This window comes from Leucoraja erinacea, chromosome 5, assembly GCF_028641065.1.
Source record: "Leucoraja erinacea ecotype New England chromosome 5, Leri_hhj_1, whole genome shotgun sequence".
Classification (NCBI taxonomy): domain Eukaryota; kingdom Metazoa; phylum Chordata; class Chondrichthyes; order Rajiformes; family Rajidae; genus Leucoraja; species Leucoraja erinaceus.
Window position 1 is genome coordinate 9,331,510 of NC_073381.1, and position 244,684 is coordinate 9,576,193.

The window sequence follows — 244,684 nt, forward strand, 5'->3', positions numbered from 1 at the left end:
AAAAATCCGATTATTCACAGCACTCTACGAATCTGGAGACAAGGGAAATCAACTTTTAAACTATGAAATTTTTCTCTTCTTTCACCAATAGCCAATAACCCTTTGTTCAAGCCATCTATATTACTAAAAGTCTGATCTTGACCGCTTTTGGCCCATGGTGGTGCGATTTCCGAGAGAACGCCGCCACCTACGACTGTCATTTTTGGCCACCTCACTCAGAGCCCACGTCCGCCTTCCTGGACCGGAGGTTTATCCCATCAATGAAAAATCAGAGAGAAATTAATGTTTTTAAAAATTCACCATTATCTCTGCTGCCCCTGCTGGAGGGAGGGGGAGGGACTATAAAACCAGGAAGTGGTGTGCCTCACTCAGTCTCTGCAAGATGGAGGAAGCCAGAGGATCATGTCTCTCTGAGCTCTGAATAATACTGAACACATGTCTACTCAACTGTGAGTCCCCTTAAGGTTACACAGAAAAGCTGGAGAAACTCAGCGGGTGCAGCAGCATCTATGGAGCGAAGGAAATAGGCAACGTTTCGGGCCGAAACCCTTCTTCAGACTGTGAGTCCCCTTAATGTGGTTTGAAAATGAAAAAATGGTTGGTGTGAAGTAAAAAGGCACTGCTGCAAATGGTTGTTTGGGTGCTTTGGCTTGTAGTTAAAAGGCACTCCTACAAATGGTGGTTTGGGTGCTTTGGCTTGAAGTTAAAAGGCACTACTGTAAATGGCACTCCTGGTGTTTGGTTGCTTTGGGTAACTTCCTGTTTGCACTGTATATTGATTTTAGATAAAACGCTACCACTTATGGCTGTGATTTTTGGCCATCTTACTCAGTCCCCCTCCGCTCAGCAGGTGCAGAGGATTCTTCCCATCAATGAAAAATAAAAGTATTATTAGTGTTTAAAAAATGTTGAGAATCTCTCTCCTGTCAATCACGCCATGAAGGCCACATCTTTTCCGGTGGGAGGGGGAGGGGTTATAAAACCAGGAAGTGTGGGTGTGGCTCAGTCTCTGCATGATGGGGGAGGGAGAGGTCACGATTCTGTCTGAGCCATGAATCAACTGAACACACTGAATGTCTACTGAACTGTGAGTTTGGTGTTTTGTGTGGTTTTATGGTGGTTTCACCCTGCTTGAAATGGTATGAAACTGCATTTGAATTTGGTGGCCTTGCACCCTACTTGAAATGGTATGAAACTGCACTTGAATTTGGTGGCCTTGCACCCTGCTTGAAATGGAATTTCAAGGAATAGCCATGACTGAGTGAGCTGCCAGCACATCAGGCTTGAGGGACTGAGCTGCCACCCCAAGAACCCATACCAGTGTTCCAGAAAGACCCCCCCCTCCCCCCAATGGCCACCAATATTGGAATTGGTGGAGAGGTGGAATATAGCGTCGGGGGACCATCCCTCCCATGCGAATATGGGACCCAACGGGTCCCGATTAGTCTAGTAATAACTATACTAATGCCCCATAAATAAAACATGATTTTGGTCCCTCACTTGAAGTCAGATTAGACAAATGAGACAAAGGTGTAAATTCCAGATAACTACAGAAGGGTGCCATTTATTTTCAATACTTGAAACCTAATGTAAGAATTTAATTGTTCTGCTTGGGGACAAATTACAATAAAATCCTCTCTTATCAATGGCAATCTATTAGCCTCCTTACACAATGTGGCAGACCCTCAAATCACTCTCAATGCAGTATGCAGTAGTTGACACATCAGTGCCTTTTGTAAGCACAGAAACCTCTTCTAGGCTGTGGGCCGAGGTGCTTTGTCGTTTAAGTTCGTGACCCAAATCACGTAACTACCTGAATTTTTAACATATTGTGCAAAAATAGTATAGAAATCATACCCGAAACTCGTCAAGAACAAAACCTGCACATATTTTTAAAATATGAGAAAAACCTCAAATTTTCCAAGTGGTAATTGTCCAATCAATACACATTTGACATTGCGCTGGACGCCAATTGACCAATCACGGGCTTTGTTTCATGGTAGCTAGGCAGTGAGCACTCTGGGATCATGGCTGCCTTCTAATTACATCAAAGCAATAGTAAGATTTCGAACATAGAAACATAGAAAATAGGTGCAGGAGTGAGCCATTTGGCCCTTCGAGCCGGCACCGCCATTCAATATGATCATGTCTGATCATCCAACTCAGTATCCTGTACCTGCCTTCTCTCCATACCCCCTGATCCCTTTAGCCACAAGGACCACATCTAACTCCCTCTTAAATATAGCCAATGAACTGGCCTCAGCTACCTTCTGTGGCAGTGAGTTCCAGAGATTCACCACTCTCTGTGTGAAAAATGTTTTTCTCATCTCAGTCCTAAAGGATTTCCCCTTTATCCTTAAACTGTGACCCATATATAATATAACATATAACAATTACAGCACGGAAACAGGCCATCTCGGCCCTACAAGTCCGTGACGAACAAAAATTTTTTTCCCCTTAGTCCCACCTGCCTGCACTCATACCATAACCCTCCATTCCCTTCTCATCCATATGCCTATCCAATTTATTTTTAAATTATACCAATGAACCTGCCTCCACCACTTCCACTGGAAGCTCATTCCACACCGCTACCACTCTCTGAGTAAAGAAGTTCCCCCTCATATTACCCCTAAACTTCTGTCCCTTAATTCTGAAGTCATGTCCTCTTGTTTGAATCTTCCCTATTCTCAAAGGGAAAAGCTTGTCCACGTCAACTCCGTCTATCCCTCTCATCATTTTAAAGACCTCTATCAGGTCCCCCCTTAACCTTCTGCGCTCCAGAGAATAAAGACCTAACTTATTCAACCTATCTCTGTATCTTAGTTGTTGAAACCCAGGCAACATTCTAGTAAATCTCCTCTGTACTCTCTCTATTTTGTTGACATCCTTCCTATAATTGGGCGACCAAAATTGTACACCATATTCCAGATTTGGTCTCACCAATGCCTTGTACAATTTTAACATTACATCCCAGCTTCTATACTCAATGCTCTGATTTATAAAGGCTAGCATACCAAAAGCTTTCTTTACCACCCTATCTATATGAGATTCCACCTTCAAGGAACTATGCACGGTTATACCCAGATCCCTCTGTTCAACTGTATTCTTCAATTCCCTACCATTTACCATGTACGTCCTATTTTGATTTGTCCTGCCAAGGTGTAGCACCTCACATTTATCAGCATTAAACTCCATCTGCCATCTTTCAGCCCATTTTTCCAAATGGCCTAAATCACTCTGTAGACTTTGGAAATCCTCTTCATTATCCACACCACCCCCTATCTTGGTATCATCTGCATACTTACTAATCCAATTTACCACACCTTCATCCAGATCATTGATGTACATGACAAACAACAAAGGACCCAACATAGATCCCTGAGGCACCCCACTAGTCACCTGCCTCCAACCCGATAAACAGCCATCCACCATTACCCTCTGGCTTCTCCCACTCAGCCACTGTTGAATCCATCTTGCTATTCCTGCATTTATGCCCAACAGTTGAACCTTCTTAACCAACCTTCCATGAGGAACCTTATCAAAGGCCTTACTAAAGTCCATATAGACAACATCCACTGCTTTACCCTCGTCAATTTCCCTAGTAACCTCTTCAAAAAATTCAAGAAGATTAGTCAAACATGACCTTCCAGGCACAAATCCATGTTGACTGTTCCTAATCAGCCCCTGTTTATCTAGATGCTTATATATATTATCTCTAAGTATCTTTTCCATTAATTTGCCCACCACTGAAGTCAAACTAACAGGTCTATAATTGCTAGGTTTACTCTTAGAACCCTTTTTAAACAATGGAACATGCGCAGTACGCCAATCCTCGGTGACTATTCCCGTTTCTAATGACATTTGGAATATTTCTGTCATAGCCCCGGCTATTTCTACACTAACTTCCCTCAATGTCCTAGGGAATATCCTGTCAGGACCTGGAGACTTATCCACTTTTATATTTTTCAAAAGTGTCAGTACTTCTTTTACTTTGAACCTCATAGTATCCATAGCTACTCTACTAGTTTCCCTTACCTCACATAATTCAATATCTTTCTCCTTGGTGAATACCGAAGAAAAAAAATTGTTCAATATCTCCCCCATCTCTTTTGGCTCTGCAGATAGCTGTCCACTCTGTCTCTCCAATGTACCAATTTTATCCCTCGTTATCCTTTTGCTATTAATATAGCTGTAGAAACTCTTTGGATTTACTTTCACCTTACTTGCCAAAGCAACCTCATATCTTCTTTTAGCTTTTCTAATTTCTTTCTTAAGATTCTTTTTACATTCCTTATACTCAAGCACCTCATTTACTTCATGCTGCCTATAATTATTGTAGATCTCCCTCTTTTTCCGAACAAGATGTCCAATTTCCCTTGAAAACCAGGGCTCTTTCCAATTTTTACTGTTTCCTTTCAACCGAACAGGAACATAAAGATTCTGTACTCTTAAAATTTGCCCTTTAAATGTCCTCCATTTCTCTTCTACATCTTTCTCATAAAACAAAATGTCCCAGCTCACTCCTTTTAAATCATCTCGCATCGCATCAAAGTTAGCCTTTCTCCAATCAAAAATCTCAACCCTAGGTCCAGTTCTGACCCTCTCCATAATTATATTGAAACTAATGGTATTGTGATCACTGGACCCGAAGTGCTCCCCAACGCATACCTCCGCCACCTGTCCCGTCTCATTTCCTAACAGGAGATCCAGCACTGCCCCTCCTCTAGTAGGTTCCTCTATGTATTGCTGCAAAAAACTATCCTGCACACATTTTACAAACTCCAACCCATCCAGCCCATTTACAGAATGTGTTTCCCAGTCTATGTGTGGAAAGTTGAAATCTCCCACAATCACTACCTTGTGCTTACTACTAATATCTGCTATCTCCTTACATATTTGCTCTTCCAATTCTCGTTCCCCGTTTGGCGGTCTATAATACACCCCTATAAGAGTTGCTACACCTTTCCCACTTCTCAATTCCACCTAAATAGCCTCCCTAGATGAGCCCTCCAATCTATCCTGCCAAAGCACTGCTGTAATATCTTCCCTGACTAGCAATGCAACACCTCCACCTCTTGCCCCTCCAATTCTATCACACCTGAAGCAGCGAAATCCTGGAATATTTAGTTTCCAATCACAGCCCTCCTGCAACCACATTTCACTGATCGCCACAACATCATACTTCCAGGTGTCTATCCACCCCTTGTCCTGGACTTCCCCAACATCGGGAACAATCTTCCTGCATCTAACCTGTCCAACCCCTTAAGAATGTTGTAAGTTTCTATAAGATCCCCCCCTCAATCTTCTAAATTCTAGCGAGTACAAGCCGAGTCTATCCAGTCTTTCTTCATATGAAAGTCCTGACATACCAGGAATCAGTCTGGTGAACCTTCTCTGTACTCACTCTATGGCAAGAATGTTTTTCCTCAGATTTGGAGACCAAAACGGCACGCAATACTCCAGGTGTGGTCTCACCAAGACCCTGTACAACTGCAGTAGAACCTTCCTGCTCCTATACTCCAATCCTCTTGCTATGAATGCTAACATATGCTTTCTTCACTGCCTGCTGCACCTGCATGCCTACTTTCAATGACTGGTGTACCATGACACCCAGGTCTCGTTGCATTACTCCTTTTCCTAATCGGCCACCATTTAGATAATTTAGAACGAATAAAGGTAATGCTAACCTTGCTGATAATTTTGTTTTACAATTGATTTATCTTTGTAAAGTTATGATGTGAACTGTTAAATAAAAATGAAATTAAAATGTAGAAACCTTTGTTAGGATTAGGATGTGGGTCGGTCGGTCGGGCTGTCGGTAGGCCGGTGAATGTTGCGAAGGATCAGTCGGGCTCCGGTGGATACTGTGAAGATTGATCAAGCTGTCGGTGGGCTGGTTGATCAAGGGGTCGGTCGGGCTGTCGGTAGGCCGGTGTTGCAGCGAGCGAGCGGGCTGACTGATGGAGCTGGCACTATGGGGGTGCTGAAGGCGGCCCGGGCGGCATGCAGGGCAGTGCTGCTCCCAACCATCATCACCATAATGACCTGGCCGAGGTGGACGCACTGAGTTGCCGCACTTGCGGTCCCAAAGCAGCTCCAGCTCCAGCCATGGGCAGCTCTGTAAGGGTAGTGAGTTAGGGTTAGGCATTTTCCTCTCAGTGGAAGATGCCTAAAGGGCATGTCCCACTTTCCTGGGTTATTCACAAATTCTCCCGAGTTTTCAAACTCGCAGAATGTGCGTAACGAGTCCGTGGATATATCGTAGCGGCTCGTTTTGCCAGCCGTAGGTACTCGGGGCATCAGGTAAGTCCGGACGTTTTTTCAGCATGATGAAAAATGTCCACGAGTAAAAAAAATAGCCCCAAGTACCTACAGCCGGCATAACAAGCCACTACAATATAGCCACAGGCTCCTACAGCCTCCTACGGACATGTTACGAATATTCTGCGAGTTTGAAAACGCGGGAGAATTTGTGAATAACTCAGGAGAATTTGTGAATAACTCGGGAAAGTGGGACAGGCCCTTTAGCCTTCCCCCAGCCTGGCACTGCCCCAGTCCCACTCTGCCCAATGGCAGTAAGTGGGGTTCAGTAAACTGGGGAACCCACAGGAACTGCCTTCACCCATTAATTAGGCATGTTCAGGAGCCAGACCTCTGTGGCAGTCTCATTCAAAATACGGACTCACAATTATATTCATTATATTACTTATATATGTATATAACTTCAGTCATATTCACTAGCATAATAATATATGGTTTAAATAGACCACTTTTTTCTGTGGGGCTTGCGGCACGACCGACATCGCAGCGGCCTCTGCAGTCCATCTGTCTTTTTTTTTTAATTTTATTGTCCTGTTGGGTGTATAGTTTGTGGTGGGTTTTTGACTGTGTATGTGTGGGGGGGCGGGGGGTGGGGGAAACTTTTAGATCTTTTCCCTGTACGGGGACCCGACCTTTCCCTGTCGGGTCTCCGTTGCCGTTGGGGCCTAGCGCCGTGGAGCGGCCTCCAACCGGAACGACCTGGGGGCTCAAGTCATGGAGCTGCAGACCTAACATCGTGCAGCTGGCCGGCTTCGGAGCGTGGAGAGCTGTGGTGGCGCGCTGCTGCGACCCGAATCCGGTGGTTGGTGACACCGGGAGCTCGCGGGTCCCCGGTGGGAGACCGCTTTGCGGGGCACCGGCAACTTCTCCCGCTCGAATTGCGTGGTTGAGGGTGACCTGGAGTGGGGCCTTACATCGTCCAGCGCGGCTTTAAATGGCCGCAGACTTGCTTGCGCCCGTCGGGGGCTCCAACATTAAGACCCGGGGCAGGGCCTTACATCGCTCGGCACGGCTTTAAGTGGCTGTGGGACTTGCTAGCGCCCACCGGGGGCTTTGACTTTGACTTCGGGAGAGGAATGGAGAGCAGAGGAGAGACAAGACTTTGCCTTCCATCACAGTGAGGAGATTTACTGTGATGGATGTTTGTGTAAATTGTGTTGGTGCGTGTCTTGGTTCTTTTCTTGTATGACTACAGAAACCAAATTTTGTTTGAACTTCATGTGAGGTTCAAATGACTAATAAACAGTATTGTATTGTAAACAGCAGCATGGATTTAAGCTCCCCGTGGAGTAATATGAGCATTGAGCACTAGATGGCGCTTCCTTTTTCAATCTCATTTTCTAATTAGCTTAATTAATTAATGTGCAACTTTTGGCACTGACGAGTTATGACTTCCTTCTCAATTATACTATATTTTATCTAAATCTGTGCCAAATTTCAAGTAGTTCAAACATGTGTCAAAAAAGTTAAATTTGAGACACATTTTCTATGCTCGGCCCATAGCCTATTCATTGGGATGATTTACAGTGACATCTCTACATGACTTTAGGGATGCAACAGATACATCAACAGTGGCGCTGGGCTCAATTTCCCAGCCAAATACAATTGTTCTCGAGTCACTGTTTTTGCCAATGATTGGTTAAGATCATACTGATACAATTGCAAAATACAGTGGTAAAGCACCCACGAGCACAGAATGTTAAATGTGTGTGAAATTACACCTGCCATGTTCAACGAAGTTTCCTCTAAAATTTGTTTATATAATCAAACAAAATCTTTGAACCATTGCCAGCTGTTTTTTTTTTTGGTTAAATTTGCCATATCATGTCATGAAATATTTAAGAGTGGGTAACAAAGAACTGTTTTATTTTGAGAGTTAAGATTGGATTTATCACCACAAATAAACATTTTTTAATTAATACAAGTATCCAGGCTTTACATGAAGCTCCAAAGCCAACAGCAGCATGGAATTAGGCTATTGTACCTTGGTCCATGTGATAAAACTAAACTGAAAAATAAACTTAGAAAACAATGGTCAAAAACTAATGGAACCATTACATGGTTCAGAATAGTGCACACATAATTGTCACAGGATTAGACATTTAAAACCTGCAGTCTAATAGTAATTGTATGCTTAATAAAGTGGGCATAATTTGAAGAATCCTCTCAATCCATTGCAGGTAGCAGAAAGTTTCTGGGGGTGCAGATAGATTGGATCATGTTCTGCTACTGATCTCAGAAACAATCGGAGATAAATTAAGGGCCTAACTTATGCTAATATTTCCCAATTTTAAGAAATGACACATTACAGGGTTACTTTGTCTTTTCCATTGCACATGCAAAAGGTTACTCAAAACCATTTTTGCTGCTGGTCAGTAGGGCAAATGGCAGAGTACTGTAAGCATAAAAAACAATGCTATTGCAGAAACTCTTCCAGGGGAAATGATTTCTGGACAATGTGATTACATCCAAGCAACCTACTTTGTTTTCAAAAGCAAAAGTAACTCATTTTGTTTTTAAATTGGATTTGCTGTGAATCTGAAAGTTATTTTATCAAACCCAAAAGCAGTTTTCAGTGGGGTGGATCACAACCTGGCCTGCAAGAATCAGACTTTCTGAAACAAATTACAACCGTCCAAGAACTTGAGCCAAAAGCTGCTAACTGCACCAAGGTAACGACTACTTGTCTGTTTTTTTAAAAAAGAGGGGCAACACAACATGTTAAAAATCGAAACAAAATCGAAATAAGGATAAGGGGGAAATCTTTTGGGACCGAGATGAGGAAAACATTTTTCACACAGAGAGTGGTGAATCTCTGGAATTCTCTGCCACAGAAGGTAGTGGAGGCCAGTTCATTGGCTATATTTAAGAGGGAGTTAGATGTGGCCCTTGTGGCATAAGGGATCAGGGGGTATGGAGAGAAGGCAGGTACAGGATACTGAGTTGGATGAACAGCCATGATCATATTGAATGGCGGTGCAGGCTCGAAGGGTCGAATGGCCTACTCCTGCACCTATTTTCTATGTTTCTATGAAACCAAATGCCAGTGTGATTTGGAAAGAATTACACCATCCAGTATAAATTAAAACACCCCATTGTTAATTTGTTAAGCATCAAATTTATAGATACCTAATGGAGGATCTTTCTGAGCCAATTCCAAAGACATTTGCCACACATTTTTAGCTAATATTTGCCATTCCGGAGATAATCCATATCTGGAATAAGCTACCAGAGGAAGCTATCAAAGTGGGTACCGTTACAAAATTACGACTTTAAAAGGCATTAGATTTGGATAGATATGGATACGAAGGGTTTAGAGGGTTATTGGCCAAATGGGACTAGCCCAGTATGCCAACTTGGCTGGCATGGACGAGGTGGGACAAGGGCCTGTTCCATGCTGTATAGCTCTGTGACCATGATGGGAAAAGGATTCTCTCTATTCACCTTCAGTGCCCCACATAGTTTTTTGTACACCTGTCATATTTGTACATCTGAAACATTTCACCCTATTCATCATCTGCCAAATCTGTCCCCTCTCCTATGCAATTATGCCCCCATCGTTACCATGATAAACTCAAGTAGCGATTTAACCAAGGTTTTCTAAGGTACCTTGTTCTTGTAATCTATGCCCTGACAACATGAAGGCCACATCTGTATGCCTGTTACCTTCTCCTCCTGTTTACCTAATCTACCTAACAGAGAGTGGCAAGTCTGTGGAATTCTCTGCCTCGGAGGGCGGTGGAGGCAGATTCTCTGGATGCTTTCAAGAGAGAGCTGGATAGGGCTCTTAAAAATAGCGGAGTCAGGGGATATGGGGAGAAGGCAGGAACGGGGTACTGATTGGGGATGATCACATTGAATGGTGGTACTGGCTCAAAGGGTCAAATGGCCTACTCCTGCACCTAGTGTCTATTACCTCCAATTCTATCTTGGGAGAGAGCTTTGGGAATGGACAACAAGGTCCTGTTCCATTCATGGCATATGACCAGCCCTCGCTGAACCCAATTTAACAACTGATCAATAACTTAAAACTATCCACCTCACTATCAACACCATCACATGACAAGCAAATGTCCCAGCATAGATCCCTGTGATACACCACTAGTTACTGGCTTCTAATCACAAACACAACCTTCCTCCACCATCCTTCTACTCAAGTTAAGATTCTTTGGGCTTTAACTTTTTGGACCAATCTGCCATGTCAAAACTTGTCAAAGGCCTTGCAGAAGTCTGCGTAGACTACATCAAATACACCGCCCACATCAATATATATGTTCTCGATCCCCACCCCTTCCTCATCTTTAATTATCTAGTTTTGTTGTGTCATTGAAGGTGGTCAAAATAAAATCTGGCCTCATCAGTGAAGTTTAAGAATTTAGCAACGTATTTATCATGTTTATTTACAATATCTTCATTGAGACGGGAAGATAAATATTAGCCATACAAGTGTGTCAAATTTTTTTGGATTTGTCCCATAAAGATATTCCAGTCATGCATCTATTCCTGTGATCCCTCTTTAATTTCTCCCCTCTCATCTTGAGGCCACGCCTCTAGTTTTAGAATCCTCCACCTGGGATAAAGACTGAACATTCACCTTACCCATGCCCCTCATGATCTTATATGCCTCAATGTCACCCCTCAGCCTCAGGCACTTTATAAAGGAAAAAGTCCCAGCCTATCCAATACAAATATCTAAAATTCGAGGGTGTAGATTATTTTCTAAATGTGGTGAAAATCCAGAAATTGGATGTGCAAAGTGTCATGGGAGTGCTGGTGCAGGATTCCTGAAAAGTTAATCTGCAAGTTGAATTGAGAGTAAAGAAAGAAAACTCAATGCTAGCATTTATTTCAAGAGGGCTTGTATACAAAAACAGAAATGTGATGCTGAGGCTCTATAAGGTACGGTAAGGTTGCATTTCGAATATTGTGCACAATTTGTGCTGCAAGATGTGCTGGCTCTGGAGGGTCCCAGAAATGAGTAGGTTGGCCTATGTTGAGCGTTTGTCAGCACCAGGCCTGTACTCGCTGGAGTTTAGACGAATGAGGGGGGGACCTCATTGAAACATACAGACTAGTGAAAGGCTTGGATAGAGTAGATGTGGAGAGGGTTTCCATTAGTGGGAGAGTCAAGAACTAGAGGTCATAGCCTGCACCGCCATTCAATATGATCATGGCTGATCATCCAACTCAGTATCCTGTACCTGCCTTCTCTCCATACCCCCTGATCCCTTTAGCCACAAGGGCCACATCTAACTCCCTCTTAAATATAGCCAATGAACTGGCCTCAACTACCTTCTGTGGCAGAGAATTCCAGAGATTCACCACTCTGTGTGAAAAATAATTTTCTCATCTCAGTCCTAAAAGACTTCCTCCTTATCCTTAAACTGTGATCCCTTGTTCTGGACTTCCCCAACATTGGGAATAATCTTCCTGCATCTATCTTGTCCAACCCCTTAAGAATTTTGTAAGTTTCTATAACATCCCCCCCCAATCTTCTAAATTCTAGCGAGTACAAGCCGAGTCTATCCAGTCTTTCTTCATATGAAAGTCCTGCCATCCCAGGAATCAGTCTGGTGAATCTTCTCTGTACTCCCTCTATGGCAAGAATGTTTTTCCTCAGATTAGGAGACCAAAACTGTACGCAATACTCCAGGTGTGGTCTCACCAAGAGCCTGTACAACTGCAGTAGAACCACTTGGGACACTTTTCCAAGCAAGAGTTAAACATCAAATTTTTAAAAAGTTGTCGTCATCTGCATGTTTTGTAGCACATTTGGTCATTTCAATAACAGTATGTCACATACAAATAAAATATCTTCCTCCTTCTACGTATGTAGTTGACTCACTTACCTGTATGTTCAATTTATACAAATGATAGTGGCACTGCTAGCAGAACTGCTGTCTCCTTGCTCCATCAAACAGTTTAATTCAGATCTCTAGTGTCGTCTGTGTGAAGTTTGTACATTTTCTTTGTGCCCAATTACTCTGGTTGACAGGAATATGGGGAGAACATGTTGCAGGAAAAATTAGGAGAATAGGGTTGATGCGGTTTTGTGCCTCGAGACATCACTTTCAATATTGTTAAGAAATATGACTCGCTTCTCTTCAATCAAAACAAAGTCTCAACTCGAGCAACAATCTGAACTCTGTGATCATCTTCAGGCATTCTCACACATGGTTAACTGTTCATATCGTTCAGAAGTAAATGAGGCCAGTGCTCTCATGTCAGGATTAAATTAAATTATTCCACCAGACAAATGTGCACAATAGATAGTGGTTTAATTGATTTGATACATGTAAATAACATATTTGTTATACTAGGCACCATAAAATGTAAACACCGCTGCAGCAATAAACCTGGAAGTAGCTCTATAGAGAAATTAAATGTCTTGAGAAGTGCTACACAGTTAGTTATCACTCACATCTGGTGCATTAAACTTGTAACTTTTCACTTTAAGTATCTGTTACAATACAACAGTTATTATTTAACAAAGCTATAATACTCAGCTTCAAAAGAAATCAGTCCTATTACAATAGATGTTTAAACATTATATACCACAATAGTTTTAAAAACTATAAATAACTGTTACATACATTGATAATTTGTGAATTGGGACTGTTTAAAAATAAAAAGTCCACTATTTGAAATCTGTGTCCATCAGCCTGGTTGGTATCTTCTGTCTTTCAAGGAAGATGAACATCACACCACAGGTTGGTGAGCTCAGAAATACAATTCTGCTCCCAAGTGTTTGTTGCTGTATCATTATCTACTAAGTTAGGGTCACCTCTTTGAGAAGTTCCTCATTTACGTTACTGTGGTGAAAAAGGGCATCATAAAACAGGAATAAAATACTGTAAACATATTCCTTTCATCAGCCATTTAAAACATCAATAGACATTGTCACAATTGGGTCAAATAGTTTGAAATTTAAAATGTTAGATTCTCAATATCATTTGAGCAAGCGCGATATCATATATATATTTGCATTGTATGTGGTGAATAGTTCATGACGACAGTCTAAATTAAATTACTGTTAATCACATCGCTAAACCTGTATAGGCTGCTCAGTTCTTGAAAGAGCCAACAGTTGGAAATTTATCATAGTATTGCAACCTCCTAGTAATAACATTGAACTTTTCTTTGAAACAGGTGAGAATTTCAGCTTTGTTAAAGTTGATTTGTAACGGATACTTTAGGTTATCCGTTACCTATTTGTCTGTATCATGCAAGTAGTTAAAATAACAAATCAGGTTTGAAGTGTAATTTTGTGCTTTAATACTAGCACTGCTTTGACTGTTAGCATTTAAGGCAATCTAATGATAACCTTTTTAAAAAGGAGATGCATATAACTCAGTTGTAGGGGCGAGGAGTTTTCTGTACAGAAATAACATTTGCACACAAATCAATCCACATGGTTTAGTGATCTCTGGAATAGCAAGGAGTAAAAATATTCAAACCTGAGTTGTTTCCAATCCCTAGGATCTAAACCCAACCATTGGGATCTAAAACCACCCTAGGATCTAAACCCAATCATTGCCTCTACCATCCAGATTTATTGTTCGATAACTTTGCTTTCTTTTATTTGCTCCACTTTAAAATATCAAAAAAAATCAATGGTTGGGACAAAGACAGAATGTGGATGGTACTCCTGGAACAGCTTTGTAACACAGACGCTTTGTTATTGAACATACATTGGCTCATACAACTTCATCTACAGGGACTTTCGACGTTTATCCGGAGGGCACTGGACTCTTGCAGGGTGGTTGGTAAAATGACAGTTCGCTTCCCCCCCTTGCCTAGCTGTAATAGTACTAGCTACAAGTCACGCAACAACATCATCACAAGTTATTATAAACCGCTCAGACAGCCTGCAGAGTTCAGAAAAGATGCATGGGGGAAGTAGTTCTGAAACTGCTCTTCCACAGCTTAACCAGGAAATCACGTCATTAGACTGAATAGACAAGACTGCCAGGAATGATCTAGATCAACTAGGTCAACTAGTCAAACCAGAGCTTTCTTTCACATAGATCAAATAATAAGTCTGTTATGCAATTCGGAAATGTTTTATCATATCAGGTGGGGCACATCAGCTCTCATCTCCCTTCATTTCCACAGCTGAGTGCTGAGAGTCTGGCCCGCAGGACTGCTTGTCCATCCACCCATTGTGCTCGCAGGCTGGCTGAAGCCCATCATACCACTCGGGCAACTTATATTCATTCCCGCCATTTGCTGATTCATCTGTGAATGCAATGAGACAACATCATCATCATATACTAAACTATTAATAATCAACCTGTACAGGAAACATGACATGGAAACAAACTATTCAGACTAACCACTCCACTCTATTATTCATACTCTACCAGTGCTGCCTCCTGAATTTTCTCAGCTGAATCTTTCACGTTCTGCCTCCATTCCCTCCCCGTGTCCTCGTCCAGCCTTTCATTCAATGAATCTACACTATCCACATAAATAGCAAATTCTACATCCTCATGACTCCTAAAGGGCCTGTCCCACTTTTATGACCTAATTCACCACCTTTTTTACTCGTGGACATTTTTCATCAGGCTAGAAAAACTCCTCGACCTACTTGATGCCACGAGTACCAACGACTAGCATCACGACCTACCTACGACCTCGTGACAACCATGCTGCGAGTACGAGTCAGGGCAAACTCGGCAGAGGTCGTGAGTTAGGTCATGAAAGTGGGACAGGCCCTTTATATAAACAAGTTTCTCTGGAATTTCCTATTGGATTTCTCAGTGACTATTTTATATTCAGGGTCATGGTTTTGTCCTTCCCTGCCAGCAGAAACACTATCCACTTTATCTAGACTTTCATAACATTAACAAAATGAGGTCTCACTTAGCTTTCTAAAGAGAAAAGATTCCATCTGTTCACATGCTCATCAACAACCCTATTTATTAAACTGAAGTGCTGGTAATGGTGTGCATGAGGGAGAGAAAACAAAATTAGGTACACACTGAAGAGAAAAAGTAAAGCTTTTAACAGAGAATGAATGCGCAAAGAGCAAAAATAAATAAATTGATGCATATGTACAAAACTGATGCCCTAGAAATGAAAGCTATGATAATTGAAGATTTGTCCCTAAACACTTCTGCCTTACCCCTGCTTGCGTTTTTAGCCACCCTATAAAATACAAGGGAGGAAGAAACAGAACACGACAGAAAGGATGCAATGTTAACTAGGACTGAGATAACAGGAGCACCTTCCAAGATTAAAAAGATGCTCACAACTAAGGAAAGGAGAGAGATAGAAATAAAAATCAACTCGCAGAAAATAAAATTTAAATTAAGAAGCAAAGGTTGGTTTGCAGAAGATGCAAACTAATTTTCAGGTGCGGAATACACAAGGGTTTATTTAATTTGTGATGCTTGTTGCTTGGTGAAACGTTACCATCGGATCTCAGAATAGAAGATAGGAACTGTACAGCACAGGAACAGGCCCATTGGCCCACAATATCTGTAACATGATGCTAATTTTCTCAACTTCTTTCCTAACCAAGTCACAGGAGTAACATAAGCAATGCTATATATCCATTTATTACACAATCTATGGGAAGGAAGCACCACAGATTTATGCCAACACATAAAACTAGTAAAATTGCCCAAAATATTTCTCTAAACTAAATGTAGCCTCAACTAACAATTGTTGTTAATACTTTGACTACTGGGACAACAATAAATGGGTCAGCCACCCAGATTTATCTTATACTATTAATGGCCACTTCAGCCCCACTCGAAACTATGCATTGAATGATTGGGCAAATGTTTCAAATCCCACTTGAAGAACAGTGCTTTGAATCACTGATTCTCATAGAACCTTTAGGAAACAGTTAAATGCAAGGGATCACAATTTGGACTGAAAGCAAAAAACAAAGGCAAATCAAAATATTGCAAATGCTGAAAGTACTTGGATCACAAGCTTGTGTGGAGAGATATTGCTTCTAAATTAAATGCTAAATGCTCATAATCTCACATATATGATTTATCACTGAATTTAAAACGATGCAGCACGGAAACAGGCCTCATCCTGTGATGTCTGTTCACACCAAGACACTAATTTAAACTAATCACATCTGTCTGAACATTTTGTATTCCACCATCCCCTGCTATTCATGTGCCTGGCTAAATACCACTTAAACATTGCTGTTGGAACTGCTTCTATCTCACCTGGCATAGCCAATATTTTGTAGTTGTAACACGACTTGCTAACTTTAATACTTTATATGATAAAGGCAAACATGCCATGCATCTTTACATCTTGTTGTGTTGCCATTTTAAGTGAGCTATGGGCATGCACCCCAAGATCTCTCTGTACATCAATGCTCTGAAGGTTCCCTCTATTTACTGTATATTATCCTCTTACATTTGACCATCCCAATGTGTAACACATCACACATCCAGACTAAAATCTATCGGCCATCTGTGCCCATATTTCCAACTGCTGCAGCTTTTAACAGCCCGTTTCACTATTCACAATCTGCCAATTTTCATGTTATCTGCAAACTTACTCAGCCCAGCTACATTTTCACCCAAATCATGAAACAGGGGTCCAAGCACTGATCCCTGTGGAACACTACTGGTCACAGACCTCTACCGTGAATAACACTGCTATACCACTACCATACCTAAAGCCAAGATAATTTTGGTTAAATCTACCAGGTTTCCACCTTAATCTTTTGGATCATCCCAGCACAAGGGACCCTGTCAAATGCTTTACTAAAGTCCATGTTTTACGCTCAATCATCTTTGTCACCTCTTCAATAAACTCGATCAAGTTTCTAAGACAGTATGATTAAAGAGTTCAACTATTTTTCCCCCCCAAAAGCATTGCACCTCAATTTATAAGGACCTAATACTGAGCTCTCTGTTGAGATAGCAGAGTGAATCGCACACAAGAATCGGTTACAATGATTTTGAACCCATGTAATTCAAACAATTTTGGCCTGTGTTTGGTACTAGAAACATGAAATGCATTTAGTACCAAACACTGAAAGAAAAACAATTTAAATTATTCCAATTAAAACATATCTTTTCTGTTCTGGCCTCATTTGAGTAACAAAGATGATTTGATTTTTGACTTGGTTAGCTCTCCCTGAATTTAGCTGGTGGACTAAAATTAATCTTGAGACTTCAGGATTTAGACGATATAAAAATTAAAGTTGTCTTCTAAAGACTCCAAGCATAATGTACATGCGATCAGGATTGGCGTCAAGTGGCCTGATGTTGCACTATTTAAACAAAATACCCGGCCTGAAGATTTTCTACTTCCCTCTGAAGGTGTGTAGATCAACTGTCCATCATCTGATTTTGTTTTAAAGTAGCTCAATGGAAAAGAAAACCAGGCTATTTTCAGAATGAAATGACAATTAACAAAATTTGGACATAGTTTAAAATTTGTTCTACGGTGTCCCTTGTGATAAAACTAGGCTGAAAGTGTTTTCAAACTTAAGCCGTTGCCTCATGACAGAAGTGGGAAGGATGCCATGCAATATAAGACAGACACAAAAAATTAAATTAACTCTGGGAGTGGATCTATCTTTGGAACCGGCTCGTTTCATATTAGGAGATACTCCAGCAGCGACAGATATTCAAAATCAGAAATATCTGCTTGGGGTGATGCTGTTGATTGCTAAAAAGATGATAACAGTGCTATGGAGAAAGGAAATGCCACCAAATGTCCAACAGTGGAGGGAAAGATTAAAAAATGTAAACTTGATGGAAAATATAACTGTTAAACTCCAGTTGAGGACTGATGCCTTTAATATTATATGGAAACCGGTATTATTACAAATGCCAAGAATGATTAAAGATATGAAATGATGAGCTTGCTCTGGTGCCTGTGAATAAGATGCTTCTATGATAGAATGTTAAGAGGATCTGATGCGATGCTAATAGAGGTTAGGTGATTTGTATTTTGTCATTTTGCGATTGTCCTTTGTGTGTCTCTTTGTTTGGTCTGTATGTGTATTTTGTCATGTCAATAAATGTTGAGTTAAAAAAAAAAAGACAAGACACAAAAAGCTGGAGTAACTCAACGGGTCAGCAGCATCTCTGGAATAATGGAAAAGGTGATGTTTTGGGTCGAGACCCTACTTCAAACTGAGAGTTAGGGACAAGGGGACGAGAGATATAGACAGTACTTAGGACAAATGACTGGAAGAAATGCAGAAAGCAATGCTAATCAACAAACTCCGGAGCCCACAATGATTTATTGTTGGCTGTGGGATAGGTGATAATATAAGGTTGAGTCGTTGTAAAACACAGCAATAAGCAATTTGAAAGACATTGATATAAAGGTATTTGAAAATACATGAACTGCTAAATTTAATGAATGAGTCTAAAGTTTCATTACAAATTATGTACACTCAAGAATCAATGTTGGCGTATCGTTGAGTGTGCAGTACTCAATGGTCCATGACTGCAGAAGGCTGGATTTGTTAATAATTACATGCCCTGTTTTAGGTAGAACAAGTAAAATGGGATTCTTAAAATGGAAGGAAAAAAAACTTTTCTTTCAGGTCTGCAGCTCCAGTAATCCTTGATTTCTTCCAGGCACTTGAGACAATATCTATGCCATTAGGTTTGTACAGGTTAACATTACATAGACTAGATCTACAAATTGATGGCATATGTTCAAATAATAATGTGTCAAATGAGAATCTGTTCTTTGCCCAATAACAGATAAGATATACTCCAAGTAAAAAGAATATTTAAAATTTTAACATGTACACTATCCTTGCATTGTCCTCTCAAATCACACTTTTATCTCGTTGAGATTGAGCATTCTATGTTCACAGTATATTGATCTATTTTCAAAGTGTATCCAGCCGATCACAAATCCATGAATAAAAACACGAGCTAGGGAGGCCAGTTCCAATGAATGTCAAAAATTGAAATCCTAATTCTCAAAATCATTTTTTTTTGTTCTCCATTGTACTGTGCTGCAGCTCTTTGCAATGTCTTTTTTTTTTTAATTCCCATTGGTGTCACATAAAAAGCTAGTCTACGACAATGAAAATTCTGCAGCATGAATGGATTACTAACATGGAGAGGAAACACTTCTGGTTACTCTTTGCAACTATGATTAATGTCACTCCTCAGGCAGGCATCTTCATGGCACCTACTGGAGTAACAGTGTATTTTAATTAAAAGTGTAAAAACACATAATCCACAAGGTTTATCGGTGAAGAAACAACACTGTAGACTTCCACATTCAAGTCCAAAAGGTAATGTTACAATTCATATATATATTATTGATAATACTTCTGTGATCATATTGATCAGCCATGATCATATTGAATGGCGGTGCAGGCTCGATGGGCCGAATGGCCTACTCCTGCACCTATTTTCTATGTTTCTATGTGAAGTGTTGCTCACTTTATTCTTAGATTAAATAAAAACTGGACTTCACTGACCTGACCAAAGTTCCACTGTGGTTGCTGGCTTGGTTGGACACCGTACGAATTTCCTACCACACCTCCTTGGGGACCCACCATGTTCTCCGGGACTCTGATGACACCGGATTGTGCATTGCCCATGAATCCATTTGGCATTCCAATGCCAACCACCATTCCTGCTGGCTGCCCCATCATTCCAACCGACTGTCCCATCATATTGCCCATCATGCCAGTGGCAGCTGGCAGAGTTGGGAAATTAGGATAGCTGGCAGTAGAGTGCGAGACAAAGGGCATGGGAGAAGGTGCCATGAACACCGTAGCTGTAAGGAACAAAATAATGCCATGAATGCCTGGTTACACAACAAACTGCGGAAGTAAAGGCTTTGTAATTAAATAGCAAGATATTTTAGACTGGTCAGGATTGATTTATGTGCCATTCAACACTGACACATGATATAAATTCTACAGGATACACTTCATCTTTGATTATTTTGCTATCATTTCTCTCTATCACAAAGGCAGACAAACAGCAATATGATGCCAATGCCATAAGCTTGAAGTTCCCCTGCTGGTCATACAAAGCGACTTGGATATCAACTGCCCATTCATCTTTGGACATGACAAAAGATGTGGCCATCAGAATTGTGCACAAACCAAAAACATGTGAACTAAATGAAAGTTCCAGTAATGGATTGCTCTCCCATAGCATGGGAAAATTGAATGATCTAATTGAGTCCTCGCTAAAACGTTAAAAAAAAACGGAGTCTGTTGTGGTCCATTTTAAGCATCCTTCGTCAGTCGGTTAATATAAACAATAAAAAGCTTGAAAATATCACAAATATTGTATGTTTGGAAATATTACATTAAACAATATGGATGATTACAGAGTGAGGGGTTCAAGTTATAACAAGCGCTGAGAAAAGCATGGCTTTGATGGAATCAAAGAAAAATATTTCAGCACAGGATGTCATTTGGCAATGTGCTTGCTTATGAAGTAAATGTTTCCTTAGATCTGCACCCAACAAACAGAGATTATCAACCAAAGGCAATTGGCAAAAGCAGAATGGTTTATATGTGGAATGCACAGGCCGACACGGTAGAGGGATTCATAGATAGAAACAAATAATAAACAGGTCCTTCAGCCCAAGTTTGCTCAAGCACCCAAATCCACTATGCACCCGAGATAGGATACTAAAATAAATTGCAGAAATATCTGGATGACACTTGAGCATGTATTCATGCCTGATAAGCTCTTTCCTGATAGGGAAACTTGCTGGCTCTGGTTTATGCATCATTTATATCTGCATCAGCAATCAAACTCCTTTCCATCATGCAAATATTCTTCTCCCTCCACCCTCCAAAAAAACATCAAACTATCAATTTGTAATTTAGTGTTTATCTTGCAATAATTCTGCTTGACAGATGTATTGGTCTCACAGTTTCCATTTACTTTTGATGTTTACCCTCACACATGCAATCACTTAAGTACAAAAATATATAGCTGCAACGCTGCGGATTATTTCATTAATCTAAAACTGCAATTTGACATCACCATGTAGACAGGGTATCAATTTTTATGCTCCACGTGAGAAACACTTCAATTCCAGAACAAAGTGTCATTTTCTCTTGTACTCAAGATTAATTTCCTGCCACTTCCAAATATCTGGAATAAACTTAATTACTATAATTAATGATGGTAAAATTATGTGACCTTTCTGACTGCAAAAGGTAGCTTTGAAGCTAAATTTGGAACAGTAAATGAAATGACTGAACTTAAGACATCATCACCATACTAACGGCATGACTTATCCAGTGTTTTTTCTTACCAATACTAATTAACTTATGCACAGGTCCTCTTAAAGACTGGTTGCCTGATCATTATGGTGTGCTGAGATCATACTTCAGGAGAAGCCACACATTTCAATATGCACGACAAATACTATTGGATCCACACAAGATCACTGCCCGAGAGGTAAAATTTGCACCAGATTCAAAGACCTTGCAGATAGCAAATATCTGGAAACAAAGTACATGGATCTGACATATATTCAATGTAGAGATCCAACTCTGAGATATAAGAATATCAGATACACATTCTTGCCAATTTAAAAAACATTACTCTGAACTGAAAATTCCTGAGCTTGACTTCCTTACGAAACATTTCAACTGATTATGTCCTAGTTGAGGTAATTATTATTAAAATGAATCTAAAACGGACAGTCAGCCTTTCATTGAATAGCCAATTCCATCCATACTTCAAGTGTAAGACTAGTTCATCATCGCATACCCAGGACAGAAATACAAAATGCTCAACTTTTGTTTCCTTCATATTGGCTGCAGACAAAGATGAGTGCTCATTTTCTACTGGGAAAAGGTAGTTTCAAGATGAAACAGGCAGAAGGACTATCACATGGAGAAGCACATAACTTGGTAGTATATCTTAATAGTAAACAAGATGTTTGACCTATTGTCCAATTATGACATTAAATACAAATCGGTACTTGGTAATGTGAGGGGGTGGGGGTAGTGGAAGTGGTTGACAATTCAGTTGATACTCATAAGCAATACAGTTATATTTCACAACTGCTTTGCAAACCTACAGTCATAAAGAACCAGTCATTCAGTAGAAAGTGCAAAGATAATACAGTATGTATATTTGAAATTATCAAGCTGCTAAATCTATTACTATGTAAAAACAAAATATCCAACAACATACTGAACGATAAGCAGGCCCACTTTCAAATGCTTTAGATTTAGATGAAGGGATTACAAGTAACATTAGCAAATTTGCAGATGACACAAAGCTGGGTGGCAGTGTGAACTGTGAGGAGGATGCTATGAGAATCCAGGGTGACTTGGGCAGGCTGGGTTAGTGGGCAGCTGCAGTTTAATATGAATAAATGTGAGGTTACCCACTTTGGTAGCAAAAACAGGAAGAAAATTATCTGAATAGTCAAGTTGGGAAAAGGGGAAGTACAACGGGATCAGGGGGTCCTTGTTCAGCAGTCAATGAAAGTAAGCATGCAGGTACAGCAGGCAGTGAAGAAAGTGAATGGCATGTTGGCCTTCATAACAAAAGGAGTTGAGTATAGGAGCAAAAAGGTCATTCTGCAGTTGTACAGGGCCCTAGTGAGACCACACCTGGAATATTATGTGCAGTTTTGGTATCCAAATTTGAGGAAGGTCATTCTTGCTATTGAGGGAGTGCGGCATAGGTTCACAAGGTTAATTCCTGGTATGGCGAGACTGTCATATGCTGAGAGAATGGAGCGGCAGGGATTGCATACTCTGGAATTTAGAAGGATGAGAGGGAATATTATTGAAACATATGGTTATTAAGAGTTTGGACACTCTAGAGGCAGGAAACATGTTCCCGATGTTGGGGGAGTCCAGAACCAGGGGCCACAGTTTAAGAATAAGAGGTAAGCAATTTAGAACGAAGATGAGGAAACACTTGTTCACACAGAGAGTTGTGAGTCTGTGGAATTCTCTGCCTCAGAGGGCGGTGGAGGCCGGTTCTCTGGAGACTTTCAAGAGAGAGCTAGATAGGGTGCTTGAAGATAGCGGAGTCAGGGGATATGGTGAGAAGGCAGGAACAGGGTACTGATTGTGGATGATCAGCCATGATCACATTGAATGGCAGTGCTGGCTTGAAGGACCAAATGGCCTACTCCTGCACCTATTGTCTGACCCAAAATGAAGATTACTGTTCAAATCCTTGACTTTAGATTATGACATTCATTTTTAAAGGCAATTGCTGCTTCCAATGGACTTTTCTGTGGATTTCTGGGCAATTATTTCCTACACAAAAAAAATCCCAATAATGAATCGGTGCTGGGAAATATCAAATAAACGTTTAATTAGCAGTATTCTAGAATTTTGGGCGTTAAGAATGGCATTTTTGCGAATCTGGATCCCAATTTCCAGTCTCCACAAAAGGGAAGCTTGCTAAACAATTCAGACAAAACCAACTAGTAATCAGCACCATTATATTACAGGATTAGTGGAGGCAGAAATTTGTAACTATTGTAGTGGCCATTTGGCCTGTTTTGCATGTCATTGTGGATGGCATGTTCCTTTAAATTTTAGACTGCCCGTTATAATGTGGGTGGAATTTATGACGTGACTTTGGGCGTGTTTATGCAGCTTAACTGCTTGCGTGGTAGTTTAGTTGGTTAGATTCGTTTTGGAGTGAAGAGGGAGAAGGTTAATCCTTCGACCATGTCGAGCCACATGTCAAGATCATGTGAAGCATGGAGACACGAGGAGTTTTCTAGTATCTGAAGTAATGAGTTGGAGTTCGATGAAGATTGCCGGAACAAGTCGGAAAAACCTTGGATGTATCTTACTGTCTTATATCTACAATAAAGAAAATATTCGTTAAAAGACTGTGTGCTGAAGCTTTATGAAAGGAGAAGTTCTGAAGGTCTCCAAGGCAGCTTGCATGCGTACCGAAGATATTCCCCTTATCCCGTCTCACCCAATTAGTGGCTAGGGAGTTAATTTCCTGAAAGATTTGAAAAATCTGCCGCTACATTAAGTCGAAGGATACCTCCTGCAGGGGGGTAATTGCAAGTCCCAGAGAGTGGGACAGAAGAAGATAAGTAGACGCGAACCTCCGGCGGGGGTAAATACCAGTCCCTGAGATAGGGACAGAAGATCGAAGTGCGAAGGCTAAGACCTCGGAGAGGCATAGCCAAAGAAAGAAGATTGGTTCCAATCGTGGAAATGAAGAAGTTCTCGGCCAGGAAGAGCCTTGAGGTCTATCATCAGCATCAGAACGTATCTGAAGACGTATCACTGGATATGTGAGTACGAATCGATTATTACCTTTTGAAGCATGTTTACTAAAGAAATATGACATCTGCGACATCCGAGAGTGGAAAGTCTCCTCTTTGGAGCAGATGTGACAGAGATGGACAAATTGAGAGGGGATGGCATCTTTAAAAATGGCTGGGGTGGGAGGAGGTGTAGTTCAGAAAACTGTAGCAGTCAGTGGGTTTGTAGTAGTCGGCAGGTCTGTCCCCTGCAATGGAGATAGATCAAGAAAGAGAGCGGCATCATAGACAGTCCAAGTGAATTTGTGGGCAGGGTGGAAGTTACTAATGAAGTTAATTAAATCAATGAATTTTGCACAGGTGCAGGAGGCAGCTCTGATGCAGTTATAGTCTGGTGTAGTAGAGAAAGAGTTGGGGGATGGTTTGGAACTGTTTGACGTAACCAATAAAAATACAGTCAGAGCCAGTGCGTCTAAAAAGTAAAAGACGCCAAGGTATTCATTTGCCAATACTTTGTACTCTAAAACTCTAGTCCTTTACCTGGAGTGCCTTGTTGTGCTGCTGCTGCTGCAGCATTGTTCCTGTACCATATAATGATAAAATTGAATCCTTGGACAGTGGTTTCTTAGAGTCTTCTGATTTTGTGGTTGGTTCAATGAACAGATCAAGATCTCCTGCTGCTACAGATAAGGTTGATCCTGTTGGTTTCGTAGAAGTAGGCTGTGAAGAAAAGGTCAAAAATAGTAAATGCAAACATCTGTAGATATTAATAATAATAATAATAATATCTTTTATTGTCATTGCACACGAGCGCAACGAGATTTGGTATGCAGCTTCCATCCGATGTCATAACATAAATAACTAATAACATTTAGATACCCCAAGAACATGGATTGTAAAAAGAACAGTGAAGTAGTCAAAACAGTTCAAACAGACTAAAGTGCAGATGTGTCTGTGCGACGTGACCATCCGAGGGAGACAGTCCAGGGGGGGGTGGGGGGCACTCAGCAGGGCCGGTTCAGAGCCGCTATAGCTCTGGGAATGAAGCTGTTCCTGAGTCTGGAGGTTCGGGCGTAGAAGGCCTTGTAACATCTGCCGGAGGGAAGTACTTCGAACCAGAGTGTGAGGAGTCTTTATGGATGCTGACGGCCTTCCTGAGGCACCGTGTGTGGCCGCTTCGACAGGGACAATCTAGGCCACTTCGACAGGGACAATCTAGAGACAGCCATCAAGGCTGTGCTACCTGCCGATCACCAACCCCTCACACTCACCCCCTACGACGTGTACGTGGCACTGAGTAGGACTAATGCACGTAAGGCTGCTGGCCCTGACGGCATCCCCGGGCGTGTGCTCAGTGCCTGTGCTGCGCAGCTGACAGACGTCTGGACTGACATCTTCAACCTGTCACTTGCCCAAGCAGTTGTCCCCACTTGCCTTAAAGCCACCTCCATCGTGCCAGTGCCAAAACACTCCACTGCGGCAAGCCTCAACGACTTCCGCCCAGTTGCACTTACCCCCATCATCACCAAGTGCTTCGAGAGGCTGGTCCTGGCACACCTCAAAAGCTGCCTACCCCCCACACTGGATCCCTATCAGTTTGCCTACCGCAAGAACAGGAGTACAGAGGATGCCATCTCAACGGCACTTCACTCCGCCCTCTCCCACCTTGACAACAGAGACACTTATGTAAGAATGCTGTTCATCGATTACAGCTCAGCATTCAACACCATTATTCCATCAAAACTGATCACCAAACTCGGTAACCTGGGCATCGACCCCTCCCTCTGCAACTGGATACTGGACTTTCTAACCAACAGACCCCAGTCTGTGAGGTTAGACAAGCACACCTCTTCAACCCTCACCCTGAACACCGGCGTTCCTCAGGGCTGTGTGCTGAGCCCCCTCCTCTACTCCCTCTTCACCTATGACTGCACACCTGTACATGGTACTAACACCATCATCAAGTATGCAGATGATACAACGGTGATTGGCCTCATCAGCAACAACGATGAGCTGGCCTACAGGGAGGAGGTCCAGATGGTGCGCTGACAACAACCTGGCCCTTAACTCCAAGAAGACCAAGGAGCTCATTGTAGACTTCAGGAAGTCCAGAGGTGGCACGCACACCCCCATCCACATTAACGGGACGGAGGTGGAACGTGTTTCTAGCTTCAGGTTCCTGGGAGTCAACATCTCCGATGACCTCTCTTCGACCCACAATACCTCTACTCTGATCAAGAAGGCTCATCAGCGTCTCTTCTTCCTGAGGAGACTGAAGAAGGTCCATCTGTCTCCTCAGATCCTGGTGAACTTCTACCGCTGCACCATCGAGAGCATCCTTCCCAACAGCATCACAGTATGGTATGGCAACTGCTCTGTCTCCGACCCGAAGGCACTGCAGAGGGTGGTGAAAATTGCCCAACGCATCACCGGTTCCACGCTCCCCTCCATTGAGTCTGTCCAAAGCAAGCGCTGTCTGCGGAGGGCGCTCAGCATCGCCAAGGACTGCTCTCACCCCAACCATGGACTGTTTACCCTCCTACCATCCGGGAGGCGCTACAGGTCTCTCCGTTGCCGAACCAGCAGGTCGAGGAACAGCTTCTTTCCGGCGGCTGTCACTCTACTAAACAACGTACCTCGGTGACTGCGTATCCCCACCCCCCACCACCCCCCCCCCCCCCCCCCCCCCCCCCCCCCCCGGACACTTATTATTTATTTTTTATTCAAATCGTTTGCTATGTCGCTCTTCAAGGGAGATGCTAAATGCATTTCGTTGTCTCTGTACTGTACACTGACAATGACAATTAAAATTGAATCTGAATCTGAATCTGAATCTGAGATGCCCTCCAAGGCTGGTAGCTGTGTCCCAATAATCTTCTGCACTCTGTGGACGACGCGCTGAAGAGCTCTCCTCTCCGCCTCCGTGCAGCTGAGATGCCATACGTTAATATGCTCTCTGTGGTGCAGCGGTAGAAGGTTGTCAGCAGCTGTTGGGGCAGACCAGTCTTTTTTAATGTCCTCAGGAAGAAAAGTCGTTGCTGTGCCTTCTTGACCAGTGCAGCGGTGATGGTGGACCATGTGGGGTCCTCTGGAATGTGAGTGCCCAGAAACTTAAAGCTGGACACTCTCTCCACACTGACCCCGTAGATGGAGATTGGGGCGTATTCTCCCTTAAGCTTATCGTAATGCTCTCAATTAGCACATGTTTTCCAGGATTCAACTCAGGATTTTGAGGAACATTCCAAACTGTGTAAATAAGGCCATTGTAAAAAAAATTAAACTTCCACCTGGAGAGGAGATACAAATTCAATAATGTGTGCCATGCCATAGGAACACATCTCCGCTTAGATGGCGGGATAAAGGGAAAATGGGGTTGTGTTACAGGGATTTGTAAAACAGAGTTTTCTAAAAATACAAGCAATTCATAACATGAATACTGTATGCAGATTTTTGTCACCATATGTGACTGGGGACGTGACTGCATTGGAGAACGTGCAGAGAAGATTAAACAGGATATTGCCTGAGATGGGGGCATCAGCTAATAGCGGAGGCTGGATTTGTTTTCCTTGGTGTGGATTAAGATGTACAGAATTATGAGGGTCATGAATAGTAAACCAATGAGAGACTTTTCCCATTGGCATAGTTATTGCATGTGTAATGTAGAACATATCTATCAGAAATAAACTTGAAAACATTGTTTCCATAACAAAACACCATAGATTGACTGTCGTTTAAGAAAGTACTGCACATGTTGGAAAAATCGAAGGAAGACAAAAATACTGGATAAACTCAGCGGGTGAGGTAGCATCTATGGAGCGAAGGAATAGGTGACGTTTCGGGGCGAGACCCTTCTTCAGACTGATATGGGGGTGGGGGTGGGGGCGGGAAGAAGAAAGGAAGAGGCAGAGACAGTGGGCCGTGGGAGAGCTGGGAAGGGGAGGGGAAAGAGGGAGAAAGCAAGGACTACCTGAAATTGGAGACGTCAATGTTCATACCGCTGGGGTGTAAACTACCTGAGCAAAATATGAGGTGCTGGTCCTCCAATTTGCGGTGGGACTCACTCTGGCCATGGAGGCCCAGGACAGAAAGATCAGATTCGGAATGGGAGGGGGAGTTAAATTGCTGAGCCACCGGGAGATCAGATTGGTTATTGCGAACTGAGAAGAGGTGTTGGGCGATGCGATCGCCAAGCCTACGCTTGGTCTCACCGATGTAGAGCAGCTGACACCTAGAGTAGCAGATGCAATAGATGAGGTTGGAGGAGGTGCAGGTGAACCTCTGCCGCACCGCTCCCTCCGTAAGCCCTTCGTCAATTCATCCCTTCCCACCCAAACCACCCCATCCCGTGGTACTTTCCCTTGCCACTGCAGGAAATGCTACACTTGTCTCTTTACCTCCCCCCTTGACTCCATCCAAGGACCTAAGCAGTCTTTCCAGGTGCGGCAGAGGTTCACCTGCACCTCCTCCAACCTCATCTAAGAAAACTAAGAAAAAATTCTCATGTAAGAAAACAGTAACGTAATGGCAGTCAAAACTCTGGATTATTGATTCAGAGACAAGTTCAAATCCAACCGTGGTAGCTGGGGAATTTAAATTCAAGTAATAAAGTAAATCTGGAGATTTAAAAAAAAAAAATGGTCTCACTAACAATAATATTGGACTGTCATAAAAATCAAACTAGTAATTGCTAGTAACTGATGTCCCTCAGGGAAGGAAATCTGCTATCAAAATTGTGTGCTGTGCGTGCAACTGCAGACCTACAAATGTGGCTGATCCTGAACTCACTCATAAGTTCAGGTGCAATTATGAATAGCCAATAAAATCTGATGTAGCTAATATTATTCTCATCCAATGGTCAAATAAATTAAAGACATTTGCAGTTCAATTTCTGAAATGGACTTGAAATTTAAGTGCAACCACAATGATGCAAGATAATCTTATTTCTTCAGCTACAAATGAATACGATAATTTTTGACAGATTTCTGATCATTTTTGATGCATTTATTCTCCTGAGGCCACTGATGATCAGCTGCCGATTTAGGTATGGCAGGGGAGACAAGGAGTTACAAGGAACAGCTTAAAGGGATTTGCAGTTGACAGCATGAAAGCAATCAAATTCACAAAAACATACTGAAACACAATACTAAAATAATGGCAATGGTTTCTCATTGGTAAGCAGATGTTAGAAAGGACTTAATCGCAAGTGCAGAGGCAAAACATTTTGTACTTTTGGAGGCATAATGATTTATATAAAACCACTGTAACAACTCCTATAGAAAAAAAAGGATACTCTTCAATGGATTCAGAGTAATTACTTTCAGAAATGAAAGCTGATCCTGCTGTGTGCAGCTGCTCATTAAAATGGCTTCCAAGTTTCAGCTTGACTGGCATTATTCTTTACAATGCACACAGATATTCGGTTCTATTTAGGGATCAGAATTTTCCATCAACATATTGTTGCTATTATCTGATGAGCAAAAGCAGCAATAGACAATAGGTGCAGGAGTAGGCCATTCGGCCCTTCGAACCAGCACCACCATTCACTGTGATCATGGTTGATCATCCACAACCAGTTCCTGCCTTCTCCCTATATCCCCTATCTTTAAGAGCTCTATCTAGCTCTCTCTTGTAAGCATCCAGAGAATTTGTCTCCACTGCCTTCTGAGGCAGAGAATTTCACAGGTTCACAACCCCATCAGTGTGAAAAGGTTTTCCTCATCTGCGTTCTAAATGGCTTACCCCTTATTCTTAAACTATGGCCCCTGGTTCTGGACTTCCCCAACATCGGGAACATGTTTCCTGCCTCTAGCGTGTCCAAACCCTTAATAATCTTATATGTTTCAATAAGATTCCCCCTCATCCTTCTAAATTCCAGAGTATACAAGTCCAGCCGCTCCATTCTATCGACATATGACAGACCTGCCATCCCAGGAATTAACCTTGTAAACCTACGCTGCACTCCCTCAATAGCAAGTATGTCCTTCCGTAAATTTGTAGACCAAAACTGCACACAATACTTCAGGTGTGGTCTCACTCGGACCCTGTACAACTGCAGAAAGATCTCTTTGCTCCCATACTCAACTCCTCTTGTTTTGAAGGCCAACATGCCATTCGCTTTCTTCACTGCCTGCTGTACCTGCATGCTTGCTTTCAGTGACTGATGAACAAGGACCCCCTGATCTCGTTGTCATGTTGTTCTGTGCGGACCAACTGGCTGGAGTTTTTACAGACATTTTCAATCTCTCACTGCTGAGGTCTGAGGTTCCCACCTGTTTTAAAAGGGCATCAATAATACAGGTGCCCAAGAAGAGCAAGGTGACGTGCATCAATGACTATCGACCAGGGGCACTAATGTCTGTGGTGATTAAGTGCTTTGAGAGATTGATTATGGCGCATATCAATTCCAACCTCGACAAGAACCTTGACCCACTGCAGTTCGCTTACCACCACAATAGATCAACGGTGGAAGCGATCTCACTGGCTCTCCACTCCGCTCTGGACCACTTGGGACAACAAAAACTCATATTTCGGGCTGTTATTCATTGACTCCAGCTTGGCGTTTAATACCATCATCCCCTCCAAGCTGGTTACCAAGCTCACAGATCTGGGTCTCTGCGCATCCCACTGCAATTGGATCCTTGACTTCCTAATCCACAGACCAGTCTGTCTGTATTGGTGAAAATGTGTCCTCCTCGATAACAATCAGCAGGGGAGCACCTCAAGGCTGTGTGCTCAGCCCCCTGCTGTCCTCACTCTATACTCATGACTGCATAGCCGGACGAGTCAGAGTATAGAAGTGAGATCGACCGATTGACGAAATGGTGCCAGCACAACAACCTGGCTCTCAACATCAGCAAAAACAAGGAACTGATTGTAGACTTTGGAAGGGGTAGGATAGGGACCCCACAATCCCGTTTATATGGTGGAAAGGATCAAGCACTTCAAATTCCTGGCCGTGCATATTTCCAAAGATCTTTCCTGGTCCCAGCACACTGATGCAATCATAAAGAAAGTACATCAGCGTCTCTACTTCCTGAAACGATTACAAAGAGTCGGTATGTAAAGGAGGACTCTCTCGAACCTCTACAGGTGCACCGTGGAGAGCATACTGACTGGTTGCATCGTGGCTTGGTTCAGCAACTTGAATGTCCAGGAACGGAAAAGAACGCAGAAATTTGTGACCACTGCCCAGTCCATCATCGGCTCTGACCTCCCCACCATCGAAAGGATTTATCACAGTCGCTGTCTCAAAAACGCTGCCAGCATCATCAAGGACCCACACCATCCTGGCCACACACTCATCTCTCCATTGCCATCAGGTAGAAGGTACAGTGGCCTGAATTCTGGTAAATTCAGGTTCAATAACAGCTTCTTCCCCTGGGACACATGACAATAAACTCTCTTGACTTAAACACCATTCAGATAATCTGCCTTCCTGTTTTTGCCACCAAAGTGGATAGCCTCACATTTATCCACATTAAACTGCATGTGCCATGCATTTGCCCACTCACCCAACCTGTCCAAGTCACCCTGCATCCTCATAGCATCCTTCTCACGCTGCCACCCAGCTTTGTGTCATCTGCAAATTTGCTAATGTTATTTTTAACCTCTTAATCTAAATCATTAATGTATATTGTAAGTAGCTGTGGTCCCAGCACCGAGCCTTGCGGTACCCCACCAGTCACTGCCTGCCATTCTGAAAAGGACCCATTAATCCCTACTCTTTGTTTCCTGTCTGCCAACCAAATTTCTATCGATGTCAGTACCCTACCCCCATTCTAATTTTGCCCACTAATCTCTTATGTGGGACCCTATCAAATGCATTCCGAAAGTCCAGGCACCTAACATTCACTGGCTCTCCCTTGTCCATTTTCCTAGTAACATCCCCAAAAAATTCTAGAAGATTAATCAAGTATGATTTCCCCTTCGTAATTGCATGCTGACTCGGACCAATCCTGTTACTGCCATCCAAATATGCTACTATTTCATCTTTTATAATGGACCCGCATCTTCCCCACCACCGATGTCAGGCTAACTGGTCTATAATTGCTGTTTTCTCTCTCTCTCTTCTTAAAAAGTGGGATAACATTAGCTACCCTCCAATCCACAGGAATTGATCCTGAATCTATAGAACATTGGAAAATGGTCACCAATGCGTCCACGATTTCAGAGCCACTTCCTTAAGTACCCTGGGGTGCAGACCATCAGGCCCTGGGGATTTATCAGCCTTCAGTCCCATTAGTCTACCCAACACCATTTCCTGCCTAATGTGGATTTCCTTCAGTTCCTCCGTCACCCTAGATCCTCTGGCCACTAGTACACCTAAAGAAAATTTTACTATCCTCCTTTATATTCTTGACTAGCTTACCTTCGTACCTCATCTTTTCTCCCCGTATTGCCTTTTTAGTTATCTTCTGTTGCTCTTTAAAAGTTTCCCCAATCATCTTTGCTGTTATACCTTTTCTTTGTTATTTTTATACTCTCCCTGACTTCCCTTGTCAGCCACGGTCACCCCTTACTCCCCTGGGAACCTTCCTCTTTGGAATGAACTGATCCTGCACCTTCTGTATTATTCCCAGAAATACCTGCCATTGTTGTTCCACTGTCATACCTGCTAGGGTATCTTTCCAGTCAACTTTGGCAACAACTCATTTTTTGTGGAGCAGAATTAGGCCATTCGTCCCATCAAGTCTACTCCGCCATTCATTCATGGCTGATCTATCTCTCCCTCCTAACCCCATTCTCCTGCCTTCTCCCGATAACCCCTGCCACCCGTACTAATCAAGAATCTATCTATCTCTCCCTTAAACATATCCATTGACTTGGCCTTCTGTGGCAAAGAATTCCAGATTCATCACCCACTGACTAAAGAAATTCCTCATCATCTCCTTCCTAAAGGAACGTCCTTTAATTCTGAAATTATAACCGCTAGTCTTCGACTCTCCCACTAGTGGAAACAACTTCCACCCTATCCAAGCACTAACCCCTGCAGAACTCCGCTAGTCACTGGGAACCAACCTGAAAAAGCCCCTTTTATTGCCACTCTTTGCCTTCTGCCTTCTAGCCAACCTGCTGTCCATGCAAGTATCTGCCCTTTGTTTAGCTTAGAGATACAGTGCGGATGTCAGCCCTCTGGGTCCGTGCTGACCAGTGATCCTCGCACATTAACACAATCCTACACACACTAGGGACAATTTACATGCCAGTGAGAGGCCAAACATGAAACTGGAGGAACAGCTGCTCGTATTCCACTATGGTAGCTTACAATCCTATGCTATGAACACAGAATTCTCTAATTTAGATAACTACAACCAGCCCCCTCTCCCTTCTCTTCCCCCCCCACCCACCCCATTCTCTTTGTCCCACCTGGACTCCCACTTATGTTTACCTTCCCACCCACATTCCTTTCTCTAATTTTACAATTAGCAGCTCTACATTCCTTTTGTCTCGTACCTTCTGTTTTTTAATCTTTGGCCTTTATTCACCCATCTGCCTATCAAAAGCCCTCTTACCTGTATCAACCTACTACCTGGCAGACTTTGCCCTGCCACCTTCTTTCATCTGGCTATCTTTTTTCTTCTCTCCGACCCCCCCCCCCCCCCCCCCCCCCCCCAGACAATTAGCCTAAAGAAGGCCCGACCCAAATCATCATCTATCCATGTTCCCCAGAGACGAGTTACACCAGCACCCTTTTTCCAAATTAAAATTACACTAACAGAACAATACAAAACCATCACACATAAGCCAGGGAAACAAATAACACTCAAAGGTTACTTACCTGATGCAACTGTGCATCCGACGTTGGAAGAGGATTAGAAACCATAGGGCCAAAAATATCAAGGTCATCATTCAAGGTTATATTTGAAGTGGTACTGCCATTGGAAATAGGAGCTTCTATGGGTGTATCTTGATTGGAGAAATGCAGAAAGTTTATGTTCACAAAGATAGACTGTGCAAATTACATTTTAGAAAGCAAATTGAAGAATACTTTAATAATTGGTTGTGCTAATCTTTCTATTAGTATTTATCATATGAATATAAACATAGCTTGCCCAGGAGGTATATTTTTAATAATGGCTGTTACATAACAAACTATAAACTATCAATTTATCAGTAGTCAAATTATAAAAAGTGAATTAATTGTGGAAAATCCAACTCCATTACAACCAGCTAACTGGACCCAAAATACTACAAGTTTGTTTTAGTTTAGTTTTGGGATACAGCATGGAAACAGGCCCGTTGGCCCACCAAGTCTGTGCCGACCAGCAATCACTTGTACTCTAGTTCTATCCTACACACCAGGGACAATTTATAGAAGCCAATTAACTTTTAAACCTGCACATCTTTGGAATGTTGGAGGAAACCAGAGCATCCAGAGAAAACCCACCTGGTCGGTCACAGGCAGAACGTACAAACTCTGTACGGACAGCACCTGTAGTCAGGATTGAACCTAGGTCTCTGGTGAGGTAAGGCAGCAACTCTACTGCTATGCACTGTGCAGCCCTCAAATGTTCATCACAAGTGAACAAGAACATTTGCTAGCGACTAATATCCCACTATAGGAGTTTACCTCAAATTACACTATTTTCAGATGAAGTTAACATCGTATCAAAAGATGCATCATTATCTGATTTTTTTGGGTACCAAAGAATGTGAATATAAAATATCTAAAAATATGAATACAAATGTTTGGATGCATAACAGCAATCATCACTTGGACACAAGAACATTTAGTTGCCAGACTTCTCAATCATGAACCACTCTTATGCTAGAACAAGACTATAAATGCCATGAGAGTATGAGATTCAGCAAAAGATTTTAATCAAAACAGTCAGAAATATTTGTAACCCAGGGATTTAATAACTTCTTGAATTTCTATTATTTTTTTAGATCCTTAAAGGAGCAAGGTGTCTGGGGCGGTGGGAGAAACGAGAGAAGGTGGGTATTACTTAAAATCAGGGAATTCAATGTTCGTACCCTTGTGATGAGGACCTGGAAGGGCTGCTATGGTCCCCGGATGGATGTGAGAGCGAAGGTGTACTAATAATATTTATTTTATTCTTTGTGATGGGTGTCAACTCTAAATTAATTTAAAATATTTTGGTCATCAAACTGTATAATGATTACCAATATCAATTTTGTCTATTGATGCCAAATGCAAAAGTAAAAAAGTGTATTGGATACGGGGCAAGTTGTTGATTATAATGAAATATCATATACAGGTGCACAACCTTTTATCCGAAAGCCTTGGGACCAGACACTTTTCGTAATTCAGAATTTGTCGGTCTTCGGAATGGAAATTTTTTAGCGTAGATTTTAATGGCTGGCTCAGTGGTAGAGTGCTCGGCTCATATCCGCAAGGTCACGAGTTTGCGCCTTGATCCCGGCAGTTACTCGGTCGCGAGTTTGAGTCTTCAATGTCGTTTTTTCTTGCAGAATAAATGTCTGTATGAAATGCAATGTGTTGAATGAATTCCTCAATTTGTAAATGTGACCGCAGCATTGAATCACCTCTCGCACTCATGTCACCCTAGCGGGGCTACATGCCCTTAGGCGGCCTAGCTCGGGGATTCTTGAATCCCCGAGCTAGGTCGCGAGTTTGCGCCTCGATCCTATCAGTTACTCGGTCGCGAGTTTGAGTCTTCAATGTAGTTTTTTTCTTGCAGAATAAATGTTTGTATGAAATGCAGTGTAGGAGAGGTGTACTGACTGTGTGGGCAGAACTTTGGAAGTGATTGCCCAGCAGCCTAAAAAGCCGCCGTGTCTCCCTGTCCCTGGGATAGCAGGGGGCGATCTAACAGCACAATACCCCCCTCCCCCTCCAACATCAGAGGAATCCGCTCCCCGATGGGCCGCTACGGCGACAAGTGGCAGTTTGCCCACAGCCCGAGCTGCGCCTCCTCATCCGCCACCCCAAGACTTACCTTGCACACCATCGGGTTCTGCCCCTACGTGTTCCTCTGGAGTTGGAGCGGGGCTGGGCTGGAGTTGCTGCTGGCTGTGGGTCTCTGGGATCTCCGTGCTTGCAGTGGGCCTGGGGGGTTGCTGTCCCGTTGGTCCTGACGTCTCCGGCCACCCCCATGGACAGGAGCTGAGACTGGGAACTGTACCGCCCTTGCCCCCTCCCTCTGCAACTGCAAACAACCCCACTCTCCTGCAAGGGCGGTACAGTTCCCGGAGGATGGCAGGTGGCCGGAGACGTCAGGACCAACAGGAACCCGCTCCCCGATGGGCCCCTACGACGCCCCGAGCTGCGCCCCGTCATCCGCAACCCAGGTTCCTAAGTAGTTGGAGCGGGGCTGGGTTGGGCTGCTGTTGGCTGTGGGTCTCTGGGTTCTCCATGCTTGCGGTGGGCCTGGTGCTCGACGTCCAATTGGTCCTGACGTCTCCGGTGACTCGCACCGATCTGCTGCCATCGCCGACGAGAAGACAGTACAAAGCCCCCGCGCCGGTGCAATGAGCGGGGAGCTGGAGAGGGGAGGGAATGGGTCACACACATGGCCGGGAAGCAGAGGGGCGTAGATGGGGGTGGTGACAGATGGGGCCAACAATGAGTGGAGAAAGACAGAAACACCGACGTGCAAAGGAGACCTACAACAGTGCATGATCTCTCTCCCGTGGCAGGTGACTGTCGCTGGGAAACTGAAGGGAGCGACAATCTGCTGCTGCCTCCCTGCTGAGTTAAAGAGTTCCCACGGTAGACGATACATAGGCAGCCTAGCTCGGGGATTCTTGAATCCACCGAATAAATAATAAAAATCCGCTCCCCGATGGGCCGCTACGCCGACAAGTGGCAGTTCGCCCACAGCCCGAGCTGCGCCACCCCAAGAACACGACGGCCCTTGCACACCATCAGCTTCTGCCCATACGGGGAGCGTGTTCCTCTGGAGTTGGAGCGGGGCTGGGCTGGAGTTGCTGATCTGGGATGTCCGTGCTTGCAGTGGGCCTGGGGGTCGGTGTCCCGATGAGGGGGCACAGCTCGGGGAACGTCTTCTGGTGGTCCTGACGTCTCCGGCCAGTTTGCAGTTTTCCTCTGGAGTTGGAACGGGGCTGGGCTGCTGCTGGCTGTGGGTCTCTGGGATCTCGGACAGGCAGCAGCATATTGTCAATTATTAACCCTCCCGCGCAATATACCCTCACCTTTTATTTTATGAATGGGGATTTAGTTCCCCTTTCTTCGAGGACCGACCGAACGGAGGTTCCGCTGTCACCTCTGCGGGCCGCCCTCGGTGAACGTTTTCAAGGACCTTTCTTCAAGGACCGAAAATGATTTTGCTATTCGGAGGTTTTCGTTATTTGGATCGTCGGATAAAAGGTTGTGCACCTGTACCACTATCTAAATGTACTATTTAAATGATGTATTTCTCCTCCTCTGGCATATTGTCATGTTTCTTTAGATAGTTCAGTTTTCACCGTTCCCTTTAAAAATCGCCATCAAATCTTGTGCAATGTTATTCAAACATCAGGATTGAGGATTTATGATTAGATATTGAGCAACAACATGAGCTGAAGGGCCTTCTCCTGTACTATACTGTTCTATGTTCTAATGTGTGGGTTCGCAGCTTTGTTGCTATGATAGGCTGATGACAATTTTGTCACACTCTTTCATCCATTTTGAATTTCTCTTTCTTTGGGACATCAGGAAGTTTTTTTCCCACATCTTATGATTCATCGAATGATATTTGGAGGCTAGAGCTCATGATTCAATGTGCAGTTAAAAACAGATTTCTATAGCAATACCAGGGTCCTAGAAAATGAGTGTGTGCGCATGTGCTGTGTGTGTGTATGCGTGCGCCTGCTTGTGGGGGGGGGGGGGCTTGGGCGGATGGGGAAAGATGTGAAGAGGCCTGTGGGAACAAACACCAAACATCAGCTGAACCAAATGACCTCCTACAGTGATTTTCTCTGCAATTCTTTCCAAAGTCCACAAAACGTGGTGGAAAACTGTGGATATCTACAGGACACAGACATACACATAAAGAATAAAAATAAATTATGTTAACATATTTTGGCACCGAGGGTAATATGTATATTTGTAGAAACAAAGAACTGCTGGTTTACAAAAAAGGATACAAAGTACTGGAGTAACTCAGAGGGTCAGGGAGCATTTCTGGAGTACATGGATAGCAGTCTGATCAGTCTGGAGAAGAGTCCCAACCCAAAATGTCACCTATCCACGTTCTGCTGCATGACCTGCTGGTTTACTCCAGTACTTAGTGTCCTTAATTGTATATTAATTTGGTAGGAAGAATTAGAAGACAATTCAAGCTGAATTTTTTTACAATGGGTGTAAGGGGAAAGATACCGAGAAGGAAGAAATGGGCCTCAATAGTAACCTAGCCTTTCAAATGTAGTGACAATTTTACAAACTCTCACTGTTCTCACTTGCATTTTATTACATTCCACAATAAGTGGCATAAAATCACATTCAACAGAAGCTTTTTAATTCATATCGAACACAAAGTATGTTTAACAGGATGCAACTTGCAGTTTCATGCTCTGTTTTTAGATAGGACTTCAATATTGTTCCTAATTGCAAGAACAGAATGGTTAATAATTTGGAGCAAGTCACTGCCCTGGTGCCCTCTAGCTGTTGACACACAAACTTCAAGGCAGCATTAGATGAGGTGGTGAGAATTAGATACAAGAAATTATCAACAAAAATGAAAGCATAAAAATGAAAAAAAAACGTGTTGTACAAACCTTTACTTACTCTCTCGGAAACATTATCCTCCTACCCATCCCTCACCTTGATTCAACTCTGCCTCCTTCTCCCTAATATCCTCAGTTTTAAACTTGCAATTCCTAAATTAAACTGTCAGCTATCCCTTAGTAGCAGAATCTTAGTAAGTCAGTGGTACACTATTATCTTACCCAATAAAATGTATGACAAGGCTTTCTCAAGAACAAAGTAACTCAAAACATGCCAACTTTCCAAAACAAATAATAATAATAATAATAACTTTATTTGTTAAGCACCTTAAAAACAACCAAAGCTGACCAAAGTGCTGTACAGAAAAAAGAAAACAAGCAAGACATCATAAAACAGGCAGAACAACAGAACATACAACTAACACGAGGCGCATAAATTACATACAAAAATCCAAACAATAAATTAAAAAAAAACATAAAACACAAGTACAAACAACGCAGCAAAACCAAGCAAATAAAGTTAATAAACAATTCGACACCTCACTGGTCTACAAAGGCCATGGAGAATAGATATGTCTTCAGGAGTGATTTAAAAACAGCTAGAGAAGGGGCCTGTTTAACGTGCAGAGGCAATTCATTCCACAATCTCGGAGCCGACACAGTAAATGATATACATTTAAACAAAGTAATGATATACCACCTAAAACATGTCTAAACCATAGCTCATAACCCAAAACCAACATTAGGTTGTTTTTCTACTCTAGTCATCACCTACAACACTCGGATCAGTTCGAACAGAATTTATTTCCCAAGACAGGTCATGGACCTGAAGATGTTATTTCTTTCATTCCACAGATGCTGCTTGGCCTGCTGAATGCTTCAGCATTTTCCATTTGTCTTTCTTTCCCAAGCTTCTCATTTCTTTATATATTCAAAATATACAAAGTATTTTTGTCATCATGACCATAGGCTGCACTTGGCAAACTTACCAGATAAATATTACTGCTGGAAAGGCTAAGCAAATCCATACTACACAAGTGTCTCTTTTCATGGACCTGAATCACAAGCATAGTAAAAAAAACCCAATCCTTTCACTCTTCATCCAGTTCTGAGGAAAATCCTCTGACTGAAGTGTTAAATATTTCTCTTTTCACACACGATGCTTCACTAGCTGACTTCTTCCAGAAATCTGTTTTTGTTACATAAATATATGATGAGGAGAGACAACTAAAATGATAAAATACTTCACTATTGCAAATCTGAAGCATGGCAATTGATAATCCTCTATCCAATTTTGCTTTCCACACAGATGATTCAGATACTCAGCAGTAGAGGAGAATGGAACTTATTCTAAAACAAACTCTAAAGAATTTGCTCATCCGGACCTCAGTTTGATCTGAATTGCTTTGTCAAGTCGTCACTTTTATTTCTATAGCACATTTAAAAAACAACTCTTGTTGGCTAAAGTGCTTTACATTGGTGGAGGTACTAACGTTATACAGCATTGGTTCATAGATTAAGTACATACATATAGCCCTCCCTCAGAGAACGTCAAGAAAGGCTTGAGAGTAAAGATGAGTTTTAAGTGTCGACTCTTTAGAGTCGATGGAGGGGGCAGTTCTGATGGGAAGAGGGATGCTGTTCCACAGTTTAGGAGCTGCAACCACAAAGGCGTGATCGCCCTGAGCTTATGCCTAGACCGCGGGATGTTCAGTAACCCCAAGTCGGCCAATCTGAGGGACCTGGAGGTGGTGTGGTGGGTAAGCAGAAGTTAGATGTAGGTGGGGGCAAGCCCATTAAGGGCTTTGTAGGCATAAAGAAGGATCTTTAAATTTATTCAGAACCGCACAGTGGAGAGAGGCCAGAATCGGGGTGATGTGGTCCCTTTTTCGGGTGCCCGTCAGGAGTCACGCTGCGGCGTTTTGGACCAGTTGCAGGAGGGACAGGGGAGATTGGCTGATGCCAGTGTAAAGGGGGTTGCAGTAATCGAGGCGGGAGGAGATAAATATGTGGATGATGTTTTCGAGGTCATCAAACTGGAGGAAATGTTTTATTTTAGCTATCGTCTGAAGCTGGAAGAAGCTAGCTTTTACCACGGCATTGACTTGTTTGTCAAATTTCAATGCTGGGCCAAATATCACGCCAAGGTTTTTGACGTGAGGTTTGAGTAATGGGGTAAGACTGCCAAAGCTGCCTGCTATCATTTTGATTGAGTCCGGGGGGCCGAGAAGAATGACCACAGACTTACTCTCGTTTAGTTGGAGGAAGTTCTGGACCATCCAACACTTTATATCCTTGAGGCAATGGATAAGGTTAAGTAGAATTGATCGTTTTTTGGGCTTCAGAGGGAGATAGAGTTATGTATCATCTGCATAGCAATGGAAGGGAATGCCATGCCTTTGAATGACTTGGCCTAAGGGGAGCATATACAGGGAGAAGAGAATGGGGCCAAGGGTGGAACCCCACAGCAGAGGCTAGCTGGGGAGGAGAAAGAGAAACTCCTACCTTTGAGGTAGGAGATGAACCAGCTCAGGGCAGTGCCATCAATACCAACCCCATACCGGAGACGGTCAATTAGGATGGTGTGGTCAACAGTATCAAATGCTGCGCTGAGATCGAGAAGGAGCAGGATTGCAGTCGTCGGAGTCAACGGTGAGCAGTAGGTCATTATGTACCTTCAACAAGGTAGACCCTGTGCTGTGGTGGGCCTGAAACCTGATTGGAAAGTTTCCAAGATAGTATTTTGGTGAAGATAAGGCATAAGTTGACTTAAAATTACCGTTTCAAGGGCTTTTGAAAGGAAAGGCAGTTTTGAAATAGGTCTGTAGTTGCTTGGCGAGGTGGGGTCGAGGTTAGGTTTTTTCAGGAGGGGCTGGACCGCCGCATGCTTGAAGCAGGTAGGAACAGTGCCAGTGGCCAGAGGACTGTTGAAGATGGCGAAAATGCAGGGACCGGCTATTGTAATGACATCCTTCAGAAGGGCAGAGGAGACAATGTTGAGGGGGCAGGTAGTAGGCTGTAACTAATGATGTAATGCAAGTGTTGTTATTGACGCAATGCAGGAAAACACACAGCAGGTACTGAAAACTCTAGTGAGATGGTGATTTATGGTCCATTGTTTTTGTGGTTTATGGTTAAATATTGGTCATTTTGAAAAGAGGCACGGAATATTCTACACCAACTTGAGAAAAGTGTCAATTTAATCTTGCACCCAAAAGATGACACAATACTGAAGGCAGTCCAACTTTGACTCTTAGCCAAATGTACTGACAAAATCACAGACGTCATGGGGGAAATGGTACGGAGTGTGTTAACAGCCCTGCTTCTTGAAAAACAGGTATCTTGAAAAATTCACATGCCTGAAAAAGTGCAAACTCATTGTCTGGAAAAGACTTCTGCAATTCATGCTCAGCCTGCAGCTTGTATGACTGAGCATTTAAAAAAAAATGTAAATACACAATTCAAGGTCACATTGAATTGGAAATATGCCATCATGATGACAAACCTGATGGACAAACCTGTTTTCATTTTGCACAAACTGAACCGGATGATTTCATGGAAATATGAGGGGGAAAAAGCATCAATAAAATAAAATTATAAGGAGTAGCCTTGACAGTAATGAGCACAATAGACAATAGGTGCAGGAGCAGGCCATTCGGCCCTTTGACCCAGCACCGCCATCCAATGTGATCATGGCTAATCATCCACAATCAGTACCCCGTTCCTGCCTTCTCCCCATATCCCCTGACTTTGCTATCTTGAAAAGCCCTATCAAGCTCTCTCTTGAAAGTATCCAGAGAACCGGCCTCCACCACCCTCTAAGGCAGAGAATTCCACAGACTCACAACTCTCTGTGTGAAAAAGTGTTGGCCCCTGGTTCTGGACTCCCCCAACAGCAGGAACACGTTTCCTGCCTCTAGCGTGTCCAAACCCTTAATGATGTTATATGTTTCAATAAGATTCCACTCTCATCCTTCTAAATTCCAGAGTATACAAGCTCAGCCGCTCCATTCTCCCACCATATGACAGTCCCACCATCTCAGGAATTAACCTTGTGAACCTAAGCTGCACTCCCTCAATAGCAAGAATGTCCTTCCACAAGTTAGGGGACCACAACTGCACACAATACACCAGGTGTGGTCTCACTAGGGCCCTGTACAACTGCAGGACCTCTTTGCTCCTATACTCAACTCCTCTTGTTATGAAGGCCAACATGTCTTTCGCTTTCTTCACTGCCTGCTGTACCTGCATGCTTACTTTCATTGACTGATGAACAAACACCCCCAGATTCCGTTGTACTTCCCCCTTTCCCAACTTGACACCATTTAGATAATAATCTGCCTTCCTCGTTTTGCTACCAAAGTGGATAACCTCACATTTATCCACATTAAACTGCATCTACCATGCATATGCCCACTCACCCAACCTGTCCAAGTCACCCTGCAGTCTCATAGCATCCTCCTAACAGTTCACATTGCCACCCACCTTTTGTCATCTGCAAATTTGCTAATGTCATTTTGAATCCCTTCATCTAAATCATTGATGTATATTGTAAATAGCTGTGGTTCCAGCACCGAGCCTTGCAGTACCCCACTAGTCACTGCCTGCCATTCTGAAAGGGACCCGTTAATGCCTACTCTTTGTTTCCTGTCTGCCAACCAATTTTCTATCCATGTCAGCACTTTACCCCAATACCATGTGCCCTAATTTTGCCAACTAGTCTCCTATGTGGGACCTGATCAAATGCTTTCTGAAAGTCCAGGTACACTACATCCACTGGCTGTCCCATGTCCATTTTCCTAGTTACATCCTCAAGAAATTCCAGAAGATTAGTCAAGCATGATTTCCCCTTCGTAAACCATGCCGACTCGGACCGATCCAGTTACTGCTATCCAAATGTGCTGTTATTTCATCTTTTATGATTGACTCCAGCATCTTCCCCACTACCGATGTCAGGCTAACTGGTCTATAATTCCCTGTTTTCTCTCTCCCGCTTTTCTTAAAAAGTGTGATGACATTAGCTACCCTCCAATCCACATGAACTGATCCTGAACCTATAGAACATTGTAAAATGAACACCAGTGCGCCCACGATTTCTAGAGCCACTTCCTTAAGTACCCTGGGATGCAGACCATCAGGCCCTGGAGTTTTATCAGTCTTCAGTCCCAACAGTTTACCCAACACCAATTCCTGCCTAATGTGGATTTCCTTCAGTTCCTCCGTCACCCCAAATCATCTGACCACTAGTTCATCAGGAAGATTGTTTGTGTCTTCCTTAGTGAAGACGGATCCAAAGTACTTCAACTCATTCCAGTTCCAGAGATTCACTCAGATGGCGAATCTCTGGAACTCTCTGCCACAGAGGGTAGTTGAGGCCAGTTCATTGGCTATATTTAAGAGGGAGTTAGATGTGGCCCTTGTGGCTAAGGGGATCAGGGGGTATGGAGAGAAGGCAGGTACGGGATACTGAGTTGGATGATCAGCCATGATCATATTGAATGGCGGTGCAGGCTCGAAGGGCCGAATGGCCTACTCCTGCACCTAATTTCTATGTTTCTATCTGCAATTTCCTTGTTCCCCATAATAAATTCACCTTTTTTGAGTCTTCAAAGGTCCAAATTTGCTCTTAACTAATTTTTTGCTCTTCACATACTTAAAGATGCTTTTACTATCCTCCTTTATATTCTTGGCAAGCTTACTGCCTCAGAGGATCATCTTTCCTATGTTGTATTACCCAATCCTCTTGCTTCCCGATCATCTTTCCTATGTTGTATTTCATCTCTTTTATTTTTATACTGTACCTGACTTCCCTTGTCAGCCACAGTCACCCCTTACTGCCCTTGGAATCTTTCTTCCTCTTTGGAATTAACTGATCCTGAACCTTCTGTATTATTCCCAGAAATACCTGCCATTGTTGTTCCACTGTCATCCCAGCTAGGGTATCTTTCCAGTCAACTTTGGGGTTGGGGTAGGGAAAATGAATGGGCCTGCAGAACCATTTCTACTATTTTGCTCAAAAGACTCGAGCCAGATCATTTTTTTTTTTTTTTAAAGCAATCTAGAAGTTTCCTGTTGACAATTTCTGATTTAATCTATATAAATTTAATCTATATAAAGTTAGATTCACACTATTTGCCAAATAACATACAATGCTATTATTTACCTATCATTCAAAGCATGGTCACTGTCTTATCTGTGCAAGCATCCTTGCACCTGCAGAAGTGAGTAACTTTCAAGACACCCTAACCATATCAGTTATTAGAATATATTTGTGATTAGATTGTAGAAGTTTAGGCAAGTTTTTTTTTGAAGCAGGAAGCAGTGGACTGCATCACGACAGCTAATAGTATATCCATTTGGTTCCATTTCCTTCAGATCTATAGATAACTCCAGACAGCAACATGGTTGATTCGACACTGGCACTGTGCTTTATTCTTTAGAGCAATTACTTATTATACTGCTCTTGCTCCTCCAGTAGAAATGCTCATGGCTAGAAAACCCCGTTCTTTAAAATGAGCATCAATCTGAGCTGCCATTGCTGCGACAGGGATCTGATGCTAAACCCTGCCCTTCAAGTGGTCACTGGCGCTCGTGTTACCATGAGGAAATCTGCCGGCTAGGTAGAACTGTGCGGCCAAACAAGAGACAGATGATGAGAGATATTATAGAATTCAGGCTTGTTGTCAACGCATGATGCAGCAACGCATATGGATCTGCCTAGCAGCAGGCCTCAAGGGAAATGTCTCCGCAGTGAACCTTGGAATGATTCAATTCTGAAATCATGGGAAGTTCCCACAGCACCAAAGACAGGATGTGTTAAGATTCCCCACACAATAACTTTGTCTGCAATGCATCTCTCTCTCTACATATATATAGTCCTCAAACAACTTCACTAGCTTCCCATCTCCCACCGGATCACCTACAAAATCCTGATCCTCACCTACAAAGCCCTCCACCATCTGGCCCCCCCATATCTCACTGACCTCCTCTCCCCCTATCAACCCTCACGGTCCCTCAGATCCACATCAGCCGGTCTCCTCTCCATCCACAAATCCAACCTCCGCAGTTTTGGGGACAGAGCCTTCTCCAGGGCAGCTCCCAGGCTCTGGAACTCCCTCCCCCAACTGATCCACAATTCCGTGTCCCTCACCATCTTCCAGTCCCGCCTCAAGACCCATCTCTTCACCTCTGCCTATCCTTAGCCCCACGTCCCCCTCCCTTTTCATCTGTGCTTGAATTGCCTCATATTGTGTTTTGAATTGAATTGTCTTTAATTTGTGTACTAGTCATGTCTCTACTATTTATTTCATTCCCCTTACATGTTTTTCCTCTACCTGCTAAATTTTTGTAAGGTGTCCTTGAGACTCTTGAAAGGCGCCCATAAATAAAATGTATTATTATTATTATTATTATGATGATGAGGACCTGGCCTAAAAACAGCAGCGAGACTGCACACTCACTGGACAGACCTGTACAGCACAGGAACTGGCCCTTCGACCCAGAGTTTGAACTGAACATGATGCCTAGCTGAACTAATCTCATCAGCCTGTAAGTGATCCATTTCCTTGCATTCCCTTTGATCCTGGTCAAGTTCGATCCTGGCCTCGGGTGGTGTCTATGTGGAGTGTGCACGTTCCCCCTTTTTAATGTGTGGATTTTCTTGGGGTGGTCACGTTTTCTCCCACATCCCAAAGATACGTTTATAGTTAAACGGCCTCTAAAACTCCTGAATGTGTAGTGAGTGGTCAGGAAAATGGGGCAACAGAACTAGTGTGAACGGGTGATCGATGGCTGGGGTGGACTCGCTCGGCCAAAGAGTCTATTTTTATGATGGATCTCCAAACTAATCTAATTCCTACCTATGGAGATCCCAAATGTGCACTTCATAGCCTATTGTTTCATTAATCTTAAAATGTCATATACAATTATCTTCAGAAGTCTCTCCCTTCAGTGCTCATCTTCTTTTAATGTTTTTTTTCCTCTCTCTCTCTCATTTATCATATTGTTTACAGTGTACCATGTTTACATATTCTGTTGTGCTGCAGCAAGTAAGAATGTCATTGTTTTATATCTGGGACACATGACAATAAAACACTCTTGACATTCAGTGTGAGACCCGCATGGGTTACTGTATAAACTGCTGCATCAGGTGCTCTCTACTCTTTAACCATATAACAATTACAGCACGGAAACAGGCCATCTCAACCCTTCTAGTCCTTCCCGAACACGTATTCTCCCCTAGTCCCATATACCTGCGCTCAGACCATAACCCTCCATTCCTTTCTCGTCCATATAACTATCCAATTTATTTTTAAATGATAAAAACGAACCTGCCTCCACCACCTTCACTGGAAGCTCATTCCACACAGCCACCACTCTCTGAGTAAAGAAGTTCCCCCTCATGTTACTCCTAAACTTCTGTCCCTTAATTCTCAAGTCATGTCCCCTTGTTTGCATCTTCCCTCCTCTCAGTGGGAAAAGCTTATCCACATCAACTCTGTCTATCCCTCTCATCATTTTAAACACCTCTGTCAAGTCCCCCCTTAACCTTCTGCGCTCCAACGAATAAAGCCCTAACTTGTTCAATCTTTCTCTGTAACTTAGTTGCTGAAACCCAGGCAACATTCTAGTAAATCTCCTCTGTACTCTCTCTATTTTGTTGACATCCTTCCTATAATTAGGCGACCAAAATTGTACCCCATACTCCAGAATTGGCCTCACCAATGCTTTCAAGATCATTCCACAGTGACAACACAAACAAGCACCATTGCTATTAAAACTTCACCAAAATGTTGCCACACGCCGGTTCTCGATCTGAAATGTCAACTGTATCTTGCCCCCACTGTGGACCTTCTGAGTTCCCCCAACTTTCGTTAGTAACAAGTATCACGTAGTGAATAAGTTAACACCAAGAATCACTTAAATAATCTTTACTTACCCAAACCTAACAGATCAACGGTGGATTGTGTCACCTTCTGAGGGCTTGCTCTGGTGTCGAATTGATCTTTCTTCTATATTGTTAAAAATAAAATGATAATTAATAAAGCTTGTTAAAGTCATTTGAATCCCAAAACTGAATTAATCTTAAACCACTGGGTGTTCATTCTCACATTGGAACTTTACATGTAATATTATCCTTTTTTATCCCCAATGATTTCTTACTGAGTACATATTCCCATTTTTTCCATAACCATTCAGTGGAATGAATTCACAACTTGCCAATGTATTATGCATCTTTAATGGCCAAGTAAATTTGCATTTGCACCGCGTTTTTAATGTAGGAGAAAACAAAAAGAGGGTAACAATATGTGTCAACCCAAGGAAAGCGTGGGAGGTGAATAAAAGAATGGGAAATGAAGCACAACAGTATTTCTTCTACTACTTCTGCAAGGAGCTTGTAAAGGTACAAAGGCCCAATGATGGAGTTCCAAACTTGTAACTACAATGGACGATAATGATACAACAAACTGCAGATCAAATAAACATAATAAAGAAATGTCTCATGGTTGAAGAGACTGTGGAGATGAGCTTGGGCTAGATTATGGAGAGGTCTGTCGATGAACATGATTTTGAAAATTTACATCAGCAAACCACGTGTGGACTGGATGGCTGTTTTGCCAGACACTGAGGACTATCAGGTCCATTCCCTCTCTCCTGTGTATAGGTATGCTTCTCACCCCCCCCTGTGTTTGTCATGTTGCTGGGACAGAACATACCATGGCATCTTTATGTAGTCTGGGATATAAGCTGTAAGATGCGATTCCATAAAATTGACTGGGCTGTTGCTGGATAAGCAGGAGGCGAGTCACCAGTAATCGCTAGATTACTAGAGACAGTAATTTCTTAATGTTGACAAGAAAGATTTTGCAAAGTTAACTTTGCCAAATCTGGTACCAACATTAGGTGGTCCATCATGTTTCTTGTTTGTATTCTAATGTAGTAGTTTTAGTACAACAAGTTGATTGATCTATATTGCTGTCGATCTGGAGCTTCAACTAAGACAGAGCACGAGCAACAGCAAACTGTTCCATTATTAAAAGGGAGTCATTCATGTGTCATGAATGTCGGGATCTGGTCATCCCACAGCTAAAGTGAATGCGGTAGAAACTGGATGTCAGCTAGATAAGACAAAGAAGAGGCAGGTATCGCAGAATAACACCTCCACCTCTCTCCACAGGCAATCTTGCGTTCTAACCACTATTCAGTCAAAGATAATGACGATGGAAGAGGAATGTACAGCCAGAGGAGAAAAAAAAAATGCATCTGGGATTACACAACCATACCAGGTTGTAAGATATTATTAGGAATTCTACAGTAAGGGGAGCAAAAACAAAGATATTCACTCAAGTTTATTTCCAGCATTTTTGTTGTTTCCCTGCAGCTCTGCAGAACATTCTGGTAGAGGCAGGTGAACACTAAAGGGTCATGATCTACCTCAGTATCAAAGAGACAGGTACAAAAAACCAGATCCTCGAGCCTGAAAAGAGATTAAAAAGCAGAATCCTGGAAAACCTGTCATGTGCACCAGTGAGCACAGACACTGTGGCCGAAGAGCCTGTTTCTGTACCTTACTGTTCTATTTTCTATCTTCCTCCTGGTATCTATTGGAATTGCAGTGGGCAGCAGCCAAACCTTGAATTTATGTCCTGAGCATCCAAGTCAAATTGTTAACCTGCAAATTGTTAACACTGTTCTCCGAGGTCAGGTACGACCTCCTCCATAGTAAAATTCTATCTACGCACTGCTTGTGAAAACCCGCGAATGCATTTTATGACTTATTTCCCATCAACATCCCTTGCACTTGATGCAGCTGCTTCTCTTTTTAGTTCTCAGTTCACTTCTTTGTAATCTGTTTCCACGTCTAGACTCGACTGCCAATTACTATCAGCACATTACTTCAACAACTATCAGTTACATTTGCATGTCATGTCCGACAAGAATCTATTACATTCTTCCAGTTACTTAGCTATAATCATCATTTCACTAATTTTAATGTTGCTTCCTATCCCCTCCATGTTTGACAAGGCCCTACCTCGGACATGTCAAATATTTCCTACACTTTAGCCCTTGGTGGTCAATTTCCATTCTCATCACATCGAGAAAAATATACTCACACAAGTTGCAGTAACAATGCTTTCTTTCTCAGCAGGAAATTCTTCTCCAGTTAGGCTAAGAATGCTTGGAGGTAGCCCTATGGAATGGGGAGGTGACTGAAAAAAAAAAAAAAGCACAAGGTCAACATAAAATGTTTAAATGAAAGACCAGCATTTGGAATGAGTAATGGAAACAAAACCATTCGCAAGTTGGCTTCATCAATTGAGATGGCTTTCTTCCAATGAAAACGGCATCATTACTTACCTGTAGTCTGAGAGGATGGTTTATAACTAAGCATAGAATTTTAGAAATTACTAGACCAAGTGGGACCCGTTGGGCCCCGTCCCCCAAAGCGTGGAGCGGAGCGCAGCATCACACGGGACGGCTGGTCCCCGAACTCGGTGTCGGCGCTCACACCGGAGACAGGCGCCTCCGGAGCCAATCACCCCCATCACCCGTTCTCCCAACGTAACCCGTTTACCCAATGCAATATTCCAACACTCACCCATAGTCTCCAACTGCGCAGGCACGGTTCATTTCCCCTCATCCCCCAACACTCCCTCCCCCTCCTCTTCACTGTCCTTCTTATCTACCCTCACCGCCCCTCCCTCCTTTACCTCTTACTGCCTCTCCTTTCCCCTACCCTCAGTCACTGCCTACCCAGTCACCCCCTCCCACCCTCCATAACCCCTCTCCCTTCCCTACCCCCCTGAAAGTAAGCATGCAGATACAGCAGGCAGTGAAGAAAGCGAATGGTATGTTGGCCTTTATAACACGAGGAGTTGACTATAGGGGCAAAGAGGTCCTTCTGCAGTTGTAAAGGGCCCTAGCATACCTGCCAACTAATACCAGGAATGCTGGGGGGGTGGGGAGAGAGAGAGAGAGAGAGAGAGAGAGAGAGAGGGGGAGGGGGAGAGAGAGAGAAATTGTATTGTGAGAAACATAACCCCACTTGGTCATTTTATCTCCTCCCGCCTAGATTACTGCAACTCTCTTTACACTGGCATCAGCCAATCTTCCCTGTCCCGCCTGCAACTGGTCCAAACCGCCGCAGCAAGACTCCTGACGGGCACCTGATAAAGGGACCGCATCACCCCGATCCTGGCCTCTCTCCACTGGCTCCCTGTGCGGTTCCGTATACATTTCAAGACCCTCCTCTATGTCTACAAAGCCCTCAATGGGCTTGCCCCCTCCTACATTAAAAGTCTTCTCACTCACCACTCCACCTCCAGGTCCCACAGATCGGCCGACTTGGGGCTGCTGAATATCCCGCGGTCTAGGCATAAGCTTAGGGGCGACCGCGCCTTTGCAGTTGCAGCTCCTAGACTGTGGAGCAGCATCCCCCTTTCCCATCAGAACTGCCCCCTCCATCGACCCCTTTAAGTCAAGACTAAAATCTTATCTATACTCCCAAGCCTTTCCTGACGTCCATTGAGCGAGGGTTATATGTGTGTATGTATGTAGTTTGTTTGTTTGTTTATACTATTCTTATAACAAATGTAAAGCACTTTGGCCAACGAGTTGTTTTTTTTAATATGCTATATAAATAAATGTGACTTGACTTGATATCCCAAGCCCCTTTGATAATGAATAAATGCAACCCACCATGCTTTTTCTGCCACTTTGCTAAAGTGATTCGTCATCCACTGGGTATTTCACATTTTACTTGAGTAGTTATTGATCTGCAATTGGTTCGACTAATCCATGTGCCAAATTGCACAATGTACTTTTATTTACCCTTCTCCTCCAAAAGCGTACTTTGGCAATATATCAAATAGTTGATCAGTGGTGGGAACTAACCAGGGATGTGGTAACCTGCTAGCCTGAAGCAGTGTATCTACCGGTGAGCAATAATAACCTGGTGACCCAAAATGAAATGTGGAGGATATAAATGATTCTATTTTTCTCAGCGCATCCCTTTTTAGTTATAGTAAACTTAAAACAGAAAAACACTTGAGGGAAGTCACATTTCCTCGATTTTTCCATTCATTATAGAGACAAATCTGAACCACTGGCTACACATGCATGCTAGAACTACAATGTATTCCCACTTGCGTTTCCGAAATAAATAGGTCAGTTGGCTCCATAAAGCCAACTGTTATTCCCATAAAGCCTATCTTAGGGCAGCAACTCAGCAGAGTGAAGTCGTCCTTTGGCCTATCCTGTTTGGTACTGTTTAGTTATTCAGACCAAAATTAGTATTGTTTATTACTTAATTCCTAATCCTGTTCATACATGGATGAGCAATTGTAAAAACCACTATTGCCACTCTTCATAATTTGCAGTCAAATATCATGCTTCTACCCAATCTTCTCGAAACTAAAAATGCTTACGGGATAATAGGCATGACATTCAACAACTCAACTACATCTTTGTCACCTTTACGTTGTTACTTAATATCAACACCAGCACTTAAAGTGTGTAAATGGGGCGCTGTCCTGTGCATGGCTGCCCAGCCAGCAGCTGTCTGTCTTTTCATCTTTTTATTTTAATTTTAAGTTAGTTAAAAGTGTTTTGTTTGGAGGTCTAGACTTTTTTTATGTGGGGGGGTGGGGAAAACTACCTTTCAGGGTCCCTACCTGGTCAGAGAGGCAGCTTTTCTCCGCGCTGCAGCTTCGACCCGTCCCCGCGGCCTACCAGCGGGCCTGGAGCGGCGTTTCCTGTCGGGGCTCGCCCAGAAACTCGGCTTCGGTGGCGGCACAGCGCTGGAGCACTATCTCGGAGCGGGCGATGCCTTGCCCGGGTCACCGCGCTGGAGCTCCGGTGAGCTGAAGATCGCTGAGGAAAACATCGCGGAGCTGCGGGACTGTGGAGCGACCAGCTGCGGGCGGCGGCGCTGAACTTTACACCGGGAGCCTGGGATCTCTAGATGAGATCGCCAGTTGTGGAGCTCCAACCGGCGCGGCCTTGTTGGCTTCGGTAACAGGCCGCGGCCTCCAGTATGGAAGCGGCCGTTCCAGGGTTCCCAAGCCGCTGAGAGGACTCTCCCGACGCCGGAGCAACATCACCCGGCGAGAACGGCCTGGAACATCGGGCCTCCGTAGAGGCAACTGTGGAGGCCTCAATAGGCCCGACTATGGGTGAACTGGGGTTGGGGATTGGACTTTGTGCCTTCCCTCATAATGGGAACCATTGTGGGGGGATGTTCTTTATGTTTAAAACTCTTATTAATGTTATGTCTGTATTCCTTCTTTATGTGCTGCAAAATGGCAAGAAGCATTTCACTTCACTACACCTAGGTGTATGTGAATGTGACCAATAAAATACCTTTGATACCTTTGAAGAACACAAAACGGATAAATGATTGAACTTACCATTTTTACTTTGTCATAAGCAACAGGTTTCTCTTGATCTTTGCCTCCCCTCTTTTCATCTTTCCTTTTGTACTTTTCTCTCTAAATAAAATTAAATAAGTTACAGCAAAAAACACTTCGTTCAAGATGCTTATTGCCTTCTGTTTAAAAAAGTAGTCTTTCACAAAAATCTATATTACTAAAAGTCTGATCTTGACCACTTCTTGTTGTTGTGTATATTGATTTTAGAAAAAACACTGCCACTTACGGCTGTGAGTTTTGGCCATCTTACTCAGTCCCCCTCCGCTGCGCAGGACATGAGGATTTCTCCCATCGATTAAAAATAAAAGAGTTTAGCGTAGGGGGGGGGGGCGAGAGGGTCACATCTCTCAGTCAGAGCTGTGAATAACACTGAGCACATATCTATTAAACTGTGAGTGGTTTTACTGACCTGTCAGTGCCCTTATTGTGGTTTGAAAATATAGTTTGGAAATGCTAAAGCTGTGTTGCCTTTGGTTTGGAAATGCTAAAGCTGTGTTTCATTTGGTTTGGAAATGCTGAAGCTGCCTTGCCTAATTAAAAATGCCTTGCCTAATTAAAGTTGCTGTGCCTAATTATAGTTGCCTTCTATATAATTAAAAGTGTAATCTTGACCACTTCCTGCTTGTGCTTTATATTGATTTTAGAAAAAACGCTACCACGTACGGCTGTGATTTTTGGCCATCTTACTCAGAGCCCCCCTCCGCTCATCAGGTGCTGAGGATTTCTCCCATCGATGACAAATAAAAGAGTTATTAGTGTTTAAAAAATGTTGAGATTCTCTCTCCTGTCAAACACACCATGAAGGCCACGCCCCTTCTGGTGGGAGGGGGAGAGGGACCATAAAACCCAGAAGTGTTGGCGTGGCTCAATCTAAGCAAGATGGAGGAGGGAGAGGTCAAGACTCGCTGTCTTTAGTGGTCTTGCACCCTGCTTGAAATGGTATGAAACTGCACTTGAATTTGATGGCCTTGCACCTTGCTTGAAATGGAATTTCAAGGAATAGCCGTGTGTCAACTGCCAGCCCACCAGCCGTGAGTGAGCTGCCAGCACAACAGGCTTGAGTGACTGAGCCGCCAGCCCAAGAATCTATTCGGCCCACAATGTCCATACTAGCCCTCTGGAAACCAGTCCCTTCACCCCACAACACCCATACTAGCGCTCCAGGAAGCCCCCCCTCACTGGCCTCCAATATTGGAATTGGAGAGGTGGAGTATTGCGTTGAGGGGGGGGGGGCAGCCCTCCCGTGTGATGCTGGGGGTCCCACTTAGTCTAGTATTGTATAAAATGGGTTCCCATTGTCCATTTGTGATTAGATAATACTTCAAATTCCTATTTGCAATTTATTTTAATGAAGAGTGAAAGTAGTCCATATGACAATTAGTAACCTAGTAACCTTTGGCAAACTGATGAAAATGACTGGCAATACTATACCAGGCCCTACAAAGTCTAAAAGTTCAATAAGTGAAAGGTAGATCTAATGCAGGAAAATTATATGTAATCACTTTGGTACAAAAATCAGAAAGAGAATATAGTAACGCTGATAATCTGCAGTCTCCTTCAAATCATCAGGGCCCTTGTTCCCACATTGCTCTTGAGCCCACCTGGTTCTGTTTCCTGCACTCCCTTGAAACTAGTAGGTTCACTGTAAAATTTATAATAGCCACGCAAAACATTTAAAAGGATTGATAATATTTACTGAGGAGTCAGTGCCGTTCTCTTAGAATTAACTTTAGACTCCTAGGATGGATTTGCTGCAAGAAAACCAGCAGGATAGACTGGCCTTCATTCATCAACCAGAATGAACAGATTAATGCACAAGATTTTGGAAGGAATTGAGAAGATAAATGCTGAGAGGTTGAAGGTACCGATCTACTTATTGTACAATTTCAATTGCTCAAAAAGTCATATTTACTGGTGGTGCACATTTTAAATACTTGTATTTTGTGCAAACCATTTTTTTCCACATTACCAATATTAGATAAAGGAAAGGGTCCGACTTATTTTTTAATAAACAATTTTGCAAATCAATACCACTATATACATGCACAAATCTAATGTTAAGAAGTCAATGCAATAAAACAGACCAAGCATACTACTGTACTTGGAAACATTGGCACCATACTTATTTTGTGACCTGCATTGCTACAAAACACTTGTAAAAATGTAGGGATAACTAAACGGAGCAGAGTAAAATGCGTCTCATTCAATGTTCATTGCTATTTTAGAAGTCCTAAGGTAATACCTCCAGTTTGCTCTTCTCAGCAGCATTTGATAAAGAGGGAGATGATGGCAAGGGCACAGCAGAGGTTATCTGCACAGAATAGATAAAAGGACAAGCAGAAGCAAATGAAATAAAGCAAAGTATCATTATTAGCATACAGTTAAAGAAACAAAAGCAGAAACCAATAGCAGTGGCCAATGTTTGGCATAAATTGAGATACATGCTACAACCATACTGCATAAATAAAATGATCCGAGGGGAAAAAAAATATTGTAACATCCAAGAAGTTGGGAGGTCATGTTGCAGTTGTATAAGACATTGGAGAGACCACATTTAGAATATTGTGTTCAGTTCTGGGCACCATGTTATAGGAAAGATATTGTCAAGGTTCAGAAAGATTTACAAGGATGTTGCCAGGACTAGAGGTGTGAGCTGTAGACGTTGAGTAGGCTAGGTCTCTAGGTCTATTCCATGGCGCGCAGGAGGGGGGGGTGTCTTATAGAGGTGTACAAAATCATGAGAGGAATAGATCGGGTAAATGCACAGTTTCTTGCCCAGAGTCGAGGAATTGAGGACCAGAGGACATAGGTTCAAGGTGAGGGGAGGGAAAGATTTAGTAAGAATCCGAGGTAACTTTTTCACACAAAGGGCGATGGGTGTATGGAACAAGCTGCCATGAGGCTGGGACTATCCCATCATTTAAGGAACAGTTAGACAGGTACATGAATAGGATACGTTTGGAGGGATATGGACCAAGCAGGACTAATGTAGCTGGGACATTGTTGGCCGGTGTGGGCAAGTTAGGCCGAAGGGCCTGTTTTTACACTGTATCACTCTACGGCTCTAGTTAGAAATTTAAAATGCCAAAATCACAAAAAAAAAAGTAGAATTTCAGATTTAAACAATGATTAAACACCGATATATCAATGAGATATTTTCCTTGAATAACTGGTTTTAATTACCAATTCATTTTTTTCATATTCAAGGAGAATATGCAGCTGATACTACTAACTGAAACACAGCAGGGGAAACTTGGGGCCACAAACTAACACCAACCGATAGGGAAAACAAAATCATTGTTGCCCAAGCCACTTCAGTGCATAAAATCAGTATCTGGTATAAGATTCCAGATTCACAAGCATTAACATTTAAGAGGCATCTTGATAGGTATGTAAATGAGCAGGGGAATAAGGAGTTAATGTAGGCAAATGGGATTAGTATAGATAGGCATGATGATTAGCATAAAGGCAGAGGCCACTATATACATTGCATTCAGAAAGTATTCAGACACCTTCAGTTTTTCCACATTGTTACGCTACTGCCTTATTTCAAAATGGATTAAATTCATTTTTCTAATCATCAATCTACACACAATACCCCAGAATGAAGAAACAAAAATAGGCATTTAGAAATTTTTGTAAAGTAATTAAAAATAAATAACTGAAATATCACATTTACACAAGTATGCACACACCTGTCTATATAAGGCCCCACAGGTGACAGTGCAGGTCAGAGCAAAAACCAAGCCATGAAGATGAAGGAATTGTCCGCAGGCCTCCAAGACAGGATTGTGTCGAGACACAGATCTGGGGAAGGGTATAAAACAATTTCTGCAGCATTGCAGGTCCCGAAGAGGACAGTGGCCTCCGTCATTCTTAAATTGAAGAACTTTGGAACCACCAGGACTCTTGATAGAGCTGGCCGCCCGACCAAACTGAGCAATCGGGGGAGAAGGGCCTTTGTCAGGGAGGTGACCAAGAACCTGATGGTCACTCTCACAAGAGCTCTAGAGTTTCTCTGTGGAGATGTGTAGATTAGTGGCTCATGTTAAGAGTCATGCTTTTCGCCCGTGAAACAGTGGCTTCAGCACCTTGGTGTCCTGCAAGGACAGTGCCAAAATACCGGTGATGCAGCGAAGCAGGAACCACGGACTTGTGTCCTTTTAAAACAATCCAGTCTTGTAGCACTAATTCTTCCCGAACAGGGAAGAAAGATCGGACTGGTAAAGGAACGTTGTAGTGCTTGTCTGGCCAGTCACGCCTAATGACAGAGGTCAGGGACCATAGCGTCTTGTCGGCGGCAGTGTGGGCAACTAAGTCCTCCATCCATGATGAAGTCACGATGAAGTCATCATCCTGCGAGGGCAGATCCTCTCAGGTTTTCCGAGGTGCATGTGAAAGAGTGTCTGCCAGGTGCATATCCTTTCCACGTCTGTAGGTGAGAACGATGTCATATTTTTGAAGGTGTAGTAACATGCATTGTAGGCGCGCTGAAGAGTTATGAATAGGTTTATTGAATTTGCTGATAAGAGGTTGGTGGTCAGTTTCAACTGTAACGGTGCGACCAAAGATGAAATCGTTGAACTTTATGCAGGCAAAAACAACTGCTAGTAATTCCTTTTCAAATTGGGCGTATCGTTGTTCTATGTCAGACAGGGTGCGCGAGGCATAGGCGACAGACCTATTGCCAAGGCCATCATTCTGAAGGCATGCATCGCCCAGGCCATGTTGTGAGGCTTCACATGTAAATGTAACCGGCAGTCTATGATCAAAGTATGCTAGAGTAGGGGTGGCCGTCATCTGCCGTTTAAGAGTGTCAAATGCTGTCTGTTGTTGTTCATGCCAGGATCAAGCAGTGTCTTTGTGTGTGAGAAGGCGTAATGGGGTTGACGTTTCGCTGAAATCAGGAATTCATTTGCTCAAATAGTTCGCTATGCTGAGGAACCTTTGCAAGCTGGGCACGTCAGTGGGTGCTGGTAGTTCATTGGTTTTTGCTGGATCAGTTTTCGGGCCGTCCTTGGTAATTATATGGCCTAGGTATTTTACGTAATTCCCTCTGAATCTGCATTTTTTGGGGTTGAGTTTGAGATGGATGGCCTTCGGCATGCTTCAATACCTTTGTCAGATTGACGTGTTCCTCGATCGTTTCCCCAGCAATAAGGATATCGTCCACTACGATGGAGCAAGGGTATCCGGAAAACAATTGCTCCATGGATTGTTGAAACACTTCACTGGCAGGACTTATACCAAATGGCATTCTCAAATGTACTGAAAGTTGTCAGCTTGGAGGATTTATCTTCCAGTGGAATCTGCCAGAATGAATTCTTGGCATCTAGCATTGTGAATACAGTTGCATCGGCTATTGTGCCACAATCTCGTCCACTGAAGGCATTGGATAACGTGGCCTCTTAATTGCTGTATTTAAATCCTTGGGGTTAATACAAATCCGTATCTTGTCTTTATTCTTCTTAGTAGCGGCAGTCATCCAGAAGGACAACTATATCTGCAGCACTCCACCAATCAGGCCTTTATGGTAGAGTAGCCAGACGCAAGGCATTCCTCAGTAAAAGGCACATGACAGCCTGCTTGGAGTTTGCAAAAAGGTACCAAAAGGACAGACCATGAGAAACAAGATTCTCTGGTCTGATGAAACCAAGATTGAACGCTTTGGCCTGAATGCCAAGCGTCAAGTCTGGAGGAAAACGGGCACCGCTCATCACCTATACCTATGGTGAAGCATGGTGGTGGCAGCATCATGCTGTGGGGATGTTTTTCAGCGGCAGGAACTGGGAGACTAGTCAGGATCGAGGGAAAGATGAACGGAGCAAAGTACAGAGAGATCTTTGATGAAAACCTGCTCCAGAGCGTTCTGGACGTCAGACTGGGTTGAGGTTCACCTTCCAACAGGACAACTACTCTAAGCACACAGCCAAGACAACGCAGGAGTGGCTTCGTGACAAGTCTGTGAATGTCCTTGAGTGGCCCAGCCAGAGCCCGGACTTGAACCCGATCGAATATCTCTGGAGGGACCTAAAAATAGCTGTGAATAGACGCTCCCCATCCAACTGGACAGAGCTTGGATCTGCAGAGAAGAATGGGAGAAATTACCCAAATACAGGTGTGCCAAGCTTGTAACGTCGTACCCAAGAAGATTTGATGCTGTAATCGCTGCCAAAGGTGTCTCAAAGTACTGAATAAAGGGTCTGAATACTTATGTAAATGTGATATTACAGTGATTTATTTTTAATTATTTTGCAAACATTTCTAAACACCTGTTCTCGCTTCTTATTATGGGGTATTGTGCGTAGAATGATAAAAAAAAAATTTAATCCATTTTAGAATAAGGCTGTAACGTAACAAAATATGGAAAGGTGACGGGGTCTGAATACTTTCGGAATGCACTGTACACGGTATACTATCATTAATAAACATTGCACCAAGGATAAACCAATAATCAGTCCAAAACCTGCAACCTCATAGCAGTAGTGCATGGAAGCACCTCAACCTGGATGTTCCTCTCCAGGTCTTACAAAATCTTGACAAGGAAATGTATTGTTCCACCAGAAGGACTGCAACTATTTCATGTGGTGGTAATTTTCTTAACTGGAATTTGGGAAAGGTGAAATAGTGGCCATGAAGTCTACATCTAAAAAAAAACATCCAGATATTTGAATGCACTTCATATAGATTGCAGAAAAATGTGTATGTTTTGTTAATTCACTAAATAACTGCAGGAGATATAGCTTTTGCTAACAAAAATCAACCTTACAAGAAAATGAAATACGTTACATAATTATGGGATTTTACATTAAGGGGTTTCGCATTAACATGGAACTTGTAAGAAAATATTTCAAATGCACATTTTCACCAGCCTAATTTTATATTGAAGACAAACGCAGCTTACATTAAACTGAATGACATATTTTAGAAAATAAAACTTATTAATAAAATGTAGCGGATTGGTAGCAATACCAATCCCTTCACAATTACTAAAATGTTAAAACTGCAATCAATTCAAAAATAACTGTGAATTCAGTATTTTCACAACAAATATTTACCGAGAAGTAAGAGTCATTTTAGAAACTTGGTTTAAATTTAGAGTACAATATGCAGAATTGCAGAAGAGAATAGAGGCAAGAGACAATAAAATGTACCTATGCTATTTGCATTGACAGAAACTAGTTAGCTATGGATCAACATAGTGATTCAGAACTGGTTTAAACAACCTGTTATAAACCAGAATGTCATGAAGGGCTGTTCATGTGCCCTACAGTTCTATGTTCTAATGTTGCTAGGTTTAAGGACTAACATTGTAAATATTTAATTGATTTTGCAATATATGTATACATTAAGCCTTGGATGAGAATGTAGGAGGTCCGATTATTATATTTTCAAGTCATAGATACTGAAGAAAGGTATTTAAACAATGGCAGTAGCAGATAGAATTTAATCCAGAAAATAAAAAGAGAGAGAGAGAGAGACCATACTCTGGGAAATCAAATAGTGGTAGGGCATACAGAGGAAAAAGCAGAGACTTTAGAAGCATGAATGGGTGATTAGTATTTATGGGTATTTAGTCTACCAGTTGCATTCTGGCCACAAATGAGCATTCCATTATAACATTCCCAGAAATCTGAGATCATTACACATTACATCAAAATCAAAATAGTTTGCGATCGTTTTTTTGCAAGAATCATGTTAGTCAACACTTGCTGGTGATCATGAAATATTGTTAACTCTTCACGGATTTCAGAACTTTGCAACAACTTACTGCAAACATTCTCGCCCTTCTTGTGAATACACTTCTTTTGAGGTGGAGGAAACTGCATAGATAATTGGCAAAAGCATTAGGTTTAGCCAAAGCCAGTTTAGGGTTACATACTGCCACTTAGTGTGGCATTTCTATACTTCTGCCATAATTTGCAATAATTATTTCTTCACAGAGCTGTGATCAACAAATAGCACTGCTATTTGCTTGAGCCTTGCAGATTTTCTTGCTTGGGAATCACCAAGTGCTTTTAAGTCAGATGTTTATCTTTTTACTGTGTGATCTTTTTGCATACTCTGGACACTCAACTAATGTTCATTATAACTGGGGAAACAAGGATTGACGTTTTTGAACATATTACACATTTATTTACTGCACCCATGGTAAAATGCCTTATGGGTGTTGGACTGTCAGAAGTGCAGATTCCTAGATTAAATATTAGCAATGCTCTCAGACTATAAAATATCTCGTGGCAATATTGTGAAGATGAAGAGATAAAAAGATTCACCGAGTATCTTCCCCATTCAATATGCCTCAAACAAAAACACTACGATAATTTATTACAAGAATGACAATACTTGAAAATATTTCATTAATATAAAAATGTTTTATGTTCCAAACTCTTTAAAATGCACTATTTGAAATGAAAATTAACTGGAAAATGGGAAGGAACTGCAGATACTGGTTTAAACCGAAAATTGAATGCTGGTTTAAAACTCAGTGGGACAGGCAGCATCTCTGGACAGAAGGAATGGGTGACGTTTCGGGTCGAGAAGCTTCTTCAGACTGACCAAAAGAAAAGCTTGGTTATTTGAAAAATTAACTTGGGAAAGATAATAAGGAGTCAAATCAGATTAACACAGATTGCAACCAAGTAAGAACAGTTATGCAAGGTTTTTACGTTTTTGGATGGAAAGCAATATAATACACCCCCCCCCCCCCCCAAAAAAAAAAAATCACTAGTTGAAGATTATTTCCTGGAGAGGGAAAAATAATAAACACTTTTTATTTTAGATTGGCTCTTGAATAAAAGGATCATTAACTCACAAACAACACACCTAGAGGCAGAGCATTATTTTCTCTTAAGAACAATTGTGGTAGAGGAGACTAAATATGTCTCAATACAATTAATTAACAATTATCCTAATTTGTAGTAGATTTTAGGAGCAGAAGACAGAAAGCAGATAGTTCCAAAGCAATATACATATTTTGTCACAAATGGACCAGTGAAAGTATGTGCATTGTGCCAATTTCAGAATTATTATGAATTATAATTATATTGCAATATTTGCAGGTTGTGAGAGAGTTGAGGAGAATAGCTTTATCCAACAAGAGTTTGAGATAATAAGAAAAGTTCACTAACAAGTTCACCTGCCTCAATACTCACCGTTACGCCGTTGTTTACATTTTTATCAATGTATTTCTTCTTTTCATACTTGTCTCTGATGAAAAACTCTACAGCTCTGATGAATATTTAATCAAGGAATGTATTAATAAATTAGGAATAATTTCATGTCTATGTTGCAATGTAATCAGAAAAAAAAAATCATATGCATTGATATAATCTTCAAAGTTTTGAATTCAAATTCTTATCGCTAAAACAGTAATTTTCTTTGAAGGTGAAAGAACATCTTGAGCAAAGGAGTGATTCCTGCTAAAATCACCTTTAACTCCATGAGGAGAAAAATCACAACACTTTTAAGAGCTTACATTTTTGATCCAAATGACAGAATTTTAGGTATTGAACTTTATTAATTAATAAATGGATTCTAAACATCCCGAGTAACTTATCAATATTAATGTTGAAACATCTATAGGCGAGTCAGTACGCTGAACGTGATCCACTTAACACCAGTTAGCACTCCTTCACTTGGTGCATGCTTTGCAATTTAGCTGTTCAATTATGTATGATTGCAAACTGTTAGATTTTTGAAATGCATCAACTTTGATCTTTAAGATGTTTGGCAAATACACACCGTCTGACTGACATAAATACCAAATAAATGAGATAACTAGATAGCCACAGTTTGACTAATTCCAATCAGCTCAAGAGACTGTAAAACCATCATCGTCAATAGTCGCACAGGCAAAAAATGTTCTGACCCAGTGCCCACATCCAAAACATGAATGTTTGCTCCACTGACCCCGGCTGACCTATTGAATACACACAGTACCTATTTGTCGTTACAACTGCAGTATGTGTATGCATGCACACAAGAAGCATATTCCAGCATTTTAGGGAAATATGTTAGAGAAATTATTCCTATGGGATTGGTTTATGTTTGGATCCATTTTATTATTTATTGACATTCAAAAACCCCCATGCAAAATCATCGATTGCATACTGGGAGTTACATGCTGCCATCGAACATTTTAGTAAATTTGTGACACAACTGCCCGTCTCAATCTGGAGCTAAAGTACAAAACGTTGTACCAATTTCTATAGCAAATTCCAGAAACCCTTCAAAAAATTATTGAAATTAGAGTCGATGCTCATCTCAGCACTGTCATTGCACTGTTGCCACATTCTATTTCTTACCTTCAACTTTGCTCAATGACAATAGAAAATAAAGCCAAATTTCAAGCCAATTCTTTTATTTATGCTGCCCAAAAAACATTTAATCCAAGAGGTTTATTTTCAACTCCTTTTTAAAATTCCTTTAAATTCTCTGAAAACCCACAAACATCTTAATACCTTGTCGCCTATTCTATTACTTGTTTAAAAAAAATAATTGCCTTGACAAAATCCACTTGAGATATCTAGTAAAGCAGTCATCCACAGTTCTTACTATCACAAGTTCAATACTGCCCTCTAGTGTTGCCTGTATGGAGCTAGCATGTTATCCCTGTAATCAGGCAAGTTTTATCAAGCAACTAGACCTGTTGGGTCCCGTCCACTCAACGCGCGGTGGGGAGAGGGAATGAGGGGGGGGGGGGGGAGGGGGAGAGGAAGAGAGAGGAGGAGGAGGGGGAGAGGAGGGGGGAGAGGAGGGGGAGGGGGAGAGGAGGAGAGAGAGGGCGGACAAAATCGGCGAGTGGAAATGGTAAGAATGTACCCAGAATGGTAAGAATTTACCATTTCGTAGCTTTGAAAAACTCCTTTGTTGCTTAAGCAGTATGTTTGGGATCATTGTCTTGCTGCAGTATGAACCGCCAGCCAATGATTTTTGAGGCATTTGTTTGCACTTGAGCAGATAGGATGTGTCCATACTTCAGAATTCATTATGCCACTATCATCAGCAGTTATATTATCAATGAAGATAAGGGAGCCAGTACCTTCTGCAGCCATACATGCCCAGGCCATAACACCCCAACCGCCATGTTTCACAGATCAGGTGGTATGCTTTGGATCTTGGGCAGTTCCTTCTCTCCTCCATACTTTGTTTTTGCCACCACTCTGACATAAGTAAATCTTCCTCGTCTATCCACAAGACCTTTTTCCAGAACTGTGGTTGTTCTTTGCAGTATTTCTTGGCAAACTAACCTGGCTATCCTTTTATTGCGGATAACCAGTGGTTTGCATCTTGCAGTGTAGCCTCTGTATTTCTGTTCATGAAGTCTTCTGCAGACAGTGGTCATTGACTCATCCGACTCACAAAGAATGTTTCTGATCTGTCGGACAGGTGTTTGGGGATTTTTCTTTATTGTAGAGGAGAATTCTTCTGTCATCAGCTGTGGAGGTCTTCCTTGGCCTGCCAGTTTCTTTGCGATTAATAAGCTCACCGGTGCTCTCTTTCTTCTTAATGATGTTCCAAACAGTTCATTTTGGTAAGCCTAAGGTTTGGCTGATGTCTCTAACAGTTTTATTCTTGTTTCTCAGTCTCATAATGGCTTCTTTGACTTTCATTGGCACAACTTTGGTCCTCATGTTGATAAACAGCAATAAATGTTTCCAATGGTGATGGAAAGACTGGAAGAAAGATTAGGTGCTGAGAGCACCCTTATACCTGCATTAAGGAGGCATTTAAACACACCCGAGCAATCACTAACACCATAATGCCCCAAACATGGGGGGGAACTATGTATAAACACAACTGTAATTTCTACATGGTGAAACCAAAATGTATAAAAATATCCTTTAATAAAATCTCACAATGTGCACTTTAACCACATGTGATTTTTTTCTATTACAAATCTCAACTTGAGTACAGAGGCAAATAAATAATTGATGGGTCTTTGTTCCAAACATTATGGAGGGCACCGTATAGATGGTCCAATTGGAAATGGGTCCCTAGAGGGGCAACACTCAAGTTCTTGGAAGGGAGTGGCATTAACCTAGTTGACAACTGGCAAATCGAGAGACTTGGTGCCAGACAAGTGTTCAGCGAAACAGTCAGCTATTCTAAGCTTAGCCTTATCCTAACTGAGGGGGCTACATCGGGAGCACCGAATGCAGTAGACGAGATTTTGGATAGGTTGGAACCTAGCCATTCGTCCAATCATTCTCTTTCACCAGTACCCACCTATCACTGGACTTTGTCCTGCCCTTACCTTATTTTTCCAGCTCATCACTACTACCATCTGTCTGAAGCAACAAAACATCACCTGTCCATTCCCTCCACAGATGCTGCCTGGCCTGCTGAGTTCCTCCGGCACAGTGTTGTGCTCAAGATCCCCGCATCAGCAGTTTTGTGCTTCTCCATGGAAAAGGACAGGACAGGCCCACGTTAAAATCCTAAACCGGGGCAGGGACATTCTGATAGCACGAGGCAGGAACTTTCTACGTTGATTGGTGGAGGTTGTTTGCACGTAGAGGGACAGGTGGCAAATGGGAGGCTTTTAGAAATGAGATAGCAAGAGTTCAGGGCTAGCGTATTCCCATTAGAGTGAAGGGCTAGGCTGGCAGGAGTCAGCACAAATTAAGACCACGGAGGACATCTTCACCCAGAAAGTAGTAAAGCTTTGGAATTCTTTGGACAATAGGGCTTTGGAAACTCAATCACAGAGCATTTTTTAGACAAAGAAATCAAAGGATATGTGAATTCATACAAGTAGTGACAGAATAAATGATCAATCTTATCTTGCTCAATGGCAGAGCAAGTTTGAAGGGCCAAAAAGCATACTCGTTTTGGCCACCTAGCAAAAACTTTTAAAAATGTAGTCCACAAGACTTGCTTAAACAAGCCCTCCTTATTGCTCTTACTCAAATGTAAAATACCAGTCTTAGTTTAGTTTAGAGATACAGCGCGCAAACAGTCCCTTTGGCCCGCCGACGCCTACCCGCGATCTCCATACAATAGCAGTATCCTACACACAAGGGACAATTTTACATTCATACCAAGTCAATTAACCTACAAACCTGTATGTCTTTGGGGTGTGGGAGGAAACTAAAGATCTCAGAGAAAACCCATGCAGGTCACGGGGAGAACATATAAACTCCGTACAGACAAGCACCTGTAGTCAGGATTGAACCCGGGTCTGACACTGTAAGGCAGAATAGCTCTACTGCTACGCCACCATGCTGCCCTGGGTTCAGTCCTGAACCCATTCTTCACTTCACTTTGTATAACTTGTATTGATAATTAAAATGCTACATTTTAATGTTTGCTGCAATTAAAAAAATGCAGTAAATGATGCCTCCAAATGTGGCATTAATTTAAAATGCTGTCACTACTTTCCAGATGTTGCCTGATTTAACATATTCAGAAAGGCAATAAAACCCTAATAGAGTTAATTTAGGAATGCAGACAGAAACTTTGCAAATACACTATTTTGTTTTATTTTATCACAACTAACTCTTCCTTCGTTGAAGCAAATTAAGGAAATTGACTCTAGGCAATAGAAAACCAATAAAAGCTTAACTTTGCCAATGACGAAAAACCCTTCAGTCAAACTGGTGCAGGCTGTGAAAAGGTGGGATGAATAAAATTATTCAACGTGCAACACGCAAAGCCAATTGCACGCACTTAAACCAGCAACAATGCAACTTTCTAATCATTCCTCCAGAATAGCTCCCGTACTTAGAATTTTCAACCCCCTTTATGGCCAATGTATAGAAAGTCAGAATAATGTACTAAAGAAATTAGGGCTTTTATTCTAAATGCAGTGAATAATTCAAAGTTTAAATTGAAGTGGTACACTTTTCAGTGGTCTACAAAAAAACTATAGTTCTTCCTGCTCCATCTGAATTTAATGTTGTTGCAATAATACTGCTTAAAGCCAATTGTGTGGAGTAAAAGCTATATGTTATTTACTTCATCGAGGTATCATAGTTTAGGATATTAAAAAAGTATATTTAAAATATAACAAAATCTTTCCAACACTAACATATGCTGCACAGCAGTAAAAGTAGTTTTCATCAAAATTGGTACTATAAAGTTATGGCCACACATTTTGCATTTCATTCAAATGAATTAAAAATACTGAATATACTTTAAATTATTTTAACTAAGTTATGTTGCAAAAATACCAGTATGAAAGCAGTCACCTTGCAGCCTCCTAGCATCCTCCTCACAGCTAACACTGCCCCCCAGCTTCGTATCATCCGCAAACTTGAAGATGTTGCATTCAATTCCCTCGTCCAAATCATATAATCAATAATATATATTGTAAATAGCTGGGGTCCCAGCACTGAGCCTTGCGGTACCCCACTAGTCACTGCCTACCATTCTGAAAAGGACCCGTTTACTCCTACTCTTTGCTTCCTGTCTGCCAGCCAGTTCTCTATCCACATCAATACTGAACCCCCAATACCATGTGCTTTAAGTTTGTATACTAATCTCTTATGTGGGACCTTGTCGAAAGCCTTCTGAAAGTCCAGATACAACACATCCACTAGTTCTCCCTTATCCACTCTACTAGTTACATCCTTAAAACATTCTATAAGATTCGTCAGACATGATTTACCGTTTTCATAAATCCATGCTGACTTTGTCCAATGATTTCACCATTTTCCAAATGTGCTGCTATCCCATCTTTAATAACTGATCGAGCAGTTTCCCCACTGCCGATGTTAGATTAACTGGTCTGTAATTCCCTGTTTTCTCTCTCCCTCCCTTTTTAAAAAGTGGGGTTATATTAGCTACCCTCCAATCCTCAGGAACTACTCCAGAATCTAAAGAGTTTTTAAAAATTATCACTAATGCATCCACTATTTCTGAGGCTACTTCCTTAAGTACTTTGGGATGCAGCCTATGAGGCCCTGGGGATTTATCGGCCTTTAATCCATTCAATTTACCTAACACCACATCCTGGCTAACCTGGATTTCACTCAGTTCCTCCATCTCATTTGACCCCCGGTCCCGTGCTATTTCCGGCAGATTATTTACTCCAGTGAAATGTTTGTAAACCAATGGTTCTCAAGTTAGAATTGCAGCTGTGGACCATGTTCTCATAAGGGAAAAGATGCCTGCAGCCACAGAGCAACTGGCAAAACCAGCCTGTCACTTTATCAATTATTTGTATGTATTTGTATGTTGGGAATCACCTGTAACTGTTATTTAAAAAAACCCAAATGACATACAAGACCATAAAAAAACAAAATTGCAGAAATAGAAAAATACCAGTGAAATTAATGTGATGTGCATGGAACCCGGGAAAGGAAAATTTGCACCCGAGAACACTTGATCAGTGGTTTTGCAATTTTGAGAGAGCATTGTTCAGCAGAAACCTTTGACCTTGTTATTCAAGGACACATGAGTATTCAACTCACTGTGGTGGATGTTAATTTGTGTTTTTTGTGTGTTTTTTGTCATTTTTTACTAAATGTCGGACTGCAAGGCAACGAACTTTCATTCAGACCGCTTTCATTCAGACCGCAAGGTCTGAATGACAATAAAGGCTACTTTGACTTTGACTATTGCCCTGCTCAATAATTCAATTCACCAAGCAGGTAAATCTAGGCATGAGACCAAAAACAGCAGCAAAAAGGTCAAAAATATGTAATTACTTTCCTAATACATTTGAACAGTTCTCTAGCCATAATAAGGTGATAGATGCAGAACATCAATGTAACCACTTCTGAATTATTAAATACTGTGCCATGGACTGCGACATAAAATCAGCACCGACAGAAATAACGTCTATCACATCCTGAGCTTCCTCCATTCACCCTTTTATATTGGATATCACCTTTTGCTACACAAAGATAAGGATACTGGTCAGTTTGAGGGCGCCGGAAATGTTCAGGAAGGTTTGCTTCATACAGAAGTTGAGCCTTGGTATTTCCCATATCTTGCATACACTGTGAAGCAGAAGCGAACATAGTTAGTAACTCTTAAAACCTGCTTCAGACAAAATTAGGCAAATGTGCGACCACATTAAATACACCCATTTCAAATGTTTTTATTGGTAAAGACAGATCAATGAATTGCAAATGCCCAACTGGATGAGAGAATACAGGCCATAGTTAAGCAATTGTCCCCATTCAATATGTCCGAATCAAAAAACAGAACCATGGTAATAAGAGAATTCAGGTCTTTTGTTTGGGGGTATGGGAGGAAGCAGTCAAGAATAGCCACAGGCACAATTCCAGGATAGGAATTATGCCTGCTGTGTGCCAGGGTCATGGCCTTCACTCAGTAACTACAGAAGATGGAGTGAGAAAAACAAGCAGCCATAGGTTGTGGTTCACATCGACACCCATGACAAAGGAGGATGTGGTCTGGGAACTATTTACAGGGAGGTAGAGGAAGTGAAACACTGGAACTCAAGATGGAAATAATATCCAGATTATTGAGAGCAGCACGTGTCAACAATCACATAAATATCAACATAAAATGTGTTGACGTTGACACAATCACACATCAATTGTCTGATTGATCACACAACAATCACATAAAGTAGTGCTGGAGGATAGAAACATAGAACATAGGTGCAGGAGGAGGCCATTCGGCCCTTCGAGCCAGCACCGCCATTCATTGTGATCATGGCTGATCGTCCCGTATCAATAACCCGTGCCTGCCTTCTCCCCATATCCCTTGACTCCACTAGCCCCTAGAGCTCTATCTAACTCTCTCTTAAATCCATCCAGTGATTTGGCCTTCACTGCCCTCTGTGGCAGGGAATTCCATAAATTCACAATGTGTGGTTTCTATAGCTCAGGTAGGTTGCATCCCAATAAGAATGGGATCAACATCTTTAGTTCTCTAGTACTGCTATAAAACAGCAGTTATATGAAGGATTAGGCAAAATTCCGTTTGGAAGATAGCATTTTAATAACTTAATCTGGAAGGAGAATGTTTTGAAAGCAGAACAAAAACAGGAGTAAAGGAAACAAATTTTGATAGTGCAAAGAGTTCTGGAAATAAAGACCAGAAAACTGAAGTCAGTGACTCATGTGATTATGACATTATGCCCTTGACATAGCATAAAGATGGCCAAAAGTAACAGCTGAATATTCCTGGCTACAGGGTTTAAGAAGAGGCAGATTGAGTTAAAATTGTTGCAATATCAGTTAAGGAAACAAGTACAATAGTGAGGAAGGATGACACATCAAATGAACATATGAAATTATGAGGGCTGATCGAAGAATAAAAAGGGCAATCAGTGGAAGTGTACTCAAATTTCTGTACCCAACCTTCCCAGTCTGTTTAAAAAAAAATCAGCTACAGAAAAAAGCACTAACAAGACAGCAATAATAGATTTAGTAATGGAACGAAGAGCAGTAGGGAGCAAGTTCTAAAATGTCGATCTCGCCAAGATATAATTTTGCAACAATAAACTGGAAACAACTGGTTGAAGAAAAAATGTCAGTAGCAACAGATAATCAAGAAGAATTAGGAAAAATGCAGTCTCTTTCACAGGGTTAGGGAAATCAAGCATAGATTTAAGTTAAGAGGGGGAAGAAATTAATAGGAACTAGAGAGGCAACATTTCCCCCCCAAAGAGGGATATGGACCAAATACACGTGAATTTGCATTTCGTTGTCTCTGTACTGTACACTGACAATGACAATTAAAATTGAATCTGAATCTGATTGGGACTAATTTAGAAGAGGCATTTAGGTCAGCACAGATGGGTCGAGCTGAAGGGCCTGTTTCGGTATTCTATGACTAACACGGATTTGCCAAGGGCCAATCCAGTCAGACCAATTTGATTATTAAGCTATTACCTATTTAAATAGTTCAATGTGGGCAGGGTAGTAATTACGATTTACATGGAGTTTAGCAAGGTCTTTGACATGATCCTACATGGTGCAAAAGGTTAAATCTAATGGGATACAGAGCTAATTGGCAAACCAACCTTGCCTTCTGGAGACAGTGACATTAAAGGGTTGTTTTTGCAATTGCAAGTTCGAGTTTATTGTCATATGTCCCTGATAGGACAATGAAATTCTTGCTTTGTTTCAGCACACAGAACATAGTAGGCATTTACTACAAAACAGATCAATGTGTCCATATACCATTATATAAATATATACACACATGAATAAATAAACTGATTGTGCAAATAACAGATAATGGGTTATTAATGATCAGAGTTTTGTCCGAGCCAGGTTTAATAGCCTGATGGCTGTGGGGGAAGTAGCTATTCCTGAACCTGGTCGTTGCAGTCTTCAGGCTCCTGTACCTTCTACCTGAAGGTAGCAGGGAGATGAATGTGTGGCTAGGATGGTGTGGGTCTTTGATGATACTGCCAGCCTTTTTGAGGCAGCGACTGCGATAAATCCCCTCAATGGAAGGAAGGTTAGAGCCGATGATGGACTGGGCGGTGTTTACTACTTTTTGTAGTCTTTTCCTCTCCAGGGTGCCCAAGTTGCCGAACCAAACCACAATGCAACCGGTCAGCATGCTCTCTACTGTGCACCTGTAGAAGTTAGAGAGAGTCCTCCTTGAAAAATCGACTCCGTAATCTTTTCAGGAAGTAGAGGGGTTGATGTGCTTTCTTGATAATTGCATTAGTGTTCTCGGACCAGGAAAGATCTTCAGAGATGTGCACGCCCAGGAATTTGAAGCTCTTGACCCTTTCAACCATCGGCCCGTTGATATAAACGGGACTGTGGGTCCCCATCCTACTCCTTTCAAAGTCCAATCAGTTCCTTGGTTTTGCCGGTGTTGAGGGCCAGGTTATTGTGCTGGCACCATATGGACAGTTGCTCGATCTCTCTTCTATACTCTGACTCATCCCCATCAGTGATACGTCCCACAACAGGGGTGTCGTCAGCGAACTTGATGATGGAGTTCGCACTGTTACCGGCTACGCAGTCATGAATATAGAGCGAGTACAGCAGGGGGCTGAGCACGCAGCCTTGAGGTGCTCCCGTGCTGATTGTTATCGAGGCTGACCCATTTCCACCATTATGAACAGACTGTGGTCTGTGAATGAGGAAGTCGAGGATCCAATTGCAGAGGTATGTGCAGAGAACCAGTTCTGCGAGTTTGGTAACCAGCTTGGAGGGGATGATTGTGTTAAATGACGAGCTGTAATCAATGAATAACAGCCTGACATATGAGTTTTTGTTCTCCAAATGGTCCAGAGCGGAGCATTATGCATATCTTCCATAGTGATGTCCTACACGGATTGGTGGTAGGACCATTGTTTGTAATATACTTGAATGTGGAAGGCATAATCACCCAGATAGATAACAAGGTTAGGAAAGCTTGTGGGATACCGACATCCATTAGCTGGAAATAGAGATTATGCTCTTAAATTATTGGTCAGACCTTAGTGGAAGCACTGCACTGAGGTCTGGTCTGGTTGCAGCAAATATATGAGAGCATTGTGACAGTGCATAGGCGATTCACAAGATGTTATCTCCAGGATGGAACAGTTCAGGCATGAGGAAAGTGTTAAGTGTGTTTTCCCCAGAGAGGAAGAGGTCGAGAGAGTACATGACAGGTATACACAATTGAGGGCGAAAGATGGGGTAAACTGCAGGAAATATTTTCCTATATCAGAAATGAAAGTAGGGCAGACAGAATTAGAGTAAGGTGGAAGAGATTTAGAGGGGGTATAAGGGTGCCTTTCTTCGCTTAGATGCACAATGCACAACTTGAGAGTGTGGTTGAAGCTGGGTCACTGACAGCATTAAGGTATCCACACAAGCACGAATCACCTGGACATTTAAATTATGGACCAAGTGCTGGGAGCGGAGATCAATATCAAAAGTGCCTACATGTCAGCATAGACTAGTTGGATCAAATGGCCTGTTTCTGTGTCTGATTTGATGATTAATTGAAATTATCAGCTTTAACCAAAACTTGGTTACACCATCCTTGGGAATCTATGAACAGTTTTAAAAATACCCAATGACTTCGCCTCCACAGCTATCAGTGGCAATGAATTCCAGATTCACGACCCTATGGCGAAATAAATTTCTCCTCATCTTCATTATCAAGGAACATCCTTTTATTCTGAGACTGTGCCCTCTGGTCCTAGACCACTACTGGAAACATCCTCTCTACATCCATACCATCTAGGCCTTACATTAGGCCTTGATTTCAGTGAAATCCCCCAATCCCCCAACCCCCTCATTCGTCCAAACTCCAGCAAGTACAGGCCCAGAGCCATCAAACGCTCCTCTTATGTTAACCCAATCATCCCCGAGATCATTCTCATAAACCTCCGCTGGACCCTTTCCAATGCCACATCCTCAGATCTGTGGCCTGAAACTGCTTACAATATAAAGCCTCAACATTAGATGCTTTTATATTCCAGTCCTGTCAAAATGAATGCAAACATTGCATTTGGTTTTCCTTACCATCAACTCAACCTTTTGGGAATCCTGCATTAGCACCTCAAGTCCCCTTTCTGAATCCTCTCTCCATTTATAAAATGCCTTTAATCTTTCTACCAAAGTGCTTGATCATATACTTTGCCACGCTGTACTCCATTAGCCACTTTGCCCACTCAAGCGGGAGAATTTAGTGCAGCTGATAGAAAAGTGAGAATAAAGTGGGATTAGTTAGGATGGGCAGATAGCATGTTCATGGCGAGCCAAAGGGGCTTGCTTCCATGCTCCAAGACTATTCTCCTTGCCACAGAACTAGAGGTAATTTTCCTCTGACACTGGAAGATAAATACCTATATCAAGAACAATACAAATTCACCATAGGCATGCAATGAATTCAAATGAGAGCAATTTCAGTTAAGGTTTTAACAATTAACAGAAATATTATAACCAGGAAGTAGAAAATAAATGTTGTTTTTACCTGGATTTGTTCTGGTGTCCATTGATCCAAGTTTACAGACTTAACTCGTGATATATGAACACCAAGATTACGGTGGATCCCTGCACAGCGGATACAAACAAATACGCCAAGATTCCAAGAAGCCCATCTTGGACCTGTAGGATAAAAGATAAAAAAGGTCAAATAAAATCCTTGTATAATGTTTTGCACACAATTGGAATTGTCATTGCTGTTTTCCGCAATTAAATGTAAACTTTTCCATTAAAAATAATTTGCAGGGCGGCAGTGGCAGCTGGTAGAGCTACAGCCTCACATTCCCAGAGCCCTCGGATGCTGCCTGTGTGGTGTTTGCTAGTTCTCCCTCTGACCATGCGTGATTCCACCGGATGCTTCAGTTTCCTCCCACATACCAAAGGTTTGTAGGTTAATTGGCCGCTACAATTGGCCCTAATGTCAAGTCAAGAGAGTCAAGACGTTTTATTGTCATATGTCCCAGATGGAACAATGAAATTCTTAAGATAGACACAAAAAGCTGGAGTAACTCAGCGGGCCAGGCAGCATCACTGGAGAGAAGGAATGGGTGACGTTTCGGGTCAAGACCCTTCTTCAGTATGAAATTCTTACTTGCAGCAGCACAACAGAATATGCAAACATGGTACACTGTAAACAATATAATTAAAGAGCAAAAAAAATTCTGTGTGTATGCACATATTCACAAATACACACATACACATACAATGATAATGCAATAATAACAATAATAGTCTATGTAGTTCAGAGCTTATTTGAAGTTGGAATGTTTAATAGCCAAATGGCGGTAGGGAACAAGCTGTTCCAGAACCTGGACGTTAGTTGTTGAGGCACGTCATCTTGCTCTTCTTGGGCATCGGTATTACTGGTGCCCTCTTAAAGCAGCTGGGAATCACGCATGTTTTTGCTTTTCAATGGAAAATGTCAAATTAATTCTCTTAAGGCGGGTCGGTAACCTACGCCCCCCCGGGCCGAATGCGGCCCGTAACCCGAAATCATCCGACACGCAGGCGTATTTTTCCCCTCGTAATTATCCGACCCACAGACTTCCATCATATCTGGTACCTCCCGAGGCCGCAGCGCCCAGGCAATGGCGGAGCCGCAGAGTGCCGAACTCTGGCTGTACCGCATCCTGCGCAAAGCCGCCGGCACAGCCGCGCACCTTCTGTGTCTGGGCTTCACTGTCTGGATCGGGGTTGTCAATAGGCCGGGTACAAGTGAGTTGAGTATTCCTTCGAAGGGTTTCGACCCGAAACGTTGGCTATTTCCTTCGCTCCTTAGATGCTGCCTCACCCGCTGAATTTCTCCAGCATTTTTGTCTACCTTCGATTTTCCAGCATCTGCAGTTCCTTCTTAAACAGGATCAATATTGAATTTGGATGATCAACTATCGATTAGGTTGATTCAAGCCTTCCCTGACTAGTACGGACAAAGCACACTTAAAGGGCCAAATTACCTTTTTTTTTTTAAAATAAAATCCAATTTATTTAATACCTGGAAAATCAGCTTATGGAGAGAGGATTCAGCTTTAAATACAAATTAAAGAGTGCACCTTCACAGCCCTCCAGGGTAGAGAATTCTAAATATTCACAGAAAAGACATTTCTTAATTTCAGTGCTAAATGGCCTTCTCCTTATTTTGAGACATGAACCTCTAGTTCCTCGTCAGCCAAGATAAATATCTAGCCTGTCAAGTCCTCCAAGAACTGTCTGTGTATCAATAAGATCATCTCATTTGAAAGACTTGCCATACCAAGAAAACATCTGTTAAAATCTGCTGCACTCCACTATAGAAGGTATAAACCTTTTTACGGCAAGGAGACCAAAAAATTACCAAGACTCTAGGTAACTGCAATGAGAGATTAATCCAGTAGTCAAATCCTTTCACAAATATAAAGATAGCAACATATTCTTTGAATTCCCCATTACTTTTGCTAGGCAGGTAAGAAAAGCAGAGTCCAACATTTACAGCTTTCAAATATTTTTCAAGGAACCATTTAATGCACTTTTATTTGAAAAGTACCATCAGTACAAAACAGCCTATTACCACAATAATGCGATCTTAACATTTGCAGGTTTAAGGCAGCAGTTATGTGGATTCAACCTTTGCAAGACACCAGAAGGCAGAATTGCATTGTCAACAAACCTTTGAAGTAGCAATATAAAATATGAACCCCGAAATTAGAAAAAACATTCCATTCAGATAAAAATGTTCATGCTCATGATACCCTAAACCCAGGGAATGTTTAAAGCCAGACAATTTGGATTATACATGATTAAAAATGCTTCTTGAGAATCCTTTCAAAATTCAGAACTTTAGAAAGCCAATGTTTCAGACAAATGCTTTGGTTTAACAAATCTAAGAGCAGGTCAGCAACCTGGTTCTGCATAGGGGCAAGGATGCATGTCTGCAAGTGGATGGCGGGCCACATCTATCACGTGCACACATGGATCCCGCCCCGGATGGCAGGCATCAAATCACGTGTTCACAAAGATCCCGCCCCTTCGAGGACGCCACCCGGAGCACTGGCCCCTATTACCTGCGCTCACGAACATGGCGTACCTACGGAGCATTGCCTTGGCTCTGTCCTGAAGGTGGCGGCAACTCACACTCACTTGTCCCCGGCCTATTGACAACCCCGATCCCGACAGTGAAGCCCAGACACAGAAGGTGCGCTGCTGTGCCGGCGGCTTTACGCAGGATGCTGTACAGCCAGAGTTCGGGACTCTGCGGCTCCCCCATTGCCTGGGCGCTGCGGCCTCGGGAGGTACCAGATGTGATGGAAGTCTACGGGTCGGATAATTACGGGGGGGGGGGGGGGGGGGGCTACGGGGGGGGGGGGGGGGATTTTGGGCCCGCGGGTCGGATGATTTCGGGTTACGGGGGGGGGGGGGGGGGGGGGGGGGGGGGGCGTAGGTTGCCGACCCGCCTTAAGAGAATTAATTTGACATTTTCCATCGAAAAGCAAAAACAAACTTCAGGATAAATTGCTTGATGTTTTTATTCCATTCATATTTGCCAAAATTGAATTATTCAAAACAAAAATTGAGTCATCCTTTAACCTTGGAGATGTCCAATAGAATGAAAGTCCTGATTAAAACATTTCCAAAAACTCAAGCAGTCACAAAACCTGCCAACATGATCAACAACTGACTGATTTGAACTATTAATAATCAAGCACTTGTTTAAAGTTCACTTACACTTATCAAGCATGTTTTATTCCTTATCATGTTCACATAGTTCCAGTCTTCCTTTAGTTAACAAACAATTCTTAGTTTAATTTTATCATGAAGTTTACCAACTTCAGTGAAATCGTTCAATCACAATCAAATTAGACATATGATGGCATATTCACCTCTTTTGGTTGACCAATAAATCAGTCCCAGTTCAAAATCATTGACACCATACAACACTAGTTTGTCAACACACAGACCATTATCATTTCAACTACAAAGCACAATCCCACTTGTCCATATGCATCTGATTATTGCCATGACATTAATACTTCCCAGCTTACATCCGGCTTCCACTCAATGGGTTCCAGTTTCGATTTCTCCCATTTGATTGTGCACCAATATTCTAGCTGAAGCATTAAATGGATAAATAACATACACCCTCTCTACTTTGAGAGAGACTATCAAAATAATATTGTTCAAGAAGGAAATGCAGATGCTGGAAAATCAAAGGTAGACAAAAATGCTGGAGAAACTCAGCGAGTGAGGCAGCATCTATGGAGCAAAGGAAATGGGCAACGTTTCGGGTCGAAACCCTTCTTCAGACTGATGTGAGGGATCTCAAAATAATATTTCTCTTTTTTGATGGAGGCGAGATAAAGCAGCACATAAGTGGCTGTTTTATAAATAAAGACAAGTAAGTCATGCAAACATTTCAAAATCTCTGGTGAGGCCTCAGCTGGGATTGTATGCACAATCCTGCCACACCACATTGTAAAACACATAAAAAACAATGGACAGGAACAAGGAAGTCATGCAAACATTTGTAAATCTCTCATGAGACCGCAGCTAGGATTTTATGTACGACCATGTCACCCACACATTGTAATGTACGTCAAGCCCTGGGCAGGTTCCATACAATATCAACCATAATTAACTTCCATGGCCCTGGTATCTGAAGAAATTGTAGTTGGAATGGCCACCCTGGAGATAAGAGTTCGAAGAATAGACATTTTGAAGCATTCATGTCTGATAGATTTTGAAAGATAAAGCAGGAAGTATTCAGCAACCAGACAGTCATAGATTTAAATTGTTGAAAATATCCTATTAATACCCTTGCAGCTTCACCAAAAACTGTCCAACATTAACTATTTCTCTCTCCTTGGATGATTAATTATCTGAGGTTGAGCTTTTCAAGCTGCATAAGAGAGAAAACTAAAAAATGCATTCGAAGGAACTGCAGATGCTGGTTTAAACCAAAGATAGACACAAAAAACTGGAGTAACTCAGCAGGACAGGTAGCATCTCTGGAGAGAGGGAATGGGTGACGATTCGGGTCGAGACCCATCTCCAGTCTGAAGAAATAACACAGGAATAAAAAGTGTTATGGTTAAGGAAATAACACAGGAATAGAAAGTGTTATGGCCACCAGCTAGGTCCGATGGATTAAAATTATTAAACAGACAAATGCATAGCCATACAACTACACCATCAGTTGAGAAGTTCCACTGGTGGATGCTGTGACCAACCATAACAAAGGGATGCACAGCAGAGGTACGAAGGGAGGGGGTGGGAGAAATAGACCATCTCGGATGCCATCACACCGATCACATTTGTGACATTGCAACCCAATTCAGTTTTGAAGAAGGAAAGCAAATAGGAAAGATGGACATAGAAACTGAGAGTTGAAAGAGAGGAAGAGAATGTTCATCATCGGAAGTGATGAATAATCATAATTGATGCCTGCTTGTGCTGAGTGACGAGTCCTGAGATATTGAAAATCAAAGGGTTTGAACTCCAGATGCATACATACACATGTGATCCATGGTGCAGTCAATGACAGATTAGAGTGACCTTGGTTCTGTAGTGGAGGTAATGCAGGCTGAACAGTTTTCACATTTGCTCCCATATGCACTCTCGAACAATCTTGGAGAGGTTCAATATTGCATAGAGAAATGGTCGAGACTGATGGAAAGAAACTACAAGTTTTATTCAACCACAGTTTGCACTACAATTGGGTCTGTGGCACACAAACAGTGGGCCCACTAAGCAAATGAAGTTGAGGACAGCAACATTTTGAAATGCTTTGAATTTAAAAAAATGAAACCTAGAGTTACACATTTTCATCATAACTATAGATTAGAGGACAAATTGCATACGGAAAAGACAGACACCACATGACAAGAGCACTTTTTGAGATTTTGAGCAAATGACAGTTGACTCATCCCAAAAGATCCTTTGCAGCAGATAGCACTGCCAAATTTCAGTTACAAGTTATTAAGCCTCAAAATTCTGTTCATGATATTAACTAGTTTAAGCAAAATGTGTAGGTCAAGTAGTGACAGCAAAAGTGAGGGGTTTTAATTATGTGGATAGACAAGAAAAGTTGTAATTGTTCTCTAGAACTTATGATGTTAAAAGGCATTCTCAATCATGATAGATCTTGAAGGAATTTTTTTTTTTTTAATGTTTCTGGACATTAAGCAGTATTTAACCCAATATATTCACCCTCTCTCACATGGACATTGACCCATATGCTGAGTACTTCCAGTATTTTCTGTATTTCCTATTGCCAGCATCTGCTGTTTGATTTTCCTCTACTGGCAAACAGCATCTATTGACTAGACAACATACAAACACAGGATTTAAAACAATTGTTTAAGAAAGAACTGCTGGAAAAATTGAAGGTAGGCAAAAATACTGGAGAAACTCAGCAGGTGAGGCAGCATCTATGGAGCAAAGGAATAGGTGACGTTTCGGGTTGAGACCCTTCTTCAGACTGATGTGGGGGCCGGAAGAAGAAAGGAAGAGGCGGGGACAGTAGGCTGTGGGAGAGCTGAGAAGGGGAGGGGAAGGAGGGAGAAAGCAAGGACTACCTGAAATTGGAGAAGTCAATGTTCATACCGCTGGGATGTAAACTGCCCAAGCGAAATATGAGGTGTTGCTCCTACAATTTGCGGTGGGACTCACTCTGGCCATGGAGGAGGCCCAGGGCAGAGAGGTCGGATTCGGAATGGGAAGGGGAGTTGAAGTGCTGAGCCACTGGGAGATCAGGTTGGTTAATGCGAACTGAGCGGTTTAAAACAATTGGCCATCCGTATTGAATTCAATAGCTATTTATGGAGTATACATAATTAGATATCAAAAAGATGCTCCTCAAGTTAAGCACAGATAGAAAACTGTGGCTGATACAAATGGAGACATTTATAGTGGCCACGATAACTATGACCTACACATCGTCATGATGCGAGTGGAAACCAGAGTCCCCTGGGGGCACTCGCAGTAACGGAGCGTCTGTACAAATTCCACATAGATAACACTCGAGGTCAATGATCCAGTCCTCTGGAACGAACCTAATCTACATGGCAACATTAACTACTTAAGGGAACATTATTTCGACAAAAGATGAATTCAAAGGTTTCAAAGGTCTTTTGTTGTCACGTGTACCATTCGGTTGATCCAGAGTACAACACTTGACCCTTTACGTTTGACTGTAATATATATATGCAAGTAACTGATACAACCAAGCTGTCATGTTGATCAGTTTTTCCCCCCTTCGTAATTTCAACGCTAAATAGGAATGGAAGTTTTACGCTCACGGCAAAACCGTTAATATCGAATTTCCTTCTCTGCAGGGGCACTGATTTATTTACCCACGAATCAAAACTGGCTGTATTGATGTTATGTTCGTGATTCTATCCGGAAAGTTACTGCCGACGGCAGGCAATAGAGATGAATGTGTGGAGCCGGACTACAAGCAGCGCTGGCGGAGGGGGAGGATGAACGGCGCCGCCGGAACACTGACCATTCGGGTGGGTTTCGGAAGGGCGACGGAGAGAGGCTCCCCTCATCCCGGCCCATCCAGCTCCCTCATCCCGGCCCATCCAACTCCCTCATCCCGGCCCACAACCTATCCCAACTCATCCAACTCCCCCATCCCGGCCCATCCAGCTCCCTCATCCCGGCCCATCCAGCTCCCTCATCCCGGCCCAACCGGCTCCCCCATCCCGGCCCATCCAGCTCCCCCATCCGGGCCCATCCAGCTCCCCATCCCGGCCCATCCAGCTCCCCCATCCCGGCCGATCCCGGCTCCCCCATCCCGGCCGAACCGGCTCCCCCATCCCGGCCGAACCGGCTCCCCCATCCCGGCCCATCCAGCTCCCCCATCCCGGCACAAACTATGTAACTCCCCCCATCCCGGCCCATCCGGCTCCCCCATCCCGGCCCATCCCCTCCCCCATCCCCGGCCCATCCGGCTCCCCCATCCCGGCCCATCCGGCTCCCCCATCCCGGCCCATCCGGCTCCCCCATCCCGGCCCATCCGGCTCCCCCATCCCGGCCCATCCAGCTCCCCCATCCCGGCCCATCCAGCTCCCCCATCACGGCCAACCTATGCAACTCCCCCATCCCGCTCCCTCATCCCGGCCCATCCCAGCTCCCCCCATCACGGCACAAACCCCAACATCCCCCCATCCCGCTCCCCCATCCCGGCCCATCCAGCTCCCCCATCCCGGCCCATCCAGCTCCCGCATCCCCAGGGCCCCGGTATAAAGGTCACTGCGGCAACCGGCGGTCCAGACCAGACCAGACCAGGCCGGCCCCATCCTGACTGTCCGCCCGCCGGCCCGGCAGCGACGTTACCTTTGGCCTCGCAGTCGGCGCAGTACTTGTTGTCCTCCTCCCGCAGCAGCTTGGACAGGATGGTCTGGTGCTGCTCGTTCTGCTTCTGCGATTTCTCTCGCTCCGAGCGGGTGGCCATGGCTGCAGCTGCCTGCCTGTGTGTCTGTGTGTGTTTGTCGGGCCGGGTCAGGCCGTGTCGGGGCGGGTGGGGCCCGGGGTAACAGGACACGGACACACACGGCCGCTCCCTCCCTCCGCTCTCTCCGTGTCCGCTCCCCCTTCAATATGGCGGCGCCGCCGAGCGGAAGCGGCGCCCGTTCACCCCCCGCAGCACCGGCGCCCCAACGTCTCTGCCGCCCGCGCGAAATAGCGCCAACAAAATTCCGCCTTTTGAGTTCAGGTTGGCAAAGGAAACCCGAAATCAACCTCTGTTTTCATTCGAACCAAATTCGTTCCACAAAACGAAGTTGCATGCGTGGCATCGATGCAATATAAACTACCACCGCCGCTTGCGGGACGCCAGTTCGACCTCATCACCTCCGGAATACATTCGGGTTCCGGAACGATTCGCCGATCGGCGGTTTGTTCCATATCGCTGCGCTGGCAGGTGAGATCATGTCGTCATCCGCGGGGTGACGCAAGTCCACTTCGTCAGAAGGCAGTGGCGCGGGGGCGGAGGGAACGTGCGGGTACAGGGCATGGGGGGAGGGGCACAGGGTAGGACAGGGCAACATTCGCTATACCTCCTCCTATGACTCCGTCAAAGGACCCTGACAGTCTTTTCAGGTGAGGCAGAGGTTCACTTGCACGTCCTCCAACCTCATCTACTGTTCCAGGTGTGGACACCTATATATCGGCGCTACCAAGCGCAGGCTCGGCGCTAGTGTCGCTGAACACCTCCGCTCAGTCCGCCTAAACCTACCTGATCTCCCGGTTGCTAGACACTTTAATTGCCCCTCCCATTCCCACACTTTCACACCTTACACTTCCTTATCTATGTATCTCCCTCTCCCCGGACATCAGTCTGAAGAAGGGTCTCGACCCGAAACGACACCCATTCCTTCTCTCCAGAGATGCTGCCTATCCCGCTGAATTGCTCCAGCATTTTGTGTCTGTCCCGACTTCATTCAGGACAGATCATCCCTACATCTCTTCAGGAATGCAGGGATGGGCCACACCTGTGCCAAATATAACAACCCCTAGAGTGCCTCAAACCTGATAACGAGATTGTTCCTGGTCGTTTAGAGCCGCAGTGGTATTGCTCTCTCACAGCACCAAGACCAGGGTTCAATCCATGTGGTTTGGCTCCATGCAGAGCCTGATGCACGCACGCGCGCGCACACACACACACAAAAGTGTCCATCAGGATGGGGGCAATGTTGGACATTCTTTTACACCACCCCCCCCCCCCCACCCATCATTATCTGTGCACAGTGGCCCATCAGACCCACCAACCGGGTGAAGTCTTCTCTGGAACAGATTATCCACCTCTCTTAAGCTGTGCTGTAGCTGGCAGGGAAATCTCAGGCAACTTTGTGCTGTTCAGGGATACCATCATCTACATGCGGGGCAAAGGGTTGGACGCCTGCTGGTCAGCTTGGATCAGAAGGCCTTTGATAGTATATAATACATGCACATGATGGATATGCTCTCCAAAATGGGCTTTTAGGAGGGAATCAGAAATTGCATCTAACTATTCCAATCACATCTTCCCCCCTTTCCACCATTCACAGAGACCGCTTCCGCCGCAACTCCTTGGTTCACTCATCACATCCAACCAAACCATCTTTCCCCAGATACTTTATCCTGCAACCACAGGAGAAGTTAAGATCTGTCCTTATACCTCCTCCCTCAACTCAATCCAGAGACCCCGACAATCTTCCCAGGTAAGGCAGAGGTTCACTGTACCTTTTCTAACCTCAGCTACTGCATCTGGTGTTCCCAATTTGAGGACTGACAAATCTCTCTGGTCTCATTAGTTCATAAGCTCTAATAGCAGAATTAGGCCATTCGGCCCATCAGGTTTACTCTACCATTCAGTCATGGACTGCTCTCACCCCAACCATGGACTGTTTACCCTCCTACCATCCGGGAGGCGCTACAGGTCTCTCCGTTGCCGAACCAGCAGGTCGAGGAACAGCTTCTTTCCGGCCGCTGTCACTCTACTAAACAACGTACCTCGGTGACTGCCAATCACCCCCCCCCGGACACTTATTATTTTTTTTTTTATTCAAATCGTTTGCTATGTCGCTCTTCAAGGGAGATGCTAAATGCATTTCGTTGTCTCTGTACTGTACACTGACAATGACAATTAAAATTGAATCGGGATGATCTATCTTTCCCTCTCAGCCCCATTCTCCTACCTTCACCGCATAATCCACGACACCCTTACATTGTCTACATTTTCAGATTGTAGAAGAGTGGGAAAATAACACTAGAGGTTATTGGAAGAATATATTTAATGATTCAGGAAATATTCTTGATACACTTTTGAAAGCTACTTTAGGCCCAGAACCAGGGTCCAGTTTTCAAAGGGCAAATGCAAAACAAATTTCAATAATGTTTACATATTTACCATTGACAACCTCTTTCAGCAAATTTTTGTATTATATTTGCACAGGCAAAACTAAAATTAGCTTTCATTTGTGTTAAAATACATTCAAACTGAGACATACCAAGACCATAACAGCTTTACCAGAGATATTGTGTCAGGTGCAGAGAGTCATTCCTGCAAGCAAACCGAGGGAATTGTTGCTGAGAAGTATAACCATATAGCCCATTATCTACAGATACACATGCTTAACGCAAGGATACAATTATATCATCTTCGGACTTGGATGTTTTCACCTTTGCTTTTTGGAATTTTTAGTTGACCAAAGTAGCATATGAAGAGATAAAAGCTGAATTTTTTTTAAACTGCTTTATTTTATAACAAAGGAACATTTAGCAATTTAACTGATTCATTCATTCAAATCAGCTTCTGACAGCTTTATTGTGGTAGCCGGGGATTTTAACCACACCAGTCTTAAGACTGTGCTCCCAAAATTCAAACAATATGTGGATTTTGAGACCAGGGAAGAGAACACCTTGGACTTGGTTTACACCAACACCCCAGAGGCTTACAAGGCAGCCCCCCCCGCCCTCACCTGGGTCACTGACCACATTTCAGCGTTTTTAACACCAGCCTGCAGACCACTGCAAAAACAAGCCAGAGCGGAGAGAAAACACGCCAGGGTCTGGCCAGAGGGAGCAGCCTCAGCACTACAGGATTGCTTCCTGCACACTGACTGGGATGTGTTCAGGACAGCAGCATCCTATGATGACCTCATCAACATCGAGAAGTACGCAGAGACTGTAACCAGCTACATTGCTAAGTACACCGAGGTTGTCACTGTCATTAAAACTTTACTGCATGTGGAAATGAAAAGCCATGGATGATAGCAGAGGTGGGCTCGCTGCTGAGGGCCCGTGATGGAGCCTACAGAGCCGGTAACACAGCTGCTCTTCTATCTACCAGGACTGCACTCAAAAAAGGGATCAAGGCAGCGAAACATGCCATGCAGAGAAAATCCAGGGACACCTCTGTGACACAGGAGACACCAGGAGGATGTGGAAGGGAATCCAAACACTGACGGGGTACAAGGCAAGGCAGCAGGTAACTGACACCGACACTTCTCTTCCAGACAAACTGAACAATTTCTTTGCACATTTTGATGCAGCTAACACCACACCCAAGGGGAGAGCCAGCCCCTGCTCACCATCTGACCAGCCAGTCCTGATCATAGACTCAATGGACACGCGGAGGACCCTGTCCAAGGTCAACACCGTGGAAAGCAGTCGGACCCGACAACATACCGGGACGTGTGCTCAAGGAATGTGCTGATGAGTTAGCAGATGTGCTAACAGACATCTTCAACCTCCCTTCGTCAAGATATTGTCCCCACATGCCTCAAAACTTCCACAATAATCCCAATAGCAAAGAAAAAAGTTGTGGCCTGCCTAAATGATTACCGCCCTGACCCCCATAATAATGAAGTGCTTTGAAGGCCTGGTTAAACCTCACATTACTGCCAGCCTCCCCTCATCGTTAGACCCCCTCCAGTTCGCCTATCGCCCCAACCGTTCTACAGAAGATGCCATCTCTACTACGCTGCACACAGTACTCACTCATCTGGAAAACAAAAACACCTACACCAGAATCCTAAACATTGACTTCAGCTCAGCTTTTAATACTATCATCCCACAGAGACTTGTGGAGAAAGTAACCCTGCTGGGCCTCAACACCACCCTGTGTCACTGGATCCTGGACTTTCTGACAGAGACCGCAGTAAGTCCGTGTTAGCAAGAAAACCTCAGGCTCGATCACGCTGAGCACCGGCTCCCCTCAAGGCTGTGTGCGCAGCCCGCTGTTGTTCACACTGCTCACACATGACTGTGCTGCCAGATTCAGGGACAACAGGATTATTAAATTTGCAGATTACACCACAGTGGTGGAACTCAGTGGAGAGGAGGAAACAATGTATAGGAAGGAAGTGAAACAACTAGTGGACTGGTGTGGCAACAACAACTTGGAACTAAACGTTCGACAAAACCAAGGAGATGATTGTCGACCAGGAGGTCGCAGCCCAAAACACACACCCCTCAACGTCAGTGGCACCACGGTGGAGAGAGTGGAGAACATAACGTTCCTCGGCGTGCAAATCACAGACAGTCTCACCTGGTCCAGGAACAACACTGGGATTGTCAAACGGGCCCATCAGCGACTGCACTACCTGAGGAAACTCAAACAGGCCTCACTCCCCACCAACATCCTCAGGATTTGAGGTAGCATTTGAAGAGATAAAAACTGAATTTAAAAAAAAAACTGCTTTATTTTATACCAAAGGAACATTTAGCAATTTAACTGATTCATTCATTCAAATCAGCTCCAGTGGATCAACAGCTTTGTAGCTCTTTCATGCCAACAAAGAGTCAGTCATTCAGCACAAAAAAGGCTCTTTGATCCAATTCGCCCAGGCAAACTATTCACGCTAATCCCATTTACCTGTGTTTAACCCATATCCTTCTGAACAGTGGAAACCAAAATGAGTAACAGGAAACAATAACGGTGACATAACACAAAGAACACTCTACAGGGACTGTTTTTTCAAGCCACATACAATCAGTGTGAAGAACACCACCCAATGACTGCACATACTTGGCAATTGAATATCTGTATCACATCAGAGCCCATCATGACTGAATCACAGTAGGTGTGGCTAGAAGCAGCTGTCTGAAATGCAACACACACTCAGCTGCCTTTGTACTAAAATGTCATTAGCACACATATAGGAAGTGCATGCAAGATCACCAACTCATCTAGAAATTAGGTTCAAATCTCTGAATTATGAATACAATGATGTTTTTAATTATATAGGTCATTTGCTTCATAGAAACTCTGAAGCACTGTTCTACCTTTCAGCGAACTGAGTAATCCCATGAAACAGTGTATCATCTATTCCAAATTACAGAGCTCTACCGATCAACATGAACAAAGCAGCATTATCAAGTCAGAGCTGGATTTGTACATGCTAACCACAAAATAGTCAAGCAACAAACATCTCACTTATGCACAATAGAAACGCTAGAAATCAATACAGCGTCCCCTTCGCTCCCAGTCTCCATAACGAGTAGGTTCTGGGCCTCTTGGCCCATCCTTTTCCTTTGTGACTGGATTGATGTTCTCAGGAAACCCTAGAAAACAGAATATCAGATGCTTAATTTCCTATTGTGCAACAAACTGTCCTCTGGAGAATGGCTGTGCAAACAAGATATATGACAGGTCAGAACACATGGTTTAGAACAGTCTAATTCTGCTCTGTCATCAAGTATTGAAGCCTAATCTTTAGATATTTGCAGCCAGAGAGTTGGGAATTTAAGGTATATTGTAACAAGATGTGAAATTGAATGAAATTAAATGTAGCATCGATCACAAAAATTCAAATACTGGCGTAAAAATCCAACTTATTTGTTCATTTATTCCCTGAAGTGCTCTTCAGGAAATAAATTGTCTGAAGTACAGTGAGGCACAGCTACAAAGAAAAATCTTGCTTGCAGCAGCACCACAGGCATATAAACTCAAAAAAAATACACAATAAATAAATTGTACATAAATCACTTTAAATTCTAAAAGAAAAACTTTGCAAAATCATAATTTGAAAAAAAACAAACAAGTCCTAAGTAGTGCAAGCGGCAGGCTGAAATGTTCTATTGTCAAGATAGGGTTAGAGTTGCGTAGGATGGTTCAAGAAAGTAGCTGTTCTTGAATCTAGTGCTGTGTGACTTAAGACTTATGCACGGTAGCAGTAAGAAGAGCTCATAGTCCAGATGGTGGGGATCCCTGATGGTAGATGCCACCTTCTTGAAGCAACGCCTTGTAGATGCGTTCAATGGAGGGGAAGCCCATGGTAGACCAGAATGAGTCCACCACTCTCTGGACCCTCTAGTGTAATTGCAATATCAGGTCACAGTGCAGCCAGTTAGGATACTTTCTAGACAACATCTGTAAAGTTTGAGTCTTCAGAGACATACTGAATCTGTTTAAACTTCTAAAAAAGCAGAGATGCTGACAAGCCGTCTTTGGGATTGCATCTAGCTGACGTTTTGGGTCAGGATCTTTCTTCAGATTCCTTGGATATATTACACTTTCTACCCTCATCCAAATCATTAATATAGACCATGAACAAGTGGGACCCCATTACTGATCAATGCTGCACCCTACCTGTCACAGCTTTTCACCCCAAAAGTGATTGTTGTTTGCCCCTTAACCAATCTTCAATCTATGCCAGCGGAGACCTAACTCGGCCCCGGAGCTGTGGCGGAGGCAGCGGCAGCGGCAGCGGCAGCGGAGACCCGACTCGGCCTCAGAGCTGTAGCGGCGGCAGTAACGGAGACCCGACTCGGCCTCGGAGCTGTGGCAGCGGCAGCTGAGTTTGAACCGGCCCATTCGTGGAGCATGGTTGAGCCACGGGATTTACCATCACTCGGTGGGGTCACAACATCTGGAGCCTGGATCGCCTCGGCGCAGAGGGAGAACAAAGAGGGAAGAGACAGAGACTTTAAGATTTTGCCTTCCACCACTGTGAGGAGATGTTTGGTGAACTCACTGTGGTGGATGTTAAATTTGTGTTGATTGTGTGTTTTTGTCATTTTTTATTATATGTATGACTGCAGGGAAACTAAATTTCGTTCAGACCGAATGATCTGAATGACAATAAAGGAATCTAATCTAATCTATTCTAAATCAGTGCTGGGAAAGGAAGACTCACTTTCCAGGAGATCTCCTCCCAGAGGGTCATGTTGTGGACGATCAAAGCGGCCAACGGGTGTTTCAGGCTTTTTTAATGGCTCCTTTTTCAGTCCCTCATGGCCCACAGTTTTGGAGCTGAATGCGCTCCAGGTGTTCCAGAGCGCAGAACCTGCATATGGAAAAACACCTACAACAAAGAAAAACAAAGTATTATTGTGAAGATAGACACAAAAGGGTGGAGTAACAGCGGATCAGGCAGTATCTCTGGAGAAAAAGAATAGGTGACATTTCGAGTCCTTTTTCAGACTGTGAGTCAGGGGGAAGGGACTTTAGATGTAGATCTAGTTGTAGATGTAGAAACTAGATGTTAAAGATATAGCATGGAAACAGGCCCTTTAACATTGAGATCCTGTTGACCATAAACTACCCATTTACATTAATCCCATTTTCACCTCTCCACACTCCCATCAGATTCCACTATTAATCTATACACTAGGGTCCAATTAATCTACGAACCTGCCTGTCTTGGGTTGTTGGAGGATGCCAGAGCACCGAGGGGAAATGCATAGATTCATTGGATGAATATCCAAACTCCACACAGCCAACATTTTGAGGCATTAGGAAATTTGACAACCAAAGAGTGACAGTTTCACAGCTAACAGAGCTGCTCTCACAGCTCCAGTAGCCCAAGTTTAATCCTGACCTGGAGCTCTCTATGTGTAGATTGCAGGTTCTCCCTCCCCCTGGACGTTAATTATTGATCATTTGCAAACCCAATGGATAGTTCATGAGATTTTAACACAAATGTCAAGTAATTTGTCTACAATGGAAGGAAAGCCTGAAATTATGGTGCCCACTGAAATTGGAAAGAACCCACTGAGCCAGTACACACCAGGTATGGAAGAGGGGCAAGTAATTGACTCAACAGCCCACTGTCTGGACCTGCAGTGAACAGCCACTCTGACTAGACTCGGGAACCTGCCACCGGAGAGGCTCACCCCCCCGATTAATTCACTACCGACAACCCCCTACAGGGCAACACCCCCCCACATCCACACACACAGGGCAACTGCACCCCCCCCAACCCCCTTCCTCCACACACCTTTAGGAGTATGTTGCCAGGACTAGAGGGTCTGAGCTATAGGCAGAGGTTGAGTAGGCTGGGTCTTTATACCTTAGATGAGGTGTGATCTTATGGAGATGTATAAAATCATGAGAGGAATGGATCGGCACAGAATCTCTTGCCCAGACTAGGGGAATTGAGGACCTGAGGACATAGATTAAAGGTGAAGGGGAAAAGATTTAAGAGGAATCTGACGGGTAACTTTTTTTACACAAAGGTGGTGGATGTATGGAACAAGCTGCCAGAGGAGGTAGTTGAGGCTGGGACTATCCCATCATTTAAGAAACAGTTAGACAAGTACATGGATAGGACAAGTTTGGGGCGATATGGACCAAGAGCAAGCAGGTGGGAGCAAAGATACTAGAGGAGAGCTCCTCTAGTATCTTTGGGTGGGACTAGTGTAGCTGGGACATGTTGGCCGGTGTGGGCAAGTTGGGCTGAAGGGCCTGTTCTCTGTTTCATCACTGTATCACTCTATAACACACACAGGGCAACAACCTGCCTCACCCCCCACACACATGGGGCAACATCCCTCCATCCCCACACAAGGCATAGAAACATAGACAATAGGTGCAGGAGTAGGCCATTCGGCCCTTCGAGCCTGCACTGCCATTCAATATGATCATGGCTGATCATCCAACTCAGTATCCTGTACCTGCCTTCTCTCCATACCCCCTGATCCCTTTAACCACAAGGGCCACATCTAACTCCCTCTTAAATATAGCCAATGAACTGGCCTCAACTACCTTCTGTGGAAGAGAATTCCAGAGATTCACCACTCTCTGTGTGAAAAATGTTTTCCTCATCTCGGTCCTAAACGATTTCCCCCTTATCCTTAAACTGTGTCCCCTTGTTCTGGTCTTCCCCAACATCGGGAACAATCTTTCTGCATCTAGCCTGTCCAACCTCTTAAGAATTTTGTAAGTTTCTATAAGATCCCCCCTCAATCTTCTAAATTCTAGAGAGTATAAACCGAGTCTATCCAGTCTTTCTTCATATGACAGTCCTGACATCCAAGGAATCAGTCTGGTGAACCTTCTCTGTACTCCCTCTATGGCAAGAACTCTAAGGCAACACTACCCCCTCCCCATACAGGGCAACAACAGCGGCCCCTGCCTTACCATCTCCTCCAACTACAGGATCCCTAATATCCCCCCCACCCACCTACATGCCCTGCCTCTTGCCCTCTGCCCGCCCAGCGCCGCCCGCTGTCTCACCCAGTCTAGGCCCGACGGCGTCCCGAGCCGCCAGCGCGGCCCACAACCCGCGGCGCAGCCCGGACATGGCGGCGCAGTGGACACGTGACGCGGGGCGGAGTTACAGCGGACACGTGACGCGGGGCGGAGATACGGCGTGCACGTCACGCGGGGCGGAGTTACGGCGGACACGTCACGCGGGGCGGAGTTACGGCAGACAAGTCACGCGGGGCGGGGATACGGCGTACACGTCACGAGGGGCGGAGTTACGGCGGACACGTCACGCGGGGACGGCGCTGACGCGGCGGGCGGGGCACGTGACCCAAAACAGCAGCACGTCTTCGGTTTGTTCTCGGCGCGAACCATGTGTTTGTGTAGAAAGAGCCTCCCATTGTCAGGAGCAGAGTGGCGCAGCGGAAGCGTGCTGGGCCCATAACCCAGAGGTCGATGGATCGAAACCATCCTCTGCTAACGCATCCTTTTTTGGCAAACAACAAATGAGAGGCCATCCATCCATCCATCGCCAGCCAACTTCCTCATCGCGTATTTTAAAGCAGCCGCGCTTCCCAGAGTTTGAGTGAAGTATATTTAAAGACAGTAGGCAGAGGGTGAGGGTGCAAGATTTAATAGGAAGCAGATGGGGTATTTTTTTCACACACAGAGGTGGTGAGGAGGTAGTTGAGGCAGGTGGTATCGTAATGTTTAAGAAACATTGGACAGGTACATGGATAGGACAGGTTTAGTGGGACATGGGCCAAATGCATGCAGGTGGAACCAGGTGGGCATGTTGGTCGATGTTATGCCAAAGGGCCCGTTTCCACACTGTATGATTGTATGACTTTATAATAGATCTCTCTCTTTCCCTCTCCCCCTATGCGTTCTCCTGCTAATTGCATTTCCTTGTCAATTCTTGTCCTCTTCTCCCCGTTTTACCTCTGCCCACTGGGTCTCTTTAACTTGCCCGACACTAATTTTGCAACAGAGAAAATGACATCACAAGTAGATAGAATGGTAAAGAAGTTGTAGTCGAGGCATTTAGATCAAAGATACTAGAGGTGCTCCTTTGGTATATTTGATTTAGATTAAGGGCCAGGAAAGGACACAATCTGCTGGAGTAACTCAGCATCTCTGGGGAACATTGAGAGCTGACGTTTTGGGTGGAGGCGCTTCTTCAGACTGATGGGGGGTGGGGACGGAAGAAGATAGTTGGAAAGTCAAGTCAAGTCAAGTCAAGTTTATTTGTCACATACACATACGAGATGTGCAGTGAAATGAAAGTGGCAATGCTCGCGGAACAACAAAACAACCAAACAAATTATAAACACAATCATAACACACATATTATTTTACATAATAAATAATAGAAGGAAAAACGTTCTGTACAGTTAGTCCCTGGTGAGAAAGGCGTTTACAGTCCGAATTGCCTCTGGGAAGAAACTCCTTCTCAACCTCTCCGTTCTCACTGCATGGCAACGGAGGCGTTTGCCTGACCGTAGCGGCTGGAACAGTCTGTTGCAGGGGTGGAAGAGGTCTCTCATGATTTTGTTTGCTCTGGAGTTGCACCTCCTGTTGTATAGTTCCTGCAGGGGGGTAAGTGAAGTTCCCATAGTGCGTTCGGCCGAACGCACTACTCTCTGCAGAGCCTTCTTGTCCTTGGAAGAGCAATTCCCGAACCAGATGGTAATGTTCCCGGACAAGATGCTTTCCACCGCCGCTGCGTAGAAGCACTGGAGGATCCTCGGAGACACTCTGAATTTCCTCAATTGCCTGAGGTGGTAAAGGCGCTGCCTTGCCTTACTCACCAGTGCTGAGGCGTGTGATGACCATGTCATATCCTCAGAGATGTGGACTCCCAGATATTTAAAACAATTCACCCTATCCACAGGATCCACATTTATACTCAATGGAGTGTACGTCCTCGGATGATGTGCCCTCCTAAAGTCCATGATCAGCTCCTTCGTTTTTTTGATGTTCAAGAGGAGGCTGTTCTCCTGGCACCAGAGTGCTAGATCAGCCACCTCCTCCCGGTAGGCCCTCTCATCATTGTCTGAGATCAGGCCCACCACCACAGTGTCATCAGCAAACTTAATTATTGAATTGGAGCTGAACCTAGCCACACAGTCATGTGTGTACAGGGAGTACAATAGGGGGCTGAGGACGCAACCCTGGGGCGATCCTGTGCTCAGGGTGAGGGACTTCGATGTATTCCCTCCCATCTTGACTACCTGGGGCCTGGCGGTGAGAAAGTCCAGGACCCAGGCACACAGGAAGGTGTTGAGCCCCAATTCCAGCAGCTTCCCGGCCAGTCTGGTGGGGACTATCGTGTTGAAGGCTGAACTGTAGTCTATGAACAGCATCCTCACGTAGCCCCCCTTCTGGCTGTCCAGATGGGAGAGAGCGGTGTGCAAGACCTGGGAGACCGCATCGTCCGTGGACCTGTTCGAACGGTATGCAAACTGCAACGGGTCCATGTTCCGAGGGAGGAAGGCGCAGATGTGATTCTTCACCAGCCTCTCAAAGCATTTCATGACTACCGAGGTAAGGGCCACCGGACGGTAGTCATTCAGGCAGGCTGGGGAGGCATTTTTTGGTACCGGTACAATGATGGATTTTTTGAAGCAGGCAGGGACCACGGACTTGTCCAGGGAGAGGTTGAATAATGTAGTGAGCACTGGAGCTAGCTGCGTAGCACAGGACTTGAGTACTCGCCCCGAAGGGGGGAGGCAGGTGTTGTCCCCTGTGTTTCAATCTTTCCCCTGTGTTTCAATCTTATTTGTCGTCTGCCCTGTCGACCACATTACCATATAGCCATATAACAATTACAGCACGGAAACAGGCCATCTCGACCCTTCTAGTCCGTGCCGAACACGTATTCTCCCCAGTCCAAGACACCTGCGCTCAGACCATAACCTTCCATTCCTTTCCCGTCCATATAACTATCCAATTTATTTTTAAATGATACAAACGAACCTACCTCCACCACCTTCACTGGAAGCTCATTCCACACAGCCACCATTCTCTGAGTAAAGAAGTTCCCCCTCATGTTACCCCTAAACTTCTGTCCCTTAATTCTCAAGTCATGTCCCCTTGCTTGAATCTTCCCTATTCTCAATGGGAAAAGCTTGTCCACATCAACTCTGTCTATCCCTCTCATCATTTTAAAGACCTCTATCAAGTCCCCCCTTAACCTTCTGCGCTCCAGAGAATAAAGACCTAACTTATTCAACATTTCTCTGTAACTTAGTTGTTGAAACCCAGGCAACATTCTAGTAAATCTCCTCTGTACTCTCTCTATTTTGTTGACATCCTTCCGATAATTAGGCGACCAAAATTGTACACCATACTCCAGAATTGGCCTCACCAATGCCTTGTACAATTTTAACATTACATCCCAACTTCTACCAAATTACCGGGCACAATGAAAGCCTCTATGGTGTTTGATGGTACTGTAATAAGTGCAATCCTCTGCGAAGTCGTGTTTTCCCCTGCTGTCAGGGATCCCCCCCAGCCCCCAGCCTCCGGGAATTCTGTTGCTGTTGGGAAATGCTTAATTTAAATTAATTAGCATAAGTGCACTGCTACTTAATTTAAATAGATTAGCACCATGTCAGTGACAGTCCTAATTTGTGCTGTTTCTTTTAACTGGAGAAATTCAATGCAGTTATATTTGAACTTGACTGGTTAGCGTTTAGACTTTAGAGATACGGCGTGGAAACAGGTCCCACTGAGTTTGCTCTGACCAGCAATCACCCCGCACACTAGCACTATCCAACACACTAGGGATGATTTACATTTTTTTTACAGAAGCCAATTAACCTATTGACCTGTAGGTCTTTGGAGAGTGGGAGGAAACTGGAGGACCCAGAGAAAACCCACGCGGTCACAGGGAGAACGTACAAACTCCATATAGATAGCACCCGTAGTCAGGACCGAACCCGGGTCTGCGGCAATTTAAGGCAGAAACACTACGGTTACACCTCTGTGCCGCCCGGTTCTGCTGCTTTCAAAATGTTACTTCAGCAGCAGGACGCCACCTTCTGCATAACATGAATGAAGTCATGTTTTAGTATGACTTCAGTTTTTTCTTAGACGATAGAAAATGTCAAATATCAAGAACATGGTGAAATTATAGTTAAGACCTTAGAGTCAATAATTCATACAGCACTGGAACACGCACTCATTGTCCATGCCAACCAAATCGGTATACCCGTTTGCCTACATTTGGCAGAAAGCCTTCTAAACCTGTTCGTTTCAATCCATAGGTGGACAAAAGTGCTGGAGAAACTCAGCGGGTGCAGCAGAGTCTACGGAGCGAAGGATATAGGCAACGTTTCGGACCCGAAAATGTGTCTATTTCCTTCCCAGTCTGAAGAAGTGTTTCGGCCCGAAACGTTGCATATTTCCTTCGCTCCACAGATGCTGCTGCACCTGCACCCGCTGAGTTTCTCCAGCGCTTTTGCCTACCTTCGATTTTCCAGAATCTGCAGTTCCTTCTTAAACACGTTCCAATCCATATCATATATCTGTCCAAATGTATTTTAAAGATAATTTTATCTGTTTATATATCTTCCTTTGGCAACTCATTCCAGATACAGAATGAAAAGGTTGCCCCTCAGTTCCAACTTAAGTGATCTCCCATCCCACTTTAAGCCCATTCTCACTAGTTTTAGAATCCTCTACCCTGGGAAAAAGAATGTGAGCCATGGCCCTCATGATCTGCTACACCTCACTCTTGTGTACCTCATCAGCCTTACAACTGTTCCTTTCTATCTACCTTTGTGAATGTGGATTTTCAGCAATGATTGTAACTAAAACCAAGTCATTGCCACAGATCGCTGTGTAGGCATTGGGTATATTTAAGGCAGAGATTGTTAGATACTTCATTGGTAAGAGTATCAAGGGTTATGGGGAGAAGGCAGGAGAATGAGGTTGAGAGGAAAAGATAGATCAGCCACAATTGAATGGCGGAGTAGACTCGATAGGCTGAATGGCCTCCCATGACCTGAACTTATGAAGTACCCAAACAGACTGGCTTTGGAATATTACATAAACTGTCCTTATGTAATATTGAAATAAATCCTGAAATGGGAGGGAGAGGAGCCTGAGGTTGTGGTACATATAGGTACCAACGGCATAGGTAAAAAAAGAGAAGAGGTCCTGAAAGAAGAATTTAGGGAGTTAAAGAGAAGGACTGCAAAGGTAGCAATCTCTGCCTGTGCCACGCGACAGTGAGCGTAGGAATGGAGCGAGGTGGAGGATAAACGAGTGGATGTGGGACTGGTGCAGTGGGTATGGATTCAAGTTTCTGGATCATTGGGACCTCTTTTGGGGATGTTGCGACCTGTACAGAAAGAACGGGTTGCACTTGAACTCGAGGGGGACCAATATCCTGGCTGGGAGATTTGCAAAGGCTACTGGGGAGACTTTAAACTAGTATGGTTGGGGGGAGGGACTCAAATTGGGAAAGCTAGCAGTCAGTGTGTGAGGCAGGAGGCAGAGAATGGTAGCACTCTGACCCAAAATGTAGGGGAGAGAGAAGAAATAGACAATACACAGAGAATAAGAGAGGGTGGGTTTCTTAAATGTGTATATTTTAATGCTAGGAGCATTGTAAGAAAGGTGGATGAACTTAGAGCCTGGATTGACACCTGGAAGTATGATGTTGTGGCGATCAGTGAAACATGGTTGCAGGAGGGCTGTGATTGGAAACTAAATATTCCAGGATTTCGTTGCTTCAGGTGTGATAGAATTGGAAAGGCAAGAGGTGGAGGTGTTGCATTGTTTCTCAGGGAAGATATTACAGCAGTGCTTTGGCAGGATAGATTAGAGGACTCGTCTAGGGAGGCTATTTGGGCGGAACTGAGAAATGGGAAAGGGGTAGCAACACTTATAGGTGTGTATTATAGACCGCCAAATGGGGAGCGAGAATTGGAAGAGCATATATGTAAGGAGATTGCAGATATTAGTAGTAAGCACAAGGTAGTGATTGTGGGAGATTTCAATTTTCCATACATAGACTGGGAAACACATTCTGTAAATGGGCTGGATGGGTTGGAGTTTGTAAAATGTGTGCAGGATAGTTTTTTGCAGCAATACATAGAAGTACCTACTAGAGAAGGGGCGGTGCTGTTAGGAAATGAGACGGGTCAGGTGGCAGAGGTATGCGTTGGTGAACAGTTCGGGACCAGTGATTTAAAGGTGAAATTTAAAGAGTACAGAATCTTCATGTCCCTGTTCGGTTCAAAGGAAATAGTAAAAATTGGAAAGAGCCATGGTTTTCAAGGGAAATTGGACACTTGGTTCAGATAAAGAGAGAGATCTACAATAATTATAGGCAGCATGGAGTAAATGAGGTACTTGAGGAGTATAAAGAATGTAAAAAGAATGTTAAGAAAGAAATTAGAAAAGCTAAAAGAAGATATGAGGTTGCAAGTAAGGTGAAAGTAAATCCAAAGGGTTTCTACAGCTATATTAATAGCAAAAGGATAACGAGGGATAAAATTGGTCCATTAGAGAGTCAGAGTGGACAGCAATCTGCAGAGCCAAAAGAGATGGGGGAGATATTGAACTATTTTTTTTCTTCGGTATTCACCAAGGTGAAGGATATTGAATTATGTGAGGTAAAGGAAATAAGTAGAGTAGCTATGGAAACTATGAGATTCAAAGAAGAAGAAGTACTGACACTTTTGAGAAATATAAAAGTGGATAAGTCTCCAGGTCCAGACAGAATATTCCCTAGGACATTGAGGGAAGTTAGTGTAGAAATAGCAAGGGCTATGACAGAAATATTTCAAATGTCATTAGAAACGGGAATAGTGCCGGAGGATTGGCGTACTGCGCATGTTGTTCCATTGTTTAAAAAGGCGTCTAAGAGTAAACCTAGCAATTATAGACCTGTTAGTTTGACGTCAGTGGTGAGCAAATTAATGGAAAGGATACTTAGAGATAATATATATAAGCATCTGGATAAACAGGGTCTGATTAGGAACAGTCAACATGGATTTGTGCCTGGAAGGTCATGTTTGACTAATCTTTGAAGAGATTTTTTGAAGAGATTACCCGAGAAATTGATGAAGGTAAAGCAGTGGATGTTGTATATATGGACTTCAGTAAGGCCTTTGACAAGGTTCCTCATGAAAGGTTGGTTAAGAAGGTTCAATTGTTGGGTATTAATGGTGGAGTAGCAAGATGGATTCAACAGTGGCTGAATGGGAGATGCCAGAGAGTAATGGTGGATGGCTGTTTGTCAGGTTGGAGGCCGGTGACTAGTGGGGTGCCATAGGGATCTGTGTTGGGTCCACTGTTGTTTGTCATGTACATCAATGATCTGGATGATGGTGTGGTAAATTGGATTAGTAAGTATGCAGATGATACTAAGATAGGTGGGGTTGTGGATAATTAAGTAGATTTTCAAAGTCTACAGAGAGATTTATGCCAGTTGGAAGAGTGGGCTGAAAGATGGCAGATGGAGTTTAATGCTGATAAGTGTGAGGTGCTACATCTTGGCAGGACAAATCATAATAGGACGTACATGGTAAATGGTAGGGAATTGAAGAATGCAGGTGTACAGATCTGGGAATAACTGTGCACAGTTCCCTGAAAGTGGAATCTCATGTAGATAGGGTGGTAAAGAAAGCTTTTGGTGTGCTGGCCTTTATAAATCAGAGCATTGAGTATAGAAGTTGGGATGTAATGTTAAATTTGTACAAGGCATTGGTGAGGCCAATTCTGGAGTATAGTGTACAATTTTGGTCGCCTAATTATAGGAAGGATGTCAACAAAATAGAGAGTACAGAGGAGATTTACTAGAATGTTGCCTGGGTTTCATCAACTAAGTTACAGAGAGAGGTTGAACAAGTTAGGGCTTTATTCTTTGGAGCGCAGAAAGTTAAGGGGGGATTTGATAGTCTTTAAAATGATGAGAGGGATAGACAGAGTTGACGTGGATAAGCTTTTCCCACTGAGAGTAGGGAAGATTCAAACAAGAGGACATGACTTGAGAATTAAGGGACAGAAGTTTAGGGGTGACATGAGGGGGAACTTCTTTACTCAGAGAGTGGTGGCTGTGTGGAATGAGCTTCCAGTGAAGGTGGTTGAGGCAGGTTCGTTTTTATCATTTATAAATAAATTGGATAGTTATATGGATGGGAAAGGAATGGAGGGTTATGGTCTGAGCGCAGGTATATGGGACTAGGGGAGAATACGTGTTCGGCACGGACTAGAAGGGTCGAGATGGCCTGTTTCCGTGCTGTAATTGTTATACATGCAATATTCACTGCATCATCATCTCTTTTCAGAATCTGATCAATCAAATTGCTTCTACTTTTTTCTAAACTCCAGTGAGTGTGGGCTAAACGTTGCAAAGAGGATATAGTAATATTGAGAGGTTATACTAGTAGAGAAAGATTGGGAAAATGGACTACGATGTCGGAAAATGTGGAATTTTCGATTTGATGGGAAATGTTGAGAGATTGAAAGGCTGGGTAACTGGTATATGATTTTCTTGCTCAGAAATAATGTGGCATTCATTTAAGACAGAGGAGGTAGGTTTTTCTTTGAGAGTCAAGAGTCTTTGGAACTCTGATCCTCAAAGGAGGATGGAAGCAAAATGGAAAAAAAAAAGAATTCCGCTCCAAAGTGGCTCTGTTATGAGTTTCAATTTCTAGTTCTGTGGGTTCTGAGATGGCTGGAGTTTGGAGTCCAAAATGGGATCTACATGCTCTCTGACACAGGAGGCAGGAAATGTTCACTTAGGGTGCACAGTAGGTGCAGTTTACATACTACATGAACGTGTAGATTTTCCAAGGGTGCTCTGGTTTCCACCCACATGCCAAAGATGTGCTCGATGGTGGGCTGATTGATTAAAGTTTACTATTCCTTGTGTAGATGTGAGGCTGGAGAATCGGTGGGGCGGGTGGGGTGCGAGTTGGATGATGACAGTGTGAGGGGATGGGCTATAAATGGTTTATATATGTGGCCAAGTAATGAAGGTGGAAGCATAGATAGTTAAGGTGGCGATGAAGGCATTTGGGATACTTGCCTTCATTAGTGAGAAAACATGGGAGCATTTATAATAAAGATTTGATTACTTCACTGCAGGAGTACTGCATGTTGTTCTGGTTACACTATAGGAAGGATGAGAGGGTGTAGAGGAGGTTCACCAGGATTTGGGCGGCAAGTTGCTGCCTTAGTGCCAGAAACCCTTGTTCGATCCTAACTATGGGTGCTGTCTGTGCGGAGTTTGTACGTTTTCCCTGTGACCTGCTTGGGTTTCTTTCCGGGATCTCCAATTTCCACCTACACTTAAAAGACGTACAGGTTTGTAGGTTAATTGGCTTAGTATAATTGTAAAATGTGTGTAGGATCATCTGCGGGGATCGCTAGTGGACCAAAGGGCGTGTTTCCACACTGTATCTAAACTAAAGGATGTTGCCTGGGATGGAGTTATTGGATAGGCTGGGTCTGTGTTTCTTGGAGTGGGGAAGGTTGAGGAAGAATCTGATTGAGGTATACTGAATTCTGTGGGACAAAAATAGTGTGAGAAATCGTTCCCTCAGCAGATCCAACCAGGATGGAGATTTAGAAGGAAGCTGAGGACGATTTTTTTCACCCATAAATTGGATGTAAGGTGGTGGTGGTGGTGGAGGCAGGTACGCTCATATTTAATTAATATTTGTAATGCCAAGGCTTTCAACCAAATGATGTTAAATCAGATTAGTGTAGATGGGAGACATGATTCTCCAGGTGCTGGAATGTGGAGTAACAGACATGTGATGTAGTCTCCACACTGAATCAATGTTGCAGCAAAAGGAGAGGCAGTGAAAATTGTGAAAATCCAAGGCATGAATGAGACTTTGGTTGGAACCAAAGATCATCGCGCGGAGCAAGACTCGGTAGGTCATGGGTAATTTTTTGGAACAGGCGTCGTGATTAGTGTCTTTGCCTGCAAGTGCAGAGTACATAGCGCCACGTTAGAAATGCCAGCGCTGCACATTAATGTTATTATATTAAGGCACAATAATGGGGGGCCCCATTAGTCTCTAGCCCTGAATACGCGATTCGAGTCAGCTTGCACCATAGCAACAGCGTTCCTAGCTCCGTACACTTACCGCGTTATCTCCGAGGAAGTCATTTCTCCCAAGTTAGGACCATGCAATTAATTTAATTCCCAATACAAGGTGTAGCTATGGGCACGCACATGGGCCCTAGCTATGCCTGCCTCTTTGTCGGGTACTTCAAACAATCCTTGTTCGAGGCGTACCTGGGCTCCATCCGCGACCTCTACCTCCGCTACATTGACGATTGCTTTGATGCTACCTCCTGCACCCACACATAACTGACTGACTTCATCCACTTCACCACTAACTTCCATCTGGCACTCAAATACACCTGGACCATTTCCGACACTTCCCTACCATTTCTTGACCTCACTATCTCCATCGCATGTGATATGACTTCTGACCGACATCCACTATAAACCTACCGACTCCCATGGCTATCTAGACTACTCTTCTTCCCATCCTGCTTCCTGTAGGGACCCCATCCCCTACTCCCAATTCCTCCGTCTACGCCGCATCTGCTCCCAGGATCGTGTTCCACACCAGGGCATCAGAAATGTCATAATTCTTCAGGGAACGGGGGTTCCCCTGCCCTACTATAGATGAGGCTCGCACCAGGATCTCTTCCATACCCCGTAACACTGCTCTCTCTCCCCACTCATAACAAGGGCAGAGTCCCCCTCGTCCTCACCTTTCACTCCACTAGCCATCACATACAACAATAGTCCTCCGTCATTTTTGCCACCTCCAACGTGACCCCACCACTCGCCACATCTTCCCATTTCCCCCGTCTGCTTTCCGCAAAGACCGCTCCCTCCGTAACTCCCTGGTCAATTCTTCCCTTCCCTCCCCGGGCACTTTCCCATGCAACCGCAAGAGGTGCTACACTTGTTGCTTTACCTCCCCCCCTCGACTCCATTCAAGGACTCAAGCAGTCATTTCAGGTGCGATAGAGGTTCACCTGCAACTCCTCCAACCTCATCTATTGCATCCGCTGCTCTAGATGTCAGCTGATCTACATCGATGAGACCAAGCGTAGGCTTGGCGATCGTTTCGCCAAACACCTCCGCTTGGTCCGAATTAATCAACCTCTCCCGGTGGCTCAGCACTTCAACTCCCCCTCCCATTCCAAATCTGACCTCTCTGTCCTGGGCCTCCTCCATAGCCAGAGTGAGCACCACTGGAAATTGGAGGAGCAGCACCTCGTATGCCGCTTGGGCAGTCTGCACCCCAGCGGCATAAACATTGAATTCACCAACTTCCGGTAGCCCTTGCTGTCTCCTCCCCTTCTCAACTCTCCCTCAGCCCTCGGGCTCCTCCTCTTCCTTTCTTCTCACCGTCCCCCCACCCCAATCAGTCTGAAGAAGGGTTTCGGCCAGAAACATTGCCTATTTCCTTCGCTCCATAGATGCTGCTGCACCCGCTGAGTTTCTCCAGCACTTTTGTCTACCTATTAATTTAATTCATTGTGCAAACTTTTTTGAATGGGATTGCAGTGAAAAATGCACGCTAGATTATAATCTAGAAATGATTGTCACTGTTATGATCTAGAAACTAGTGGCTCAATTTTTGTGAATAATTTCAGGATCAATTTGATTACTGTTGCTCTCTGATCTTTGGTTGGAACTTCGTCTGCCTGCATGATAAAACAAAAACATTGTTGCTACCAACTGATCAAAACCAGTTCAAAGGGCATTTATTGGGATTTGTCAGAATTATAAAAGCTCCATATATTTAAATCTGGTTGGCTATTTATGTAAAAATATTCATAGATAATTCAAAAAACAGACTTGCTTTGTTTTGCTGTGTTTCATCATTTGTGTGCAACTTACCTGAGGCGTTAATCAAGGTAAGCCAGAGAACATGCTTTATAAGAATGACGTATTACCATGTAATCTTTATTGTGGTAAAACAAGAATAGGAAATGGTACTGGTATGTAGCTTTTATTAATTTTCAGCCTAAGTTTATGTGGATAAAAATACCAAGGAGTGTGGCTAAGATTGTCTATCAAAGCCTCTCACTTTCTATACTTCTATCAGGTCACCCCTCAGCCATAGATGGTCCGGGGAAGACGATGGATGGATCAGTTTGCACAATTACTCGTAGCTAATCCAGGCAGCTTTCTGACAAACCTCTTCTACATCCTTCCTATAATGGGGTGACCAGAACTGCACATAATACTCCAATGAGGCCTAACCAAAATTTTATAAATTTGCCACGTGACCTCCTGCCTCTTATAATCAATTTCCTGACTCCGATAATCAATGAAGGCAAACATACCATAGGCCTTCTTTTCCACTCTATATACTTGTATTGCCAATTTCAGCGAGCTATGGACTTCAATCCCAAGATCCCTCTGTACATCAATGCTGTTAAGGGTCTTGCAATTAATTGTATAGTTTCCTCTTACATTTGATTGCCCAAAGTGAGACACCTCACAACTGCTGGGATTAAACTCAATCTGCCATTTTTGCAGTTGATCTATATCCCACTGTATATATTTTTTCCCACTCCCACCCTGGTTCTCTCTACCATTCTCCATCTTTATCTCCTCTTCCGCCTCACCCATTATCTGGATTTGTTGTCACCATGGTTCCATCTGCCCATCACGTGCATACCTACCCAGCTGGATTTCTTTGTCTTACCCTTCCTAACCCCTACATCACCTGGTTCCAGCTGCACATCTTTAAGTGTATTGGGTCCTAGGTTTATAAACAGTCGCATGGCATATAAAATACAGCCAATTACGCTAAGCTACAAGTTTAGTTGCTGCAGGAAATGTACATCCAAGTCTGAGTATCATGCTGACATCATAAAAAGGATGCAGAAGAATGGATCAGCTGGGAATCTACATTTCATTGATCCTATCCATCCCTCTCCCACCCCCTCTGCAACTTAAAACCAACTTGTTTTCTGCCTTTACCAGATTAAGGGTTTTCTTCCTGAGACATTAACCCTGTTTCTCTTTTCTTAGGATGCAGAATGACTGAGTGTTTCCAACAAATTCTATTTTTATTTAATCTGTAGATGGTGTTAGATTGACAATGTGCTTAATGAACAGCAAGTGTTTTAATGGCTCAAGCAGCGATAATCATAATTTGAATCTTCCCATAAAGTGTGATCAAATGGGCAAATTGGAAACTACTTCCAATGTGTATATTCTTACAAGAGCCAACACAATGTTTTTTGCACTTTTCTTTTATATGCAGAATAGCCTCAGTAGGAAGTATAGTTCTACCATCACTAAATTTGTTATTATTGAGTCCAATGTGTTGTGTTTTATTTAAAGTTACTTTCCAGTTCAATAACTATAGTTTGTAAAGTGCAAATGGAAGAAACAGGAATGACCAAACAATACTTTAGGATTTCAGACAGGTCACGAGGTAACTTTTTTTTGGCTTGATAACCCATGAATATCCAACTTAATCGTAGCAAGAATAAGACAATGAATTTCCTTTTATTTTAAAATAGTATACCTACAAAGTAACATTCAGTTGGAATTTTATTTATCTTCAAGGCAAAGAAGCACATACAGGCTTGGACTGGCATTGCTCAAGATTCAAATGTATCTTGCATGGAAATTGCTACACATAGGACTGATTTTCAAAATTTATTATTAAAAATGTGAAAAAAAAAAAAAATTCTCCAACATGCATTTATCCAAGATGCCACCCCAATTCCTGGATCCAGTTTGCAATGTGAACTTGAGCTACGTATTGTGCTGAGCACCGTGCCTGCTCTGTAATGGAAATCCAAATGAATAGCTGGACTTCAGCGAGGAGTACCGCCAAATACTGAGAAAATGTCAGAGAAGGAGGAAGGTAGTTTGGAACTTTCAAAAGCAAATCATCACTCCAGATGCTGGTTTATACAGAAGACAGACACAAAATGCTGGAGTCACTTAGCGGGTCAGGCAGCATCTCTGGAGAAAAGGAATAGATCTTGTTTCGGGTTGGAACCCTTCTTTTGTAAGAAGAATTCTGACCTGAAATGTCACCTACTCCTTTTCTCCAGAGTTGTTGCCTGACCCACTGACTTACTCCAGCATTTTGGCCTAGCACTGTTCTGTGGAATTTATTATTGCTATGCGAAAATTGATTGAATTGATTTTCAACATTAAAACTATGATTACACTTCAAAAGCCCTTCAATGATTTTAAAGCACTTTGGGGTATCCCAAGATAGAGAAAATATCAATATTCAAGCAATCCATGTTCTAATTCAAAAGAGAACCTTCCTATATTGCCTGAAGCTGGTAACATTTACCAAGCATTTACAATAAAATTAAAACAAGAATTAGTCCAACTGATCTGTGCTTGAATTTAAACTCCAAGCATTCTTCCAACATTTTTTCCTCATCATATCATATTCTTCCATCATCTATCTATTATTTATTTTCTAACTTGCCTTTAAGTGCAACAGTGCCATTTTCTTCAATTATTCCAGTTGGGAATAATTTCCACACTTCAATATATTTTGGCTAAAGAAATTCCTCCGCAATTCCTCACTGAATATATTTGTGACAATCTCTTGGCATCCTTCACAAGCCAAAGAACGTCTATGTCTCTTGTGATTAAAAAGTTTGAAAGGTTGACATCTTTACAGAGATAGAAGTCCCGGTCTTACCAGTAAATATCACCTGCCCTGGGCCCGATTTCCTTTGCGGGAACTTGGGCCCATATCACAATTATAGTTTACACTGAAGTGATCATAGGCTGTATTACTTCAGAAAGTCTTGATATGCATCGTAGGTGGCATCATTTGTGGTGTAGTCACTTAACTTCCTCCTTCAGGAAAATCAGGGAAAAAATTATGGCTTTCAAAGTAATGCAATGTTAGATTTGGAAATGTAAAATATAAAAGAAAGATATTTTAATTTGCACAGTACAATTATATACAATATTTTTAATATTTAACTACTGCTGGTACAATGATGGTTGCTTATGCATTGTAGGTGTTTTTGAATAAGGCTACAGACAGATGACATACCCTATTTACGAGGATGTAGTGTTTCAATATAAATTCGATAAATTTGTTAAAAGCACATGACAGCACCACACGTCCTTTTCCCTTGGCATTGTCAAATATACGGCAGTAACACATAAACCATGTTATGTATCCTACTGTTAATCAGGATAATTAAAATAAATCAGAAAGGTTTCCCTCTGAAATTAGAGTAAAACATGTCCAATAATCACAATTAAAAAAATCTTGTTAAATCAATTAACTGTATCCATTTCAATATTGTAACTCCTGCTTCTGTTTAGCTCATGCTTCACTGATATATCACAATCACTGATATCAGAAGCAGTGATTCGAGCTCCCGTCAGATCAACCACCACAAAATGATCCCTCACTGTAGCACATTTTTCATTTTTTTCAAATACAATTATAACAAGGGATAACTTTAAGTGAATGTCATCTATGAATAGATTGACAAACACGTATCTCAGAAATCAAGCCAAAAGGTGGTTCAATAAAATAAAGCTAAAATATAGGTTATTCATCACTACTCTCTCAGATGTATTGGCTTAAAACCTTTGTATATGCTGGGCAATTGTGTTGAGTTTATATCACCATGCAGTAAAAATAATTTCTAATCAACATTATCAGACTGGCATGACGGTGAAAAGTTCTAATCAACATACAGAATATTAGAAGATTTGAAAATAGTTACTTCAGTTCTAAAAGTTCCATAGCAAAAAGGTCTTTCCACTTCATCAGTAGAAAAAGTAGTAATGCTCCACAGGTATGGTTAAACATTGTAGGATAATGTTTTCTTATAAAAATGTATTGCAGACATTTGTGAACTGGTTTAAACTTTGAGTGACAAAATATACAAGCTTATGAATGTATGAATAGGGCAATTTTTGGTCCATGCAGAAAGACTGCATGAAATGAATAACATCTCTGTAAATTTCCTAAGTTGAGCGATGTTAAAAATGTATAAATATATAGCAGCTTTTTACAGGGTTTCCAGTTGCCAAAGTTCGCGTTATCAAATGTAACGTACACCAGGCTCCCAATAGATTCTATGAAAATGCTTTCTTTGGAAGTCATGAATTAAATTAATGTTTTACCTCTAACTTAATAATTGAATATTACTTTAAAAAAATTAGAAAATAAAAATATAAACAGTGCACCCTGGTTATTTCAACTATTAACTGATACTTAAAAAGGCAAAATAAAATTTCTGAAAAATACAAAAAAACTGAACTGAAATAAGTACACAAGACCAATAAAAATATACAATTGGTATTGCACAGCACAAACCAACAGGCAAAAACATGTTCGGACCTTTTAACTAACTCCAAAAACAATGTAAATTGTTTTTAATACCAAAATGTACAAACAGTCTTTTCAGACGGAGACCATGCTCTAGGATCAAATGTGTTTCTCTGAATAAAAAGGTAAAGGTTTATGGCACACATTCTTACTGAAAGTATTTAAGGCCCACAACCAGGAAGAATTTTTCTAAAAAGATTTCTGAATCAAGAACAGCAATGTGAGCTGCTCGTCCTATTAATGAATTAGCTGTGTTGGGTAATGCATGGATAACATCATATCGGACCAAATTACATTCCTTATTTTCCAAAACAGGTGAAAGAAGATTTTGGATCATTTCAGCGTATATTGGTCCTATAAAAGAGAGAGATCAGGTATAAATATTTAACTTAACACAAACATTTAAAAATCCTTTGTGGCCTTATTTACTATGTCTAATTATATCTTCATATAGTCCACACATATAAATTATTATCGACTACGTTGTACATAGTGAATTATTTCTGTTTTCACTTGTCTTAAAATAATAAAAATGTGAAGTGCATGAAGAGGATAGAAATCTTCTTCACATGTTTAACTATCATCTGTATATTCCCAAAAGAAGTAACATCTGTCCTTTAGACAATCTTACCCAATTGTTTATCCTTTAAAGCAGTTTTGCACATCTCAATTCGAGCAGAATGATAAGGAACATATCGATCTTGTAGCGAGCCAACTAACACCACATTTTTGAAGTATTGGAGACCTTGAATATTGAAGTTAAGATGGTCATTAGAACAAGAACTTGCACTGTCTTCATACGGTTTATCTCAAAATAACATTGGGAAAATCAATTTTTGGCTAGTCAAAATGAAGCCTGGAGAAGCCTGCATTTTCATTTTGGTAGCCAAATGGACGTTTAGAGTAGTTCCATGTAATACCAGACCAAATGTAATTAAAACACTAAGAAGATAATAAACCATTATTTCGCAGAAAGGAGAAGAGCACATAGCTGTGGGGAAATAGCCAAATGCATGAAAGAAAGAAAAACACAATGCATAATTGGCCCAGATAAGGATTAATTGCTTGCAATTTCTTCAATTTTTTTTAGACCAAATCATTTTCAAATATTTACAATGAGTACATATAGCAAAGAGACAAGTTTATTTTGTAAATTGAATGTTTTTAATCCATCAGTGAGCAATTGTGCTATTCTGCTTTTTTACAGTGTGCATTCAATTTATTTTTATAACAAGAAACATCAATATTTCCATATTCTTCCATTAAAAATAAGTGCAATAGATATTTTAGATATGTTCCAGTACTAGGACCAAGTGCAAATACAATATTTTTGTTGTTCCGAACTCGTTCCACTGAGCTATGTAGGTGATAAACAAATAGAAATAACCAATTTACAACACTTACCAGTTTTTTTACTGAGTTTGTATAGGAAAGTTTGCCGAGGATCAGAATGATCTCTACAAGTCAGTTGCAGTAGGGACCCAGACTTCTTCCACTTCTGCATAAACCAGAGTCCTGGTTATGAAAATAATGCAACAAGACATTAAAAGATAATTAATGTAAAATTAAGTAAATACATTACAGAAACCTATAATCAGATTCCAAAGCTACAATCTATACAATCAGTTCAAACTCTTATATCAGATTAAACAAAGAGGAAGGCACAGAGTGCAGAATATAGTTATTAGGATTGTAGTGCATTAGTTCCTTTGACAAAGTCCAATGTCCTCAATAGGCTAGAGGTAAATTGAACAGTACCCCAGCTTAGGGAAGGATCGTTCAGAAGCCTGATAATGGAGGGGAAGAAGCTGATAGAGTCTGGCAGGGCGCACTTTTAAGCTTCTGCAATACAGGAGCAGGGAGAAGGAGGAATGACCAGGATGAGACACGTCTTTGATTATGTGGGTTGTGTTGCCAAGGCACTATGAATTGCAGAAGGAGTCACGTACAAAAATACATCTACAACACTCTGCAATTTCTTGCAGTCTTGGGTAGAGCCGTTACCAAACCAAGCTGCGATACAACTCTACAGTATGCTTTCTATGGTGCGTCACGGGAATACAGTGATAGTAAAAGGCAAGTGTACATTCTGATACATGTTTATCAATGGACACCTAAATAAAGGGCTGAAATCCATCAAACTCAGCAATTTGTATACAATCACCAGAAATAATTTCTTATTGTTCAAAAATGATCATCCTGAATTTGATGATTTCCCCCCCCCCCCCCCCCCATCCCCATCTATTTATCTTGTTTAAAGGTACAATATTTTTTACAGGGCTTGACAGAATAGATGCAGGCAGGTTGTTTCCCTTGGCCAGGAGCCTAGAACCAGCGGGTTAGAGTTTCAAAATAAAGGGTAGGCTTTTCAGGACTATGACATCACAAAATGTATTCACCCAGATGGTGGTGAATCTGGAAAATTCTACCCAAGTGGCCGATATTAGTTCAATCCGAAGTGTATTTTCGACAGAGATGAAGAGTTAATTAGATGTTAAGAGAATAAATGGAATCTGGTTAGTAGCAAAGAGAAATGCCAGAAAATGCATGCTGTTGCTGGATGTTGGAAAATATGTCTTAATAGGCCATCTTATGTTTACCCTGCAGTTCTGATGAAGAATTCACATCAATGACATTGACCAAATACATTTGTTTGTTGTTACTATCTTATCTCAAAGATGGTACACATATTAATTCAGGACTGTGAATTATCATAAATAAAATTGACTTTTAGGAATCTAGGTTGTTCTAAAGGTACCATACATCCCCAGAATGTTGGCTTACCTGTATTGACAAGTGCACTGCTGTTGTACAAGGTCCCCAAGTGAGGCCCAGACAAAGAAAGGAACGTGTGCAATTTGTTCAAGTAAAATTTAAATCTCTGTCTTGTCAGTACTGATCGAATGATCAAATTACCTAAAGAGTGTCCTATAAAACTGTGGAAATGGGAAGAAAGGAAGAGACATCTGAATAGATTGGGAGTTAAACAAAATATTTCTACACATATTTTATGATTAAAAAGCATGCATTTTCTCAATCTACATCAATACCATCAATTCGGGGTGTCACAGTGGCGCAGCAGTAGAGTTGCTGCCTTACAGCATTTACAGCGCCAGAGTCCCGGATTCAATCCTGACTACAGGTGCTGTCTGTACAGAGTTTGTGCATTCTCCCCATGACCGCATGGGTTTTCTCAGAGACCTTCGGTTTTCCATATTCCAAAGACGTATGGGTTTACAGGTTGATTGGCTTGGTATAAATGTAATTTGTCCCTAGTGTATGTAGGATAGTATTAACATGCATGAATCGCTGGTTGGTGCAGACGTGGTGGGCCGAAGAGCCTGTTTCCGCACTGTATCTCTAAACTATCTCTAAAATTAAATCAATGAGCCGCCATCATGTTCGACCAGATGGTTCTAAATATCATTCCTTTTTAAGTGAGAATCACATAAATTTACACCACAAGAGGCAATTATGCCCATGGCTGCCAAATGTAATAACACAATCCAATTTACTGTTAAGGCTCTATATATTGCAGCTTTTGGACTGGTCATCTGGGTACATGGAAATACAATGTCAGTTCTTGTTTCTGCTGTTGTTTCAGGCAGCAGATTCTTTTGTTTTAGGTGGAAAAAAAACCCTTTTGTGCCAGATTATAGAAATACAACAAAACCTGTACATGGGTGGCTGAAAGGCTCTTTTTGGAAGATTTCTTAGTGTTGAAATGACGACTCAATCAATGTAATTTGTATATTTGCAATCTCTATAGTGCATTTTTGCGACAGCATAATTTAGCTATGTATTAAATAGCAATGACTTCCTTCAGTTTGGGAATACAGAATTATTCTAACACATAAGGGAGGAGGATGGCAGGTTTTTGCATTTGGAAAATGATGTCTCACAAATTTTATTGAGTTTTGTTTGAAGAGGGAACAAGAGGATTGATGAAGATAGTGTGGTAGACATTGTCTACATGCATTTTAGCAAGTCCCTTGGCAAGGTACTGCATGGCAGGCTGGTCTAGAAGGTTAGATCATATAGGATCCAGGGCAAGCTAGACAAATGTGGCATGAAGGTAGAAGACAGAGGGTGGTGTTAGAGGGCTACTAACAAGTGGTGTCGTGATTCTTCAAATCACCGGCATGCCCAACAGCTCGCAGGAACTGAAGTAAATACCTCAAGGTGACCCTGTTCAATGGTGATGGGAGATCAGTGAGTGCGACCAGAAGTGTTCCACTCAGGTGAAGTAACTGGCCCTGTGACACCAGTCCACTGTTATTTGCCATTTATATTAACATTTTGGATGTGAACACAGTGCCCTCCATAATGTTTGGGCCAAAGACCCATCATTTCTTTACTTGCCTCTGTACTCCACAATTTGAGATTTGTAATAGAAAAAAAAAATCACATGTGGTTAAAGTGCACATTGTCAGGTTTTATTAAAGGGTATTTTTTTATACATTTTGGTTTCACTATGTAGAAATTGCAGCTGTGTTTATACATAGTCCCCCCCCCCCCCCCCCCCCCCCCCCACCCACCCAAAAGAAGCCATTATGAGACTGAGAAACAAGAATAAAACAGTTGGAGACATCAGCCAAACCTTAGGCTTACCAAAATCAACTGTTTGGAACATTATTAAGAAGAAAGAGAGCACTGGTGAGCTTACTAATCGCAAAGGGATTGGCAGGCCAAGGAAGACCTTCACAGCTGACGACAGAAGAATTCTCTCTATAATGAAGAAAAAAACCCTAACACCTGTCCGACAGATCAGAAACACTCTTCGGGAGTCAGGTGTGGATTTGTAAATTCAAGGAGTATTCCTGATGGTAATAAAACATAAAATAGCGTAACACGGGAAATGGCTCTTCGGCTTATGATGGTTGTGATGACCTTGATGTCAATAATATAACAGGAAGAATTAAGTCTCAACTCGTAGGAAGGAACTGCAGATGCTGGTTTAAACTGAAGATAGAAACAAAATGCTGGAGTAAATCAGCAGGACGTTCCCGCTGAGTTACTCCAACATTTTGTGTCTACCTTAAGTCTTATCTCCACAGGTATTGATTTAATTGTACCCACAATCTATAATCCTCGTACAAACGTGGAAACAATGCAATAATTTTAATATAGCTATGGAAAAATAAAATCAAAGAAAAATTGGAAATTAAAAGATTCATCTTTAATCATCTTTTGCCAGCTCACCTGATTTTGGAGACAGTAAGATTGTAAATCTGAACATATTGTATTATCTCATCCAAAAGCCGATCAGTCATGGAATCAAAGTCTGCAAATGTGTCATTCTATGGAAGTAAAGAAAAAATATATATTTACAGATGTTAGAGACAAATTAAGTTTTATTTTAATAGTATTCACAATAAAACTCAGTGGTATAACCATAATTAAGTTTTTGACAAATTCAGCTGACTGAAAATCAGGTCAAAATGTAAAGTGTGTAGTGTGAAGAGAGCGTTTTGATCTTGAAAAGTGGTGAAAGGAATTTGTTGTCTTCCAAAATCCGCCCAAACAATCTCTCAAATGACAACTCAAATGGTGGGACTTAACTTTTTTCTCTGAATACGGAACATTTCTGACCTGTAGTATTGCATTAATTCATAGTTCATATTACAATTAAATGAATCTTAACACAGAGATACAAATGAAAAAAGGAAACTAATAAGAAAACAATGACATAAAACAATTATTTCTGTTGACGTAATTTTATAATTTATTATTAAATTTAATTTATACAATTGTTGTTACAATTTGGAAATAAGTAAATTACATTTAATGCTTATGCCATTGCATAGCAGAAACGTAATGCAAAAAATCCCTACAAATCTGAGAACTATGTATTCCAACAAATTGCTTGTGTAATTTGCAAAGAGTAGGAGTAAACGGGTCCTTTTCACAATGGCAGGCAGTGACTAGTGGGGTACCCCAAGGCTCAGTACTGGGACCCCAGCTATTTACAATATATATTAATGATCTGGATGAGGGAATTGAAGGCAATATCTCCAAGTTTGCGGATGACACTAAGCTGGGGGGCAGTGTTAGCTGTGAGGAGGATGCTAGGAGACTGCAGGGTGACTTGGATAGGCTGGGTGAGTGGGCAAATGTTTTGGCAGATGCAGTATAATGTGGATAAATGTGAGGTTATCCATTTTGGTGGCAAAAACAGGAAAGCAGACTATTATCTAAATGGTGGCCGATTGGGAAAGGGGGAGATGCAGCGAGACCTGGGTGTCATGGTACACCAGTCATTGAAGGTACGCATGCAGGTGCAGCAGGCAGTAAAGAAAGCGAATGGTATGTTGGCTTTCATTGCAAAAGGATTTGAGTATAGGAGCAGAGAGGTTCTACTGCAGTTGTACAGGGTCTTGGTGAGACCACACCTGGAGTATTGCGTACAGTTTTGGTCTCCAAATCTGAGGAAGGACATTATTGCCATAGAGGGAGTGCAGAGACGGTTCACCAGACTGATTCCTGGGATGTCAGGACTGTCTTATGAAGAAAGACTGGATAGACTTGGTTTATACTCTCTAGAATTTAGAAGATTGAGAGGGGATCTTATAGAAACTTAAAAAATTCTTAAGGGGTTGGACAGGCTAGATGCAGGAAGATTGTTCCCGATGTTAGGGAAGTCCAGGACAAGGGGTCACAGCTTAAGGATAAAGGGGAAATCCTTTAAAACCGAGATGAGAAGAACTTTTTTCACGCAGAGAGTGGTGAATCTCTGGAACTCTCTGCCACAGAGGGTAGTTGAGGCCAGTTCATTGGCTATATTTAAGAGGGAGTTAGATGTGGCCCTTGTGGCTAAGGGGATCAGGGGGTATGGAGAGAAGGCAGGTACGGGGCACTCAGCCATGATCATATTGAATGGCGGTGCAGGCTCGAAGGGCCGAATGGCCTACTCCTGCACCTAATTTCTATGTTTCTATAAATATCTTGTAAAGATTTTCTAGGATAAATTGAAAATAAAAACAGCAATCAGACAAACAGTATTTAGATAATAAAAATCTGAAAAACACACAATGCAGAAGACTATGGAAATGCAGGTGGGTTGCATTGCTGGACAGAGAAACAGTGTCACTCTTTCATTTGAAAGACCATTAACTTAGTTTCCTTTGCTGCAATTGCTACCTCTCCTGTGGAGTATCACCTGCATTTTCTTGGACATTCATGGATACAATACAGTCTGGGCTGGCCATTAAACACTCCTCTTTACATTAGTCCTAAACAAACTCATTTGTTTCTCCATAACACATAATTCATAAGGAGGCAAATGTTAATTGCTGCTCAAAAATTATCTTGGTGAAATATGTATGAAATATGATCAGCTCAAAGCTTGTTGGCCTTCCACAACAACAACTGGCACATTTCAGGTTGCTAAGGGATAGATTGAAGCTTGGTGCTGGTGATGCAATGGTTTTGGGGAAATACTGCAGTCTCAGCTCCCATCGCTTGACACTAAGGGTCTAAGAGCTATGTAGCGGTTACTCAAATACTTGAAGTTTGTATCGTCTCTAGAGACGACGAGTGACAATGCTCTGTGCACAGAAGGTGCTAATACTACAGAAGTATGGAATTCTGTATACTTCAGAATACAGAAGTGTATGAATGTTTCTGTTGAACAACACAATGAACAAAAATAAATCCATGTATTGTTTTTTTGTATTTTTTTCTGCATATATTTATAAATAAAGTTTATTTTTGATGTAATAAAATGGTGAGCTTTGCTATTAGAAGCTACCAGCGCAGTGCTGAGTCTTGTTATAAAGGCAGTGGATAATAATGTAGAATTGGTATTGGTTGTAATCAAAAATAGGAGGGGAAGGAAGACACGGGTGTGAATTCTGCATAGATCTTCAAAATGTGACCTTTCGATCAATCAGAGCATAAAAGGGGAAATACCAAGGCCATTTTTAAGGGAATTCAATTATAATGGGAATTTTTAATCTATATATTGTGGGAACAACCAAACTAGCAAAATTATTGTAGAAGATGGATTCTGGAATGTGCCAGTGAATGCTTTTTAAAACAGTACATTGAGCAGACTGGCTATTTTAGATTTAGTTTAGTTTAGAAATACAGCATGGAAACAGGTCCTTCGACTCACAGAATCCGCGCTAACCAGCAATCATCCACACACTAGTTCTATCCTAACACACTAGGGACAATTTACAGAAGTCAATTAATCTACAAGCCTGCACATCTTTGGAATGTGGGAGGAAATTGGATCACCCAGAGAAAACTCATGCAGTCACCGGGAGAACATACAAAGTCCAAACAGACAGCACCCAAAGTCAGGATCGAACCTGGGTCTCTGGCGATGTAAGGGAGCAACTGTAGCGCTGCTCCACTGTGCCACCCTAATGAATTTAGTCTAATGAATGAAGAATAATTAATAAAGGATTAGTTCTTTTGGTTAAAGATCCCCTGGGTGGTAGTGACTGCAATATGATAGAATGTCAAATGCATTTTGAAGATACGTGCCAGAGATTCATAACCAGCATCTTCAATGTAAATAAGAGCAATTATAGTATGAGGGAAGAGTTGTCCAAGGTGGATTGGGTAAAAGTGTCCTCAAATTGGTAACAAATTTGTTATTTAGGATGGTCAATCAGAAAACTCACACTTCAAACAAAATCAACAAATTTAACTAAATTAAATTAGAGGTAAGTGAAAGTTATTTACATTCATGTTATTAATGTTTCAAAAATCATATTAAAGTGCATATTCTAGTAGAATCAATATGGTTGAGCTGATTCAGATGTGCAGGCTTATTGAATTATTACATTTTAATAAAATGTATCTCTGATCAGCAACATAGGGGATCAACCAGAGTATCTTCTTGTTTCTTATTTCCCAAGTAAAATGTAAGATTACCTGATTTCTCTCTGACATAAGGAACTCCATTTGGGTCCCTGGAAATCCAAGTTCAATATACGTTTTTACCAACCGTAGGTCTGCGCTGTTCCCTAAGACAGAAAAGGCAACATGAATATCTCAGTTTCAACAACAAAATCTATTATTTTGAAAAAAAATTCAAGACACAAGACAAATCTAGAACACAGTGTATCGAGCAACACAGTGTATAAGCTATTTTGAAATTGGCAATTGATTTCTTATCTCATCCCCATCGCCTGAAATGTTCGGGTAACCAAAAATAAAAAGAACAGTCTTGTTTAATAAATACTTATATGTGCAGTTTTATGCTATAATGTCAAATGTGAAATTGTCAAAGGATTTGAAGTCAGCTAATTATTTCCCAATTTGGAAATGTGCATGGTGTCATGAAAATATTTCAATCAAAAAATATTAATTTTCAGGAAGAGAATGATTTCTCAATGGAATGAATGATCTAGGTAAAATCATTTTTAATACAAAGGTTTTATTTCAAAAATTCTGTTTTAGTTACAGATTTTAAGGAGCTAATGTATTTTAATTTTGATTTGAAAGATAACACCTTCCTAAAACAATTAGCTCTCACTGGTCGGAGTAAACTCGGTGGGCTGAAGGGTAATTTTCCGTGTTGTATCTCTAAACTAAACAAAACATTTAAATGACGCTTGGCCAGGTACATGGATAGGAAATGTTTACAGAGAGAGGTGAGGCAGGGCAAAACAAAAAGTGGCAGTTAATAAGTAGACACAGCCGAGGGGGGGGGGGGGGGTTGATAGACGGATAGTTGAAACAAAGGCCAGAGACAAAAGCAGATCGTGTGAGACAAACTGAAGTTGCAAATTGGGAAGCCGAAGGAATGAGCAAAGAGGGGGAAGGGGTGGATACCCAAAATTTGAGAATTCAATGTTCATATCATTGGGTTGTAAGTTATCCAAGTGAAATATGTGGTGCTGTTCCTGTACTTTATGTGTGGCATCACTCTGGCGATGCAGAGGAGGCCCAGGACATAAAGGTCAGTATGGGAATGGAAAGTGGAATTAAAATGGTTCGCAACTGAGGCGGCCCATAGGCCTTGGCAGACCGAGTGCAAGTGTTCAGTAACTCGGTGGACGGTGGTTATATGAAACAAGCTGCCAGAAGCGAAAGTTGAGGCAGGTGTTGTAACATCATTTAAGTGGCACTTGGGCAGGTACATAGATTGTAAACGTGATAGTGGTCAAATGCAGGCAAATAAGACTAGCTTAGATGGGGCATCTTGGTCGGCATGGTTTAGTTGGGCCATACAGCATGATTAGTTGAGTTATACCGCATGTTTCCATGACTTTATGACTCTATGAACCAAGAATTTTGGCATGGAATTTTGTCGCAACAAAGTTTCTCTCTGTTCATCCCTGCACAGGTCATGAGTCATCCTTCTGTGGACTAGTATCTTAATTGGGTGAACACTATCACATTTGTTAGTTTCACCGCCAGAATCTATACATCCATCTATACAAAACAAAAACTCTGATCTTGTGCTCTTCCGTTTGCGCATTTTTTTCTATTTGTGCAAAAACGGTATTCGATAGCGTTACGATTTTTCGTCAGCTCACTCACCGTTCTCCTGTGCTGCGAGTGCAAGAAGTTTAGTTCCGACGAGTAGTATATTGTAAAAGTTAGCGAGGTTTAAAAATCGTAATAACCGAATATGCGCAGTCAGGCCGCGCGGATTGGTCTCTTCTGTCACTCCTCGGGACGGTCCGCCCTTTCCTGCACCATCGCAGCTGGAGCTGAGGGATGCTGCGGGTGGTCGGTGGAAGTCTCCAACCGGACACAATTTTCGGAGGGACGGAAGCGGCCCGGCCCGGCTTCGGAGATGTCGCCAAACGGAAATTGTAGTGTCTGATCCCGGCGGAGAAGAGCGTCCAGCACCCGCTGTGAGTCCCAAACGCATCACCATCGTAATGCCCCGTAGCTCCAACCCCTTTCCCTCTGGTCCCTCTCACTGGCTCCTGCCCCCTCTCCCCCTTGGCTCGTCCCCCGTCTTTTCCCCGAGCTCTCCCTCCACCTCCACCCCCCATCCCGGTGCAGCCGTAGCTGCTGGTGCTTCTGGGCCGAGGCGAGGATCAGAGGCCTGGCTCTAAGGGCGCCAACGGCTGATGCTCCTCCAGGGCACGCAAGAAGGGTGAGGGGCGGCAACCTTGAGATCCAAGGAAGGTGTGGGGAACGAGAGGGGATAGAGGGAGAGAAGTTGTGGAGGGAGTGACTGAGGGTAGAGAAAAAGGAAAGGCGAGGGAGGGATTGGGGGAGGGGAGGAGGAGAGTGAAAAGAAGAGGGAAGAGGGGAGAGTGTGGGAGGAGGGGGAATAGAGGGAGGAGTAGAGGAGGGGGAGATATGGAATGGAGAATAGAGGAAGGCAGTGGGGGAGGTGAGGAGGAATAGTGGTAGGGATAGGGGTATGTGAGGAGTGGGGGAGGTGGGATAGGAGAGGGGTATGGAGGGTAGATGAGTTATGGAGGGAGGGAGTGACCGAGGGCAGGGGAAAAGGAGAGGGCGAGAGAGGTAAGGAGGTGAGGGGAAAGAAGAGGGAGGGTAAAGAGGAGGCGGGGTGGGGTGGAAGAGTGCTAGGAATGAGGGGAAATGAGCTACGCCGCCTGTGCAGTTGGGAGCTATGCATGAGTGGTGGAATATTGCGTTGGGAGACCAAGCCTGTGTAACAGGGACCCAACGGGTCCCACTTAGTCTAGTCTTAATTTACAGATATCACATCAGAGTATTCCTCAACATTTCTACTTATAAAACAATCCCAACTGAAGAGGCAGTACAGTGAAATACAGTACCCTCCATAATGTTTGGAACAAGGACACATCATTTATTTATTTGCCTCTGTACTCCACAATTTGAGATTTGTAATGGAAATAAAATCACACGTGGTTAAAGATTTTAATAAAGGCCATTTTTATACATTTTGGTTTCACCATGTAGAAATTACAGCAGTGTTTATACATCCCCCCCCCCCCCCCAATTTCAGGGCACCATGATGTTTGGAACGCATGGCTTCACAGGCATTTGTAATTGCTCAGGTGTGTGCTGAATTGCCTCCTTAATGCAGGTATAAGAGAGCGCTCAGCACCTAGTCTTTCCTCCAGTCTTTCCATCACCTTTGGAAACTTTTATTGCTGTTTATCAACATGAGGACCAAGGTTGTGCCAATAAAAGTCAAAGAAGCCATTATGAGAAGGGAAATAAAAATAAACGTTTTAGAGACATCAGCAAAACCTTAGGCTTACCAAAATCAACTGTTTTTAACATTATTAAGAAGAAAGCACTGGTGCACTTACTAATCGCAAAGGGACTGGCAGGCCAAGGAAGACCTGCACAGCTGATGACAGAAAAATTCTCTCTATAATAAAGAAAAATCCTCAAACACCTGTCCAACAGATCAGGAACACTCTTCAGGAGTCAGGTGTGGATTTTTCAATGACCACTGTCCGCAGAAGACTTCATGAACGGAAATACAGAGGCTACACTGCAAGATGCAAAAATAGGATGGCCGGGTTACAGTTTGCCAAGAAGTACTTAAAAGAGCAACCACAGTTCTGGAAAAAGGTCTTGTGGACAGATGAGACGAAGATTAATTTATATTAGAGTGATGGCAAGAGCAAAGTATGGAGGAGAGAAGGAACTGCCCAAGATGCAAAGCATACCACATCATCTGTGAAACATGATGGTGGGGGTGGGTACTGGCTCACTTATCTTCATTGATGATACAACTGCTGATGGTAGTAGCATGATGAATTCTGAAGTGTATGGACACATCCTATCTGCTGAAGTTCAAACAAATGCCTCAAAATTCATTGGCCAGCGGTTCATTCTACAGCAAGATAATGATCCCAAACATACTGCTAAAGCAACAAAGGAGTTTTTCAAAGCTAAAAAATAGTCAATTCCTGAGTGGCCGTCAATCATTCGATCTGAACCCAATTGAGCATGCCTTTTATATGCTGAAGAGAAAACTGAAGGGAACTAGCTCACAAAACAAGCATAAGCTAAAGATGGCTGCAATACAGGCCAGGCGGAGCATCACCAGAGAAAACACCCAACTGGTGATGTCCATGAATCGCAGACTTCAAGCAGTCATTGCATGCAAAGGAAATGCAACAAAATATTAAACATGACAACTTTCATTCACAAGACATTGCTGTGTCCCAAACATTATGGCACCTGAAATGGAGGACGGGGGGTGGGCGATTATGTATAAACACTGCTGTAATTTCTACATGGTGAAACCAAAATGTATAAAATCCTTTATTAAAATCTGACAATGTGCTCTTTAACCGCATGTGATTTTTTTTCTATTACAAATCTCAAATTGTGGAATACAAGGGCAAATAAATAAATGATGCGTCTTTGTCCCAAACATTATGGAGGGCACTGTTTACAGGTAGATGGCCGTAGTCCTGGAAGTCCTCAACAATGATTCCAAACTTCATTTTCAAGGTATTGTGAAACACAGACCAGGAAGCCTCTTTATGATTTCCATGTGTTACCCTCCCACATACTTTCTTTGAGGGAACTTCAATGTCTACTGCCAAGAATGACTCAGTAACTTTATCATAAACAAGCAGGCATTGACATAGGGGTCAAAGCTATCAAGTTGGATCTGCAGCATGTGGTCAACAAACAAACACGTGGATTAACCAATTGATCCCATCCTCAGCAACTCTGGCACTCAAAAAAAACAAGGGTTCCACTCATTAATGAAACTGTACATAATTATATGCTATGGCTGTCAAGATAAGGTCTAGAGAAATTATTGAGAAATAAAATTAAGTGGTTCTCCTATTATGCCAAGCTAAATTCAATTTTGTGCGAAAGTAACATGTCAGGATTTCTAATTGGCATTTCATCAGTTATTTTTAAAGCAGAATTGCAAGTAATAATTTGGTCATTACATCACACATTGGAGGATGTGTCAAGCCTAGCTTTATACTATCAGTTTCCCAGTTCGAATATACAGTCTCAAGATAACTGTCTGGACAAATGGGCCAGATATCCCATACTGAACCATGTTCTGATGCTCCACTAAATGCTTCTTTCATTAAACATACCATCCAATCCATGAACGCAAACTATTAGATGAATGCCGTCGTCCAAGTTTTCATCGCTCTCCAAGCTGAAGTAGGGGGTTTTGGAAGCCAGGTCAGAAACATCACTGTACATAAAACCAGGAAACTTCAGTAGTTTCAACTCCTCTTTGGCCTGGAGGAATCTACGGTCAGAACAGATTTTCATTTTATAAATTCAGACTTTTAAGCCAATTGTCCAACTTGATTGTAATGGCACATTACTTGCTGCACATTCAGTCTTCCTTACATCGACTGTTATTTAATTTCCATAAACAATTAATCACTTTGCGTACATAAGATAAGCCATTAAATTAACACTTAAAAGTACAAACTAGAAGATAACTAGGGACTTTTCCAAGCACTCTCAGATTTGCTAAGAAAGGTCGTAGGAAGACAATAGGATGAAGAAAGCAATAAAACCCATCAATCCGTGTCCCTCAACATCTTCCAGTCCCGCCTCAAGACCCATCTCTTCACCTCTGCCTATCCTTAGCCCCACGTCCCCCTCCCTTTTCATCTGTGCATTAATTGCCTCATATTGTGTTTTGAATTGAATTCTATCTTTACTTTGTGTACTAGTCATGTCTCTTACTATTTATTTCATTCCCCTTACATGTTTTTCCTCTACCTGCTAAATTTTTGTAAGGTGTCCTTGAGACTCTTGAAAGGCGCCCATAAATAAAATGTATTATTATTATTATTATTATTGTTATCAAAGTTGTGAGACTTTCAACTCGTGCCAAATCAAAAAATGAAAGCAAAACAAAAGATATTTTTGTATTGGAAGATGGCATATCAAAAATGGGGATGACATTATCAGGCATGGTCGGTATCGAATTGTCTTCATTTGTTTAATCTTTGCATATTTCAAAGAATTAATACGTGTATTGAGGAGCACTGATATAATTAAAATTAAAGTTAGACACAAAATGCTGGAGTAACTCAGCAGGACTGACAGCATCTCTGGAGAGAAGGAATGGATCACCCAGCATTTTGTGTCTGTCTTAAGTGTAAACCAGCATCTGCAGTTTCTTCCTAAAATTAAAGTTAATTTAGTCAACTCTAGAATGGTAAAAATCTTATGCTCCACAATATCAGAGCAAATAATAGTTGCAAGTTAGTCTCCTTTCAAACATTCTGCAAAGGCATTACATCAAATCAGCTTCAATTTAATCATGAGGAACATTTACTATGTAAGATTGCCACCAGAATATCACAATCACCTTTGATTTGCAAATGATTGTGATATTCTGATGATTAAAGTAGTTGCAGAGATTGTGCAGGAGGGAATTATTTCGATTCCTGAGGCATTGGGACAAATCTGGGCGAGGTGGGACCTCTAGAAGCTGGGAGAACTGGAATAAATGTACGTGAAAAGATTCACAAATGTTCTGCGTAAGATTTAAACCAATTTGGTAGGATGATTAGCAAGATTGTAGCTTCAAAAGGAGGAAAATGGATTTGGAGAGATAAATAGCAGTAGAACAGGTACTGGGAGTTTAAGAAGTCAGAAATAGACTCAAAGTGAGTACAAGACAAGTCTTAGATGTATTTACATGTATGAAGTGGTTGGTGACGTATAAGTGAAATTACAAGTGGAATTACAACGGTGTGGCAATAACAAAGACCTGGCTAAATATGTGGCTGGAATACACAATAAATATTCCTGGATACAAAATGTTCAGATTAGATAGGAAAAGGCATTAAAGAGAGGAGCAGCAATGTTAAATAAAGAGAATAATGCAGTATTGGAGAGTGAAGATGCCCTTCAAGGGCAAATCTCACTGGGTCGAGAATAGATACGACTCAGGTGAAAAGGAATTAAAACATGGCAGCCAAACCAGCAACTGAACAATAAGAGGCCTTTAAAGTGGAAATGTCTCATTAAAGTCTAGGTACATTCCCCCAAGGGAGGAGAGTAAGGGGATTAAAGTTTGGGCTCCTTGGATGACCAAGGATAGAGAGTAAAATGGAAGTGCATCATGACATCCTTACTATTGTACTCTACTTGTACTTGTTTACACAATTGAGAAACAGGACGATAACAGAAAGTTCCAAGCTGAATTAATGGTAAGGAAATGAGTGAAGCAAACTGAGAGGATGGCTAAAGACAGGTAAGAAATCCAAAAATATTTTATTGACATGTGCAAAGGAAAAAAGTTGCACGGGTTGAAGCTGTCAATCAGAGACTAAAAACCTTCAGTTTAAATCTACTAAATGGACACTTTACATTAATCTTCATCAAGGAAGGAGATGCCAAAAATCTCAGCAGCCTCACATTTGAGTAAAAGAGCAGGAGGTTCTACTGCAGTTGTACAGGGTCTTGGGAGCACACCTGGAGTATTGCGTACAGTTTTGGTCTCCTAATCTGAGGAAAAACATTCTTGCCATAGAGGGAGTACAGAGAAGGTTCACCAGACTGATTCCTGGGATGTCAGGACTTTCATATGACGAAAGACTGGATAGACTTGGCTTGTACTCGCTAGAATTTAGAAGATTGAGAGGGGATCTTATAGAAACTTACAAAATTCTTAAGGGGTTGGACAGGCTAGATGCAGGAAGATTCTTCCCGATGTTGGGGAAGTCCAGAACAAGCGGTCACAGTTTAAAGATAAGAGGGAAATCTTTTAGGACCGAGATGAGGAAATCATTTTTTACACAGAGTGGTGAATCTGTGGAATTCTCTGCCACAGAAGGTAGTTGAGGCCAGTTCATTGGCTATATTTAAGAGGGAGTTAGATGTGGCCCTTGTGGCTAAAGGGATCAGGGGGTATGGAGAGAAGGCAGGGATGGGACACCGAGTTGGATGATCAGCCATGATCATATCAAATGGCGGTGCAGGCTTGAAGGGCCGAATGGCCTACTCCTGCACCTATTTTCTATGTTTCAAAGGGAAATGTAATTGAGACAGAAACTTAGCCATGCATCAGGAAACCAAAAATAATATTAAAGATAATTATTGGTCTGGAGGGAAGTCTTCGTAGAGTTCTCGAGGAGTTGGCACTAGGACCTTCTAGAGATCTATTGGTTTGCCTTGGATACATAGTTCTAAAAAGGCTGGAAAGTATACTTGCATAAGTTGTTGAGAGTGGAAGTACAGATTGAAAAAGTGGCTGAATGCATACTATTTCCTGGGTTTTACATATAGATGCATATAATACAATAGTAAACATGTCATGATGAACTGTATAAAAAGCATTGATTCAGCTACAACAGTAAAAATGTATCCAACTCTCAGCACCGCCCTTTATAAAAGATATGAAAGCTTTTTATATGAGTGCAGAATAGATTTACCGAAATGATTACAGAGACATGAATTTTGGTAATGTGAATAAACTGGAGAAACTCGGTTTGTTTGTTGGATCAGAAGAGACTGCACGGAAATTTGATATTTTTGACGAAACTGCAGATGCTGGAAAATCGAAGGTAGACAAAAATGTTGGAGAAACTCAGCTGATGAGGCAACAATTATGGAGCAAAGGAAATAGGCAACGTTTCAAGCCGAAACCCTGGAGATTTGATATAGGTATAAAGGATACACAAAGTGGATAGAGAAAAAATATTCCCATTGACAAAGTAGTCAAGAACTTGAGGACATAAAAGTGATTGGCAAAAGAACCAATAGCGTCATTAGAATAGTTAATTTTATCACATAAATTATTAGGGTCTAGCACGCATTGGAGGTGATGGAGGCAGATTCAGTTGTAGTTCAAAAGGGAGCTGGATAAGTATCTGGAAGGAAAGTATTTTCAAGCCCATTGAAAAGGATGAGAAGCGGGTCTAGCTGTTAGGATTAGAATGGGATTGCTTTTATGTTGGACACGTCTTAATTCAACGAGTAGAGGTTCCAGGTTGTAACTATTCCGTGACAATTTCAAAGTTTTAAAACAATTTGATTCAGCCTGTGAGACTGTTCAATGGAGGGTATGGAGTTCTGACACTGAAAGCAAATTTGTCCAGTGGCTGAAGATTTCTCATTCCAGTAAATTACGATTATTAGTGGGGTGCAAGATTGCAACCTTCACGTGGTCTATCCTGTTTCGACGAATGCAATCAACCCGGGATGCACAATCATATAAGATCAAATAGAACAAGTTGTCCTACAACTTTAGGCTGTGCACGCCATACGCAAAAAGATTGCTAGTGACTGGACAAAAGTCTGAGGGTTCTGAAGCAATTGGGGAATCAACTGGTGGTGGATAGAGATAGTAACGATATACAAATAGAGGCTGATTAGTATATGCTGCCAAATCAGCTGCATGTTGATAACAATGGAGGAGTTTATAGCAAGATCATGAGTAATCTCTAAAGTGACTGAATGTAAGTGGAGAACATTTTCTTGTCGTGTTTGTCATGTGCAAATGGTTAGTAGCACAATCATATAACAAATTGTTTACAAAATTGGACAATAATGGAGTGTCATAGGAGGATCGTATAATTAACATTGTGAAATATTATGTTGAGGTTGAAACAAAATATAAAAACAGGCTAGAGGAATTCCAATCTGAGTTATAAAGTCATATATTCATACAGCACGAACACAGGCCCTTCAGCCCAATGCATCCATGTCGAACTAGGTGCCTATTTCCAAGCTAGTCCAATGTGCCCACTCCAGGCCCATAATCAATCTAATCCTTTCCTATTCAATAAACATGTCCAAATGTCTTCTACATCTTGTTATTTTACCTGCCTCAACTGCTTCTTCTGGCAGCTTGTTCCATATACCACCACTCTGAAAAAGTTACCCCTGAGGGTAACTAATCCTCTCTAGTTCTTAATTTCCCTATACTGGGATCAAGATTCTGTGCAGTCACCATATGTGCTCCTCTCATAATTTTATATACACCTCTATAAAATCACCCCTCAGCCCCAAGTCTTGCTGACTGATGAAAGACAGTATGCTAAAAGTCTTCTTCACTGCTCTATCTACCTGCAATGCCACTTTCAGGGAACAATGTGCTTGTACTCCTAGATCTTTCTGCTCTACAATACTACCCAAGGTCTTATTGTTATCTGAGAAGATCCTTCCTGGTTTGACTTCCCAAAATGCAACACCTCATACTTATCTGAAATAAACTCCATTAACCATTCCTAGGCCCAATTGCCCAGTTGATCAAGAACTATTTTAGTGTCATATGCAATCATTCCCTGTACATTTTCATCTACTTCACTGAACACTAGTGACCGCCAGGCCCAGTTTGAGCTCCCAGTTAAGAGCCACTTCAATCGCCCTTCCCTACGGACCTGTCTGAGCCCTCCACTGCCAGTCAGGCCACACACAAACTGGATGAATAGCACCTCATACTCCACCTGGAACCCAACAGCATGAACACTGAATTCTTCAATTTCAGATAAGCTACACTCACCATCTACCCAGCTTCCCCTATCCACACCACCATTGCTCCCTCGGGTTCTACAATTCACTCTCCATATTCCTTTCCTATCATTTTCTACAATTTTTACCAACATGGTGGAAACCACATTTACTGAAGAAAGAGGACATCTCAGGGTCTAGAATGGAAAGCCTCATCCTGGGAACGGAGGAGACTAAGGAATTGAGAGTAGGTGATAGTGTTTTTGCAAGAGGCAGGGTCAGAGGAAGTGTAGTCCAGATAACTGTGGGAGGTGGTAGGTTTGTTGTGGACTTCGGTCGACAATATGATGAAGACAGGGAGATCAAGAAAGGGGAGAGAGGTGTCAGAGATAGTCCAGATGAATTTGAGGGAAGAGTGGAAGTTAGTGATGAAGTTAATGAAAGCAACGATTTCTGCACAGGTGCAGGAGGCAGCCCCTAAGCAGTTGTCGATGTAGCAGAGAATGTGTTGGGGGATGTTGCCAGTGTACACCTGGAGCAAGGACCATTCAATGTAATCGACAAAAGGGCAGGCAGAACTGAGGGGTGCCCATAGCTACACCTTTAACTTGGAGATATTTTATATCGCAGAAAATACAAAATCTCCTTGATTCAATTTGTTACCCAAAAATTCTAAAGATTTGTATTATATGTTTGAAAACAGATTTGTGAGTAGGAATAGAGTTCTGTGTAAAGAGATGGATATATGAAAAAAAAGCATAGCTACTTACATGTGCATTTGTTCTTTTGAAGCAGCATCCTCATACCAGCAAACTGATACAACAGAGCCTGAGGCAGCACTGATTGGTTGTTTTGTAATTGCATCAAGTTTACTTTTAGAAGACAAACCACTGATAGATGGGGAATCTCTGGCAACTGAGGAAAATGATAAACAAGTCGGAATGCATGGTCCTGGCAAGCTTGCTCCTGTGGCATGATCAACATTAATTAGCTCAGATCTGACTACATCACCTCCATCACACACAGCATCATTGTCAGCTTCGTAATAACCATTTTCGATCATTTCTTGATCCTCATCATCTTCTACTTGTGCAAGAGTAACAGGGCCAAAAGTCTCCTTTTGAGGACTTGTGGGGCAGCTGTCACAACCACTAGGACTAATATCAGAAAGATCTGTGCTGCTTCTAGATCCAAAATAATTCTCCACCAATCCTTGTTTCACAATGTCAATGCTACTAGCAGCTGAAAGGTTTGTCTGCACTTTATCATTTGCCTCCTGGAGAACTGGCATTTCCTGAATTATATCTGCAAACCCTTTTAAGTTCAATTCTGGATCCAAACTTTGGCCAATTTCTGTCACATCTGAGGTAGGACTGCTTGGCTCATCAAGATGAATAATTTCAGAGTTCAGTTTAATTATATGTTTTGTGGATGCTTTTGCTAAATTTAACTCTTCCATAAGGTCTTGAGTCTCTCCAAAAGTATTAGCAGAACTAATATCTTGCTGTTGACTCTTGATGTTATTTTCTTGAACAGCTACACAGTTACAAAACTCATCAGAAAATTCAGAAATATGAGGAACTGGTTTTATAGGCTCTGAATATTCAAAGAATGCAACACTTTGTTCTTGAACTATGACATTGGAGTGTTTTATTTTTGATTTAAGCTGGTCTAATTCAGCTGCTAAGAGTATGGGTTGTTCATCGATTCTTGGCTGTGCAAGAATGGCAGCAACCTTTGAGCTTTCATGAAATGGATGTGCATTATCATCATCATCATCATCTGATGGCAAGGAATTTATTGAAGTCAAAGATGATTGTATTTCACTTACAGCACTTATACTCTCTGTACAGCGGCCTTCGATCACATTCCTTAAACTTAAATCTGGTTTAAGCAGCAGCTGCATGCAAGACTTTTCACTGAACACAACTTGGTCCAATATTGGCTCAGAGGCTAAACCTGAAACTGGTTGAAATGCAAAAGAACTGGGTTCACTTTCAATGTCTGAATCTGAAATTTTGGAAGAGCAAGTGACATAAACGTCTGGCAATTTAACAGGTTCTCCACTTAGAACCAAATTAAAAGACTTTGTAACTGCATTCGGTAGTGCACTTTCAGCAGCAGCAGGGCATTGCAGATTTTTTTCGGACAGTAAATAATCAGGTTTAGAATCCAGGAGCTGTGATTCAGGAGATGGACAAAGGTCTTGGTCATCATGTTTAACAGGGACTTTGGGAGCCGTTAAGACTATTACTTTATCCCCTTCATATGTGCATTTAGTCCGTGGTTTGACTTGAATACATTTGACTCCTGATGCTGGTGCTATTTGCTGCTTATTTAAACAATCAACTGAAGTTTTAGTAGATCTTGCACACATGAAGGTTGAAGACTCGGGACCTGCCTGAAATACAGCTGATGATGCAAATGTACAAGATTCCATTTTGTGATCATTAATGTTGCAACCAAATTCATTGCAATTTTTAGTTTTCATAGTCTCTGCATTTTTTTCCATACTCGACAGAAGAGGTATCAGTTCTTTATGTTGACATAAAAGCTCACTATTTAGTTTTGTCCTATCATCAGCTCCTTTGCTGGTGGGTACCTGCCCACCTTTTGGACATATTGAAAGCCCACCTTCAGATTTACTGCTCTCTCCCAAGTTTGAATTTTTAAAGGATTTATAGCCAACCAATATCACTGAATCCTTGGAGTTTTGTTTCACCAATTTTTTGCTGTTCTCAGACTTAATTGTCTTCTTAAGCTTTGCCACTTTTACTTTTGATTTGCTGTGCTCATCAGCTTTAATCTTTTGCAGTTTTGTCAGCGGCTTCTCACTTTCAGTATGTTTAATATGGTAGATGCTTGCTGGTCGTGCTTTAAAATCAGGACTAGAAAAACCTGAAGGGTTATGATCTTTTGAGTCAGATTTTTCCAATTTGACAGAAAAAGATGATCTTCTTAGATTCTGAACTCCACTCCAGGGAACATCCAAGTCTGTTAAAGAAAAAATATCAGAAATTCATGAACGGATCAAAACATCCTTATTTAATTATGATGTAACACACATAAAAAAGAAAAATTATACCAAAAAAAAAGTTGAATTTCAAAAAGTGAGAGTTGCAAATAGATATTTCAGATCTATTCACGTCTCGAATGCATGAAATGCAGATTGCAGGTGGGAATTCAGAGTTGCAATCAGATTAGTCATGATTGTATTGATTGGAAGAGCAAGGTCAAAGGGCCAAATAGGCGACTCCTGTTATCGATCTGTATGTTTGTGAATAAAATATATGGGATTAATACAGGAAATTGGCACATAATGAATGGCAGAACAATGCAAGAAACTGAGTTTCCTACACTCATGTATTTCTTATATTCATATACTTATAATCTTCTGGAATTTTTTGAAGATGTAACTAGGAAAATTTACAAGGGAGAGCCAGTGGATGTAGTGTACCTTGACTTTCAGCAAGCATTTGATAAGGTCCCACCTAGGAGATTAGTGGGCAAAATTAGGGCACATGGTATTGGGGGTAGAGTGCTGACGTTGATAGAGAAGTGGTTGGCAGACAGGAAACAAAGAGTAGGGATTAAGGGGTCCCTTTCAGAATGGCAGGCAGTGACTAGTGGGGTACTGCAAGACTCAGTGCTGGGACTGCAGCTATTTACAATATACATCAATGATTTGGATGAAGGGATTCAAAGTAACATTAGGAAATTTGCAGATGACACAAAGCTGGGTGGCAGTGTGAACTGTGAGGAGGATGCTATGAGAATGCAGGGGGACTGGGCAGATGCATGGCAGATGAAGTTTAATGCAGATAAATGTGAGGTTATCCACTTTGGTAGCAAAAACAGGAAGGCAGATTACTATCTAAATGGCGTCAAGTTGGGAAAATGGGAAGTACAACGGGATCTGGGGGTCTTTGTACATCAGTCTATGAAAGTAAGCATGCAGGTACAGCAGGCAGTGAAGAAAGCGAATGGCATGTTGGCCTTTATAACAAGAGGAATCGAATATAGGAGCAAAGAGGTCGTTCTGCAGTTGTACAGAGCCCGAGTGAGACCACACCTGGAGTATTGTGTGCAGTATTGATCCCCTAATTTGAGGAAGGACATTCTTGCTTTTGAGGGAGTGCAGCGTAGGTTTACAAGGTTAATTCCCGGGATGGCGGGACTGTCATATGCTGAGAGAATGGAGCAGCTGGGCTTCTACACTCTGGAGTTTAGAAGGATGAGAGGATATCTCATTGAAACATATAAGATTGTTAAAGGCTTGGACACGCTAGAGGCAGGAAACGTGTTCCCGATGTTGGGGGAGTCCAGAACCAGGGGCCACAGTTTAAGAATAAGGAGTAAGCCATTTAGAACGGAGACGAGGAAGCACTTTTTCTCACAGAGAGTGGTAAATCTGCCCAATTCTCTGCCTTAGAGGGCAGTGGAGGCAGGTTCTCTGGATGCTTTCTAGAGAGCGCTAGATAGGGCTCTTAAAAATAGCGGAATCAGGGGATATGGTGAGAAGGCAGGAACGGGGTACTGATTGGGGATGATCAGCCATGATCACATTGAATGGTGGTGCAGGCTCGAAGGGCCTACTCCTGCATCTATTGTCTATTGAAGCACTATCACAATGGTTAAGATTTCATATGGATTCTTTGCACAACCCTTTGAGTTCATCTGGTAAAGAAACCCTTCAAACTCTTAAGAAACCTTACTAACACTTAAGAAACTAAGTCAACTCAAAAAAGGAATTTCCAAAAATAACAAAATTATGGCATTGTAATCATAACAAATTCAGAGGTTCCATTTATTGATCTACTAGTTTATTAAATGAAATCCTCAAAAAAAATTACAAGCTGCTCTGCCATTCAATGAGCTTGTGGCCGACCTGATTGTAACTAGACTGATTGTTCTGCATGACCGCATGGGCTTCTTTTGGGTGCTCAAGCCCAAAGATGTGCAGGTTTTTAGGTTAATTGGCCTCTGTAAATTTGATTCATGTAAGGAGTGGATAAGAAAATAGGATAACATCGAACTAGTATGAACCAGAGATCGATGGTTGAAGTAAGCTCGTTGGGCCGAAGGGCCTGTTTCCATGTTGTATCTCTGAACTAATCTCAGTTTTATTTGTCTGGCATAGGATGAGATTACCACACGAGAAAAGGAAAAGATTGAGCCCAAAGTCTCCTTGCAAAACTGCAACATCCATTTTTCCTCTGAGGAATTTCAAAGATCCTTTAAAATGGAAGAGTTCTTGGGATGGTATTGAGTCAGAAGTTCACTGAAATGCTATGTAAGTGGCAGAAGAAGTGCACTACTTCACAAATTACCTATCTACCTGTCCCATTCAGGCACCCACTGTTCTCATCACTGGCAGTGGTTCCAGACCCATCAGTCACCTGAGAACACAAGCTAGTCATCTGGAAGGACTGCTTAAGATGATTATCTAAATGTTTTATATTTCAGAAGTCTTGTCCTCATCATCTACTTTTAATTTACAGACAACTGAAAACTTTAATCTATCTATATCTATATACTATTAAAAGTATCGCCTTGTTTGTCTGTCTGTCTGTGAGATCGAGGAACTATGCCAAAACGATACACAATAGCGTGAATATATTTGCAGAATCTTGCTCAGCTTTTTCCCGTGGTCGTTAGTATCAGGTTTCTTCACATTTGATGTTATATTTCACGTTATTAATATTTAAAGTTAAAAAAAGCCAACTTTGAAAATAATAACTGTCTGTGAGTGGGAGACTTTTCTTGCAGCTTCCAGTGATGTCACAATGGCATCTCACAGTCGTCCAATCACAATGGGATCTCATTTACACACGCTGCAGTGAACCGAAAATGACATCACAATGTGATCTCTGCTGCCAATAGAGTTATGAGAGTTGACGGAGTGGAGGATGGAAGGAGAAGAAATGTTATTTAAACATTGCTTAGTGGGGGAGTGCGAAAGGGGAGAGGTGAGGGAGTGACTGAGGGTAGGGAAAAGGAGAACGAGGGAGAGGTGACAGAGAGACACGGGATCAGCAGCTTCAAGGGGAGTGAGATTTTTGCCGCCCTCCACACACGTGGGAAGGATTGATTGGCTCAAGGGAGCACCGACTCAAAAGTCAAGTCCATTCAATGACTCCGGGAAGCTCCGACAGCCCCCCCCCCCCACGTGGGAAGGATTCATTAACTCCAAGGAGCACAGACGCCAACCCAAAAGTAGTCAATTAATTGGCTCCGGGAAGCGCTCATTGCCCCCCCCTGCCCCCCATCGGGAAGGATTGATTGGCTCAAGGGAGCGCCGACCCAAAAGTCGAGTCAATTCATTGGCTCCAGGAAGTGCCCACTACCCCCCCCCCCCCCCCCCCCCCCCCCCCCCCTCCTCCCTTGGGAAGGATTGATTGACGTAATGCAGTGCTGACACAATATATCGAGTATATTCATTGGCTCTGGGAAGCGCCGACTGCCCCCCCCCCACGTAGGTAGGATTCATTGCCTTCAGGGAGCGCCGGCGCAGACTCAAAAGTTTAGACAATTCATTGGCTCCGGGAAGCGCTCAATGAGTGGTGGAATATTGCGTTGGGGAAACGGGGCCCAACGGGTGAAGGGGATAGGGCGGGGAGAGGGGTTATGGAGGGTGGGAAGGGAGTGACTGAGGGGAGGTGAAAGGTGAAGGAGGGAGTGGAGGAGGGGAGGAGAAGAGGGATCGTGAAGAGGAAGGGGAGGGAGTGTTGGGGGATGAGGGGAAATGAGCTGCGCCTGCGCAGTTGGGGTCTATGGGTGAGTGGTGGAATATTGTGTTGGGCGAATGGGTTACGTCGGGGGAACAGGTGATGGGGGTGATTGGCTTTGGAGGGCGCCTGTCTGCAGGGTGAGCACTGACGCCGCGTTCGGGGACCAGACCTCCCGTGTGACGCCCCCCCTCCCACGATGTCTGTGTTGAACATTAAATAAAAATATTTAATATTTATCAAAATATTAAACACCTAAATGCTCCATCAAACTGGCTCTGAAATATTTTTCACCTTCAGGGAATGAATCCAAATATCGGTCCTCAAAGATAATGGGCAGTGAGTTGAAGTCACCATCTAGTTCTGCGCATTCCACGGGAAGAGATGGAAGGGAATTAAAATAGGTCGAATTCTTCACAGCTGCAGCCATCTGTCCATGGCTTTGTGCACTGAAATTACCCAAAATATGTACACATTAAAGGTGAAATATCACATATTTTCGCATGCATTAATGTTCTTGGTTTATTTCAAACTGAGCTTTCAGTAAGCATAACATGTTGTTTTTGAAATAGGGTATTGAGTTAAAACAAGACCTTGCAATAGTCATATTGATCTTCATAGATTAAAAATACATTAACTGAAGTTTTTAAATTAACTTTTGTGGCGCCATCTTGTGGCCGAGCCACATGTCTATCAAACCTTCGAATGTCGAACTCGAACTCTATCGTGAACGGGCGTGCTCTGGGCCGACCAATCATGCTGTAAGGGGGGCTGGCTGTCATGCGAGTAGAGAACAAAGGTGTGGGAGGTTAACTGATGTGCTCACGAACCACGGTAAGGTTTTTAGTTAAATATTAACTGAATGTGCGTGGGTGCCGGGCTGTATCGATTAATAAAGAAACAGAGTGTGTATACAACGCGTGGACCTCTACAGTGGTGATCCCGACGATCAAAAACGGCTTATTTTGGATTTTATCATGTTTGCAGCCAACAACCTAGACCAGCAAAACGCAGTTTCCATCAAACTGCCCATTTTCTGGACATCACAGCCCCACGTGGGGGCTGGAGACCCTGTGGGGACTTCCGCCGCCTCAACGACGTCACAACCCTCGGTACCCTGTCCCTTGCATCCAGGACATCACAGCCCATCTTTTTTTCCAAAATCAACCTGGTACGTTGCTACCATCAAATTCCAGTCCACCCGGAAGACATCCCCAAGATGGCTATCATCACTCTCTTCGGGCTGTTCGAGTTCCTGCGGATGCCTTTCGGCCTCAAGAACACCACTCAGGCTTTCCAACGGCTCATGGACATGGTGGGCCACGGCTGGATTTCCTGTTCATTTACCTTGACGACATCCTCGTCGCCAGCCGCTCTCGCCAGGAGTGCCGCGCACACCTCTGGCTGCTCTGCCAGCAGCTCAACAAGCACGGCCTGGAAATCAACCTTTCTAGGTGTCAGTTTCCTCGGCGTTGTGACGTCGTTGAGACGGCGGAAGTCCCCACAGGGTCTCCAGCCCCCAAATGCTTTGAGGATCATGTGAAGGGGAGATGCCCACATGCTGTCTGAGCAGCGCACAATGCCCATTTCCACATCAATCAGCACGGTGCAGTCCCGCTCCCGACCAAGTTCGAGGCTATTCGCCAGTTTCTCAAACACTCTACGGTGAAGGGATTCCAAGAATTTGTCAGCATGGTGAATTTCTATCATCGTTTCGTGCCTGCAGCCGCCAGGATCATGCAACCGCTGTTCAAGGTCCTGGTCAGCAAGCAGAGAGCGCTTGTTTGGGAGGACGCAGCAACGACCGCTTTCAACAACGCCAAAGAGGCACTGGCCAAGGTGACGATGCTGGTCCATCCACGGGCCAATGCGCCAACTGCTCTCACGGTTGACGCATCTGGCATAGCATCTGGCATAGCCATGGGCGGAGTGCTGGAACAACTGATCGATGGAAGCTGGTAGCCCACTGCCTTTGTCAGTCGTCACTCGAGACCCCCCCCACCCCTCACTTCCGACAGAGGTGCGCAGTTCACCTTCGAGTTGTGGTCAGTAATGGCCCGGCTGCTTGCCGCTCAGCTGCACCACACTACGGCCTACCACCCGCAAGCCAACGCCCTAGTGGAGCGTTTTCACCATCACCTGAAGGCATCCTTAAAGGCACGGTTCACGGGCCCGGACTGGATGGACGAGTTGCCGTGGGTTCTGCTGGGCATATGCACTGCCCCGAACTGGGTTCTGCTGGGCATATGCACTGCCCCGAAGGAAGAGCTGGCAATTTCCTCAGCCGAACTGGTGTACAGCACCCCGCCTACGGTCCTAGGGGATTTAATCCCGGTGGCACATGGACATCAGGAACCGCCCACGACCATGCTGACGCGCCTCCAGGAGAAGGTGGGCATGCTCTCCCCCGTCCCGCCACGGACTCATCCCCACGTACGTCCCAACCGCCCTCAAAGACTGCCAGTATGTTTTCCTTTACAGCGATTCTCATCGTACGCCACTGCAAAGGCCTTTCGAGGGACCTTTCCAGATGCTGCAACACGGTACATCGACTTCATCAACATGGGCGGTAGGCACGAGACTGTTTCCGTGGACCGTCTTAAGCTGGCACATTTGGACATTAATCAGCTACAGTCTCCGTGGTAAAGATATTTCCCACAGTTCTGCAGGATATGCAATTATAGGATTTAGACAGTGAAGAAATTAGGTGATATGAATTAGCAAATTGTGAGATTTGGAAGGGAACTTGCTGCCATGTCTTTTTAGGTTATAGATGTTGTGGGTTTGGAATCGACTATTGGTGACGATGAGTCAGATATTTTTAGTGCATTTTACAGATGATACAGAGGTTTAAACAGATGTCTTATGAAAAATAAAATGTAAGCAGTTAATTTCTTTCCTTATGAAGAAGCTCACACAACTTACTGCAATTCCTGATATGCTAGGGCTGCTTGCCTTGGATGTTCGATGCAGAAAAAAGCTTCAGAAAATCTTCTTACCTATCCAATTGGACAGAAGTGGAAGAAAATATTGTAACTACATAATTTGGTAAATTTCACATGGTAGATTTAAAAACTCTAAAATTAAGCTTCGTACTATAAGTACTTAATAAAATACTCCTGTTAAAGAATTTTCACACTTTTGCTGAATAACTTTGAAACTTTTCAGATGGAAAACATATTACCAGCAGAAGCCAATCTGAATACACAATAACATAGACAAAATTGTCTTCAAAATATTCAAATACAAAAATGACAGATTATGGAAAGAGATTCAGAACGATATAGATTGGTTCAAGGTGGGTCAATGTAAACTAGTTGGTCACATAAAAAGGAATTTAAAAGAAATATAGGAACTAAATGGAACAGTGGTTCATTCAACTGTTGGGATGGATGTGTAGAGTATTGCGAATCTGTGACCTTCATCTTGACCAAGGCAAAACAGGAAAACAGAACTACAAGTTGAAAGTGTATAGGAACACAGTATAAATTAACATGGTGAAAATTATTTTAAGACAATAAAAAAAGATAAGTACAGTACAGATAAGATAATAGGATGTTCCCGGGTGCAAAGTATTTCAACAATATGGATAGAGCGGAGAAGATTAAATTGTTAACTTGAGAACATAGGTTGGGTTTAGAGGTGATTTGATAGAACTGTTCAAACTCATCAAGGGACTAGAAGAAGTGAAGGCTGGAAATGTCTGGAAAATCAGAGGGCAGAGATGAAAGATGATTTTTTAGAAATAATTTTCAGGATCTAGCTGTCACTTGCAAGGCCAGTATTTATTGCCCATCCCCAATTGCCTTAGAGTAGGTAGTGGCAGGTGACTCCTTGTGCTTTCACTATGCTGCTGGAGGAGGTGGTCCAGGATTTAGACTAAACAACAAAGAAGGAACACCAATCAAACTTGTGCTGTGTTTCTATGTGCTGCTGCCTTCAATTTATTATTTCATGCATAAAGAAGCGATGTTTGAATTTTGTTGCTAGAAAGAGTAATGAAAGCAGATACAATTGTATTTGAGAAGAGATTTGGACGAATGCTTAAGGGAATATTAGTCACAGGAAAACAGGCTGAGGTATTTGACTGACTTGATTACTCATGCTGAGATGGCATGGGCTTGAGAGATCAAGTAGTCCCTTGAAAAGCAAAAGGAGGTGAAAACAATGTATTTAAAATTAATATTAAATAAGTGCTAGTACAACCGTAACCCTAACTTCTCTCCTGACTGATTAGCTTTTCTAATGAACAGTACTGGATAAATGTTTGAATGAGAATTAGAAATTAAGCTTCCGTATTTTTCATCCAGGTTGGCGAAATATGAAATAACATACACAAAGTCTTAAGGCACAGAGTCTGAAGCAGAAAGCTTTTCAATATATAAGAATTTCAACCAGTGATTATTGAAAACTGAATATGGAATATAGGAACGGAACAGCTGAGTTTAGAATTTCATACTGCTATGGGTTACGCTGACTGGTTAAACCAAAGAGCCCATTTCTATGTTGCAATTTGATGTAAATTGTAAGTAATTACCATTTTCTAATTTGAAATTAAAAGTTTTCACATGCAAAGGATACCATACTCACTCGAAGTGCATGATGTTCCTTTGCTAATAAAATTGAAATTTCTCCTTGCAGTGACACAATCTCTAAGAACTGTGCCCAAAGAGCCATCAATAAAGAACAAAGTTGTGCCAGATCCATGTTCACCCACTCTGGTAGCTCATCAGGATTTTCAAATTTCTGCTATAATTTCAAAACACAAATTGTGAGGCTTAATAGTTAATAAAACGTGAATTTAGCAAGACAACTGACCTTGCCACACTTACTGGTTCACATTGCTACAGCTCTACCTAAAGGGGAAAATAAACAACCTTTGTTTCCTTATGTGCTTATGCAAGCACAAAAGTGCTGTTAAATATTCAGGGATGTCTATTTTTAACACTCACGTTCTTGCCCACCAAATCAAATCACTTTAATTTTCAGCTGAAATGATTCACATAAAGAGGGGCAGATGCAGAAACACCTGCCCCTCTCTAGCAGGGTGACAATGCAATTCAACTATGAATGTAATTATGTGAATGCACTGGATGTTTACACAAAATTGCTTTTATTTGACAAAACATTCTAGCTGAAATTAATAATTTCACTGATAAACATGAAGCTAAACTAATACAAAAGGCTTACTTAGATTTATTCCAATTCTTGTATAATGAGATTTTATTGAGTTTTGTTGCACTTGCATAAACTATGCAGAATTTGTGACTGTAATTATGGAACACACTTTGTTATTCTGAAGCTGGCATAATACGTTAACAAATCAGGAAGCATATAAATATATTAAAATACATTTGAGTACCATGTATGACATGCATGATGTTCGTATTCATTTTATCTAAACATTTTATTTCCAAGCTTATTTAAGACTCCATATTCTGGCTTGGGCTATCAATTCATTAATTGAATTTGCAACCTTTGCTGGGGACAATCAGCCATGATCACAATGAATGGCGGTGCTGGCACGAGGGGCCAAATGGCCTTCTCCTGCACCTATTTTCTTTGTTTCTATGTTTCTAAGTACTGTGCAAGTCTGATTTAATGTCGGAATGTTGGTTTGGATCTGTCCTGGACATTTACAAATGCTGCAATTGATTAGGATTGAACTTTTGTAACTTAGAAATCTGTATGTAATAATGCTCTTACACCAGCTACTAGTTATTAGATTTGAAAACATAAAACATTGGAAAAACTCAATGCATCAAGCAACAGTTACATAAAGAGAAATCGTCAGTTTTGATTCTGCGACTTTTCATCAGAACTGGGATCAAAAGGATAGAAGGTTTTCAGTAGGAGAAAATGTAGGAGTGAGATATGGAGAACAAGGGAGAGTCTGTCGTTGGACAAGTTGAAATGTCTGTTGGTAGACAAAAGTGCTGGAGAAACTCATCCGGTGCAGCAGCATCTATGGAGCGAAGGAAATAGGCAACGTTTCGGGCCAAAACCCTTCTTCAGGCTGAAATGTCTGTTGTTGGACAAGTTGGCTTAATGGCAGTTACTTGGTCTGTGTTCGGTCTTGTTAACAGTAAGGTTGTGGGAGCTGCCCGAGCAGATTTTGCCAACATTTTCCATTTTCTCTTTTTATATTATGTTAGATCAGTTTTTCTTACCCTTCTGCTGCAGGCCTGGTTTGCTGGGCAGGTCTCATAATTTCCCATTAACAATGCATAATATGGACCAAGAATCTTAATGTGGTGTTAATCTCCACCATTAAACTATTTTAAATCACCCAATGACATATTTTTCCTTTTTTCCCCTAACATCTCACTTCCATTTTATCTCCTATTAAAAACCAAGTTGTATATTTATTCACTCTCCTAAATCTGAGAGTCCAGACCTGAAACGTCGACTGTTTCGCTTTCCACAGCTGGTGCCTGACCTGTTGAATTTTCCAGTATTTTTTGTTTTTATTTCAGATTTTCCTCCGCTGCCGATTGTTTTTGTTTTTCAGTCACTAAACCTATACTATTCATTAATATAGAGGCGCACTTCCAGATCAAATCCATTCTACAGCTCATAGAAATGATAATACACAAAGGGTAACCTCTTCAACAGATTCAAGTTTATAAAACTGTAACTATGATTTCTGTAAGGGCAAAGGTATTTGTATCAGACGCATACCTTTATCTGGTTACAAAGATCTGCAAGTCTAGCATCAACATCAATCTCCTCTGAAAAATAAAGCCTACATTAAAATGCATTAACTATTAGAAAAGCAAACACCACAAGAATAAAATGTTAAGATTTATGTTAAACTTGTTAACGAAATGCAAAACAAATCTGCAAAATACATTTTAAGAGAGTCACACAATTTTCTCTTAATTTGTTCAATCTTAGCAGTGAATCTACTTTTAAAAATTATATTGATTATTCTGGAACAAAGTAATCCACAGAAGACGATGAAGGTTTACTGTGAGAGGTTACATAGTTACCTATTAAGGCGTCCATCTGTGCTCTTGGATATTTTCTTCTGAGAAGTCGTTCATAAAGGACCTGCATGTTGGTCATGGCTAGTCATGGGATTGTACACATGTGCTTGTTACTTTATCTTTTAAAACTAGACCCTATCAATTTGTCTAAAGATTAGTTATTGGAATTGCAATACTCAAATCGGACTGCCACAGGCAAAGCTTTCAGTGCTTAAATTTATTATGTGAGCTTCAGCTATCATACTTGTAATATCATAGCAAAGCAAAAGATTAGCAGAAAAAGAGAAGCAAAAGTTTATTAGTCCAATGTTTTTTGCTAGCGATTCTGGTAATAGCAAAGTCAGCAAACCTTCACCGTAATACATTTCTCTAAGTATTTATTTTAGTACTTATCTAAGACATACTAAACATATTATACAAATGCAATATCTTATCGGGGTATGAGAAAGCAAGCAGCCACAAACCGTGCAAAGATTATTGGACATTATTTTATAAGATCTCCTCTTTGAATAGTTGGCAGGACTGAGAGGTCACTTTCACAACTAATTAAGAGGACAACCAAAAATTGGCAGTATTAGTCATACTAAAATCATAATTACATTTTCATATAATTCATGGGATTAAAGTCACTAATAAACTGATTTTACACAACAACAAGTTGTGTGTTCCTTTAAGTTTTATTGCCTACTATCCATCGGTTTAAATAGATATTTTTTAATTGAAATAAATGCTGAAGAAGTTTTTACTTGGGTGGATTGGGTGACTAAAAAAAAACCAAAACTCTATCTACTTGTGTTGCCACTTTCAGGAGCAATGGACTTGGAACCAAAGATCTCTCTATAGATCAATGCTGTTATAGATCTTGCCATTAACTGTATGTTTTCCCCTACATTTGACCAACTACCACTAATTCTCACACTTACTCAGATTAAACTTAATCTGCAATTATGTCTGCCCATTTCGGTATCTATATCCCACTGCATACTTTGACAGCCTTTCACACTATCCGCAACTCAACCAATTTGGGTGTCATCTGCACACTTACTAATCTACATTTACATCCAAATTGTCTGTCTACATCACAAGCAATAGAGATCCCAGCACAGATCCACGTGGAACTCCACTGGTCATATCAAGCCAGAATACACCTTCCATCACAACTTTCTGAGTAAGTTGTAAGGAGAGGTTTGACAGACTTAGATTGCTTTATCTGGAACATCAGAGGTTGAGAAGAGACCTGATAGAAGTATATATCATGAGGGGCATAAATACAGTAGACCGTCAGAACATTTTATCAAGGCTGAAAATGTCAAAGAATAAAAGGCATTGCTTTAAGATGAGATGGACAAAGTTTAAAGGAGATGTGCGGGGCATTTTTTTTTTGTTCTTTTACACAAACTGAGGTGAGTGCCTGGAACACACTGCCAGCGATGGTGGTGGAGAGAGATATGATAGTGGCATTTAAGAGGCTTTTAGATAGGCACCTGCAGGGAGTGGAGCGAATGGACCATATTTAGGCAGATGCAATTAGTTTATCTTGGCAACATGTACAACGCAATCACTGCGGGCACAAGGGCCTTTTCCTGTGCTGTACTGTTCTATGTCCTGCATTTGAGGCAGCTTTGAGTTCGCTCCCCACTTGGGCTGAGCAAAGGGTAATTTTGAACAGAACTGATTGGTTGTACATGCAGCTGCTGAAGAATACCTTGTTCCAGAATAGAACCCAGAAAGCTATTGTGCATTTTCTGGCAGCATGCAGATATTTGGCTAGATATCTCCAAGTGCCACAAGTCCTGTTCATGTCACAGTCCTCCAACACCACAGGACTTTTGGATCTGACTAAAGTCTATGTGAAGCCAAGTTCAACTCTGGAACTCTAGTGCACACTCCAGTCTGCACGATCTTAGCGGTCAGTGGCCTGGTTCAATGTCACAGCGGGTAAGTATAATTGAGGCTCCAACACAGTTGCATTCTTTGTCTACCTTTGTACCTGTTGGGGTACTAGCTTTTTGCCTGCCCCTTTTTTTAAAAGACATTTTGGATTATTGATTGATTGTATCTTCTCCCTTGAACTTACTATCATGTATGGCCCTGCACAAACTGTAAGCTGCAGACAGTATTTCTCTGGATCTTTGGAACATAAAATGACAATCTTCTTCATAATGCATCAGATGAAAAGGAAACAACTGACTATTTCATCCAGCACGTTTTCCATGAAGAATTGAAGTTTACAAATATTAAAGTTTGTTTAAAATTTACAAATAGACACTGGAAATATTGTTGCCACTTGTTGAAAAATTGAAAAAACGCAAATACTTTATACTTTTTACTGGTGTTCGTAGAAATAGTACAATTTTGAAGTCTTAAATTTGACCCCAATTTATTTTGTCAAAGTGCTGCTGTGCAAAGCATTGCAATAGTTATAGTTTTCACATTAAGGCGATCAAGCTATCTGTAATTCCATGGGTATAATCAGTTTTCTTATTTGATAACCATTTTGTAATACGTTGTTTTGAACCAAAGAAACTAACAAGGCCAAGACAGGTTTCATTGCGTTGTAACAGGATGCATATATTGTCAAGTTAAGTCTCTCACATTTGTGTCCTGAAAATTGAGATCAACTATACCAGATAATCTTTCCTTTATAGGGGGATGGCATATAAATTATTCATGTCGGAAATTATGTAATATCCAAGTTAACTGAGTACTGAGCAAAACACAAAGAGCAGGGGGAACTCAGCAGGTCAGGCAGCATTTGTGGAGGGAATGGACAGATGGCATTTCGGGTCAGGATTCAGATAGTTGAAATGGCATATTTCCATTCTCTACACAGATGCTGCCTGACCCAGAGCTCCTCTGTCATTTTGTGCTTTGCTCAGGATTCAAGTATCTGCAGTTTCTTGTGTCGCCATTAAACTGAATACTGCTGTGTTGTGGCATGAACAAGCATTTAAGTTTCTACCTGCATCATGTTTCAGATTTGATGCATTTGTCAAAAATAATGGCATTCATGCAACGAAGAAAAAAACAAGCATTTCTTCCACACTTAAAGTAGAACAGTAAAGTAGCATGTAATTCCATGCTATGTTTACTTCTTGGAAGCAAAATTCTACACTAAAGATTTTGAAAGGAATATCATATCCACAATTGAATTTATCCACAGATAAATAGAAAAACCTAGAGTAACTCAGCAGGTCAGACAGCATCTCTGGAGAAAAGGAATAGGTGACGTTTCAGGTTTTAGACCTTACTTCAGACAGAGTCAAGGGAAAGGGAAACAAGAGATATAGATGGCGACGGTTATCAAACACTAAATTCCCTTCCCATTTCCACATTGACCTTTCTGTCCAAGTCCTCCTCCATTGTCAGAGTGAAGCAAAATGCAAATTGGCGGAACAACATCTCATATTTCGCTTGGGCAGCTTGCAACCCAGTGGTATGAATATTGATTTCTCTAACTTCAAGTAACTGTTGCATCCCCTCTCTCTCCATCCCTCCCCCAGCCAAGTCACACCAGCTTCAAAGTCGTCTTGTTGAGTTTCATTGTCTGTTATCGTTTTCACCTAGCACACAGTTAACAATGGCCTGTTTCCTTTATCATTGTTAGTTTTTTGCATATCTTTCATTCATTTGTTCTATATCTCTCTACATCACCGTCTATATATCTTGTTTCCCTTTCCTCTGACTCGGTCTGAAGAAGGGTCTCGACCCAAAATGTTACTTATTCCGTTTCTCCAGAGATGCTGACTGACCCCTTGAGTTACTTCAGCTATTTGTGTCATCTGCGGTTTAAACCAGCATCTGCAGTTCCTTCCTACACATCAAATCTATTAAATGGATTACTTCTGAAACATTGAAATTAGTGATTCAAGGGAATAAACCAAATATTTTCAGCTAACAAGGCACACTTTTAAGGCCTTTGCATTTCCATCTTGTCCCGACAGTGATGCTCTTCACAAGACTGAAACTTGGGTTAGAAGGTTCATTTATTAATGAAGTGGGCCAATATTCCCAAGTTAATAAGAATGAAAGATGACCTTGTTGCAATGTTCATAAATAGGCTTGAACGAGTGGATGGCAGAGATGAGAAGAAACATTTTCACCCAGAGGGAATTCCTGACTGAAGAAGATTTAAGGTTCTGTTCCTTTGCACATTCAGGAAAGTAACAGAAATGGGATAGGTGCAAGAGGTTTACATTGATGTAGAAAATTAGGCAAGTGGAACACGAAGGGACAAATAGCCTTCTCCTGGTTCTACTTTGGTTTTTTATTTTACTGGGTTTTAAAGGAGTTTGAGGCAATGTATCAACTAGAATACAGAAACCTGTTTTGTATTGAATACTGAAATATTTGACAGGTTAAAGAGGTCAAAAAACAAGCATTGTTTAGAGAATTAAACAAATCTAAAGAAAATAAATTTTAAAGATTTATTTTAAAGTAAGCATTATTCTGATTCTCCAACATATGAAAGAGATCAAAGAGATTTAAAATTCAGGTCAAAGCACTTCCTTGATGGAGAACAGAATTCAGAGAAAATATAACTTTTTTTATTGGATACAAAATCAAAGTAATTACATAAATGCAGTTAATGACTCTCACCAAACAGCCAGAAATGTTTACGCCTTTCTCAACCTGCATTGTTCTATTCTAGAAATCCCGACCTCTCACCCAATGAGGAATTTGCAAGGAAAAGGATAAATAAACTAATTACAATTGAACACCCTTTATCTCACAAGAAAATACCCTATTTTAATACAGTTGAAGTTAGGCAAACATCTTCCAATCCTTGGTTCATAAAAATGTTTAACGTCTATTGCTCAGTTACATGTCTTGGGAAAGGAATGTGTGAGATGGATTTAATATATTCCAGTTAAAATTGTTATTGTTTCTTCGATTTAATAAAATACACAATTTAACAAGATAATTGGATTTCCAGCATATTCAAATCCAACAGAGCTGAGAACGGATCGAAGAGTGAGGACAGAGTGCGATATGGAATGTTTGTGTGAATGGAGCATAGTGGGAAAAGAAGGCTTCAGGAAAAATACAAAGATGGGGTGAGTTATATCTAGCCCAGAGCACACAAACTTAATGTAGTGTTCAGCATACCCAGTGGGTTGTGGAGGGAGGTTGGAAGTAGGTCACACTTAAATTGGCCTCCACACAATATAAAAACGTATTAATCCATATTCTTCAATGAAAATGTTCATCTCTTTTTCCTACTGAGAGACATGAAACCTGAAGATGTACGAAGGCAGATAAATCTCTTGGTCCCGATAAGATATATCCAAGGATGCCATGGGAAGCTAGAGAATAAATTGCACGTTCAGGGTGAGATATACGAATCATTGTGAGATAGGGGTGACGTGCGGGAGGTCTGGAGGGATCACTCATTCATCTGTGCTATCTCCTATTCCTACCCGCAGTAGCACATGGTACCGGGAGTAATCCTGAAATTACAACTCTCGGAATCATGCTTTTTACTTAGAAACATAGAAAATAGGTGCAAAAGTAGGCCATTCGGCCCTTCGAGCCTGCACCGCCATTCAATTTGATCATGGCTGATCATCCAACTCAGTATCCTGTACCTGCCTTCTCTCCATACCCCCTGATCCCTTTAGTCACTAGGCCCACATCTAACTCCCTCTTAAATATATCCAATGTACTGGCCTCAGCTACCTTCTGTTTTTAATCTATTGCCCAATTCATAGTCAATATGAACCTTAGCAAATCTCTGGATAACGTTCCAAATGGTAGGCTTCTATGGAAGGTTAAATCACATGGGTTCCAGGGAGAGCTAGCTAACATATTACTGAATTGGCTTTATGGTTGGAAACAGAGGGTGGTGGAAGGTTTTTTCCCCCCAGATTGGCAGCCTGTGACAAGTGGTGTGCCTCAGGAAATCAAAGTTGGGCCAATAGCTGCTTGACATTAATATCAATGGTTTGGGTGCATAATTAGTAATTTTGCAGAATAATAATGAAAATCGGTGGTGAAGATGGTTATCAAGAATTACAGCAGGATTTTTATCACCTGGACAAGTGGGCCGAGACATGGCCAATGCATTTTAATTTGGATAAATGTGAGGTGTTTCATTTTGGAAAGTCAAACCAGGACATGACCTTTGTCATAGAAACATAGAAAAGAGGTGCAGGAGGAGGCCATTCGGCCCTTCAAGCCAGCACCGCCATTCATTGTGATCATGGCTGATCGTCCCCAATCAATAACCCGTGCCTGCCTTCTCCCCATATTCCTTGATTCCACTAGCCCCTAGAGCTCTATCTAACTCTCTCTTATATCCATCCAGTGATTTAACCATATAACAATTACAGCACGGAAACAGGCCATCTCGGCCCTTCTAGTCCTTGCCGAACACTTATTCTCCCCTAGTCCCATCTACCTGCACTCAGACCATAACCCTCCATTCCTTTCCCGTCCATACAACTATCCAATTTATTTTTAAATGATAAAATCGAACCTGCCTCCACCACCTTCACTGGAAGCTCATTCCACACAGCTACCACTCTCTGAGTAAAGAAGTTCCCCCTCATGTTACCCCTAAACTTCTGTCCCTTAATTCTCAAGTCATGTCCTCTTGTTTGAATCTTCCCTACTCTCAGTGGGAAAAGCTTATCCACGTCAACTCTGTCTATCCCTCACCAATGCCTTGTACAATTTTAACATTACATCCCAACTTCTATACTCAATGCTCTGATTTATAAAGGCCAGCACACCAAAAGCTTTCTTTACCACCCTGTCTACATGATTCCCACCTTCAGGGAACTGTGCACAGTTATGCCTAGATCCCTCTGTTCAACTGCATTCCTCAATTCACTGCCATTTACCATGTACATCCTATTTTGATTTTTCCTGCCAAGATGTAGCACCTCACACTTATCCGCATTAAACTCCATCTGCCATCTTTCAGCCCACTCTTCCAAATGGCCTAAATCTCTCTGTAGACTTTGAAAATCTACTTCATTATCCACAACACCGCCTATCTTAGTATCATCTGCATACTTACTAATCCAATTTACCACACCATCATCCAGATCATTGATGTACATGACAAACAACAGTGGACCCAACACAGATCCCTGTGGCACCCCACTAGTCACTGGCCTCCAACCTGACAAACAGCCATCCACCATTACTCTCTGGCATCTCCCATTCAGCCACTGTTGAATCCATCTTGCTACTCCACCATTAATACCCAACAATTGAACCTTCTTAACTAACCTTCCATGAGGAACCTTGTCAAAGGCCTCACTGAAGTCCATATATACAACATCCACTGCTTTACCTTCATCAATTTCTCGATTCAAGACGATTAGTCAAAGATGACCTTATATATATAATATAAATAATCTCCAAGTATCCTTTCCATTAATTTGCCCACCACTGACGTCAAACTAACAGATCTATAATTGCTAGGTTTACTCTTAGAACCCTTTTTAAACAATGGAACAACATGCGCAGTACGCCAATCCTACGGCACTATTCCCGTTTCTAATGACATTTGAAATATTTTTGTCATAGCCCCTGCTATTTCTACACTAACTTCCCTCAATGTCCATGGGAATATCCTGTCCGGACCTGGAGACTTATTCACTTTTATATTTTTCAAAAGTGTCAGTACTTCCTCTTCTTGGCCTCCACTGCCCACTGTGGCAGGTAATTCCACAATTCCACAAATTAACAACTCTCTGGGTGAAAATTTTTTTCTCACCTCAGTCTTAATTGGCCTCCCCTTTATTCTAAGACTGTGGCCCCTGGTTCTGGACTCGCCCAACATTTTTCCAGTATCTAGATTGTCCAGTCCTTTTATAATTTTATATGTTTTTATAAGATCCCCCTCATCCTTCTAAACTCCAGTGAATACAAGCCTAGTCTTTTCAATCTTACCTCATTTGACAGTCCCGCCATCCCAGGGATCAATCTCGTGAACCTACGCTGCACTGCCTCAATCACAAGGATGTCTTTCCTCAAATTAGGAGACCAAAACTGTACGCAATACTCCAGATGTGGTCTTACCAGAGCCCTATACAACTGCAGAAGAACCTCTCTACTCCTATACTGAAATCCTCTTGTTATGAAGGCCAACATTCCATTAGCTTTCTTTACTGCCTGCTGTACCTGCACACCAACTTTCAGTGACTGGTGTACAAGGACACCCAGGTCTCGCTGTACCTCCCCCCCCTTACCTAACCTAACCCCATTGAGATAATAATCTGCCCCCTTGTTTTTGCCACCAAAGTGGAAAACCTCACATTTATCTATATTATACTGCATCTGCCACGCATCTGTCCACTCACCCAACCTGTCCAGGTCACCTTGCAATCTCCTAACATCCTCTTCACAGTTCACACTGCCACCCAGCTTCGTGTCATCCGCAAACTTGCTAGTGTTGCTTCTAATTCCCTTTTCCAAATCATTAATATATATGGTAAACCGTTGCGGCCCCAACATCGAGCCTTGCGGCACTCCACTCGCACTGCCTGCCACTCTGAAAAGGACCCGTTCACTCCTACTCTTGTCGTGAACAATAAGGTCCTGAGAAGATTTGTAGATCAAAGGGATCTAATTCCCTGAATGTGGCATCGGAGTACAAGTTCCCTAAATGTGGCATCAAAGCTCATTGGGGTGGTGAAGGCAGCTTTTGGCACACTGGCCTTGTGTTAGTTTTAGTCACGCAGCTATGGGGAAGATACCTTTAGGCTGAAAAGAGTGCAGCAAAGATTTTTGAAGATGTTCCAGGACACGGGGTCCTGAGGTAAAGGACGAGACTGGGCTTGATCGGACTTTATTCCTTGGAGTGCAGCAGGCTAAGACGTGATCTTACAGAGGTGTATATAATCATGAGGGGATAGATATGCTGAATGCACAGAGTCTTTTCCCAGGGTAGGTGAATCAAGAACTCCAGGCCAAAAGTGTAAGGTGAGAGTGGTAAGATTTAGTAGGAATCCGAGGGCCAACATTTTCAAGCTGAGGTGGTGGGTATGTGTAATGAGCTTTCAGAGGAAGTCGTTGAGGCAGGTACATTAACAACATTTAAAAGACACATGGATAGGAAAGGTTTAAGAGCTATATGGGGCAAATGCACACAAATAGGACTAGTTTAGATGGGGCACCCCAGACAGTATGGATGACTTGGATCAAAGTGCCTCCTTCTGTGCTGTAATACCATGACTATAATGGAGTTAACATTCCCTCGACATGTAACTGTTTCTCTCTCCATAGATGCTGCCTAACCTGCTGAGTAATTCCAGCATTTTGTTTTTATTTCAATTTTCCAGCATCTGCAGTTCTCTCATTTTCAATTAACTGGTATCTTGTAGAAATATTTATCTGGCTCAGCATTTGTGAAATTCATAATTCAAAAATAATAATTTCCATTTAAGTAAACCTGCTTACCTAGTTCCATCCTGCGAGATGAAGGCAATTCTTTTGTGACCATAACAAAGTAGTTGAAAAGGCCCTTATAAGCCAGTAGTAAGCTTGAACAGAGATTATAATGGAAATTGTAGGCGTGTTGCATGCAGGGTTCAGGTACCATAAAGTTGCTTCCCTGAAAATGAATGGAGATGTGAGGGGTAAGTTTTTTTTTTTTTTTACACAGAGAGTAGTGGGGGCATTGACAGGGGTGGTGGTGAAGGCAGATATATAAAAGCCTTTTAAATGGCACTATTGTAAGCACACGGAAGTGCAGGGAATAGAGGGATATGGATCATCTACAGGCAGACGAGATCTGTTATAGAAAAGTAGCCAGGGAACATAAATTAGGACCAGATGTTGTTGGACAAGTCCACTTCAGACATTGGGAGTTGTTTAAAGACCAGAGTATTGATCAGAGTAGAGGACCAACAAGTTCCACTATGGAGGAGGAGTAAGGATGTCATGGGTAAGGGACCTTGGATGACCAGAGTGTTTCTAAATTTGGACAAAGAGAAAAAGTATATTTAAGATGAAACCAGACAAGGCCTTTGAAGAAAATAAAGCAAGATGGAAAGAACTCAAACAGGGAATTAGAAGTGCCATCAGGGGACATGGAATGTCAATGGCAGCTCGGATTAAAGAAAATCTTAAGGTTTTTATATTTACATTAAAAACAAAAGGGGGACCAGCGAGAAGGTAGGATCGCTCAAAGGGTAAGGGAATTTAATCTTGGAATCAGAATGTTTGCAAGCATATTTTTCATAGACATTGTGGGCCGATGAGCTGTACTGTACTGTTCTATATATATTGTGTTCTATTACAAAATATAATTTTGAATATTCCTGGTTAAAGTGAACCACATGTACCTCGGAACTCCATGAAAGATAACTCAAGATGAATAAATTAGTTAGACTCTTTGTTGGTCATTTGAGCAGTTACATTAATGTTCAGAACTAGGATCAAGGGGGAGCTCTTAACACACATGAACAGGTTTAAAGGTTTTCAGTATAGTTGCTTAACCATGCAGAAAACGCCTCTTAGTGAGATACACAACGCCTCTTAGTGAGATACACAAATGAAGAACCTGCAATTTTTTGTATTACTGACTTCGAGACCTTTATCTATGTTGTACAAGGCAGCAAAAAGCCTGATTTTGCCCAGTAAAATTCTATGAAGGGTGTGGTAAAAGAATAAATCTGAGGTTCCCAAAAACAGAATGTTTTATTTCAGAAACCCATTAGATTTGGGGAAGATGCGTTTAGTGAAATATGTTGAAGATGGCAGCATATATCATTGGATGACACCTAATGGCTAGGAAAGTGGGGACGAGAGGGTATATCTCACACTGGGCAGAAGCTGAACAGATGGCAAGGATACATTTTTGTCTGCCATGCCAGAGGGGAATCATTTGCTGAAGGAAAATTACATTTCAATTGCTCTTGCTTGGTGGGTTTCATCATCAGTGCAGGAATAATGGAGGTTAACAGGACCGTCTGAAGAAGGGTCTCGACCTAAAACATCACCCATTCCTTCTCCCCAGAAATGCTGCCTGTCCTGCTGAATTACTCCAGCTTTTTGTGTCTATCTTAGGATTGAAGGTCCCTTTGGTTTTAAATGGCACCTACAAATATCATGTATCACATCTTCCACTCTGATTAACCATAGAGCTCTGTTTTGATTGACATTTCCATTCCTTTTTTCCTAGAGTTACATTAATTACTCAAATCATTATGTCAGAAAAGCCAAGAATTTATGGAGAAGCAAAATGATTCAGGTGCTTAAGTACAAAAATTATTAAACGGCCAATACACAAATACAAGTAATCAAGAAGGTTCATCGAATGTTATCTGTTATTACATCGTGATTGGAATTCAAAACTGAGAAAGTTACCTTTCAATTGAACACAACTTTGGGCAGGACATTATGCATACCATATTAAATTTTTGTGCACCAAACTCCAGAAAATAAATTTACATTTGGACAAGGTTAGCACAGAATGAAAAGGATATCAAAGCTAAAAAGAATAAATTATGAGAATCAGTAGCATAAACCTGACCTGTATTCTACAAGGTTGAATAATTATTTTGTAGGAAAAAGAGATTGTAGATGCTGGAATCTGGAACAAAAATCAGGACATTGCAAAAACTTAGCGAAGGAAGCAGTACCTATGGAGGCAAAAGGGTTAAGTTAATGTTCTAGGTCGAGATCCTGCATCAGGACCGAGATTCAAGAGGAAAGATTGCCAGTGCCAGCATAGACGTACAAGGGAGGAACAGGTAATTGGAACCAGATGAATGGCCAAATGGAGCCAGGTGGGGGAGACGTGAGGTTGGTAGCTCATAGGTTGAATCAAATGGGAAGGGGATGATGGGCAGATAAAACAAGATGTGGGCGAGGAAGTGGTGAGAGAACAGAAAAAACAATGTAGCTGTATAGGACTTTGGTTAGGCCACATTTGGAGTACTGCATGCAATTATGGTTGCGATATTACATGAAGAATGCGGAGGATTTGGAAAGGGTGCAGAGGTGGTTTACCAGAATGATGCCTGGATAAGGGGGTATTAGTTACAGCGAGAGGTTTGACACATTTGGCCTGTTTTCTTTGGAACACCAGGGGTTGCATGCAAACTTGATGGAAGTTATGAGAGGCACGCATAGGGAAGACAGATAATCGTTTTCCCAGGAATGAAGAATCAAATACGACAGGGCATAGTTTAAAGGTGCTAGGGTCAAAGTTTAAAGGAGATGTGCAGGCAAGTTTTCTTTTTTACACAGTGCGTGCCTGCAGTGCCTGGAACTTGCTGGTGGGGATAGTGGTTGTGGCAGATACAACAGTGGCTTTTAAGGGATTTTTGGCATGTAGGGAATGGAGGAATACGGATTATGTGCAGGCAGATAAAAAATGGTCTTGGCATCATGTTCAGCTCAGACATTGTGGGCCGAACGGCCTGTTCTTGTGTTGTATTTTTCTATGTTCTATAATCTGATGGGTTCAGACCCGAAAACATCGACTGGGGCATTCAGTAGCTGCACTGAGTGCCCCAGTCTGTCAAACACCAGTAACCACTGGAAGCCTCTGTACTTTGTCTCAGTGATTCCCTTTAAACAGCCATGTGACAATGAGATCACTTTTACTGCTTCATTATTGCAAGGGCACCAGTGGACAACAGCCCTTAACCAGCAATTAGCCTGCAGTAATGTGAGGAACAGATGTTTGTACCTGGTTCCCCGTACACCAGCTTTGTCAGCACATGTCTATGTACAAAATGGTATAATAATCCCTTTCAAGACCGATTCCACTAAAAATCTTACTCCTGGGAATTCAACCTGTTTGCTCAGCAAGATTGTCAACATTTTAGATTTTCAATAACTTTTCAATTTTCAACCATTATCATAGCGTAATCATAAACTGACATGATTATATTTGCTTACATCGGGCAACAGTTGTTTTGTATAGTTACTGCCAAAAACCACAGTCTCAAGGGATGGAATAGCATAATCTTTGCTTTGCGCTGGGGCATTCCTGTTTAACCAAGTATTCTTCAATGGACGAGGAAAGCTAAATATGAAACAAAATAGAGCGTCAGTTCAAATTATTGAGAAAACATGCGAAAGCCAAAGGCTCTAATTCACACAACCAAAAGATGAAAGAAAAGTCAATACTGAAAAATAGCGTCAGTATTTTTAGCACTGAGCATTCCCAGAACACAGCTATAATGCAAACAAAATAGATTGCAAGACCCGTTTCTGTCCACTAAATTCTGACACAATCTCTAGTTTATGCATATGACAATATTTTATATTTTCGCACCAGATATCATTGCAGCCAGATTCATGATGTTAATTATGTTAAATCATGCCTGATTTGATTACATTTCCCAAATAAACTGAATAAACTAAAGTGAACAATGATCTTTGAAACTTTCAAAGTAAAAGAAACACAAATTACGATTGTGTAGCAGAAATTTAAATCTAGGCCCCAAAGAAAAATGGCGCGCCATATTCTAAAATAAAAAAACCTGATGGAAAATCATACAACTATTTTATCGAAAGGAATCATGCAATATTAAATATGCAGACTACACATGAACAAGACCACCAGGTGGCACTGTACATGGCAACCTCGCCGACAGCCCGTCAGTCCCTTTCTTCTTTTGTTGTTTTTAGTCTGTTTTTACTTCTATGCTTCAGTGTATCTTCAGTTTTTGTTTTGTGTGGTAATGGGGGAGGGTTTGGGGAAACTTTTTAATCTCTTCTATCAACGGAGATGCAACTTTTTCCGTATCGTATCTCCGTCCGTACTGCGGCTTTAACATCATGGAGCTGGCGTTCCCTTTGTTAGGGATCAACTTCGGGAGTTCCAAACACAGGAGCTTCGACCACCCCGATCGTGGGAGCCTTGATCGGCCCAATGCGGGGGGCTTTGATCGCTGACTGCGGGAGCTTCAATCATCCTGACTGCGGATGTTTCAATTGCCCCGACTGCGGGAGAAGAGAAGGAAAGGTACAAGTTATTTGCCTTCTATCACAGTGGGGAATGTGAGGTAGCCGAAAAACAAGATGGACGTGCTGCCTTCACTGGCGAAGACTCGGAGGGAGTGCCGTGAGTGCAGTGATCTCACTGAGAGTAGGGAAGATTCAAACAAGGGGACATGACTTGAGAATTAAGGGACAGAAGTTTAGGGGTAACATGAGGGGGAAAATCTTTACTCAGAGAGTGGTGGATGTGTGGAATGAGCTTCCAGTGAATGTGGTGGAGGCAGGTTCGTTTTTATCATTTAAAAATAAATTGGATAGTTATATGGACGGGAAAGGAATGGAGGGTTATGGTCTGAGCGCAGGTATATGGGACTAGGTAAGAATACGTATTCGGCACGGACTAGAAGAGTCGAGATGGCCTGTTTCCGTGCTGTAATTGTTATATGGTTTCTGGGGACATCGTTCCATGAGGACATCCCGGAGTCTAGTGTGGGTGTGGACGGCATTCTGACTGTTCGGGTGGATAGGGACTGCAGAGAGAGTGACAGCAGTCGGTACAACTCTTGTCACATCATGGTGAAGGAGCGTGTGTGTGTGGCCTGGACATTGAACTGATGGTTGTGAGTCACCGCTTATACTATGTGCCCTGGGGATACTCACATGACGCTGTGGTGGCTGTTTCAGTCCATGTTTAATCTTTATGTAGTTACATATCTTGTTTCTTCATTAGGATGGAGAGTGACATTGTTAATTCAGAAACAAGGGTTCTGAACTTAAAGAAAGGTAACTTTGAGGGTATGAGACGTGAATTGGCCAAGATTGACTGGCAATTGGTTCTTAAAGGGTTGACGGTGGATATGTAATGGAAGGCATTTAAAGACTGCATGGATGAACTACAACAATTGTTCATCCCAGTTTGGCAAAAGAATAAATCAGGGAAGGTAGTGCATCCGTGGATAACAAAGGAAATCAGGGATAGTATCAAAACAAAAGATGAAGTGTACAAATTAGCCAGAAAAAGCAGCCTACCAGAGGACTAGGAGAAATTCATTCCAGCAGAGGTGGACAAAGGGCTTAATTAGGAAAGGGAAAATAGATTGTGAAAGAAAACTGGCAGGGAACATAAAAACTGACTGCAAACGTTTTTATAGATATGTGAAGAGAAAGAGATTAGTTAAAACAAACGTAGGTCCCTTGCATTCAGAAACAGGTGAATTGATCATGGGGAACAAGGACATGGCAGACCAATTGAATAACTACTTTGGTTCCGTCTTCACTAAGGAAGACATAAATAATCTGCCGGAAATAGCAGGGGACCGCGGGTCAAATGAGATGGAGGAACTGAGTGAAATCCAGGTTAGCCGGGAAGTGGTGTTAGGTAAATTGAATGGATTAAAGGCCGATAAATCCCCAGGGCCAGATAGGCTGCATCCCAGAGTACTTAAGGAAGTAGCTCCAAAAATAGTGGATGCATTAGTGATAATTTTTCAGAACTCTTTAGATTCTGGAGTAGTTCCTGAGGATTGGAGGGTAGCTAATGTAACCCCACTTTTTAAAAGGGGAGGGAGAGAGAAAACGGGGAATTACAGACCAGTTAGTCTAACATCGGTAGTGGGGAAACTGCTAGAGTCAGTTATTAAAGATGGGATAGCAGCACATTTGGAAAGTGGTGAAATCATTGGACAAAGTCTGCATGGATTTACGAAAGGTAAATCATGTCTGACGAATCTTATATAATTTTTCGAGGATGTAACTAGGAGAGTGGATAAGGGAGAACCAGTGGGTGTTTTATCTCTGGACTTTCAGAAGGCTTTCGACAAGGTCCCACATAAGAAATTAGTGTACAAACTTAAAGCACACGGTATTGGGGGTTCAGTATTGATGTGGATAGAGAACTGGCTGGCAAACAGGAAGCAAAGAGTAGGAGTAAACGGGTCCTTTTCACAATGGTAGGCAGTGACTAGTGGGATACCGCAGGGCTCAGTGCTGGGACCCAGCTATTTACAATATATATTAATGATTTGGACGAGGGAATTGAATGCAACATCTCCAAGTTTGCGGATGACAAGAAGCTGGGGGGCAGTGTTAGCAGTGAGGAGGATGCTAGGAGGCTGCAAAGTGACTTGGATAGGCTGGGTGAGTGGGCAAATGCATGGCAGATGCAGTATAATGTGGATAAATGTGAGGTTATCCACTTTGGTGGCAAAAACCGAATAGTCTAGTAGGTAGTAGACTATTATCTAAATAGTGGCTGATTAGGAAAAGGGGAGATGCAACAAGACCTGGGTGTCATGGTACACCAGCCATTGAAAGTAGGCATGCAGGTGTAGCAGGCAGTGAAGAAACAAATGGTATGTTAGCATCGATAGAAAAAGGATTTGAGTATAGGAGCAGGGAGGTTCACTGTAGTTGTACAGGGTCTTGGCGAGACCACACCTGGAGTATTGCGTACAGTTCTTGCCATTGAGGGAGCACAGAGAAGGTTCACCAGACTGATTCCTGGGATGTCAGGACTTTCATATGAAGAAAGACTGGATAGACTCGGCTTGTACTCGCTAGAATTTAGAAGATTGAGGGGGGATCTTATAGAAACGTACAAAATTCTTAAGGGGTTGGACAGGCTAGATGCAGGAAGATTGTTCCCGATGTTGGGGAAGTCCAGGACAAGGGGTCACAGCTTAAGGATAAAGGGGAAATCCTTTAAGACTAAAATGAGAAAAAAAAATTTCACACAGAGTGGTGAATCTCTGGAACTCTCTACCACAGAAGGTAGTTGAGGCCAGTCCATGGGCTATATTTAAGAGGGAGTTAGATGTGGCCCTTGTGGCTAAGGGGATCAGGGGGTATGGAGAGAAGGCAGGTACAGGATACCGAGTTGGATGATCAGCCATGATCATATTAAATGGCGGTGCAGGCTCGAAGGGCCGAATGGCCTACTCCTGCACCTATTTTCTATGTTTCTATGTTGCTTATTTTATGTATGACTGTATGGCAAATCAAATTTCATTGTACCTCAGTACACGTGACAATAAAGGACCATTTAACCATTGAACATCTATATTAACAGCTGAAAGAAATATTTATTTTCCATTTCGAACAGCTCCGAGAATAAAGCAAATCGCATGGACCAGAGCCATTCATGACAGATCAAGTAAAGAATAACAACACTCCCCCGGTTTCCCTTCTTTCCCTATCCCCAGATAAGATAAGATGAATGCACAATCTTGCATTCATCTTAGGCCAAGTGTAGGCCAGTTAGGGGGCATAGAATTAAGGTGAGAGGAGAAAGAATAATAGAAACTTGAGGCAACTTTTTTCACAAGGGGGTGATTAGTAAATGGACCGAGCTGCTGTTAAAAGATGCAGCGAGATATAGATCAGTTGCAGACACAGTTGGGGAAATGGCAGATGGAGTTTAATGCGAGGAAATGAGGTGTTGCACTTTGGGTGGTTAAATGTAAGGGGAACGTATAGTTAATGGCAAGACCCTTAGCAGCATGGTTGTGCAGAGGGATATTGGAATCAAACTTCACAGCTTACTGAAGGTGATAGCACAAGGGTGGTCTTCTTCTTCTTGCGAATTAATCATAAACCAAAGGAATAGTTAGATCTCAAGCCGGGTGTTGAGCAGCCAGGTTGTTGTCTCTGCGTCGATGTCTGCCAGCCCTGAGCTCCATTTGCTGGGTGGTAGAGCGGGCACCCAGAGATGACATAGTTGGCTGTCTGTTGTTCTGCTCCGCATTCACAGGCCGGGCTCTGGCGGAGCCCCCATCTCCACATGCTGGCATTGAAACGCCCAATCTAGTACGAAGTCTGTTGAGCTTCACCTATGCTCCTCCGGGGAGGTCAGACCCTGGACAGCTTTTATCTGGTGAAGAGATGTAGCTGTGTAATGGAGATGAGGTTGCCTTCCACTCCTGTGACCACTTGGTGGCTATCCAGTGTGCTTTTGTCTCAGTTGGCTGGATGGATGCTATGAATTGTTTTCCATGTGCAGCAAAGGGGTGATGGGATTTCAGTTGGGGTGGCTTCTGCTCTCTGCTGATAGCCTGATGGAGGAGGCGATCTGGGTCCATGCACGACGAGATAGTGCCAGAGTTGCTGCTTGCCTTCGGATCCTGCAGGCAGAATGCCTGCAAGTATAGGGAGCTGCTCGACTGGAGTAGGTTGATGGTTCGCAAGGTGCTGTTCAGGCTAGTGTCTACCAGGCTAGTATGTCTACTGCTACTCCATATGGGTGCGCAGTACTCAGCTGGGGTATACACAAGAGGTGCGAAGAGTTGGACTGGCTCCCCCAACTTGTTCCTGCGAGGCGCCGGATGAGGCCACTACGTGCCATGACCTTGTCGCGGAGACCAGCCAGCTGCTGGAGGAGAGAGGAGGAGGAGGAGGAGGGGGGAGGAGAGGGGGGGAGGGGGGGGGGGGAGGAGGGGGAGGGGGGGGGGGGGGGGGGAGGAGGAGGGAAGGGGAGGGGGAGGGGAGGAGGAGGAGGGGGGGGGGGGGGGGGAGGAGGGGGGGGGGGGGGGGGGGGGGGGGGGGGGGGGGTGAGAGGGAGAGGGGGGGGAGGGAGCGAGGGGGCGGCCGGCCGGGGAGCAGGGGGGGGGGGGGGGAAGCACCGGGGAGCAGCACTCTGAGCATGAGCAAGATGACGCAGACCCATTGTGACATCATCAGCAAAGGTTTTGTCCGATTTTTGACCATTTTCATTAATAACTCGAGAAATAAAGCATGACATTTTCAGATAAGGCGATTTCGGATTCCATGGGAAAATCTCTACCGGAATATGTAAACATTTTACCGTCATGTATTTTTTACATAGAGTAATGGGGACCTGAAATGCATTGTCAGGGGTGGTGGTGGAGGTAGATACGATAGGGCCTTTTCGATAGGCATAGGGAAATACAGGGAATAAAGGGGTATAGATTATGTACAGGCAGACGAGAACAGTTTAACTAGGCATCATGTTAAGCAAAAATATTGTGCATTGAAGGGCCCGTTCCTGTGCTGCAATGTTCTATGTCAATGTAGGCAAATGCTTAGACGGGGCAACTTGAACACCATAGACGAGTTGGGTTGAAGTGCCTGTTCTAATGCATTTGCCCTATTATGCATCAAGCATGCAATAACTAACAAGCATCCATTTATACTAATCCTACATTAATCTTTTAAAATTCTTTTTGACATATCCATCGTCTTCTCCTGGATTCTCCCACTCATGTACACACTAGGGGCAATTAATTAATAAAAAAAAAGCTCATTAATTTACCAATCTGCATGTCATTTGGATGTGGGAAGTAAAGGAGTACGTTGGAGAAACACACAAGATGCCACAGAGAATGTGCAAATTTCTGAGACAGCACCAGAAGTCAGGATTAACTCAGGTGACATGCAGATTGGTAAATCTGCTAAGCTGTGTCACCGCAATGTTTAAATGGTTTGGAAATACATTGCCTCTTATTGTTGTTTAGGCCAAATTATGTAACTCTAACACATCATGGACCTTCACAAGGATTGCAGCAGTTCAAGGTTGCACACTTTCACTTTCTTAAGGGCAATAATGGATGGGTATTAAATGCCAGTCTTGTCAGAGCCACCCACATCCCTAAAAATAACTTCAAAAAAAATTACAAATTCATCCCTTTGTTTATCTTTAAAAAAGAAAAAAACACACACATTTAATGAAGTCTTACATAGCATTCTACTTTGTTAGGCATTTTGACTTGTATAACAAATACTTGAATGTCCAGTGTTTCTGAGTCTAGCAAAAAGCAGACAGAGCCGTCAAGAACGTCTTAGGCACTATGAGAAAGAGTTCATATAATTTCATTTTGGTGTATATTTCTCCATCATTAACAATTTATGAATGAAGTCTCACCTTATTAGAGGCTGGTGAAGTGCAACCAAGGAGGCATGTATAGTAATCGATACAACAGAGAGGTGGAAATAATCAAACATAACATTGACATGGTGATGAAGTCCTCGATGTAAATTGAAGTGGAGCTTCAATGTTCGACTACTAATTAGTTGTAGGGAATTTAGGTCATCAAATCTGCAAAACAAAAATTTTAAATTAGGTTTTTCCAAAACATCTGGATGACAATTGAGATACATATTCTCTACAAACACAATACAAAAGTTGAAGGAATGCTTCCTACATAAAAATACATCTGCCATGAGTTTATGAGGAATTAAATGTATTTAGAAACTAATTTTTTTTCTTGCTAACATTTAGTTTATTTTCTTATCTATACGAAATTCAACTGTATAGGATCACAGAAAATACCTTCTTGGTCACACACCTAACATAATTTAATTTTAGAGAGGTAAGGCAGCTGCTAGAATTTGACAGATTGTTAATTAAAGAAACTTAATTTGAAAAACTGACTGGTAAGGAAAACATGCGATGACAAATGTTCTATTTATTCACTAATCTGATTCAGATAAGTGTATAGAATATTGAACATTACTGCACAGGACCAAGGCACCAACCACTTTCCGTGTAAAAAAACCTGCTCTGTGCATCTCCTTTAAACTTTCCCCCTCTCACAAAGTTATGCCCTTTAGTCTGACATTTTCACATTGGAGAAAAAAATCTAATTGTCTGGCCTGTACATGTCTCTCATAATTTTATAAATTTCTATCAGGTCACCCCTCAGCTTCCAATACTCCAGAGAAAACTATATATATTCGTTCAACTTCTTTTTATAGCCACAGGTCCACAACTGATTTTTCAGCAACCGATGGTCCAACAGCTACTTTAATCTGGACAAAATCACGAGAACTTTGCGTGTGGCGCATGGTTACTTCTAATAGTTTACTTCTTTGTTCATTGTTAATTCTTTATTTAAGTTTCTAGCAATCCATGGTCCTTTAGAGACACCTGTAATACCCTCTAATCGAGGCAGTATTTTTGATGGTTCACCTTTGCACCCTCTCCAAAGCCTCCACATGCTTACTGGAATAGGGCAATGAGAACTGCACCCAATGCTCCTAAGGTTGGATAACCAAAGTTTTATGAAGCCGTAACATGACTTCCTGACTCTTATATTCAATGCCTTGATAAATAGGATATATAAAAAGCCACCTGAAATTCAGATATATCTGTAGTATCTACGGAGGATCAGGTAGGGCAAAAAATGTAGGGAAACAAACTGCAAGTTCACATACTACACTGATAAAGAATAACAAGGTAGTTAACAGTTATATATTAAAGCCAAGAAAACACTGATGAGAAGGTAAGGTGTCATGTCTATTAAACAGCTATACAACATAGCTGAGTTTCTGAAAATGATGTAAAGAACTTCTCAGTGAAGGGAAATCTTAAACTATATACACTTGTGTATATTACCAGGAAAAGAATGATGTCTGATGTAAACTCATGCACATCTAATGGTTTAGATGAATACAGTATCATTTTCAAATTGACAAAGCATGATTGGTAACATATTCAATATTAGGGTGACTATCTTATCCTTTTGTTGATGCACTTACAGTGTAAATAATAAAGATAATTGGCAGAAATGAAAATAAAATCCCAGCAGTAAACAAAAACCCATTGGGTAAAAAATACAAAAATAATAATCATGTAAATGTGATGCTCCATTCCACTGGTTATTTCCAGAGAATTATGCTAATTTATGAATGAATCAAAAGCAAATAAATAAAATAAACATTTGGCTAGGCTGATTCTTTCTCGGTTCTTGTTTTTTTTTATGCCCTTACACTAGATCTTCTATCAGGTTATTTTCAAACCTGGCAGAATATAAGAAACAAGAGCAAGAGTAGGCCAGTTGACCCTTTAAATCTACAAAATGCCACTCTTCAGGAAGTTTTACCTCAGCTCAACTTACCAGAATTATCCTCAAGTTGCTCTATTTGTGAAATATCCAGTATTCTATTGATTTCTGCTATGAACAAGTTTAATGATTCTACCTCCAAAAACATCAGGAGCAGAGAAGAACATTGTCTTCTTGAGATAGACATGCCACCATGGCATCTCACCACCTACTGAGTGATGAAATTTGACCACATCTTAGCTCTATTGAGCCCTGTAAGAATTTCGCAAGTTTCAATGATATCACCTCTAATCTCCTCAAAAAAGTACAAAAGTGCAAGAATGAAATAACCAAATGAGGTACAGCTAAGAGTATGTGGCAGCATCTCTGGGAAGGGTGTGTGAAAGAGGCGGTTCAGGAGTCTGCTAACAGTGGGGAAGAAGTGTTTTTATGTCTGGACGTCAGGCTTTCAGGTTTCTGCATCTTCTCCCAGGTATAAGAGAGGAAAGGGATGGGTCAGGGTGGCAGGCATCCTTGACAACGCGTCCGGCCTTGTAATGCACAGTGAAGATGATCTGAAAAGGAAGGAAGTGATGAGCCTGTGATGGGTTGGCTGTGTTCACCACTCTCTAGGTTCAGGCGGGCAAGGGAAGAGCACTTGCCATACCAGGCTGAGATGTATCCTGTCAGAATACCTTCTATGCATCTGTAGAAGATGGAGGGAATCAACATAGATGTGGCGAATCTTCTCAGAATGCTAGGAAAATAATACACTTATGTGCTTTCTTGGTCACCATGTCAGTGGGAAGGGACCAGTTTATGTTGTTGGTGATATGGATGCTGAGGAACCTGAAAGTCAACCATCTCTACGGCAGCTCCGTGAGGAGGACAGGGTTGTGTTCAGCCTCTGGTTCCTTCAGTCAACAACCAAATCTTTTGTCCTGCTGACTTTAAGAGCTAGGTTGCTGTTCTGACACCATATCGCAAGGTTCCCAGTATCTTTCCGAACTCCATCTCATCATTATCCAGGCAACAATGGTGGTATCATCAGCAAACTTAAAGATCGAGTTGGCTAAACTGTCATGGATGTACAAAGTGTAGAGGAGGGGACTGAACACACAACTCTGAGGATCACAAGTGTTGAGAGTCAGAGTGAAGGAAATGGTGTGACCATTTTAACTGACTGAAGGACAGTAAATGTGGTCTCATTTATTCAAAAAGAGCATTGACATATCAGTGGGGAAAAGAATTATTGGAAAAAGTAAAGGATATGATTATTCTACGCTTAGAAAGGAGGAGATCGATTCAGAATAATCAGTGTCTTTGAAGATGTAACAAAATACATTCATGGGGGCAGCATTGATGTGGGTCGATATAATCAACATGGGCTTCAAAATGGACTTTGACAAGGTCCTCCATGGAAGATTTGTTTAAAGGGTTAAAGCCCATGGGATTTAAGCCAAGTTTGGCAAATTGAATGCAGTTAGCTTGGTTATAGGAAATAGAGGGTGATAGTGGAGTGTTGCTTTTGTGCTTGGAAGCCTGTGGCATATGGTGTACCAAAGGATCAATGCTGAGAACCTTTATCGTTTGTCGTATATTCATGTTTTGGTATGAATGTAGGTGATATAATTAGTGAGATTATAAATGACCTGAAAATTGATGGTTATTGATGGTGAAAAGGACATTTTGATACTGATCTGCTGATAAGTTAGTTGTAACAGCAGATAGAATTTAGAATGTCTTACTGATGAATGTGACATGATGTATTTTGGGAGGTTAAATAGGGGTATAGGGGCTGTCCCACTTGGGCAACCTAATTGGCGAGTTTAGAAGTTTGAAAATATGACATGTTGAAGACCTCCTTTGACTATGTAGAAGACCTCCTTCGACTATGTTGAAGATCAGCTTTGACTAGCTTCGGGAAAATTGGACACCGAATAGTGGAGAGTGAAGACGACCTCCTTCGATCTCCTTCAACCTCCCTTCAACTATGATGAAGACTATCTACGACTAGCTTCGACTACCCTCGATTACCAACGACTAACACGCCGACCTACTACGACTGAAAAAAGTATGGATTTTTTCCATGGCAACCTTTTTTTACTCACGGGCATTTTTAGCATATTGAAAAAAACACTGCGACCTAGCTGAGGCTTCGAGTACGTGGAGACCACTCTCGAGCATGAAGGAGAGTTACGAAGACCTCCTACGTCCTTGTGTCGACCATGCTGCGAGTATGAGTCGAGGGCAAACTCGCCAGAACTCACAGATTAGGTCGCCTAAGTGGGTCAGGCCCTTTTGTCTTACAGAATGAAAAGTAGGGCACGGAGGGGAGGGTGGGTGTGTTGAGTGCTAATACATAGTTCCTTGAAGGTGCCAGGACGTTGTTAAGATAGTGAAGGTGGTATACTGGATTGCTGTCCTTCACTGGGGCCAGGTCACAGAATATAAAAGCTAATGGTACTACATTATAAAATGAGGTAAAGGTACAACATTAGAAAGTTTTGGCTCGGCTATAGTTGAAGTAGTGTATGCAGATCTGATCACCACACTATGGGAAGGAAAGAAGTGATTCCACTAAAGAGCATAAAGAGGGAGTTGTTGAGACCTCATCTGATGTCCTGTGTACATTAATGGTCTCCCTATTTAAGGATATTATTACATTTGGTGCAGTTCAAAGAAGGTTTACTAGTTTAATTAAAATTAAAAAGTCAATGTTTTCATGAGTACTCACGTAAAATCTTTGTCGGTAAAATTGAGATCTAAAGACAATTGGAAATCCATTTCATTCAGCGATTCTTCAATCTAGATATAAGATTGAATAAATTACTATTATTTTGACTTCATCATTTAAGCATTTTAAGTTATGATCAATCATGTTTTGCACTTCAGCATTTAATATTCATGTACATTGTGTCTTTCCATTATTAAATCTATTCCAAAACATGTAATCACCTCAATACATTAAACTAATTACTGGCAGAAGTAAAACATGAAACGTGGCATAATATGATGAATGTTTAGCACCCAACTGTTCCAATCATGCCTGCTCAGAGCGTTGAAATACAATTCAAAATATCAGATTTGATGCCTTTGGCTATTTTAATACACCGAATTGTTGAGATCCCAGCTTTGGGAACTTTCTACTTGTGTGTCACACGTCATCATCTCCCCAAATCAATACCTTTTCAGTGGCTTTTCCTCTTTATTCTACTTCTTTCACACCTCCCTCAAAATCCTCATTCCTTGCTATCACCTCAATGCCACCGAAATTTCTCAATATGGTTTCAGCCATCCGCCCCTCCTTTGCTAATCTCTGTCCTAACCCCATCATCTTTAACTCAACAGCAATCATCCCTCTGGCTTCTAATTCATTGGACAGTTAAACAATGCTTAACCACTGAACATTCTATTTAAAAAAAATCTCAATCACTGATCCATTAGATACACTCTTGATCTTGAGCCCCAAATGCAATAGACCAGGTTGGAAGAGATGCAAGTGAACCCATGTCTCACTTGGAAAGGTTGTTAGGATCATGGATGTGAGAGAGGTGCTGGGGACAGTTGTCTGCAGTATTTAACATAGTCTCTTAGACCAATACCTTGCTGTCCCAGTTAAATGGGAGTACAGTAAACCCTCATTATAACAGACCGTTAGGGCGGAATGGTGTCTATTATTGCCGATCGTCTGCTATAACGGAGTAAGGTATCGTTATTGTATGTAGTTGACACTAAGAACTGTAGATGATGGTTTAAAACACAAAAGGACACCAAGTGCTGGAGTAACTCAGAGGATCAGGCAGCATCTCTGGAGAAAATGGATAGGTGATGTCGGGACCCTTCTCTCAGCAGACTAATTCCATCTGCTGAGTTACTCCAACACGTTTGTGTTGTTTCACATTAAATATAGGTGCCAAAGCCATTTGGTTTGCACCAGCAAGCCCTACTTCACTAGCTACCGCACGGCCTGGTTGATGCGGTTGTTATTGAGACTCAGTTGTAGATCCTGGTCGTAAGCTTTCTTCAGGCCGCTGCGAACGACAACCGTGAGACACCCTCCCTTCTCACCCAGCTGCCGCTTCTTCCTGTTACTGTTGCTTTGTTAACCCCCCTGCACTCTCCCCCGCTGCAGTTGCCAACATCTTCCAAGGTGGTCTGGTGGATAAAGAGTCGGCAGTGAAGAGGCCTCGTGGACAGAGCGACGGGAGGAGGTGGTGGTGGAGCAGGGAGTGGATAAAGCGACAAGAGAGGGGAGGGATCTCCAGGGTGACCGAGCACGTCCTGTTGATGGCGCTGGCGACCTGAGGAATGCGTTGTCCCTAGGGGTAACAGTGTGAGCTGCAACAACAGCCATGTCAACTAGAGGGTTTAGAAGGGCTCGCTGGTGCACTTTGCGTTGGAAGCCAGGGCTATCACCGACAGAGGAGGTGGTGCAAGCCAGGGATTGGCATCGGAAGATCTGTCCGTGGAAACAGAAATCTATTATAAATTAGTATTAACTGTATTCAAAGTTTTAACAAATTAGAAAAAGCGAAATACAGCGCCCTCCATAATGTTTGGGACAACAACCCATCATTGATTTATTTGCCTCTATTTGTAATAGAGAAAAAAAAAATCACATGTGGTTAAAGTGCACATTGTCAGGTTTTATTAAAGGGTATTTTGTGTACATTTTGGTTTCACCATGTAGAACTTACAGCTGTGCTTATACAGTCCCCCAATTTCAGGGCACCATGATGTTTGGGACAGATGGTTTCACAGGTGTTTGTAATTGTTCAGGTGTGTTTAATTGCCTCCTTAATGCAGGTATAAGAGAGCTCTCAGCACCTAGTCTTTCCTCCAGTCTTTCCATCAACTTTGGAACCTTTTATTGCTGTTTATCAACATGAGGACCAAAGTTGTGCCAATGAAATTCAAAGAAGCCATTATGAGATGGAGAAACAAGAATAAAACTGTTAGAGACATCAGCCAAACATTAGGCTTACCCAAATCAACTGTTTGGAACACCATTAAGGAGAAAGAGAGCGCTGGTGAGCTTACTAATCGCAAAGGGACTGGCAGGCCAAGGAAGACCTCCACAGCTGATGACAGAAGAATTCTCTCCACAATAAAGAAAAATCCCCAAACGCCTGTCAGACAGATCAGAATCACTCTTCAGGAGTCAGGTGTGGATTTGTCAGTGACCACTGTCCGCAGAAGACTTCATGAACAGAAATACAGAGCCTACACTGCAAGATGCAAACCACTGGTTAGGTGCAAAAATAGGATGGCTAGGTTACAGTTTGCCAAGAAGTACTTAAAAGAGCAACCACAGTTCTATAAAATAGTCTTGTAGACAGATGAGATGAAGATTGACATATCAGGGATGGCAAGAGCAAAGTATGGAGGAGAGAAGGAACTGCCCAAAATCGAATGCATACCACCTCATCTGTGAAACGCGGTGGTGGGGGTGTTATGGCCTGGGCATGTATGGCTGCTGAAAGTATTGGCTCACTTATCTTCATTGATGATACAACTGCTGATGGTAGTAGCATAATAAATGAATAAGTTTATAGTAACATCCTATCTGCTCGTTAAAACAAACGCCTCAAAAAATCATTTAGGCTGTGGGCCGAGGTGCTTTTTCATTTCAGTTCGTGACCCCAATCACGTAATTACCTTGATTTTTAACATTGTGTAAAAATATTATAGAAATCATACCTGAAACACGTCAAGAACAAAACCTGCACATATTTTTAAAATGAGAAAAACCTCCAATTCTCCGAGTTGTAATTGTCCAATCAATGCACGTTTGACATTGCATCGGACGTTAATTGATCAATTATGCGCTTTGTTTCGTGGTAGCTAGGCAGCGAACACTTTGGGATCATGGCTGCCTCTTAATTACATCAAAACAATAGCAAGGTTTCAAAGGAATAAATATATATGTGTGTGTGTGTGTATATATGTGTGCGTATATATACACACACACACACACACATACACTAATATGTGGTTTAAATAGACAGTAGCACAGAATGAGGATCCCATGGAGTAATATGAGCATTGAACACTAGATGGCACTTTTTTAATCTCATTTTCTAATTAGCTTAATTAATGAATATGCAACTTTTGGCACTGACGAGTTGAGACTTCCTTCTCAATTATATTATATTTTATCTAAATCTGTGCCAAATTTCTAGTAGTTCCCAGACATGGGTCAAAAAAGTTAAATTCTGGACACATTTTCGATGCTCGGCCCACAGCCTAATTGGCCGGCGGTTCATTCTACAGCAAGACAATGATCCCAAACATACTGCTAAAGCAACAAAGGGGTTTTTCAAAGTTAAAAATGGTAAATTCCTCAATGGCCGTCACTCACCCGGTCTGAACACAATTGAGCATGCCTTTTATATGCTGATGAGAAAATTGAAGGGGACTAGCTAAAGATGGCTGCAATATAGGCCTGGCAGTGCATCACCAGAGAAGACACACAGCAACTAGTGATGTCCATGAATCGCAGACCAAGTAGTTATTGCATGCAAAGGATATGCAACAAAATACTAAACATGACTACTTTCATTTACATGACAGTGATATGTGCCAAACATTATGGTGCCCTGAAAATGGGGGGGGGGAGGGGTGAAACCAAAATGTATAAAAATGGTCTTTATTAAAATCTGACAATGTGCACTTTAACCATGTGATTTTGTTTTCTATTACAAATCTCAAATTGTGGAGTACAGAGGCATATAAATAAATTATGGGTCTTTGTCCCAAACATTATGGAGGGAACGGTAGTTTGCACGAAGAAGATGAGCAGACGTGGAATTTCCATCATTAAAAGAACCAGAAGTATTTCCACTTAACAGCTGTTGCTTATTTTCCCCATGTAAGAAGTTATAGTATTAATCCTTGTGTCACCACTCACTGTACTTCATATCCAGTGTCTTTCTTACCAACATGATTTCCATCGATAACATCAACCAAAGATAATAGATCAAGTTTTATAGTTTGATAAACTCCCGTTCTACATTGCACCAATGCTCTCAATCGCTCCTTCCTAAAAGTGTGTTTCTCAATTACATTGTCTGTCATGCATGTGCTAACATAGAAAAATGTCCAATTGAGGCCCATACCCATGACAACTTTCTCCCTCGTCTCCAAAATACTCAAATCTGCCGTCTTTGTCTCCATCCTGAACTAAATATCTATTTAACTTCCGAAAGTTTGATTATTCTTTTAGATATTGCATTTCATTTATTAAAAATCTTAAGTGCAAGAAGTTTTGCCTCATCTCTCCATCTACACATATCTCCAGCACTATCCTCGTTGCCTTACAATCAGAGCATGGAAACAGGCTGTCTGGTCCACTAAGTCTATGCCAAAACACAAGCAGTCATTTACACTAATCCGATACGGATCTGATTTTATTTTCCCCATATTCCCACCAACTACCCCGCCCTCTTCCCAGAGTCTATCACTCACCTACACTCAAGAGGCAATTTTCACTGGCTAATTAATCTGCAACCCACAACTCTTTGGGATATGGAAGAAACTTGAACTCGCAGGAGGAAACCTATGCAGTTACAGAGAGAATGCACAAACTCCATACATTTAAATCTGGGTTGATGGAGCGGTGAGGCAGTAACTCTACTGGCTGCACCACTATGTTGCTTTTTCTTCATTAAATTACCTACAAATTTAATCAGGATAGAATTGAATGAATCCTGGCTATTCTGTTCTAACTCGTGCTGCATGTGAGTTGCAACAACAGCCATGTCAACTGGACCATGCGGTGGGTATAGAAGGGCTCGCTGGTTCACCTTGCAAGCGGGGGGTGGTTTGGAAGCCGGGTCTATAAGCGGCCGGGGAGGTGGTTCTAACACGTCTAAAAGTGACAGTTACTGAAAGTAAGCATGCAGGTAAAGCAGGCAGTGCAAAAAAGCTAATGGCATGTTGGCCTTCATTGCAAGAGGATTTGAATCAGGAGCCAGGAAGTCCGACTGTAGTTGTACAGGGCCCTAGTGAGAACACCTGGAGTATTGTGTGCAGTTTTGGTCTCCTAATTTGAGGAAGGACATTATTGCTATACAGAAAGTGCAGCTTAGGTTCACCAGGTTAATTCCTGGGATGGCGGGACTGACATATGATGAAAGAATGGCTCTACAGGGATTGTATTCACTGGATTTCAGAAGAATGAGGAGGGATCTAATAAAAACATATAAAATTCTTAAGGGATTGGACAGGCATTCTTAAGGGATTGGCATTAAATGCAGGAAACATATTCCCAATGTTGGGGGAATCCAGAATCAGGGGTCACTTTAAGAATAAGTGGTAGGCCATTTACGACTAAGATGAGGAAAACCTTTTTCACCTAGAGAGCTCTGAATCTGCGGAATTATCTGCCACAGAAGGCAGTGGAGGCCAATTCACTGGATGTTTTCTAGAGAGAGATTTAGCTCTTAGGGTTAATGGAATCAAAGGATATGGGGGAAGCATCGAAAAGCAGGAACGGGGCACTGATTTTGGATGATCAGCCATGATCATATTGAATGGTGGTGCTGGCTCAAAGGGCCAAATGGCCTCCTCTTGCACCTATTTTCTACGATTAAGTAACTAATTATCCAAGTTCGGAATTAATTTATCATTGACAGTGTTCCCATTATTGTTGGATGCATGAATGACATTCCATACTCACCCAAGATTAATACTGTTTCCTTTTCTCAAATAGTTTCATGGCCATTTTGGCCAAATCTTCTATAATATATCCCATATGTTGTTTTTCCTTAACATACTGCATAGAGTTCATGACTAAACATTATATGAATCTCATATAATAAAATGTCATTGTTGGACAACAACATTAAAAACTTATAATTCGTATTATTGCTAGTATTTATTAAAACAATCTAGCTTTTCAATATTGTGATTTTAAATGTTAAGTAGCATCTGAAATTAAATTGATTGTTTACCTTTTTGCTATCAAGCAACATTTTAATTTTGAGGAGTAACACATCATTAACAACAATCTCTTCATTTTTATAAAGAATCTGAAAGGTTTTACTGCAGGCTGTACAATCTTGGACCGTGGCAGGAAAGGCAAGTTCAGAAGCTGGAAAATAAAATAAAAAGTATATCAAACAGCAAGTTTTACAAAGCAGCAAGACATTATTCAAGTATAGCGAGACACGTGTTATTGAGTTAAACAAAGAACAGCTCACACGGGACTGGGGAGGGTCCCAAAGTTCTATATATCTGCCCCCTCACATCCATCAATAGGGATTGAGCCGGAGGAAATCGGCGCCCTGCAACGACTGGGAGACGTCAGCAACCGTGAACAGCCAGGTAAAATGGCAGGAGTCAAAGATGAGCGGGATCGTGTGAACCCCATAAGTCCGTATGGAGCTGCCATTTTCTGCGATGAACGAGGGCCTCTGCTTTCTGGAACGAGTGTCGACCCCCGATGGGGGCAAAGCACTAACTCCCGACCCCATATCAACGAGGAACAGTCGTCCCGAATACGGTCCCAAGAATAGAGGTGGTGTATCTGGCCGACCGTCAGCGATTACTGGCGACTGGCCCCGGCATTTCCTGGAAACGAGCAGGGCGGGCGGCATTGACGGGCCGCGGAACCCCGGCTTTGATGATAGTAACACCACTTCCCTTTACCGGCCTCACCTGAGACCGGCGGCGCAGCCAAACTCCCGGTGGATATACGGCCTGGTCGCTGGGCCTTCCAACACACTGCCAACACCCGATCAAGCGAACCGCCGCCCTGCTGCCTGGACTGCCACAGCTCATTCGCACGTTTCGCTAGCTACAGGGGGACTTTAAAATTCTCACCCGCGAGGAGCAGGCGGATGTGGTCCGGCATCTGCTCCAGAAAGGCATGTTCATACAGGGGACAGGGCTGATCACCGTCCATCAGTGTGAGCATTTCGCTCATGAGCACCGACGGCTTGCGATCATCAAGCCCGCCCATGTGCATGAGCCTTGCTGCTCAATCCCAGCGGATAGAAGTGGCCTAACCACCGGGTGGCGCCACACAAGGAGACTTTTGTTCTCAAAAGGAATTTTAAGTTGACTATATTTTAATATAACATACAAGAAATGTGTAATGCTGTAGTTGTTTCTTTAATGAAAGATATATATTTCTTTCTACTCATGAGAGTATCCGATTGCTTCAAATTTGAAAGCTATTTTCTTTACCAACGACATTGGAAGAAATGGGCATGATGATGTGTAGAAGGAATATATAGTTAAGCAAAAGATTAACTAGCAAGCCTCAAGGGTTGTAATCTCTCCTATGACGTGATAACAATGGTAGTAGGCTAGTACGTGTTGGACTAGGAGAATAAGGCAAATTAATGCATGGCTGAGGAGAAGGTGCAGGAAGGAGGGTTCAGATTCTTGGACCATTGACAACTCTTCTGGGGCAGAGGTGACCTGTACAAGAGGGGCTGGCTACACCTGAAGAGGAGAGGGGGAGGGGAGGGCAATATCATGGAGATGTGCTACTGCTACGTGGAAGGGTTTAAACCAGTATGTCAGGAAGATGGGATCCAAAGTGGTAGTCATTGAATGATACAGTGTGGAGAGAGGCCCTTCAGCCCAACTTGCCCACACCAGCTAACATGTCCCAGCTACACTAGTCCCATCTGCCTGCATTTGATCCATATACTTCCAAACCTGCCCTATCCATGTACTTGTCTAACCGTTTCTTAAACGTTGGAATAGTCCCTGCCTCGACTACCTCGGATAGCTTGTTTCATACACCCACCACCCTTTGTGTGAAAAAGTTACACATCAGATTTCAATGAAATCATTTCCCCTTCACCTTAAACCTATGTCCAAGGCAGGACACCTACCGTTCAACTCTGGGCGGCCCCCCCCTCACTATCTCTCTCTCCCTCTCCATCTCCCCCCGCTATCCTTGTCCGGGCCGCTGGGCCCCGCTCGCTCCTCATCCGCCGGCACGGCAGGCCGCCTTGCACATGCGCATTGCTGCGGCCTGCACGTCCTCCCCCTGCACATGTGCACAACCACGGCCAGCACATCATCGGCTGCCCTGCGCAGGCGCACTGCAACGGCAACTGGTCGGCGCTGGGCACTTTCTCCCTCGCTTTGAATTGTGGAAGACTTGGCAGCCATGGCTGTCCGGTCGCTGCCTCGCTGCCATCGCTGAAAACCAACATGGAGGGGGCCTCACAAGTGGAATAGCTTAGGGCCTCTCTTCATCTAAATCGGGCCCTGCCAAGGAGAGTCCCAGCCGACTCAACCTCTCCACTCTAGTCCTGGCAACATCCTCGTAAATCTTCTTTGTACCCATTCCAGCTTGACAACATCTTTCCAATAACGTGCCTGGAACAGAACACAATACTCCAAATGCAGCCTCACCAACGTCTTTCCAACTGCAACATGACCTCCCAACTTCTATACAGGTGCACAACCTTTTATCCGAAAGCCTTGGGACCAGACACTTGTCGGATTTCGGACATTTTCGGATTTCAGAATGGAAGATTTTTAGCGTAGATTAGGTAGGTAGCGCGGGCGGCTTGAAAAGTCTGGAGCTGCTGCCTCCTCCCGGGTGACCGGGAGACTCATTGCATAAATGTTCTATATGTGGTGGTGGTTAATATGTGGTTGCGACTCCCAACCTGGTGTGGACGCCGGGTGAGCTCCGGGAAAGCCAATGTGCCAAAAGCCTGCCTTACCGGGTTGCGGCAAGCTCCGACTCCCAACCTCGCGGAGCTGGGGGCTCCTCCGACCCCGGCAACCCCTGGCTGCGAGGCGCCAAATCCAGCGCTGCCCACCGTCACGTCCCAGCTCGGGGGGAAAGTCGGCGGCGTGCAGCGCTGGGATGCACTCCTAGATGCCCTCCTGCTCTACACACACTCGGAGCGTCCAAAGCCCGGAGTTGGGGGCTCCATTCACGGGCGCGCCGGTTGGAGGTCCGGCAACCTATGCTGCGACTTCCTCAGCACGCTTCTGCTGTGTGCGAAAGCTTGGAGGCGGTAAGGCATTGCCCGCTCCCCGCTGGTTTCCCAGCGCTGCGACGCTGCCGACTCCCGACATTTGCGGAGCCGGCGCGTCCGGCCGCGGGCCGCGCTGGATTTGGAGCGCCTCGCAGCCAGGGGTAGAGTTGCTGGGGTCGGAGCTACAACTGGCGCTGCCCGCAGCCCCAACGGCCACAGCGCTGCGGAGCTTACTGCACAGCGACCCGGTAAGGCATTGACCGCTCCCCGCCTCTCCGACCAGGTAGGGGGACTAAGAATTAAAGTTTACCCCTTCACCCCCCTTGAACTAAATGCCATCCAAACTAATGACTAACATTTAAGGGATTACAGATGTTTAAGCGTCTCCCGGTCTCCAGGGAGGAGGCAGCCGCTACAGTAGTACAGACCTGGGTTGACCGTGGGGTTTTGGGTCAAGTTTGGCGCCAAACGCGAGCTTTGGTGCGCAGACGACATGTGGATGGCGGTTTTAGCTTTTCGGTTTCTGGAAACCGGAATAAAAGGTTTGCACCTGTACTTCTGCCTGGACTGATGAAAGCCAATGGCCAAAAGCCTTTTTGACCTCCCCATCTACCTGCAATCCCACCGTCAGCAAAAGTCCCAGGAAATGGATTATAGTTCCATCTCTGACCAAACCTGCAAAATAGTTCTATCTTGCACACTAGGCACAATAGATTACTTAACATTGATTTGAAGCCAATTGGACCTGGGATTCTGTTGCAGCTGGTGGAAAAGGTGATGGGTGATATGCTGAATGTGGAGGCTATTCGGGTGAAAGGAATCTTTTTCAGTTCTGCCTGGGAGGAGGAGGGTGAGAGCAAAAGTCCAGGAAATGGATTATAGTTCCATCTTGCAAAATAGTTCTATCTTGCACACTAGGGACAATTTACTTACAGAAGCCAATTAACCTACAAACCTGCACGTCTTTGGAATCTGGGAGGAAACAGGAGCACCCAGAGAAAACCCACACAGTCACAGGGAGGATGTACAAACTCCATATAGACAATACCTATAGTCAGGATCAAACCTGAGTCTCTGGTGCTATAGTCATAGACTCATAGAGTGATACAGTGTGGAAACAAGCCCTTTGGCCCAACCCACCAACAATGTCCCACCTACACTAGTCCCACTTGCCCGTGCTTGGTCTATATCCCTCCAAACCCGTCCTATCCATGTACCCGTCTAACTGTTTCTGAAAAGATGGGATAGTCCCAGCCTCAACTACCTCCTCTGGCAACTTGTTCCATACACCCACCACCCTTTGTGTGAAAAAGTTACCCATTGGATTATTAAATCTTTTCCCCATCACCTTGAACCTATGTCCTCTAGTCCTCGATTCCCCTACTCTGGGCAAAAGACTGTGCATCTACCCGATCTATTTCTCTCATGATTTTGTATACCTCCATAAGATCTCCCCTCATCCTCCTGCGCTCCATGGAATAGAGATCCAGCCTACTCAACCTCTCCGTATATCTCACACCCTCTAGTCCTAGCAACATCCTTGCAAATCATTCTGAACCCTTTCAAGCATGACAATATCTTTTCTATTGCCGCCCAAAACTGAACACAATATTCTAAATGCGGTCTCACCAAAGTCATATACAACTGCAGCATGACCTCCCAACTTCTAAACTCAATACTCTGATTGATGAAGGCCAAAGTGTCAAAAGTCTTTTTGACCACCTTATGTAACTGCGACTCGACCTTCAAGGAATCATGCACCTGTATTCCTGGATCCCTCGGCTCCACAACACTACCCAGAGGCATATAATTTACTGTGTTGCTCTTGCCCTTGTTCGACATCCCAAAATGCAACACCTCACACTTTTCTATATTAAATTCCAACAACTCCTCCCCACCTGGCCAATCGATCCAGATCCTGCTGCAATCTTTCACAACCATCTTCACTATCTGCAAGACTACTAACTTTTCTATCATCAGCAAACCTGCTAATCTTGCCCTGTATGTTCTCATCCAATTCATTGATGGAGAAAACACACGGTAATGGGCCCAACACCGAACCCCGAGGCACACCACTAGTGACAGGCGTCCCGTCTGAGAAGGAATCTTCCACCATCACCCTCTGCTTCCTTCCATGGAGCCAATTTGCTATCCATTTCGCTATCTCTCCTTGGATCCCACGCGATCTAACCTTCCAGAGCAGCCTACCTTGCGGAACCTTGTTGAACGCCTTACCGAAGTCCATGTACACAACATCTACAGCTCTGCCCTCAACGACCTTTTTGGTCGCGTTTAAAAAAAAAAATCTGATTTGTGAGACATGACCTACCACGTACAAAACCATGTTGACTATCCCGAATCAGCCCTTGCCCAACCAAATCCCCCAGAATACTCTCCAGTAACTTACCAACTACAGATGTTATGCTCACCTAAAAAAAGGTTCAAAGGTTATTTTATTGGTCACATACACCTAGGTGTAGTGAAATGCTTCTTGCCATGCAGCACATAAAGAAAGAATACAGACATAACAGTAATAAAGAAATTTAAACATAAAACCATCCCCCCACAATGGTCCCCATTATGGGGGAAGGCACAATGTCCAGTCCCCATCCCCAGTTCACCCATAGTTGGGCCTATTGAGGCCTCCACAGTTGCCTCCACGGAGGCCCGATGTTCCAGGCCGTTCTCGCCGGGTGATGGTGCTCCGGCGTCGGGAGAATCCTCTCAGCGGCTTGGGACACCTGGAACGGCCGCTTCCATACTGGAGGCCGCGGCTTCCGAAGCCAACAAGGCCGCGCCGGATGGAGCTCCACAACTGGTGATCTCGCTGAGAGATCCCAGGCTCCCGATGAAAAGTCAGCGCCGCGGCCCACAGCTGGCCGCTCCACAAACCCGCAGCTCCGCGATGTTTTTATCGGCGGTCTCAGCTCACTGGAGTTCCAGCGCGGCGACCCGGGTAGGGCATCGCCCGCTCCGCGATAGCGCTCCAGCGCTGTCGAAGCCGAGGTTCTGGGCGATCCCCGACAGGAAATGCCGCTCCAGGCCCACTGGTAGGCCGCGAGGACGGGTCGACGGTGCAGCCCAGAGAAAAGCTGCCTCTCCGACCAGGTAGGGACCCTAGAAAAACAGTTTCCCCCTTCCCCCCCCCCCACATAAAAAAGGCTAGAACTCCAGAACAAAAAACTTAACTAACTAAAAATAAAAAAAGAGAGAAAAAAACGGACAGCTGCAGGCTGGGCAGCCATACCATACAGGACGGCGCCCCCTATAGTTCCCAGCATTTTCCTGGCAGGCTTTCTTGAAAAGAGGCACAACATTTGCCACCCTCCAGTCTTCCGGCACCTTTCCTGTATTTGAGGACGACTCGTAAATTTCAATCAGGGCTCCACAATTTCCACTCTAGTTTCCCACAATGTTCTCGGATATATCTGATCAGGCTCTGGAGATTTGCCTACCTTCAAACACGACAGTGCCTTAGACAATAACCCTGAGTGCTCTCAAAACACTTCCAGTGACTGCTCCAATTTCCTCCATCCTACTGTTTTTCTCCTCGATAAATACAGAGGAGAAATACTCATTTCGTACCTTGCACATCTCCTTTGATTCCTGAGAGGTCCCATTCTCTCTACAGTTACCTTTTTCCCTCTTATCATATATCACAATGTTGGAAAAAAATCGTCTTGTCTTCTTGTTGACGTCCCCCCCACTTTGGCCCTGCGAGGAGCGAGGGAGTATTGTGTTCGGGATCCAGCCCTCCCCTGTGATGACGCCCCCCCACCCCTCAAACTCTACCCCCCTCCCTCTCTGCCCCCCATGCCTCCCGTGGGGGCTACGGGTGCGCTGGGGGAGCAGACCCAACTAGTCTGCACTTGTGTATTTATAAAATCTTTTGGGATTGTCCTTAATGCTACCCATCAGAGCTATCTCCTGACCCATTTTCCCCCTTCTGATATCCTTTTTTAGTTTCCTCCTTAGTTCCAGAAACTCCTCCAAGGAAGCACTTGATTCCAGCTGCCTATACCTGTCCTATGCATCCTTCCTGTTTTTGACTGTCTCAATTTTCCTCGTCAGCCAAACTTCCTTAGGTTTGCCTGCTTTGCCCTTCACTCTAACGGGAACGTACATTTTTAAAAACATCCCACTGGCCGATGTTCCTTTCCCCTCAAATAACCTGCCCCAGTCCGAGACCTTCCCTCATACCCTCAAAGTTGGCCTTACCAGAGTTGAGCATTTTAACATGTGGACCCAGTCCGTCCCTATCCATAACTATCTTAAACCTAATCGAACTGTGGTCACTGGTTTCAAAAAACTCTTCCACACACACTTAATTAACATACCCTTCCCAATTTCCCAATACTAGATCCAGTGTTGGACTCTCACGAGTGGGGGCATCTACATACTGCTTAAGAAAACGCTCCAGAACACTTTTGAGGAATTGCACCCCATCTAAACCTGTCACGCTATGATTTTCCCTGTCTATATTGGGAAAGTTAATGCAGCAACTTTCCCAACGTAGACTGGGATCACATTGGTGAACATGTTTGGTTTTAGCCAATAACGAAACGTTAGTTTCTGGGACACCAAACCCTTTAGTATCCACCACAACATAACGTTTGTGTTTATGGTGTGTAACACGCGTTGCAGTGTCCACTCAGATGGATGAAGTATTCTACTACATGACCAGGCGAATGAAGTGGAAACGGTGTTTGGAACTTTATTATTCCATGTGGTATTCATAAACATAGAAAGGAATAAGAAATGCAGGCACTTACTGTGCCAACCAGGTTACTGGTGGACACCACACGACAACCGTTACACAAAATGAATGTGTGTCTTCGGATGCCATTTTCGGAAACTTGTCATTAATATGCTATCTTTTCTTATTTTTTGTTGATACTATGCTAGTCATGAACTCAATAAAGTACTTGTCAGCATTTTTGAAGGAATTAGAAATTTAACCCCCTTGGTCACATTTTTCTGTGCAGTATTGTAAAAAGACACATATGGAAAATATGATATGCTTTCAAAATAAATCCATGTACTTATTATTTAAGTGTCAAAGTAGCAAGGCATCATTAAAAATGTTAGTCTCTGACCACGTAGCACGAAGATAGAATCCTTGCGTCAAATAGGTATTATGATATAAAAAGTCTTGGGCAACGCTCTTTGAGTAGCTATCTATTAAGACTTCAGAGTTTCTTTGGCCTTCGAAGGTCGTTCTATGTCATGCTCATATCATGCTTTGTTGTAATTTGGGATAAACCATTTTGAACACTTCAATCATAATTTACAATTTGGAAAGCATTTATAGCTGTTTCCTACCTGCTGGATTTAGTAGACTTGCCTCCAATTTGTGAGGAACTCTGGGAGGCAGCTTCATTATTGCACGGATCTGGTAAAACCTGCAGGAGTAAATGATATGTTCTGTAAAAATGTGAGTACATACAGGAATCAGTATTAATTAATTAACTACAGAATGAGTGAATAAACTTTAATTGGATTATATCATTAGGTACTCAATCATAATTTCCAATTTGAAAATCTGTATCATGCAGTTTAATAATCAGAAAAGGGAAAAATATAATTTCTTCTTGAAATGTAGCACTCCAACTAGACCCCTTACTTTGTAGCATACACATCTATACTCGCAGTGGCCCCCATAATGTTTGGGACAAAGACCCATCATTTATTTATTTGCCTCTGTACTCCACAATTTGAGATTTGTAATAGAGAAAAAAAAATAAAAAAATCACATGGTTAAAGTGCACATTGTCAGATTTTAATAAAGGCCATTTTTACACATTTTGTTTTCACCATGTAGAAATTACAGCAGTGTTTATACATCTCTCCGCTACCATTGGGCAGAAGGTACAGGAGCCTGAAATCTGTTACATCCAGGTTCAGGAACAGCCACTTCCCCACAGCCATCAGGCTATTAAACTCGCCAATAAACAGACTCTGAACTGTAACAGCCTATTGCACTTTATCTGCTTATTTATGTGTATATTGAACTGAACTGTTCTGTATTTTTTTTACAATACTCTGTTGTGCTGCAGCAAGCAAGTATTTCATTGTTCTATCTATTTACCTGACAAATGACAATAAACTCTCTCGACTTGTACGTTTTGGATCATTATCTTGCTGCAGAATGAACCGCCGGCGAAAGATTTGAGACATTTGTTTGAACTCGAGCAGATAAGATGCGTCTTTACACTTCAGAATTCATTATGCTACTACCATCAGCAATTGTACCATCAATGAAGATAAGTGAGCCAGTCCTTTCAGCAGCCATACATGCCAGGCCATAACACCCCCACCACTGTGTTTCACAGATGAGGTGGTATGCTTTGCATCTTGGGCAGTTCCTTCTCTCCTCCATACTTTGCTCTTGCCATCACTCTGATATAAGTTAATCTTCATCTCACCTGTTTACAAGAACTTTTTCCAGTGGTTGCTCTTAAGTACTTCTTGGCAAACTATAACCTGGCCAACCTTTTTGTGGCTAATCAGTGGTTTGCATCTTGCAGTGTAGCCTCTGTATTTCTGTTCATGAAGTCTTCTGCGGACAATGGTCATTGACAAATCCACACTTGTTCAGAAGACGGTTTCTGATCCGTCGGACAGATGTTTGGGAATTTTTCTTTATAATAGAGAATTCTTCTGTCACCAGCTGTGAAGGTCTTCCTTGGCCTGCCAATCCCTTTGCGATTAGTAAGCTCACCAGTGCTCTCTTTCTTCTTAATGATGTTCCAAACAGTTGATTTTGGTAAGCCTAAGGTTTGGCTAATAGTAAGATTAAACGAGAACTTACCAGTTTGAAGTTTGATCTTTATTTTAAGAGGAGTTATGATGAGGGATTACGTGAAAAGCCCGTCAGCCCGCATGCACATCAACCTTCAAAGCAGCAGTGTGGAGTCACAGACAGGAACCGATTGACCTAAGAATAGTAAGATTCAAGAAACTAGAAATACCAGTTAGCTTTATGAGGAAAGGTTGGGAGTGGAGGGCACGTAATCCCTCATCGTAACTGCTCATAAAATAAAGATCAAACTTCAAACTGGTATGTTCTCGTTTAATCTTACTATTTTACTTCGGAATCACGTGAGTGACTACATGAAGATTTTAAAGCTCTGTGACTCCGTGCCGTGGAACGAGTCCATGCGTCACAGTATAGTTGACAAATGAAGAATGGAAACTGTTCAGTCATGGCATTCGAACAATAACAATTTAATATAGAAAACAAACAATACAACGGTAGTCACCTCTCTACCCTAGAGGGACTATACAACTGAACTTAAAACTGAATTAGCAAACACGCTCCTTTTCACTAAGGGTTTATTATAAAACTTCTGAAGTAAATTTCTCAGTCAAACCACTTCTGTTATGTCTTGATGACATTAAATCTGGATGGCCCTAAACTTTGTAAATTTTAATGAAAAGAAAATAGAAGTGATAGTGTTTGGTCCCAATGGCTCCTGTGATCTTCCCCCTGTTGACTTGGGTCCCTTGGCACTGTATGTGAAGCCAATAGTTTTAAACTTGGGTTTTAAGATGGACAGTGATTTTAAATTAGATCGTCAAATGGGCGCGGTAGTTAAGTCCAGCTTCTTTCATTTAAGGCAGCTGGCAAAGGTGAAGCCCATTCTTGAACGACAGCATTTTGAAACAGTAATCCATGCCTTCATTACGTCTCGGCTGGATTACTGTAACGCACTTTATTTTGGAGTTAGCCAATCTTCCCTTGCACGTCTCCAGTTGGTTCAGAATGCTGCTGCTCGCCTTTTAACTGGAACACGTAAGAGGGAGCACATAACGCCTATTCTGGCCTCCCTCCACTGGCTGCCTGTGTACTTTAGAGTTCATTTTAAGATTATTTTATTTGTTTTTAAATCTTTAAATGGTCTCGCCCCGCCTTACCTCTCTGAGCTGCTTCATCCCTACGCTCCTGCTCGGTGCCTCAGGTCAGCTGATCAGCTGCTCCTGGAGGTACCGAGGTCTAAGCGGAAGCTCAGAGGGGATAGAGCCTTCTCTGTTGCTGCTCCGACATTATGGAACACTCTACCTTTGTACATTAGACAGGCCCCTTCACTGTCCATTTTCAAAACTAGTCTTAAAGCCCTTTTCTATTCCTTGGCTTTCGCCCCTGCATGAGACTTTGCTCTTGTTTTAGTGTTTCTATTATTGTTTTTTATTGTTTTTACTGTCTTTTAATGTTTTTATTGTCTTGTTTTATGTTTATGATTAGTCATGTACAGCACTTTGTTGCAACAGTGGTTGTTTTTAAAGTGCTCTATAAATAAAGTTCAGTTCAGTTCAGTAATCAGGACCATCCTGACAAATGACGATAAACTCTCTCGACTTGTATGTTTTGGATCATTATCTTGCTGCAGAATGAACCGCTGGCGCTGGCGAAAGATTTGAGACATTTATTTGAACTCGAGCAGATAAGATGTTATTTTATGAGGAGGTACGTGCTGAGGACCATCCTGCAGCCGACAGAATCTGGTCTAATGGAATGTCCATGCTTCTTGCTGCGGACGTTGCAGTAGCCCTGGTGGAATGAGATTTGAACATTTTAGTATCCACGCCAGCATGAAATAAAACTAGTTTAAGCCACCTGGAAATGAACTGAGTAGAAATCCCCTTTGTGTGGCTTCTTATGGCTGATCAATAATGCCAACTCCGAACCTCTAAGCCCTTTAGTGACTTTAATATATTGTCGGAGGTAACCCTTTAGTGACTTTAATATATTGTCGGAGGTAATGAACTACACACAACTCGGATCCACAGGGTATGCCATGAAATGTAATTTAAGTCCCGAGGACCCTGGTCTACTCTGTTTGATGTTGTCATAAACAAAAAAGGTGACCCCACTATCAGAGGTAAGCATCCTATCCATACGTAACTTTTGCAAGGACTGGACCCTCTGAGCTGACACTAAAGCCATCAGCATGACCACCTTGTGCGTAAGCCGGAGTAGAGACAGGGAAGAAGTCAAGTCAAATCAAGTCAAATTTATTTGTCACATACACATACGAGATGTGCAGTGAAATGAAAATGGCAATGCTCGCGGACTTTTGTGCAAAAGACAAACAACCAAACAAACTATAAACACAATCATAACACACATATTCTTTTACATAATAAATAATGGAAGGAAAAACGTTCAGTACAGTTAGTCCCTGGTGAGATAGGCGTTTACAGTCCGAATGGCCTCTGGGAAGAAACTCCTTCTCAACCTCTCCGTTCTCACCGTATGGCAACGGAGGCGTTTGCCTGACTGTAGCAGCTGGAACAGTCCGTTGCAGGGGTGGAAGGGGTCTCTCATGATATTGTTGGCTCTGGAGTTGCACCTCCTGATGTATAGTTCCTGCAGGGGGGCAAGTGAAGTTCCCATAGTGCGTTCAGCCGAACGCACTACTCTCTGCAGAGCCTTCTTGTCCTTGGCAGAGCAATTCCCAAACCAGATGGTAATGTTCCCGGACAAGATGCTTTCCACCGCCGCTGCGTAGAAGCACTGGAGGATCCTCGGAGACACTCTGAATTTCCTCAATTGCCTGAGGTGTTAAAGGCGCTGCCTTACTCACGAGTGCTGAGGCGTGTGACGTCCATGTCATATCCTCGGAGATGTGGACTCCCAGATATTTAAAACAGTTCACCCAATCCGCAGGATCCCAAGAAGGTGGAGACCATGAGCAAAGTGAATTAAGAACCACCCCTACATCCTAAATTTCTGTGTATCTGGGCCTAGGAGGGTTTGAATTGAAAACTCCCTTCATGAATTTACACACTAAAGGGTGAGAGCCCACAGACTGGTGTTCTGAGCTTGGTTGCAATTATGACGACAGCACACTCCTGGCACTATTCTGAGCACTGTAGCTTAATTTCTCATCATATTATTATTTTGAGAGAAACTCCAGAACATCTGTGATGTGCACTCCGTCATATAATATGTAAGACTGGTCACAGAACAATTCCCACTTCCTGATATGCAATGCATATTGTTTCTGCATACTGCTTCTCCACGCCACAGTCAACACATCCACCGTACGATCAGCTAGTCCCAGTCCGAGGAAAGGTCTTCTCAAAACCTGCAAATTAACAAATTCAGCCGATCATGCAGAGGATGTACTTCAACAGAACTGGGGTTAGTCAACAATGACCTGTGTTTAGGCACCTTCCACAGGTTATACCACCATGCCGAGAACGAGAGGGAATGCCAGAGGCAGAGTCCTGCTGAATCTTTTGCAGACAGTGAGTGACGAGGCAGAATGGGGGGAATGCGTAGAAAAACATTCCTCCCCAGTGTAGCGAGAATGCGTCTACAGCTACAGCCCCTGGGTCTGGTTCCCACGAAACATACTTTGGTAACTGATGGTTTAATCTAGAAGCGAACAAATCCATATCCAGTGTACCATACCTAGTAATAATGTTGTTAAATACTTCACCACCCATTCTGTGTTGTCATTGAATCTACGTGACCTGGTGCCCGCCACTGTGTCGAATCTACCTGGTAGGTAGATTGCTGAAACTCAAATGTTTCGAATAATGCACCAGTGCCAAATGAGGTTAGCCAATTTATCACAGGATACTGACTTGATACCACCCATGTGATTTATGTATGCTACTGCAGTAGTGCTATCTATCTGTAAGTGGACATGCAGATGATGTCTGTGTGCACAATAAGCTTTCAGACCATATAAGGGTGCGAGCAACTCCAAATAGTTTACCCCATGCACCTGTAGAAAAGATAGTTCATGCACATTCCATCTGCCACTGTAAACGGTATCAGTAGCTCCCCACCCCAAAGCACTTGCATCAGTCTGTAATACCACCGAAGAGCTTTCGATTGAAATATTGCCAGAATAATGGTCAAGATTGGCTTTCAACCACTGGAGCTCATCAATTGCTCCAACTGATAATTGCATAGCCCTGTCAAAGTGGCCCAAATTATTTTTTAAGTGCTTGCACCTTGTCTGTTTGCAATTGTTGATAATGAAGAGGTCCATATTTAGATGCTGGAAATGTAGCATCCAATTTCCCAATTAAACTTGCCACTTGTCGAATAGAAGGCAGCTTCTGTGCAATCATATTGCTGCAGGACTCTATTTACTTCAATCTCTTGCCCTCGGGCAAAGTCACAACCAGGTGATTGGAGTTAATAGTAAATCCCAAGTAATCCATGATAGTGGATGGAATCCACCTGGATTTTACTGGATGGATCAGGAACCTCAGCTTTTCAAACACAAGTTTTGTGGCTGAAACTGCTGAAATAGCTAATTCCATAGTTTTGCTGATGATCAGAATGTCATCTGGATAAGCCATCTATCTATATATATATAAAACTCAAATCAGTCCGCCTGCAGTACGGATCCCTTCCTGCCTTTTGATTCGTTGACGGCTGCTTTTGCTTGAACACTTCGCCTATGTTGCAAGACAGAGGAACTTTTCAATGCTGCATTAGGCAGGGATTTTTTCTAAATTGAATCTTACTTTTACGGCTTCCCATTGGATCCAGTGGAAAATTGGGTTCAGGACACATTGGGGGAGCAGACCCAACGGGTCTGCACTTGGTCTAGTGTGCTCTTAAAAGAGCCAGCGCAGGTTTTAATATTTTTGTGAACAGCCTAGGAGCAGAGGTCAATCCATTAGGCAATATAAATTGCCATCCCTTGGAAATTTCAGGAACTGACTGAATAATTGGCCATAACATCCCAAAGCATTTCCATTTTGAAATGTTTGTACTGCACAAAAGTGTTTAATTGGGTTAAATCCAATATAATGTGGCCACCCCCATCCTTCTTTTCTCTGGTGAAAATATTGGACAAATTGGTGCGTCTTGTGCCTAGTTTTCTCAATTACCCTTTTTTCACACAGAGTTTCAATTTCAGACTGAACTTCCAAATCATCCCTTTTTGAACGCACAAAGGTACGGCTTGGAGCATGCTGTGTGGGTAGCAGCGCACCGGCAAACTCTATTTTAAACCCGTCACCACTGTGCAGTATGAACAAATCAGAAGTTATCCAACGCCACTCATGCAAAAAGAAACGTAACCTACCACCAACATGCGATAATTCTACACCTGGTATGTTACACTGCGAACCAGACCCACCTACCTCCGTGCTAGATGGATTTTTGCCAGTTATTTCCTTCCCAGATGTTTGGTGTTTTGGGGTGCTTGTGGTCGATAGCTGCGCATCTTCATTGTGGATTGGGTCGGTCCTTGTCCTAAAAAAGACTTCGGTCCAATTCTTCCCGACCTCATTGGTTGCACAGCCGGTCTTGTGCTGGGTGAAGAATATGGTTGGTGCCGACGAAACGATGACGACGGCTTGTTCACTGGTGGAGCCCGAAGTAGCCCCACAGCCTTTGCCTCCTCGTTGAGGTCTTTTACCTGCCTGGATAGGTCTCAAACAGTAACTTTGGCGGCTGCACATTGCTGGCTTTACACAACCCCGCAAACTTGTGGTTGAGAACGGGACGAATGGCATTCTTGTGAAAGCAATTGATTTCAAAGTGTGCATTGCACAACAATGCCATTGCGTCCCGCTGACCATCCGACAATGTGCTGCCATCCACCGACCTGGCGAAAGCTGTCATTCCCGACCCCAGCAGGTGGAGAATCCTCTGCAGCTTCAATTCCTGGGTTTTAATACCAGGTATGGTTCCATATGGAACTATTTACAACCGGTACCTTCAGGGACGCACAGTTGCTGGGTGTGTGGTACCGCATGGTTGTTTCCATCATAACCTGCTCCTGCAGCTGGTGGGAGACCGGGTAATTAATGCTTACCGCCAGCTCTTCGTTCAGCGGCTCTCCAACAAGCGACGGCACCGCAAATTTGGATATCATGTTTGGCACCTCTGCTTCCCGTGGGTCCCGCACCGAGCGGTCCTCTGCACCGGACTCGTCCGCACTCCCATCTTCGGATGGGGAGACGTAATGCAGCCCTGCAACAGGCGCTGCTGCGGGTCCCCGAGCCCCGCTGTGGTACGACTCCGGACCACGGAGCGTGCTCTGTTGGAGCATCTTCTCCATAAGATGCTCCACTCGGGAAAGGCGCCCAGCCAACCTTCCCGCTCTGGGAGGCGAATCCTCCCGGCCAGACACGTCCGAGTCTACAATCCTGTTGGACTTGCACTTTGCTTTCCCCCGCGGGGTATGCAAAGTGCTATCCTTGGGCACCGAGCCCGAAGTCGTTGCCTGAGCTGTCAGCGACCGTGATGGTGAAACTAACTGCCGACCGCTGACTATACGGTTTACACGGTCCTCTGAAGCGGTTGTCCCTGCAGTCTTCCAGACTTCACCCTCACTTTTTCCATGCTGTAACGATAGAACAAAGTTTTTCACCTGCAGACTAAGCTCCCGCACTTACCTGGGGTCTTTTTAAAAGGACCACTGCTGGAGCTGCGCGCCAGCCAGTCAGTCAGCGCGCCATGTGTTTGACGTAATGATGCGCATGTGGGCTGACAGGCTCTTCACGTAGTCACTCACGTGACTCAGAAGTAAAATCTCTCTACATTTGTATTCTTGTTTCTCAGTCTCATAATGGCTTCTTTGACTCATTGGCACAACTTTGGTCTTCATGTTGACAAACACCAATAAAAGTTTCCAATAGTTATGGAAAGACAGGAGGAAAGACTAGGTGCTCTCTCATACCTACATTAATGAGGCAATTAAACACGCACCTGAGCAACTACAAACACTTGTGAAGCCATGTCCCAAACATTATGGTGCCTTGAAATGGGGGGGGAGGGGCTGTAATTTCTGCATGGTGAAATGTATAAATATACCCTTTAATAAAATTTGACAACGTGCATTTTAACCACATGTGATTTTTCTATTACAAATATCAGATTGTGGAGTACAGGCAAATAAATAAATGATGGGTCTTACATCAGGGTGATGGCAAAAGCAAAGTATGGAGGAGAAAATGTAGGATCCACTAAATCTCACGTCCGAAAGTAAAGTACAAGCGACACCAAGCTTTGCCAAACACCTTGTGGTTAGTTTAATCAAATCTCCTCATTGCTCCTCGTGTCCAGATAAGCCTGTTAGTCCGTCTGCTCTTGGAGTTCTCTCTCAGCTCTCGACCCTCACATGACGCTGCTCGTTACCAGGCAACGGGAACAAGCTGTACTTAAAAACCACGAGGGCATGAAGTCGCCACAGCTCCCCACTTAGCCACCAAGTCACACAAGGTGGTGACTGCCTGGCTTTGTCTTGCCCCATAACGGTCTGGCGGATTGATTTTACGGCCTGATCTCGTTTGGCACTGCAGTGTGGGAGGTCTTTACAAGAAGTGTTCGTATCCTGTGACTTCGCCTGCTACCGAGCAGTGAGGTTGTCGGTTGGTTCTCGACATATGCTGGCTTTAACCGGTCGACGAATACAGTGTCCGTTTTTCCATTCCGATTGATTGCGAAACTCTTAGGTAGGCGTTGGATGACTTGGTACAGGCCATTGTATGCTTGCTGAAGAGATCGGCGGACGGCGTCGTGTCAGACCAAAACGTGTGCAGCTTTGGAGATCAGCAGGCATGTAGATCATTGCAGGTGTTTGCCGCGTCGGTGTCGGCCTGAGTAGCTGTGTATGTCGCCGTAATCGATCAACATATCTGTTTGGGTCATACAATCCATCTGTGGGAATTGGTTCGACAAATTCGCCGGGCAGCTTCAGAGTTGTGCTGTAAACCATTTCCTCCGACGAACATCCTAGGTCTGCTATATGAATGCTAGCAGAACCAGAGGCAACCGTTCACTCCAGTTCGACGCGTCACCTCCGGCTGCCAGAGCGGCTTTCAACTGGCGATGGAATCGTTCAATCAGGCCGTTCGCTTGTGGATGACACGCCGTCGTTCGAATCCGGTTCGTACCTAAAAGGTTGGTTAGTATGTGGCGGTCCCTGGGGGCTAGGCCACTCCTTGGATCATCTCCCTCGGCTATTGAGGGACAGGGGCGTTGATCTGCCACGGGGTTTCCCCAAGATCCCTCTCGGGGTGTGAATGCTCTCGCTGTGTGATTAAAGACTACTGTTTGAAATTGCCTGGCGTTTGGCCTTTTCCTGACCTCGTCCAGGCCGCTACAACTGGTGACCCCGCCGTTCATCACACGTTGTGATGGATAACAACGGCGTTGCACTGGTTCCAGCAGGGAGAGGCACAATTTGCTGTGCGAGTGATAACTGTGGATGAAACAAAATACTTTTACCTGGTCAGCGCGCTTGACCAAGCGACTGTGAGGCGAGTTAAGCCTTACCGTAGAGCCCCCCATTAACTAACAAATATAGGGGCCTTATAAGGAATTCCTTATCAAGAGGTTTGGCCTTAGTGAATCTGAGTGGGCAGCTCGGTTTCTCGAATGGAAGGTCTGGGCGACTGCCAGCCGTCTGCCCTCCTGGATGACATGCTCGCCCTAATGGGGGACCACGAACCTCGTTTCCTATTTAAATTCGCTTACCTGCAGCAGCTCCCTCCAGACATCCGCCGGCAGCTTGCCAAGGATCCCTTTACCGACATGTAGACGCTGGCCGAGAACGCCGACCAGCTGTGGATGTCCCTCCAGCGGGACCTGGAATCGCTGGCCGTCCTTCTCGCGGCGTCGGGAGGCTCAGAGCAGGTCGGGGCCGCTATCCACCGCGTCTCCGCTGTCCCCAGCCGGCTCCCACAGCAAAATCCGCCCGCCATCGGGCATTCCACTGCAGGCACGTCTTTTCAGCACGGCCCGCCTGCAGTTCCACCCAACGCCAGCAGAGAGTGTTGGTGCTATTATCATCTTTGCTGGGGAGCTGCAGCAAGGCAATGTCGGTCACGCTGTTCGTTCCCGGGAAACGAAGGGGCTGGTCGTCAGTGAATCCTTCGGCGGCCGGTTATATTCATCGCGTCTTCACCTGGGATTGCCGAACTGGGGGTTGATTCCTCATGGACATTGGTGCGGAAGTGAGTGTTCTGCCTCCCTCCATCGCTGACATCCGTGCGGGCAAAAGTGGCCCCCTCCTCACCGCGGAGAATGGGAGTGCTATTCGCAACTATGGGGTTCGCACCATCTCCCTCAACTTTGGCCGCAGCTGCTTTTCGTGGGAGTTCGTCATTGATGACGTTTCCCAGCCGTTGCTGGACGCCGACTTCCTTCGAGCCACTTCACTGTTCGTCGATGTTAAGCAGCAGCGCCTGGTGCACTCCGTCACGTTGGAGCCGGTCTTCCACATTGGTGATCACGTATCATGCCCTGATGGCCCCATCGTCCATGGATGCGACTTTCGCGCGCATACTGGCAGATTTTCCGGACATCCTCGAACCCCACAAGCACAGGGTGGAGCACCATATTCCAACTACCAGCCCGCCTGTGAACGCCCGGGCGCGTCGTCTCCCGCCAAACAAGCTTCGTCTGGCTCGGGAGGAGTTCTGCCTGATGGAGGCGATGGGCATCATGCTCCACTCCGATAGCCCATGGGCATCACCGCTCCACATGTTCCCTAAAGTGGAGGGGGCTGGCGCCCGTGTGGGGATTACCATCGCCTGATTGACGCGACCGTTGCCAACAGGTACCTGGTCCCACACATTCAGGACTTCAATGACCATCTGGCCGGAGCACCGGTGTACTCCAAGGTGGACCACGTGCGAGGGTACAACCAAATTCTGGTCCACCCCGATGATATTCCGGAGACAGCCATTATAACGCCATTTGGACTGAGTTTGTACAGATGCTGTTTGGTTTGAAGAATACTGCGCAGACCTTTCAGCGGCTTATGGACTGTGTGTGCGCCACGGCCTGGACTTCGTATTCGTGTACTTGGATGACATACTCGTAGCCAGTCGCTCGCGGCAGGAGCACTGCATTCACCTCCGCCGGCTGTGTCAGCACCTCAGTGATTTTGGTTTGTCCATCAACTCGTCCAAGTGCCGTCTTGGGGTGATGGCTATCGACTTCCTCGGCCACCACGTAACTCCACAGGGTTTGGTGCCTCTGCCGGCCAGGGTGGACGCTATCCGCCGGTTCCCCCGTCTGACCACAGTTAAGAAGTTCGTGGGGATGGTCACCTTTTATCACCGTTTTTTGCCGGCACCGGCCACAATCATGCGTCTGCTTTTCCACCTGATTGCTGGTCATTGCAGAGAGGTTGAGTGGTCCGACAAAGCAACAGCGGCATTCGAGAGGCCCTGGCTGGGGCCACGATGCTCGCCCACCCACGAGAGGACGCCACGACCGCCCTGACGGTGGACGCTTCTGAGATTGCGGTTGGGGCAGTGTTGGAGCAGCTCGTTAACGGATGTTGGCGGCCACTTGCCTTCTTCAGCAGGCATCTCAGTGGTGTTCAGCGCCGTTACAGCGCTTTCGACCGCAAGCTCCTTGCCCTGGATCGCGCCGTACGCCACTTTTGCTACTTCCTGGATGAGAGGCCTTTTACTGCATTTACGGATTATAAGCCGCTAACCTTCGCGTTCACCAAGGTTTCAGACCCGTGGTCGGCCCGGCAGCAGAAGCAGTTGGCGTATTTGTCCGAGTACACCGCCACCATCCGTTTCGTTGAGGGCAAGTACAACAGGGTGGCCGACGTCTTATCGCGACCAGCAGTCCACGCAGTTCTCCGTCGCGGAGGATATTAATTATTCCCCCCGGGCAGCCGCACAGCTGGTCGACGAGGAGATGGCCACCTATCGTATGGCAGTTTCGGGCCTGCAGTTGGAGGACGTTGTCTGTGGTCCTGGGGGCGCAACGCTGCTGTGCGATGTGTCCACTGGACTTCTGCGACCCATCGTCCCTGTCGCCTAGCGGCGCAGGGCGTTTGAGGTGCTTCATGGGCTTGCGCATCCCTCCATCCTGGCGACAACGGCCCTGGTAACCTCCCGCTTCATGTGGCACCGGCTGCGGAAGGAGGTTGAATATTGGGTGCGCACCTGCATCTGCTAAGGTGCAACGACAGGTGCTCGCGCTGTTGCAGGAGTTCACCATCCCTCGGTAGCGGTTCGACCATATTAATGTGGACATCGCGGGGCCGCTGCCGCCGTCCCAGGGCATGACCTAACTCTTCAACATCGTGGACCGCTTCACTCGGTGGCCTGAAGCCATTCCGCTACCTGATTCCTCAACGGCCACGTGCTCGAGCCTTGGTGGCACACTGGATCGCCCGGTTCGGTGTGCCACTGGACATAACATCCGACCAGGGGCCTCAGTTCACGTCGGAACTGTGGTCGGCCATGGCACGCCTCCTGGGGGCTCGCCTATAACACACGACGGCGTATCATCCGCAGGCGAACGGACTGGTGGAACGGTTTCACTGCCAACTCAAGGATGCCCTGAAGGCACGGCTGAATGATCCGGACTGGGTGGACGCTCTCCCGTGGGTTTTGCTGGGGATCTGCACTGCACCGAAAGAGGACTTGGCCTCCTCCTCCGCCGAGTTGGTGTATGGCTCTCCGTTGACTGTGCCCGGGGAGTTCATTCCGCCGGCACAAGGCCAGGTGGAGCAGCCTTCGGACACTCTGCAACGTTTTCGGCAGAGGGTGGGCAAGCTGGCGCCGGTGCCCACGTCTCGTCATGGGTCCTTCCGTCCGCACGTTCCCTCTGCTCTGGAGGACTGCCAGTTCGTCTTCCTGCGCAGGGATGCTCATCAAATACCTCTCCAGCGGCCATACGAGGGTCCCTTCCGAGACTAGCGCATGGCTCATCTACATTCGTCCTGGACCACGTGGGCATGAAGTTGCCACTAGAAGGAACTGCCCAAGACCGAAAGCATACCACCTCATCTGTTAAACACGGTGGTGGGGGTGTTATGGCCTGGGCATGTATAACTGCTGAAGGTACAGGCGTTACATACAGAGGATATGCAACAAAATACTAAACATGCCTACTTTAATTTACATGACATTGCTATGCCCCAAACATTATGGCGCCTTAAAATGAGGGGGACTAGCTATAAACACAGCTGTAATTTCTACATGGTGAAACCTTACAGAGAAAGGTTGAACAAGTTAGGGCTTTATTCTTTGGAGCGCATAAGGTTAAGGGGGCACTTGATAGAGGTCTTTAAAATGATGAGAGGGATAGACAAAGTTGACGTGGATAAGCTTTTCCCACTGAGAGTAGGGAAGGTTCAAACAAGGGGACATGACTTGAGAATTAAGGGGCAGAAGTTTAGGGGTAACATGAGGGGGAACTTCTTTACTCAGAGAGTGGTGGCTGTGTGGAATGAGCTTCCAGTGAAGGTGGGAGGCAGGTTCGTTTTTATCATTTAAAAATAAATTGGATAGTTATATGGACGGGAAAGGTATGGAGGGTTATGGTCTGAACGCAGGTGTATGGGACTAGGGGAGAATACATGTTCGGCATGGACTAGAAGGGTCGAGATGGCCTGTTTCCGTGCTGTAATTGTTATATGGTTATATGGTTAAAATGTATAAAAATGGCCTTTATTAAAATCTGACAATGTGCACTATAACCATATGTGATTTTTTCTATTACAAATCTCAAATTGTGGAATACGGAGGCAAATAAATAAATGATGGGTCTTTGTCCAAAACATTATGGAGGGCACTGTAGGAGTGTATAAGATCGTGAGGGGAATAATTAGGGTGAATGCACAAAGTACTTTACTTAGACTAGTGGAATCAAGAATCAGAAGACACAGGTTTAAGGTGAGAGGGGAAAGATTTAATAGGAACCCGAGAGGCAACTTTTTCGACACATAGGGTGGTGGGTATGTGGAACGAGTTGCCAGAGGAAATAGTTGAGGCAAGTACTATAACACCATTTAAAAGATATTGGGACAGGGACATGGATTGGTTATGTTTACAAGGATATTGGAAATCAGTTGTGGCCTGCCTAAATGATTACCGCCCTGTCGCCCTAACCCCCGTAGTGAAGTGCTTTGAACGCCTGGTTAAACCTCACATTACTGCCAGCCTCCCCTCATCGTTAGACCCCCTCCAGTTTGCCCATCGCCCCAAACGTTCTACAAAAGGTGTCATCTCTACTACGCTGCACACAGTACTCACTCATCTGGAAAACAAAAACACCTACGCCAGAATCCTGTACATTGACTTCAGCTCAGCCTTCAACACCATCATCCCACAGAGACTTGTGGAGAAACTAACCCTGCTGGGCCTCAACACCACCCTGTGTCACTGGATCCTGGACTTTCTGACAGAGAGACCACAGTCAGTCCGTGTTGGCAAGAACACCTCAGGCTCGATCACACCGAGCACTGGCTCCCCTCAAGGCTGTGTGCTCAGCCGGCTGTTGTTCACACTGCTCACACATGACTGTGCTGCCAGATTCAGGGACGACAGTATTATTAAATTCGCAGATGACACCACAGTGGTGGGACTCATCAGTGGAGAGGAGGAAACAATGTACAGGGAGGAAGTGAAACAACTAGTGGACTGGTGCGGCAACAACAATTTAGAATTAAACGTAGATAAAACAAAGGAGATGATTGTCGACTTCAGGAGGTCGCAGCCCAAACACACACCCCTCAACATCAGTGGCACCACGGTGGAGAGAGTGGAGAGCATAAAGTTCCTCGGAGTGCAAATCACAGACAGTCTCACCTGGTCCAGGGACATCACTGGGATTGTCAAATGGGCCCCATCAGCGACTGCACTACCTGAGGAAACTCAAACAGGTCTCACTTCCCACCAACATCCTCAGGACTTTTTACAGGGGCACGATGGAGTCTGTACTCACGTACTGCATGAACACGTGGTAGTCCAACTGTAACTGCTCAGACAGGAAGTCTCTGCAGAGGGTAGTGAGGGGAGCAGAGAGTATCATTGGCATCTTGCTACCCTCGGTACAAGAACTGTTCCAGAGCCGCTGCCTGAAAAAAGCACTGAGCATAGCAAAGGACAGACTGCACCCACTCCACACACATCTCGATCTCCTGCCATCAGGAAAGAGATACCGCAGCATCAAAACCCGGACAACCAGACTGCTAAACAGCTTCCTTCCACAGGCTGTGAGGCTGCTAAACAGTCACTCCACCTGATTCTGCTGCTTTTGCACTGATAATTTAATAACTGGCACTGAGTAATAACTCTGGCACTGGCTCAGGACACTTAAATCAGCTGCCCTGGACATTTTATGACTGTTTTTTTTCACTTGTATTTTAATGTTGTCTTTTTTACCTGCACTTTTTTTAAAAACTATTCGTACTGTTTTTTTTTATCAGGAACTGGATTGTTTTTATTTATGCGTGAAATGTTTAAGTTTTTATGTGCGATGCTCCGGTATTCCCTGAGAAACGTCTTCTCATTTTGCACTGTACAATTGTTGCTTTGCATGATGACAATAAAAGGATGATGATGATGAAATATCCGCAGATGGGATTAGCGTAGATGGGGCACTGTGGTTAGCATAGGCAAGTTGGCCTGAAGGGCCTGCTTTTGTGCTGTATAACTCTGACTCTATAAACGTCAGGAGATCGCAGTAGTGCTAATCTATTTATATGGACTAGCAGCCTTCAGCATTGGTTTGTGTAAATTCTAATTTAAGTATCTTAATATATTTCAAATGTTTTTGATGATCCACAATGCTGCCTGGATGCCAAACGTTGGGTTGCCAGATCTGTTGCGAGCCGATTAACATGATTGTTTTCTGTATGCAGACTGTACATATGTCCACTTGGCCATTTCAGACGAATTTTAAGAGTGAAACATTTAGGACTGTTCTTCACCCCTGAATCAGATTGGTTTCTTGACAATTCACTAGTTCTCTGGACACCATCACTAATCCCGACAGGCCGCATGGCAGAAGGTCACATCCCGACAACAGGCCTGGTTTTCTGCCTTGGGGACAAGAACCAGTCCAGGGAGGATGCTGTCGAGCCTGGTGTGCTCGCCCCATAGACCGGAGAGGAAGTCGGATTGATAAGCGGCGCAGCAGCAGTACAGAACCACGATGGTGGAGAGGGCTGCTGGATGCCCTGCAGTAGTCTAAGGCTATGGCCAGTGGCCCGACATGCCACATTTGCATCCCAACCGCAGGCCCACTCTCTAGAAGGCAGTCAAGCCCAGCCCCTCCTCACCCTGTGGATCGGGAATTGTAGAAGAGGTGGAAGGAAATGGCAATGACGGCGGACAAAGGGCCTGGTGAAAGGAACCAGGGGGAATCTTACCTTCTGCTTCCTTGAGGTTGGCTGCCGGGAAGCACCCCTCGGGGGAACAAAGGCTGAATAGGGCCAAGCGTGGAGAGGGATATCGAATCACGGGTTGACCGAAATGGAGGCGGCGTCTGCAACGGGTTTTGTGGCCAGCTGCAACTGGGACTGTAAAATGGCGTCTCTTGCATTTGGACTCAGTGAGCTGTTCTGTGCATACTGTACTGACCGCGGTGATTGTGTTTATGTATTGGGATAGTCTTGCTGAGCTGTATGCAAAAAATGTATTTCACTGTACCTGGTACATAGGACAATAAAGAAACCATTGAACCATATTGTTACATTATTCACCGTTCCAGAATAAAAATAATTCCAGATTAAAAATAAAACATTTAATCAAAAATAAAACAAGCGACAATGGTATTTGAGCTGGGATGGTCAAAACAGGCTCTGCGTGTTGACAAAGAACTATTGTGACTGAACAACCCAAAATCTTTGCTGCAGAAATGTGGGTCAGCAAATTAGAGGTAGTGATGGTTGTTTCATGTCATTATTGGAGATTAGAATACAAAGCCATTGATTTTCTATGCGATGGAATAAAAAACAGTAACCAGCATCATATTTCATGCATTCATTAAAAGCTGGTTATAGGATTATATATTTAAAGGCCAGTCTCAATTTCTTCAATTGGACGATGCGTTGAATTGGGAGCTTTAAAAGCATGGTGATAGTGCCAAAAGATGAAAAAGGTTTAGTAAGTTATTTCTACCATTAATTAGAATATGCATTGAAAGTATCTGATGAAACATAATAAAGCACAATCCTAGTATTTGCTGACCTGTTTAGTAACAGCTTCAATTTTGACAGATTATTAGGTAAAGAACTGTTAATCCAAATGATTTGAGCACCACTGCAACAGGCCATTAGAAACATAGAAACATAGAAAGTAGGTGCGAGAGTAGACCACCAGGTCCGTCGAGCCCGCACCGCCATTCGCTCATGGCTGAACACTAAACAGACACACTTACCCACAAACAGTAGACACAAGACACAGAACACAAGACACTACCCTCCCCTTTATACCGCTATCACCCCTCTCCACCCCAAGAACCTCGTGATCTCCTGGGGGAGGCAAAAAACTATATTTATATTGACTATATTTATATCAAGATTCCTCTTATTTTCTCACTATAGCAATTAATTAATTTAGTAAAATTTTAACGATCAAACATCATATCCAGAACCAAAGTAAAAAGTTGTCCAACGAGTATTTACCCCCTCTGGAAAAGGTCCACGTTATAAAACTTGTGTAATTCCACCGAGAATTCCACTGTGGCTTGCACTTCGGTCATCTTTTTATTTTAGAAAGTTCCAAAACATTAGGACAGCACCATGATTATCTTTAAGAGAGTAACATATTTGGTTAACAAAGAAAGAAAATAAAACATCCAACAATTTTAGAATTAGGAAAATACTTCTAATATACTGCTTACCTTGGTTTAGTTATTTTTGACGACATCATGGATATTACCAACAATTTTTCTCTATCTGATGCTTCATGGTTGCTGTTATAAGCACATTTCAAACAGCTGGAACAAGATAAACATGACAATGGCTAAATTTATATCATGCTTTTCAATTAATGCATTCATGAAACCAGAAACAATAGCTTGTCCATAAATTCTATGTATATAATAAATATAAGGACTTAAATAAATTATTAAATGTAGTTTTTTGTTCCACTTGGTTGTTTTAAGACCAACTGTACCATCACCTGTCATTGTGCTCAGCTCTGGAAATGTTGGTGTCCAATATATCAGTTCAATTGAATAGTCATACAGCAGTGAAACAGGTCCTCAACATGTCCTAGCTACACTAGTCTCCACCTGCCCATGTTTGACCCATTTTCCTCTAAACCTGTCCTATCCATGTACCTGTCTAAATGTTTCTTAAACGTTGCGATAGTACCTGCCTAAACTACCTTCTCTGGCAACTCGTTCCATACAGAAACCACCCTTTGTGTGAAAAAGTTACCCCTCAGGGTCCGATTAAATCTTTCCCCCCTCATCTTAAACCCATGTCATCTGGTTCTCGATTCCCCTACTCTGAGCAAGAGGCTCTGTGCTTCTACTCAATCTATTCCTCGCATGATTCTGTACACCTCTACTAGATCACCCCTCATCCTCCTGTGCTCCAAGGAATAGTTCTAGCCTGCTCAACCTCTTCCAAATAAGCATCAGACCTGCATTTTAAGCGCACAGAAAAGTACAAACGGCTGCAATTCTTTCTGCACAAGGTAATTCAGACAGGTTAACAATGAGGCAACTTGAAGGCAAATAAACTTGAAATTAACCTGTTCCCTTCTGTCCATCTCTCCTTTTGGTTCTACATTTCATTTCTTTCCTTGTCATATGCCACCATTTGCACCCTTTTGTCTTTTTCACTTATCATGTCCAACCTTGCTTACTATTTCCACCCTTCTCTCCCTCACCTGACTCATCTAGCAATCAACCCCTTCTTACCTGGATCCACCTATCTCTTGCAACTCTTGCCCCACCCCTTCGCCATACCGTTCTATCAGCTATCTCCCCTCTACTGTCAAACCAAAATGTTGTCTGTCCATTTAATTTACACGTGTCGCCTAAAATGACAAATTTCTTTACACATAATAAAATGCAGTTGATTAAAACAATGTACAAGGAAGGAATCAAGAGAACAGAGTAAATGAAGCGGCACAAACATACATCTGTTAATTAATGAGTGCAACAGAGTACAAGTAGTTCTGCTACAACGCGCCTTTCCATAACGCAAATTGGATACAGCGTGATCAATGATCAATTGAATGAATATGGAACACTTTTCTTATTACGTGGAGCGAATTAGTTATTACACAATATCAAATCGGGATCCAGAGAATCATTTAAAACTTATTATGGAAATAGACGTTAATAAATGGCTTAGTAAAGTGATTCCTTGTAATCCCCCTACAATATTCAGAGACCATAGTCTCTTAAGCACAGAGCTGGTATATATCACCACGGGTGGCCAATGGAAATTGATAAGAAAATCACTTCTATTGACACTTACACAACGATACTATATTTAACAATGCAACAAACAATCATTAATATCTCTAGCTTGCAGTAACAAAATAAACAGCTATTAAAAATATATATTTATTAAATCCTACAGGAAATAACTTTCTTATTGTGAAACTGAAACTCCTACTCCATTGTTTAGTGTTATAATATATATTTTTTTATCTTAATGTTTTTAGGAATACAACTATTTTGTTATTGCAGAATTACCTGTATGCGATCACGATTGGATATATAAATATAAAGCAAGACAATCCACAAGTTAAAGTATGGCAAACTAACAGAAGCAGCAACATTTGATACTAGAAAGAAACAAACTAAAGCAAGAAAAAATCTTGCAAGTGTTTCATAAGAACCAGGACCAATCTGCTAAGAGTCTTCTATGTCATCCAATAGAATCATGCTGATGTAATCATGGCCTCAACAGCATTTTCCCCACAGACCCTTGATTTCCCTACAATTTAATCTATGTCGTCATAGCATTCGACCAATCTCATGCCCCATCAAAGTTTATTGTATTTGCTGGTGCCTTGCCCAATTTCCTCTAAACCTTTTCCTATCTATATATAGTTGTCCAAATGTATTTTAAATATTGTTATTGTACCTGCCTTAACTACTTCCTCCCGCAGCTCGTTCCATATATCTACCACCGTGTCAAATTGTAGTCCCTATGGTTCCTATTAAATGTGTAACATATGCCCAAACATCTATACTCAATTACCTAACTGAAGGAACCCAGCACGCCCAATGCTTTCTTCACCATCCTATCTAACTGTGATGCTACTTTCTGGGTGCTGTGTATTTGTATTCCTAGATCTCTGCTCTACGGCAATCCTGGGGCCATAACGTTCACTGTCAAGGTCCTGATTTGGTTTGACTTCCCAAAATGAAACACCTCACACTTAAACTCCATTAGCCATTTGTTGGCAGACCTACCCAGCTTATCAATATCCAGCTGTAATTCTTGATAACTATATTAATTGTTTCCATCGATTTTAGTGTCAACTGCAAATTTACTAATCACGCTTGTAGATTCTCATCAAAGGCGTTTATACAGATGACAAGCAGCAATGTGTCCAGTCTAATCCCCGAGGCACACTACTAGTCACAGGCTTCCAGTACGAAAAACAGTCTTCCATCACCAACCTCTGCTTCCTACCACAAAGCCAAGTATGTATCCATTTAGCTAACCCTGCCTGGATCCCATATGATCTAAACTTCCAGAGCAGCCCACGTTAAGCCTTGCTGAAGTCCATATCATCAACCCTGTCCTCATCAATCTTCTTGGTTACTTCCTCAAAAAAGCAAAAATTCATTATACATGATCTCCCAAGACAAAACCCAAAGGGCCTGTTTCAAGGGGATTATCTAACCCCTCAGAATCCTCTCCAGTAACTTTCCTTGCCCAGATGTTAGGATTACTCACCAGTGCCTAACTCAATTTTTAGCACCTTACCCTTGTCTAACCAAGATTCATATATCTCAACCAGGTCTCCTGCAATCGCTCCCCGCAGTGTCCTTGGATATATCTGATCAGGCATGAGAGATTTATCTACCTTCATAAGTCTTAGGATATTCAGCACCTTCTCGACTGTAATACGGACTTCCTCAAGATATCGCCATTAACTTTCACAAGATCCCTAGTCTTCATTTCTTTCTCTGCAAGAACAGACCAGAAATATTCATTGAGAATCTTGCAAATCTCCTGCAGCTCCACACATAGATGACCACTTTAGTTTCTTGAGGGGTAATTCTCTTTCCAGTTACCCTTTTCCGTTCAATATACTTATAAAATTGCATTCTGCTTAATCTTATCTGCCAGAGATCTCGTGCCCCCTTTTTGCCCACCTGATTTCCTTCTTAAGTATCCCTCAATCCTCTCTACTCCTCTGGGGATACACTTGATCCCAGCTGCTTATATCCAATGTCTACCTCTATTTATTTCTTGACCAGTGCCTTAATTTCTCTCTTCTTCCAGAGTTCTTTACTCCTACCAGCATTGCCTTCACTCTAACTGGAACATGCTTCCTTGAATATTCACTATCACGCTTTTAAAAGCATCCCACTTTCTTGACATGCCTTTGCCCACCCACAACCTACTCCAATTAAATTTTTAACAGGGATTTACTAATGAATGGAAGTTTGAAGATTTTATGCAAGTTGTAAAAAAAAGATAGAAGAGTCACACCAAGCTGAGTCCAGCTAACCATGTAAAACAGGAACCAAGGGAGAAAGTAAAAGACTATGCAGAAATTAAATTTGTGGCTTATACTGAACATTCAGGGTAGGCAAACCCTTCTATTCCACCTTGCCCATCACCCAGGATAGTGAATATTCAAGGAAGCATGTTCCCTTCCCTAATCCCCTGCCCTCCACCACCCCTCTACCCCCCCCCCCTCCCTCTACCCCATTCCCTCTCTCCTCTCATCCCTCCTCCCTTCACTCTCTCAGTCCTCCCCCCCCCCCCCCCCCCGCACTCCCCTGTGCTGTGGGGCGGGCTGCGGCGCTCCCTCTCTCCGTGTAACGGTGCGTTAAGGCTGCTCCCGTGGGCACGAGCTGCTGGAGCGCTCCCGGGACCCGCGGTGTTCCTCGCCAGCGGGACGCCACCCCCCACCCCCCCCTCTCCCTCTACCGCCCATCTCCCTCCTCCCCATTTCCCTCAGCCACCTCCCCTCACTCCCATTCCCTGCCTCAGCATCTATCCATGTTGTTGAGCAGCGCTAGGACCTGGAACTTGGCCTGGTTCTCGTACTCGGCCCTAGCTGTAGGTGGCCGAAGCACTCGCGGACCAGGGCTTCAATGGAACCGGACTCACTGTGCCGGGGCGGGGTGAGGGTGGCCGAGTCAGAGCTGCCCGCAGAGCAGGAAGCAGAGGCTGTGCTGCAGGATGGTGACGGCCAGGTGGCCCCCGAGGCGCTGGTACACCTTGACCCAGGCCCCGGGCTTGGGCACGACTCCAGCCCTCAGCTCGGCCACTGCCTGGGCTCCAGTCCAAGCCCCGACCATTTCCGGGCTCGTCCCTGACCCTGGAACCTGGACCCCGGCCTCGTCCTTGGTTCCAGCCCAGTCTGGGCTCAGCCCACGGCACCGCCCACCCCACCAGGTAATGTGTGACCGAAGCTCATCAGGCGGTGGCACCACTCCTTCACCATGGCCACCTCCAGCCGAATGACAGCGGACGGATCCAATCAGTGCGGCTATGCCAGGAAGGGGCGTCAAGGAGATCAATCTGCGTGGCGACGACCGGCAGAAATCTGCGCATGCGCAGTTTTATGATTTTTAAACCTTAATAACATTTATAATATACCATTGATCGGAATGAAACTTGCTGCACTCGCAGCAAAGGTGAACTGTAAGCTGGCGAAAAATCATAGCGCAATCGCATACCGTTTTTGCGCAAATAGAAAAACCACACAAACCGGAAGAGCGCAAGATCAGAGTTTTAGTTATGTATAGATAACATTGTTCTTGAAATTATATCAGGATGGAATGGGGCCTCATTTAAAGACTATATTGGATACACAGCTCCCAGTGAGAACAATTTTATTCAGGCACTGTCCTAGTCTGAGATCTGAGGCTAATTGGGGTACAAAGATCAGAATCGGCCCGACAGGAGACTTCGGCAAACTGAAATGTTATGTGAAATAAAGGTTATTTTGCCAGAGATTGTAAAGACAAGGGGGATAATCCTTGAACGGTGCAGCAATTGACAGAAGGGGGGGGACCATGTGAAAGGGATTGCTGAGTGAAGGGTGTGGAGGCCGAGAAGGACAGCGGAATAAAGCAGGCAAACAAAAGCAGCGGCAAGGAATACCATACGACAGAAGTAGATGATATACTTGTACCTCAGAAGAATACTAGATGCAAGACTAAAGGTAAACCCTAGTGAAGCACAATTAGGACAGCCCCAAGTTCAGTATCTGGGGTAGAGATATCACATTTGGGGGAGGGGGAGGGGGGAAAAACAGGCTATTTTAAACTTGCCTTAACCAATAACAGTGAAAACACAAGGCAAGTACTGGCATTATTTAATTACTGTGGGAATTTTGTGGAAAATTATTCTGAATTAGCCAAAGCTTTGTAGGGCTGCTAGATGGAAACATTGGACTCATTAAAGCAGTATAAACCATAAAGGAGAAACTTAATTAACACTACCGGCAAGTGGCTGGATTTGTTTTTGTTTCTTTGCAGGTTTCTAATATGCAAGCATCAGATTGGAATCATGAGTGCTCGAAGGAGACCATATTTAATCACCAATCACACTAATTGGAATAAGGAAAAAATCAGTGCGCTGGATACAGTTGTAAACAATGACAGAAATACAACTACCTGCACAATGGAACAATACGAAGGTCTGAAGGCTCCATTATTAAATACTGTAATATGTGGCCTCCTTTACATTGGCAAAACCAAGTTTTCAAGCCATATTTACAAACAACTAATTAAGAATTTATATTTTTCTCATATGCTTGGTTTTAATTTCCACCTTACATGTTTTTCCCCCATAACACCCGTCTGCATATTTTGCAGAATAAGATGAATTCCAATATACTACACTGAAATAATCTATTTGGTTCACTGGCTGGAGGTTATGCACAAGGTGGGTTGCTGGGTGTGCCGTTCTTCAACGAGAGGAACAGCTCCTTTGTTGTAATATAATGAGATAAAACAAACTGCATATTGAAGTAGAGACTTCCCATTCTCTTGCCTGAACTTGCCTCTAACCTAGAGAAATAAAAATTACTACAAGTTTCCACTTTAACAATTCCCTTGCTATATTATAGACCGTACAATTGCAAGGTTATTAATGTGGAAAAAAACATTCCATTGGAACTCGTATTCACTTATTGGATTCAATGGAAAATAGTGGTTCACATTGCTGAAAGTCACGACATGGGCAGTTTTCTGGGAATGCCCCCCTATAATGCAGGAGTCACCTGCAATATATATCACAAACATCAAAGGTGCCAACACAAACCTTTGTGGTACCCCCTAGTCACAGAGTTACAATCAGATAAACATGCATCCACAAACTCTCTGCCTCCTAATACCAAGCTAATTTTGGATCCATTTTGCCAGCATGCCCTAAATCAAGGCTTTGAACCAGGCTATGATGTGCGGAATTGTCAAAGATCTTATTAAATTCCACATAGACAACATCCAACACACTGCTCTCAGCAATATGCTCAGTTAATTCCTCGAAAAATTCATTCAAATTTGTGAGGGGAGTTTTCTTACAAATAAAGCCATGCTGACTATCCCAAATCCAAGTAGGGATACTTTCTAAATAAATGCTGTTCAAGCACATGCTAATCCAAGCAGGGATACTTTCCACATACTGACCCTTAGATTCCATTCCAACAGCTACACTGCTACTGATCGAAGATTCACCGGCTTGTTGTTATCCGCCTTATTCCTATTGCCTTTCTTGAATAAAAAGGATGTTTCTTACGCTCTTCGTCTACTCCAGGACTTCTGTTTTCTAGGCCCCCCATTCCCTCATTTTCACCATGGATGTCCAGTCACTCTACACCACCATCCCCCACAAGGAGGGTCTCAAAGCCCTCCGTTTATTACTCGACCGCAGAACCAACCAATCCCCATCTACTGATACTCTCCTCCGCCTAGCGGAGCTGGTCCTTACCCTAAGTAACTTTTCGTTTGTGTCCTCCCATTTCCTCCAAATACAAGGTGTAGCTATGGGCACGCACATGGGCCCTAGCTAAGCCTGCCTCTTTGTAGGGTATGTCGAACAATCCTTGTTCGAGGCGTACCGTGGCCTTATTCCCGAACTCTACCTCCACTACATAGACGACTGCATTGGTGCTAACTCCTGCAGCTATACACAAATCACTGACTTCATCCATTTCACCACTAACTTCCATCCGGCACTCAAATACACCTGGACCATTTCCAAAATTTCCCTCCCATTTCTTGACCTTACTATCTCCATCGCAGGTGATAGACGACTGACCGACATCCACTATAAACCCACTGACTACCATGGCTATCTGGACTACACTTCTTCCCACCCTGCTTCCTGTAAGCACTCCATCCCCCTACTCCCATTTCCTCCGTCTATGCCGCATCTGCACCCAGGATGAGGTGTTCCATACCAGGGCATCAGAGATTACCTCATTCTTCAGGGAATTGAGGTTCCCCGCTTCTACTATAGATGAGGCTCTCATCAGGGTCTCTTCTATATCCCGTGACTCTGCTCTCACTACCCATCTCCCCCACTCGTAACAAGGGCAGAGTCCCCCTTGTCCTCACCTTCCACCCTACCAGCCGTCACATACAACAAATAATCCTCCAACATTTTCACCACCTCCAACGTAATCCCACCACTTGCCACATCTTCCCATCTCCTCCCTTGTCTGCTTTCTGCAGGGGACGCTCCCTCCTTAACTCCTTGTTCAATTCGTCCCTTCCCACCCGAACCACCCCATCTCTGGGCACTTTCCTTTGAAACAACAGGAAATGCTACACTTGTCGCTTTACCTCCCCCCTTGACTCCATTCAAGGACCCAAGCAATCTTTCCAGGTGTAGCAGAGGTTCACCTGCACCTCCTCCAACCACATCTATTGCATCCGCTGCTCCAGATGTCAGCTGCTCTACATCGTAGGCTTGGCGATCGTTTCGCCCAACACCTCCGCTCGGTTCGCAATAACCAACCTGATCTCCCGGCGGCTCAGCACTTCAACACCCCCTCCCATTCCGAATCTGACCTTTCTGTCATGGGCCTCCTCCATGGCCAGAGTGCGGACCACCGTATGTTGGAGGAGCAGCACCTCATATTTCGCCTGGGCAGTTTGCACCCCAGCGGTATGAACAATGACTTCTCTAATTTCAGGTAGTCTCTACTTTCTCCTCTCCTTCTCAGCTCTCCCTCAGCCCACTGTCTCCACCTCTTCCTTTCTTCTTCCCGCCCCCCCCCCCCACTCTCACATCAGTCTGAAGAAGGGTCTCGACCCGAAACGTTGCCTATTTCCTTCGCTCCATAGATGCTGCCTCATCCGCTGAGTTTCTCCAGCATTTTTGTCTACCTTTCTTATCCTACAGTTATCTGTTTCTAACAAAGGTGTCAAAATTTCCACTGAGGCTCCATTGACTCCTGCCTTGACTCCCACAGCACTGAAATATATTCCATAGTTTCTTGGAGATTTTTCCACCTTTTGCACTCCAAAACAGCTAACACCTCCTTTATCTTAATGCAAATATGCTTCAGAATATCACTATCCCTCTCTCTAAACCGAGTCATAGAGCAATACAGCACAAAGCCACAGAGCTTCAGACCAAGTTGTCCATGCTGACTAAGTTGGTTAAGCGAGCTAGTCCTACTTGTCTGCTGCAGGTCAATATCCCTACAAACCTTCCCATGCTCACACCATCCAAGAGCCTTTTAAGTGTTGTAATTGTACCTACCTCTAACACTTCCTCTGGCAGCTCATTCCATAAGCACACCACCCTCTTTGTGGAGAAATTGCCCGTCATGTTCTATTTAAATCTTTTCCCTCTCACCTTTAACCTATGTCCTCTAGCTTTAACTCCCCTACCCTAGAAAAAATATTGTTGTTATATCTAAGAGGAAGTTGGGATGACTGTGCAGGAAGTAGCAGCAACTGCGTCTCTGGCATTATGTCTGGCTCGAAGGCACAGTGGGGCAAGGTGAAATTAGACAGGGCTATAGCGTTACACGACTCAATAGTTAAGAGGATGGATAAGAGATTCTGTGGTCACAAATGAGACTGCAGGATGGCGAGTTGTCTTCCTGGTGCCAGTGTCTACGATATCTCAAAGTAGCTGCAGAACATACTCAAATGGGAGGGTGAGCATTCAGAGATCATTAGTACCTGTACTTACAACATCTTTTGCATAGGAAAAGGGATGAAATCCTGTGAAGTCAATTAAGAAAGAGTTAAGAAAGGAGTTAAGAAAGAGATTTAAAAGCAGGACGACAAGGGTGGTAATGTCTGGATTACTCCCAGTGCCATGTGTTAATGAGGATGGAATGGGAGGATAGACCAGTGAATACATGGTTCATCAACTGGTGGTTTTTTGGATCAAGATCTTTTTCTGGGGCAGTATCCTGTACACGAGGCACGGGTTGCACCCGAATTGATAGGGGATCAATATCCTAAAAAGGGAGATTTGCTTGTGCTACTCTGTGGGGAAGAGCCCCAGAGTAGTAAGAAGGCAGGGGGGGGGGGGGGGGGGGGGGGGGGGGGGGGGGGGGCTGAGGTCAAATACTGTATTTGATTAATTCATGTCATTAATGTGCAAAGTGTTTACTCTCCTCAAAAGAAAGATCTACCATTCACAAATAATATTTCACAGAAAGTCCATTTCTTGGATATTTTATCTCCCTTGAAAAGGGAATGTTGCTCACTTATATTTCAATAAATCCATTACTCATTGACACAGCCATAGTGTGATTGTCATCTCCAGGTTTCATCTTGGATTACCGATTCCAGGAGTCAAAAAATGAGGTGACATTTGCAGAAGTGAAAATGAAACAGAGACAAATTTAAAAATACAAATTGTAAATTTTTGTGTCACATAATGAATCTTCCCAAAGACAAATCAAAGTTGATGGTGATCAGAGGTTCAGCAAAAAAAATAAATGTGGGCGTAAAATAAGACATAAAATGGAAAGATAAATGGCAAGGTATAGGAAAAGTACTGCCATATAATCCAATTTGGAACTTAAATGAGTGGCTACAAGAAATCTCAAATCAAAGGAACAGAATTCAGGAGGAGATACAGTGGGTTATCTTCAAGGGTTATCATGACCAAGAGAAGGCAATAGAAGGGTTTAGGTACAAGGACAAAGATTTAAAAACGGAGAGAATTGGAGTCAGTACAATTCAATGAAGAAGTAATAGGAAAGGAAAGTCTGATGTTAAATAAGGTACACATTATAGTGTTTTATAAAAATCTAATGAATGGAAGATGAAGCATAGCATGCTTGCAGAAAGATCTTTTACCAATCACACGTTACAGAACAGTTTCTTCCAAACAACTATTAGGCTATTGAACACTATGATCTCCAACTAAACTTCGAACTACAAACTGACTTAATGGCATTTGAGACTTCAGACTTAGTTGTTTTGCACTATATTTGGTTATGTATTAATTAAATTATTTGTTTATTATGTGATTATATTGAGTACTATGTTTACAAGCCAGTTATGTTGCTGCAGGTAAGTTGACTGATGGTTTTGGCGATGAACACTGTCACTCAGCTGTTCACACATAAAATATATATCAATTGAATATGGCCCCAAAGTAAATCCAGAATGAGCTCAGTGACATATATTGCAATATATCACTTAACTCCATACAATGCCAAAAGTGGAGGCTAAGTGTGCTGAGATTTCCCAGCATTACATTAGGAATCCACCTCTGCGATCCTGGTGTTGAACTGGAATTTCCACTTAGCCAATTGGGCAATTCTGGAAGGGAGGTTAGTAAGAAAAATGAATTTATTTTAATATTTATTTTACAGTTTTAAGTATATATGTTTTGTCTAGTTTGTTGAATACTAAATAGTTGATGATTAATGCAAATTTTATGTTAAATTGCTCATGTGGAAACTATTGCAATATTACCATGAATTTTCACATGTGAATTAAGAACAGAAAATAAAAATAAATTTAAAGTACTCCTAATAAAAAAGGTAGCTTTACACTAATTCTAATCTGCTTAAAATTCCAGAAAGGATATTCTGGTTGCTAAAGTCCTTGCTGAATCATCAAGAATCTTAGCAAGCACAAAATCTGTTCTGGTATTTTAAGAAGATTAAAATTAGTATCAACCAGCATATAATATTTCATAAATATTTAGAAACATAGAAAATAGGTGCAGGAGGCCATTCAGCCCTTCGAGCCAGCAACACCATTCATTGTGATCATGGCTGATCGTCCCCAATCAATAACCCGTGCCTGCCTTCTCCCCATATCCCTTGATTCCACCAGCCCCTAGAGCTCTATCTAACTCTCTCTTAAATCCATCCAGTGATTTGGCTTCCATTGCCCTCTGTGAATTCCACAAATTCACAACTCTCTGGGTGAAAAAGTTTATTCTCACCTCAGTCTTAAATGGCCTCCTCTTTATTCTAAGACTGTGGCCCCTGGTTCTGGACTCGCCCAACATTGGGAACATTTTTCCTGCATCGAGCTTGTCCAGTCCTTTTATAATTTTATATGTTTCTATAAGATCCTCCCTCATCCTTCTAAACTCCAGTGAATACAAGCCTAGTCTTTTCAATCTTTCCTCATATGACAGTTCCGCCATCCCAGGGATCAATCTCGTGAACCTACCTACGCTGCACTGCCTCAATCACAAGGATGTCCTTCCTCAAATTAGGAGACCAAAACTGCCTCATTAGGGGAGAGAGAAGAAAAATACAATAAACAGAGAATAAGAGAGGGTGGGTTTCATAAATGTGTATATTTTATTGCTAGGAGCATTGTAAGAAAGGTGGATGAACTTAGAGCCTGGATTGACACCTGGAAGTATGATGTTGTGGCGATCAGTGAAACATGGTTGCAGGAGGGCTGTGATTGGAAACTAAATATTCCAGGACTGCGTTGCTTCAGGTGTGATAGAATTGGAGGGACATGAGGTGGAGGTGTTGCATTGCTTATCAGGGAAGATGTTACAGCAGTGCTTTGGCAGGATAGATTAGAGGGCTCATCTAGGGAGGCTATTTGGGTGGAACTGAGAAATGGGAAAGGGGTAGCAACACTTATAGGGGTGTATTATAGACCGCCAAATGGGGAGCGAGAATTGGAAGAGCAAATATGTAAGGAGATTGCAGATATTAGTAGTAAGCACAAGGTAGTGATTGTGGGAGATTTCAATTTTCCACACATAGACTGGGAAACACATTCTGTAAATGGGCTGGATGGGTTGGAGTTTGTAAAATGTGTGCAGGATAGTTTTTTGCAGCAATACATAGAGGTACCTTCTAGAGAAGGGGCGGTGCTGGACCTCCTGTTAGGAAATGAGACGGGTCAGGTGGCAGAGGTATGCGTTGGGGAACAGTTCGGGACCAGTGATCACAATACCATTAGTTTCAATATAATTATGGAGAGGGTCAGAACTGGACCTAGGGTTGAGATTTTTGATTGGAGAAAGGCTAACTTTGAGGAGATGCGAAAGGATTTAAAAGGAGTAAATTGGGACAGTTTGTTTTATGGGAAAGATGTGGAAGAGAAATGGAGTACATTTAAAGGTGAAATTTTAAGAGTGCAGAATCTTTATGGCCCTGTTCGGTTGAAAGGAAATAGTAAAAATTGGAAAGAGCCATGGTTTTCAAGGGAAATGGACACTTGGTTCGGTAAAAGAGAGATCTACAATAATTATAGGCAGCATGGAGTAAACGAGGTGCTTGAGGAGTATAAAGAATGTAAAAAGCTAAAAGAAGATATGAGGTTGCTTTGGCAAGTAAGGTGAAAGTAAATCCAGCTATATTAATAGCAAAAGGATAACGAGGGATAAAATTGGTCCATTAGAGAGTCAGAGTGGACAGCTATCTGCAGAGCCAAAAGAGGTGGGGGAGATATTGAACAATTTATTTTCTTCGGTATTCACCTAGGAGAAGGATATTGAATTATGTGAGGTAAGGGAAACAAGCAGAGTAGCTATGGAAACTATGAGATTCAAAGAAGAGGAAGTACTGACACTTTTGAGGAATATAAAAGTGGATAAGTCTCCAGGTCCGGACAGGATATTCCCTAGGACATTGAGGGAAGTTAGTGTAGAAATAGCAGGGGCTATGACAGAAATATTTCAAATGTCATTAGAAACGGGAATAGTACCGGAGGATTGGCGTACTGCACATGTTGTTCCATTGTTTAAAAAGGGGTCTAAGAGTAAAACTAGCAATTATAGACCTGTTAGTTTGACGTCAGTGGTAAGCAAATTAATGGAAAGGATACTTAGAGATAATATATATAAGCATCTGGATAAACGGGGTCTGATTAGGAACAGTCAACGTGGATTTGTGCCTGGAAGGTCATGTTTGACTAATCTTCTTGAATTTTTTGAAGAGGTTACTCGGGAAATTGATGAGGGTAAAGCAGTGGATGTTGTATATATGGACTTCAGTAAGGCCTTTGACAAGGTTCCTCATGGAAGGTTGGTTAAGAAGGTTCAATGGTTGGGTATTAATGGTGGAGTAGCAAGATGGATTCAACAGTGGTTGAATGGGAGATGCCAGAGAGTAATGGTGGATGGTTGTTTGTCAGGTTGGAGGCCAGTGACTAGTGGGGTGCCACAGGGATCTGTGTTGGGTCCACTGTTGTTTGTCATGTACATCAATGATCTGGATGATGGTGTGGTAAATTGGATTAGTAAGTATGCAGATGATAACTAAGATAGGTGGGGTTGTGGATAATGAAGTAGATTTTCAAAGTCTACAGAGAGATTTATGCCAGTTGGAAGAGTGGGCTGAAAGATGGCAGATGGAGTTTAATGCTGATAAGTGTGAGGTGCTACATCTTGGCAGGACAAATCAAAATAGGACGTACATGGTAAATGGTAGGGAATTGAAGAATGCAGGTGAACAGAAGGATCTGGGAATAACTGTGCACAGTTCCCTGAAAGTGGAATCTCATGTAGATTGAGTGGTAAAGAAAGCTTTTGGTGTGCTGGCCTTTATAAATCAGAGCATTGAGTATAGAAGTTGGGATGTAATGTTAAAATTGTACAAGGCATTGGTGAGGACAATTCTGGAGTATGGTGTACAATTTTGGTCGCCTAATTATAGGAAGGATGTCAACAAAATAGAGAGAGTACAGAGGAGATTTACTAGAATGTTGCCTGGGTTTCAGCAACTAAGTTACAGAGAATGGTTGAACAAGTTAGGGCTTTATTCTTTGGAGCGCAGAAGGTTAAGGGGGGGGACTTGATAGAGGTCTTTAAAATGATGAGAGGGATAGACAGAGTTGACGTGGATAAGCTTTTCCCACTGAGAGTAGGGAAGATTCAAACAAGGGGACATGACTTGAAAATTAAGGGACTGAAGTTTAGGGGTAACATGAGGGGGAACTTCTTTACTCAGAGAGTGGTGGCTGTGTGGAATGAGCTTCCAGTGAAGGTGGTGGAGGCAGGTTCGTTTTTATCATTTAAAAATAAATTGGAGTTATATGGACGGGAAAGGAATGGAGGGTTATGGTCTGAGCGCAGGTATATGGGACTAGGGGAGAATACGTGTTCGGCACGGACTAGAAGGGTCGAGATGGCCTGTTTCCGTGCTGTAATTGTTATTTGGTTATATTAGCTGAAATTGAGCATCTAACTGAAAGTGTCCATATAGAAATATATATTTGAAAAATAAAACATTATAGAATGCTGATCTTATATTTGCTTCATGAATGACAACGAACACAAATAAAACACTTCACGGCCTGGCCCGGCCCAACCCAGCCCGGCCCAGAGTCAGAGATGTCGCCAGATGGAAAACGGAGGCTCTGAACCAGGCAGAGGAGAACGTCCAGCGCCAAGCGCCCGACGTGAGTCCTCAGCTCACCGTCAGCTACAGCCCCTTCCCCTCTGGTGCCCCCTCGCTGGCTCCTGCCCACCTCCCCCATGATACCTCCCCTCTGCCCCATCTTTTCTCCGAGCCCTCTGCCACCCCCTGCCCACATTCCCACTCGCCTCTTCGGTTCCACAACGCTCGCTGCCCCGCCCCCCACCCCCTCCCCCACTCCCCCCCCCCCCCCCCGCCCCCACAACCCCCCTCACCCCTCCCCCACTCTTCCCACCCACACACCTCTCCCCCCTCTCCGGCCCCACAACGCTCGGTGCTCCCCGAATGGTGAAATATTGCGTTGGGGGAACTGGTGAGTGATGGAATATTGCGTTGGGGAATGGGTTGCGTTGGGGGACCAGGCCTCCCGTGTGACTGGGACCCAACGGGTCCCACTTAGTCTAGTAAAATATAATGCGGACAAATATTTGAATTGCTACAATTACAATCAAAGTTGCGTGCTTAAATTCAGAATCACACTCAAGCTCAAGTATGGTGATTCTAATTTCTGTAATGAATGCAACTTAAAAACACACCTTTGCAATCAGAGGCAGAATTGCATTTTCTTAAACAAAAGTTGGTGTTCGTAAATTCAATTACGGCTGCTTCATTTGAAGTATAGTCACTTTGCGATATATGAAATGCAGCAGCCAATTGACATGCAGGACATTCCCAAAGCAGCAACGTAATGAACTAATAATTTGTTTTTCAGAGATGTTGACTCAGGGATAGCTAATTCCATTGCTCTATTGAAATGGTATCATGGGATCTCTTACACCCACTCAGGACTCATCTGGAAACAGTTTAACATCTTTTCTGACAGATGACACCTCAGTAACTTCTATACTAATTAATTGTTCTGCTTTTATTTGCTCCCGTCTCTGAAGTGGAGCTGCACCTTTCTACCTCACAGGTAAAGAGCAAAGATACTAGAACATACTAGCTCCTCTAGCTTCTTGATACTAGATACTAGCTTCTTGCCATAGAGGGAGTACAGAGAAGGTTCACCAGACTGATTCCTGAGATGTCAGGACTTTCATATGAAGATAGACTGCATAGACTCGGTTTGTACTCGCTAGAATTTAGAAGATTGAGGGGGGATCTTATAGAAACTTACAAAATTCTTAAGGGGTTGGACAGGCTAGATGCAGGAAGATTGTTCCCGATGTCGGGGAAGTCCAGAACAAGGGGTCACAGTTTAAGGATATAGGGGAAATCTTTTAGGACCGAGATGAAGAAAACTTTTTTCACACAGTGGTGAATCTCTGGAATTCTCTCCCGCAGAAGGTACTTGAGGCCAGTTCATTGGCTATATTTAAGAGGGAGTTAGATGTGGCCCTTGTGGCTAAAGGGATCAGGGGGTATGGAGAGAAGGCAGGTACAGGATACTGAGTTGGATGATCAGCCATGATCATATTGAATGGCGGTGCAGGCTCGAAGGGCCGAATGGCCTACTCCTGCACCTATTTTCTATGTTTCTATGTTAGGTAAGAGTGCTACCAACTGAAATGGGAAAAAGTTAAGTAGACATTTTAAAAGCATTTATGGAGGTATTTATCAGCTGCTCCTCGAAATAAACACTCAATAAAAAGCCCCCAAAAATGTAGATTGTGGAAATTTGAAATAAAAATGGAAAAGGTTGAAGTACCCAGTTGGTGTGTAATGAGAAATAGAGATTACATTTCACCCGCATGACCGTTCGACAACATTAGTACACCCTCTCTCTCTCTTCCATATCTCCCATAACCCCAGTGTCAACTCTCCTCTCGCTAAAGAAGCCGCTTGACCCGGTGGGCATTTTTAGTATTTTCTGACTTTGACATATTCATCTTCTTTCCACTGCAGCTTTCAACTTTAAAAAAATGGTTGTAGTATAATCACAGAGGAGCTACTTAACAGAAAGACTACCATTTGCTTCTTAAGAGGGATGAGAAAAGAGCATAGAGTAAAATCATAGAAACATAGAAAATAGATGCAGGAGGAGGCCAATCGGCCCTTCGAGCCAGCACCGCCATTCATTGTGATCATGGCTGATCGTACCCTATCAATAACCCGTGCCTGCCTTCTCCCCATATCCCTTGACTGCACTAGCCTCTATCTAACTCTCTCTTAAATCCATCCAGTGACTTGGCCTTCACTGCCCTCTGTGGCAGGGAATTCCAATAAATTCACAACTCTCTGGGTGAAAAAGTTTTTTCTCACCTCAGTCTTAAATGACCTCCCCTTTATTCTAAGACTGTGGCCCCTGGTTCTGGACTAGCCCAACATTGGGAACATTTTTCCTGCATCTAGCTTGTCCAGTCCTTTTATAATTTCATATGTTTCTATAAGATCCCCCCTCATCCTAAACTCCAGTGAATACAAGCCTAGTCTTTTCAATCTTTCCTCATATGACAGTCCCGCCATCCCAGGGATCAATCTCGTGAACCTACGCTGCACTGCCTCAATCACAAGGATGTCCTTCCTCAAATTAAGAGACCAAAACTGTACACATTACTCCAGGTGTGATCTCACCAGAGCCCTATACAACTGCAGAAGAACCTCTTTACTTCTGAAATCCTCTTGTTATGAAGGCCAACATTCCATTAGCTTTCTTCACTGCCTACTGTACCTGTAAGGCAACCTTCAGTGACCGGTCTCGCTGCACCTCCCCCTTACCTAACCGAACCCCAATCATAATCATAAAGACTTGGTTTTTTAACCATTGGATCAAATCTGCGGAAACAAAAATTAAAGTTGCAGTGCTGATACCATAAGCAGGTTGTATTCGATCCATTCTGATGACAGGTCTTCAGACTGAAATTTCTACCGTTTCTCTATTATTGTCTGATCTACTGAGCATTTTACTGTGCATGTTCTGGTCTTTTTTTTGAAATTTTCAATGGCAAATAATCTATGCCATATCTTTGAATCTTGTCGATGGGCTGGTGTGTGGCTGTGCATTGGATTAGGGAATTAAACCAAGGCATGATCTGAACAAGATATTGTCTTTGTTCTGTCCTGATAGAACGTTAAAACTATGGATATTAATTATTTTTAAAAGTTTTGTTTCTCCCTGGCTGCAAGCACGAATTTAGTTACCAGTGCGCTCATTTCTCCATATACAAGTGCATTTCTTGCTGCAGTAATTTGCAAAGAAAGAAAGTACAGGATATATTAAGTTAGTTGGTAACTTCCTTCATTTCAGATGCTCTGCAAACGGTAAGGCAAATTGTCTGGGCATACATTTTTGATTATAATCTCCAATGTATAAAGCCTGCTTCCATTTTCATTCATCTAGTTTAAGGCAGGGAATCTCCAGCACTTCCCATGCCTTGCTATTATCCCTGGTGCCTTCAAACAAGTCTTATTCCATCCTCCCATTCTCATTGTCATGTTATCCCTCGTCACCATCAATAAGCACACCAGGAATTTCACTTGCATGCTAACCACAGCCCAGATCACACTCAACACCACTTCTGATTTTACTACCATCTTCAAAGAGTTTGCTCAATATCTGACACAGGCTGAGCAAATATTTCTTTCTACACAGGGTTCTGTGTTCCGACCCAGTCATTCTGTTGACCTCTTCTTCTGTCTGGCACCCTGCTGCCGTAGATGGATCAAGTTTGAGGAAGAGTCACGTCTCTAAATGTCACCCACATATATTCTCCAGAGATACTGCCTGATGTATGCCAGCGCTATGTCTTTTTTAAAAATTCAGCAGCATTTGCAGTTCCACATATTTACATTTATCTGATTACATAATGAGAAGATCACAATCATTGTATTCAGTTCCCATGGCATACATTATTCCCATGCCACTAATTCTGTTACTTGAATGGCTATTGCCATAAACTGACCACGAGGCAAGTTCCAGACTGCACATCCTCTCCTCTTCCACACCATCTCTACAACATTGCTCGATTTAATGTGCAGGAAAGAACTGCAGATGCTGGTTCAACTCGAAGGTAGACACAAAATGCTGGAGCAACTCAGCGGGACAGCATCTCTGGAGAGAAGGAATGGGTGACGTCTCTGAAGAAGGGTCTCAACCACGAAACGTCACCCATTCACTCTCTCCAGAGATGCTGCCTGTCCTGCTGAGTTGAACCAGGATTTTGTGGCTTGCCTGATTTCAACTGTTTTTCAACTCATCAGATGCTGGAACTCTGATTCACACTTTCATTACCTAATCCAATGCTCTTCTCGCCAACCTCTCGCAGGAGCAAGAGATCAAGAGTGTTTATTTGTCATATTCAGCACATATGATCCGGAACAATGAAACTCTTACTTGCTACAGTGCTCTCCATAATGTTTGGGACAAAGACACATCATTTATTTATTTGCCTCGGTACTCCACAATTTGAGATTTGTAATAGAAAATCACATGTGGTTAAAGTGCACATTGGCAGATTTTATTAAAGGCCATTTTTAGACATTTTGGTTTCACCATGTAGAAATTACAACTGTGTTTATACATAGTCCCCCCCATTTCAGGACACCATAATGTTTGGGACACATGGCGTCACAGGTGTTTGTAATTGCTCAGGTGTGTTTAATTGCCTCTTTGATGCAGGTATACGGGTGCTCTCATCACCTAGTCTATCCATCACCTTTGGAAACTTATATTGCTGTTTATCAACGTGAGGATCAAAGTTGTGCCCATGAAAGTCAAAGAAGCCATTATGAGAAACAAGAATAAAACTGTTGGAGACATCAGCCAAGCCTTAGGCTTACCAAAATCAACGGTTTGGAACAATGGTTAAGAAGAAAGAGAGCACTGATGAGCTTACTAATTGCAAAGAGACTGGCAGGCCAAAGAAGACCGCCACTGCTGATGACAGAAGAATTCTCTCTATAATAAAGAAAAATCCCCAAACACCTGTCCGACAGATCAGAAACAATTTTCAGGAGTCAGGTGTGGATTTGTAATTGAACACTGCCCGCAGAAGAGTTCATGAAAATAAATACAGAAGCTACACTGCAAGATGCAAACCACTGGTTTGCCGCAAAAATAGGATGGCCAGGTTACAGTTTGCCAAGAAGTACTTAAAAGAGCTACCACAGTTCTGGAAAATGGTCTTGTGGACAGATGAGATGAAGATTAACATATCTCTCATCAGTTTCCCCTCAGCATACTATATCAACATGTGCCAGCACACTAATTGATAATGCAAACTAACATCCTGACTACTAGATGTCATTCCTATTAAAATCCTAGCACATTAATTTCACCTTTTTTTCGATTGTATGTGGTGGAATAATAAATAATCCAGTGCACCCCCATGAGTAGGGGAACGAAGGGGCCAGTGTGTCACAACAAGAGCAGGAACCAGGGGCCTAGTGTATCAAAGTAATCGTTGGAATGCAGGCCCTGGTGTTTCAGAGTGAGAACAGGAATATTTAAATGTAACTGCTTCTTCACAAAAAAGGTTTAGCTTACAGGATTTCAGTACAAGAGCTTGATAGTACAATATAAAATGACTATTACAATGTAGCTTTAATAATTCAAAATAAAGTAAACTTTAATAAATTGATTCCTCCTCTCCTGAAATAAATTATTAATTGTGACATTAATGGTGTTCATGTACTGCCTTTAACTCAGCAAACCAGTCCAAGTCACAGGAGTACTATTAAACACAAACCTGACACCGTGCTTCCAATGGTGATATTAGGATAAAATAACAAAACCAGTAACCACATTTAGGCTTTAAGAAGCATCGAAATCGAAAGGCACTGTTGTCCTTTGGACATACAAGTAGAATTAGGCCATTCAGCCCATCGAGTTCACTCCACCTTTCGATCATGGCCTATCTATTTTTCCCTCTCAACTCTATTCTCCTGCCTTCCTGCCCCATCACCCTTTGATGTCCTTACCAATCAAGAACCTAACAATCTCCGCTTTAAAAATACCCAACGCCTAGCCTCCACAGACTCCTGTGGCAATTAATTCCATAGATTAATCACGTTTTGGCTAAAGAAATTCCTCCTTGTCTGTCAAGGGAAGGAAATTCAAAACGGCAAATCTCAGTACTTTAAGGTATGGTCATCGATGGTCATTGAGTTAGCATGGAAAGAGGTTCTTTGGCCTACCATGTCCATGCTGGCCATCAAGCACCTATTATACTGATCCTCAGGCAGTGCATTCCAGAGCAACCACATAATGAGTGAAAAACAATTGTTATTCAAATTTTCCCCAAATTCCTCCCCAATCATGCCTGACCCACTGAGTCCCTCCAGCATTTTGTGTCCTCAGATTATGTCTTGTGTCCTTAGATTACCAACACATCCATGAAGGAGAAACGTGTTTCACTATCATCCCAGTTTAAGGCCCCCATAATTTTTGTAAATCTCAAGTGGGTCTCCACCGAGCCTTCCCTGTCTCAAAGAAAACAAAACCACTTTATCCAAACTGCCATCCTCACTTCCCCTGCCCTCCTACCCAGTCCCGTAGAATCACATTATTTCTAGAGATGGCATCCAGAAATAAACACAACACTCCGTCTGTCATGTTGTCATAATTTATCCCACCTGTTATTATATTGCACAGCCCAGGGAATGAATGCGAGTATCCCCTATGCCTTCCCTACCATCTCATCTACTGTGCTGCTGGACTTGTGCACAAAAGGTATCTTTGTTCCATAAGACAATGACATGCAGAAATGATTAACAAATTCAAACAATCGAAGTTCAGGCATCGTGAAAGATATGATTTTAAAACAAGGACGCAAGTTTAAAATCAAGCATCATCAAAAATAGGAACTTGACTAGGTCAATGTGCAGTGCAGTGCAGCGATACATCCAACAGAAAAATAAATATATATAACCAGGGAGAAAAATAGTACTGTGGAGAGAACTATGCTGATCTCCATCGGTGGTTATTCGCCCAACTGATGTTATGTTGGCCCTTTGAAAACTATTTAATTGGCCGGATTCTCCTGCCCTTCCCCGTAGCCTCGTAAAGTTTAGCTTCCAACTATGCAAAGTGACTGGAGTCTGCACCCATGGCCCTTTCCGAAACCGTATTCTAATATATGAAAATTAGCCCGATAAAATGTTTATCATCACCTGCCTGGTTCGCCTGCCTTAAGCGCGTCTCTTCTGTTTACTAACCCTCACGTTACTGAAACCCATACTTCCTAATGTTCCTTAATGTCAGAATCCGCACTTCTCTTCTTAACCATCAAAGGGAAAACAACAAGGCGATAGAAACACATGTACATGCACATACATACAAGAGAACCAACACCAACAAGGCTGGCTGCAATGCCTGGACAACAAATGGGCGCTGACAGCCATGTTACCACCGACATTTACCTCTAAATTCCAAATGCCCGTCCAAAATAAATAGCGGGGGCAGGGAGGTGATGCCCGGGGTAGGTCGGCGGTGCCAGGTCGCCCGCGGGCTCCGGGGCCACAGTTCTAGCCGCGCCAGTTCCAGTTCCGTTCCGTTCTCCCCCTCCCCCCCGCCCCTTGTAACTGGCTGTGTGAGAGGGGGAACGTCAGGCGAGTTCAAAATATAACCGCCACCTTCGCTGGGCAGCCGCAGCCGCAGCCAGCGAGCCGCGCTTCCGCCGCCGCCACCGAGCAGGAGCCGCCGCCGCCGCCTAGGCCTCGGCGTGGAGGTGAGCAGGGGGTGTGGATTCAAGCAACATCGGGGCCAGCCTCGTCACCTCCGCTCAGGTCGATCGCCTGTTTCGGTCGGCACTTCAGCATCAACTAGTTTTGGGTTTTTTTTTAACAGAGGAGACGCGGTGTGAGAGAGAGAGAGAGAGAAGAAATAATCCCAACTGTCACTGAGCTGCAGGCGGAGTGTTGCGCTCCCCCCCAGGCTCACTGCGCGTGCGCGGCGGCGGCGGCGGCGGGCGAGGCTTGCGCGCGGAGGTGAGCGGCGCTCTCCGACTTCGAAGGACAACGCAAGCGGTGCTTCATTCGTCTGGACCCTCTCCGGTCCACGGACTCGTCCTTGTCGGCTGTTCCGAAAATCCATCAGAAATTACGTATTAAGATGTGTTTTTTTCAGCTTTCAATGCATTCATGGAGCGCTGGAATCTTTTGGAGGGCGGTAGAGGTGTATGAAAACCATAAGTAGGAATGTTACAACATTTTGAGATTTAAAAAATCAAGCCTGTAATTTATCCCATCAGACAAAGCATAAAAATGCCTTTAATTTGATACCTAATTCACTTTTATATCATCAGTATTAAAAAGTTATGGTCATCTCATACTCGGGAATTAGCATCTTGTTCCCTATTGCTTTTCCATTGACTTAACAGCAATGTTACAAAATTTTGAGATTGAAAAAATCAAGTCTAATTTATTCCATCAGATAAAGCACAAAAAGAAGTTTAATTTGACACCTAATTCACTTTCATATCTTCAGTATTAAAATAGCTATGGCCATTTTCATACTCGGAAATGAGCATCTTGTTCCCTATTGCTTTTCCATTGACTTAACACAAAAGCTGTGATCGAGGACAGTCAAAAGAAATTTTCAGTTATTATAGATTGCAGCATTCTCAAACAAATATGAAACAATCTTACTTGGATGACCTGAAATTAAAGCATATAATTAGTTAGTTACCCAATTGTAGCTAATTACAAAATTCAATTACTAGATCCAAACATCTATCCATTTCTTAAGAAAAGATTAACATTTTTAAATAGCCTAAGTGTCCAAATAACATTCACACAAGAATTCACAATATAACATGATTTTTTAATCTCATTGTCATGAATTTATAGGCCAAATGGAAGGAATTTAGTGTTTAATTCCTGTAAATTAATGGCCATTTAAATCATCTTGCGAGTGAGATTTTGTGGAACGCGATCAATTGGAACGTTGTGGTTGCGATGAATTTAAACCCCATATCGGCAGGAAAAACACTGCCAGTTCGTATGGGGCCTAAGTCACCTTTTCGCAACGTAAAATTTGTATTAAGGTAATCCTAAAAAGCACGTTTATATGTAAAATAAACGGCTTTCCTTTAGCTGTCTCGTACATGAAATCCGTCCCCGTTGTCGGCGTTGACGGCATTAGAAGCTAATTTTGCTTATTTTACTCCAGTGCTGAAATTGTCCAGCGATTTACAAAAAAAAAAAAAAAAAAAGAAGAAATTCACAGAAAGGCCGTCGGAACAATTCTTCAGCATTAGCTAACACCCCAAGAAAATATATCCAGGACAGGCAGGAAAAAACCGCATTTTAATCCCCCCCGCCCCTCCCCCCCCCCCCCTCCTCCCCCCGCCCTCACACGGCCAGTCCCAGAACTGCTCATTCGCTGAAAGTAATCTTTTTTTTTCACAGACGACACAAATGAACCGATGTTATTGAAAACAGCTACACTGCAAGCAGCCACATTGCAAACAATGGTTACACAAAAAAGCTGGAGAAACTCAGCGGGTGCAGCAGCATCTATGGAGCGAAGGAAATAGGCAACGTTTCGGGCCGAAACCCTTCTTCAGACGGAAATAGGCAGGTTTCAATGGTATTCTTTTCTCTCTTGTGCTATGTAATTGGTATTGCTTTATTATTGTCATGTGTATTAAGATACAGTGAAAAACTTTGCTTTGCGTGCTATCCAGGCAAAATATACATGGCATCAATACATCAAGATAGTGCAAGATTGAAAAAGAAACAGAATGCAGAATATAGTGATACACCTATGGAGAAAGTACAGGTTAAAGAAATGTGAGGGCATGTGATAGCAGCCCCTCCCTTTGATGCTGCTCTAATCCCTATCATTGGCTGCCAGACCAGGAGAGGCCTTCATTGGTAACAATGGGTCCAATTAGCTGATTTGGCCACCTGAACCTTGGCAGAGAGAAGAGAAGAGAAGAGAAGAGAAGAGAAGAGAAGAGACAGCAAGCTGTGTTCCCCAAACGCAGACAAACCCAAGACCATCAGCGCCACTGTGTGGTCAACTGGACTGCTGGGAAGAAGCCTTAGGCAGCTAGTGCCTGTAGGCAGCTAGTGGCTGTAGTGAGCCTGAGACGCCAGTACCTCTACCTGTCAATGGACAATGAGGGACTGCACCCACACATGGGCACAGACTGAGCCACTAGGACAAGCCAGAGACTGCTGCCTCCTAGCCCCAAAGCTCAGTCACCAGGATAAGCCTGGTGAGGCAAGGATGAACTGCATGGAGAAAACTGAGATTGTCATGCCGTTTCCTTTGTGCCCGGAAGGTGAGGGACAGCACCCCTATGTCCTCCTGGACTTTCTTACTGTAAATAAAACATATATATTGTGAGTTCACCCTACTGCGTGTGTCATTGTGGTCACTGGTGAATCCGATATCATCCCCTGACACCACAGGCTGAAACGAGGTAGATTAGGAAATAAGGAATTCAACATTAGCATATAAGAGATTACTTCAAGAGTCTGATAATAGCAGGAAATAAGCTTTTCTTGAATCTGGTGGTATGTGCTTCCAAGCTTTTGTATCTTCTGTCCAATGGATGAGGGGAGAATGACCAGAATGTGAGTGTTTCTTGATTATGCTGGCCTCTTTCCAAGGCAGTGTGAAGTGGGGAGGGGAGGCTGGTTTTCCCTATGGACTAGGCTGAGCTCACAACTCACTGTAATTATTTGCTGTCTTTGGCAGAACTGTGGTACATCTCGATAAAATGCTTTCTATGATGTATCTATAGAAATTGATACGAGTCAGTGGAAATGAGCCAAATTTGTTATGGCCTCCGAGGATTTAGAAGTGTTGGTGTGCTTTCCTGGACATAAGCTTCTATGTGGTTTGACCAGCACAAATTGGTGATGGTTTTACACCTAGGAACTTGAATTTTTATGCATTTTTCTTGGACTTGGGCATATAAGCTCCACTATGTGGTTTGATTTTGCTGTTGTTCAGGACAGGTTGTGTGATGCTACCAAGCTTTTACACCTATTGTTTGTAACTTGAACTTTTGAATGAGTGACCATCTCCATTTGGAAGAGAGCAACATTGTTACAGACTATGGGAAGAGAGAGCAAGGGAGAGACAGTGGTTTCTGAAGTTGATGACTGTCGCAGGCTCTCACCGAGTTCTAGTAAGTTTGCTGATTTGTATAGGAGCAGGGAGGTACTGCAGTTGTACAGGGTCTGGTGAGAAACTGGAGTGCTGCCAAGTTTGGTATCTCCTTCGGACATTGTTTGTAGACGGATCCAGACTGACTGGGATGTCAGGACTGTCTTATGAAGAGCTGGAGGTTGGCTATACTCACAGTTAGAAGATTGGAGGGGATCTTATAGAAACTTACAAAATTCTTAAACAGGCTAGATGCAGGAAGAAGGATGAAGTCCAGGACAGGGGAGAGCAGATAAGGGGGAAATCCTTTAAAACCGAGAAAGTGGTGAATTCTGGAACTCCTGCGAGCTGTGAGGCCAGTTCATTGGCTATATTTAAGAGGGAGGCTCTCACCGAGTGTCTAGTAAGTACTAGACTAAGTGGGACCCGTTGGGTCCCAGCATCACACGGGAGGGCTGGTCACCCACACAATATTTCACCTCTCCACCAATTCCAATATTGCTCACCAGTGGGGGGGGGCTTTCTGTTACGCTAGTATGGGTGTTGCGGGCCGAAGGTACTGGTTTCCAGAGGGCTAATATAGACATTGTGGACCGAATGGATTCATGGGCTGGCAGCCAACTGTTGCAACGATTTTAAAAGCCAAGCCAAGGCAAACAATTGGGCAGCAGCCACCCGACAACCAAAATTCATTTTGTGAACACAAATTTGTTAAAAAGGCGAGGCAAACAATTGGGCAGCAGTCACCCGACAACCAAAATTCATCTTGTGAACACTAATTTGTTAAAAAGGCGAGGTAAACAATTGGGCAGCAGCAAACTCGTTAAAAAGGCGAGGCAAACAATTGGTCAGCAGCCACCCGACAACCAAAATTCATTTTGTGAACACAAACTTGTTAAAAAGGCGAGGCAAACAATTGGGCAGCAGCCACCTTACAGCCGCATCGAGGGGACTCACCCTGGAGTAGACGTGCGTTCAGTGTTATTTGCAGCTAAGAGAGCCGTGACCCTCTCGCTTCCTGGGTCTGGCAGAGACTGAGTGAGGGACTACACTTCCGGGTTTTATAGTCCCGCCCCCCTGCCACCAGCAGGGGCAGCAGAGAGAATGGGGATTTTTTTTAAACATTAATATCTGATTTTTCATCGATAGGAAAAATCCTCCGGTCGCGGAAGGCGGAGGGGGGCTCTGAGCGAGGTGGCCAAAAATGACAGCCGTAGGTGGCGGCGTTCTCTCGGAAATCACACCACAGTGAGCCAAAAGAGACTTTTAGTAATATAGATATGGAATAAAGTAAGGAGCTGAATATGCAGCCTTGCAGGGCACTGGTGTTGAGAATTATTGTGGAGAATGCTTTGCTGCCTATCCTGAATAATTAATTACAGTTGATATGTCTGCAAATCACAGCACTTCATGATGATGGATGTCTGAGCTACTGGATACTAGTCATTAAGGCATGTTACCTTGTTTTTCTTTGGCACCGGGACGAACTTCTTAAAACAGGTGAGAACCTCAGATTGGACTAGCGAGTGTTAGCGATATCTGCGGATACTCCTGCCAGCTGGTCTGCGCGGTTTCAGATGACACTTCAGGAACTCCAGGCTAGTTACTTTCCACGTATTTGCTCTCAAGAAGAGATACTCCAGCATTTTGTAACTCAGCAGGTGAGGCAGCATCTATGGAGAGAAGGAATGGGTGACGTTTCGGGTTACCCATTCCTTCTCTCCATAGATGCTGCCTCACCCACTGAGTTATTCCAGCATTTTGTGTCTATCTATAATGTTTTAAAAATATAGCCATTGTGAAGAATTAAAATATCTTTTTCTTTTTCATTCGTCTTCAATTTTACCTGAGCCTGACTAATGGGGCCCTGAGCTACAACTGTGATGCAGCAGGGTGGTGCTTCTTGTGCATAACTCCAGTGACTCTCTTGGTGCTACTGTCTATGTGGAGTTTGCTTGTGTGAGCAACTAGCTACTGTAAATTCCCCATGTACCGTTGGTTGATAGGGAAATCATAGAGGAGCTAATGGACCTGCTAAAGAGAATAGTATACAAGAAAAAAATGGGGGAATGAGTTTGTTGGGATTGCGTTGAGAGCCACATAAGACGCGATGGGCCTCAAGCATAAAGTTTCTCTCGGGCAACTTCATTGTTCACCTGGAATCGGATCCATAGACATTGCAATGCATCATGAAGGTGTGGAAATCTGAGATACTGAGTTGCGGAAGCCCTAGTCTGAGTGGAAAGTTCTTGTGTAACCAACGCAAAATGTTGTAATGGAAACGCAGCAAATTAATTTTGGTATAAAATGTAGACCACATAGAAACTGATTATTCTTTTATTCCATGACGTGCAGCCTTGGACTCCCACTGTCTATATTAATGAATAAACAAAATTGCACTAAGTGTGCAAAAGTGATGGAAAGCAGTGTTCAAAACTACATGGCCGAACTTGATCCATGTACAGACATCATTATTTTCACAGAAGTGGACGGTTTGAAAGTTCAGCTGCTTCCTTGAAGTTATTTTCTGGCTGGTAAATTGCATTTCACAGTAAGAAATTGGCTGATACTCATTTAGAAATTCATCTTTAATCATTTTGTGATGATTAATTCATCATAGAAGGTTCAAAGTAAAATAAGGATGAGTCAAGGAGTGGATACTCTGTAGAGATTTCGGATCTGCACAATTTAGCACTAAAGTGCTTTGTGGACCCTCAAATATATTTTCAAGTATCACTAATAGTGTGTCCCCATGCATATGTGTGAGAATAGCATGTTATTAAAAAAACTGATAAGATGCATCTGCTTCCCTTTTATCTCCTCACATGATCTGTTACATTCTAGTCCCAAATCTTTGAGGAAGTGGCAGGAACTCGCCTGAAGTCTCGGCAATCGGCGGGATCTCGCCTGAAGGCTCGTCGGTAAACAAGACCGGGAACCCGCCCAAAGGCTTGTGTGGGTCCGCTCGAAAACTCGTCAGTCTGCAGGGCCCACCAGAAGGCACCCACGGGACACAAAGATGGCTGAGATGAGGGACTTTGGTTTGCGGGAAATGCTCCAGATCAGGCGTACCACTCGGACAAACCTTCCCGAGCTGAGCTAGCTCAACTAAGGAGCCACATGAGCCATGGTTTGAGATCCCCCACTTTGGCAAATGTCCCACTCAACTTTCCAGGGATTTAGGTCCCCGTCTGGCTCAGCCAGCAGGCGGGAAGGAATGGCCTGAGCACCCATACGATCAGAACTCAAGATTGAGCCCATGTCTCCCAAGAGGCTGCGGGGAAGCCGGGTGGTGGTTCCTCGCGGCCGGACTCTGGGTCATTGTTGCAGAGCCGTCAGGAGAGGACCCGGCAGTGGACGAGGACGGGCCAGCGGTTGAGGAGGGTGTTGGAGGTTGAGGTCATGGGCACCGGCGGTTGAGGACGGGCCGAAGATTGAGGTCATGGGCACATTGGCGGTCGAGGACGAACCAGTGGAGAGTGCTGGAGGTCGGATGGGCCCGCGACCATGGGAGGCGGCACCTAGAACAAAGAGGGAATACTTTGTAACTTTGTCAACGCCCTATATGTGGCAACTCTTCGCATTCCTTGTATAAAAATAATAATGAATAATAATCTCCACATATCCCCTGATTCCGCTATCTTTAAGAGCAGATAAATAAAGTATTATTCATTCTTTCTTTCATGTCTCTGAACCCTGGGCTCTCCTCGACCCAGTCCAAACTGTGGGTGAAAAGCTGCACCATCCATGGGTCAGAAAAAAGGCCAATCACCCTGAACGTGCAAATGTCGCAATGAGGCAATTAAACAATTCCATAGACTTCAGGCGCAGACGAAAGACTACCAGCCTGAACTGGAAGAGACTCGTGTTTCCATAGAAGAGATCTTTCCTCAATCAAAGTAGAAGGAAAAGAAGCTGAAGAATCTTGAAGCAGAAATCCTGCAGCTTCATGAGGAATGGGACGCTTTGGAGCAAACACATCGCCATGTCGTATGCTGAGACATTGGAGCAGCTGGGCTTGTATATACTCTAGAATTTAGGATGAAAGGGGATCTTATTGAAACATATAAGATTGTTACGGGTCTGGACACGCTAGAGGCAGGAAACATGTTCCCGATGTTTGGGGAGTCCAGAACCAGGGATCACAGTTTAAGAATGAGGGGTAAGCCATTTAGAACTGAGATGAGGAAACACTTTTTCACAGAGAGAGTTGTGAGTCTGTGGAATTCTCTGCCTCAGAGGGCGGTGGAGGATGGTTCTCTGGATACTTTCAAGAGGTAAATAGGACTCTTCTAAATAGAAATGTGATGACACATTACCTTTAAGGTCCACTCCGATCCTGGCCACAGGCGAACGACGTATAGCTGGATCCGATTAATGGTTATTGGACCAATTACTTCAATACCATTATCTCAACCAAGCACATCTCCAAACTCGTTGTACTTGGAGTCAGCACTTCTCACCTCTCTGCAACTGAATTCTTGATTTCCTGACTCGCATATTACAATCAATGAGGATGGGTGACAAATCCTCCTCCACAATGATTTTCAAAACTTGCGTCCCAACATTGATGTGTTCTTAGCCCCCTACTAGACTCCTTATACACTCGTCTGTGCAGCTGAATACCAATCCAAGCCAATCTACAAGTTTGCAGACAACACTGCCACAGTGAGCTGGATATTAGATAATGATGAGACGAAGCACAGAAAGGAGATTGAGAACCTTGTAACTTGATGCCAAGATGACAACCTCTCATTCAATATCAGAAAGACAAAGGAGATTGACTTGCCGTACACACACCCCAATCCATATTGATGGCGCCATAGTAAAGATGATACAAAGCTTAAAGTTGCTAGGAATAAATATCACCAGCACATCCCGTAATCTATGTAATTTATAACACATGAAGAAATCCATTAACTGCATTTCTAGAAAACGCATTTGTTGATCCCACCTCCACTGGACACACCCTTACACTCCAACCTCTCTCCTCTGCCTCTGCTGCAAGGTTTGAATATCGAAGCTTTTTCCTTTCATAAGCCTCGTCCACAGCCTCCTCCCATGGGACCGTCAACTCAATGATGAAAAAAGGCCAACAGGAGTTGGACCAGAGAACGAAGTCTGGTCGCAGGTTGGTAACTGAGATTTCAACTGGGAACGAAAGACTCTGGCCTAGGTCAACACGCATTTCCCAGTCCCTGGCTGCGTTCAGTGGGCATGAGTTGAGAGGCGAGGGGTTAGTCCTCCGTTTCTCTCCTTCCCGGATGAAGGATGGTATTTGCGGGAATGTTATCTGGGCTTTGATAGGCATGGCATTGATGGTAACTCTCTTGCCCTCGAGTTCAGCTGCCAAACACCTCAGCACCTGGCTGTGTCGCCAGGTGTATCTGCCTTGTGTTAGGCTGGTCTTGCAACCGGCCAGGATGTGCTTGAGGTTTGCTGGAATTGCACACGGGGCAGGCTGGACCCTCTCCCAGCCAAAGATTTAGGTTTGTGGGAGAGGGAAGGACGTCATATGTGGCTCTGATAATGAAGCTCAACTTATTTGGCTCCATGGTCCACAGCTCTCTCCATGTGATCTTCCTCTCAACGCCATCCCACGTCATCCGGTGGCCTTGTTTGGCTTGGGATATGGCTTTGGCACACCTGGCTGCTTCTTCCTGGTGGAGCACCTCCTCCACCACCACCAGGTGCCGACGTTCAGCTGGAGTAGCCTTTTGCCAGGTAGGTTTCATTGCTCCCACGCCAAAGCCCCCTCGGTCTTGTTGGACATGGCCCACTATGTCGAAATTTCCTTGCAGCTCGCCTCGATTTCTGCTGGACGGTGCAACAGGAAGGGCAATCGATCACCGAATTTCTTGCCGAACTTCGCACCAAGGCAAAGGCATGTGATCTTTAAGTTCAATGCTGCGAAAAGTGCCAAGACAATGCATTCCGGGATAGACTGGTCATGGGCTGCAGGCACGCATTCATCGAGCAGGAGATTCTCAAGGAATCGGACGCCTCATTGAAGAATGTGCTGCAATGTGCTAAGATGGCCGAGCTGCTAAGTAAAGAACTGCACAAAATGGCCGGCAAAACATCGTCGAAGCTCCCTCAGGGGGTGCATACAGTTCGTCAGACTCGTCCGCAATGCCAGAAACCACTTGATTGACCTAGAGCAAATCCGGAGATGGAGGGACAGTTTCAGAAGAGCCGTCCCCTTGTGGGGGGGAGGATCGAAACCCTGCTTCTGGTGCGGCTCGACTGCTCGTGATCACCTTGAGTGCCCGTATATCGAGTCCGTTTGTTATGCCTGTTACGCAAAAGGTCATCTCCAGGCAGTGTGTCAATCCGTAGGAAAGCTGACAACGGGCAAGAAAGTGCAAAACACAGTCGACCAAATCGCGGAGACGAATTTCTATTGAAGTGCACAGTGTGTCTCTGGTCACGACAAGCCGAGGATTTTGCTGCAGGTCTCGAATGTCGATCTACATTTCCAGGTGGACACTGCTGCGGCTGTCTCGCTAGTGGTCAGGACATCTGGGAGAGGATCGGATCGCCGAAACTGAAACCTGCCAACAGCTGCCTTTTCGGAAATGGACGACTAGCCCATTCCTACGAAAGGCAAATGCTCTGTCGCCGTTTCCTGTAATGATATGACACAGATGTTGCCGCTGATCGTCGTTGGCCTAGAAGGTACATCCCTGTGCGCTATCGACTTGATTCATGCTTCCAAGCTTGACATGACGCCTTGATCTACGTTGGATGAACTATGGCATTGTTATCTACCACGGATTGCAATATGGTCAGCAAGTGTGAGAACAAGCTGCAGAACGTTCTTGACCAGTTTCCGGCCGGGCATTGCACCTGGGCTCGGGCATTGCACAAAGATGAAGGCACGGCTCATACTCAAAGATGATGCCATCCCGAAGTTCTTCAACCAAGACCAGTTCCATTCAGTCAGATGGACGCCGTCGACAAGGAACTCTGCCATCTTGAAGAAATGGGAATTATCACCCATGTGGACCATTCAGAATGGGCCACACCCATAGTTGTCGTTCAGAAGCCTTGCAGCAAGGTGCGCATCTGTGGTGACTACAAAGTGACTAAACCCTCAATTGTACATTGACCAACACCCCATACCAAGAGTGGACAGGCTGTTCGTCAAGCTCCCAGGAGGACAGTACCTTGAGATTGGACATGTCCGACGCGTCTCTCCAAGTGGAACTGGATGACGAGACAAAAAAACCTTCTCGTGATCAACATGCACAAGGGACTGTTCAGATACAACCGATTGTCTTTTGGACCAGTGCCGGCCATCTTCCAGAAACTGGTCGACAATCTGGTTGCCGGGGTTCCGTTCGTAGCCGCCTACCTGAATGACATAATTTTTACCGGCCAGACAGAGGAAGAACACCTGCAAAACCTAAAACAGGTCCTCATGTCACGGAACAAGTACGGTATGAAGTTGCGCATGGACATGTGCGCATTCTTCCGACAACGGGTCACATATCTTAGACGTGTGATGTTGGCAAGTGGTCTGAAGCCATCGGAAGAAAGAGTAGATGTCATTGTGAAATTGCCGATGCCCGAAAATGTGAAGCAGCTTGAAAGCTTCATTGGCAAAGTGAACTACTATTGGCAAGTTCATACTGGCACTTTTGACTTTGTTCATATCATTTAACAAAGCCATCCAGAAGAAATCAGCCACTGCTACACCAACATCAAGGATGCCTTTCCCACCATCCCTCATCCTCACTTTGAAAATTCGACCACTCTGCTGTACTCCTGCCTGCATATAGGCAGTGACAGAAGTGCGCACCCCCAGTGATGAAGATTCCACAGAGCTGGTCAAGGAATGGCAGAGGAACGACTCCAGGACTGTTTGGAGTCAGGAGACTGGACGATGTTCAAAGACTCGGCAAAGGAGCTAAATGAATAGCCACAGTTGATATGTTCAATGATATGCCATTTATGGCATGTACAGTGAAACTGAAAGCTGCTCGTACTCAGTGCATACATACACTGTTTGGAAAAACAAAACAGAAGGAGACGGGGGGGACGATGTTCAAAATAGGTGCACGGCGCTACATACATATATACATATAACAGATGGAAGTCCGTACCGGATGGAAGTTACCGACTTCATAAGGAAATATGTGGAGGAGTGTGATGCCACAAAAACCATCTGAGCTTTCCCCAACCAGAACCCTTGGGTGAACCAGGAGGTCTGCATTCATCTGAAGACCAGATATCGTGCATTCAAGTATGGTGACAGAATCATACAAGAAGTCTAGATACGTCTTTGAGAAGGCCATCAAAAGGGCGAAAATTATAAAGTTCGCTACTTAAAACAGACAACAACACAATGGGTTAAGGTAAACCAAACCAAGCTTTACTAAATTCATCATGACGGGAGCGCCGGGGGCCAGTGCAGAGAGTATACCAATATACTCTGTGCTCCCCAAGAAGCCACTCAAAGATACAAAGTTTTACAATTTCTTATATACTGTTTAAGTCACGTAATTGCCTTAGTCATTTATCACAGAAGCAACTGTTCATGCCAGTGACTGTTATCTTCTGCAGAACAGCGAGTTTGGTCAACTGTTGTTTCGGTCAACTGCCGTTGTCCTGCAGATAACTCATTCCGGGAATAATATGTTCCATGATTTTTCCAAGGATTGCAAGTTTCAGTTATCAGTTACACCCATAAGAGACACCAGTATTTTCCCACGCTCAACAATATAGAAGCTACATAAGCATACAAGCAAGATGGCAGAAAATGGTCAAGTATCCCATCAAGCTGAGTTAATAGCCATTGTCTTTCAAAAAAACGACCTTTGCACTAAACTGGAAGAAGCAGATGTTTGGCAGCTGTGGAAGGGTTTGCATGCCATCACTTTCTACAAGGCGAAAATAGAGGGCAGCTCAAGTGACAAAGAAGCACCCTTCCAGATGAGCTCAATGCATTCTATGCACACTTTAATAGGAAGAACACTGATGTGCCTTCCTGAGCCCCCATAGCTCCCAATGGCATTACAATCTTAGTCACAAAGGCCGACGGTTATGGGGAGAATGCAGGAGAATGGGGTTAGGAGGGAGAGATAGATCAGCCATGATTGAATGGCGGAATAGACTTGATGGGTCGAATGGACTAATTCTGCTCCTATCACTTATGACCCTATGACGTCAGAAGACCCTTCAGGAGGTGAATGCTCGGAGTGCGTCTGGACCTGATGGTATACCTGGTTGTGTTCTTAAAACCTGCTCCGACCAACTGGCTGGAGTTTTTAAGGACATCTTCAACCACTGATTATTGAGATCCTGCCTGCTTTAAAAGGGCATCAATGATAATGGTGCCCTAGATGATTAAGGTGGCATGTCTCAATGGCTACCAACTGGTGGCTCCAACGACCATGGTGATGAAATGTTTTGAGAGATTGGTTATGGCGCATATCAACTCCTACTTCACCAAGAACCTGGACCCCCTGCCGTTACACCAGGTCAACAGAGGATGCGATCTCACTGGCTCTCCACTCTGCATTGAACCAATTGGACAATAAAAGCACATGCGTCAGGCTGTTCATAGATTACAGCTCAGCATTTGCTATAGGAAATTTTTGCCTGAACAGTGCGTGATCCATAACGCTATGTATAAAGCCCATAGCACTGTGGCCGGTAGCGCTATATTTAAATCCCATAATGCTGCAGCCGGTAGCGCTATATTTAAATCCCATAATGCTGCAGCCGGTAGCGCTATATTTAGAACCGATAACGCTGCAGCCGATAACTCTTTGTTTAAATTCCCACACGCTAAGCCGACAGCACTCTGTTTAAACCTTTGCGTGCCAAACCGGGGGCCTCGCTCGGATGCAGTACCCTGCCATTGGTTATAGTTTGAATTTGGGAGCAGCACGATTGGCCAGGACTTACCGACGGTTATTTGAACGGCTTAGTTCTTACCCATATAAAGGCAGGGACCAGTAATCCATGTTAGTTTTTGTACGAGAGGGGTTCACCGACAGGCTGAGTCGTGAACAGCGTGTTCGTCATTTCTACTTTTTTGTTTTTTTTTAGTATGTCCAAATGTGTGTTTTAATGTCTCTTGGTGTGTCTTGTTTGGGGGGAACTGCTTTTGGTTGCCTCCTCCACGGAGAGGCGACTTTTTCCATGTCGCCTCCCTCGTGGCCTAACATCATGGAATGGTGCGGATTTTGCCAGTCTGGCCTGGAGCTTCAACAGTGGGCGCAGCGTGAACGTTTTTCATCGTGGAGCGGGGCGATTACCCATGCCGGGGTCGCCAGATGGTAGTGCTCCGATCGCTGGTCCGCGGACTGTTACAGCCTGAAGTCGCGGTCTGCGGAGCTTCTAGCCGTGGGCGTGGTGTCCAGAGCCTGGGATCCCTCGTTGGGGATCCCCGGAGGAGCAGAGCTCCAACCGCCGGCCCGTGGCCTACAACATCTTGAAGCCGCAGTCTGCAGAGCTTCTAGCCACGGGCGCGGCGTGGACTTACCATCCGGAGCGGGATCCCTCGCTGGGGATCCCTGGAGAAGAGCTCCGACCGCCGTCCTGCGGCCTACAACATCCTGAAGCCGCGATCTCCGGTAGGGAAGCACCGATTCGGGACTTACCTTCGAGACGAGAGGGCCTGTACATCTGGCTGCCCGCAGCGGCGACTGCGGAGGTTTATGGCCCCAACCACGGGGGAACAATAGAGGAGGACTGACTGTACTTTGTGCCTTCCACCAAAGTGAAGAATGCTGTGGTTGATGTGTTCAATTTTTATTGAGTATTGTGCGTTCTTTTTTATTGTACCGATGCTGGCAAGTTCATTTCACTGCACTTTATTATGTATGTGATGAATAAATCTGAGTGATTGATTGATTGATTGATTGAATGGAGGCAGAGAGAGAGACGTGTGCTGCTGTAAAACGCACCCCGCGCTTACCAAGACCAGTATTATTTTTGTTCTCTCTCTTGCCAATAATTCTGATGTGTTTATATACGAGAAGGGTTCACCGACGGGCTGAGTCGCGATCAGCACCGTGGACGGAAGCAGAGAGAGAGAAACTTGTGCTGCTGTAAAACTGGACCCCGCGCTTACCAAGACAAGTATTGTTTTTGTCCTCTCTTGCCATTAAAACTGATGTGTTTATGTACGAGAAGGGTTCACCGACGGGCTGAGTCGCGATCAGCACCGTGGACGGAAGCAGAGAGAGAGAGACGTGTGCTGCTGTAAAACTGGACCCCGCGCTTACCAAGACAAGTATTGTTTTTGTCCTCTCTTACCATTAAAACTGATTTGCAACTAAATAGTCGAGTGAGCCTTTTTCTATTCTGCTAGTCAGATCCTTGAACCTGTTCCCTTGAAACAGCGTTCAACACAAGCATCCCCTCCACACTGGTTACATTACAATCAAGAACTGAGGGGGTGGGAGTGTTATTATTTAGAAATAAGGGAAAACAAATTACAGTCAAGGAATATTGGTTTGGCACTGCTGTCATGTCCATTTATGTTTTGCCATCCACTCTGAGTACCAACCATCTTCTCAATAAATGACATCACTGCAATTAAAATATTTACTCTATTTGTCTTCATTTGCTGTAACCAATTAATTTGCTTTTCATTCAAATATAGGGCATACAATTAATTCCTTTGCTTGTCCTCATTCCATATTGTTACAAGATCTTTTTCTGATAATTTCTTTATCAGAGATTTGTTTAACGGATGATAAATTAGATCTAATTATATCAGAAAATACAGGTGCAAAGGCTGCTGCTGGGCATGTTCCACTGCTGCTGGGCACCTTACAGTCCTGCTGGAAGCAACACATAACAAAGGCAAAGAATTGTTCCATTTATCATTTGACCTTGTTTCGGACTACCACCTGTCCTGCCCATACCTCTTATAAACTTCCTTGCAACTAGTCACCTTTTAAAACTCTCATCTTCCATTCTGACAAAATATTCCACAGATGCTACCTGACCTACTGATTGTTTCCAGCATTGCTGTTTTTATTTCATACACTCCATTTTCCATCCTGTTTTGTATCCACCTTTTGTTTATATGGAATTTACAGCAGAGACACAGACCATTAAAGCTGTGCTTATGTTCTACGTGACTCACTCTTATGTGCATGTATAGTGCTGGCAAATTTATATAATATTTATTTCACTGGTGTACATGTTAGCCAGCCCTAAGTTCTCACCAGTGTTTGGGTAACATGACTCATTAAGTATTTAAGAGGGAACTGCAGATGCTGGAGAATCGAAGCTGGTGCAGCAGCATCTATGGAGCGAAGGAAATAGGCAACGTTTCGGGCCAAAACCCTTCTTCAGACTGATCGGGGGGGGGGGTGGGTGGGGACAAGAAAGGGAAAAGGAGGAGTAGCCAGAAGGCTGGGGGATGGGAGGAGACAGCAGGGGGGCTGAGGAAGGGGAGGAGACAGCAAGGACTAACAAAATTGGGAGAATTCGATGTTCATGCCCCCGGGGTGCAGACTCCGCAAACGGAATATGAGGTGCTGTTCCTCCAATTTCCGGTGCTGCTCGCTGTGGCCATGGAGGAGACCCAGGACAGAGAGGTCGGAGGCGGAGTGGGAGGGGGAGTTGAAGTGCTGAGCCACCGGGAGGTCAGCTTGGTTATTGCGGACCGAGCGGAGGTGTTCGGCGAAACGATCGCCCAACCTCCGCTTGGTCTCACCGATATAGATCTGCTGACATCTAGAGCAGCGGACGCAATAGATGAGGTTGGAAGAGATGCAGGTAAACCTCTGTCGCACCTGGAACTCATTAAGTATTTGTTAGATTATATGTGATTCTCTTGCCTTTATGACTACTGGTTAAAGACTCCTCACTAGTGGAAGTGTGTGTACTTGCATCCAGGGCCGTGGAGTAAATTCCCAAAACACCCAACTCCGACTCCTTGATTTCTTGTGTATCCAACTCTGACTCCGACCCCAACCCCGAGGTATAATAATTCTAAATCTGCTATGATTTAGCAGATTTTAACAAATGCCTAAGATGGCGCCTACCTGCGGCGATATTTTGCCAGCGGCACAACAGAAAATTGAAAAATATAGTATTTCTGAGCTCATCTATTAAAGAATCTGCAGAAACCAGCGATGTAAGTAGCGAGCTGCTAACGCATTTAAATGCATTAACTAGCAATGTTACAAAATTTTGAGATTTTAAAAATCAAGTCTGCAATTTATCCCATCAGATAAAGCATAAAAAGAAGTTTAATTTGACACCTTTCACTTTTATATCTCAAGTATTAAAAAGGTTATGACCATTTTCATACTCGGAAATTAGCATCTTGTTCCCTATTGATTTTCAATGGACATAACAAAAAAGCTGTGATCGTGGACAGTCAAAAGCCCATAACTTTCTTAACAATTAAGAGAACTGAATGAAATTTTCAGTTATCGTAGATTGAAGCATTCTGAAACAAATATAAATCAATCTTACTTGGATGACCTGAAATTAAAGCATATAATTAGTTAGTTACCCAATTGTAGCTAATTCCAAACTTCAATTACTAGATCTAAACATCTATCCATTTCTTAAGAAAAGATTAACATTTTTAAATAGCCTAAGTGTCCAAATAACATTCACAAAGAATTCACAATAAAACGTGATTTTAAAATCTCATTTACATTAATTTATAGGCCAAATGGAAGGAATTTAGTGTTCAAGTGCTGTAAATTAATGGCCATTTAAATCAGCTTTCGAGTGGGATCCTGTGGAACGCGCTGGTTTAGAACGTTCACATTGCGGTAGATTTGTGCCCCAAATGCCCACACAAATACTGCGGGATTTAATGGGGCCCCAAATTAGCTACTCGCAACATAAACTTTGTATAAAGGGATCTTAAGAAGCCCTTTTTAATATAAAAATAAACAACCTATCTTTTGTTGTCCCCTGTATGAGATCTGGCCCGTTGTCAGCAGCCACGGGTTTAGAGGTTAATTTTTAACTTACTATAATAATTAAATAAACCCGTAAAATGTAAAATTAGCTCCAGCGAGCGAAACTCGAAGCGATTTTTCGTCAGCAACTTAGTAGGTTGAACAAGCTCGATTTGAACAGCCTAGGGAAAATCGCGTTTTAAACCCGCCCCCCTCTAAACGGTGCCATAATCGCACACACGGGCTAGGACAGATCTTCAGCGACGCTTTAGGTAGGCTTTGCAACATACCTACATTAACGTCACTGCGATCTCCGACTGAGGGCATTCCCGATCGGAGGGGAATCCCCGACCTCAGGGAGGCACGCAGGTACAGTAAACACCGAGGAGGCCTTCATGGAGTCTGGAATCGAGGCGGACAGGCAGGCTCCCCCAGCAGCAACGGAGCTGGAGGTGCCGACTATAAGGGAATCCCTGATCTCAGGGGAATCCCCGACCTCGCGGAGACTCGCAAGTACTGTATCTGTAAACACAGAGGACGTCTTCATGGAGTACAGAAACGTCGTCGCCGGGCAGGACTACAAGTAAGACTGAAGCGGAGGGGACTTTGGCTCCCTCTCCCTACCATCCTACTAGCTAATGTACAGTCACTCGAAAACAAAGTTGTGGACTTAAGGTCAAGGCTGTGTGTTCTGTTTCACAGAGATATGGCTCACTCCCAGTTCCCGAGACTCAGCAGTCCAGCCTGAAGGTTTCTCCATCCACCGTATGGACCGTTCGCAGGCATCTGGGAAATGGAGAGGAGGGGGCGTCTGCCTCATGGTCAACTTTTCGTGGTGCTCAGATGTGGCAGTCCTATCTAACTCCTGCTCTCCGCACATGGAACACCTGGCGGTGAAGTGCCACCCCCTTCTATCTACCGAGGGAATTCCCCTCCAACATCCTGACTGCGGTCTACATCCCACCCCAGGCAGACGTCCGTCTGGCTCTGGAGGAGCTGCACGCCGGACGGCTTACCCCGAGGCATTTACCACCATAGCCGGGGACATCAGGACTTCAACAAAGCCAGCCTTAAGAAATCACTCCCTAACTTCCACCAACATGTCTCCTGCAGCACCAGAGGACCAAACACCCTCGACCACTGCTACAGGACCATCAGAGACGCCTTTTGCTCTGAGGTGAGGACTGCACAGAGTTGGGGCGGGCGGGGGGGGGGGGGGGGGGGGGGGGGGGGGGGCGCAGAGGAACAGGACTGCTTGGAGTCTGTAGACTGGGCAATGTTCAGGGACTCAGCAATGGACCTCAATGAATACGCCACAGTCGTTACAGACTTCATAAGAAATGTGTGGAGGACTGCATCCCAACAAAAACCTGTGTGTTTCTTAACAAGAAGCCTTGGTTGAGTCATGAGATCCGCATTCTTCTGAAGACCCGATCCCGGGCATTCAGGTCTGGAGATATAGAGGTCTATAAGAAGTCCAGATATACGACCTTGGTACAGCCATCAAAAAGGCCAAAAGGGACTTCTGCTCCAAGCTGGAGGATGAGACGGATGTTCGGCAACTGTGGCGGGGCTTGAATGCCATCACCTCCTACAAGGCAAAATCAGGAGGCAGCTCAAATGTCAGTGAAGCATCACTCCCTGACGAGCTCAATGCGATAGGGAGAACACTGATGTGCCTTCCCGAGCCCCCATTCGCCTTTGATGGTATTTCAGTCTCAGTCACAGAGGCCGACGTCAGAAGATCCTTCAGGGGAGGTGACCCCTCGGAAAGCGCCTGGACCTGATGGTATACCCGATTGTGTTCTAGAAACCTGTGCGGACCAACTGGCTGGAGTTTTTACGGACATTTTCAACCTCTCACTTCTGAGGTCTGAGGTTCCCACCTGCTTTAAAACGGCATCAATAATACCGATGCCCAAGAAAAGCAAGGTGACGTGCCTCAATGACTATCAACCAGTGGCACTAACGTCTGTGGTGATGAAATGCTTTGAGAGGTTGATTATGGTGCATATCAATTTCTATCTCGACATGAACCTCGACCCACTGCAGTTCGCTTACCGCCACAACAGGTTTAATGGTGGATGCGATCTCACTGGCTCTCCTCTCCGTTCTGGACCACTTTGGACAACAAAAACTAATTATTCATAGACTACAGCTCGGCGTTTAATACCATCATCCCCTCCAAGCTGGTTACCAAGCTCTCAGTTCTGGGTCTCTGCGCATCCCTCTGCAATTGGATCCTCGACTTCCTCATCCACAGACCACAGTCTGTCCGTATTGGTGGAAATGTGTCATCCTCGTTAACAATCAGCACCATAGCACCTCAAGGTTGCATGCTCAGCCCCCTGCTGTACTTACTCTGTACTCACGATTGTGTAGCCGGACATAGTGCGAACTCCATCAAAGGTATCAAAGGTCAAAGGTATTTTATTGGTCACATTCACATACACGTAGGTGTAGTGAAGTGAAATGCTTCTTGCCATTTTGCAGCACATAAAGAAGGAATACAGACATAACATTAATAAGAGTTTTAAACATAAAGAACATCCCCCCACAATGGTTTCCATTAGGAGGGAAGGCACAAAGTCCAGTCCCCAACCCCAGTTCACCCATAGTCGGGCATATTGAAGCCTCCACAGTTGCCTCTACGGAGGCCCGATGTTCCAGACCGTTCTCGCCGGGTGATGTTGCTCCGGCGTCGGGAGAGTCCTCTCAGCGGCTTGGGAACCCTGGAACGGCCGCTTCCGTACTGGATGCCGCGGCTTCCGAAGCCAACAAGGCCGCGCCGGTTGGAGCTCCACAACTGGCGATCTCATCTAGAGATCCCAGGCTCCTGGTGTAAAGTTCAGCGCCGCCGCCCACAGCTGGTCGCTCCACAGTCCCGCAGCTCCGCGATGTTTTCCTCAGCGATCTTCAGCTCACCGGAGCTCCAGCACGGCGACCCGGGCAAGGCATCGCCCGCTCTGTGATAGCGCTCCAGCGCTGTGCCGCCGCCGAAGCCGAGGTTCTGGCGGTCCCCGACAGGAAACGCCGCTCCAGGCCCGCTGGTAGGCCGCGGGGACGGGTCGAAGCTGCAGCCCGGAGAAAAGCTGCCTCTCCGACCAGGTAGGGACCCTGAAAGGTAGTTTCCCCCTTCCCCCCCCCCCCCCCCCCCTCCCCCCACATAAAAAAGTCTAGACCAGTGGTTCCCAACGTGGGGCGTACGCCCCACAGGGGGGCAATTTGATTTTTAAGGGGCGCAATTGAATGCAACTGAGGAGGTCTGGGTCCAAATTTTCAATTTTTATTTTTTTTGGATTTTCCATCAGGTAAGCATATGTAGTTTATGTTTCAGATGTTATTTTTAGTAAATAATTTTTTTTGGGTAAAAAAGGTCTTTATTGTAGTTATTACATAATCACCGCGCCATCGCTCTTCATGCACGTCGCACGAAGCGCGCGAGGTCATGGGAGAACCTTATTTATTGAACCATGTTCTTTTGAAGCTTGTTTAAACCAAGGTATTGAAGATACAAGATACATTTAATTGTCATTTGGACCCCTTGAGGTCCAAACGAAATGCCGTTTCTGCAGCCATACATTACAAACACATAGACCCAAGAAACAACATAATTTACATAAACATCCATCACATAGCTGTGATGGAAGGCCTAATAAACTTATCTCTCCACTGCACTCTCCCCCCCCGATGTCAGAGTCAAAGTCAAAGCCCCCGGCTGGCGATGGCGATTGTCCCGCGGCCATTAAAGCCATGCTGGGTGGTGCGAGGTCGCACACCGGGTCTTGCTGTTAGAGCCCCCGGCGTGCGCTCGCAGAGTCCCGCGGCCATTCCAAGCCGCGGGGGGCAGTGATGTTAGGCCCCGCTCCAGGAGCTCTTCAACCCTGCAACTCGGGTGGGGGAAGTCGCCGTTGCGAGAGCCCTGAAAAGCGGTCTCCCTCCAGGGAGCCGCGGGCTCCCGGTGCCGCCGTCCACAGACCTGCCGTTGGAGCCTCCGACTCTCCGGTAGCAGCAGCAGCAGCAGCAGCAGCAGCGCTCCTCCACCGCTCCACCCGCTCCGGACTCGGCCAGCCCCGCGACGGCGACGGTGAGTCGTAGCACCAGAGTCCCCGGCTTCTTCCTGTTGGAGGCCGCTCCTCGTTGCGGCCCCAACGACAACGGAAACCCGACGAGAAAAGGGCGGGGCTCCAGTGCAGGGAGAGATTTAAAAAAGTTTCCCCCCCCCCGCCCCCCCACCCCCCACACACACACCCCAAAAAAAATAACAAAAACTACATTTAAACACAGACAGAAAATAATAAAACGCGGACAGACTGCAGAGGCCGCTGCTGACCAGAGTCGCGCCGCCCACCGATATGATAAGAATTATATATCACCACATGGGGGGGGGGGGGGAAAATAAAAAGATGAAAAGACAGACAGCTGCTGGCTGGGCAACCATGCACAGCCAGCAGCTGATCAAGTTTGCCGACGATAAAATGTTGTGGGACGAATCACTGATGGTGATGAATCAGAGTATAGAAGTGAGATCGACCGATTAACCAAATGGTGCCGGCACAACAACCTAGGTCTCAACACCAGCAAAACCAAGATTCAGATTCAGATTCAGATTCAGATTCAATTTTAATTGTCATTGTCAGTGTACAGTACAGAGACAACGAAATGCATTTAGCATCTCCCTGGAAGAGCGACATAGCAAATGATTTGAATAAATAATAATAAGTGTCTGGGGGGGGGGTGGTGATTGGCAGTCACCGAGGTACGTTGTTGAGTAGAGTGACAGCCGCCGGGAAGAAGCTGTTCCTCGACCTGCTGGATCGGAAACGGAGAGACCTGTAGCGCCTCCCGGATGGTAGGAGGGTAAACAGTCCATGGTTGGGGTGAGAGCAGTCCTTGGCGATGCTGAGCGCCCTCCGCAGACAATGCTTGCTTTGGACAGACTCAATGGAGGGGAGCGAGGAACCGGTGATGCGTTGGGCAATTTTCACCACCCTCTGCAATGCCTTCCGGTCGGAGACAGAGCAGTTCCCATACCATACTGTGATGCAGTTGGTAAGGATGCTCTCAATGGTGCAGCGGTAGAAGTTCACCAGGATCTGAGGAGACAGATGGACCTTCTTCAGTCTCCTCAGGAAGAAGAGACGCTGATGATCGCGGACTTTGGTAGGGGTAAGATAGGGACCCACAATCCCGTTTATATCAACGGTGGTGGAAAGGGTTAACGACTTCCTGGGTGTGCATATTTCAGAAGATCTTTCCTGGTCCCAGCACACTGATGCAATTTTAAAGAAGGCACATCAGCGCCTCTACTTCCTGAGAAGATTATGGAGAGTCGGTATGTCAAGGAGGACTCTTGATCTTCTGCAGGTGCACAGTATTATGTTTACATATTCTGTTGTGCTGCAGCAAGCAAGAATTTCATTGTCCTATCTGGGACACATGACAATAAAACTATCTTCACTCTTGATGACATTACACAAGATGGCATTTCATAAGAACTACATGAATCATGTAGCTACCTTTGTGAACCCATGTCCTTAAAGTTCTGAGTCTAATGCCTGTAGCTATGCTATTGTGGTTTTTTAAATTGTTTATTCTTGAAAAAACCCCATAATCATCATGCTAAAATAAAAATAAATTACATATAGGGCTATGGCAAAATTAAAATTCCGTTGACTTAAATAAAAATTATAAAAGCATTACTCAAATTTATTAAACTAAGGCCACAGGTATGAACTAAATTACTAAATTATGACAACAAATTCCGAATCTGACATATGAAGGAGATACTCTTCGTTTTTTTCGCGACTATCCTGCAGAAATTGTTTAAAAAAAAAAGGAATATGTTCAGAAAGACAAGGCATATTTTGAAAGGAATCCCTGGTGTAAGATATGGTATAATGTATCCTGCAAAAATGAAAATTACCTATAACTCTAGGGAAGGTGCCTTGATGGACCCTGAGGCGGCATTTGAATATGCACAAGATACCGTAAAGGAGAATGACTGAGAAATAAGAATATTACAGAGGAGAAGCGATGAAGATAAGACCCCCCTTTTTTATTTCATAAAAACTAACTTGTTCTCATTAAGATGGCGGAATTTTACATGAGGCGTTGGCCAGACATGTTATTTTCATGGAATGTGAATTCG

The 244,684-nt window shown here is 43.4% G+C and overlaps 3 protein-coding genes across 11 annotated transcripts; all 3 read right to left on the reverse strand.

Annotated features, from left to right (window-relative positions):
• Nucleotides 1-12,582: 12,582 nt before the first annotated feature.
• LOC129696922 (stromal membrane-associated protein 1-like) lies at nucleotides 12,583-82,848 on the reverse strand. Its single transcript, XM_055635032.1, is given in 13 exon segments — nucleotides 12,583-14,559; nucleotides 19,763-20,064; nucleotides 25,063-25,078; nucleotides 25,081-25,242; nucleotides 34,301-34,428; nucleotides 48,113-48,185; nucleotides 50,289-50,384; nucleotides 53,583-53,663; nucleotides 55,846-55,914; nucleotides 62,759-62,834; nucleotides 69,468-69,553; nucleotides 74,463-74,596; nucleotides 82,286-82,848. Coding segments are annotated over 13 exon segments (1,476 nt in total). The 5' UTR covers nucleotides 82,404-82,848; the 3' UTR covers nucleotides 12,583-14,424.
• Nucleotides 82,849-87,123: 4,275 nt separating this feature from the next.
• sdhaf4 (succinate dehydrogenase complex assembly factor 4) lies at nucleotides 87,124-226,628 on the reverse strand. 2 transcript variants are annotated; one of them, XM_055635034.1, is made up of 4 exons: nucleotides 226,624-226,628; nucleotides 91,893-91,969; nucleotides 89,572-89,739; nucleotides 87,124-87,997 (listed from the first exon to the last, which is right to left on the reverse strand). In XM_055635034.1, exons 2-4 carry the CDS (start codon nucleotides 91,957-91,959, stop codon nucleotides 87,888-87,890), a joined length of 345 nt encoding a protein of 114 aa, XP_055491009.1. In that variant the 5' UTR covers nucleotides 91,960-91,969; nucleotides 226,624-226,628; the 3' UTR covers nucleotides 87,124-87,887. The 2 variants fall into 2 exon arrangements, with proteins under 2 accessions (XP_055491009.1, XP_055491008.1); XM_055635033.1 differs by lacking the exon at nucleotides 226,624-226,628 and having other exon boundaries at nucleotides 91,893-92,038.
• On the reverse strand, nucleotides 105,420-222,683 carry fam135a (family with sequence similarity 135 member A). Of its 8 annotated transcripts, XM_055635024.1 has the most exons (24): nucleotides 220,939-222,683; nucleotides 201,658-201,760; nucleotides 198,497-198,592; nucleotides 198,279-198,403; nucleotides 197,022-197,272; nucleotides 180,229-180,308; nucleotides 171,904-172,043; nucleotides 165,684-165,754; nucleotides 161,047-161,220; nucleotides 154,125-154,251; nucleotides 150,672-150,825; nucleotides 141,261-141,338; nucleotides 140,950-140,999; nucleotides 138,859-139,017; nucleotides 137,194-137,267; nucleotides 134,563-134,717; nucleotides 128,311-130,534; nucleotides 122,209-122,369; nucleotides 117,101-117,192; nucleotides 113,417-113,514; nucleotides 110,999-111,150; nucleotides 109,619-109,729; nucleotides 108,846-108,959; nucleotides 105,420-108,568 (listed from the first exon to the last, which is right to left on the reverse strand). In XM_055635024.1, the coding sequence occupies exons 5-24, from the start codon at nucleotides 197,192-197,194 to the stop codon at nucleotides 108,363-108,365; spliced, it is 4,593 nt and encodes a 1,530-aa protein (XP_055490999.1). In that variant the 5' UTR covers nucleotides 197,195-197,272; nucleotides 198,279-198,403; nucleotides 198,497-198,592; nucleotides 201,658-201,760; nucleotides 220,939-222,683; the 3' UTR covers nucleotides 105,420-108,362. The 8 variants fall into 8 exon arrangements, with proteins under 8 accessions (XP_055490999.1, XP_055491000.1, XP_055490998.1 ...); XM_055635025.1 differs by lacking the exon at nucleotides 201,658-201,760 and having other exon boundaries at nucleotides 138,859-139,014; XM_055635023.1 differs by lacking the exon at nucleotides 201,658-201,760.
• Nucleotides 226,629-244,684: the final 18,056 nt, after the last annotated feature.

Bases quoted from the DNA above. Each gene is read 5' to 3' on its own strand.
- sdhaf4 (XM_055635034.1), bottom strand. From the start codon at position 91,959: ATGTCCGGGCTGCGCCGCGGGTTGTGGGCCGCGCTGGCGGCTCGGGAC. The intron at 89,740-91,892 runs GTGAGACAGCGG...TCTTTGTTGTAG, and splicing joins CGCCGTCGGGCCTAGACTGG to GTGTTTTTCCATATGCAGGT. The intron at 87,998-89,571 runs GTGAGTCTTCCT...TCTGTTTTCTAG, and splicing joins GGGAGGAGATCTCCTGGAAA to GGTTTCCTGAGAACATCAAT.
- fam135a (XM_055635023.1), bottom strand. From the start codon at position 197,194: ATGCAAGAGACGCCATTTTACAGTCCCAGTTGCAGCTGGCCACAAAAC. The intron at 109,730-110,998 runs GTAAGCCAACAT...TTTCATAACCAG, and splicing joins CAGTGCACTTGTCAATACAG to GACTCTGGTTTATGCAGAAG. The intron at 108,569-108,845 runs GTAAGATTGTCT...TCTCTTTTATAG, and splicing joins TTTAAAGGATAAACAATTGG to GACCAATATACGCTGAAATG.